A 249,882-nucleotide genomic window follows, 5' to 3' on the forward strand; every position below is an offset into this window, starting at 1 on the left:
ATTGGCACAGAGGTTTGTGAGGGGGTAAGTTTCCTTCTTAACCAGTATCCACACACACACACACACGCACACAGACACAGACACACACACACACACACACACACACACACACGTTTGTTTTTGTGTAAAGTGTGTTCATCCCATAGGCGTAATGGTTTTTATACTGTACAAACTGTATATTCTATGGCCCTACACCTAACCCTAACCCTCACAGGAAACTTTGTGCATTTCTACTTTCTCAAAAAAACTCATTCTGTATGATTTATAAGCATTTTGAAAAATGGGGACATGGGTTATGTCCTCATAAGTCACCCTCTCCTTGAAATACCTGTGTCATACCTATGTCATTATACAGAGTTGTGTCCTGATATGACACCTGTCCCCTAAAACTACATGTTAAGACAGGACCAGTTTATCTGGGTCAAAGGGATTTCATATACAAACATACATATTTTGGGGTCAAAAAGTTATAGATCACTGCTAAAATGATGTTCTTTTGCATTTCACACCTCAACATGAACAAAAGTGTGATTTCAGATGTTCGAAAGAGCATTTTAAGATTCAGTACAAGGACGTTTGAACATTTATACAAAGTCACATGATTAATGACACTCGTTTACTTCAATCTAATCTCATTTACTTCAAATTACATTTGATTAGTCACCTAAATAATGGATTTTTTGTTCTTATCTTCTTTTCAATGTTAAACGTTATTTTCAGTTAAATGCAATGCAGTAAAACATCCAGATTTTCACTGTGGTCACAGTCTTTTATACCCCACCTACTGTTAACAAAATGCCAATATTTGATGCTACATTACAACACCAGAATCATCAATAAAAAGTGTTACCAATGCTACTTTTTTAAATTCAAATACATAAAAATGGCAAAATATCATTAAAATTTAAAATAGCTGTTTTCTGTGAGAATATATTGTAAACTGTAATTTATTTCTGTGATGCTCAGCGGTATTTTGAGCATCATTACTTCAGTCTTCAGTGTCACACGATCTTCAGAAATCATGAAAATATGCTGATTTCTGATTATTATCAATGTTGAAAACAGTTGTGCTGCTTCATTTTTTTTAAACCATCAGGTTTTTATAATTCTCTGATGTATAGAATAAAAATGAGGGTATTTATTTTAAATATAATCTTTTATAAAATTATAAACGTCTTTGCTGTCTTTACTTTTGATCAATTTGAATCAATTTAATGCATCCTTGCTGAATAAAACATTTCTTAAATAAATAAATAATTAACAGTGATCCCAAACATTTGAGTGGAAGCATATATCTGTGTATGTGTCGTTGAATGTGTTCTATCTGTGGTTTAAGATTGGAAAAGAGCCATCAATAATTACAGCCCAAAAAAAAAAAAAGTCAAACAGGGAAATAAAGCACAAAGAGCTTTTGTATCTGTCTCTGTCTCTCGTGCTCTGGGCCGTTCTGGAGCCTGGAACAGAGAACAATGTCAGCATTTCACATAGAGAAAACACAATGTTTACAGTAAAACCCTGCAGTCACTCGCATGCACAACAAACAGTTCAACACACTCTACATCAGCTGCAAATGCATTCGGACTGTAAGACTTCAGTAGTTAAGAAGTTATTAGTGCAATCACAGTGAGTTTTAAATCAATGGTATTTTCAGCCGTAACTATGAAAATCACGTTTATAGTTTTACACCATATAAAGCTACCTGAGAAATTTGCTATTTACGTCTGTTTCCTGTTATAGATGTGAGATATGCCTATAAGAGATGCAAACACCTACAAACAATCTCAGCATTTTCTAAGAAACTGCTTTCCTCTGAACAAAACCGAGTGTGTGTCTCTCATATACTGACACATTTACTATGATACAGGTAAACCAGGCATTTCTGGTTGTTTCTGCAGGTGGAAACTCATCTCAGCTGATAACCTAATTAATAAATACCTGAACTGTTTCAACAGGTCAGAACGAGAAGATATAAATCTAATCACAGACTTCTGGAATTATATTTTAATTAAAGGCAGAATATTAAAACATTAAAAAAACATTACAATAAAATACAAGATTCTGAACTGGTAAAGCATGATTTATAAGTGTGACTATTTTCAGTGCCTTGATAAAGTTGTAATAAAGTCATTATATTGTGAGAGTAAATTACAAATGAAGAAAATAGTTAGAAAGTAACAACAATAATAGTACAGAAAATAACATAAATATCTAAATATTTAAAATCAAAACTCTCTAGATATTACAACTTTAATCTCAGATGCTACAACTCCATTCTCATAATTTTCTAATTAATATTAAGTTTATTCTTATGTTGCTGTAAGACTTCTAGTATTGATATGACTTTATTCTCATAATTTTTACTTTATCATCAAAATACTACAATCTCACAATTACTTTATTCTCACAAATTTGACTGTATTGTCAGATTATTACAAGTTTAATTTTGTATAGGACTTTATTCTTGAATTGATACTTTTTATCGTCATAATGAAAATAGTGCAACTTTAATATCACAATGAATGTATTATTTTAATAATCTTGTGTAAGACTTTATTCTTGTACTGATGTGATATTATTATTGTAATATTTTTAAAAACTTTATTATTAAAAAACATTACTTTAAATTCACAGTGCTATGACTTTATTCCCATAATTTTGACTTTTCAGATTTTTACAAGTTTAATCTCATATAAGACTTTATTCTTGTATCACTATGATTCATTTTCATAATTCTGACTTTGTTATCAAAATATTAAGACTTAATCTAACCATTCAACACAACTTTATTTTCATTATTTTGACTTCATTCTTAAATTTTCACAAGATCAAGCCTGCACAAGACTTTATTCTTGTATTGCAACAACTTTAGTCTCATAATTTTGATGTAACTCTCAAAATACTTTATTCTCATAATATTACTTTTTTTTTCCGGGGCCCTCATCTGATTTGTTGTCCAGGCTCCAGCTAAGTGAACTAGTCTTTTGAATCTTGCTGTTGCCTCTGGATTACTAAAGGGGAGGTCAGACAAAAGCGTTAGGATGTTTACAGGAGACTGCATGTACATATATCACAGTCCACAGCCACAGAACTCACTTCCCACGACCCTGGGACTTCTTCAAGGGTACCAGAGGAGAAACAACACACCGGATGTGTTTAAAAAAACATTACAGCAGATCATTTTTATATCTAGTGAAATTTTTTGAAATTTCGAATTATATAAGAAAAGAAAAAAAAACACATCGGTCAAATGCACTGGACCTGTTTCTACAAATGTGTGGATAAATCATAAAGTAAAGCTTCTGAGCAAAATATTCATTGTCTCAAGAGAATAGACTGAAGTCAAGTCTATTTAACCAAATCAAATTGGGTGAAATAGTAAAAGTGGCAGACAGATTAAGTACAATATTGTCGAAGACGAGTACTGTGCTCATTTCTCCTGTAGGAGTCATTCCTGCTCTTCAGGACCTTTTCAACCCTTTGTAACTTTTAAATGATTCGATCAGTTATTGGTTTAAAATGGTACTGCAGACTTTTACAAATATGCTGTGGTCAAACTTCATTAATTCACTTGATTATTATTAACAGAATGGGGAAAATCTAATGTAATTTTTTATTTGCTTATATGAGGACATCAGCTTGCATTTTTAAACGCATTTAAACATCAATTTCCAAATGATCACATCAGTTTCTGTAACTGATCAAAAAGGATTGTTTTACAGTGATACAAATCAACCACCACCTTGCATTTTACTCTGCGAATATTAGTTATCCTTTACAGGTTTATATATACACACACACACAAACACACGTACTGTTCATATATCAAGTGTGATTAATCAGGTTTCTTTTAAACACATGGCAGCTCCCGTGATAATGTTCCTTTTTATTCATGCTTAATAAGCATTTAATTGTTTCTAGCTGCATTCTAGCTTTTTACCATCTGGCACCTTGGTAAAACAACTAATCTTTATTACTTTATTACTTTTTTATTCTTTTTTAGTTTAGACCTAAAATAAAGCAAGCTCTTCAGGGAGATGCAAGTATTATAGACTTATTCTTTAAGAAATATGTTGTTTACATGTTTTCAAAAGTAGTCATTTATAGGTTTATTTCTAACTCTGAAATGTGACGTTATTTCGGTCTATTTATTAGAAATAAAATGACATTAATCATTTTCTTCTGAATATCAGTCAATCTGTAGGTTGACATTTGACCTCATTACATTTTAGTTGCTTATATGTACTGTAGCATAAATAATCAAATGCTTTTGGCTTTATGAAAAGAACAAAAAAATAAATAAAACAATCAAAAACATTCTAAAATTTGGTAAGTTATTAAAAATAAAATTTATTTTTCTTGAAATAAAATGAACATTAACTGAAATTAACTTATTTAATAACTTATTTAATAGTTGCCAGATTGTTAATTTTTATTTAGTTGCTCGGTTTTATTTAGTTTAGCTTGAAGTACTAATATAACAATATAAATAAACATTAAATAATATCTTTCATTCAATTAACAAAACCTATAGTGTATCTGTATACAGTGTGTGTGTGTGTGTGTATGGCTGGTAAAACAGGTTTTCACAGAAGCAGTTGTGGTTTAGTGTGGTGTGTGACTAATGCTCCTCGTGCGATGAATCATGCTTCATTTAGACATATGGCGTCTCCCGTGATAATGTTCCTGTCTCTTTTATGCTTAATAAGCATTTTATGGTTTCTGTAGCTGAATGCAAACCTGTGCCATTTAATGTTCTCACTCGAACTCAAATAGAGATTTTATTAAATATATATAATTACAAACGAGTTAGACTCTCACATTTTGTCCAGTGCAGACACGAGACCTGTGATTTTTCCTATTTGCTGCTACCTACTACAAACAGAAAACATCACAAGACTTTTATTTGTCATACGTATTCAGTACTATATATAGCATTTGAAGTGGACCAAAACTTTATCAAAGTTGTCCTAAAAAAAAACAAAAAACAAAAGCTTTCTTGTCTTAGGGCAACTTTGATTTACTTTTTTTTATCCACTTCAAATGTTGACAACTTTATATACACTACCAGTCAAACTTTTTACGTTTATTATTTTTATTGTTTAGTATTACTATTTTCCACATTTCAGAATGACAATAAAATTTCATAAAATAATATAGAAATAACGTGAGAAAAAAAAAAGAAAAAAAAAAGAAAACTAAAAACATTGTACCCATATTATATATTAAGATGTAGAATGTTCTTATTAAATTAATCCCATGAACTTATGTTTTAAAAGAATGATACACATCTTTTCTTTGGTCTTGTAGTTCTTCAGATGCAGTTTAAAAAGGATTATTTTAGTTAACAAAAACTAATTCTAAAATTAGAAAAAAATGCATTAAGATAAACTGTAACTGCAATGTATACTGTATATACGTATATATATATATATATATATATATATTATACCTTTTGTAATATTTTTGTATTGTATTTTCTTTTCATTTATTATACAATTATACATAAAGACCTCTAACACTAGCTTGCTCTATTCTGTTTCTATTTTGTCTGTTTTCTTTTTATTTATTATATTATTTAAAAGCCCTTGCTATGTGTACTGATTTAAGCCAACTGAGACTTGTTATAGCACTTATATATCATTGCTCTTTTGTTGTTTTTGATTGCTTCCATTTGTAAGTTGCTTTGGATAAAAGCGTCTGCTAAATGACTAAATGTAAATGTGTGTATATATATATATATATATATATATATATATACACACAAAACTTCAACTTGTTTGTATTAAAATAACTAAAACTGAAATAAAAAATATTTTATCTTTAACTTAAAATGAAAAAATACAGTATAATAGTATCTCACAAAAATAACAATGTTGATGGACAATGTTGAAAACTGGTGGAGAAGCAAATTTCTCAGCTGTAACAATGAAAACAATGCTTCAGGTTTTGTCTGAAAGGGGTTTCTTTCTTTTCTTCTTTTGCTCAGCCCATTCAAACTGAAAGGCTTTTTGTTGAGTGTATGAAAATGCACTTTTTAAAAAAAAAAATAAAACACAAAAATATTTGTATACAATATCTTACCAAAAACAACAACCTTTTAGAGGGTGTAAATAAAACAAAGACTTCCCATTTGAAATATGAAATTTATTCCCTTTATTTTAAAAGTTCCATTATTTTCAATAAATCAGGTTTAGAATGTTGATTCATATCCATGTGCAATTATTTCACAACAATATAATGGTTGTCAAAGTAAACAAAGCTGTGCTGGTCTTATAAAACTCCTCTACATACAGTATGACATTTTATTATCCGTGTGCATGCATTAAAAGTATTCAATAAGATCCTGTTGAGTTTTCGATATCTGGATCCCGTGCAGCTGGAGTTTTGCTCCACTGTGAGGAAGCGACTTATGAACCCTGAGATGAACAAATTCATCGCCTCCTACATTTACCTGAAGAGGGAGACATGGAGCATGAGAATAATCAGTTTACACATGCTTTGAACTGTCAGAAAATAGATATTGATGGCAATATGAAAGCTGTAACATGGCAGTCCAAACAACTGATAAAACCCCACAATTAATCCATACCAGTCAATCAGTTAATTTATGAAGATAAAAGCTGCTGACAGACTTTTGCACATTATTATGGAGTGTATTTTGTCTAGAAGCAAAGGTCTGAAGTTAAAAACGCCTTAATGATGGATTTATTTCTTACAAACATACAGGTTTTGTCTTCTCAAGACATTAACTGATGGACGGGAGTGGTGTGGATAACTTGTGGATTTTTGTAATGTTTTTAATCGCCTGTTTGGACTCTCATTCTGACGGCACCCATTCACTGTAGAGCATCCATTGATGAGACACTGATGCAATGCTACATTTCTACAAATCTGATGAAGAAAAACTCATCTACATCGTGGCCTGAGTGTGAGCAAGTGTTAATTTTAAAGTGATCTGTTGCCTCACATCCTTGTTTTCAAAGTTTACCTTGATGAAGTAGTTGGTTCCGGCCACGACCTGAGTGGTGAAAGATTTGGCAACGAAAACAGCAAACTTCTTTCCCGCCTTCGTTTCTGCATGATGTTTGACCTGAATCAAAAGACACAGATTTCATTTTTAATGCATAGATGTTTAATTGTCATTAAAATAATATCACTATGAAGTTTTAACTTGGTCTTAAAATATGATTCTTTTTCATTAACACAATTTCTTGTTTTTTTTCCCCCTTTGACCTAAATGGGAAAAGCTGGTTTTGCAAAAAGTATGTGATTTGTCAAGTTACAATTACTCTGACACACCCCAAGACTTACTCAACATCATTCATTCAAGCTATGTAAAAGCATCTGTTCATTTATTTTTTTACTTTACTTTTTCACCTAGCATAAATCCCATTTAAAACCTGCAATCTCTGGTGCATACAATTGTTGTGCATTTGCCATGACTTTAAATCATTTAGGAAGCTAAACCATTTAAACGTAGTTATCATGCATTAATAATTGTATTTATTTATCATTTGATTCTTTTATCAACACATAGCATTGTAAATTCAAAATACTAATTAATAGCTTATAATAGTTAATAAATACACATCACGTGCATTCCCATATCAGCTGACTTTCATCATCAAAACAAAAGAAGCTCCAGTCTCACCTCATCACAGATCTTCTGTACCTCGGGTGTGGCTTGCTTCACCTCGGATGGACCTCCAACAAGGGTTGCCATTGCTGTAATCGGTGTCGAGATGAGAAGAATATATAAATATTTTAGACAGTCCAATTCACAGAAGTGTCACAACTGCAGTATTTATGTTGTCTAGAGATCATATGACTATGAGCCATCACTGGAATGTACCATGTGTTCGGAACAGGTGGGGGTTGATTAAAAAACAACTTTACTTAACAAACTTAAAAATGTTAAGTTATAACAGTAATGGTGTATAATTAAATAATGCAAATAATTATTAAGGTTGGTGTTTAAAGCTAAACACATTTGTGTATCATAACATCTGATGTATCAAGGATATTTCCTCTTATATTTTGGTTTAGTCTGAGGCGAGCCTAGCACAAAAGTGAGTAGAAATCCAATTGTGGGCGTGGCTTATTAGACCGAGCGTTCTCTCTGATTGGTCAACGCCGATGGCATAAATAAAACGTTTTTTATTTTAATTACAAACTGTATATTTTATATTAAATGACATTAAAATTACTTCACGGAATTATTAAAGAGTATCCTATTGTCCAGACAACGTCAGAAGCACAAATATTAACGACGCAGTCACTTGGTACATGTTACTATTCTCAGCGTTGATCTGAACGGACCGATCAAAATAGATCGTGATTACTAGATAAGATGCGTTTAAATTTCATTTAAAGGAATAATTGGGAACAAGATGCATGTCTATATCAGAAATTACTCATTTAAATTAATAGGTTTTAACGATTATAGTGAAGCATCCCCAATAAAACGCCATCACATATACAAGCGGGTGAATAGGGTAATTGGCTTTTGAGCCTCCGAGCGCCGTCTGGAGGAAAACTTGCTTCATGTCTCACGATAAACACTATCAGCTACACTCAGATCCGTGCAATCACCCCAATCACAGATACATAGTTAAACCAAATACGCTGCTTTAGATCAGTCATAGCTGCACTTTTTAGACTTCATTCTATCTGAACTCACGTATCTTGTACAGAGATGAACACAGTGATGCACCTGAGGTCAGGTGTGTGCGCTCTAGTGGCGCTCCTGCTTCTGTGTGTCTCAGCACACAGTGACGATCAATGCGATAATGGAGCTGACAACTGCAATAAATGGACTGAAACATCTCACAATCGACCTCTTAATACAGGTAAAGTAGGCATATTTAGTTTCTCGCTGTATGCTATTTAATGACACAATAATAATGTCCTAGTTTAAGATGTAATATATTTGTATTCCGTTGGCTTATATGCAAAATAAAACTATTTTTTGCTTTTAACTGACGTGAGAAGAGTAACATCTGTTTTACAGAGTAAGTAAGCATGGGAGTTGGTAGGTATGGTCAGTGACTCATGGGTCAGAGAAGGTTTGAGGTTGCTTCATCTGTTGAACAGTTAGCTGCCTTTGGCAAAACCTGCCTGATCAAAGCCCTTTCCTAAGTTTCCTGACACAAAGAAAAAACTTGGTTTCGGTCATTAGAAAGTGTAATAAGGAGATAACTTGTTGTAACTAGGTCTATATGACAAAAAAGTTGACATGAGATACTAAGGTAGGCTATAATATGAGATAAAATGTAGAAATTAGATATAAAGTAAAAATTAAGACATAAACGGTAAAAAATAATAATTAAATAATTAAATAAAACAAATTGACACTGAGCCATGATGAGATAAAAAAGTCAAAATTATTATTATTATAACTATTATCATAATTATGAGATAAAAGTAGAAACGATGATTTCATTACAGTCATTACAATTAACATTCATTACATAATTATTACAAAAAGTTATGATGAGATAAAAGCGTAAATATTGGAATAATAAGTAGAAATTATGACATAAAAGTAAAAACTATGAGAAAAAGTCATAATTATGTAATTAAGGTGTGGGATAACAAAATTTATAAAATGTTCGATCTAGGTTCCAATATAATAGTAGACTTTTTGGGGTAATAAAGCTGACATCCAAGAAGCTCAAATCAGGAAAATCAAGTGTTTGAGACATTAACCTTTTGTCTTCATGCACTTCCTTACTATAGGGCCAGGTCCCAAGATAAAAGTGCTTGCTAAACTCAAGGCACAGCTGTGCTTTTGTCTCTATGATAATGTGAAGGTATCAGCGATACTGTCAGGCACCTCTGTGTTTAAATGACACTGTTATGCTGACAAGATCAAAGATAGGAAAATGGCCAGTATCAGGCTTGCATTTGGCTTTGTTTAGGTTGTCTCCACCTCTGTGTATCCCGCACCCTTAAAATGTATATAATCTACAATGTCTTAAGGACAAGTTAGACTTTTGATGACTACAGCGCCACGCAGAGCGTTCTCAATAAAGAACTCTGCTGAAGATTACCCAAGAGTCTCCTGGTCTTCGTTTCTGAGTTTCCAACAAAGGTCAAAATTATCACATGATGGGATAAAAAGTAAAAAAGAAAAATCTAAGTCGAAATTAGGAAACATTTAGTTGTAATTTTGAGATAAAGTCATAATCGTGACAAAAAAAGTCTATATGAGATACTGTCATAAAAAGAAATAGAAATCATGGCATATTTTCAGATAAAAAGTGAATTATGACAGAACGTTCTAATTATGATTTAAAAAGTAAAAATAATGAGATAAAAGTGGCAATTATAAACAATATATAAACAATTATTTGATAATATATAAACAACTTTCAGATTATTTACGTATTAATAATGTTTTATCACCATATAATCTGGCTTCAGGTCTGATCATTCTAAACTACTGCATTACTTAAGTTTACTAATGATGTGTTCTCAGCTGTTGATGATGATAAACGCACATGTGCTATTTTACTTGATTTATCCAAAGCTTTTGATTCAGTTGACTGATATTTACTTTTAGATAAACTTTATCCTACTGGTCTTTCTGAAAATGCAGTTAGGTGGATTAATTCATACTTGCATAATAGAAAACAGTGTGTAGTATTAAATGGGAATAAATCAGATTTTTTTGGTTCAGCAAAGAGGTGTGCCCCAAGGTTCAATATTAGGACTGCTTATTTTTTATATATGTTAATGATTTACCGTTAATTTACAATAATTTTAAAGTTCAACTTTATGCTGATGACACCATCATATATATATCTAATTCTTATATAATGACATATTGCATGGAGGGAAAGTAACCTATCCTACAGAAAAGCATAAAAAATTGCTAGATCTGATTACTTTTCGTCTATTTTAGAAGAAAACAAACATAACCCCAGTTATTTATTCAATACAGTGGCTAAATTAACAAAAAATATAGCATCAGCAACTGTTGACATTTCCCACCATCACAGCAGTAAAGACTTTATGAACTACTTTACTTCTAAGATCAATACTATTAGAGATATAATTGGAACCATGCAGCTGTCAGTTACAGAATCGCATCAGACAGTGCTCATTCTTTATTATAGGAGAGGAAGAATTGTATAAACTTATTAAATCATCTAGACCAACAACATGTATGTTAGACCCTATTCCATCTAAGCTCCTAAAATAGGTGCGTTCAGAAGTCATAGATCCTCTTCTTAATATTATTAATTTCTCATTGTGATTAGGATATGTCCCCAAAACCTTCAAACTGGCTGTTATTAAGCCTCTCATCAAAAAACCACAACTTGACCCCAAATAACTAATTAATTATAGACAGAGCTTGAATCTCCCTTTTCTGTCCAAGATACTAAAAAAGGTAGTATCCTCACAATTATATTCCTTCTTAGGATATTAGTATATAAAATATATACAGCCTATGCTCTCAATGTCAAATGCAGAAATGTTAATCCATGCATTTATGACCTCAAGGTTAGATTATTGTAATGCTTTATTGGGTGGTTGTTCTGCACGCTTAGTAAACAGAGAGACCAGGACAACTAGAGCCCCAACAGATACAGATCCCCTGTAAAGACCTTGTCTCAGAGGACCACCAGGACAAGACCACAGGAAACAGATGTTTCTTCTGCACAATCTGACTTTGCTGCAGCCTGGAATTGAACTACTGGTTTCGTCTGGTCAGAGGAGAACTGACCCCCGACTGAGCCTGGCTTCTCCCAAGGTTTTTCTCCATTCTGTCACCGATGGTGTTTTGGTTCCTTGCCGCTGTCGCCTCTGGCTTGCTTAGTTGGGGACACTTCATTTACAGTGACATCGTTGACTTGATTGCAAATGAATGAACAGACACTATTTAAACTGAACTGAGATGATGACATCACTGAATTTAATGATGAACTGCCTTTAACTGTCATTTTGCATTATTGACACACTGTTATCCTAATTAATATTCTTCAGTTGCTTTGACAATTGACACAATCTTTTTTGTTTAAAGCGCTATATAAATAAAGGTGACTTTACTTGACATATGTTATATACGTATGCTGCATTTATTTTTTGTGAAAACAAATGAGTAAAAACCAACTTTCTCACAGAGTATATTTGTTAAGTTTGATGAATTACTGTTACACACCCATGTGAAGATTGCTGAATCTGTATGTGTGTTTGGGTGGGAGTCTAGTTTCCCACGAGATTCTACTCTATGACACATTAAGAAATACACACCTTTTTTTTGACAACATTGCACTTTTTCACTGTTAATTAAGTTTGGAGGGCAAAATGAAGAATTCTCTATCAAGATATTATTTAAATAACACAAAATATGTATTTATATGTATTTATATGTCCATAAATGAAATATATAATTTAATTTGTATTAAATAAACAACAAAATATGTATTTATATGTATTTATATGTCCATAAATGAAATATATAATTTAATTTAATAATATTTGGTCTTTAATTTTCACTGTAGAATCTTTATTCTTTTCTGGAGGATCATGTGACACTGAAGACTGGATTAATGATGCTGAAAAATTCTGCTTTACTTCACAAGAATTAAATACAATTTGCAATATTTTCAAATAGAAAACAGTTGTTTGAAATTCTTACATTTCATAGTATTACCGTTTTTACTGATCAAATAAATGAATATGACTTAGCAGCAGTATGTTGTCAGTACTAGGATGTGTGCTCACCTGTGGTGTGTTTCAGATGGTGAGGTGACATATGAGCAGCTGAAGGACATGATGTCCACTGGAAGCGTCCAGCTCTTCGATGTGCGTGAACCAGATGAGCTGGAAGCAGGATTTATTCCAGGTGCCACTAACATTCCCTGTAAGTTACCAGCACACACAGATCTGCACAAACACACTCAGATATGATGAGTTACAGTGTTTTTGGTTATGTAGTGGGAGACGTGGAGCAGGCCCTCAGACTGAACCCAGATCAGTTTAGAGAGCGCTACAGTGTCCCGAAGCCCGGTATAGAGGACTCAGACTTTGTGCTGTACTGCCAAAGGGGCATCCGCAGCCTCACAGCGCTGGAGACCGCAAGAGATCTGGGATACAGCAAGTATGTGAACACACACACACACACACACACACACACACACACACACACACATTTGTTTTTGTGAAAAGTGTGTTCATCCCATAGGCGTAATGGTTTTTATACTGTACAAACTGTATATTATATGGTCCTTTACCAACCCTACACCTAACCCTAACCCTCACAGGAAACTTTGTGCATTTTTACTTTCTCAAAAAAACTCATTCTGTATGATTTAGAAGCGTTTTGAAAAATGAGGACATGGGTTATGTCCTCATAAGTCACACTCTCCTTGTAATACCTGTGTCATACCCATGTCATTATACAGAGTTGTGTCCTGATATGACACAAAAACAAGAGCACACACACACACACACACACACACACACACACACACACACACACACACACACACACACACACACACACACACACTCTCTCTCTATCTCTCTCTCTCTCTCTCTCACACACACACACACACACACACACACACACACACACACACTCTCTCACACACACACACACACACACACACACACATTCTCGCTCTCTCTTTATGTCTCTCTCTCACACACACACACACACACACACACACACACTATTTCTCTTTGTCTCACACACTCGCTCTCTCTCTCTCACACACACACTCGCTCTCTCTCTGTCTCTCACACACACACACACACACACACACACACACACACACACACACACACACACACACACACACACACACATTGTATACTTTATTTGATTCCATATTGGAAGTCAAATTTCATTAGGAATCACATTTTTTGAATGATCCAACAGATTAAAGCAAATCCGCACATTGTTATGGATAACACAGTTCTATGGGTACAGGAAACATCGCCTTTTCCAAATAAACATGCTTCCTATAATTGCTGAGATTGAGCAGTACTTTGCCATCTGTTTAGCCCTTATTTTAGATAGCCCCCCAATGCAAAGTCCAGGGATCACCAGCCTGTGAACATGAGCTAGACCACCAAACACCAGCACAATAAGCTGGCATCTGTACCCAAGGTTCTCAATGGTAGATATCAATGACGGATATTTTAAAGACTTAGAGCAGTAAGAGTCCTCCATAAACAAGTCAAATGCACATGACACCTAAAATAGTGTAACTGTTTTCCATTCTGAGAGATGTTAATGATACCTGGTGTATTAGCAGTTCCTAGAAAAGTGTCAAATCAGTGTAATGGCTAGTCATTTGCTCTAAAATATTTTATTGGTTAGAAAAAGCTCTACAGATATTGCAATTAAATGTGTGTGTGTGTGTGTGTTTAAAATCCTTATCTGGAAATCACAAAATCCTCAAGATAACTCATTTGATTATGCTCACAAACAACTAAACTCATCATAAGTGTTTTTGTCTCTCAGGGCCCGTCATTATGCTGGAGGATACAATGAATGGATTGAGCTGGACCCTCAGTAAACGCACTGTGAAGGACTGTGAAGATGATGACAGAAATGTATACAGCACTCGACTGTTAAAATGACAACACAGACCAAAAATGCCTTATTCATTAGATCTCAGATGTGTCTATATATTTTTGGTAAATAAATAATGAATATTGCATTGCAAATGTTTATGGTAGTTTGGTTGTTTTCATATAATATAATATAATTTTGATATGATCTAGTCAGCACAGACTTCACAGCACTAGACCCAGTAAAAATGTGTTAGTTTAGTTAGTTTAGTTTTGGAGATATCTAAGAGGTGATTTACATTTTCACCCCAATTTAAAAAGAAATCTAAAACATGCCCGTGTTCTTCCTCCCCATCATGTAAAAGGCTCACCAAAGCAGTGTGATCTGCATACTTTTACAGGACCAACAGGGGGCTCATTAACAACTATCACAAAACAGAAAGACAACTGTGGATCATCCAGGGAATAACAGAGTATTAAGATACACTTGACTGAACTTATAAACTTATTGTTTATATTGGCTAAAGGCATGTGCAAATAAGCATTGAACTGTACAGAGTTTGAAAATAAAAGGTCTGTAATTTTAAGAAATGATGTATAGGCCTATACTAAAAAAAAAAAAAAAATATGCATCAACTACTTCCAACTTACCTTCTAAATTATTTTAGTGTTATTTTGTTATTTATTGAAACAAAGTTTATAGTTTGGGGAAGGAGGAGGCGGGAACTGGCAGATGTAACAAATTCAATAATAAAATAAACAACAATGAAAGTACATCGGCAGCCCCTCGTGACAAAACATAAACAACAAAACATAAACAAAACAACTCATTAAATAGACTCCAGTTCTAATCTGCTAAATGCAATAAGGTATTAAGATATGAACAAATATTATCTTACTGTATGTATGTATGTATATATATATATATATATATATATATATATATATATATATATATATATATATATATATATATATATATATATATATATATATATATATATTATATATATATGTATATATATATATATATATATATATTAGGGCTGGTAAAATGTTTAATCTAATTAATTACATGATGGGTTGATTAATTAATCTAATACTCTGAAAAGATAATTTAAAGTCATTTAAAGTCACCAAATAGAGATTACAAAAAGTAGGTTCTGGGTGCGTGTGTTTCTGGGTGCGGTCGATATATCGCTCCTTGTGACGGTCACAATAGCTTTGTCACGTGTCTGGGCTTCCAGCACGCTGAGACTGCGTTCGTGGATGGCTCATGTCCTCATTGCGGGGACATGACCATCTCGGCGTTGAGATCGAGACTCGATTACCTTAAAAGGTATAGAGTTCCCTCTGCCACACCCCGTTCTAGCTCTTCTCGTAAGAGGGCTACTTCGGCTGGTGGCCAGGGTGATCTGAGGGTTACTGTGTGGGCTTCCCCGACGAGCGAACCTCCTCGGGCCACACCCCCCTCACATACACCGCAGCCGGTTGAGTTTCCGGATGAGTTTGCTGGACCCTCTCAGGCTCCTGACATCTCATTCGGGGCTCGTGAAGAGGACCGTATGTCGATCGCCGCATCACAAGGCGGGCTTGAGTCCTCGGGAGATGAGGATTCGGCTGCGTTGCCTCCCTCGGGAGCGCCAGCGTTGTCCGAGTCCGATCCCGAGCTGACGGCTTAGCTTTCCCGGGCAGCGGAGAGCATCGGGCTTGAGTGGAACCCTCCACCCTGTCCTGAGCGCTCGAGGCTGGATGATTGGTTCCTGGGGGCTGCTCATGCGGATCGCCAGCACCCCCCTCTGGTTCCTTTCTTCCCGGAAGTGCACCAGGAGGTAACCAGTTCATGGAAGGCACCTTTAACTGCCCGAAACTGTTCTGGTACTTCCAGAGGTCGCTTCTGGTACTTTTTTCAAGAGAGCGGTTCCACTGAAACTGTTTCAGAGGCTCCTGGGGCATATGGCGTCCGCGGCGGCGGTCATACCGCTTGGGCTACTCCATATGAGACCGCTTCAGCACTGGCTTCACGACCGAGTCCCGAGATGGGCATGGCAACAGGGCACGCTCCGAGTGACCATCACTCCGGCCTGCCGCCGATACTTCACCCCGTGGTTGGACCCCTCATTTCTATGGGCCGGCGTGCTTTTAGAACCGGTGTCCAGACATGTTGTTGTGTCAACAGATCCCTCTGCCACGGGCTGGGGTGCCATGTGCAACGGGCATGCTGCGTCGGGCTCCTGGACAGGACCCCGACTTCTGTGGCATGTCAATTACCTCGAGTTGCTAGCAGTACATCTTGCTCTGCACCGCTTCAGGGCCCCGCTGAAGGACAAGCACGTTCTGGTCCGTATGGACAACACTGCGACCGTAGCGTACATCAACCGTCAGGGTGGTCTACGCTCCCGCCGCATGTCGCAACTCGCTCGCCATCTCCTTCTGTGGAGTCACAAGCATCTGAGGTCGCTTCGTGCCATTCTCATTCCGGGCAGGCTCAATCGTGCAGCTTTCACGGCAGCAGTCTCACCCCGGGGAATGGAGACTCCACCCCCAGTCGGTTCAGCTGATTTGGGAGCACTTCGGAGACGCTCAGGTAGACCTGTTTGCTTCTCCAGAAAATTCCCACTGCCAGTTGTTTTACTCCCTGACCGAGGGCACCCTCGGCACGGACGCCCTGGCACACAGCTGGCCGCTGGGCCTACGCAAGTATGCGTTTCCCCCAGTGAGCCTTCTTGCACAGACGTTGTGCAAGATCAGGGAGGACGAGGAGCAGGTCCTCATGGTTGCGCCTTTTTGGCCCGGCCGGACCTGGTTCCCCGAACTTGTACTCCTCGTGACAGCCCCTCCCTGGCCAATTCCTCTGAGGAAGGACTTTCTTTCTCAGAGACGGGGCACCCTCTGGCACCCACGTCCCGATCTGTGGAACCTACATGTGTGGGTTCTGGACGGGTCACGGAAGGTTTAGGTACCTTGCCACCACAGGTGGTAGCTACTATCACTTCAGCTAGAGCCATGTCCACCAGACATGCCTATGCTTTGAAGTGGAACCTCTTCATCACTTGGTGTTCTTCACGGCTTGAGGACCCCTGGAAATGTCCGATTGGGTCAGTGCTTTCCTTTCTTCAGGAGGGGTTGGAACGAAGGCTGTCTCCTTCCACCCTCAAGGTCTATGTGACCGCCATTTCGGCTCACCATGACCCTGTTGAAGGTAAGTCTCTTGGGAGGCACGATCTGATCATCAGGTTCCTGAGAGAAGCAATGAGGCTCAATCCGCCTCGCCCTCAGCAAGTCCCCTCTTGGGACCTCGCAGTGGTTCTATCGGCACTGCAGAGAGCTCCCTTCGAATCCTTGCTCTCAGTAGAGCTAAAGTTTTTATCTTTGAAAACTGCGCTCCTGACGGCTTTGGCTTCGTTGAAGAGGGTCGGGGACCTGCAGGCATTTTCAGTTGACGAAGCGTGCCTGGAATTCGGGCCGGCTAACTCTCACGTTATCTTGAGACCCCAGCCTGGGTACGTGCCCAAAGTTCCCACCACTCCTTTTAGGGATCAGGTTTTGAACTCGCAAGCGCTGCCCCTGGAGGAGGCAGACCCAGCCCTGGCGCTGCTCTGTCCAGTACGTGCGCTCCGCACCTACATGGACAGAACTCGGTGCCTTAGGACCTCAGACCAGCTCTTTGTCTGTTACGGAGGCCAGCAGAAGGGAAAGGCTGTCTCCAAGCAGAGGTTATCCCACTGGATAGTGGATGCTATTGTCCTGGCTTATCAGGCTCAAGACCTGCCATGCCCCTTAGGGGTGAGAGCTCACTCGACTAGGAGCGTATGCTACCCAGTGTATTCTGTGTGAGCTATAGGCCCTCACTTGTGCTGGCCTCACGACAGGGTGCTATCACTCACACGGGTCGCTGGAAGACAGCCATGTGGCGTTTTGTAAGGGACCCCATTCGTAACGTCGAACGTGACCGACTGAAAGGGAACGTCTTGGTTACGTATGTAACCCTCGTTCCCTGAAGGAGGGAACGGAGACGTTACATCCCCTTGCCACATCGCTGAACGGCCGGGTCACTGGCTCGGCTCCTCAGCGAAGACTTGAATGCGAGTTGCTCGCGTTGCTCCTTATATACCCGCTCTGCGGGGCAAGGTTCGCGATGCAAATTCCGCAGACCAAGGTACTTTGTGTACCATTGGCTCGTTTTGTACCACTCGAAGATGATTGGGCTCTCGGGCGAGATCCCATTCGTAACGTCTCCGTTCCCTCCTTCAGGGAACGAGGGTTACATACGTAACCAAGACGTTTGCTTAGTTTTTTTAATTTCATAAATGTGCCTCTTATTAAAATAGTTTTTAAATGAGTTATAAATGAATTAATCCTGCTCCAGAAATTATATCCAAATGAATAACAAAACAGAGTAGTAAAGGGATCAATACAAGAGGTGCAATCAATCAGAACTTCACAGTACCAAAGAGAAAAACTAAAGTTACTTAATCTACATTTTCAGTTCAATCTTTGGAACAGCCTACCGGTTGAACTGAAAAGGCAAACAGAGTTGAACATATTTCAAAGAAATAAAAAATATTGGTTAAACAAAAGCAGGTTAATGAACACTGTTGGTCGGACTTTGCCTAGAAGCCTGTATGTGGAACATTGACTGCTTGAAATTGTAGCAATATTATACTGCATTATCCCTAATAAATACAAATTTTGGTTTTGTATAATATATTTCAGTTTGAGATATAAATAGAGTATTTAGACATTGAAGTCAATAAAATCTTAAAATTAGATAATTTAATTTAACTTTTAAAAAATTCTTTAAATTTATATTTAAAGATTTTTTTTTTAATAATGAGGAATATCTATGTTCAGTTATTTCAGCATTCAACATTTGAGTGAGTTTGACGTTGTTCAGTAAACACACTGACACTTTGATTTGATTATGGAGTTTAATATTGAGGAATTAAATGATTTCAGTTGTTCCTCTATAAAGTATGGCAGTTCATTGCATGTGTCTGTTATTAAATAAAGACTATTTCTGTAAGTGTTCAGGAGGAATCAGTGGGTCATCAATGGATTTGTGGCACTGGATTTTCATCACACTCAGTTCCTTTTCAGAACAGGGAAGAGGCTGAAATATCAACGCGTGAACACACACTCCATCCCCATCTACATCAACCAGCACCTGACAGAGAGAGAAAAATTAACTAGGGTTTAATGTAGACAAACACTATACAAGTTTGAGTACATTTGGACATGTCCGGCAATGCTACAATGTTAAGAAAAGTTTTATCTTATGCATATGTATGAAGCTTGACTTGATGCATTTTAACTTTCAGTGAGGACGGACAAATTATTTGCAACATCATCACACCTGCTTAGGACATACAGTGTGAGTATGTGAGATTTACGATCTCATAATTAATGAAAAATACAAACAAATAAAAATATTGATTTACCTTGAACATGTAATTTGTTCCTGCCACAACCTGAGAAGACCAGACCAGAGGAATGAAAATCTTAAAATCAGTTCCAACCATCTTCTCTATCATTGGCCTCACCTGAATAAAGAGAGAAACATTATTATTATGGTCACAATAAGGTTATTTTTTTTAACAATTAGGAGTTAACTACATTAGTAAACTTTGAACTATTAATAAATGCAGTATTTTGAATATTGCACACCACTTTTGATAAGTTTTCAATAAAGGAGTAATCAAGAACAATTATTGATCTGTATGTTATTAAATCAGAATTTATTGCATAAATAGGCACTTGCATGTATCATTCAGACTGTGCTACGAGAATATAAAAAATGTAAATTGAACTAAAACAAAACAACCCCGAAACAAACAAATAATCAATTTTGCGCAAACAATATTACAGCACCAAAACAGACAAAACAGCTCACTAGTAACAGACAGTGTTTTTAATCTAGGAGCGTTTTTGTGTCTCATACCTCAAAGCAAATCCTTTTCACCTCTGGATCGAACAGTTTAATGTCGCTCCAGCCTCCACACATTGACATTACTGCAGTGTGCTGATGATCAGTGAAGAGGAGTGTTAATCAGTCAGTCTAACTCCCAGAACAACAGTGCTGCACTTTTAAAGTTAAGATCACATGACCTGAAGAATTTTGGAATGTGATTGCACTAATGTGGCATTAAACCGTGGTTAGATGTTTGTTTAAATCACCTAACCACAATGTTAGGTAAAAGTAATAATATTTAATAAATAATTAATAAAGCGCTATATACATTTCTCATTCACTCACTCACTCACTCACTCACTCACTCACTCACTCACTCATTCATTCATTTATTGCTCATTGTTTCAAAGTGGCTTTGAAGAAAATCGTAACATGTCTAATGCTTTACCTAAGAAAAAATTGTAGGGCAATTTTTTTTTTATTTTTTTTTTTATATGTTTGAACGTTGGTAAGTTTGGTTCTAGCAAGAGGTTAAAATGTTGGTTGGTTTCTTATATATACTGTATATGTGTGTGTGTGTGAATTACTGAAATAAATGATCTTTTCTCATGACATTCAAATTTATTGAGATGGACCTGTATGTGCCAGATGACGGCAGCTTAATGAAGACTGATATACACAAAACAAAATAATTCAAGATTCTGTGATAATTTGCGTAAAACTGATTTTTTTTGGCATTTCCTAAAATATTTCTCATATTTCAACTGGTTAGTAACGCATGAAAATAACTCCCTGAAATACTTCTGGGAAATATACATGTTCAGTGGAATGAAATGCTACACTTCATCTGAAAGCATTTGCAGAATCTCCCCTCTCTGTGTCTCAATACTGTAATGAATCACAGCACAGTTTTCTGCTGTTTTATCAGTTTTTGGCCAACAAATGTTCTTCACTGTTTGCAAAACAGGAATTTGAGACACACCTGTAATTATTCTATCAACGCTGCACTGTCTTTTGCATTTCTATGAGTGCCATTCTGAGAATAAAGCAAATAAAATAAATAAAGAAATACAATAACAAAACTCAGGATGATGTAGCTATAACCTGGTTAGGAATAAAGTCGGCCCTTACCTGATAAACCTTAATCTATCTGTGTGTGTGTGTGTGCATGTGTGTTTGTGTATATATGCAATTTTTTTAATTTAATACCTTAAGAGATTTTATGGTACAAAATTTTTAACCGAGACCAACCGAGAAAACTGCAGCCTTATGAGGATCGTCCAGTGAAATCGATTTAAGAATTTGAGTGAACTTCACAAGGAATGAACTGGGGCTGGGGTCAAGGCATCAAGAGCCACCACACGCAGACGTGTCGAGGAATTTGCTGAACCACAGACAACGTCAGAGCCATCTTACCTAGGCTAAGGAGAAGAAGAACTGGACTGTTGCTCAGTGGTCCGAATCCTCTTTTCAGATGAGAGGAAGTTTTGTATTTCATTTGAAAACCAAGGTCCTAGAATCTGGGGGAAGGGTGGAGAAGCTCATAGCTTAAGTTGCTTGAAGTCCGGTGTTAAGTTTCCACAGTCTGTGATGATTTGGGATCAATATAATCTGCTGGTGTTGGTCCATTGTGTTTTTTGAAAACCAAAGTCACTGCACCTGTTTAAAAAGAAATTTGGAGCACTTCATGCTTCCTTCTGCTGACCAGCTTTTTTGAAAATGCTGGTTTCATTTTCCAGCAGGATTTGGGACCTGCCCACACTGCCAAAAGCACCAAAAGTTGTTTATATGACCATGGTGTTGGTGTTCTTGACTGGCCAGCAAACTCACCAGAGCTGAACCCTAGAGAGAATCTATGGGCTATTGTCAAGAGGAAGATGAGAAATAAGAGACCAAACAATGCAGATGAGCTGAAGTCCACTGTCAAAGAAACCCGGGCTTCCATACCACCTCAGCAGTGCCACAAACTGATCACCAAAAATGAAAGCAAAAAGAGCCCCTACCAAGTATTGACAGTGTTAGGGAGTAACTAGTTACATGTAACGGCATTATGTAATTTAATGATAAAATAAATGTAACTGTAATCAGTTACAGTTACTAAGAAAAAATGAGTAATTAAATTACAGTTACTTATGTAATTTGTAATTATGTAAGTCTCAATTCTCAAGTCTCAAGTAATTATGTAACTTACTAAAATTTTTAAGATCACAAAGGGGATTACATTTGAATATTTCACACATCCACATACAGATTTAATTGATTTCTTTCCCAAATTGCACCGACTATTCTGAGACATACGGTCCTATTATTTCCACAATGCAGAAACATAGTCTGGTTCGCAGAATCCAGTCATAAAAACGGGATTGCTATTGCCTAACATGGACGGAATATGCCACATTTTGGACAAATAAATCAAAAGTAGGTCAGTACACTTGAATCAAAGCATGATATGGACTAGTGCCTGTGAATATTAAGCCGCAAAAGACAATATGAATCCTGCACGTTCTGTGTGACTGTGGAAAATAGGTGCGGACTGGACTTCGGGAGAACCGGGACAATTCCTGGTGGCCTGGCAGTCGTTTTTTTTTCTTTCTGTTTTTTATTTGTTCTGCTATCTTAATATTATTAATTTATATTTGCCTGCCGAATGTACTAAAGCGATAATTTCCAAATCCGCCATTCGATAATTAAATCTCTAAATCATGGATTGTTTTTTCGTGACTCACGCACTCTCTGCGTCTTCGCCAAACGGTTTGGATCAGACTCAGAATACTCAATGCGAGAGAGAAAGACCGGAGTGGACTGTAGCACACAGGTTATGAATGTAGGTCTAGTTCCTCGAAGGAATGAGACGTTGCGTCGAACGCTTTGGGGAACGCCTTTGGCGAGACCGACTCTGAATATCACATGCAATCTGTCCAATGGAAGGGTGTGACGTCAAGGGCAGGGTGACGTAGCGTTGCAGATGTCCAAGAGGGACACACCTGTGAGAAGGCCTTAGAGGCTGACATACCCCGAGTAGAGTGAGCCTTGACTCCCAAAGGAAGGGGAAGACCAGAGGACTCATAGGAAATATTGATGGCCTCTACTATCCAATGACTTAGGGTCTGCTTAGAGGCAGAAAACCCCTTTTTAGGGGGAACGTAGCAAACAAGCAATTGGTCTGATTTTCTCCACAGGGCAGCTCTGTGGACATATGCATCCAGCACTCGAACTGGACACATACAATATAGCTTTTCCTGGTCTGGCTCCTGAAAGGGAAGAGGGCAGAAGGCCTGCAGTACTATGGGTTGTGGCATGACAGAGGGAACTTTAGGAACATTACCCGCTCGAGGGTATAAAATTGCTTTGGCTATACCAGGGGCAAAGTCTAGGTAGGTAGGGGCCACCGAGAGAGCCTGAAGATCTCCAACTCTCTTTAGAGAGGTGATAGCCAGTAACAGCTGCCCTGTTACTGACTTCTTAAGAGTCAGATGTCTATCTGAGCTATCATGTATTGGCTCGAATGGAGCTTTACAAAAAGCCTCTAAAACCAAAACCAAGTCCCAGGGTGGAACACGGGACCGTACTGGAGGCCTCAGTGCACCGTGGAGGAAACGTGTAACTAGGGGGTGTCTACCCACTGACTGATCATTGAAAGAGACATGGTAAGCAGCAATGGCTGCCACTTACACCTTTAAGGTGGAGTGAGTTAACCCTGAAGAGAGTCTAGCTTGGAGAAACTCCAGAACTGTACCAACTGGGCAGTTAACAGGGTCAAGCTAGCGATCTCTGCACCATGAGGTGAAGAGTTTCCACCTCAGGGCATACAGTTTCCTTGTAGAGGGAGCTCTGGATTGGAGGAGGGTCTCAACAACCTCGGTTGAAAGACCGGATGCTGTGAGCTGTGCACCCTCAGGGGCCACACCCACAGTTTACACAACCCCAGGCGAGGGAGAATTATCTTGCCCTGTGTCTGAGAGAGTAGATCTGTCTATGGTGTTATGTCCCTGTCAAATGTCGAGAGCGCATTATTGTAGCGTGGAAGTACATTAATATAATGTGCGAGTGCGAATCTCTCTGCTCGCGCGCGGAGTATAATGTGAATGTGAATGTGAATATAACGTTGCTCTTGTAAGAATTTTCTCTGAGCTCGCTCAGAGAGTATGCCTGCACTTAAAACGTGTTCAGTGCAATCACAAATCTCTCCTCTTCGCTTAAAGTAAGCGTGTATTTGCTTAGACTGCTTAGAAAGCCGGTTCTCTAATCAGCGGTAAATTCCATCAGGTTTGTGATTTCACATAGAGCAGCTGTTACTACACAGAGCCATTGTTAACTGAGAAGCTGAGCAAATCCATGTTCATTTTCAGCATTTATTTGCGCATCTTCTCAGTTAACAATGGCTCTGTGTAGTAACAGCTACTCTATGTGAAATCACGCACCCCTTGCATAAACGGAGCACCCCTTGCATAAACGCTGTCAAAATGGCAACAACCAATCAGAAATAGGCTTCAACGACTGACCAATGAAAACGCGACATCGTACATGGAATCTTATTGGTTGATATTAAACTGCACATGGAACACATGGAATAAGTTCACTGAAGTTCAATTAAGATGAGCCGAGATGGATCCGCCGAATCAACAATCTCAGGTAACCAGTTTTATTTGTTTTGATGTTAAGTATGTCAAATGTATCTTAGAAATGTCTGGAAAGAGGGCGATTGGATTATTTTGGGCGTTTAGTTTATATACACTGCTCTGAGTGAGAGGAGTTTGCCCTGGGACCATAGATGGATTTGGTGTGCCAACTTGTACAAGGGGTGCGAACGCAGACCCCCCTGGTGATTGATATAAGAGGCCACCGATGTGTTGTTGGTGTGCACCAACACATGGTGACCTCTCAGGTCTGGGAGAAAATGTTTTAATGCTCGATACATAGCTAGCATCTCTAGAAAGTTGATATGCCATGTCAGATGGCGACCGCTCCACAGACCACAGGCAGGGTGGCCACTCATGACCGCACCCCAACCGGTGAGGGATGCATCTGTTGCTAGCATTACACGGCGACAAAGAGCTCCCAGCATTCAATAACCAAGGTCTCTTCCACATGTCTAAAGCACTAAGGCATCGCCACGTGACATTGATAGTTCAAAGTGGATTCCCCCTAGGGGAAAAACCCTTGGACTTGAGCCACCACTTTAGGGGTCTCATGTACAGCAAGCCAAAAGGTATCACGTTGGACGCAGCTGCAATCAGACCTAATAGTCTCTGAAAATGTTTGACAGTGAGTGACTGGCCTTCTTTGACTCTCTTGACTGACGTGAGGATCGACTCGATCCGAGCAGGAGACAGACGTTCCTGTATCGTGGTCGAATCCCACACTACGCCTAGATAGGTGGTTCTCTGAACTGGAGAAAGTACACTCTTCTTGGCGTTTAGTCTCAAACCCAGCTCTCCCATCTGTACAAGAATGACATCTCGATGTTGAAACGCCATGTGCTCTGATTGAGCTAAAATCAACCAATCGTCGATATAATTCAGAATGCGGATGTCCCGCATACATAGAGGAACCAGAGCCGCATCTTATTTCGTGAACGTGCGGGGTGAGAGTGCAAAGCCGAAGGTAAGTACTCGATATTGGTAAGCTATGCCCCCAAAAGTGAACCAATGTGGAAGATGGATATGTGGTAGTATGCATCTTTGAGATCTATTGTGACAAACCAGTCCTCGGATCTGATTTGAGCTACAACATGCTTGAAGGTTAGCATTTTGAACTTCAGTGATATAACTGAACCTTAACCTGATATAACCTTGAATCAACAAACAGAACTAACAATTATTGCTACATGTGTGACTGCATCATATAATAACTATTAATTAATAATATTGATAATCTAGCTGACTACGTCTTGTATTATTATTATTATTTTTTATTTTTTCTAAAATCCTGTCAAACTTGCACAAACTACTAGCTACTACTAAATATTGTAGAAACATAATTTTCTGTAAAGTTGCTTTGTAACGATTTGTATTGTAAAAAGCGCTATACAAATAAATTTTAATTAAAACTTTAATTAATAATTAATAACTGAGCGGTTCAACTGACGTAAGTCCAAGATTGAAGTTCGGGATTGAAGCGTCCGGATTGGCAATCGTTCACAATGCGGACAGTTGGCCCCCTCGAGAGCCGACTCAGTGTGCTTCGATCCCAGGCAAACCACGCATAGACTGTGTGTATACCCACTCGTAATGTAGTGAGGGCAGGGATGAACACACAATCTATAACGCGATCTGGAAACGCCCCTCATATGCTTAGTCTTAGCCTTACTCTTAGGCATATTGAGCTGCTCTTTATTTTGAAGACAGACAACAATAAATAAGACTAAGACAGACTTTTGACATGCACAAACAGAGCGCTTTCTGAAATACGAGAAGCTGAAGCCAGCTGCACGGCACATGCTTTTATAGCTTCCTGGTCGCTACGCCACCCTGCCCGTGACGTCATGCCCTTCCATTGGACAGATTGCACATGATATTCAGATTTCGTCTTTCCAAAGGCATTCCCCAAAGCATTCGACGCAGCTATACTAGAAAGTATAGTTTTTATTAAGAACTTTTAATTATTTTGCATGTCCCCAACCTAAAAATATAAACCTTTTTTTATGTCAGGTCCATACAAAAAATAGTGTTGTCCATGAATTTGTTTGTATGAGTTTGAGATTTTCCGGTCTGAAAGGTTTTTTTAGTCCACCCTCGGCGGCAAAGACATGCAGTTTAATTTACTATACACAGGCCTACTGAAGCTCACAGTATTTTTCAACCTCTGCCACCTCAATATATGAATACATGAACACATAAACATAATCTCTAGAACTGCTCTGGGTCACTTCATGACCATTTAACTTGTTTTGAGAAAACTATCATCATATACAAAGAGACAGCAATGTTTCAGGAGTTTAGTACAGAGAATAGGACGTATGCTTACTAGATAACCATATTTGAGTTGATGTATATGCTTTTATTTAACTATTTTTTTCCCCAAACCATTGTTAGAAGCATTGTTTCCTGTAATTATACAAAGATTTGGTTTCAAAACAGTTTCACTAAACAATTTCTTATGATTTTAAATCTGCATTAAACTTCAGATCAATCTCAAAGTAAAAGGCAGAACTAAAGTCTGATTTTGTGGTAGATGTGTTCAAATTTGATCATCTTAATTCAAGTGATGAAGGATTTTGACATTGTTTGACATTGTTGAGCACTACTATAAGGTTAACCCTGCATGGTGTAAATGTTTGAAAATGATTAACAGTTGCAAATAAACATTTATTAGAGATTTTGAAAAGTAATCAAAAAGTAATCAAAAGTAATCAGTTACATTACTTTAATAAAGTAATTGAAAAAGTTACACTACTATTACATTTTAAACAGGGTAACTTGTAATCTGTAACCTATTAAATTTCCAAAGTAACCTTCCCAACACTGAGTATTGAATACATGTACAGTAAATGAACATACTGTACTTTCCAGAAGGGCAACAATTCACAATTTAAAAAAAAAATATTGGTCTTAAGAAGTATTCTAATTTTTTGAGATAGTGAATTGGTGGGTTTTGTTAAATGTGAGCCAAAATCATCACAATTAAAAGAACCGAAGACTTAAACTACTTCAGTCTTTGTGCATTGAATTTATTGAATACACAAGTTTCACAATTTTAGTTGAATTACTGAAATAAATTAACATTTCTCATGACATTAAAATGTATTAAGATGCACCTGTATGTGCCAGATGACGGCAGCTTAATGATGACTGATAGACACAAAACAAAAGAATTCAACATTCTGTAATAATTTGGGTAAAACTGCATTTTTTTGGCATTTGCTAAAAGATTTCTCATATTTTCACAACATATTTCAACTGGTTAGTAACGCATGAAAATAACTCCCTGAAATACTTCTGGGAAATATACATGTTCAGTGGAATGAAATGCTACACTTCATCTGAAAGCATTTGCAGAATCTCCCCTCTCTGTGTCTCAATCCTGTAATGAATCACAGCACACAGTTTTCTGCTGTTTTATCAGTTTTTGGCCAACAAATGTTCTTCACTGTTTGCAAAACAGGAATTTGAGACACACCTGTAATTATTCTATCAACGCTGCACTGTCTTTTGCATTTCTATGAGTGCCATTCTGAGAATAAAGCAAATAAAACAAATAAAGAAATACAATAACAAAACTCAGGATGATGTAGCTATAACCTGGTTAGGAATAAAGTTGGTCCTTACCTGATAAACCATACTGTATTAGTATCCTTAATTTACCTACAGCAGACCAAAGCTGAATTCTGATGGTGTTTGTGCACTCATACATACATGTCTGAGGATGATGTACTATGTAGGTTAATTTCAAATGGGTGTTTTTAGTTACAGCTCAAAGTTTTGTGAGAGCAAATGTGTTTATCTTAAGGTAATTTTTACATTTTTATTTTATTTCTCTCTCTCTCTATATATATATATAACATGTGAAATGTTGTGTTCAAAGCGTAATTTGCAATGCTTTGTAGAAAAGGTCCTGGCACAAGTGTAGTTGCCAGTGCTGAGATGTTTGTTTATGATCTCTATGGATATCTAACCATAAACTATGATACTTGCTTTATTGGAGCATCATAATGCAATACGTTACCAGAACATGTGACCAGTTAACTTTAACTTTAACCAGTTACACATAAGGCATTTTTCATTGTTTCAGATGATTAATTGACATTAGAAGAGATCAAGAGACCTTTCTTTTGCAATTTATTCACACTCCCATAATTTATTTAGTCCCTTCTAGTTATAACTAGAAATTAAATTTGGGAGACCTTTTACACATTTTCTTATCATACATTTATAATTTGAATCAGTATAGTCCTGTACAGTCCAGTTTGCTGCTGCTGGTTTTACATGTTAGTCAGATGTTTTCTTCCTGCGTTATAGTTGTAGTTCTTGGTTGGAATAAGCTGCAACGTGGGCAAGACTTTATTCTGACAGTCAAAAGTAAGAAACCCCTTTAATCTTAAAACACAACACAATGCAATGAAATGCATAATTCAGAACATGGGGGAAGACTTCAGCATGGAAACGCACTGGCTTCCTGTTAAAAAGAGTATTGAATTGTTTATGAGTAGGGTTTTAATTTTACAGATTCCGATTCTGATTCCAATTTTGATTCCAATTCAGCTTATCGATTTTGGCCCAGAACAACCTTTTCTACAGTGGAAATACACAGAACATTCCCGAAAACGGACACAAACAGTTAACAGTAATGAGAATTTTGTGCAGAAAAATATTTAAAATGGGGGACCTTCCTTGTCTCTTTAACTACTATTTAAAGTAATCATTTGATATAATGCGCTGATTGTGATTTTACATTCAATTTACATTTTACATTTAAAAATAGCTGAAATGTAACTACATCTGTCATTAACATTAACTGTATTCCACCTCAATAGCAGCAAAAGTGTTTTGCAGTTCAACATGAACATGATAAATACATTGTGCCTAACAATTACATATTTGATCTAAATAGTATGGTCACTTTGGTTTTATCACGATTGGGTGGGTTTTGTCGAGAAAACCTGGCAACCCTGGCTGGGGGAAGCACTGTGCACATGGCTAGACCCAGAAGGAATGCTGTCATTGAACATCAAAAGTTGATTGGCTGATGATTCTGTCACTAATGCTCGTTACAAATCAGATGCAACATCTTTGAACAAAAGGGAATCTGTAGTGTTAGCCGCGGACTTTTGTTTAGTAGGCTATTCAACCTCAACAAAACAAATCATAACCCATTTTGTGGATATTACAAAGATAAAAATGATACCTAAATAATAATAATAATAATAAAAACATTTTCCACACAATTTTATTTTTTATAGGGCCATCAGAGAAGGGGCCACCACTGGAGAGATTGCGTTATAAAAACTGTCCTATCGATGTACAAGGAACGCTTTAGAAGGAAAAACAAATGTGACAAACACAAACCTCTTGCTTTTGTGTGCCATTTCATTGAGGTCGATAAAATCTTAAAATGTTATTTTATTTTTAAAGACTTTGTAATAATGAGGACTATTTCTGTTCATTTATTTCAGTGTAAAACATTTGTGAAGTGAGTTTGATATTATTCAGTAAAAACACTTACACTTGAGTGTTTGAATACAGAGTTTAATATTGAAGAATCTCAACAGTTCCTCTACAGCTCGTTGAATTTGACATGTCTGATTCTGTATTTGGTTAGATGTGTTCAGAAGGGTTCCAGATGTTCATCGAAGGTTTTAGGAAACATGAATCCAGACAGTGTCAGCTTTCCTCCATTACAGGGAAGAGCCTGATGTATCTTCGCATGAACACACACTCCATCATCGCTTCCACCAAGAAACACCTGACGGAGAAAAGAGAGAGAAATCAATACTTTACAAGCTCAACAGTGGCAGTGGTCGACTACATTTAGGCATGTCCAGCAATGCTACAAAGTGGAGAATAATTTAGTAAAAAGTTCTCAAAATTGAGAAAATCTAATGCAAATGCAAGAATTTTGTCTTTCACTGCTACAGATGGTGAGCTGATATTGGGCAGCATGCATGCTTTCAGTGATGAATTCACAAGCTCAAAAACCATAAAAAAAAAAAAAACAAACAAACAAAAGCACTCACTTACCTTGACCACATAATTTTTTCCATTCACAACCTGAGAAGAATAGACCGAAGGAATGTAAACCTTCGAATCATTTCCATTCACAACTCTGTCCTCAATCAGTTTCCTCATCTGAATAAACAGATAAACATTATTATAGTAACACATTACAATAAAACATGCTTTGAATATTGTACATCAGTTTTAATGAGTTCAGAGTTTTCAATAAAGGATTAATCCAGAATGATTATTAATCTATATTTTATTAAAGCTGAATTTATTGCAAAAGGCAGTTACATATATATCATTCATACAATGCAACATGGATATAAAAAAAAAATTTGAAAACTAAACAACCCAAAAACAAATAATTAATTTAGTATAAACAATATTACAGCTCACTAGTTAGTATAGGAGTGATTTTGTGTCTCATACCTCAAGGCAAATCTTTATCACCTCTAGAGTGACCGGTTTCACTGGACTCCAGCCTCCACACATTGACATTACTGCAGTGTGCTGATGATCAGTGAAGAGAAGAGGAGAGATAATCAGTCAGTCTGACTCCCAGAACAACAGTGCTGCACTTTTAAAGTTAAGATCACATGACCTGAAGAATTGTGGGAGGTGTTGTCAGACATGTATAACACAATATAAATGGTTTCAAAAGGCGTGTTTTCGTAAATCCTTTATTAAGAGGTTTGAATGTTGTTGTTTTTTTATTCTAGTTAGCTGGTATTGATCAATTAAGATACTGTTGGTCGATTTTGTTCTCATTAAGAGTAAGCAATTCTCAAAAAGTATTCTGAATTCTGAAGTACTCTTACTGTATATGAAAAGTCTGAAGTTCTTCTCTGACCGGATGTAACCAGCATTAAATTCCAGGCTGAAGCAAAGTCAGATTTTGCAGAAGAATCATCTGTTTCCTGTGGTTTTGTCCCGGTGGTCGTCTGAGACAAGGTCTTTACAGGGGATCTGTATCTGGGGCTCACCTAGTTGTCCTCCGCTGTCTTTCAGGGTTTTGAGAATGCAGCAGACGTGGAGGATTATAATGTAACGAGCTTGTTCAAATACTGAGGAGCTAAACCATTCAGGGCTTTATAAGTAATAAGCAAGATTTTAAAATCTATATAATGTTTGATAGGGAGCCAGTGCAGGGTTGACAGGACCGGGCTAATATGGTCATACTTCCTGGTTCTAGTAAGAACTCTTGCTGCTGCATTTTGGACTAGCTGTAGTTTCTGTATGTTGGTAATCTAACCTTGAGGTCATAAAAGCATGGATTAACATTTCTGCATTTGACATTGAGAGAGCACAGGCCAAAATTTTGATATATTTTTGAAATGGTAAAATGCAGTTTTACAAATGCTAGAAACGTGGATTTCTAAGGAAAGATTGCCATCAAACAGCACACCTAACTGATGACGAAGAATTGACAGAGCAGCCATCAAGTTTTAGACAGCGTTCTAGGTTATTAAATGTTGAGTTTTTAGGTCTTATAATCAACAACTCTGTTTTTTCAGAATTTAACAGTAAGAAATGACTTGTCATCAAGTTTTTTATATCGACTGTGCATTCCGTTACTTTTTCAAATTGTAATGCTTCGCCAGGCCACAAAATATAGAGCTGAGTATCATCAGCATAACAGCGAAAGCTAACACTCTGTTTCCTGATGATATCTCCCAAGGGTAATTTCGGTCTATAATTAACTAGTTCTTTGGGGTCAAGTTGTGGTTTTTTGATGAAAGGCTTAATAACAGCCAGTTTGAAGGTTTTGGGGGCATATCCTAATGACAATGAGGAATTAATAATATTAAGAAGAGGATCTATGACTTCTGGAAGCAACTCTTTTAGGAGCTTAGATGGAATAGGGTCTAACATACAAGTTGTTTTAGATGATTTCTCCTATTGTAGAGAATAAGTGGAATTGTCCCACTTGTTGATGCTTTATTTTTTGTTAATTTAGACACTGTATTGAATAAATACCTGGGGTTATGTTTGTTTTCTTCTAAAAGAGACGAAAAGTAATCAGATCTAGCCGTTTTTAATGCTTTTCTGTAGGATAGGTTACTTTCACGCCAAGCAATACCATTATATGGTAATACCATACATCATATGAGGAACAGTGGGAATTTTGATTGGGGGGGCAATGGGGGGTCCTGGTCATTTCAAGGGGGGTCTCATGAAAACCAACAAAAAATACAGTGGACACGGGTAATAACTGCATATTACTGCTACTAAACAACAAAAACAACACAGCATATCAACTACTTTGTTTTTAATTAATTAATTGCAGTTTGCAAACAATATGCTCAAACTTTAAAGGGTAGGTGCTTTAAATGTTTCGCGTCACCAATACGCATTAATCCACAAATGACTTAAGCGGTTAACTTTTTTAACGTGGCTGACACTCCCTCTGAACAGGGCCGTGAAGAGACCTTTGGAGGGGCAGGTGCTCAAAGTATAAAAGGGGCCCATGGAACAAGGCTTTAAATGGTGCTGTTCAAAATATCAATACAGCAATATATTGTGATGCATTCCTTGCTGATTTGCGTATCGATATGGATGATTATGTATTGATACAGCAGCAAATGCTTTGATGCAGTTTTGAAAAAGAAACATTAGAGAAGACAATTTTAAGTTTAAAATAATAATAGATCAGGGATTAGAAACTGAAAAGTCTTAAATTGTCCCAACCTGATGGCTTTTTCTTCTCTGTTCTACAGAATAATTAAGAACAGCGGTTATTGTAAAAACTATAGAAAACACTTGTGCCTCTACATTTTCCTCTTTCTCACCAGCCTCTGACTCCTGGCTTGCTGTTACCTGCTCTCTTTCTGTCACTTGTGCCTCTACATTTCCCTCTTTTTCTTCCTCTTTCTCCATCTCCTCATTTGATCTATTACTTTCCACTCTCTGTCCATCTAGGAACAAGGCTCAATTTACTATTTCAGCATTAATCTATTATTTTAACCATAACTACTAAGTCGTGGAAGTCGTGGGCTAATGGTTAAAGAGTCGGACTTGCAATCGAAAGGTTGTGAGTTAGAGTCTCGGGCCGGCAGGAATTGTTGGTGGGGGGAGTGCATGTACAGTTCTCTCTCCACCTTAAATACCACGACTTAGGTGCCCTTGAGGAAGGCACCGAACCCCCAACTGCTCCCGGGCGCCGCAGCATGAATGGCTGCCCACTGCTCCGGGTGTGTGTTCACAGTGTGTGTGTGCACTTCAGATGGGTTAAATGCAGAGCATGAATTCTGAGTACGGGTCACCATACTTGGCTGAATGTCATGTCACTTTCACTTTCACTTTCACTGCTCTTGCACCTAATGAATAAGTCCACCTTAAATATTGATACAAAATATAAAAAAATGATACACTGGAATATAGTGATTCATATTATTATTACTGTTGTAGTTGTTGTTGTCTAAAATCGAACACCTTTGCAATGTAAACAAATGACAGGCTACATTTGTTATTCATATCCTTCACACTGCACTTTGATGTCAGGTATATTATGCATTTTTTATTGACATTGATATTTTTACATTTATTTCCAGAGAGATATTATTGAGTTTACAGGCTAAAGTGGTCTTGCTGTTGTAAACACTGTTGCTATTGTAGAAAAAAAAAATATTTGCGTCAGATTTAAAATATAATTATATTTTAATTAATTTCTGAATTGTTTTTATTTTTATAATAATAATTCAGAGAATGAGAAAATCTGAATAAGCCTTACCAGTGTTGTGATAATTATTTTTAAGGCACTCTATGTGTTAGAAAATAAATAAGTAGGCCTACTGTAATATAATAATAGTTTAGTCAAATAACATAAACAAGACCAGACCCCTCGATGCCTGTGACACTTTTCTCCCTCAAACAGCACGCTAGTGTTACTTCTACACTACAGTCTACACACAGCAATATAAACATATCTGCATGTTCTCACATCACATCGTTCTTGTAAAATAATAATAAGTAAATAAACATCAAAATCACTTCGCTGAGAATGAAACACCACTTACCAGCTGCCGCGGTGTTGAAAATATCCCTTAGCAATTAAAAAATGCGCTTGAGGAATCGTCCCGATGTAGCAGTCGATTCTGTTCCCCTCGGAATGTCTGTTCCCCTTTACGCAAACATACTACAATTCTTGCGTAGTTGCTGAGTTACTATACGTACGATCAGAACTAGCGTGCGCAAGAAGCGCGACTGGATGTACGGCAAGTCAAATAGTTCAAAATAGCGTCCTAAAACCTAAACTTGAAAATAGTTTTAAGACGAGAGGTTTTTCAACTTGAAATGTATTTCCTTTTTTTTTTTCAATTACCGATTTCAATGTGATGCTTGAGGCTTTGGCTCTGTTTTATACTGTCGTATACTTATTAATTTATGCTCATTTATGTTTACTTTTTTATCATATGCCGTTGTTGTACTTATGTATGCACTGTAAGCTTAACAATATTTGTGTGTGGTGTGTGCAAAACATACATTAGAATAAGTATACAATGAACCATAAATGTTGTATAAATCAGAACCCTATGCACACATGAAAATTTTAATGCATAGTGATCTTTTTACCCTTTATTCAATAAACTATATAAACCTGGTTAACAGACTCTGTGCTTTGGTCTGAAAGAATGATCTTTGTTGCCCCAAACCTGTGAAATAAAGTAATGCAGTACACAACTGCTTCATATTTAGTAAGATTAGCATTTTGTGTAATGGTCAATAAATGTACTCATTTACATTGTTGGTCCTTGTGTCTTTCCCCTCTAAATTCAGCTGTTAACATAATCAGTTTACAGCAATATTGTCTCACAGCAATATTGAAAAGGAAAATATTTAGTAGCCTTTTGAACCATTTATCAATGTCCACCCCCATTCCAGGCCAGTAGAATCTAGCTGAAATGGCAAGCTTGCTTTTTTCTAATTCTAAAATAAAAATTGGCAGGTCTCTTTTTGTCCTAAAGCCACTTTTCTTCTAAACTTTACATTGTTTTCTGAGGAGATGTGATCAAGTTTGCCATCTATTGAAATAGCTTTATTGTTAAAATCTAAACAAATAACCTACAATGAGGTTCTAAAGGCCCAATTGAAGGAATACACCCATTTAAACTGAAATTAGAAAACAGGTCATTGTCAATGTGCTAGTTGCTTTAAGTCAGTTAAGTATAGTGTCTTGACAAAAACTGACTTTGTTTTATTATCAAGACTTGGTGTATCACTATACCTCACTTTAAACATGTCAGTGAAGAGAAGTTATCACTTAAAGTACTTTGCTCACCATCAACTTGGAAACTGGAGGAACATCTGCAGGTGAAATATTTCTGCTTTTTTTTTTTAAGACAAATGGATAAACACCTTGAATTTTGTAATTTAGAATTTCCTCATATAGGTTTGACACATATGAGGAACTATATTCCACTGTTATCAGTAAGAAGGTAAACAGATTAATCAAATAGAATATTAGTTCAAATGTACTGTTGCTCTATATGGAAACAGAAATATAATACCCTTTGGACGTCAGCATGGACAGATTACACTAATTTGCAATGGAAAAATTAAACTGCAAAAACTCGGACATAAGACAAAAATAAAGGAACAACTGCAAGATGAATAAAAAAAAATAGAACATAAACGGGAGTGTGAGAATCATTTTACTACGCTGCAGTGTAGCAATAAATTTGTCCCTTTTTGCTTTCCTTACATCCAGGTGTGTTTAGTTTTTCCCTTTCATAGGTCACTTCGATGCTGCGGTGACGTCGCCGGTATGGGAACACCCTTCGGTGTGACGAATGTTTGAAGCCCTATACCATTTAGCCAATCCTATTGGCCAAATAGCGCTTGGCACCACCCTTACGCATGCGCACGCATCGTATACCTGGGTGCCGCGCGCCATTTCGCTCAAATTTCATTCCTTCAGGGAAGCGAATCATCTGTGCCTTAGGAATCATCTTGCGTTCTCAGTGGTTTTCTACGAGCAGTGCTAACTCCTCTTCGCGGACGCGATGAATTTTCGGAAGTGCAAGGAACCGTGTACCAGGTTCATCACAAAGGGAGACTCACAAGACAGGTGCGTAGTATGCTTAGGTTTACATCATGCACAGGCGGCGCTTAGCGGCCTTTCTTCTTGTCCCCATTGTGATGGCCTGCGGCTCAGAGTACTGCGCTCGAGGGTGGATATATTTTCTAATGTCGCCCCCGTGTCTAACCCCCGTCATGTCACTTCTGCGACTGCCCCGCACGAGGCGATAGCTTGGGGTGACATGTGCGACATGGATTTCGAGGACAGCGCAGCGCTGGAATTTTCTCCACGTCGCTCGCTCTCCCCTACCCTGGTGCAGGAAAAGAGTTTTATTGAGCCGGTCGTCTTCTCTAACGAGGATTTTCAGCCCCCACCGGAGGCATGTGATGCCATCTCCTTCGGTTGTGGACGCTATGATGACGACGTTTTATCCACCGCGGCCTCGGGGTCTGAGGAGTTCACGGCTGACACTAGCTCTCTCCCTCCTAGTGGACAGGAGAAGCGTGTTTCCCCGTCCTACAGCGAGCTGTTGGATGTGGTTTCTCATGCGGTGAGTAAATTGGGGCTGGATTGGGAGGTTGAGAAGGCCGAGGCCCAACCTTCATCTAAGCTGGACGACCGTTTTCTAACCAGTCGTACACCTGTACAGCCCTGAAGGCCTTTGCCTTTTTTCCCGGACCTCCACCAAGAAGTTTCGAGGTCCTGGAAACAGCCGTACTCGGCACGTATTACCAATGCTGCGACTGCGGATTTCGCCACCATCTCGGATATGGCGAACCATGGCTATGCGGCGATGCCTCCGGTGGAAGAGACTCTCGCCGAACACCTCGCGCCTAATTCGGCCGCGGCATAGAAGTCTCGCCCCCTTCATCCTTCTAAGGCGTGTCGAATCACGTCCAGCCTCGTTGGGAAATCCTACATGGCTGCTGGCCAGGCGGCTGCTTCGCTCCACTCTATGGCGGTCCTTCAGGTCCACCAAGCGGAGCTCTTAAATGAACTTGATGAAAGGGAGGGTATCACACCCGAGGCCGTGAAGGAGTTACGGCGAGCAACGGATTTGGCACTACGTGCTACCAAACATACTGCTCGAGCAGTGGGCCGTTCCACGGCTGGATTAATTACGGTCGAGCGCCACCTCTGGCTTAATCTCACCAACAAATCTTTTCTCATGGACGCCTCCGTTTCTAAGAACGGTTTGTCCGGAGAGGACGTCACTTGGTGGTGGAAAAGTTTAGAGCAGCAAAACAGCAATCAGCCACTTTCCGCCAGTTAATTCCTCGCAGGCCCAGGGAGGTTGAATGCCGGCAGGCGCCCGCGCGTTCTCGCTCAACCTCCTCTCACCGCCAACGAGTTGCCTCTCGGGAAGAGCCTTCACCTATGGCGCCTCGTATTGGGGCCCTAAGGTTTTTCCTCCGGCTCACCACCGACAGCGTAAGAGGTTGAACCTGAGCTCGACGGCTAATGCCTCTCATTCTCGGGCCCCGAATAGCAGCTCCTGATGTTCTCGCTGCTAGCCAGGGACTGTGCCCTCCACTAGAGAGCGCTGTTGGACCGCTTTTGCGCATCCAACCCTCTCACTGCAGTCCCCATGCTCAAACACTGACTGTCTCGCCGCAAACAGCGTCTCGAGCAGCATTGGATCGAGTTGTTATACCAAGCGTTCCCTCAGTCACTCTGCGCAATCCAGCTTTCAGAATTCGAGGGACGGTTCAGGGGCTGGCAAAGACAACCCGTTTATGACGGCTCACACAGCCGCCGCTTTTTCGCTAGCGGCAGAGCCCGATGTTCATCCTGTTGGACTAATTCCTGCCGTGGACACGTTTCAGGATTATACACAACAAGACGCAATGACTTTTGGGCATGCACTTCCCCTGTGCACGAATGCCACAAGCTTTTCGTGCCCGGACATTTTAACGCATGGGAAAGCGTTGCAAGATGCGGAAATCTTGAGACTGCTAATGTTGTTTCGGGCCCAGTGGGAACGCTTGCCCGACATTTCTCAATGGGTGTTACGCACAATTTGTCACGGATACACCATTCAGTTTCGAAAAGGCTCGCCTCCTTTCCGCGGAATTCTTCCCACGGTCGTGAAACCGATGGAAATAGCGGTGCTGCGACAGGAAGTGTCAACTCTGCTGAACAAAGGGGCTATAGAAGAAGTACACCCCTCTTAGATGGATTCGGGGTTTTACAGCCGCTATTTTGTGGTACCCAAAAAAGATGGCGGGTTGTGGCCTATACTGGATTTACACCGTTTGAATCTTGCACTCAGGACGAGCAAATTCAAGATGTTAACGGTAAAGTCCTGAAATATATATATATAATCAGGAAGAGGGTGGGGGGTCAAATGGGGGGTCAAGGCATTTTTTGGCAGGGTCTTGAGACCCCCCAGGATCCCCCCTCTGGCGCCACCGGTGATGAGGACTATTAAAAACTTTATGAATCAGCTGTCCATGGCACTCCTTGAGGTACCAGCACAATAACACACTCAGCATAATATTGTCTAATTATCGTTATCGATAAAATCCATGAAAATAGAGATATTATTTTTTGTCAGTATCGTACACCCCTACATCCAATCCATCTTTTAAACCCATTCACTGATGGTTTATTATATTAAAACTATTGCAATATATTTGTATATTTTCATATATTGTAAACTATTGTTATATCTTTACTGCTCCTCTTCATTTATACATCATATACAAGGCTTCAGTGCTTGCTTGGAATAATTATAAAGCCAGTTTAATAGAAGGCCTTGCTGTTGAGAAAATGAACGTGGCACAAATTGGTGACATTTTTGTGAGACGTGAATATTTGCTATGAACAGAATTGTTGCTATGACCAGCTTTCTAGGGAAGCTGGGTATTTCTTTTCATGGACGTGAAGAAGCAGAACCTAATGCAGGGGTCAGCAACCTGGTGGCACGCAGAGGGATAATCGCACACTAGTAATAGGGAAAACTGCATACTGATGTACATTTTGAGATAATGTGTATTCCTTCTTTAATGCATCAATGGTCAATCATCAAGCATTTCATGACAAAAAAAAGTCTGAAAAAAGTAGCTACACCCATAGCAATTGGGCTGCTGTCAAAACTGTCCTGGTTTTCAAGTGTGTACAGGCTTGTAATGTTCAAGAGTTAGCTGTCTGCTACAGAGGGGCTCCCCAAGTATCTCCAGAAAGAATGTGTGGACCTGGCACAAGCTACACTCTACAAAGATGTTGTTCTTGAATCACCGACCTTAATGCAAGGCAGTGAAGAAACAGCAGAACTGCTCTACAAAGAGACAAGAGTAATCTTCAACAGCATCTCAGAGATCCTGTCTGGTCCCTGCTGTAAGCAGAGGTGGATGGATGATTATATAGAGTATTCCACTTTGGGCACTGGGGCTCTTGTGTGATACTGGCAACCAACTTGAACATCATCTTTTGTATCTATGTCTCGACCGCATGATAAGTGAACTGAGAAACAGATTTTCTGGTGTTGGGGTAAAGCTGCAATCCAGCAGCTGATGACTTTCTTAGTGAGGAATCTTTAAACCTCATTGCAACAAATCACAAAATCCAATTTTCTACAGTACATTGTGTCGTCTACATATAAGGCTTAGGCAAACAATGGGTGAGAAGAGACTCTATCATTTCGCTGTTGTATCAATTGAGAAAGGAATTCTCAGCACTATAAATACTAGCATGGTAATCGTTTGTTTTGCTCAAGTCAAGCCTCAAAGATACTTTTCTGATGATTCCACCCTCTAAAAAACAGGCTATAGAACACAGAAAGATAGACTGAAGGATCATAAAGAAGGATAAAAATGTCACCAAGAGCATAGATTAGACAAGATACAAACAGCTACAGAGAAAACAGAGAAAACAATAATAGAAGGGAGCAGAGGCTCTAATAATAATAATAATAATAATAATAATGAAACAGTAATGCTAGCATAAATGAGAAATGAAAAAAGAGGTCAAACTATAAAATACGTAGATGATTGTAAAATAATAATAATAAAAAAAGAACTACAACTTTCTCACACACAAGCTGTAAAAGAGATAATATTGAGTGTAGTATTTGTGTGAGAGAGAAAAAGTAATGAAGTTAATGAACACCTTTTTAGTAACAACACTGTGATGGGAGGAGTAAAAAAATGAAATTGAATGAAATTGTATAAAGTTGCATACTATTTATGTTAATTTGTGTTTACTATTAAACTACATTACTTTGAAAAAAGTTCTTCCAAAACACGTTTTTCTTGCTTGTCCCCTTCCCTCCTAATTAGCCCCTGATATTTCTGCCTCAGCCCCAAATGTTTTTAGATCTTAGAAACACCTCTGAACAGGTGCCCAATAAATGGTTCTTTATGAATGGTTCATTGAATCATTTTAGGCTTGTTTAACTTGAAGCCGATCATCACCATCAGACTCATCGGTGTGTGACATCAAAGTACCGCAAGAGCGATTAGAGAGCAGACGACTTGCTTGAATCGCTCTCGCGGTACTTTGATGTCATACACCGATCGGTCTGTGCAGCACCGTTTCAAAGCTCCGCTGGCTACACCCCATCATAGCCTACACTCAGAATGAATTAGTAGATGTACTTCTTTTATGTTATAGTCAAAAGAGTAACAGGCTACTTGGTAATAGGGTTTGAGTAAGATGTTGTTTCTAAAAGTAGAAGAATATCTTTGGGTAACAGGGGAGAGTCCAGGCCAGGGTAAGCAATAATTTGCTTAGTTGTGTTGATTTAATTTATGCTTTATGTGGAACTGTACCACTAGAGGTCCCTAGAGGTTCTGCATTCAAATAATTTTGCATTATTAAAAAAAGCAAGTCTATAATCTATAATTTCAACAAAACTTCACATGTGACAAGTATTTTCTGTTCATAATTTTGTGCACTAAATGAAGTTTTTTTAGAAATATCGCATTTTGTTAAATATTCCTTCAATTAATGAAATTAGATTAGATTAGATTAGATTAGATTAGATTCAACTTTATTGTCACTGCACATGTAAGGTACAAGGCAACGAAATGCAGTTAGCATCTAACCAGAAGTGCAATAAGCAGTAAGTACAGAATATACAAGGTCTATAATATGTACAATAACTATACAGATAAGTATTATGGACATAATTTACAGATTTTAAATACTATCAGCATGATATACAGATAGGTGTACTATGGACATACTATACAGATGGATTATGTAAAAGTGTATGTACACTATAGGCAGAACTATGAACATATGTACATCATTTACACTATTGCAATGGACAGTAAAGTGCATAGAAAATATTTCAGTGTGCAAATGGATTACTCAGTGTTTCTGGATGAACAGACAGTAGTGCAAGTATAACAAGTTACTGTTATTTGCTTGTTGTAAATAAATAAATAAATCAGTCAGAGTGTTGAAGAGGGGGAGGAGTCTGTGTGTGTGGTGTGGGGGGGGGGGGGGGGGGGTTGAGGGGTGTCAGAGGGCAGAGTTCAGCAAGGAGACAGCTTTAGGGAAAAAGCTGTTCCTGAATCTTGTGGTCCTTGTCCTGAGGCTGCTGAAGCGCCTTTAAGTACACTTGTCACCCCATTGTAAAAAAATTAATGATTTCTTACATCATGAAAAGCCTTTTAGAAAATCTTGAAAAATGTTCAGCTTTAAGCAAGCGAGCAACTTTATATGTCCTCTGTAATAAGTATTTTGACTACTGGTGTGTGTGTTTCGCTCTGACATCCTCATGTGAAAGAAAACGCTTCTCGTCAACAAAAACATGCTGAATTCATACAGAAAGGCAAACTGATGCCAGATAAATAATACTCTCAACACAGAACTAGTGATCACTATCAGGAGTCAGTTCACAAATGATTAAACTAGAGGAGAAACCTGACAAATCACTGTCCCAAAATAAACATTTTATCATTATTTACTCACCTTCATGTTGTTTCAAACATTTACTTTTTATTTTTACATTAGATTGCGATTAATTACATCTAAAATAAAATAAAAATTTGTTTACATATATGTGTACTGTGTATATTTATTATGTATGTATAGCTAAATACCAACCCGATCTCACGGCAATTCGTACATATTTTACGAGGTGGCTTATTCGTACGAATTCGTACGACCACACTCGTACAAATTAATACGATTTTTGCCAAATCGTATGTATTTTACGAGTTGCACAATTCATATGAATTTGTACGAATGACCTACACCTAACCCCGCCCCTAAACCTAACCGTCACTGGGGTTTAGACAAATCGTATAAAATCGTACGAGTGAGGTCCTACAAATTCATACGAATAAGCCACCTCGTAAAATACGTACGAATTGGTCGTGAGATAGCGTTGTAAATACACACATGCATGTATACATTTCAGTAAAATATGTGTATATATATCTATATATAATACAAATTATATGAATATAAAAACAGTATATACATGTAAATACATTTGTGTTTATATATACATAATAAATATACACACACATTATGGAAACAAAAACTTTTGCATGCAATTAATGGTGATAAATATTAGTACAAGTATACGCAAAACTGTATTGTGGAGTCATGATTTGGATGACAGTACTTTTATTGTTTTTAAATTGATTTTGAATTGATTTTTTGGAGGGTTATCTACTGTTTTTATGGAAAAAGTTACACGTCGATACTTTCAAGTGTTTCATTTTGTGTTTCTTTTTAAAATAAATCATCAAACTGGTTCAAACAACAGGAGGAGTAGCAAATATTTAAAGCTTAAAAAAATAATTTAAAGCTTGCGACTTTATTTTCAAATACATTTTAAGCACAGTTTAATTGTATTAAAATATAAAAAAGTGCAATAATATCCATAAACATAAATTAAAGGCAGTAGGCTACAATAAATATGACCATGTATCTAAAGTGCATATATTATTATCTAAAAGTATCTTTTGAACAGGTACGGGGTCCAGTGACAGCTTTTCTACATTTTTTTCCCGATACTGAGCTGTTATTGTAAAAAAAGCTTCTGTTCATGCATCCAGTCCTAATGAACCAGTGCCTGTTGATACCTTTGTCAGGATGGTTGAGCTGAAAGATGTTGGGTTGAGCCGGATCATCCGGCAGCACCACCATCCAGCCCACAACACACACTTTCTTACACGGCGAAGACTTGTACTATGTGTTACACAGAGTGAGATTCCATAAAATGTTATTTTTATATCGAATGATACTTTATTTCTTCATTTTTCATTTATTTAAAAATAAATAAAATGTATTATTCTAATAATGCATTATTTGTATAAATCGATACAAATATTTGCATCACTCACATGTTTCCGTTCTGTGGCTCGCAGGGCTTTGGATCCGTAGAATATGAGAGTGGAACCACAAAGTGTGATCCAATACCGCGTCCACGAGGCAAGCTGAATAAAAAACAACCAAACAAAACATATGAATAATGATGCAAACTCAACTAAACAGAGCTGGGCAATGCTCTCTAAATATATGTGATATCTAAATTCCTGTAGCTCAAAGAAGAGAACATGACAGAAAATCAGTGTTTAATTCCTAGTGATCAAATGTTTACCTGCAATGCAATGCAAGTATCTGGCAAACACATTCATGGTAATGCAGGGATATCTTTTAGGATTTTATTTTTAGATACACCAATGAATGAAGAAATATTTTCTGATGTCTAGTTTTTGTACATGTTGATCACTAGATGGAGTGCTTGAGTCAAAGATTCGGTTCATTCAAAGCCACAGTGATGCACTTTCTGGTCAGTGTCAAGGTTTTCTAAAATATTGTCCTGAATCTTTTACCAAATAAAGTTCAAGCTAAAATTTGGCCATATACACTGAAAATTTCAGAAAAATTAGGCATTTTAAAAACTTATTCTTTGCCGTTGAACTGAAATGACTTAACCTAAACACAGGAGCATGATAAAATGCTCATAAAAAAAAAAAAAAAAAAAAAAAAAAAAAAAAACTCTATTAAACTCTACTATTTTTTGGCAAAAAATATATTTTGAATATATATTTCTTCAAATGTGACATATGTGAATGCATATAACTTTTTTTATATATATACAGGGGCATCTCAATAAATGATAATGTCATGGAAAAGTTAATTTATTTCAGGAATTCAACTCAAATTGTGAAACTCGTGTATTAAATAAATTCAGTGCACACAGACTGAAGTAGTTTAAGTCTTTGAATTGTGATGATTTTGACTCACATTTAACAAAAACCCACCAATTCACGATCTCAACAAATCAGAATAGTTCATAAGACAAATTTTTTAGCTAATTGTTGGCCTTCTGAAAGGATGTTCATTTACTGTACATGTACTCAATACTTGGTAGAGGCTCCTTTTGCTTTAATTACTGCCTCAATTTAGCATGTCATGGAGGTGATCAGTTTGTGGCACTGCTGAGGTGGTCTGGAAGCCCAAGTATCTTTGACAGTGACCTTCAGCTCATCTGCATTGTTTGGTCTCTTGTTTCTCATCTTCCTCTTGACAATAGCTCATAGATTCTCTCTGGGATTCAGGTCTGGTGAGTTTGCTGGCCAGTCAAGCACACCAACACCATGGTCATTTAACCAACTTTTGGTGCTTTTGGCAGTGTGGACAGGTGCCAAATCCTGCTGGAAAATGAAACCAGCATCTTCAAAAAGTTCGTCAGCAGAAGGAAGCATGAAGTGCTCCAACATTTCTTGGTAAAATGGTGCAGTGAATTTGGTTTTCAAAAAACACAATGGACCAACACCAGCAGATGACATTGATCCCAAATCATCACAGACTGTGGAAACTTAACACTGGACTCTAAGCAACTTGGGCTATGAGCTTCTCCACCCTTCCCCCAGACTCTAGGACCTTGGTTTCCAAATGAAATACAAAACTTGCTCTCATCTGAAAAGAGGACTTTGGACCACTGGGCAGTCCAGTTCTTCTTCTCTTAGCCCAGGTAAGACGCCTCTGACGTTGTCTGTGGTTCAGCAAATTCCTCGACACGTCTGTGTGTAGTGGCTCTTGATACCTTGACCCCAGCCTCAGTTCATTCCTTGTAAAGTTCACTCAAATTCTTGAATCATTTTGCTTGACGATCCTCATATGGCTGTGATTCTCTCAGGTTGTTGTGCATATTTTTCTTCCACACTTTTTGCTTCCACTCAACTTTCTGTTAACATGCTTGGATACAGCACTCTGTGAACAGCCAGCTTCTTTGGCAATGAATGTTTGTGGCTTACCTTCCTTGTGATGGGTGCAAATAGCCCCTTTCACACTGCACGTCGGACCCGACATATTGCCGGAACATTGCCGGGTCGCCTTATGTGTGAAAGCATCCACGTCCCGGGATTGATTCCCGCATTGAACCCGGGTCGGGGACCTAGTAACATTACCGGATTCAACCCGGGACGAGCGCTGTGTGAACAAAAGCCAGATCTAATTCCGTGTCGAAGTGATGAAGCGTGTTATCGCGCGACTCTTTTACCGGCTGTTTTGAAGGAAGATCATTGTTCGCGACGAAAAAATATGCGCAAACTGTAATGAAGCAGAGATCAGTTAGTTCCTCACTTTCCGCGCTGACGCAGAGATCGTTCGCTTGCTTCAGTGAAAGTATAACGTGCCTAATGTTTTCGACTCGTACATTCCACATCACGCCCTGATGTCACGTGTCGTTACGGGATCTTTACGGGTTGTGTGTGAAAGCACACACATATCCCGGGTAATCACTGGCAGTGTGAAAGTGCAAAATATAGCGACCCGGGAACAATTGCCGGAACACTTTACCCCTGTATTTGCCGGAATGGCAGTGTGAAAGGGGCTAATGATTGTCTTCTGGACAACTGTCAGATCAGCAGTCTTCCCCATGATTGTATAGCCTAGTGAACCAAACTGAGAGACCATTTTGAAGGCTCAGGAAACCTTTGCAGGTGTTTTGAATTGATTAGCTGATTGGCATGTCACCATATTCTGATTTGTTGAGATCTTGAATTGGTGGGTTTTTGTTAAATGTGAACCAAAATCCTCACAATTAAAAGAACCAAAGACTTAAACTACTTCAGTCTGTGTGCATTGAATTTATCTAATACACGAGTTTCACAATTTGAGTTGAAATAAATGAACTTTTCCACAACATTATAATTTATTGAGATGCACCTGTATATATTCAATAAATTTCTTTAATGATTTTAAGATTTTAATGGGACAGTAATTATTATTATCCAAGAACAATTATTTTTCCCAACATGTTTATTTTAAGAAATTACACATAGGCCTACACAATAATAATAATAATAATAATAATAATAATAATAATGATTATTATTATTATATATATATATATATATATATATATATATATATATTAGGGGTGTAACGGTACGTGTATTCGTACCGAACCATTTCGATACAGGGCTTTCGGTACGGTGCACGTGTGTACCGAATGCAATATTTTGTTTGCGGGACATAGGTACATTTTCGTGTTTCCAAACGAACATATTAAGTGGCGGATTCGGAAGTCTCCGCATTCAGCGCAAATCCCGCCCTGCAGCTGATTCTAAGGCCGGTGACACACTGGCTGCGTGGCTTGAGCATGGCGGTTCTGCTGCGGGTCAGTTGCGTGATGGCTGCCTCGCGTTTTCTGTGTCTTTACACACCACAATCGTGCCTGACGCGGCGCTGACGCGCTGCTGCTACTGTAGGTGACATAGAGGGAGGCCGCCGACAGACCAGGATCTTGTCTTCACGACAACAATATCTATACTTCATGTTGAGCATAAATATAAAGCCTACTGATAAAGGACATAATAGACTAAGGGCAAAATAGACTATGTTTGACAGGTGCAATATGCCAGTGTGTCACCGGCCTAATGTTTTCAAAAGGCATCACGTGAGTGTGAACATCACTACAACTAGGAAAAAAACGATTGTAATTCAAACGCAGCTCCCGTCTGCATTTAAACAGACCTTTACTCTTAATTCCGATCGGTCCAACGCAATAACGAAATCTGAGCAGGTCTAAAAACTGAAACTGTTGATGCTGCAACTTTACACTTTGGAAAAGTTATATTTTTTAAATCTGAGCAGGCCTACAAGCTGGGATTAGTAATGCTGCACTGTAATCATAGTTATTTATTTATATTTTTCATTATATTTTATTATATGATATTGGTTTGAGACTGAGAGTATTTTATTTAGTGGAGAATTTACACAAAGTGTAAACAAATTGTTAAAAATGTTTATAGTAATAAACAACCTGCAGTTTAATGTTTCCATTTATTTCCCTTACTGTACCGAAAATGACACGAACCGTGACTTTAAAACAACTACGTACCAAACCGTGATTTTTGCGTACCATTACACCCCTAATATATATATATTTATGTATATTTCAATACTTTATTTATTGCCCTGTTTTGTATTAGTTATATATTTTGGTGGATTTAAGTTTTGTAGCTGTTCAGTTGTGGGTGGGCAATTTTTTTTATTATAATCCATCTGTGTTAGTGACTGTGTTTTCAAGTGTATAACCTGGTTTCTGCTCGTTACAGGAGCTGAGTGCCTGAGGCAGGGCGTGTTGGCGTTTCTTTCACGAATGCTTGCTGGTATGGTCATGTGTGTAGTGTGGGTGAGTGTGTGTCACAGGTCTAAGGAAGGGTGCTTTGCTCTAGGCCGACTGTGCCCTTTTGCCCTGCTTTCAAGCCTCGGTTCCTGTACCTTGATCCTTGGCAGTGTTGGGGAGTAACTAGTTACATGTAACGGCGTTACGTAATTTAATTACAAAATAAATGTAACAGTAATCAGTTACAGTTACTAAGAAAAAAATGAGTAATTAAATTACAGTTACTTATGAAAATTGTAATGATTATAAAGAGGATTACATTTGAATATTTACACACATCCACATACAGCTTATTTCTTTCCCAAATTGCACTAAGACATATGGCCCATAATCTCCGAGACGCGGAAAACACATTCGAATCCAGTCATAAAAATGGAATTCAGCCTATAACGCGGACGCAATATGCCACATTTTGGACGAATAAATCAAAAGTAGGTCAGTACACTTGAATCAAAACCCGATATGGACTGATGTCTGTGAATATTAAGCCGCAAAAAGACTGAATATGAATCCTGCACGTTCTGCGTGTCTGTGGAAATCAGGCGCTGACTGGACATCGGGAGAACCGGGACTATTCCCGGTGGCCTGGCAGACGATTTGGCCTTCTACTTTAATATTGTTATTGTATAATTGCAGGCCGAATATACTAAAGCGATCATTTCCGAATCCGCCATTCGAAAATTAAATCTCTAATAAATCATGAATCGGTTAGTCGTGACTGGCAATGGTTGGGCTCGCGCGCTCTCTGCGCCTCCGACAAACGGTTTGGATCAGACTCCGAGTAATCAATGCGAGAGAGAGAGACCAGAGTGAACTGTGTAAGCGCACAGCTGGAGCAGAGAAGCGACACTTCTGTTCAGGGTTTCAGGTGCAGGTCAGTTTCATCTGTAAAGATGCTATTGTAGTTTTGTCTTTGTTTACTTAGTCAAGCAGCAGCAGCCCATTGCTCGCAATCACTCAAAATACTGTATAAACGACGTCATTATTATCTTTTGTAATGTTACAGTAGTAAGTTAGCTGACAAATCATCATATTTTATCATAGGTTTAGGGGGAGCTAGTGGATACAAAAACACAACCCTTAGGAAAATTAATGTAGCCTATGGTATGGCACTAACCGTGGTTTAACTATGGAATTTGTAGTAAAAATAAATACAAGTGGTAATTCATTTGCCAAAAAAACAAAATTGCACTTACAAAACATGGTAAAAGTCAAATAAAAATCTTCAGTATTAAAGTCATGAGAGAGATGGGTGGATAATGGAAGTGAAGGTGCAGTTCAGGAGAGAACTCTTAATTACGTTGCATGTCCCCAACCTAAGGATTCAAATCTTTTTCATGTCAGGTCCAAAAAAAATAGGGTTGTCCATGTTTCAGAATGGGTTGTGGGTGTATGAGTGTGAGATTTCCCAGCCTATTTTTTTTTCCCAGTCCGCCCCTCATGGAAATTAATCTCTAGAACAGTCACTTCATGAGCATTTTTTACTTATTTTGAGAAACTATCATCATATCATATACAAAGAGACAGCAAAGAAAAGACACTTTCTGTTTCAGAAAGACACCAATGTTTCAGGAGTTTAGTACACAAAATAGGACACATGCTTATTAGATAACCGTATTTGAGTTGATGTATATGCTTTTATTTTTTTTATTAACTATTTTTCCCCAAACCATTGTTAGATGCAGTTAGATGCCTGTAGTTATGCAAAGATTTGGTTTAAAAAACAGTATCTATAAACTATTTCTTTTGATTTTAAATCTGCTTTGAACTTCAGATCAATCTCTAAGTAAAAGGCAGTACTAAAGTCTGATTGTGTGGTGGATGTGTTCAAATTTGATCATCTTAATTCAGGTGATGAAGAATGATGAAAGTCTGACAGTATTGAGCACTACTGTTAAGGTTAAACCTGCATGGTGTAAAATGGTTGAAGATGATTAACAGTTGCAAATTAACATTCATTAGAAATTTATAAAAGTAATCAAAATGTACTCAAAAGTAATTAGTTACATTACTTTATTAAAGTAATTAAAAAAGTTACACTACTATTACATTTTAAATAGGGTAACTTGTAATCTGTAACCTATTACATTTCCAAAGTAACCTTCCCAACACTGATCCTTGGATATCCTTGACGACCCAGGTTGCCAATTGTTGTATTTTTTTTCACAAGTTCACACTTACATATAATTAGCTGAAGTATTATAATGCATATTTTGCCCGAACCTAGAGTACCCCCACTATATAAAAGTGTGAAATGTATCTGTAAAGTATCTGACGTGCTCCTCCCAAACCTTGTTAATAAAACATCATGAAGTGTTTAATTGAGTCTGTTATGTGAACTGCTACACGCACTGATTGCTTTTCTACCTCTTTATGTAATAAACCACTTTTTTATTGTAATAAAAATAATTTTGTATATCTACATCCCCTGCCAGTTTATTGTGAGCTGACCTGTGTTGCCTAAAAATAAATAACCTTTATTTAATAACGGTCACTGGGCTAGACCCAGGGTGATGTAGCCTTGATAAATCTTTAATCCTTTACCACTACGCCACATTTGCGTGAACATTTGGGCGGGATTACGCAAATATTTCTACATAGTGACACAGAGATGTGAGGTTATGTTTGAATGAGCTGTTTTAGGGGGTGTGGCAAAGTCTTAAAGGGATACTCCACCGTGTTTTCATATTAAACTATGTTTTTCCCTTATCTAAGACGAGTTGATACATACCTCTCTCGTCTCAGTGCATGCACTCAATCGCTTTGGCGCGTGGTGACACTTTGAAAGCACTTAGCTGAGCCCATTCATTCAATATGGGCCAAGCAGAGAAGCTACCAAACACCTCCATGTTTTCCCTATTTAAATACAGTTACTCGCGTAGTGTAACTCGACCTAGTACGGTAACACAAAACAAAACGTTGCACTTTTCTAAGCGTGTAAAATGGATAACTATATTGTGTGGCGGAATACCATGGCAAGTGCTTGTAAGCACTTCGTCTTGGCGCAGTAATATCTTTACTAGAGGGAGCGGGGGCCGGTGAGAGGATTTTTCCTCCGTCAATTATTCTGGACCATGGCGGTAGGCATGGGGTACAATGATGAGGCACTTAAAGACCTTTTTAACATCTGCCTGGATAACCCTGTCCCTGAGTGGGAAATGAATGAGCTGGAGATCTTGGATGTCTTCACACATTGTCTTCACAATGTACCTACAACATCGGTCTCAATGGGACACCCCAGCCACACCTGTCTCTGCAGGTGTGATGGCCGACTCTAGACCTGTATCTCCAGACAGGAGGACCGCCAGGCTAGCACCACTGCACAAGATGGCCGCCAGCCCAGCGCCACAGCACAAGGTGGCCGCCAGCCCAGCGCCACTGCACAAGATGGCCGCCAGCCCAGAGCCACTGCACAAGATGGCCACCAGCCCAGCCGCACTGCGCAAGATGGCCACCAGCCCAGCGCCACAGCACAAGGTGGCCGCCTCCAGAGTCGAATCAGGTTCCCGTTGACCCTCCAGAGTCGAGTCAGGTTCCCGTTGACCCTCCAGAGTCGAGTCAGGTTCCCATTGACCCTCCAGAGTCGAGTCAGGTTCCCGTTGACCCTCCAGAATCGAGTCAGGTCCCTGTTGACCCTCCAGAGTCGAGTCAGGTTCCCGTTGACCCTCCAGAGTCAGGTCAAGTCACCATTACCACTCATGAGTCAAGCACTACCACAGTTAGACCTCAGGAGTCAAGTCAAGTCACCAATAATCTTCATGAGCAAGGGCAAGTCACCAATGATCTTCATGAGCAAAGTCAAGTCCCCGTTGATCTTCATGAGCAAAGTCAAGTCACCAATGATCTTCATGAGGAAGGGCAAGTCACCAATGATCTTCATGAGCAAGGGCAAGTCACCAATGATCTTCATAAGCAAATTCAAGTCACCGTTGATCTTCATGAGGAAAGTCAAGTCACCGTTGATCTTCATGAGCAAAGTCAAGTCACCGTTGATCTTCATGAGCAAAGTCACGTCACCGTTGATCTTCCTGAGCAAAGTCAAATCACCACGGATCTACCAGGGCCTCTTCACGTCTCTGCTGAACTACCAGAGCCTCTCCACGTCTCTGCTGAACTAACAGAGCCTCTCCACGTCTCTGCTGAACTACCAGGGCCTCTTCACGTCTCTGCTGAACTACCAGAGCCTCTTCATGTCTCTGCTGAACTACCAGAGCCTCTCCACGTCTCTGCTGAACTAACAGAGCCTCTTTACGTCTCTGCTGAACTACCAGAGCCTCTTCACGTCTCTGCTGAATTACCAGAGCCTCTTCACGTTTATGCTGAATTACCAGAGCCTCTTCACGTCTCTGTGGAACTTCCAGAGCTTCATCAGCCTCAGCCGAACTTCCTGAGCGCTCGACCTATCCTGTCTTGGCCATGGAGGCCATCCAGGAACTCACCGCCTGCCCTTTCATGGAGATGGAGACCATCTACCATCTCATCAGGGCCACGGAGGCCACCCTTAACCTGTTCATGTTCTCTATTTCTGGCTAACCTAAACAGACTTGCTCTCCTGTGCCATCGATCCCACTGTGGTGGTCCTCTGTGCCTCCCTGGTGGGCTTCTGTCTCAACCGCACGGCTGTGGTGGTCCTCTGCGCCTCCCTGGTGGGCTTCTGTCTCGACCGCACGGCTGTGGTGGTCCTCTGCGCCGCCCTGGTGGGCTTCTGTCTCGACCGCACGGCTGTGGTTGTCCTCTGCGCTGCCCTGGTAGGCTTCTGTCTCGACCGCACGGCTGTGGTGGTCTTCTTCGTCGCCCTGGTGGGCTTCTGTCTCGACCGAACGGCTGTGGTGGTCCTCTGCGCCGCCCTGGTGGGCTACTGTATCGACCGCACAGCTATGGTGGTCTTCTGTGCCGCCCTGGTGGGCTTCTGTCTCGACCGCACGGCTGTGGTGGTCTTCTACGCCGCCCTGGTGGGCTTCTGTCCCGTCTGCTCGGCTGTGGTGGGCTCCAGTTCCATCTGTGCCATCCCAGTGGACTCCTGTTCCTGCTCCACCCTGGATTCCTGACCTGTCAGCTCTGCCCTGGGCCCTTGAACTTTCTGTTTCCTCCTGGCCTCTTTGTTTTGTTGTTGTTTTGTTTTTGTTTTTTTCACTTCCGGTCTCTGTTTCCCTCTATGGACCTGGCCCTCCATCCCTCCCCCTGGTCCTCCGCCGGTCCACCTCCCTCTTGGTCTCCTTGCGGTTGTTTTTATTTTCACCTCCTGTCTCTGTTTCCCTCTATGGACCTGGCCCTCCGTCCCTTCCCCTGGTCCTCTGCTGGTCCACCTCCCTCCTGGTCTCCTTGTTGTTGTATTGTTTTTTTTTCTCACTTCCTGTCTCTATTTCCCTCTATGGACCTGTCCCTCCATCCCTCCCCTTATCCTCCACCAGTCCACCTCCCTCCTGGTCTCTGTGTTCCTTGGTTTGTTCTTGTGTTCGGTGGAGCATCTGGTAGATGCTCCTTAGAGGAGGGGGTAATGTCACAGTGTCTGGTCTGTGTTTCCCTGGGTGTCCACTAGTGGTCTCACTTCCCCATAGTCACCCCACTGCAGGCACTACATTTCCCACGAGCCTTTGTCCCATTCATCACTGTTAATTATACATCTGTTAATGCACTCAGTCTTCACTTTCATCGTCATCACCTGTCCATATATACCAGCCTGTCTCATTCTGTTTCATGGAGTCCTTGTTTTCCATCACCCGGTTTTCTCGCATTCCCTTGTGTTTTCTTGTTTCTTGTTTCTTGTTTTTGGACTGCTTTCCCTGTTTTCGACCTCTACACTGTTTTGGATTTTGATATTGAAATACCCCATTAAACACTCCAATTGGATCTTTCATCTCCTGTGTGCAATCGTTACAATCTCTTTGGATTTGAGACTTTAGTCCTTGCAACTTTACAGATCTTCTTCATGTACCAAGAGCTTGTTACACTCCATAGAGAAAGGAAAATTTTAAATCGCCTCATATGACCCCTTTAATGACAGCATTAATTTGCATATAAAATTTGAAAGGTTTATCAAATAAAACACCCAGATTTTTCACCATCATTTTATTATATGAGGCTAGAGGGCCAAGGTTAAAAGACTCCCTTAGCCCAAAAATAATAATCTCTGTTTTGTTTTTATTCAGTTTTCATCCAGCCTTTTATATCATTTAAACTTTCTCAAATCGGAGTTAGAACATTCTGGTTATTTTGTTGTAATGGTAGATATATCTGATCACAGTGAAATGAGACATTATGGCTCTTAAAGATAGATCCCAAAGGGAGCATATATAGAGATTATATGATTTATATGTTTTTTATATGTATTATATGAATTATATGTTTGCCAGTATTTCATAGTTTGTGTGTAAAATAGAAGGATTGAACTTATTGTTGAAATTTTAAAATCGATTGTAGAATTGCAAGTTTTAAATCAGGATTTTTTTCAAATGTGTCTGTCCATTAGAATTGACAGTAGGTTCAAACGTCTGTTACTGAAATCACATGTCCAGTAATGCTGATTGAAATTTCTTATATATAAAAGAAAATCTATATCACAGTACTAATACATTTTTGAACCTATTTCTTATGCAGAATATACACTTCTTGAAGTGCTTGAACATATAGCTGATGGAAATATCTCAGATGTTGACTTTATGTGGAGTGATGAGGAAAATGGAGATGGAAATGCAGATGATGGTAGATCTCCAATAATCGGTGAGTTTAGAATGAAAATTAGGGATAGTTAGTCAAGATGTTTCATACAGTTAGATGTCACTAAATGTATTGAATATCATTTTATTGGATATACAGTTTCCACTTTTATGAAGTTATGTTAGGGAAAGTTTTGGTAATAATTTTAGGGGAGGACAGAGATGAGCCACCACCAGTAGTAGTGGAAGAAATTGAGATTGAGGCAGAGGAAAGACAGAATCAAGAAGACAGTGAAGATTATGAGCATGAGCATGAGGCAGATGTAGAACCAGTACTTGATGATGATCCTTTTACAAATATCACAAAAAAGAGTGATATTCAGTGGTGTCTTTGCTTTACTCCAGTAGAAACAACATGGGAAACTCCCACCACTGACCCCCCTGAGCCACTAACACCATACGGCTACTTCAGGCAGTACATTCCAAGTCAGATGTTTGAGCTGATGAGCACAATGACCAATATATATGCAGAACAAAATGGAATCAGGGGGTATAAACATGCCTCAGCCTCTGAGATTGAAGTCCTTGTCGGTCTACATATTACAATGGGAGTTCTTGGTCTTCCAAGAGTGAGAATGTACTGGTCCTCCAGTATTGGAATTTTCAAGGAAACCATGTCTCGAGATCGTTTTTTTTTTCAACTCCGCTCCAACCTGCATGTTGTGAACAACCATGAGAGGCCTCCTGGAGACACTGATGTTTTCTTCAAGGTCAGACCAATCCATGAGTCCATAAGGAAACACTCTCTGCAGCTACAACTGGAGGAAGATCTTTGTATTGATGAGCAGATTGTGCCTTTCAGAGGAAAACTCTCTGTGCTCCAGTATATCAAAGGGAAACCTACACCATGGGGAGTGAAGATGTATTTCCTCTGTGGCAAAAGTGGGCTTGCTTATGATTTCCTCTTCTATCAAGGTACCACAACAGAGCTTTCTGAGAAAACCAAAAATGTTCTAGGGCATGGAGCTTCTGTTGTCTTCCACCTGTGCCAGAGAATCCAGGCTCCAAACCATAAGCTCTTTTTTGACAACTTCACCACCTACAATGTCCTTGAAGTTCTTGCAGAAAAGAAAATCCATGCTGCTGGAATTTGCCGCTTTGCAAATCCACCAATGAAGACAGACAAGGAAATGTCTAAGAAAACGCAGGGAAACCATGATGAAGTTAGAAGTAGGGATAGAAAAGTTGTTCTAGTGAAGTTGTTTGATAACCGCTCTGTTATGCTGGCCTCCAACTTTGTTGGTGTTGGAGACGAAGACGAAGTTGAGAGGTGGGATAAGAAAGAGAGGCAGTTTGTGAAGGTCAAGCGTCCAGAGGTTGTGAAGAAATACAACAAGGGCATGGGAGGGCTGGACAATCTTGATCAGCTAATCAGCCTTTACAGGATTGATATCAAGTCCCACAAATGGCCACTGCGCATGATTACTCATGCTTTTGATGTTGCTGTAGTGAACAGCTGGCTTGTTTCGCAGGGACAATGAATACAAAGGAACTCAATGAAAAAGGAGGAGAAAATCATGGATCTCCGTGAATTCAAAATGAATGTGGCCGAAGTGCTTTTGCGTTCTGGGAAGCCACAGGGTTAAAAAAAAAAAACGAGGGAGGCCAAGCAATTCTAATGCAGCCAGTACCTCGCAAACTCCACATGATGAAGCTGGACAAAAGAGAGGGGCAAGGGAATGCCGGCCAGTTCTTGAAGTCCAAAAAGATATGGTGGACCACCTGCCAAATTATGATACAAAAAAAAAAAAACAACAAGATGCAAATTGGAAGGCTGTTCTGGGAAAACACACGTCTTCTGTGAAAAGTGCAAGGTGCACTACTGCTTTGTGTCACAGAGAAATGGTTTCAAAGATACACACAGGAAATTACTCTAACGTGACTTGATTTATTCCTAGGTTAATTTTATTATGAATAAACAAATGTGCAGTCTATAAAGCAAAAACCTTACAATTAAAGTTGAAATGTTATAATGTTCAAGTTTTTGATAAAAAAAGAAAGATGCGCACAGAAAATGACTCTAAATTGACCATATTGATTGATTATAAGATATTTAGTTTGTTACAAACAATGTGCAATCTGTAAAATAAAAACCTCAAAATTAAGGTTGAAATGTTATACTGAAATGTTATTCAAGATTTTAATTTGAGAAGAAGCTTAAAGTATAGACCAAAATTGTTTTATGTTTATTATTGTATTTCATAATGGTACATTTTTGTGCAGTACCCCTGTATTGACCTGACGTCCACTGAAATGGACAAAAAAAATTACAATTAAAGAGTATTGAAATTTGTAATATTTGTATTCGGTCTCATTTATAGAAGCCTCATGAGCTGGGAAAATGTACTTTTATATTTTTCAGAAACTTGAAACATAATTCAGGTCTGAAGGGGTTAAAAAAATATCATTGTAGACTTTTAAGAGTACCAATACTATACTGTGTTTTTCTCTAAAACCTGATTGGAAAACCTTGAACCTGAATTTTACTCTAAAAAGGGCTGTAATTGAGTGAATTATTTTATTTTATTATGGAAATCGGTCTAAAATTTGAACAAACTGTAGGATCCAAATTAACTTTTTTAATAAGAGGCTGCACTATTGAATGTGTAAAATAGACAGGAACAGAACCTGAGCCCAAGCAACAATTAATTGTGGCCATGACACTCGAACCAATAACACTTAAGGCTTGCTTAAAAATGTGAGTAGGGATAATATCTTGATGGAAAACTGTAGGCTTCAAATGTTCAACGATCTCCCCCAAGGTTGCAAAAGATACAAGCTCAAATTTATTAAAAACAGCAGAGGATGTAGATGGGGCTGATGGATCGTAATCCTGTACTTGGAAAGATAATCTAGTATCTTCAATCTTTTCAAATATTTAAGAAAATTTTCACAAGTTTTTAAAGAGGCATTAAGACAATCACCTATTACATTTACTTTAACACCTGTGTTGTCATCACTTCATTGGCTACCTGTTCGATTCAGAGTTGATTTTAAGGTTTTAGTATTTGTATTTAAATCACTTCATGGTCTTGTCCCTTCATATATTTCAGACCTTCTCAACTCGTATTCTCCAATGAAAACGCTCAGATCTTCCACCCAGAGGATATTAAATGTTCCAAGATCAGGATTTAAATCCAAAGGTGACAGCTTTCTCAGTTCTTGGTCCTAAGCTCGGGAACTCCCTACATTTGTCTATTAGACTTTCCCTTACTCTTTCTACATTTAAATCTTCTCTTAAAACATACTTTTTTCCTCAGACATATGTGTAATTTGATATTAATTATTAAATTCATATTAATATTTTTTTTAGTCTTAAATATTGTTTTATATTGTATGATGTTCCTGTCTTAATTTTATTACTTTTTTTTTGGGTATATCTTTGGATATTTTATTATTAGTTTTTAAATTGTATTGTACGAGGTTGTTTTGTCTGGTATGTTGTGCAGCACTTTCGTCATCATTTTTGCTGTTTTAAAGGGCTCTATAAATAAACTTGACCATGACAATCAGGAGCAGGAGGATTAATAACTGAATTTAATGTATTAAACAAAACTCTAGATTTGTTCAGATTTTTTAAAATAATATCAGAGAAATAATTAGCCCTTGCTCTATGTAAAAACTTCTGATAGTTGGCTAGAGAATCCTTAAAAATCTCATAATAAATTTGAAGCTTGTCCTTCTTCCATTTGCGCTCCGCTCATCTACAAATCTGTCAGAGGGCATGAGTAGATTAATTTAGCCAAGGCTTTGATTTAAGTTTTGCACGCTTAACCTGTAAAGGTGAAAAAAGTAAGAAAATAACTCTTCAGCACATAATTGTGAAGATAAGTTTACACAATCCAAAATTAGAAGAGAAAAAACATTGTAAACAGCGCAAAAATCATTAATAGTTTTAAAATTCACTGTACTGAGACAGCGGGCAGCAACACATGGTTTAACAACAGAACAAGGTAGAGAAACACAACAGACTTGTTGTCAGAAATACCAGTATCTGAGATTTCAGTATCGCATTCAGTAAAACCGTGGGATAGAACAAGATCTAGAGTGTGGCCATATTCGTGTGTTGATTCAGTCACAGTCTGAACAAGATTAAAAGAGTCAATACGATTTAAGAATTCTTTAGCCAGAGGGTTTGAAGGACAACATTAAAATCCTCAAGAATTAGCAGTGTGTCGTACTTTGTCATGATTCAAAAATAAAGCGCACATAGCACAGGATTGATTAAATCAATTTGCAACCATTGCAGTTCAAAACTGGAGTATACACCAGCCGGCAGTCTCAGACAGCCGAAATGTCTTTTAAAAAAACAAGTCCTCCACCTCAACCAGTAGTCTGAGGAGAATTTAAAAAATCTGATAAGAAAAATCAACTCGTCGATCACTCTTTTGAGATTATATCTCACACTTCTTGAGTTTTTCCTACTCAGAATGGACAAACTCGCTATTGTTGAGTTAAATCGAGTTAAAACAAAACTACAAATACAAAATCTAAAGTTGTGTTTCTGCCACCACAATGCACACGCAGCTGCTCGTGATGTAACTGTGACGTCTACATGAAATTGGTCGACAACTCTGCGAATGTCACGTTTTGCGTAAAATTTTGAATTAAATCTACAATACCAACCAGACACAATACCCATTTTTATAAATTTCTTTAAATGCCGTTTATCGTGTTTCAGGAACCAATCTCTTCATTTGTATATGCACAAGGAGTCTGACAGCAGCCTGTGTTCCACACAGAAATCTGATTTCACCATCATCTAGTCTGTCTGGAATTACTTGAAGAAACAGGAAAAAACGAACGAAAACGAGATTGACTAAATTCTGAAGAACTGTGACAACTGATTTCAACTATGCACAAGTGCAAGGACAAAAGCTTTTAAACGCGAAGAGTGGTCTCATGAAATACTGATTTGATTTAGTTAATAGAAGTTAATTTATAAGTAACATTTATTTTGTTACATTATTTTTGAAAGCATCCTCATTTTATAGTATTTTAACACAAGTTCATAAAACTTTGCACAGTACTGTAGCTTTGCAGGTAGGTTTCTTGAAGTGTCTTGGAGACAGTGCCACAGTTCTTCTGGACTGAGTCTGTCTCAGTTTGTTCTGTTTCTTCATGACAGACTGGATGATGATGAGAGCAGATCTCTGTGTGGAGCACTAGCTGTTGTCAGACTCCTTGTGCAAACAAAAATCTCACTGGATTATAACATTTAATGGCAAAAGAAATGCTTGGAAATGTTAACTGATATTTCCTACTGTCACACTACAGCAAAAGATATAGAAATAATGGTCTTAAAAGCATTTTATGTTGGTGAAAATACTAACACTTTTGCACAGAACTTTATATATATATATAGTAATTATAGCCTAGTGAACTAAACTGAGAGACCATTTTGAAGGCTCAGGAAACCTTTGCAGGTGTTTTGAATTGATTAGCTGATTGGCATGTCACCATATTCTAATTTGTTGAGATAGTGAATTGGTGGGTTTTTGTTAAACTTTTTCACAACATTATAATTTATTGAGATGCACCTCTATATATGCAATAATTTTCTTTAATGATTTTAAGATTTTAATGGGACAGTAATTATTATTATCCAAGAACAATTATTTTTTCCAAAATGTTTATACTGGCTAAAGGCATGTGCAAATAAGCAGTAAACTGTACAGAGTTTGAAAATAAAAAGTCTGTAATTTTAAGAAATTACTCATAGGGCTACAAAATAATAATAATAATAATAAAATAATAAAATAATTATATATAAGAAGGAGGCCGGAACTGGCAAACGTGACATAAATTTAAACCTTCACAATTCAAAAGAAGTATTTCCCGTACTTGTCAGATGGGTTAAACAGAAAATATGTGTGTTATCCTTTTGTGATCGTGATATAAAAAATTGTCACGCTGATGTACAAGGAACCATTTAGAAGAGAAACAAATGTAACAAACACTAAACAATATAATATCCGAAGTATTATATCGAAAAAGAGTCAAATTGAGCATCTGCTAATGAATTCAAATTTGCATTTATTTTTAGCATTGAGTGAAACCTGATTGTGTGTCACTATAACAATATTCTGGTTATAGTTTTTCCAGAAAGGATAGACCGTCATGAAGAGGAGGGGGAGTCATGATTTATGTTAAAGATATTTTAAAGAAAAGTAATACATTTTTAGAAAGGCGAAAACTGCATATTTTGAGCAATTTATTGCAGAATCAGGAGAAAATAATGAACAATAATGAACAAATCAAATGACAGATGTTTCACAGTGGCTGCAAAATAACTGTTTGACCTTGAACTTTTCAAAAACCATCTCATCTAACATGTTTTTCACTAAGAAGAAAGGAATGTTTTTATGATTAAGATCAATCAAAAAGCAAGACAATAATAATTTTCAATATTTAGGTTATTTTAGATTCTCATGTAAAATTGGATGTGCATGTACAAGAGACTGTGTAGAACAATCAGAACAAACTTGAATTGTTTTTATATGATTAGACTGTTTATATATACACAAGCATGCAATGGTCTTTTCACACTTGTCTTACTGTGTGATTGTCTGGAATCAGGTTTCTCAACTGACTATCAAAACTGTGATCTCTATATTAACAAACACTTGATTGAACATTCTGGACCAGAACTCAATTAGATGGTTTCATTGCAATAATCAGAAATATAGTTTGATTAGTTTTGAAAATTTTACAAATGTGTCTCTTAATAAAATGGTTTTTAAATGAGTTATAAATAACTTAATCCTGCTTCAGAAATTATATGCAAATTCATAACAAAACACAGTAGAAAAACTAAATTTGCACAATCTACATTTTTAGTTTCAGAACATATTTTAAAGAAATTTATAAAATTGTAAAAAAAAGAAAGAAGGTTTATTAACACTGATGGTCGTACACAGTTTCAGCTTTCTTATATTATTGTTATATTTTAATTCTTGTTTAGTTTTTTGGTATAATTATTGCTTTATTGTTAAATATTGTTTTGTATAAAGAAGCCTAACCAGGGACTGGGACTGCAAATTAGTCTCTGCCTAGAAGTGGAACTGGTATACCTGGTATGTGGAACATCAGCTGCTTGAAATTGTAGCAATATTATACTGCATTGTCCCTAATAAATAAATCTATGAATAAAAACTGAGCTTTTGTATGATATATTTCAGTTTTGAGTTATTAAAAAGAAACATATTCAGTCATTGAAGTCAATAAAATCTTAAAATCTGATAACTTTATATTTATTTTTAGTTATTTCAGCATTCAACATTTGAGTGAGTTTGACGTTGTTCAGTAAACACACTGACACTTTGATTTGATTATGGAGTTTAATATTGAGGAATGAAATGGTTTCAGTTGTTCCTCTATACAGTATGGCAGCTCATTGCATGTGTCTGTTATTAAATCAAGACTATTTCTGTAAGTGTTCAGGAGGAATCAGTGGGTCATCAATGGATTTGTGGCACTGGATTTTCATCACACTCAGTTCCTTTTCAGAACAGAGAAGAGGCTGAAATATCAACGCGTGAACACACACTCCATCCCCATCTACATCAACCAGCACCTGACAGAGAGAGAAAAATTAACTAGGGTTTAATGTAGACAAACACTATACAAGTTTGAGTACATTTGGACATGTCCAGCAATGCTACAATGTTAAGAAAAGTTTTATCTTATGCATATGTATGAAGCTTGACTTGATGCATTTTAACTTTCAGTGAGGACGGACAAATTATTTGCAACATCATCACACCTGCTTAGGACATACAGTGTGAGTATGTGAGATTTACGATCTCATAATTAATGAAAAATACAAACAAATAAAAATATTGATTTACCTTGAACATGTAATTTGTTCCTGCCACAACCTGAGAAGACCAGACCAGAGGAATGAAAATCTTAAAATCAGTTCCAACCATCTTCTCTATCATTGGCCTCACCTGAATAAAGAGAGAAACATTATCATTATGGTCACAATAAGGATAATTTTTTAACAGTTAGGAGTTAACTACATTTAGTAAATGTTAAACTATTAATAAATGCAGTATTTTGAACATTGTACATCACTTTTGATGAGTTAAGAGTTCTCAATAAAGGAATAATCAAGAGCAATTATTTATCTATATGTTAAATAGGCACTTGCACATATCAATCATATCGTGCTACAAGTACATAAAAAATGTAAATTGAACTAAAACAAAACAAACCCCAAACAAACAAATAATCAATTTTGTGCAAACAATATTACAGCACCAAAACATACAAATCAGCTAAGTAGTAACAGACTACTTTAATTTAGGAGTGAATTTGTGTCTCATACCTCTAAGCAAATCTTTTTCACCTCTGGATCGAACAGTTTAATGTCGCTCCAGCCTCCACACATTGGCATTACTGCAGTGTTCTGATGATCAGTGAAGAGAAGAGGAGTGTTAGTCAGTCTAACTCCCAGAACAACAGTGCTGCACTTTTAAAGTTAAGATCACATGACCTGAAGAATTTTGGAATGTGATTGCACTAATGTGGCAGTGAACCGTGGTTAGATGTTTGTTTAAATCACCTAACCACAATGTTCGGCAAAAGTAATGATGTGTACTAAGTAAGTAATAAAGAACTATATAAATTCCTGATTGATTCATTCATTCATTCATTCATTCATTCATTCATTGTTTCCAAGCAGCTTTGAAGAAAATAACATTATTTATATAATGCTTCACATAAGACCAAATTGTAGGACAATTATTATTATTTTTTTCTTCAAAAGATGTTTGAACTTTGGTCAGTTTGGTTCTAGTAAGAGGTTAAAATGCTGGTTGGTTTCCTTGTATTAACAAATTAAAATTTTGTTCACTATTGTGCTAAGAAGTCTCTGGGTTAATTTTACACTGTTTTCTTGGATTGTTTTTTAGTTAGTCCGCATGTGAAAGCGATTTTCCCCTTGGACACAATTTCGATGGAAAAAATGTAATCGGACTAGTTTTATATAGTGATATGCCGGTATAAATTTTTCCTGTTGTGATTAATTGCTAATGATTTTATCACAGTATTATCAGGGTATTGATATTTAGTGGTCATAATACAGTATTTATAGTGCAAAAGAACTATAAGATTTATATTAATGTTAATATGCATTAACATTCACAATGAACAATAACTATTTGCTAACGAAGTTATTCATCTTTGTCAAAAAATACAAGTCTTAGTTCATGTTACCTCACTAAATAACACAGTTGCAACTTTCACTTTTAGCAATGCGTTATTAAATATTGGAATACCTAAGATGAATGAATGTTCAGAAGAATTTTTCATTGGCAGTTTATGTTAACTAATGAATTAACTAATGTTAACTAATGAAGCCCTAATACAAAGTGTGAATGAACAATAAAGAATCAAACTCTTTCAAACAATATCTAGGGAATGTAGTAGTCCAGATTAAAAAAAAAAAAAAAAGTAAACAAAAAAAATTGCCTATTAAGTCTAAATATTTAAGTATTTGGTGCTGTGCTGAACACCATAGCAAATCCACAAATCTGAATGGCTGTTTAAAATTATATATATATATATATATATATACATACATACAGTACTGTATTATTAGTATTTTCACCAACAAAAATGTTTATAAGCCAGTTATTTCAATATTTTGCTTTGTTGTTAATTGTATTAATCCAGTGAGATTTTTTGTTTGCAAAAGTCTAAGTCTATGTCTTGAGTCTAACAGCAGCCAGTGTTCCACACAGAAATCTGATTTCACCATCATCTAGTCTGTCTGGAATTACTCGAAGAAACAGGAAAAAACAAACGAAAACGAGATTGACTAAATTCTGAAGAACTGTGACAACTGATTTCAACTATGCACAAGTGCAAGGACAAAAGCTTTTAAACGCGAAGAGTGGTCTCATGAAATACTGATTTGATTTAGTTAATAGAAGTTAATTTATCAATAACATCAATTTCGTGACATTATTTTTGAAAGCATCCTCATTTTATAGTTTTTTAACACAAGTTCATAAAACTTTGCACAGTACTGTAGCTTTGCAGGTAGGTTTCTTGAAGTGTCTTGGAGACAGTGCCACAGTTCTTCTGGACTGAGTCTGTCTCAGTTTGTTCTGTTTCTTCATGACAGACTGGATGATGATGAGAGCAGATCTCTGTGTGGAGCACTAGCTGTTGTCAGACTCCTTGTGCAAACAAAAGTCTCACTGGATTATAACATTTAATGGCAAAAGAAATGCTTGGAAATGTTAACTGATATTTCCTACTGTCACACTACAGCAAAAGATATAGAAATAATGATCTTAAAAGCATTTTATGTTGGTGAAAATACTAACACTTTTGCACAGAACTTTATATATATATATAGTAATTATAGCCTAGTGAACTAAACTGAGAGACCATTTTGAAGGCTCAGGAAACCTTTGCAGGTGTTTTGAATTGATTAGCTGATTGGCATGTCACCATATTCTAATTTGTTGAGATAGTGAATTGGTGGGTTTTTGTTAAACTTTTTCACAACATTATAATTTATTGAGATGCACCTCTATATATGCAATAATTTTCTTTAATGATTTTAAGATTTTAACGGGACAGTAATTATTATTATCCAAGAACAATTATTTTTTCCAAAATGTTTATACTGGCTAAAGGCATGTGCAAATAAGCAGTAAACTGTACAGAGTTTGAAAATAAAAAGTCTGTAATTTTAAGAAATTACTCATAGGGCTACAAAATAATAATAATAATAATAAAATAATAAAATAATTATATATAAGAAGGAGGCCGGAACTGGCAAACGTGACATAAATTTAAACCTTCACAATTCAAAAGAAGTATTTCCCGTACTTGTCAGATGGGTTAAACAGAAAATATGTGTGTTATCCTTTTGTGATCGTGATATAAAAAATTGTCACGCTGATGTACAAGGAACCATTTAGAAGAGAAACAAATGTAACAAACACTAAACAATATAATATCCGAAGTATTATATCGAAAAAGAGTCAAATTGAGCATCTGCTAATGAATTCAAATTTGCATTTATTTTTAGCATTGAGTGAAACCTGATTGTGTGTCACTATAACAATATTCTGGTTATAGTTTTTCCAGAAAGGATAGACCGTCATGAAGAGGAGGGGGAGTCATGATTTATGTTAAAGATATTTTAAAGAAAAGTAATACATTTTTAGAAAGGTGAAAACTGCATATTTTGAGCAATTTATTGCAGAATCAGGAGAAAATAATGAACAATAATGAACAAATCAAATGACAGATGTTTCACAGTGGCTGCAAAATAACTGTTTGACCTTGAACTTTTCAAAAACCTGCTCATCTAACATGTTTTTCACTAAGAAGAAAGGAATGTTTTTATGATTAAGATCAATCAAAAAGCAAGACAATAATAATTTTCAATATTTAGGTTATTTTAGATTCTCATGTAAAATTGGATGTGCATGTACAAGAGACTGTGTAGAACAATCAGAACAAACTTGAATTGTTTTTATATGATTAGACTGTTTATATATACACAAGCATGCAATGGTCTTTTCACACTTGTCTTACTGTGTGATTGTCTGGAATCAGGTTTCTCAACTGACTATCAAAACTGTGATCTCTATATTAACAAACACTTGATTGAACATTCTGGACCAGAACTCAATTAGATGGTTTCATTGCAATAATCAGAAATATAGTTTGATTAGTTTTGAAAATTTTACAAATGTGTCTCTTAATAAAATGGTTTTTAAATGAGTTATAAATAACTTAATCCTGCTTCAGAAATTATATGCAAATTCATAACAAAACACAGTAGAAAAACTAAATTTGCACAATCTACATTTTTAGTTTCAGAACATATTTTAAAGAAATTTATAAAATTGTAAAAAAAAGAAAGAAGGTTTATTAACACTGATGGTCGTACACAGTTTCAGCTTTCTTATATTATTGTTATATTTTAATTCTTGTTTAGTTTTTTGGTATAATTATTGCTTTATTGTTAAATATTGTTTTGTATAAAGAAGCCTAACCAGGGACTGGGACTGCAAATTAGTCTCTGCCTAGAAGTGGAACTGGTATACCTGGTATGTGGAACATCAGCTGCTTGAAATTGTAGCAATATTATACTGCATTGTCCCTAATAAATAAATCTATGAATAAAAACTGAGCTTTTGTATGATATATTTCAGTTTTGAGTTATTAAAAAGAAACATATTCAGTCATTGAAGTCAATAAAATCTTAAAATCTGATAACTTTATATTTATTTTTAGTTATTTCAGCATTCAACATTTGAGTGAGTTTGACGTTGTTCAGTAAACACACTGACACTTTGATTTGATTATGGAGTTTAATATTGAGGAATGAAATGGTTTCAGTTGTTCCTCTATACAGTATGGCAGCTCATTGCATGTGTCTGTTATTAAATCAAGACTATTTCTGTAAGTGTTCAGGAGGAATCAGTGGGTCATCAATGGATTTGTGGCACTGGATTTTCATCACACTCAGTTCCTTTTCAGAACAGGGAAGAGGCTGAAATATCAACGCGTGAACACACACTCCATCCCCATCTACATCAACCAGCACCTGACAGAGAGAGAAAAATTAACTAGGGTTTAATGTAGACAAACACTATACAAGTTTGAGTACATTTGGACATGTCCAGCAATGCTACAATGTTAAGAAAAGTTTTATCTTATGCATATGTATGAAGCTTGACTTGATGCATTTTAACTTTCAGTGAGGACGGACAAATTATTTGCAACATCATCACACCTGCTTAGGACATACAGTGTGAGTATGTGAGATTTACGATCTCATAATTAATGAAAAATACAAACAAATAAAAATATTGATTTACCTTGAACATGTAATTTGTTCCTGCCACAACCTGAGAAGACCAGACCAGAGGAATGAAAATCTTAAAATCAGTTCCAACCATCTTCTCTATCATTGGCCTCACCTGAATAAAGAGAGAAACATTATCATTATGGTCACAATAAGGATAATTTTTTAACAGTTAGGAGTTAACTACATTTAGTAAATGTTAAACTATTAATAAATGCAGTATTTTGAACATTGTACATCACTTTTGATGAGTTAAGAGTTCTCAATAAAGGAATAATCAAGAGCAATTATTTATCTATATGTTAAATAGGCACTTGCACATATCAATCATATCGTGCTACAAGTACATAAAAAATGTAAATTGAACTAAAACAAAACAAACCCCAAACAAACAAATAATCAATTTTGTGCAAACAATATTACAGCACCAAAACATACAAATCAGCTAAGTAGTAACAGACTACTTTAATTTAGGAGTGAATTTGTGTCTCATACCTCTAAGCAAATCTTTTTCACCTCTGGATCGAACAGTTTAATGTCGCTCCAGCCTCCACACATTGGCATTACTGCAGTGTTCTGATGATCAGTGAAGAGAAGAGGAGTGTTAATCAGTCAGTCTAACTCCCAGAACAACAGTGCTGCACTTTTAAAGTTAAGATCACATGACCTGAAGAATTTTGGAATGTGATTGCACTAATGTGGCAGTGAACCGTGGTTAGATGTTTGTTTAAATCACCTAACCACAATGTTCGGCAAAAGTAATGATGTGTACTAAGTAAGTAATAAAGAACTATATAAATTCCTGATTGATTCATTCATTCATTCATTCATTCATTCATTGTTTCCAAGCAGCTTTGAAGAAAATAACATTATTTATATAATGCTTCACATAAGACCAAATTGTAGGACAATTATTATTATTTTTTTCTTCAAAAGATGTTTGAACTTTGGTCAGTTTGGTTCTAGTAAGAGGTTAAAATGCTGGTTGGTTTCCTTGTATTAACAAATTAAAATTTTGTTCACTATTGTGCTAAGAAGTCTCTGGGTTAATTTTACACTGTTTTCTTGGATTGTTTTTTAGTTAGTCCGCATGTGAAAGCGATTTTCCCCTTGGACACAATTTCGATGGAAAAAATGTAATCGGACTAGTTTTATATAGTGATATGCCGGTATAAATTTTTCCTGTTGTGATTAATTGCTAATGATTTTATCACAGTATTATCAGGGTATTGATATTTAGTGGTCATAATACAGTATTTATAGTGCAAAAGAACTATAAGATTTATATTAATGTTAATATGCATTAACATTCACAATGAACAATAACTATTTGCTAACGAAGTTATTCATCTTTGTCAAAAAATACAAGTCTTAGTTCATGTTACCTCACTAAATAACACAGTTGCAACTTTCACTTTTAGCAATGCGTTATTAAATATTGGAATACCTAAGATGAATGAATGTTCAGAAGAATTTTTCATTGGCAGTTTATGTTAACTAATGAATTAACTAATGTTAACTAATGAAGCCCTAATACAAAGTGTGAATGAACAATAAAGAATCAAACTCTTTCAAACAATATCTAGGGAATGTAGTAGTCCAGATTAAAAAAAAAAAAAAAAGTAAACAAAAAAAATTGCCTATTAAGTCTAAATATTTAAGTATTTGGTGCTGTGCTGAACACCATAGCAAATCCACAAATCTGAATGGCTGTTTAAAATTATATATATATATATATATATATATATACATACATACAGTACTGTATTATTAGTATTTTCACCAACAAAAATGTTTATAAGCCAGTTATTTCAATATTTTGCTTTGTTGTTAATTGTATTAATCCAGTGAGATTTTTTGTTTGCAAAAGTCTAAGTCTATGTCTTGAGTCTAACAGCAGCCAGTGTTCCACACAGAAATCTGATTTCACCATCATCTAGTCTGTCTGGAATTACTCGAAGAAACAGGAAAAAACAAACGAAAACGAGATTGACTAAATTCTGAAGAACTGTGACAACTGATTTCACCATCATCTAGTCTGTCTGGAATTACTTGAAGAAACAGGAAAAAACGAACGAAAACGAGATTGACTAAATTCTGAAGAACTGTGACAACTGATTTCAACTATGCACAAGTGCAAGGACAAAAGCTTTTAAACGCGAAGAGTGGTCTCATGAAATACTGATTTGATTTAGTTAATAGAAGTTAATTTATCAATAACATCAATTTCGTGACATTATTTTTGAAAGCATCCTCATTTTATAGTTTTTTAACACAAGTTCATAAAACTTTGCACAGTACTGTAGCTTTGCAGGTAGGTTTCTTGAAGTGTCTTGGAGACAGTGCCACAGTTCTTCTGGACTGAGTCTGTCTCAGTTTGTTCTGTTTCTTCATGACAGACTGGATGATGATGAGAGCAGATCTCTGTGTGGAGCACTAGCTGTTGTCAGACTCCTTGTGCAAACAAAAGTCTCACTGGATTATAACATTTAATGGCAAAAGAAATGCTTGGAAATGTTAACTGATATTTCCTACTGTCACACTACAGCAAAAGATATAGAAATAATGATCTTAAAAGCATTTTATGTTGGTGAAAATACTAACACTTTTGCACAGAACTTTATATATATATATAGTAATTATAGCCTAGTGAACTAAACTGAGAGACCATTTTGAAGGCTCAGGAAACCTTTGCAGGTGTTTTGAATTGATTAGCTGATTGGCATGTCACCATATTCTAATTTGTTGAGATAGTGAATTGGTGGGTTTTTGTTAAACTTTTTCACAACATTATAATTTATTGAGATGCACCTCTATATATGCAATAATTTTCTTTAATGATTTTAAGATTTTAACGGGACAGTAATTATTATTATCCAAGAACAATTATTTTTTCCAAAATGTTTATACTGGCTAAAGGCATGTGCAAATAAGCAGTAAACTGTACAGAGTTTGAAAATAAAAAGTCTGTAATTTTAAGAAATTACTCATAGGGCTACAAAATAATAATAATAATAATAAAATAATAAAATAATTATATATAAGAAGGAGGCCGGAACTGGCAAACGTGACATAAATTTAAACCTTCACAATTCAAAAGAAGTATTTCCCGTACTTGTCAGATGGGTTAAACAGAAAATATGTGTGTTATCCTTTTGTGATCGTGATATAAAAAATTGTCACGCTGATGTACAAGGAACCATTTAGAAGAGAAACAAATGTAACAAACACTAAACAATATAATATCCGAAGTATTATATCGAAAAAGAGTCAAATTGAGCATCTGCTAATGAATTCAAATTTGCATTTATTTTTAGCATTGAGTGAAACCTGATTGTGTGTCACTATAACAATATTCTGGTTATAGTTTTTCCAGAAAGGATAGACCGTCATGAAGAGGAGGGGGAGTCATGATTTATGTTAAAGATATTTTAAAGAAAAGTAATACATTTTTAGAAAGGTGAAAACTGCATATTTTGAGCAATTTATTGCAGAATCAGGAGAAAATAATGAACAATAATGAACAAATCAAATGACAGATGTTTCACAGTGGCTGCAAAATAACTGTTTGACCTTGAACTTTTCAAAAACCTGCTCATCTAACATGTTTTTCACTAAGAAGAAAGGAATGTTTTTATGATTAAGATCAATCAAAAAGCAAGACAATAATAATTTTCAATATTTAGGTTATTTTAGATTCTCATGTAAAATTGGATGTGCATGTACAAGAGACTGTGTAGAACAATCAGAACAAACTTGAATTGTTTTTATATGATTAGACTGTTTATATATACACAAGCATGCAATGGTCTTTTCACACTTGTCTTACTGTGTGATTGTCTGGAATCAGGTTTCTCAACTGACTATCAAAACTGTGATCTCTATATTAACAAACACTTGATTGAACATTCTGGACCAGAACTCAATTAGATGGTTTCATTGCAATAATCAGAAATATAGTTTGATTAGTTTTGAAAATTTTACAAATGTGTCTCTTAATAAAATGGTTTTTAAATGAGTTATAAATAACTTAATCCTGCTTCAGAAATTATATGCAAATTCATAACAAAACACAGTAGAAAAACTAAATTTGCACAATCTACATTTTTAGTTTCAGAACATATTTTAAAGAAATTTATAAAATTGTAAAAAAAAGAAAGAAGGTTTATTAACACTGATGGTCGTACACAGTTTCAGCTTTCTTATATTATTGTTATATTTTAATTCTTGTTTAGTTTTTTGGTATAATTATTGCTTTATTGTTAAATATTGTTTTGTATAAAGAAGCCTAACCAGGGACTGGGACTGCAAATTAGTCTCTGCCTAGAAGTGGAACTGGTATACCTGGTATGTGGAACATCAGCTGCTTGAAATTGTAGCAATATTATACTGCATTGTCCCTAATAAATAAATCTATGAATAAAAACTGAGCTTTTGTATGATATATTTCAGTTTTGAGTTATTAAAAAGAAACATATTCAGTCATTGAAGTCAATAAAATCTTAAAATCTGATAACTTTATATTTATTTTTAGTTATTTCAGCATTCAACATTTGAGTGAGTTTGACGTTGTTCAGTAAACACACTGACACTTTGATTTGATTATGGAGTTTAATATTGAGGAATGAAATGGTTTCAGTTGTTCCTCTATACAGTATGGCAGCTCATTGCATGTGTCTGTTATTAAATCAAGACTATTTCTGTAAGTGTTCAGGAGGAATCAGTGGGTCATCAATGGATTTGTGGCACTGGATTTTCATCACACTCAGTTCCTTTTCAGAACAGGGAAGAGGCTGAAATATCAACGCGTGAACACACACTCCATCCCCATCTACATCAACCAGCACCTGACAGAGAGAGAAAAATTAACTAGGGTTTAATGTAGACAAACACTATACAAGTTTGAGTACATTTGGACATGTCCAGCAATGCTACAATGTTAAGAAAAGTTTTATCTTATGCATATGTATGAAGCTTGACTTGATGCATTTTAACTTTCAGTGAGGACGGACAAATTATTTGCAACATCATCACACCTGCTTAGGACATACAGTGTGAGTATGTGAGATTTACGATCTCATAATTAATGAAAAATACAAACAAATAAAAATATTGATTTACCTTGAACATGTAATTTGTTCCTGCCACAACCTGAGAAGACCAGACCAGAGGAATGAAAATCTTAAAATCAGTTCCAACCATCTTCTCTATCATTGGCCTCACCTGAATAAAGAGAGAAACATTATCATTATGGTCACAATAAGGATAATTTTTTAACAGTTAGGAGTTAACTACATTTAGTAAATGTTAAACTATTAATAAATGCAGTATTTTGAACATTGTACATCACTTTTGATGAGTTAAGAGTTCTCAATAAAGGAATAATCAAGAGCAATTATTTATCTATATGTTAAATAGGCACTTGCACATATCAATCATATCGTGCTACAAGTACATAAAAAATGTAAATTGAACTAAAACAAAACAAACCCCAAACAAACAAATAATCAATTTTGTGCAAACAATATTACAGCACCAAAACATACAAATCAGCTAAGTAGTAACAGACTACTTTAATTTAGGAGTGAATTTGTGTCTCATACCTCTAAGCAAATCTTTTTCACCTCTGGATCGAACAGTTTAATGTCGCTCCAGCCTCCACACATTGGCATTACTGCAGTGTTCTGATGATCAGTGAAGAGAAGAGGAGTGTTAGTCAGTCTAACTCCCAGAACAACAGTGCTGCACTTTTAAAGTTAAGATCACATGACCTGAAGAATTTTGGAATGTGATTGCACTAATGTGGCAGTGAACCGTGGTTAGATGTTTGTTTAAATCACCTAACCACAATGTTCGGCAAAAGTAATGATGTGTACTAAGTAAGTAATAAAGAACTATATAAATTCCTGATTGATTCATTCATTCATTCATTCATTCATTCATTCATTGTTTCCAAGCAGCTTTGAAGAAAATAACATTATTTATATAATGCTTCACATAAGACCAAATTGTAGGACAATTATTATTATTTTTTTCTTCAAAAGATGTTTGAACTTTGGTCAGTTTGGTTCTAGTAAGAGGTTAAAATGCTGGTTGGTTTCCTTGTATTAACAAATTAAAATTTTGTTCACTATTGTGCTAAGAAGTCTCTGGGTTAATTTTACACTGTTTTCTTGGATTGTTTTTTAGTTAGTCCGCATGTGAAAGCGATTTTCCCCTTGGACACAATTTCGATGGAAAAAATGTAATCGGACTAGTTTTATATAGTGATATGCCGGTATAAATTTTTCCTGTTGTGATTAATTGCTAATGATTTTATCACAGTATTATCAGGGTATTGATATTTAGTGGTCATAATACAGTATTTATAGTGCAAAAGAACTATAAGATTTATATTAATGTTAATATGCATTAACATTCACAATGAACAATAACTATTTGCTAACGAAGTTATTCATCTTTGTCAAAAAATACAAGTCTTAGTTCATGTTACCTCACTAAATAACACAGTTGCAACTTTCACTTTTAGCAATGCGTTATTAAATATTGGAATACCTAAGATGAATGAATGTTCAGAAGAATTTTTCATTGGCAGTTTATGTTAACTAATGAATTAACTAATGTTAACTAATGAAGCCCTAATACAAAGTGTGAATGAACAATAAAGAATCAAACTCTTTCAAACAATATCTAGGGAATGTAGTAGTCCAGATTAAAAAAAAAAAAAAAAGTAAACAAAAAAAATTGCCTATTAAGTCTAAATATTTAAGTATTTGGTGCTGTGCTGAACACCATAGCAAATCCACAAATCTGAATGGCTGTTTAAAATTATATATATATATATATATATACATACATACAGTACTGTATTATTAGTATTTTCACCAACAAAAATGTTTATAAGCCAGTTATTTCAATATTTTGCTTTGTTGTTAATTGTATTAATCCAGTGAGATTTTTTGTTTGCAAAAGTCTAAGTCTATGTCTTGAGTCTAACAGCAGCCAGTGTTCCACACAGAAATCTGATTTCACCATCATCTAGTCTGTCTGGAATTACTCGAAGAAACAGGAAAAAACGAACGAAACTGAGATAGACTAAATTCTGAAGAACTGTGACAACTGATTTCAACTATGCACAAGTGCAAGGACAAAAGCTTTTAAACGCGAAGAGTGGTCTCATGAAATACTGATTTGATTTAGTTAATAGAAGTTAATTTATCAATAACATCAATTTCGTGACATTATTTTTGAAAGCATCCTCATTTTATAGTATTTTAACACAAGTTCATAAAACTTTGCACAGTACTGTAGCTTTGCAGGTAGGTTTCTTGAAGTGTCTTGGAGACAGTGCCACAGTTCTTCTGGACTGAGTCTGTCTCAGTTTGTTCTGTTTCTTCATGACAGACTGGATGATGATGAGAGCAGATCTCTGTGTGGAGCACTAGCTGTTGTCAGACTCCTTGTGCAAACAAAAATCTCACTGGATTATTACATTTAATGGCAAAAGAAATGCTTGGAAATGTTAACTGATATTTCCTACTGTCACACTACAGCAAAAGATATAGAAATAATGATCTTAAAAGCATTTTATGTTGGTGAAAATACTAACACTTTTGCACAGAACTATATATATATAAATCACAGAAGTGAAGAAGAAAAAAGAAACAACAGACACTAACACATGTAACACGATCATTTGACATGAAACAGCATCAAAACTGTAATGTTATGGAATAAACTGTCGACCGATGAAGAGGTAATAATTACAGTCAAGCTTTGGGGTAATGATCGACTCCATCGACATTTGATTATCATTCTGAATCCAATTCATAGTCTTTTTTTTCAGCTTTTTGTTCAAAATGTTATTTCTTTATTTATTTTTAACTTACCCACATTAAAGTGTTTATAAAAAAGAATGCATGAAGCTAGAATAAAAATTGTTTGTTTACAAGCAGATACCCTGTTATTTCTTTTGATGTTTTCTATGTTCAGATATTCATGTTACAAAATATATACAAATTAAAACCTAAATAGGGACATAGTAGTATACTTAAAGTATGATGTAAAGTTCATACTTAGATGTATACTTCAAAGTGTACAAAGTATTTAATTAATAAACTGTCAGTATACCTATAAGTTCACTTTTAGTATAATTGCAGTACAAACTACAAACAAATGACCTGCCCGACTCAATCTGAGCAGCTGAGTTCTTAGCCATCTTCAAGAATCGACTAAAAACACATAAAAACACATCTCTTCCATCTTTATTTGATCCTCTACCTCTAGCACTCTCTATTCTAATTCTTTTCATAAAAAAAACTAACACTAGATTTTCTAATCTTAAGGTACTCTATTTCTTTTCTTTTTATTAGTTATACAATTATCAAACGCAAAAAAGACCTCTAACACATGCTTTATTCTTTCTCTTTTCTATCTGTTGTTTTTATTTATTATAGTATTTAAAAAGCCCTTGCTATCTGTACTGTTATAGCACTTGTATGTCATTGCACATTCCTCATTTGTAAGCCGCTTTGGATGAAAGTGTCTGCTAAATGACTACATGTAAAAAATGTAAATGTAAAATGATGCTGTCTTACATCATGAATTGTCTTTTAGTGATCTAGATTTTCATTTGTTTGAAATAAGCTGCAAAGTGGACAAGACTGGGAAGTTGATTGTCATTAACCAGGTTGCATAAGACTGATTTTTACCTGAGCTTCATTTCCAAAGTAAATCACAGAAGCTGGAAGAGAGAATAATAAAGTCTGCATGAAAGACAGAAAATAAGATTGAATAAGATCAAATACATTTAAATTGAGCTAAAAGAACATGCAAAAATAGGCAACAGTCAAACATCTCCCGACAATTCACTGCAAATGGGCATTTCATTCCTAAATGAACATATTGTCTATATTTCCTTACTTTCATGCCATTCTAAACCTATATGTTTGAAAAAGGTTCCATGGAAATTTTTTCAGAATTTTCCCGTTGTGTCCCACGGACATGAGAGGAAGGAAATAATGACAGAAATGTCTTTCTGCAGTGAATTATTCCTCTAATTCTGTAAAGTGTCAGATTTTTGAAGCTGATTTGAGTGGCTGAGATGTTGGATGTGGATTGTGTGTCCAGTATGACACACTAGATCCTCAAACTGCATTACAATCATCAGTCCTGCACAGAATGAATTACTTATTCTATTTTATTTATACATTTGTTTTCCTAATGTTTAGGAGTCTTAAATTATTATTCTTAAATTTCCAATTTGGTATTGTACCATATGTCCAGACACGTTTAACTTCCTCTCTATATTAAATGTATTAAAAATGTAAGAGTCATGTATATACTTTACAGTTATTAAAAATATTAAACATTTGGGGTTCCCTCTAACGGGACAGTCATTATCATTATGATAAGCTGTTTTCCCAAATGCTCATATTGGCTAATGGCTATTATAGAAATTAGCAAAAAAAAAATTTGCATTTTGCCCCAAAAAAGTATCAACTACTTAAACTTCAACATTATTTTATTTTTCTGTTATGCAAATTATTTATAAACTATTAAGCAGTGTATCAAAAATAGCATGTGCTTGCAGGATGTCATGGATGATGCAATATTAATCTGAAACTCATTTCCAGAGTGAAAAGTGATTGTTTGTTTAAGCTGTTCAAATATGTACATTTTTAAGATTAAGGAACAGAATGTAATTGGCATCATATATTCCTACTTGGCAAATAAGATGTAATATTTGTATACTTCTGTTAAAATGGGGTTTTATGTTCTTTCTTTGAGATCTTCAAAGATCAGTGTGTTTATTGTTTTACTGATTGTTCAGTGTTATCAGGAATTTCAGCTTTACACTTCCATGTAATCTTACAATGCATGAACACGCTGATTAATGTTTAACTTCAGTTGGGTTTCATTAGAGGAATTGTGTTGACGTCACCATAAATGGTGTAATAACTTGTCACTGAGCTTATATTATAGGTTAGGAGGCCGTTTTACACACACAAAACACACACACACACAAAAAAACATTTGACTCCCTCAATGCCTTTGACACTGTAAAGGACTGATCAGATATTTGTCTTATGGTCATCATCTGATCCATTGTGTGTAGGTTATGGTTGATATAAAAACAGTTTCTTCCAATTTTCAAATCTAGTTTGAAGACACATCTTTTTAAATAGGCATACCGGTGATATTTATCTATTTCCTGGTTGTAAAGCTATGAATGTGGCCTTTGAATCTTGTTGTTTGTTAATCGTTTTATGCCTTTTATTTGCATGTAAGGTGTCCTTGAGTGTCACCTATAAGGTACCCATAAATAAAATGCATTACTCTTTTATTAATATTATTTGTATTATTATTATAGTTTAATTGCATTACAGTATAAAAATGTGCAATGATTCAATTTGCATAAAAAAAATCAAGAAGCATAATTTAACAGCCTACAATAAATATGAAAATGATGTATAAATCAATAAATATATATCTATTTATTTATTTGTATAAGAGTAATGAGAATTTGGGGGTTAAATCCGGCTAATAGTCATGAAAATATTTATAAAAAAAAAAAAATTAAAATGGGGGACCTTTGTGTCTTTAGCTATATATTTTGTTACAATTGTGATTTTACATTGATTTATATAAATTTATTTACATTTACATTAATTTATTAATTACACTGTTGACTCTAACCTTTCCGCTTAAAGCTACCCATATCACCGCACCTGACATTAACCTTAACTGTATTCAACCTCAATAGCAGCAAAAGTGTTTTGCTAAATATAAAACCTTAAAATATAAATTTTCTATTTCTATTCATCTTGTCATAAGATATGACATGGATATGTTGAGAGTTTGGGATATTAAAAATAATGTACATCATCTCACAATTCAAAAGAAGCCATCCTCGTGGTTGTGACATGGGCTAAACAGAAGTGTGTTATCCTCTTGTGTTTATAGAGAGATTGTGTTATAAAAATGGACCTATTTATGTACAAGGAACGCTTTAGAAGAAAAAAAATTTGACAAACACAATCCTCTTCCTTTTGTATGACATTTCATTTCAGTCGTTGAAGTCGATAAAATCGGATAATTCGCTTTTTAAAATTGAAATTTCACTTAAAAAAAAACTTTTATATTTAAAGATTTGTAATAATGAGGAATATTTATGTTAATTTATTTCAGTTTAAAACATTTGTGAAGTTTGATATTATTCAGTAAACACACTGACACTTGAGTGTTTGAATACAGAGTTTAATATTTAAGAATTTCAACAGTTCCTCTACAGCTCGTTGAATTTGACATGTCTGTTTCTGTATTCCATTATTCTCAATAATTTAAAAAAGTTGAATATTAAATGTTATTATACAGAAATTATTATATTATTATAAATTATTTATAGAAATTAACAGCTGATAAAAGTAGGCTAACAAATGTTGAGTCAGACGTGAGGTCCAGTGTCTTGTCCAGTGATTATTTATTAACTTTATTTCACTCTTTCCAGATAGCAGTGGCAGCAGTGGCATAGATGGCATTAAAGATGAGCTGCAACAGGATCAGTTAGAATTGGACACTGGTACAGTGTGTGTGTGTAAAGTTTTGTTTATTTTAATGTATTAAAGTAGGACTATCTTACACTAAGCATAATATAGCATTTGTGAAATTCCAGATAATAGCTGTTTACATACAAATGCATTATTCTGTGAATTTAACTTTTGTATTGCAGATGAGTTAGAGAGAGCAAGCAAGCAGCTAGGCATAGAGGAAGTGAAAAAGAAGATGATTTAGGGATTTTGGAATCAGGACCAAAACAAGTTAATGTCAAAATTTATCTACAAAAAAGATCCTTTTAGCAGAGATGGTTTGACTCTTTTGAATTGCTGGAGTACTTTGTTAACAGAGATGCCACATTCTGTTGTGCTTGCAGAATACATGGAAATCATCCAGCACAAAATAATAAAGATTCTCTGATCAGCACTGGAGGCTTTTCAAACTGGAAATGAGCTCTGGATGGTTTCAGAGAGCATGAAGCAAGTTTAGGGCACAAGGCTTCAGTGCTTGCTTGGAAGAATTATAAAGCCAGTTTAATAGAAGGCCATGTTGTCGAGAAAATGAACGTGGCACAAATTGGTGACATTTTTGCGAGACGCGAATATCTGCAGAGAATTGTTGCTTTGACTATCTTTCTAGGTAAGCATGGTATATCTTTTCGTGGACAAGAAGAAGCAGAACCTAATGTAGGGGTCAGCAACCTGGTGGCACACAGAGGTATAATCACAAACAAATAATAGGGAAAACTGCATTCTTATGTACATTTTAAGATAATATGTGTATTCCTTCATTAGTGCATCAATAGTCATTCATAAAGCTTTTCATGACTCACAAAAAAAAGTCTGAAAAAAGTAGCTACACCCATAGCTATTGGGGTGTGTCAAAACTGTCCTGGTTTTCAAGTGTGTACAGGCTTGTAATGTTCAAGAGTTAGCTGTCTGCTACAGAGGGGCTCCCCAAGTATCTCCAGAAAGAATGTGTGGACCTGGCACAAGCTACACTCTACAAAGATGTTGTTCTTGAATCACCGACCTTAATGCAAGGCAGTGAAGAAATAGCAGAACAGCTCTACAAAGGGACAAGAGTAATCTGTGAGTTCAACAACATCTCAGAGATCCTGTCTGGTCCCTGCTGTAAGCAGAGGTGGATGATTACACAGTGGATTCCACTTTGGGCACTGGGGCTCTTGTGTGATACTGGCAACCAACTTGAACATCATCTTTGACCGCATGATAAGTGAGCTGAGAAACAGATTTTCTGGTGTTCGGGTAAAGCTGCAACACAGCAGCTGATGACTTTCTTAGTGAGGAATCTTTAAACCTCATTGCAACACATTACAAAATCCAACTGTAAAGAGGAAATACTGGTAGCGTAACAGTTGAACAGTTCCTGGCAAAAACGAACAAAGAGGGTGCGGTCTCTGACATGGCCAGTGCTTACAAACTTCTGGATCCCAACATGTTTCCTACCCTGAGCTTGGTTTTTCCAGTTGAACAAACAGCGCTTACAATACCTGTCAGCAGTTCCAGCTGTGAGCAGTCATTTAATGAATTGTGTAGTCTACTTACATGACTTAGGTGAACAATGGGCCAGAAGAGACTCAACCATTTTGCTGTTCTACCAATTGAGAAAGGAATTCTCAGCACTATAAATACTAGCATGGTAATCATTCGTTTTGCTCAAGTAAAGTCTCAAAGATACTTTCTGATGGTTCCACCCTCTAAGAAACAGGCTATAGAACACAGAAAGATAGATTGAAGAATCATAAAGAAGGATAAAAATGTGACCAAGAGCATGAAGTAGACAAGATACAAACAGCTAGACAGATGAGTTATGAGAAATGAGAAAACAATAATAGAAGGGAGCAGAGGCTAATATTTTTTAAATAAAAAATAAATGTAGCAAAGTTCGTTGGTTGGAAGGAAGAGGACAAAGGGGTCGGCGGGACTGCTGACAGTTTTATTATAAAATAAAAAGAACTCAAAAGTTACAAACACCCAAACGGTGACTCTTATTCTGACAGCGCTAGTTCCGGGTTACTCTTTCCGGTTTCGTTTCCGGCCTGGGTCAGCAGTCCGTCTCTCTCTCGCTCGCTTCCGATTCTCCTGGCGTTTTAAACTCTCTCCACGCCAATTACTAGAACAAGAAACAGGTGATGATAATTTCTGCCCAAACCACTCACTTACCGCTCGTCTCCTGATTCTCTCTCCCGCTGCAGACTTCGCTAAACCCCGCCCCCCCTGCCACATACCCCCACCGCCCGACTCAGGCCGGGGAGCCATCCGGCCTGCAGCCCCCCCCCCCCATTTCTGTAGAGGAAGTCGGCCACCGCCATCTGAACACCCGGCCTGTGGATCACCCTGAACTTAAAAGGCTGAAGAGCTAGATACCAACGAGTGATCCGCGCGTTGGTATCCTTCATGCGGTGGAGCCACTGCAGCGGGGCGTGGTCCGAACAGAGGGTGAACTCCCGCCCCAGGAGATAATAGCGGAGGGTGAGGACAGCCCATCTGATGGCCAGGCACTCTTTCTCAATGGTGCTGTACTTAGCCTCTCTCTTCGAGAGCTTCCGGCTAATGTACAGCACCGGCCGTTCATCCCCCTCTATCTCCTGGGACAGGACTGCTCCCAGCCCCCTGCCCGACGCGTCTGTCTGCAACAGAAAAGGGAGAGAAAAATCAGGAGAGTGTAACAACGGCCCGCCACACAGGGCAGCCTTGACCTGAGTAAAGGCCTGCTGGCACGGCTCCGTCCACTGGACCGTATCTGGCACCTCCTTTTTAGTAAGGTCAGTCAAAGGGCTGGTGAGGTCCAAATAATTAGGAATAAACCGTCTATAATATCCCGCCAGCCCCAAGAACTGCCTTACCTCCTTTTTGGTCTTGGGACGTGGGCAGGTCGCAATAGCGGCTGTCTTATCAATTTGGGGACGCACCTGCCCATGCCCCAAGTGGAAGCCCAGATACCTTACTTCCACCCGCCCAATCGCACACTTCTTTGGGTTGGCCGTGAGCCCTGCTCCCCTCAGCGACCTCAGGACAGCCCTCAGATGCTGCATATGCCGCTGCCAATCATTACTAAATATAATGATATCTGTGAGTTCAACAACATCTCCTAATGTTTAGGAGTCTTAAATTATTATTCTTAAATTTCCAATTTGGTATTGTACCATATGTCCAGACACGTTTAACTTCCTCTCTATATTAAATGTATTAAAAATGTAAGAGTCATGTATATACTTTACAGTTATTAAAAATATTAAACATTTGGGGTTCCCTCTAACGGGACAGTCATTATCATTATGATAAGCTGTTTTCCCAAATGCTCATATTGGCTAATGGCTATTATAGAAATTAGCAAAAAAAAAATTTGCATTTTGCCCCAAAAAAGTATCAACTACTTAAACTTCAACATTATTTTATTTTTCTGTTATGCAAATTATTTATAAACTATTAAGCAGTGTATCAAAAATAGCATGTGCTTGCAGGATGTCATGGATGATGCAATATTAATCTGAAACTCATTTCCAGAGTGAAAAGTGATTGTTTGTTTAAGCTGTTCAAATATGTACATTTTTAAGATTAAGGAACAGAATGTAATTGGCATCATATATTCCTACTTGGCAAATAAGATGTAATATTTGTATACTTCTGTTAAAATGGGGTTTTATGTTCTTTCTTTGAGATCTTCAAAGATCAGTGTGTTTATTGTTTTACTGATTGTTCAGTGTTATCAGGAATTTCAGCTTTACACTTCCATGTAATCTTACAATGCATGAACACGCTGATTAATGTTTAACTTCAGTTGGGTTTCATTAGAGGAATTGTGTTGACGTCACCATAAATGGTGTAATAACTTGTCACTGAGCTTATATTATAGGTTAGGAGGCCGTTTTACACACACAAAACACACACACACACAAAAAAACATTTGACTCCCTCAATGCCTTTGACACTGTAAAGGACTGATCAGATATTTGTCTTATGGTCATCATCTGATCCATTGTGTGTAGGTTATGGTTGATATAAAAACAGTTTCTTCCAATTTTCAAATCTAGTTTGAAGACACATCTTTTTAAATAGGCATACCGGTGATATTTATCTATTTCCTGGTTGTAAAGCTATGAATGTGGCCTTTGAATCTTGTTGTTTGTTAATCGTTTTATGCCTTTTATTTGCATGTAAGGTGTCCTTGAGTGTCACCTATAAGGTACCCATAAATAAAATGCATTACTCTTTTATTAATATTATTTGTATTATTATTATAGTTTAATTGCATTACAGTATAAAAATGTGCAATGATTCAATTTGCATAAAAAAAATCAAGAAGCATAATTTAACAGCCTACAATAAATATGAAAATGATGTATAAATCAATAAATATATATCTATTTATTTATTTGTATAAGAGTAATGAGAATTTGGGGGTTAAATCCGGCTAATAGTCATGAAAATATTTATAAAAAAAAAAAAAAATTAAAATGGGGGACCTTTGTGTCTTTAGCTATATATTTTGTTACAATTGTGATTTTACATTGATTTATATAAATTTATTTACATTTACATTAATTTATTAATTACACTGTTGACTCTAACCTTTCCGCTTAAAGCTACCCATATCACCGCACCTGACATTAACCTTAACTGTATTCAACCTCAATAGCAGCAAAAGTGTTTTGCTAAATATAAAACCTTAAAATATAAATTTTCTATTTCTATTCATCTTGTCATAAGATATGACATGGATATGTTGAGAGTTTGGGATATTAAAAATAATGTACATCATCTCACAATTCAAAAGAAGCCATCCTCGTGGTTGTGACATGGGCTAAACAGAAGTGTGTTATCCTCTTGTGTTTATAGAGAGATTGTGTTATAAAAATGGACCTATTTATGTACAAGGAACGCTTTAGAAGAAAAAAAATTTGACAAACACAATCCTCTTCCTTTTGTATGACATTTCATTTCAGTCGTTGAAGTCGATAAAATCGGATAATTCGCTTTTTAAAATTGAAATTTCACTTAAAAAAAAACTTTTATATTTAAAGATTTGTAATAATGAGGAATATTTATGTTAATTTATTTCAGTTTAAAACATTTGTGAAGTTTGATATTATTCAGTAAACACACTGACACTTGAGTGTTTGAATACAGAGTTTAATATTTAAGAATTTCAACAGTTCCTCTACAGCTCGTTGAATTTGACATGTCTGTTTCTGTATTCCATTATTCTCAATAATTTAAAAAAGTTGAATATTAAATGTTATTATACAGAAATTATTATATTATTATAAATTATTTATAGAAATTAACAGCTGATAAAAGTAGGCTAACAAATGTTGAGTCAGACATGAGGTCCAGTGTCTTGTCCAGTGATTATTTATTAACTTTATTTCACTCTTTCCAGATAGCAGTGGCAGCAGTGGCATAGATGGCATTAAAGATGAGCTGCAACAGGATCAGTTAGAATTGGACACTGGTACAGTGTGTGTGTGTAAAGTTTTGTTTATTTTAATGTATTAAAGTAGGACTATCTTACACTAAGCATAATATAGCATTTGTGAAATTCCAGATAATAGCTGTTTACATACAAATGCATTATTCTGTGAATTTAACTTTTGTATTGCAGATGAGTTAGAGAGAGCAAGCAAGCAGCTAGGCATAGAGGAAGTGAGAAAGAAGATGATTTAGGGATTTTGGAATCAGGACCAAAACAAGTTAATGTCAAAATTTATCTACAAAAAAGATCCTTTTAGCAGAGATGGTTTGACTCTTTTGAATTGCTGGAGTACTTTGTTAACAGAGATGCCACATTCTGTTGTGCTTGCAGAATACATGGAAATCATCCAGCACAAAATAATAAAGATTCTCTGATCAGCACTGGAGGCTTTTCAAACTGGAAATGAGCTCTGGATGGTTTCAGAGAGCATGAAGCAAGTTTAGGGCACAAGGCTTCAGTGCTTGCTTGGAAGAATTATAAAGCCAGTTTAATAGAAGGCCATGTTGTCGAGAAAATGAACGTGGCACAAAATGGTAACATTTTTGCGAGACGCGAATATCTGCAGAGAATTGTTGCTTTGACTATCTTTCTAGGTAAGCATGGTATATCTTTTCGTGGACAAGAAGAAGCAGAACCTAATGTAGGGGTCAGCAACCTGGTGGCACACAGAGGTATAATCACAAACAAATAATAGGGAAAACTGCATTCTTATGTACATTTTAAGATAATATGTGTATTCCTTCATTAGTGCATCAATAGTCATTCATAAAGCTTTTCATGACTCACAAAAAAAAGTCTGAAAAAAGTAGCTACACCCATAGCTATTGGGGTGGGTCAATACTGTCCTGGTTTTCAAGTGTGTACAGGCTTGTAATGTTCAAGAGTTAGCTGTCTGCTACAGAGGGGCTCCCCAAGTATCTCCAGAAAGAATGTGTGGACCTGGCACAAGCTACACTCTACAAAGATGTTGTTCTTGAATCACCGACCTTAATGCAAGGCAGTGAAGAAATAGCAGAACAGCTCTACAAAGAGACAAGAGTAATCTGTGAGTTCAACAACATCTCAGAGATCCTGTCTGGTCCCTTCTGTAAGCAGAGGTGGATGATTACACAGTGGATTCCACTTTGGGCACTGGGGCTCTTGTGTGATACTGGCAACCAACTTGAACATCATCTTTGACCGCATGATAAGTGAGCTGAGAAACAGATTTTCTGGTGTTCGGGTAAAGCTGCAACACAGCAGCTGATGACTTTCTTAGTGAGGAATCTTTAAACCTCATTGCAACACATTACAAAATCCAACTGTAAAGAGGAAATACTGGTAGCGTAACAGTTGAACAGTTCCTGGCAAAAACGAACAAAGAGGGTGCGGTCTCTGACATGGCCAGTGCTTACAAACTTCTGGATCCCAACATGTTTCCTACCCTGAGCTTGGTTTTTCCAGTTGAACAAACAGCGCTTACAATACCTGTCAGCAGTTCCAGCTGTGAGCAGTCATTTAATGAATTGTGTAGTCTACTTACATGACTTAGGTGAACAATGGGCCAGAAGAGACTCAACCATTTTGCTGTTCTACCAATTGAGAAAGGAATTCTCAGCACTATAAATACTAGCATGGTAATCATTCGTTTTGCTCAAGTAAAGTCTCAAAGATACTTTCTGATGGTTCCACCCTCTAAGAAACAGGCTATAGAACACAGAAAGATAGATTGAAGAATCATAAAGAAGGATAAAAATGTGACCAAGAGCATGAAGTAGACAAGATACAAACAGCTAGACAGATGAGTTATGAGAAATGAGAAAACAATAATAGAAGGGAGCAGAGGCTAATATTTTTTAAATAAAAAATAAATGTAGCAAAGTTCGTTGGTTGGAAGGAAGAGGACAAAGGGGTCGGCGGGACTGCTGACAGTTTTATTATAAAATAAAAAGAACTCAAAAGTTACAAACACCCAAACGGTGACTCTTATTCTGACAGCGCTAGTTCCGGGTTACTCTTTCCGGTTTCATTTCCGGCCTGGGTCAGCAGTCCGTCTCTCTCTCGCTTGCTTCCGATTCTCCTGGCGTTTTAAACTCTCTCCACGCCAATTACTAGAACAAGAAACAGGTGATGATAATTTCTGCCCAAACCACTCACTTACCGCTCGTCTCCTGATTCTCTCTCCCGCTGCAGACTTCGCTAAACCCCGCCCCCCCTGCCACATACCCCCACCGCCCGACTCAGGCCGGGGAGCCATCCGGCCTGCAGCCCCCCCCCCCCATTTCTGTAGAGGAAGTCGGCCACCGCCATCTGAACACCCGGCCTGTGGATCACCCTGAACTTAAAAGGCTGAAGAGCTAGATACCAACGAGTGATCCGCGCGTTGGTATCCTTCATGCGGTGGAGCCACTGCAGCGGGGCGTGGTCCGAACAGAGGGTGAACTCCCGCCCCAGGAGATAATAGCGGAGGGTGAGGACAGCCCATCTGATGGCCAGGCACTCTTTCTCAATGGTGCTGTACTTAGCCTCTCTCTTCGAGAGCTTCCGGCTAATGTACAGCACCGGCCGTTCCTCCCCCTCTATCTCCTGGGACAGGACTGCTCCCAGCCCCCTGCCCGACGCGTCTGTCTGCAACAGAAAAGGGAGAGAAAAATCAGGAGAGTGTAACAACGGCCCGCCACACAGGGCAGCCTTGACCTGAGTAAAGGCCTGCTGGCACGGCTCCGTCCACTGGACCGTATCTGGCACCTCCTTTTTAGTAAGGTCAGTCAAAGGGCTGGTGAGGTCCAAATAATTAGGAATAAACCGTCTATAATATCCCGCCAGCCCCAAGAACTGCCTTACCTCCTTTTTGGTCTTGGGACGTGGGCAGGTCGCAATAGCGGCTGTCTTATCAATTTGGGGACGCACCTGCCCATGCCCCAAGTGGAAGCCCAGATACCTTACTTCCACCCGCCCAATCGCACACTTCTTTGGGTTGGCCGTGAGCCCTGCTCCCCTCAGCGACCTCAGGACAGCCCTCAGATGCTGCATATGCCGCTGCCAATCATTACTAAATATAATGATATCATCTAGGTAGGCAGCCGCATACGCAGCATGGGGCCGCAGAATCCTGTCCATGAGGCGCTGAAAGGTAGCTTGGGCCCCGAACAAGCCAAACGGAAGGGTAACAAATTGGTGTAATCCGAACGGCGTTGTGAAAGCGGTCTTTTCTCTGGACAATGGAGACAAAGGGATCTGCCAATAGCCCTTTGTTAAGTCCAGTGTCGAATAAAAGCGAGCCGCGCCCAGCCGATCAAGCAACTCGTCAACCCGCGGCATTGGATACGCGTCGAATTTCGACACAGCATTCACCTTGCGGTAATCTACACAGAAACGGACTGAGCCGTCCGTTTTCGGAACTAAAACTATCGGGCTCGCCCAGTTACTATTAGATTCTTCTATTACCCCCATGTCAATGCCTAATTCAGCCTGAACTAGAACGGAGAGGGACAGGGCGAGAGAGAGAGGGGGGAGAGAGGGAAGGAGAGAGAGAGTTAGTAGGTGGGGGTGCACCGACCCCTGGGCACGCCACCATGTGGTCCTCCGCCAGGTGGATGGCCGAGTCCAGCGACGTGGGGCGGTGGCACTGGACCCACTCGGCCGTCTTCTTGGGAAGCCGAGCGATGAACTGCTCCAGCACCACCAGGTCAATGACATGCTCCACGTCGCTTGTTGGGTCCAAGCCAGGGTATGCAATAATTTTGCTTACATGTGTTGATTGAATTGATGCGTTATGTGGAACTGTACCACTAGAGGTCCCTAGAGGTTCTGCATTCAAGGTATTTTGCGAGTTCACGCTTACATATAATTAGCTGAGGTATGGCATGCATATTTGGCGTGCTGTCCGGGGAAGGGCTCAGAGCTCGGGAATGGCCCGAACCTAGAGTACCCCCCCCCCCCCCCCTTCTATTAATAAAGTGAACTCGAAGTGAGGAGATGGGGTGGAGGAGGGATGCTGATAAACCGTCAATGGATAGAGGTAAGTCAGCGATATTTATACTATGGGATTGATTACTTGATTATGGTCCACCTGTATTGATTAGGCTAAGTATCTGACGCGCTCCTCCCGAATCTTGTTAATAAAACATCATTTAAAAGGGCAAGTCTATAATTCAAGGAGGTTTTCAACAAAACTTCACCTGTGACATGTTGGGTGCATTTTGTCCAGGGAAGTGTTCTCTGCAGCCCTTAAATGTTTACAGTTTTGTGCACAAAATGAAATGTTTTTATCTTTCTGCATGCAACATGCATAAAGTGTAAATGCATCATAGTAGAAATATCGCATTTTGTTAAATATTCCTTCAATGGATGAAATTAAGTAAACTTGTCACCCCATTGAAAAGTGATGATTTCTTACATCACGAATAGCCTTTGAGAAATTCTTGAAACATTTTCAGCTTTAAGCAAGCGAACAACTTTATATGTCCTCTCCAGCATAAAGCATTTTGACAACTAGTTTCTGAAAAACATAATAATAATAATACCAGGTCATTGGTTAAACAAAACTGATACTTACCTGAGGTTCATGACCAGAGCAAATTACAAAAGTTGGAAGAGAGAATACAGAATGCATGAAAGAGTGACAGAAAAATAAGATTAAATATGGTTAAATATATAAAAATTTAGCTAAAATCTCTCTCTCTCTGTCTCTCTCTCTCTCACACACACACCCAACATACCATCAGTCTTCTCCAGACCAGAATCTGTAATCCTGTAATCACAAATCACAGATCCTTCCCATCCTCATCCTCCTGAACTAATAATAATGTCCTCTGATAAAATAAAATAATATCCTATTCCAACCACCTAAAATCAAATGAAATGTGAAAACATCATACACCAAGACAATTGTGTGTTCACTGGCATTTAATGTTTGTACAGAAGAATCAGCCTTTTAGCTGATAAACCGCAATGTACAACGATGGCAAACAAGAAATAATTTAGCAACATATTTACATGGAAACACAACAAGAGTTCATTCACAGTTCCAGCAGAAACAAACATAACGTCCGTGCAGTGCAGCTGTACATGTGTGTTTCGCTCTGACATCCTCATGTGAAAGAAAACGCTTCTCTTCAACAAAAACATGGCTGAATTCATACAGAAAGACAAACTGATGCCAGATAAATAATACTCTCAACAACACAGAACTAGTGATCACTATCAGGAGTCAGTTCACAAATGATTAAACTAGAGGAGAAACCTGACAAATCACTGTCCCAAAATAAACATTTTATCATTATTTACTCACCTTCATGTTGTTTCAAACATTTACTTTTTATTTTTACATTAGATTGCAATTAATTACATCTAAGATAAAAAAAAAAAATTGTTTACATATATGTGTACTCTGTATGTTTATTATGTATGTATAAATGCATGCATGTATACATTTCAGTAAAATATGTTTATATATTTATATATAATATAAATGATATGAATATAAATATATACATCTAAATACTTTCTGTTTATACATACATAATAAATATTCACACATGTAAACAATTAATGCAATTAATCACAATTAATATTAGTACAAGTATATGCAAGACTTTATTCTGGAGTCATGATTTGGATTACAGTACTTTTATTGTTTTAAAATTAATTTTGAATTGATTGGCGTTTAACTGCTGTTTTTATGGAATAGGTTACACAGCGATAATTTCAAGTGTTTAATTTTGTGTTCCTTTGAAAATAAATATTTAAACTGGTTCAAACAACACAAGAAGGAGCAAATATTTAAAGCTTAAAAAAATCATTTAAAGCTTGTGACTATTTTCAAGTACATTTTAAGCACAGTTAAATTGTTTTAAAATATAAAAAAGTGCAATAATATCCATAAACATAAATTAAAGGCAGTACAATAAATAAAACCATGATGTATAAATATTAAAAATTTAAATGATGTGTTTGTATTACAGTAATGATTTTTTAAGGGTTAAATGTGCTTAATTGTCATGAAAATAATGTCAAAATATAAAGTAGGCTTTAAATCCCTTTAAAAAATAGGCTTAACTTTCTTTAAGCAAAATATTCTTGTTTTTTCTTTCTATTCACTTTTGGGGTAAGATATGACGAGGGCAATTTTTTTGACAGGTTTTGTGAGAGTTGCCCAGTAAGAGATGGGCTAAATGAAAAAGAAACTCTTGTTTTAATAATGATTGTGTTACGTGTAATAAAAACTGTATTCTCCAGTTAATGTACAAGGAACCCTATCAGTAACAAATACACACTTCTTTCTTTTATACAACACATTTCAGCTGGTGAGCAAAACCTTCATTTGACAGTAAAGGAGTAATAATTAGTTAATACTTAAAGCCCAAAACAAGCTTCCATGAGTATAAAATGACTAAAACAGAAAGTGGATTCAGAATCTCTGATGTAAACTAGTCACACTCACAAACCTCCTTCAACCAGCATCATTACATAAACAAGAAATAAAAATCACTGTGCTGTGATTAGTCTGTGACTGAACTGCTCTTAACCAGTGAGTATCATTAGCTGGTTTAAGTCTTTTTTCACATTTCTCCCGATCCGGCTGTGGTTTACTTTGTAGGAGCTAATTAGTTTGGCTTTTTATTCTTCTGCTACAGGCGGCATGTTTTCTCTTTCTCTCTAAAACTTATCTCACCATGAAAATGCCCATTTCAAGCTTCTGTTTCATTTCATTCTCACATTGTACTTCACTGAAGCCACAAACACCTTGATATCCGAAAGTCTCCATAGAAAAGACCCGATGGAGCTGGAATGGCCAAATTCCCCTCCATTTCTACAGTACCACACACTAGTGCTCAAACCTCCTCTTCCGGCTCTGTAACAGACATTTTGATGTTAGATGTGTCCGGCGGCTCGTGGAGGGCCACTGGATCAGAGCAAGTCCGCTTTGTGGATTTTTGCTTTTTTTCATCCTTTTGCTGAACCAAACACATCCTTCTCCATCTCTGTAGGCCTTATAAAAGTCTTCAGGCAGGAGTTGAACAAGTCTCAAACGTTTATTCAAACGACATGAGATTCGCTGGTATCTAGAGTGAAAAGAGCGATCACAACGTTATGCAATTATAGTTTATCTGTTCACGGCGGCTGGAGGATATGACAACTTGCTGCATTACTATAGAACTCATTTAACCAGAATTTTACAAATACATATCAATTAATATAAATACACTACCATTCAAAAGTCTGGGTAAGATTTTGACTTTTCTGCTGGCTGAGTCTGTATTAATTTTAATTAAAACTACAATAAAATCCGTAATATTGTGAAATATTAATTGCAATTTTTTTCAATTTGAAATTTAAAATACTTTCTTTCTTTCTTTCTTTCTTTCTTTCTTTCATTACTCCAGTCTTCAGTGTCACATGATCTTCAGAAATCATTCTAATATGCTGATTTGCTGCTCAAGAATCATGTCTGATTATTATCAATGTTGAGAACTGTTCATATTTTTGTAGAAACTGTGATAAGTTTTTCTTCATCCACTCTTCAGGTTTTAATTGTCGACAATTGTCGACAAGCCGCGGCGTGTCACAAAAGCTACGCTTAAGGTTGTAAACTTCCCAATGCCCCAGTGCAATTTCAGAGTACATCGCTGCTGGAGAAGGCCATGCTGCTGTTCCATTCACAAAAAGTTTTTGGAATGGATTTCAACCTTCAGTGAAATTTTGCTACCAGAAGAGACTGACAGAGCAGGTCTGTCAAGGGAAGACATGGGTTTACCAAGAGGGAAATCTTACCATGGAAGAATACACATATGGGATTTCCCATAGGGAATCAAGAAATATGGACACCTAGCCCAGTACAGGGGCTGACCTGGACTCCAATTCAAGATGTTGATGCAGAAACGTATTATCAAATGCATACAGGATTGGTTTGCAGTGATCGACCTGAAGGACGCGAACTTTCATGGTCATGCTAACACCAGTACTGGGCCTGGCGCCAGACTGTGCTGCCAAGTCTGACCGCCAAGGGTGCTGGAGGATGCTCAACCAGGGTAGGCCCCTCTCTGCTGACCTCCAAAGCAGACCAGGAGTTGCTCAGAGCTTCTGAAGCTCTGGGTGTGGTCCACATATATGTGAAGTGCTCTTACAGGACACAGCAACATCAAGGCTGGATCCGCCTCCTCCAGGGGCAGTGCTTGCAGGTTCACCACCTGGTCTCAGAAGGGAGTGGTGGGAACCTCGGGCACGGATCCAGTCCGGGGTCTCAGGACAACATGAGAGTAGGCCGGCCCGAATACAAGGTACTCTTCACTTACCGAAAATGCTTAGAGGACCCCGACCCTCTTGATGGAAGTGAGCATGATCAGGAGCGCTGTCTTGAGAGACAGGAACTTGAGCTTGACTGAATCCAGCGGCTCAAAGGGACCCCTCAACCAGAACAATAGAGAGGTCTCAGGAGGGTATCAGGTGTGTCCTAGGGAGGGGCTGTTGCGAGGAGCATGATCTCCAAAAACCAGGTCTGGGTGGGCCAGTAAGGTGCAACCAACAGGACCTGTTCCTCGTCCTCCCTGACCTTGCACAGTGTCTGTGTGAGCAGTATCACTGGGGAAATGCAAACTTGCATAGAGCCTAACTCCATACCAAGATAAGAGATTTTCTGCGGTGAAACAGAAAGAAAAAACTGAAGATTCTCCACACGGCCCTCCTCTGGGGGAAGGTGTGGCACTGTTTTCATCATCTCCTGAAGAGCAGTTTCCCACATCTCTGAGTTGCCTGTGTCAGGGCCGCTTCGTAATCGAAGAACTCCTATGGGGTGTAACCAGTGTGAAAGATGCAGGAGGGCGCCCACGGCGACGAGCAGGCTGAAGCACAGCCCACAGCCCAGGAGACATAGACTATTCCTCCCAAAGGCGGCATTTTGTGGGCACAGGTGCACCGCAATCGCACTCTCCTTCTGGGGAATGTTGACGCACCCCCTAGCTGCCCCACCATTGAGGATAGTGAGGATGGAGGAAGGAAACGAGCGGCTTCTGGCCGTAAAAGGGGCCATCCACGACTAAGTCACTTCCTCATGCACATTCGGGAAGAAAGGAACCAGAGCAAAACGTGCTTGTGAGCCACGCTCTACATCGAGAACCTATCGAACAGTCATAAGCACTCAGAGCTGGGCGGTGTATTCACCTCCAACCTGATGCTCACAGCTGCCCGGGCAAGCACGGCTGTCAACTCTGGGTCCAAATCTTTATTCACAGAGGTCAACACTAGAGGCTGACATTTTTTCGGGATTTCCGCGGGTCACGGGAATCCCGCGGGAATCCCACGTGATTGGGAACAAAATAACTATTAATCACGGGATTGGGACGGGACGGGGAAAAATGTCAGCGGGAGTGGGCGGGACCACACTTGGGAATACACTTGGATCCCCAACTTTATACACAAATATAGCCTAATATAAATAAACTATAAACTAGGGGTGTACGATATGAAGAATTTTGATCGAGGACGATAAAAATGTCTCTACAATCTGCTTTTGAAGAAATGTAGTATAGTGCTACAGCGCACATTCCATCAGCTGCAGTTCTGGAGCCTCCGTCAGATACTGAACAACACCTCAGCAGTGTTAACTCTGCGCTAGAGTTACTCTCTCATTTACATGTGCTTTTAAATGTTTCATTCGCGCTGCTCTGACCTGTGCTTTCTCTGAGCGCCGCATTCACCCGAACACAGTATGAGGGGAGCAGAGTAGCCTATCTGAGTGGAGTGAGGAGCAGATGTTTTAAAAGTCGGAGCATCGTGGTTTTCACTCGCTCCAAGTGCGCTTCATCACGAGTACAATTGGATCTCTCCGATCAGAAGGTTATAATGACGGCAATAACCAGTGATATACAGGCTAGTTCTCAAGGAGTTTGTCTGTTCCTTTCACTGAATATTTTCGGGTTAAAGCATTATTTAAACAGATTCAGCACATTCAAACGCAGTCGCTTTTCCAGTAGCCTAATGCATTTAAAAATGTAATCTTACAGTGCTACTTCATCTGTATCTGATTTTGAATAAACAGAAATCTGTAAGAAATTCATCGATCTGTAGATAAAATAACTGACGAAAGTGTACTGTTATTTTCATCACAAACAAAATTTGCACAGCAGAAAGCAGCAATTATACCTTTTAATGCTGACAATGTTATTAGTTTGGCGTGTGGTAGGATAAAAAAAGTTTGCACACAATCTTTGAAACTCTCCTGTTATTTTTTTTATTATAATTTTTGTATTATTATTATTTTAACAGTATAGGCTACGTTATGAACATAAAATTGAAATACACTGAAATACTTTATCCATGGAGTGAAGGCAGAGTGGTTTTTCTGGTATCGTATCAGTGCGCGCGGAGCAGAGTGATTATTAAATGCTCGGAGCAGAGGGAATTTATTGTTAAAATAGGCTACTCCGTCATTTTTGGTCATACAGATAAAAGTAATCAATCTTTCGAATCCGTAGGCTATACGTTTATTTGTGTGCACTCCGAATAACAACGAAACGCAGTGCTTCTGTAAAATAATTAAAGCAAACAAGATGCAGTTTCTGCCATCTGGGTCATGTGAATCTCTGACAGACTCCAGCCAAAAAATATACAACCCAGGAGTGGGTGGGAACGGGATTCATTCTTCTGGGATTGAATGGGACAGGATTTTCCCCCCTGTTTTTTCGCGAGATTGGGACGGGACAGGATTTTTTTTTTGCGGGAGTGGGATGGGACAGATTGATCGCCCGGCGGCAAACCAAATGACATGCTAGGACTGCCATAAGACAGCCCAGCAGAATCACCCAGCAGCCGCACAGGACAAGAACTGCGGAAGAGGTCCGTGGGGCGTGGCCCTGCGGAGAAGCTTTCGATGTCACTCTCAAATCTCCCAGAGCACTAGCCGGCGGTCCTCTGCTCGTGGCAGAGAAACCGGGATGCGTAGTGACAGAGGGATTCAGCTTTTCATACAACCACTCGGCTCCGAAGCAAAAATCTAAAGAGTGGATGCACCTGTCACCTATTCAGGTATGTAAAATCAACTAGCCAATTTTCATTGGTGAGACCCCATATGTCATTTGACATGACTCGTAGTGACCGACAGATAGGGAAATCTATTTTTCTATATACACGCTCAGAAAAAAAGGTACAAAAGCTTTCACCAGGATGTTACCCTTTCAAAAGGAAAACATTTGTACATTATTTACCCCTAAAAGATACATATTTGTATCTAAAGTGCACATATCAGTATCTAAAAGTATCTGAGGTATTGGGGTCCAGTGACCACTTTTCTAAATTTTTTTTCCTGATACTGAGCTGTTATTGTGAAAAAAGCTTTTGTTCATGCATCCAGTCCTAATGAACCAGTGCCTGATGATACCTGAGGTCTTCTTCTCCGACACGCCTCCTCCAGGTGTCTGTGCCACATGATCGCAGTGAACCGATCGCTTGTCTGAAACTTGTAAACATTCCCTGAGAAACACAGACATTCTGCTTGAGTTAAACATACAAGAAAACATACAATTCATTATACATACAAGTCATTTCACAATGACTAAATGAGTCATTTGTTGAAGACTGTCATTATAAAAGCACTATTTAAAAGCAGACTGACCTTTGTCAGGATGGTTGAGCTGAAAGATGTTGGGTTGAGCCGGATCATCCGGCAGCACCACCATCCAGCCCACAACACACACTTTCTTACACGGCGAAGACTTGTACTATGTGTTACACAGAGTGAGATTCCATAAAATGTTATTTTTATATCGAATGATACTTTATTTCTTCATTTTTCATTCATTTAAAAATAAATAAAATGTATTATTCTAATAATGCATTATTTGTATAAATTGATACAAATATTTGCATCACTCACATGTTTCCGTTCTGTGGCTCGCAGGGCTTTGGATCCGTAGAATATGAGAGTGGAACCACAAAGTGTGATCCAATACCGCGTCCACGAGGCAAGCTGAATAAAAAACAACCAAACAAAACATATGAATAATGATGCAAACTCAACTAAACAGAGCTGGGCAATGCTCTCTAAATATATGTGATATCTAAATTCCTGTAGCTCAAAGAAGAGAACATGACAGAAAATCAGTGTTTAATTCCTACTGATCAAATGTTTACCTGCAATGCAATGCAAGTATCTGGCAAACACATTCATGGTAATGCAGGGATATCTTTTAGGATTTTATTTTTAGATACACCGATGAATGTAGAAATATTTTCTGATGTCTAGTTTTTGTACATGTTGATCACTAGATGGAGTGCTTGAGTCAAAGATTCGGTTCATTCAAAGCCACAGTGATGCACTTTCTGGTCAGTTTGAATGTTTCTAGAATATTGTGATAAACCTTTTAACAAATATATTTTAACATATTCATTGCAATTTAACTAAAACGACTGAACCTAAAAACAGGAGCATAATAAATTGCTAATTTAAAACAAAAATATTTCAGACAAACAGAAGTTTTTGCATATTTTCTGGCAAAAAATATTTTAAATATATATTTCTTCAAATATGACATATATGAATGCATTTTCTTGGACTGGAATATATGGGCAACATATATTTTTTAATTCTTACATAAAAGAAGAAATATATTCATATCCCCCATATTCTAACAAATATATATTTATGCCATTTTGGGATATTTTATATATATATATATATACACACACACACATATATATATATATACACATACGTCAATAATGAAAGTTTTTGTTTACTTAATATGTTTGTGATCTATACATACATACATTTCGTATATATAAAAAAAGTGTCTAGATTTATATTCATATAATTTATATTATAAATAAACAACCTATTTTTCTGAAATATATGCATGTGTGTGTATTTATTTATACATAAGTATACACAGCACATACATTATTATTACATACATTATTTACATATGTAAACAAAAACTTTTATTTTGAATGCGATTTATCGCTTGACAGCACTAATAAAAATAATAGTAATAATAAATTATATATATATATATATATATATATATATATATATATATATATATATATATATATATATAAATAAATTCTGGATGCGTAAATATCATGCATGCACAATTTTAAAGCAAATTCATAAATATCTTAATATACTGAATATCGGCAAATGCTGAAAAATATTTAACCATAGATTTTAAACTCATTTTTGTTCCCTTCCTGTTCACCTTGGGTTTCCTGCCCTCCTTCAGCAGGGTCTTCCTCTTCAGTGGCCCCTCCATCGTGACTCCACCCGAATCTCCGTGAGCCAGACTGGACTCTGCTACTGACGGACTGCACAGAGGGAATCACATTAGCCCAACACCTTCACCATGTGTGTGTGTGTGTACTGCTGCAGACGTTCCAGCTCACATCTGATGTGAGGATGTAATGAAGCTGCTGGAGATCTCAGGCTGAAGTGAAATGTGAGTTTGAGAGAGTAAAGAGAGCGCTGATGCAAGACAGAAAGTGTCCCCTTCACCCACTCACAAGATAGCAGCTCTGTTTCAAAACTTAGTGAGCTTTACACACACACACACACACACTCTCTCGATGTGGAGATTGATTCAAAAGGCAAACAGCATAAATATGCAGCTTTTTAAGAGACTCTATCGTGGATCAATTTCTCAAATTTTAATTAAACACATAAAAGGGGAAAATGGTCTATTTTACACAATATTTGATTAAAAAAATGTAATTTAAAATCAGTTAATATCTGAATTTCCACTGAAGACTTGCACTACCCTTCTCCCTACACTCTCAAACTGATATATAGCAGTGTAGCACACTAGCGTCACACTTTGCTTTGGCTTTGAATAAAAGTGTCTGATAATACAAGGTTTTTCAATCTTTCAGATGCCACAGAAAATGCCTTTAAAATTTAAAAGGCAGCTGTATTTCCTGTATATGACCCTGGAGCACAAAAGCAGTCTTAAGTCGCTGGGGAATATTTGTAGCAATAGCCAACAATACACTGTGTGGGTAAAAATTATAGTTTTTTCTTTTGCAGTATATTATAAATCATTAGGATATTAAATATAGATCATGTTCCATAAAGATAAGGCCAAATATTGTCCTAAAACCATACATCAATGGAAAGAACCGTTGATCAAAATGTTGATCCTTATGACTGGTATTGTGGTCCAGGGTCACATATATAGACCAAAATTATGATGTGAAAAAATAATATCCCAAATTTTCTTTTTTTCATTTTTCATATTTAGTTTCTATTACAATATAATACATGTTTTTCTATTCACTATATCACTTTACTGGTTAGAGACATTATTTATTTATAAAAAAAAAAAACTCTAATTTACTTATTAATCTAATTGATTTATGTAATCTACTCTTTATTATAACTTTATTTGACCTTAATTATTATTATTTACTTTAATTCATATACTTTAATCTAATCTCTGTTGTTTATTTTCACCCAAGTTTTTGTTTATTTATTCAATAATTTATTTATTCAAATCTACTAGTTAGTTTAAATATTTTGAATCTAATTATTCTATTATCTAATCATTTTAAGTAGTTTCTTGATTTAATTATTTTTTAATTATGCTGTTTTTCATTCAACTGAACATGTACAGTGTCACACTAGTTAGGATGCAGCATCAGAAGGAAGCTGTCTAGGTAGACATGACATGAGCTTTTCTCTTCTATCCACCTTATTTTTCCTGTATGAGCCATTTGTAAATTTAATGTGTCTGGCTTCGGGTGTTTAGCTGTACAAAACAGCTGGTTTTGCTGCTTGGTATTGCAAACCGATGTGTCTTACCATATTATCTGAATGCATTATCTCAATTATGAACACACCGGTTTGTAGTGCATACCATTTACTGCACGTTGTTATTCTTCTCGTTATTTCCCTAAAGTGGCTAATGAACCGGAAGCCTCACACGGTCACAGAAAACGGCCTACTTCCACATTGAACAAAAAGATGGATAAATATAGTTCTACAAGCATCCTGAGATAATGACAATCTGACAGCCGGACAAAGAGAACAGAGAAGAGATGACAGACGTGACAGTCTTCAGACTAAACCAGAAAAGAGAGGAAACTGGAATGTTGAAGAGGAGACGCTGCATGCCAAGACAGGTGAACCCGATGCCCCAGAGGAATGGAGGAGGTGACCTTTGACCCAGGCAGGGGTTAGTACCTGTGGCCATGGCTGCGGCCTCTGGGGGAGCTGCGGAGAGGAACCCTCCAGTTAGGGCCCAGAGTCGCGTACATGCGGCCCCTGTTTGCACAGTCACCACAATGACATCACTGATCTACAAGTTTGCAACTTTTGTCTGTGACTTCAAATCTACTGATACACACGTGTGGCTATTCTCTACAACTACAAATTCCATGGTCACAGATGCTCAGGTGTTTCAGACCAAAAATACCAACTCAAATACATAAATCTTAAATTCAGGCCTAAATATTTTTTTTTTTGAGAAGACACACGGACTCTCTCTGACAGAATTAAATGAAAACTGAATAAAATATTTAATTGAAAATGTATCAAATGTTTATTAGACCAATTTTTGTTTCAGTAGATGTGTTACTGTGTTTTACTATTTGTACTGTATGTATATCAAAGTGCTGCGCTTCCTGTGGAATGGACATATATAGATGTTAAACATTTATATACATTTATAACTGGAAACAACAACTAAAACAATCAGTACTGTTGAGATAGGAAAAATGAAATAAAAGTTATTCATCTGATTTTAGAAATCTCATTTTATACTTCCGGTATGAAAGAGTTGCATAAGGTTGTACGGTAACACTTTACAGTACAGTTCATTTCAGTTCACATGAACAAACAAATACTTCTAAAGCATGCATCTTAGTTAATGCTAATATCAACATTTACTAATACAGTAGTAAAAATCTAAAGTTTTTAATACTGTTATTCAATGGGCCAGAAATAACAATGAACTGTTGTATTTTCATTATCTAATGTCATCAAGTATTCATAAGTACTTTAACAATGTAATGCTCATTTAAGTTAGTTAATGCATTACTTGACGTGACATTATTTTAAAATGAAACCCATCAGATAATGAAATAAAAAAATGAGCTCGATGATGTTTAGCCACAAAAAGACTCACCTCTCGACCCCCGGAGAAAGATCTTCACAGAACGAACTCTGACTGCTGCCTGAGAAAACACAAGCCAAACAAACCATCTGAGCACACATCAAATGTTCTCTCATCACTGAAACATTAAGACAATTGGGGCTACAAACTGTAATATTTAAAACACCAAAGACATACACTTTCATTTAAATATTAGTTCAATGATCTACATATATAGCTGCCGTGAAAAGACACATTTTACTGACCAATCAGCATGCAGGATTAAAAATATATTCTGAGTAATGTTAACAACACATAGTTTTGACTTCCTGCAGATACAATCATGCACTTACACTATGTAAGGAAACTGTCAGGCATCGAGAAACTGAAGCCACAAGACTTGCATACGTTTGCATATGTGGTAGATTCTCTCTGTGCATAATCATATTTAGTCTTTCAACTCTGTTGCCATGGTGATATAATGGTGTTCTGTTCCTTCTGCACAATGCATGCATTGATATCAGAAATCTGTTCAATCAGAAGTCGATAACCAGCTCATCTAAACTAGTACAGTAGTCCCACCTCAAATATTTAGATATTTTAAAGATTAAATTTCAAGGAGGGTTTTACTGAATCCTCTTTATATTTATATTAAATTATGGACTTTACCTGCTTGTATGCTGTAAATTCATGTTAAGCAATATATTTCACACTATATGGCAAATGTTGTCTGTGTGACTTTAAACTGCATCTTACAGCTCTATATATTGAGTTAGAAATATTAAGCGATTTTAAATGAGATTAGTGCATTATTTAACCACATTTTTATGCATTTTTTTTTTCATTTTAAATTGAGGACTGATTCAAAATGATTTTCTGCGGAAATTAACATTTTGTCAGAAGATGCATTAAAGCAGGCACATTCCTCAAATATACCGTGCAGGCTTGTGCAGATACCTATAGAGACGCCGTTGGACACGGATGAGCTGTGAGGGTTGTTCCTCGCTGGACTCTGGGACTCCAGGAAGCTGTCGTCCAGCAGGTGACGTGGTTTCTCTGTGGGGAACGTCGCACTTTTACTCTCCACCACACCGAAGTGCCACATCATACTGCGAGAGACAGTCAGAAAACCATCATGAGATTGTGTAACACAGAAAGTTTCCAGGGAGAAGTACGTTTGACAAACTAAATGCTTTAATGTTTAGTACGCAGTAACACAATTAACGATGGTAAGGTTTTTGTTATGCTTTTCAAAGACATCTCTTCTGCGTACCAAGGTTGCGTTTGTTTGATAAAAAATGCAGTAAAATAGTAATATGGTCAAATATTATTACAATTTAAAACCACTGTTTTCTATTTGAACATATGTTAAACAGTAATTTATTTCTATGATGCACAGCTGTATTTTCAGCATCATTCCTCCAGTCTTCAGTGTTACATTATCTTCAGAAATCATGAAAATATGATGATTTGCAGCTCAAGAAACATTTCTGATTATTAACAAATTAAATGTTGAGTAGAATTAAATAAAATATAAATATATGAAACTTTCTTTGTTAATGTTGTTTATATTAAATAGTTGACAAGGTAACACTACTCATAGTTAAGCGTAACTTGATTTACTAAAATAACTCCTGAAACTAACTAAAACTGGTTTATAGAGGTCTATAGGGGCTAAAAAAACTATAGAGGTTATATATAATAATATAACTTTTTTTTAAACAAAACTACAAAAAGTGCAATAATAATAACAATAATAATAATAATAATGCTTTACATTTATGCTTTTAAATATTTCTGAAAGCTGTGGCTGTGTACTCCTAAGTGCATGATTTTAAATATATCATATTTATTTATTCATTATGATTTGATGAATATCAGGTTAAGAAAACAGCATTTATTTAAAAATAGAAATCTTTTGTAAAAACAAAAACAAAAAATACTTTTGATCAATTTAATGCATCCTTACTGAATAAAAGTATTAATTTCTTTCCAAAAATCATACTGACCCTAAACGTTTGATCTAAATACAGCATGTAAGTGTGTGTGTATAAAAGAGACAAAACGGACGCGTTTCCGAGGCTGTGGCTCTTCCTGTGGCGTGAGGGCGGCGGGGTGTGGATGTGAAGCCCCACAGTGGCGTCCGGACAGGTGGGCCGTCGATTATACCTGACCGATAAACACAACTCAGATGGACCTGAATGAAACAGACAAAAAGAGAAAGAGAGAAAAGCAGAATGAGTTTCCTCTGAACATGCCTCAATGAAACATAATGAAAGGAAACACGTGGAGACTCTGTCAGCGGAGCCTCTGCTTTAGCAATCACAAATGTTAACATCCTCTAGTCCTCTTGAGGGAGACAGATTCAACACAGCGATGATTATTCAGTCCTGAGAGAGCATGCACATGTTCCCATCAGTGAGGCTTTTCTTCTGCTGCACCATGAAGGCATTAGTAAACCAGTATTTTTGTATTGTTATAAAATTATGTTATTGTTTTATATTTAGAATTTAATTTTTTTGTTTGTATTTTAATTAGTTTACTTTATGTGCTTTAAAAAAAAAAAAAAAAAAAAAAAAAAAAAAAAAAAATTATATATATATATATATATATATATATATATATATATATATATATATATATATATATATATATATATATATATATATATATATACATACAGGTAATTACCTAATATTGGAAGCACAGCTGGCACTGGAGGCAATTACATTTGACCTCTCCATCACTCTGAGAGGAAAGTCTTGTATTTGAACAGGATTGCTCTAAAAGCATTAAACCTATTTTAACAGGCTTCATCTCCATAAAGCTTTTCTGCAGATGGAAGCATGAAGTGCTCGAAAATCTCCTGATAGCTAGCTGCATTGACCCTGCCCTTGATAAAACACAGTGGACCAACACCAGCAGCTGACATGGCACCCCAGACCATCACTGACTGTGGGTACTTGACACTGGACTTCAGGTATTTTGGCATTTCCTTCTCCCCAGTCTTCCTCCAGACTCTGGCACCTTGATTTAAGAATGACATGCAAAATTAGCTTTCATCCGAAAAAAGTACTTTGGACCACTGAGCAACAGTCCAGTGCTGCTTCTCTGTAGCCCAAAGTGGCTTGACCTGGGGAATGCGGCACCTGTAGCCCATTTCCTGCACACGCCTGTGCACGGTGGCTCTGGATGTTTCTACTCCAGACTCAGTCCACTGCTTCCGCAGGTCCCCCAAGGTCTGGAATCGGTCCTTCTCCACAATCTTCCTCAGGGTCCGGTCACCTCTTCTCGTTGTGCAGCGTTTCTTGCCACACTTTTTCCTTCCCACAGACTTCCCACTGAGGTGCCTTGATACAGCACTCTGGGAACAGCCTGTTCGTTCAGAAATTTCTTTCTGTGTCTTACCCTCTTGCTTGAGGGTGTCAATGATGGCCTTCTGGACAGCAGTCAGGTCGGCAGTCTTACCCATGATTGCGGTTTTGAGTAAGGAACCAGGCTGGGAGTTTTTAAAAGCCTCAGGAATCTTTTGCAGGTGTTTATAGTTAATTAGTTGATTCAGATGATTAAGTTAATAGCTTGTTTAGAGAACCTTTTCATGATATGCTAATTTTTTGAGACAGGAATTTGGGGTTTTCATGAGCTGTATGCCAAAATCATCAGTATTAAAACAATAAGAGACCTGAATTATTTCAGTTGGCGTGCAATGAATCTAAAATATATGAAAGTTTAATTTTTATCATTACATTATGGAAAATAATGAACTTTATCACAATATGCTAATTTTTTGAGAAGGACCTGTATATATATATATATATATATATATATATATATATATATATATATATATATATATATGTATATATATATATATATATATATATATATATATATATATATATATATATATATATATATATATTACATTTCTGTGTAGCTTTCATTTAATTTATTTTATTATTTCAGTTCCACACTTACATGACACTGGTGTATTTAGTATTATTGATTTAATTATTGATTTATTATTTTTAATTAGATTTTTTAATTTTCAGGTTTTATTTTAGTTGTAGCAATTAGTTTTATTTTTATTAATAATTTTTTTTTTTTTGGTTTATTAATATTACTATTAAGCTTTCATGTTTTTTATATTTTATATCCGATTTTATATTATAATATTATATTATGTGTTATTGTATTACTATTATTGTTTGTTTGTTTATTTCTTTCTTTACGCCAATATCTATGGCTATATTCATATTGAGAACCAGTTATCCAAAAACAAGTATAGTCTTTATAATAATAGTATTATTAGAATAGAATTATTATGATAGTATTTATTTATTCGCTTTTATTTTTATATTTTAATTTTGTAATTGGTATCCATTTTGTAATATTTCTATTTCTTTTTCTTTCTTTTTTTTTTTCATTTAAATGAGACCAGGTCTATTTTAATGTTATATTTTTGAATTACATTATATTATTATTATAGTATTTATTAACATTTTGAATTAGCTTTAATTTTTAAATGCTTATTTTTCATTTTACTTGAAGTTTTAGAAATGTTGTCATTCACGTTATCATTTTAAAATATTTTAGCTTTCATTTATTTATTTTTTATTTCCGTTTTACATTTACGTGCAACCAGGGTTGTTTTAGCACCGTTTATATACTATTTTTTATTTTTATATGATCAGTTTTCAATTTGATATTAGTTTAAGCTTTATTCATTTTAATGTTTTTTTTAAAAATTTGATTATTTTAAGTTTAAAATAAAATAAACATTAAAATATTTCTAATTTACTTCAGTTTTATTGCAATGACCGAAAACAAATTGGAGTATTTTTCTTTTGGAAACAGTTTGGAAACAGTCATTAGCAATGCAAAGACTGAGGACAATTTCTCTTCCAGTTGCTCATAATTAGCAGTAGATTACTTTTTACATGTAACTAATACTGTAGATGCAGTTTAGCACATTTACAGCAGATGCTTTTATCCAAAGAGAAAATGGAGTATAACTGTTAAAAGTCTGAACAATTCACATGTTCCCATGGATTACTTAAAGCAATAGTTCATCCAAAAATGGAAATTCTGCCATGATTTCTCACACTCATATTGTTCCAAACAATGACTTTCTTCCAAAATATCTTCAGTTATAAGTCATAGTTTGGAGGAACGTAGGGTGAGCACATGTTTGGGTGAACTATCCCTCTAAACTTCATTATCTCATCACATGCAGCATTCAAAACAGGCGAATCAGAGAGTCTCAGGGTTTTCCACGGTGTTCAAAAACACCTTCAGGCATCATGGGAAAGGGGAAACGATGCAGGACAGCATGCTGAGACACCAGAAGACACATTTAATAGAGCGACTGGAGCCTTCAACTGTGATCGTTCTCTTCCAATCTGGGTCAGACGATGGCTTTGTGTTTCTCATATTATATAAAAACCTGAATGGGACATCTTCACCTGGTTCTTGTTAAAAGCTTCATTATTGAGTCTGACTACCAGATCATGAAATAAACAAAGCATTCGGAGAGGATATTCCATTTGATGATGAAAATGGCACAATGGGGAGAGATCTGATTTAACACACGTGTTTCTGGAGCTTCATGGAATGAGAACATGGATCTTTAAGTATGTCAAATGTAATTAAATGTAGACATGTTCTCTGTGGTATGGAGCTATACTTTTGTGTTTTATGTAATAAATTTACTTTGTTTGAGAGCAACATGAAATATATAGTAATTACATTTTTAAAAATGGTTTCTAATTGCAAAAAATAAAAATGTATAAAATTATTGATCTCAACTAGTTTTTTTTAGTATGTTATATATATATATATATATGCATGCATGCATGTATATATGTGGTGCCGTTTGGGAAACTCCGGATCAAATCTAACTTGAATCATGTCCTGATTTCATCTATCATTCGTAATTTGCCGTTTTGAAATAAAATGTGGCAAAAGAATATGATTTTTAAGCACTAGAGGGAAAGCTGGCGGGAAACTACAGAGCGACTGCATCACTTCCAGAGCTCATAACTGCAATTACTGGCTGGTTTGTGGAGATATTATGCAGGTTCCACTGGCAAGACATACATTTTCATTCATTTTGACCCTTTACTAACCACCTAATAATTAATGACCTAATATTGGAAGCACAGCTGGCACTGGAGGCAATTACATTTGACCTCTCCATCACTCTGAGAGGAAAACCTGTCTTGTTTTTGAACAGGATTGCTCCAAAAGCATTAAACATATTTTAACAGGCTTTAACGGTCAACATTAAAGTACTCAAGTTACTCAAACGTTTAGCACTAAAATATTTCAAAAGTTGCTAGGAGAAGAAGGGTTTCTGAATGTGTTTGTCTGGTTTTATATGTACTGTATCTGCTGACTCCAAATCTCTCTTTTCTTCCCTATTAAAAGTGAATTATGTGGCAGACCCATGCTTTGAGTTCAGCAGTACATGTTAGCGATCGGTCTGGCTCTGTCTGTACACGCTGATCCATGTGTTTAGCCACATATGATGTGTGGGGGTCAGAGTGGTTTGTATGTCAAATGTAAGTCATGTAGCAGCGTGTGTTTCTTTTTTTTTGCTACTAAATGAGAGATTTAGGTGACTTTAGAGCCCCATAGAACTCTTCTGCTCACCAAGGCTGCATTTATTTGATCAAAAATAAGGTAAAATCTGAACGATTGTGAAATATTATTACCATTCAAAATAACTGAATTCTATTGTAATATGTTTAAAATGGAATTTATTCTTGTAATGCAGAGCTGAATTTTCAGCAGCTATAATCCAGTCTTCAGAGTCACATGATCCTTCAGAAATCATTCTAATATGCAGAAAACCATCCATCCATCCATCCTTCTACTGTTCTATTCATTTATTGTTCCCATCCATCCATCCATTTTATCCATCTATCATCCTATCATCCATCCATACATCGTTCTATCCATCTATCATTCTATCATCTATTCATTCTTACCTCAATTCATCTATCATCCATCCATCCTTTCATCTATCATCCATCCATCTATCCATCCTTTCATCTATCGTTCTATCATCATCTATCATCCATTCATCCTTACATCCATTCATCTATCATCCATCCATCTATCCATCCTTTCATCTATCATTCTATCATCATCTATCATCCATCCATCTATCCATCCTTTCATCTATCATTCTATCATCTATCATCCATTCATCCTTACATCCATTCATCTATCATCCATCCATCTATCCATCCTTTCATCTATCATCCATCCATCTATCCATCCTTTCGTCTATCATTCTATCATCATCTATCATCCATTCATCCTTACATCCATTCATCTATCATCCATCCATCTATCCATCCTTTCTTCTATCATCCATCCATCTATCCATCCTTTCATCTATCATTCTATCATCATCTATCATCCATTCATCCTTACATCCATTCATCTATTATCCATCCATCTATCCATCCTTTCATCTATCATCCATCCATCTATCCATCCTTTCATCTATCATTCTATCATCATCTATCACCCATTCATCTATCATCCATCCATCTATCCATCCTTTCATCTATCATCCATCCATCCATCCTTTCATCTATCATTCTATCATCATCTATCATCCATTCATCCTTACATCTATTCATCTATACATCCATTCATCTATCATTCTATCATCATTCATCCTTACATCCATTCATCTATCATACATCCATCTATCCATCTTTCCATCTTTAACTATATCATCCATCCATCCTTTCATCTATCATTCGATCATCCATTCATTCATCCATCCATCCATCGATCGTTCAATTATGTTCATCTATCATTCTATCATCCATCCATCATTTAATTGTTCCATTCATCCATCATTATATTTTTCCATTCATTCATCATTCTCTCCATCCATCTATTGTTCTGTCTATCATCTATCAGTCCATGCATCCATTAAGTCATTCATTCATCCATCCATCCATTGTTCTTTCATTAGTTTATCCTTCCATTCATCCATCCATCCATATTTGTAACGTGTGAATTTCTCTGGCCAAATCAATAATCTAATCTAATAAAATTATCTAATAATTATGAACATTCTCAATTCAAAAGCGTTCAAAAACATCCCATGAATGCACAGAATGAGCAGAGCTGAAATCTAGACGAGTGGGAATGTGTTTCGATCGCTTGAACGTGCTTCGCTCACTACATCACACTTCAGTTTGTGTTATTATTTCATACTTTCGATGACTATCTTATGATTCTTGAATGTGGAAAGCAGTCATAATAAAGAGAGAGTAGGTGTGTCTGAACGGCTGTTCCATGTTTTGCTCTGTTTTCTGGCCTGAGTTTCGTGGCAAGATCTCATTTCCTCGGCTGGACGTCTTCACAAATACATCTATGGGGTTATATAACAGCCAGTCACCCCGAGACTCAAGGAAAGACCTCGTCTGCCCGGTGCTCGCTGTGATGTAACCATGCGGTTGAGACGTGGCCACAGGCATCTCATTCAATAAAAGAAAATTACTGAATATACATACACCAAAAATTTCTTCAAGTCACACACTGGCATTCAAGAATAAAATGAAAAGGAAAGAATGACACATCAAAACCCAAATGGTCCCAGTATCCCAGACCCAGAGCGCTGTGTTACATTACACTCAGTCAGATCATCTGGTGCTGATATTCAGATGGGCATAAAAAAATAATGACGTCTTTATTTAACAATCAAAAACTTTCTGACTACAAATGGTCTAGATGTTCACTTCTGGCCTTGGAATAAGAATAGATGTTAATAAATGCCAAAAGAGGTTGCCAAAAAACACCCCACAAACAATAACTTTTATGAACATTGAAACCTATAGACTTGATTACAGAGCTCCGAAGAAATGCTTACAAACTACACTAGACTCGTCATGTCACGTGACTAAACCTCACGAGTATCAGCCAGCGAGCATTTTACAACACAAGCATGTAATGTACAGCATTTACAATGAACGACTTTAAGCTGTTCAAAGAGTCTAGAGGACCAGAAATCCACATCTACATGACTAACATTCACAAATTAGATCAGACCATTTAAACTTTCAGATATGTGTGCCATAAAATAATCTCATAACTGTTTTTGGCAGCGAATAAACCAAAGAGTTAATTATTACAGTATGTGATGAACAAGTTCATCAACTAATCGACTATTGTTTGTTTTTCAATTTCAGCACAGATGCACTCATGTGAGCTGTGGGATGAAACACACAAGGTAATTTGGCCTAGTAAAAAAGAGGCGTAAAATGATTATAAATATAATTATTCCTAATCAAAATGAATTAATGGCAAATTAAATCCCTACAAATAACATTACATGATATGTAATTATACAATCTCTGATTTAATATATCCTACATATATCATAAATTGCTCATGCAAAAAGGAATCAATGCATATGTGGATCGGGTGACACGTGTGCATTAATTGACATCTAGTTCGAGTTGATCTTGTTCGGTTCGTTTGGATTTTGAGACTTCATTTTCGCAGTTTTCAGCATTTCACGTCCCACACACACAACTACTAAGGAACAAGGGCCAGTGCACTTCATGAACGTGTACACGATTTGAAAAATTTGTGAATGTGCGTCACTAAACAAATTCAAAAGTTTGGGGTTGGAAAGATTTTTTTTGTTTGTTTGTTTGGAAGGAATGAATTAAATTAATCAAAAGTGACAGTAAAGGCATTTATAAAGTTACAAAGGTTTGTACTTCAAATAAATGCTGTTCTTTTGAACTTTCTATTCGTCAAAGAGTCCTGAAAAAAATGCATCACAGTTTCCATAAAAGTACAGTATAAGCTACAAAAACTATTTCAGCATATAATAATGATTTCTGAAGTTCATGTGACACTGAACACTGAAGTAATGATGCTGAAAATTCAGCTTTTGATCACAGAAATAAATTACATTTTACTATATATTCACATAGAAAACCATTTTTTTTCAAATGGTAAAATATTTCACAATATTACTGTTTTTTCTGCATTTTTGATCAAATAAATGCAGCCTTGGTGAGCAAAAGAAACAGCACATACATAGTGGTTCGTGAGCTGGAACAAAACTCAGCTTTTGGCACTGGTTAGGAATGTGACGACCAAACAAAAATTAGAAAATGAAAGCACTGGTTAATTTTCATACATAATTGGATAAAATTACACTGAATAGTTCAGAAATTGTCCAGTTTTAAAACTGTAAAATAGCAGATCCCTTGCGATGGATCTTGAGGAGGTCATCCAGTCAGCTGTTGCTCAATGACTACGGTTCATCACTGTGTTCTGGGCTCTGAGTGTGATGGAGATTTGCAATGTTGAGATTTTAAAAGCTCTGTAGAGAGCCATTTATGTTTTGTTTGTTTTCTCAGTCCACATTCAGTTCCCTTTGCCCTTTCAATGAGTCAAACAGGACGGGGCCCCTCAGAGCCTTATATTAACTCTACCATCAGGGGACAGTGACCTCATTCAGACGGGACAACATCATGGATGCGGGGGGGAAATGACTACAATGTCTTCTGTAAGATACTACTTTTCAAAAGTTTGGGGTCAGGGGATTTAAAATAAAAAAATAAAAAAGAAATGATAATTTTATTTAGCAAGGACGCTTTAAATTGAGTAAAAGTGACAGTGAGTACATTTATAAGTGACATTTTTTTTTTAATAAACGCTGTTCTTTTAAACTTTCTTTTAATTAAAGATTCTTGAAAATAATAAATGTATCAGTTTTCCCAAAAATATGAAGCAGTAAAACTGTTTTCAACACTGAGAATTATCTTTTTTTTTTCTTGAGCAGCAAAATCAGCATGTTAGAATGATTTCACCATTACTGTATTTTTTTTTACCATATAAATGATTTTCTTAATTATTATTTCTTTCAAAAACATTTAAAAAGCTTTGCACAAGATGGACCTCATGGACAATAAATAAATAATAAATTAAAAAAATATATATGGCAAAACCCCTTTTGGCAACTACGTACATGCATATCTAGAGTATTAGAAGTAAACTGTAGAAATAATGACATTAAGGCTCTCTTACCTGCTAGATCTTCTTTGGATGTGGCCATGCGCGGTGAGCTGTTCCCTGGTTCAATTTTCAGAGACAGTCTGTAATAGAAAGACAAGCAGAAGTCTCACTAAGAACACACCACAAGTTCCATGAAGTTTCAGGGTGGTACATTTAATATTTCAAATCCAACTACTGTTATCCTGAATGCACAGGCTTTGAGGATGAATTTAGTTTAATCAGATTTGCCATAAACCCAAAATAAGACATGTTAGTGAAATCATCAAATCATTTTAGTATCAACCAACAGTGCCATGTTAAACACTCTAAATGTATTTTACTTTTCATAAAAAAAATTGTAATCATGGAAAACAGGATTTTTTCTTGATCTTGGTATAATTCGCTCAGAAATTTTTATTGGTACTCAATAGCCTCACATCACTTGCTCACCAATGGATGCTCTGCAGTGAATGGGTGCCGTCAGAATGAGAGTCCAAACAGTTGATAAAAACATAAAAAATCCACAAGTAATCCATAGCACTGCAGTCCAGTCCACAATTAACATTGTGGAAAGCTGTGTGTTTGTAAGGAATGCTTTTAACTTCAAACTGTTGCTTCTGGCCAAAACATCATAATCTACAATAACACTTCCTCCAGTGAAAAAGTCCATCTCCTGTTGTCCTCACACATCAAAATCCACCCATGACTTTGTTTAGAGTGGTTCTGGACTGTTTGGAATGAAAACATGATCTGCATGATCTGTGCAGATTTCTCTCTTGAGTCAGACAAGATAACTTTTTCACTGGAGGAAGCAATATTATGGATAGAGGACTCATATTTTAGCTGAAAACAATGGATTGAAGTTAAAATCTAATGCTGGATCTGTTTCTTACAAACCGTTTTTGGCTTCACAAGGCATTAACTGATGGACTGGAGTGCTGTGGATTACCGTCCTGTTTTTATCAGCTGTTTGGACTCTTCTGACGGCACCCATTCACTGCTGAGCAAGTGATGTAATATTCGTGTAATACTGAATTTCTCCAAATCCGTTCCCATGAAGAAACAAACTCATCTACATCTTTTATCCCAGTGGCGAGTAAGATTTCAGCAAATTTTCATTTATGGGTTTTGATGCACTATGTATAGTTTCCCCAAATGCATGAAGATTCCTTGAAAGAAACAACAATAATGGCAATAATTAACATAAGACTTCCCACATTTACATAACAACACCAATGACTGGAGAGACTAGAAAGACCATGCAACAATAAACTGCGACCATTTCAACTTTCAAAAACACTTTCCTATAAAAGCGCTTACAGGCCTCAGAGATGATGAAACACTTCATGCTGTTCATGTTTGCATTTGGCTGTTCTAGTCCTGTACATGACCTCGGAGAGACACTGAGAAACCCAAACAGGATCTGTTGGGCCGATAACATTTCACATTTTTATAGGGGACCAGAAGGGACTGATTGTTAACAATCCAATAAAGTGAACTGCAATCTCTTATTTCCACACCATCAACTATGATTTGAGTTGAGTTTTAGGAAGGAGCACTCAAAATAAATACATCAGACTGTCAAGTTTCTGTATCTCAAACAATAACACCAAGGTCATGGGTTTGATTTTCAGGGAATGAATGAATGAATTAAAAAAAGAAAGGGAAGAAAGAAAGAAAGAAAGTTTGAAGTTGGATAAAATAAACTTTTACTGAAATAAAATAATGTTATTTTATGTCAGCTAGCTGCCAAAGCAACATTCCTTATCTTCCTTCATTTAGTTTTACCTGATGAACTGAATTGGCTGAAACTAAAATAAAAATGATTAAAAACTATAGGAAATAAAAATACTAATAAAAAAAGACAAAAACACAAAACAAAATGACTAAACTTAAACTGCAATATGAAAAATCATAAAATATAATGAAAATAAAAATAACTTTCCCACCCCAATGTATATAATAAAGTTACAATAACAACAATAAATGATAATATTAATTATAATAATACATTAACAAAAATGTACAAAAATGCAAAGTGAAATTACACAACAATAATAATGATTTGACAAGAAAATGACTTACATTGTTACAGTTACCAGTACTGTATCTGTTATTGTTTATATATAAAAAAATGTAAAAAAAAAAAAAAAAAATCTCAGGATCCCAGTAATCATTATTTAATATTCCACTTGATCTTAACACATGATTCTTAACATACAAATTAGATGCTGTACAGTCGGTTTACTTAAATGCAGCTATTTGGACATTTTTTACCTTTACGACCGAACAAATGATCAATGACTCAGTGTCTGTAATAATCAACTCATTGAATATTTTCAAATCATTGAATACATATGCAGAAACGACATCTTAAACCTCCAGGGCATATGAACTGGTGATGAACACCATGGGCACACTGAAGAAAAAGTCCTCCCTAAATAACACAAGACAGATTGCATGTACTGATAGCCAAAGAACAAAATGAAATCGCCAAAAACAGCAACTGAATGACCTAAACCAGCGATCAGGGGATTTGTGAAAGAAAAGATCTGATTCCTTCAGAACATCACACTGTTTTTAAGGAAGGTGAAATATGGGTGTGGAGAAATCCCTGGAGAAGCGCTAATCACAGCAATCAATCATTCAATGCTATTTTGCGTATAACAGCAGTTCTCAGTCACGAAAACAAAAATGTTCACCGATGAGATTGGAGTGTCTTAACAGAGGTTGAGAGTTCAGAAACCAGACAATGTCAAACTATTCCAAACTATAACAAGACATTTTAACATTTTAAGATCTCAAAGACGAGCTCAGGATGCAACGGCTGTTTCCAAACGGTAGGCAGCAAAATGAGGTGTCCTAGACAAATTATAAAACTAAACCACCACATGCATCCACAGATAAACCAATCCCAGAATGCACTGTGATAAGCTTGTGTACATTTCTGTGAGCACTATATAAAAAAATAACCTTTTTTTTTTTAAAGGCAACTTTTTATCCCTCAACTCTGAAATGATTTATGTTTTCTATTATGAGTTCTCATTATTCAGACTTTTTTCTTGCAATATGGAGAAAAACACCCGAATTGTGAGATATAGGTTTAGAATTCCGAACTCAGAATACAGAGCAAAAAAGTAAAAAAAAATTGAGATTTAAACTCAGAATTCAGAGGAAAAAGTGAAATTACAAATTGTGAACTTATAACAGATAAAAAAGTAAAAAAAAAAAATGAAATGAAATGTAAAACTGAATTCTAAAGGAAAGTCAAATTGAGAGACGTAAACTCAGAATTCCGAGGAAAGTCAAAATTGCAAAATTTAAACTTGGAATTCAGAGGAAAAAAAAGAACTCAGAATTGAGAGTATAAAGGGTAAAATTGTGATGTAAACTCAGAATTCTGAGGAAAGTGGCCCTTGTCTTTCATGTTCACCACCCATCCAGAATGCTGGCCTCGGATCAGAAAGTGTGACGGCCACCGCTGACGAGGGATACAGCCGGATACAGCCAGCAGCATGATGTCAGCTCTCGATGAACTTCAACAGCACACCCTATAGTTTCAGTGAGTTTGGGGCCATATGAGGTCATGACGGGGTCACAGACGAAACGTCACCATGGAGACCACATGAGAGCCATCGCCAATCATCCAAATTTGGAGCTGAGCCCATCTCAGCCGCTATAAAACAGAGCCGAGCTGTGCAAAAAACACCCTGGAGATTTGAGATACGGCAAAACACAAATAACACCATGACAGATGCTCAGAGTCCCTCTGTTATAAAAACAAAGATGGAAGAGCTAAATGTATTTATCTACAAAATGACACAATGAACTCCTGACTGAACTCTGACTCGGCCCACAACAAAAGCTCTGTGACTTTTACTAAACGTAACTGCAATCTGGTTATTGTAGGCTTTTTAATGACTTCTCCAAGCCTGTGTATATGACATGTGATGTGCAAAAGATGTATTCCCTCAAACGGCATTCTTGAGACTGAAGGACTCTGATTAAAAATACATTTTTCTGATGACTCCAAATTAAGTGAAATGAGTGAAACCAAAAAAACAATCATCTCAGACAAGCTAATTGAAAGACTGATGCTCGTCACGGATGAACGGCCACAGGAAACAGAGCAAAAAGACTGGCTTCTTAGACAGCTACGAAAAGAGCCGTGAAACATCATGTTAAACAAAACTCTGTTAAGGTTGACTTCTTACCAGTTGATGAACGCTTTTCAGCAGGGATGATATCAGGATAATAGACTCATTATCACGTTTTCTCTCCCATGTTGAGACATCAATATGGGGAATGTATTTCTGATACAGTGTGTGCCAGTAATAACAGGCTCTTCACTGCACTGAGACGAGAGTCCCACAGATATTCACTCATCCAGTGGAATAAACATTTAAAGCATAATCACAGGCTCTTTGGCTCTGATGAACTGGCTCTGATGAATTGGTCAACTCCTCTACTGGAAGAGACAGTTCAACAAGAAATGAAAATCCAGTCATCATTAACTCAACCTCATGTCGTTCCAAAACGGTTTGATTTAATTTCTTCTGCAGAACACAAAAGATATTTTGAAGAATGTTTCAGTTGTTTTCGTGGTTTCAGACTGCATTGACTTTAATTGCACAGCAAAAAGATTTAAATATCATTGAATGGTCACAAAAAAGCACATGTATTTTTCAAATGATATTTTTTGGTGTTTACTGAAGCAAAAAAATACATTTTGCGTTTGAAATATCCCTCTACCCTGGTCTATGGAAGGCTCGTTTCCACCATTGGATACAAAAGAGGAAAAAAAGTAATAAAAAAAGGTCATTGTGACTTTTTGCAGAAGAAAAATCACATCACACAAAATGTACATATCACAATTCAGTTTTTTAGTTTAAATGTTACAATTCTGACCGCCCCCCCCCCCCCCCCCCGAAATTCTAAGTTTACATCTTGGAATTAGAACTTTTTTCCCCTCAGAATTCTATTCTACGTTTGCATGTAAGAATTCTGACATTTTTAATTCAATTTTCTAATTATTTGTCTCAGAATTTTAAGTTTACATCTCAGAATTCCGACTTTTTTTCTCAGAATTCAAAGTTTACATCTCATAATTCAAATTATTTTATCTCAGAAATTCTAAGTTTACATCACGGAATTCAGATTTTTCTGTCTCTATTCTAAGTTCACGTGTCATAATTATGACTTTTTTTTGTAGAATTCCAAGTTTACATCTACTTTTTTTCTGTCATGGAATAAAAAAGAGTCTTATTAGCAAATTTATATCTTATAATTGTGAAAAAAGTTCAAATGGTGAGATATAAATTCAGAATGTGAAGAAAAAAAACCTGGATTATGAAAAAGTTACAACTACATTTAAACCAGGGCATTACGGCTATTCGGACTCAGACTGCAAGGTTCTGTGAAATATTTGATAATAACCAATAACAGAATTAAAAACAACATAACATTCTGCTAAAAAAAAAAGTGTGAAAAAAAAAGTGAGTGAGTGAAGTGACATTCAGCCAAGTATGGTGACCCATACTCAGAATTTGTGCTCTGCGTTTAACCCATCCGAAATGCACACACACAGAGCAGTGAACACACACACACACACACTGTGAGCACACACCCGGAGCAGTGGGCAGCCATTTATGCTGCGGCGCCCGGGGAGCAAAGGGCACCTAAGTCATGGTATTGAAGGTGGAGAGAGAACTGTACATGCACTCCCCCCACCCACAATTCCTGCCAGCCCGGGACTCGAACTCACAACCTTTCGATTGGGAGTCCGACTCTCTAACCATTAGGCCACGACTTCCCAGAATATGCAAAAATATGCAATTACTGGAATTTAAACTACAATACTGTTTTGCAAATAATACACGTTTTACGTTTCACCACTTGGAGCAAATTATATGGTTTGGAACAACTGAGTATAAGGATTTATTTCTCACCTCACTGTTGGTTTCACCATGTGTTTGGACTCAGCCCTGCTGAGCTTAAGCAATGTCTCTCTAACTCACAGAACACCCAGTGATTTTAATAAAAACACATTACATTTGTGTAAAACACTATTTAACGGCACAATCAAAACGTCTAAAGGCGGTTGCAGTTTCACCACATTTATGTGATGACTTTGCTGCTCACTGTTTCCCTATAAAAACAGCGACCTGTGAATTCCCAGTGTCAAATGCCTAGGGATATCAGCTGTCATGTCGCAACCAGAAAAACACAAATGCAATCATCTGCTATTTCCTGTTCGCCAAATCTTAAATCATTCAGCCAATGGGTCACCCTCACTTTGGGCTGCTGGCGGTGCCACACGTCCTGCTAAAGTCATCATGCCGTTTGAAGAAGGAGCTCTGCTGTAAATACAGTCCCTTTGCATTTTACCATTGAGACCTACTTACTTGAAATTGTCATCTTCCACGAACTTCTGAAGCTCCTCGATGTAGTGAACAGACATCAAGTACTTCTGCACATGTGGAAGAGTCACGAGGTGATCTGTGAGGAGGATGTCGAAAGTCAGATGTGTGCATGTATACATTCACGTGGATCTGAAATCTCCCTACAGATTTCACGACTAAATATCCTTTGCACTGACCGTATGTGCAGGACATCTGGAGGTCAGAGATCACCCGCAGGATGTTGTTCATCTGATTGGTTCTCTGCTGGGTCTCAATGATGCTGTCAGATGCAGGATAGGCCGAGTCGATGTAAATCATGTCCAGCAGATAGATCCCTGTGTGTGAGAAATGGAAGTGAGATGGACTATAAGTATGCATGTTATTTATGGATTTTATTGATATGGAAATTTAGGCTGATATGATCGTAATAATATAATGACCCAGGATGATGTATCAACATGTAAAGCTGTATTTCGTCAGACTAGAAGTCTAAGAAAGAGATAAAGCACATCCATGCAACGTTAGAGTTTATTACCTCAGTCAAGCTGTGATACATATTATACATACTGACTAACAAGAACCAAGCATGTACTGCAGGAACAAGTGGACACTATTGGCCTTAATTCATCCCAGAATGCATCTTGATTTAGAGGCGAGGCAGAAATTACACATCTGCACAGCATTCACAATTAGATCTTTTCTAATCTTCTATTTGATTTCTACATAAGTATCTGATGAGACAAGAAACGCTGATGTGAAGATCTGAGGCAGTCATGCTTGGGTAATTAACATTTCCCATGTGTATCTTTAACATCGGGGTGTGTTTGTGATGATGGCATATTACTAAAGTACACTGCAGAACTCAGTACACACTGAACAATCTCTTCATGAATCAATCCAAACCAAAAAAGTGTACAGATCCTTCATATTGCTCCAAATCTATATTTGATTTTATTTCTCGTGTGGAACACAAAACGGGAAGTTAGACAAAGCCTGAGCTGGATAGCCAAACTCCAAAAAAGTACAGTAAAATTAGTCTAACACTATGAATCATCCACCATCTATTTGCATGGAAGATAATTATAGTCATAAAAAAAAAAAAATCAAAATTATAGAAATTCCAATTTAGTTTTATTATTTTATCATTTTGACTGTTCAACTTTTGTCTTATAATTGAATACTTTGTTACAACGACTTTTAATCTCTTGATTTTCAATTAAGTATTGCATAATTAGGACTATGTATCTAATCATTTTTATCTCATATTTATGACTTTTTATCTTTAATTTCAATGTTATATCTGGTAACTATGACTCATTTCTCAATTTGCTTTTCATTTCATATTTTAGTTTTATGTCATAATAAAGAAAATATGTTAATTTTGATTTATTATTCAAAATTAGGATTTAGTATCTCATAATTTTGGCACTTTGTCTTATGATAAATAGTTTTATCACAATTTCAATTTTCATGTAATAATTATGATTGTTTAAATCTCTTAATTTCAATTTATTATTTTATAATTTTGTCTGTTTAACTCACAATTATGACTTAGTATCACATAATTTTGACAAATTTCACAATTAAGACTTTTTCCTCTATGAATTTGCCATAACTATGATTCACAAAAACATGTTTTTTATGTGGCATAAATCTTACATCTAGTTTTACATTCATAGAGGAAGGAAAATAGCACAGGGCCGTAATAAAACGCAGGTGAGCATATTATGAAAAATTATACATCTGAGTAAATAACTCTTTATAAAACTTTAATTAGTTTAACTTCTATTATGAACTAAAACACATGCAGCCAAATACAATCCATAATCTGAATTAAACTCCAAAGACAAGCTGAGACAAATGAAAGACTAATTGAGAGTGAAAGGCCTTCAGACATGTTCAGTGATCCTCTTTCAGAACCACTGGTGTGACTGCAGCAGTTCAGCTGGGGAAAAAATGAAAAGCGGTTTCCACCAGAACAGCTGAGGTCTCTGGAGAGTGAGAGCAGATGTATGAGGCAACATAAAGCATGTGGCATCACTGTGGAGGAGATGGCATGGCCTCCTGCAAACTATCAGATGGGTTTCAGTAATGTACACCCGCACAGGGCTGGGACCCCCAAGCCACAGTGGTGTCTCTTACAGTATGCCAGCATACACCGCATTGTTCAGATAAAAAGTAGCTTGGCTCTATAAAATAAATCAATTCATAAACAAATACAACAAAATAAACAAATAAATTAAATGATAATAAATAAATAAAAAATAAATTTCATTTATAAATTATTGCATTGACCACAGCATTGGTTGGGTTCATTGGTTTGTTCCAGCAAATAGTTTGGAACCAATCAATGAAACAAGCAACCAACAAATAAATCAACCAACCAACCAACCTAGCAATGAAAAACAATCAATTAATCAACCAATGAAGAAACCAATGAATCAACCAGTCAACCAAAAAAAAAAAAATCAATCAATCAACCAACCTACCAACTAAAGAACCAACGAATGAACCTACAAACCAACCAACCAACGAATGAACCAACAAATGAATGAAATGACTGACCGATCGATTAACCAACAAACCAACCAATCAATGAACAATCGAACCAACTGACCAACCAACAAACCAAACAACCAACAAAAGAACCAAGTTCCAACAAACCAAAGAATCAACCAACAAATGAACCAACCGACCAACCTACTTACCTACCCATCTAAATATATAGCAATATATCTAATTACATATATAGAAGGGGACTAATTTTCTCAGCTATCAAGTGTTGCAATCTTATTTTTGGACCTGCATTTGTAAATAGCCTTTGTGTAAATATAATGTCTAGGAAGAGTAAAACAGTTTTCTTTGGACATTCTTAGATGAGATTAAACAAAAGGAAAGTTTATTTTCTCTACTTATTCATGCAGAAGGAAAAAATGGCTGGTACTTTAGAAAATAAATGTTTTAATGAAAACCACATGGCTGGATTTAAACTGAGAAAGGAAGTCCTCACAATCTAATAAAAGCTTAAATCAGACTAATATATAAAGCAAGGCAAAAATCCTGCTCGTAACTATGCAGTCAAATAGTGGTGCCCTGCTAGTGATTAGAAGAGCATTATTTGAGCAAATGACCAAAAGGGTAGTTTAATACATCAGCCTATTTATGGTGCTCTGGATAAACTGCTGCAGGCTGCTGGTCCTCAGCAAAACAGATGGAGATGTTCGTCTAAAGAATCATGTGTTTCTGTGCTGTAGACAAAACACAGATTTAAATAAATGGACCATAGCAGTAGCACTGCATGAAAGATTCTATTAAACCCTGGGTTCATTTCAGCCAGAGACCACAAGAGGTGATGTGTTACCATGAATAAAATGATAATCACAGACATAAGCAACAATAGCCAGAGTAAAGACATACTTTTTTTTTTTTTTAAATGGGCGTTTTAATGTTTGTTAATGTGATAGGACAGTAGAAAGGTGATAATAAAGCATTGAATTGGGCTGATGCTTTGCCAGGCTTTTGCTGCAGCTGACTTCAGTTGTTGTTTGTTTGTGGCTTTTTTATTTTAGTTTGTCTTCGGCGAGTGAAATACAGCTCAATCAGGTTGAGATCAGGAGAATAATCCACTTTATTACCTTTAAAAACTCCTGGATTGTTTTTGCTGTATGTTTTGGGTCAACGTCCATTTGTACTATGATGCACAGGCCAATTAACTTTGCTACATTTGACTGAATCTGGGCATAGAGTATATCTCTTTACACTTCAGAATTCACTCATCATCACTAAACAGCAGTACCCCAGTGCCACTGGAAGCCATGCACACTCATGCATCACACTGCTCAATGTTTCTCAGATGATGTTGTGTGCTTTGGATCATGGGCTGTTCAAAACCTTCTCCATACTTTTTTCTTCCCGTCATTCTGGTTCAGCTTAATCTCAGCCGTCCAAAGAATGCATTTCCAGAAGTGCTCTGGCTTTTTTAGATGTTTTTTTTGGCAAAGTCTAATCTTCCCTTGTTTGTGGTGTTTGCTCTGGTGAAGTCTTCTCTTGATTGTAGACTTTGACAGAGACGTCTACCTCCTGGAGAGTGTTCTTCTCTTGGCTGGATGTTGTGAAAGGGTTTTTCTTTACCGGAGAGGATCCTCCGATCATCCACTACTGTTGTCCTCCGAGGACGTCCAGGTGCTGAGCACACCAGTGCGTTCTTTTTTCTCAGAATGTACCAAACTGTTAATTCGGCCACGACTAATGTCCCTGCTATCTCTCTGGTGGATTTGTTTTGATTTTGAAGCCTAACAATAGTCTGTTTCACGTGCATGAAGAGATCCAGATCACATGAAGTGGGTTCACAGCAACAGCTTCCAAATGCAAATAGCACGTTTAGAATCAACTCCAGACCTTTTACCTGCTTAACTGAAGCAGAAATAACAAAATAATAGCCCAAGCCTGTCCTTGAAACAGCTTTTGAGTCAACTGTCCAATTACTTATGGTCCCTTGAAAGTGGGGGTGGGGTGTACATATTAAAGAACTGTAATTCCTTAACCTTTTCCCTTCGATGAGAATACACTCAAATTAAAGCTTAGAGTGTGCACTATAAGCCCATATTCATTGCAAAATTGTAACTTGAATATGGTTTGGTCAGCAGCTAAAATAATAAAAATAGTGCCTGTAACTAAATATATATGAACCTAACTGCTTTGCTTTTGTACAAATATAGCAATAAAACTCCAGAAACATGACTGAAGTAGATCAGTTGTGAACACAACATCTCCACATATCCAGTTCAGTCACACACGCTGCTGGACGACCAGCCTTGACAAAATCTGAGTCACTTCATGGCTTCATCCACACAATGAAATCAGCGCTCAACACGACAATCAACATCTCTGCCATTGTATTACCAAAGTCTGCCTGTATCCATGCACAAAGTCATGAAAATCTTGCAACACATCATTTTCTATTTCAGGGTGTTATCAGCAGGTTTCGTTAGATTCACTAAAACGCTTGAGCTAAATATAAAGATGGAAACTCAGCTTGACAGCACCGGATGAAGGTTGTGGGAAGGTACAGACAATGTTGCACAAGCAACTAAAAAACATTGAACTGAAGTTTACCGCTTGTCTTCTGCATGGGGTGTGTGTTTAGTTTAAGGTCATCTTTTGTTTGTCCAGTAAAAACTTGATGAAGGACTCACTGATGAGGTGTTCAGACCGAACAGGATCAGGGTGAAGCTCTCTGGTGCCCTTAAAAGGCAGCAGTGTGGCATCTTACATAACAGTGTCTCAAAGCACATGGTGAAAACCTGACGGATCGAAGAGTACATCATCGTTCCTTTTTCTTCTATTGCAACATTCACCTTGGACAGCACATCTCTGCATTACGTGCTGTTCTTATTACACAATCAGAGACGTGTGCCCAAAGAGACTGTGAAAACGTGCTGAAGCAAAGTTCACAAAGTTGTGATTTGCTTCCAAGGCTGATCGTTCAACACAAACCAGATCTTTGCACATGCGACGAGCTCTGGTTTTGTTCATCCAGTGTTGTTTCTCAGCTGTGAGAAACGGCCTTTTGTCTGAAGTGTTTTATAGCTACATGTCTGCACAAGTTACTATCTTTGAAAAATGATGTACTTCAAGTCTGGCTTGCAATGCAGGCTCTCTCTGGATTGTTCATCTTTACTCTAATCCTAATAATATACTTTGGACAATTTTTTTTATACTTACTCATGCATGCATGTGACATCTAAATAGCAGTCACAAACTGAAATGCTAAAATTGTTAATCGTAATTATTTGCATACAAATTAATCATCAGTAAAAACTGGCAGTCCTAACCACATGCATGAAGCAATCTAACACTGAAATACATAGACCATCGATAGAAAAGGCAGTTTTGATAATTCATAAGCTCTGAAGCATCTTAAAACATGAACATTAGCACAGGAAATGTGGAAGAGTTGGACAAAACGCTGCTCGGTTGTGAGCTCATGCACACAAACCAGTGTCACTAACTAAAAATAGTAACACTACTATCTTACGCAAAAAGTTTTTTTTATAATATATATATAGTAACAATCCTCATTGTACTGTACCAGATAAATACTGCTCTGACTGTAAAAATGTGAAATTTATACCTTTAGGGCAGGGTTTCCTAAACTAAATTGGTTAATTACATAAATCATAAAAATGTCAAATTAAAATAAAAAATTTTTAAATTAAAAATATATAAAAATAAATACTTTATATTAAATAAAAATATTTTATTTTATTATTATTTTTTATTTACCTGCATTACTGCCATTAGCCGTTATTTGAGCTAATGTGTCGTTAAATTACTAATCTATTACTGAAATATGTTAAAATTTTACAACTATCCCTTTAAATGTTAAGTTTTCATGTCCAAAATATAATGAAATATTATGGACATGAAAACCTAACATTTGAAGGGATAGTTCACCCATTGACACTCTATCGACAATCTCAGTTAGGAGTGTCAATGGTCCATTTGAGAAATAGGTGCCAGGTTTTTTGTTTTGTTTTATTGTATGTTTTAGCAGCGATTCCCATTAACCCATTCCCATTAGTGTTGTGTTCTGAAGAAACAAAGTCACCTACACCTTGGATGCCCTGAGGGTAAGCAGATAAACATCTAATTTTCATTTTTGGGTGAACTATCCCTTTAAGGGGACTTTAAATAAATATTTTATGTAAAAGAGATTTAGCTGACAAAAATGGTAATTGGGAATACCGCTTTTACACAATTGTTGTAACACTTTTTTTTCCTTTAATGTTTTAAAATATAAAAAATATTTATATATAATAATCGTCATTGTACTGTGTCAGATAAATACTGCTCAAATTACAAAAATGTGAAATATATACATATAAGACATGTATTGCAATCTAATGCTAATAATTAATGAATTATATAACGTGTCAAATTAAAATAAATAATTATAATTTACTAAAAGTTTAAATTTACTAAAAAAAGAGGTACTTGACAAAAAAAGCTTGTGAAGTAATTAAAACAAACATTACAGAAGTAGAGCTTACAAGAAGCCACTATTTTACTTGCTGTTTCTTTATAATTATTAGTGCAATCTACTAGACATTTCTGAGTGAATATTGGTCGAAAATAAATCCAAATGTGGTAGTGGACACCTTCGTACCTAATCTACCAATCAAGGGCACATTTTATTACATTAAGGTATTAAGACACACCTTTAAGGGTTTTTCTATTGAGGGCCAACCCACAAAAAAGGAACAATTTGTTCATTTTGAACCCTGTTTTGGAAGTAAAACTATGAAACACACACAGCTTTAGCGGAGACTACAGCACATATGAGAAGTCCTGCATTCAACTGCTTAATAAATGCATATAAATCCCAACTGTGCCGGTAGATTTTGGGATGGTGAATTGGACAAACGCTCCACTGCAATCTAAGCAAAAGCGGACAGAAGGGACATCATGTTATTCTCTGGCCAATTATCTTAAGTGAGCCAATTTTATGGATGATTTTAAAGCATGAGCTCCTTTCAGAACGCATTATCATCTTCATGTGTAATTATCAGCTCATCTCGCATCACATGCCAAGACAGAGTCCCTGCGAACATCCTGATGAGGATAGAGAGAGAGCGCGATGAAGAGACGTGTTTGGACGGCAGAGGATATGATGTAGTGGTTACATCTCCATGTAAACACTCACAATCTTATCAGATGAGTCACAAGCACATTTCTCAGACCAAATGGATCGAGAAGAACCATATTGTTCTAGTTAAAGTTATTTTTCTCTATGAACATGACAAATAAACATTGTAGAGGTTCTCAGACAGTCTATTTAATGACATGAGTGTTTAATTTGACTCAAGCATCCATAACACACCTTTTTTTGGATTTACGGATTAATTGCTAAGGTGTTCAGAGAGTTCTTAGAATGTTGCTATGTGGTTGCTAGGCAGTTTAGAGTGTTTTCACTGGTTTCTCAGAAAAGATGGAAGAAAGAAAGATTTGGTGTGAAAGGTACAACGTGGATCAGTGGCTAGGGAGAGGTTTTCAACAGATTAAAATATATACACTACCCTTCAAAACATTTTAATTGGAAATCAATTATTTTTTTCAGCAAGGATGCAAAAAAATGGTCAAAAGTGACAGTTAAGATATATAGAATGTTAGAGAAGATTTCTATTTTTTTATATTTTCTGTTCATCAAAGATTTCTTAAAATAATGTATCACAAAAACACTAAGCAGAAAATAATTGTTTTCAATACTGCTAATAATCAGAAATGTTTCTTGAGCATCAAATCAGCATATTATTCTGATTTCTGAAGATCATGTGACTGAAGACTGGAGGAATGATGCTGAAAATACAGCTTTGATCAAAGGATTAAATTTAATTTTACAATATATTCACATAGGAAACACTTATTTAAAATGGTAATAATATTTCACAATATTACTGATTTTACTATATTTTAGATCAAACAATTGAAGCCTTGGTGAGCAAAACAGATTTCTTTCAAAAATCTGTATCACAGATCCAAAACGTTTGAATGCTAAAAGTATGCAGGCACCAATAACGGTTTTCTTTTGTCCTTTTATGATGGCAAAATTGCAAGTATCATGTATACTGCCCATTAAAACATTTAACAACAAAAGGCATTTAATACATTAAAAGCATACATTTTTTTTTGAACAGCTTCAACTGCAATGCCAGAGATTTAACAGAAATCACTAATCCAGACGATCAAGTTTTGATCAATTATCTGTTTAAACGCAGGAATTATCTTTAAGATTTCCTGAATTTCTTCACTTAGACATCAGTTACTTTAAGATACTTGACACCACCAGTGATCTTACCCACAGATAATGACCTTCTCATGTGGCTACATCTAAAACCATCACTCGAAACCACACCAGATCAAAACGACGAGGCAGTTTCTCCACACTAAAGCATCTGAGTGACCTCTGAAGTAGCTCATTACGCCACCACTGGTTTTCACATCACCACTAAAACATAATAAATAAACAAACTTTCCAAGCAGGGGCAGCTTGGCTTGGCAAGCCCCTGGCCTATAATCATAAATCAATCCAATAAAGGTGCCGGCCCAGGATGGACACAGCTCCCCTGCTGCAGATAAATGGACACAAGCTCTGATCCAAGAGGACTGAGCTCTGCCAAACGTCCATTCCAGACCACAACATATACCTAACACAATGGTCAGCAGTCAGAGGAAAACTGACGAAATTGACGAGAAAGTGAAAATAAAAAAAAGCAAGAGAGAACAGAAGGTGATGAGTAAAACAGACAACGGACAGTCACGTGTGTATCCGGTCCATTTCAAATCTTTAAAGGGATATTCAGACAATTTGTGGACCCCCAACTTTGTGGAAGCTAATGGGATCCACATAAATAATAAACAATTTATGCTTGCATGTGTCATACTTGAACATTAATACACAGAATAGAGAATGAAATCTGAGAGCAGCCGCACAGAGGAATATCACAGGCAGTCAAGAGCAACTTTCAGTCGGTTGAATTACTCAGCTTGCTTCTTGCTTCAACCAATACATCCACAGACATGCTGCTGTGAGCATGTAAGAAATACTGCTGCTGCACACATAACATACATGAAATAAAGTCACATTATCTACTAAATAATTCCCAGCTGAATATTTTGTCTTGGTGATTAAGTTCTGGAGACGATTGCTTGTTGCTTTTATCGCATGGTACTTAAACCTAACGGGATCATTTGTGTACATCTTAAGCATTGTTACACTTATGGTGTTCCTGGTCAAAAATGGCAGGCCTCCACAAAATGGCTCGTAAATTTTGTGTTATGCTATATTACCCCCAAATCTTGGATTTTAACTTTTATCTGAGCTTGTTTTCTCACAGTTATAGAGGTTACTAGAAGCACCTGTCAATCATCAAATAAACTTTGAATCCTCTGAAGAAACGAAAGGAAGTCAAACTCTTGAGAAAGAACTTAAAAAAAACCTTCATCAGTACTGTAACTGCTTTAAAAAATGAATTACTGGGACAGTAAAAGGAGGCGGATTATAAAACTGTCATCATTAATACTGTAACTAAAGGGAAAACTTGCATTAACACTTAATTGAAAAATAAAATAATAATGACAATAATTTGAAACTTAAAACCAAAAACGCCACGACATCTACTTTATGCATCTCAAGAACTGGGGTAATTCTCAGTTATCTTACAGTTTAGCCACGCAGCTGTGAGCGTGATCATCCCAAAACTATTTAGTCTAAATACAACAGCTACACCGCAACGAAACATCATCATGTCCACAACATACTAATTTCATTAACGCTAATCCATATAATGTTGCATGCAGTCAATCCTCCGCTGGGAAAAAGTGTGTTAATGACATGCCACGTAAACACAGCTCTGCAGGCCGTTCCAAAAGATCGGCTTCTAATTGGTGTACATTTGTGCCTGATTTTTATAACCATACACAGATCAGCACTCAGTGCTTCCAGCTGGACATCCCACATGCGGATAAGGTAGATGTGACTTTATAGCAGTAAGTCTGAAGGGACTGTGGTGGGAATTGCGTAAATCAGCTGACAGCTGTTGGGATTTGTGGCCGGCAGCTTTGGGCCTGTAAGAATGCAGCTCATCACACTTAATTCATCATGACAATCAGAAAAACTAAAAGATTCAACCAGAGCAAAAGCTAAACTACTCGCATGCAATGCAATTATACTATCAATTAGCCGGTGTACTGCAAGACGCTGGCAGGAAACAAGAGGAATCAATTTGGAATACTGGATTCAAATACATTTAGTTTTTTGGTAGTCTAAACAATTTAGCAGGGAAAAACTGTCTAAAATCTTTTTAAACTCAATATTTGTATGTTGCTTGAAATCTAAGCTTAAAAAAAGCTAATTTTGACTTTTTTCATAATTCAGATTTCTTCTCACAATTCTTACATAAATTTGCATTTCAGAGAAATAAAAATAAATATTATAATATTAACTTGAAATTCTTTCATTGCAATTTTGAATTTATATGTCGCAATTCTCCGTTTTTTTCTGTGCAATTTGGACTTTTCTTGCAATACTAAAAATGTTTTTTTCAGAAAATCGAACATAACATTTTGCAATTCAGAATTTATTTTCTCTTTCACAAATCTGAGTTTGCAATTCTGACTTTTATTCTTGCGATTTTGAATTTATATCTCACAATTCTCACTTTTTCTTGAAATTCAGAAGAAACAAGTCAAAATTGTGAGATATAAAATTGTAACTGTGAGGGGAAAAGAACTGAGAGATTAAAAAAGTAGCAATTAACTTTTTTATTGTTATAATTCTGATGTGGAAATAAGCCTGACTTTTTTTCCCACACAATTGCGATTTAAACACAAGAAATCAGAATTGTGAGACAAACTCAAGAGTTGCGAAAAAAAGCTTTTTTGAATGACTAAAAAGTCACAGTATCTGATCTATGTCATAGAAATCTGTGCCGTTTAAAATTTGACTACACAACAAAATTAATCAATCTTCTCTCTAAATTGTGCATATAATTTGCTATAAAACAATAGGGAAAGTTTGAGTGATTTCAAATGCACATGAATGAGAAAGTATCTGACGCTTGTGTTGTCTCATATGCCTTAAATTAGAAATGACAACAAAAGACGAGCAGAGAAAGTTCTTTCCACACAGAAAACAACTTTTTTTACATTTTGCAACGTCTTTACTGAAATTCATTCCTCTAAGAGTCTTTAGAAAATGTAGTTTAAAGGTCTTTAAAGACCAACAATCCGATCCCTGTCTTTAATCCAATGTGAAAATCAAAGGTTAACTAACAACCTGAAATTACCTTTGGCTCTTTATTTAGCGAGCGCTACCGTGCCTGCTTGTTTGTTAATGGTGCGAAAACCATCCAAGCATGATGTCATGATTTCATCACTTGCACAATAGCAGTCAGTCATAAAGATTTCACATTCAATCTGGCACTGTGTGTAGTCTAATCAAAGCATATTCCACAACAACATCTATTGGTACAGGTGTGTGTGTTTGAGCGAAGCAGTGTAACTGTGTCGATTAGCACGATGACAAGCTACAGCACACTGACTGAGTGTTACGACTCTACAGGGGTGTGAGATGTTTGAGGTAATAAGTCTGAGCTGTCAAGTGATTGTTTGAGTGCGTTTTAGGAGGGTCAAGGGTACAAAACTGCTTTGAAATGGTCAACGGCACAAATGTTGACTCTGCACAACCATTTGTGCCCAAGCGCTTGTAATAAGTCGCAGATTTTCTGCCTGTCGCACAAGATATGAAAACAAATTAACCTAAAAAAAAACCCACATGCAACAAATTAGCCTGGCATGTGGAGCCAAATGAGCCAAGGGGCAATTTTATTCCCATTTGAAGGCATAATGGACATGGCTTGTTCTCTCGAGTGTTTCCAGCATGAAGGACAGCGCTGTTCGATGAAGATGGATATAATAACAGGTTTGTTTGGGCTCATGCTCGACTAATGAGCTGACATCATGCTTGGATGGTTTTCTCGCCATTAAAAAACAAGCAGGCACAGTAGCGCTCGCTAAATAAAGAGCCAAAGGTAATTTCAGGTGGTTAAACTTTGATTTTCACACTGGATAGCAGACGGAGATCTGATTGTTGGTCTAAGTCTACATGGTAAGGGTTTTACTATGCTTTTCACACCACGAGCACCAGTAGACGACTGGGACTCCGGTTGAGAGGCAATAAAAATAAAGTGAGTATGATGGTCTCAGCACATTGAGAGGATTTTAGGGAGGACGGTCCTCAGAAACCAGAGGAGACCCTACTCATAAACCAATCCTCAACATGCCTGAGTGTTCACTATAAAAAACATATATATATATTTGGGTGAAATAGTAGCCAAGCTAACAGTCAAAACAAACACAGCACTGGGCGTTTAATTGCTGAGGAAGGATATATATACCGTGTCTAATGTGCAGAGAGTATGTTTATGCACGTTGCTTTATGTTCTTGGATCACACTGGAAGCTTATTATGTTAATCATTCAAAATGTTTAGTCAAGACAATCGCTTGGTGTTTAAACCAGGGCTTCCCAAACTTTTTTGTCAGCTGAAGCTCTTAGATGTAAAATATTTAATTGACGTATCCAAGACTTTAAGGTAGGCCTAATATTTCAACAATTTAATTTCACAGTTCTCTGAACCGAACAGATAAATAAATATTTCTAGATTAAATACGTAGTTTGTTCAGTTATGTCACATGAAATGATTCCATGAAATTCCCTAAAACATTTTCATTACTTGGAAAAAATAAAACAAACTGATATAAAATGTATTTTATATAATCTAGTTCCCAAGGCAACATTTCTAATTTCTTTACGTTGTTAAAATAACCAAAACTAAACACTCAATTATATAGACTTTAAAAACTAAAAACATAAAAAATAAAAAAAAATAAAAATAAAAACACACACAGACAAAACAAAATTCCTAAAATTAAAATAAAACCTAAATATTAACTTAATATAAAACAAAACGTAATATTAAGAAAAATTGTGATGTTAAAATAGACTGACTTGGGAAAAGATAAATGAACACAAATGTTTGTGTCCTCAATGGGACAGTTGCAAAGTCTACATTTATTTTTTATTTAATTATAATGTTCCACTGGACACACATGATCTTTTCTGATTTTCTTGGATGTTTGTAAGCAAGCAGAGAAACTCTGTAATTTAAGACTGCTCTTTCAAGATCTCACTCTTGACTGGTATATAAAAAAACTTTCACTGTAAGTCCACAATTTGGTGGAAAATGCAGGAATAAATAGACAAAAAGGACAAAATAGAGATTACTGGTAATTTTCGGTCAACCACTTCATCCATACAAAGCCAAACTGAGCTAATTTAGAGTTTCAGTGTAAAATAAGCAGTTGAAGGCCACAACTACCATAGCTGGCCTGAGTGTATTGAAACTGAACTTCTACATAAAAAGAGCGCGAGAAAGAGGAGGAGGACACCGAAAGCAGCTCATTAGGATGTGTGTACACTGCTGTTTTACAAGCGTCTTTGATCAGAGGTCACAGGGAAAGGGTCGCCCTGTAAACATAAAGGTCCTGGCGAGTTTCCTTTTAGGTCTAACATTCCTCTTCAGTTTATAAAGAAGGACGTCACAAATAATGGCTTATGGGGTCACTTAAACTACAAACTGGTAGAATTAATAAATAAATTTGGGGTTGGTTGAAAGAAGTCTCTTCTGCTTATTAAGGCTGCATTTAAATGCATTTGATCAAAAATTTTTGTTTTAGTTTTGTATGTGAATACATTTTAAAATGAAAATTCTTCCTGAAATCAGGAATTGTTTTTGATCCTTCAGAAATCATTCTAATATGATGACTTGCTGCTTAAGAAAAAAATGTCTTCTTATCAATGCTGAAAACAGTTGCTGCTTTTTTTATTTTTGATGAAATAAAACTCTTTGATGAATAGAACATAAAAAAGCATTTATTTGAAACAGAACTCTTTTGTAACATTATTAAAGCCTTTATGGTCACATTTGATCAATTTAATGCATCACTGATGAATAAAAGTATTTATTTTAAACTTAGTCTTTTTTTATTATTTGGTAATTTCACAAAGCATTTAATAAACCTGAAACAAAATCTAAATATTAAAAAACTTAGGAACAAAATGTTGCTTTGGCAAATAACTGTTGAAATTGAAATTAAGTCTAAGTTTAATCTGAAGTAGACCTACTATAATTATTAATTAAAATATAACAAACTAAAATTAAAATAATAATAAAATTGTTATAATGATAATAATAATAATAATAATAATAATAATAATAAATTATATACTACATTTATTTAATAAATACTACATCAAAAGCACATGATAAATATACAAATGCAAATCTTAAATTGTGGTTGAGTAAAAAAAAAAGAAAAAAACAAGAAATTAAAATTTAAACTGAAAATATCAAATATAACAGCTATATTTATAACAGCATATAAATGATACTAAAATAACACCGGATGATACAGGCACACATGTTGGATAATTTACAATAATGATGGGATGAGGTGAGACTTTTTAAGAGGATATTAACCAGCTCTCCTTTTACCCCTGTGGTCCCGGGTGGACCACCAACATTAGCAACGTCCCGTTAGGTGAGGGGCTAAACGACACCTCTCTGAAACAGACCCCAAAAAACTGGCCCACAACATTAAAAGGAAAAAGAAAATAATCCTGCTTTATGACAAAGTCCATTTCTCTGTCTAATTTCCTAAATGTTTTTAGATTTACTGTAAGTCTGAGCTCTTACCTCATCCTGGTTTACAGCTGAGGCTAAAAACAGCATCTGCTGCCAAATTATGATCCCATCCACAGAACAACGAAGGAAAAGCTGCGCAATCCAACACTTGGAGCTTCACATCACCGCCTGAGCTACAAGCACATCCTGAGCTTCTGCCTTTGACTTCAACCTTATTTATTAGAGACAGGAACGGAAAAGAGGAAAACATATGGACAAATGCAGTGTTTTGGCAAAGACAACACTGCTTATTCGTTTACATGCAACATCAAATATATAATAAATGTTTCTGGTCTTACTCTGAATGACTCAGTGCAAAAAGAATTCTTCATAGTCATTCAACGAAGGCCTCTAATTCGCTCTGCCTCTGAAACAACTTTGCTCTTTAGCAATCCAAGACAGATCAGTTTAACTCCTGTTTATTTTATTCATTTTATATACTGTTTTAAATATCCCAGTTGTGGTCTAATGGTTAGAAAGTCTGAGTTGTGCAGAGAAGGTTGTGGGTTCGAGTCCCCGTACATTTAACTCTTTACAGTAAATAAAGAACTCCTAACTTTCCAACTCCTAACTTTCCAACTTTCTAATATCCTTATACAGAAATTATAGTGAAAATTCAACCTAAAATAAACAGTTGCTGAAAATTAGCTTTCTGTCGATCCAAGATATAGCTGACATTGTTTCTTCATCAGATTTGGAGAAATGTAGCATTGCATCACTTTCTCACCAATGGATCATCTGCAGAATGGCTGCCGTCAGAATGAGAGCAGATAAAAACATTACAATAATCCTCAAGTAATCCACACCACTTCAGTCCATCAGTTAATGTCTTGTGGAGCCAAAAGCTGCGTGTTTGTAAGCAACAAATCCATCAAGACATTATAACTGTCGCTTCTGGCTAAAATATGTTCTCCATCTACTCTCCAGTTAAAATCTGGTCTGAATCAGGAGATAAATATGCACAGATCAAGCATCATTTACAAGCCAAAAAAGGTCGTAAACAAATATGTGTCTGGATCTTGATGTGAGAGACAACAGGAGATGGACTTTCACTGGGGGAAGTGTTATTATTGTTTATGAACTAAAAATTTGGCCAGAAGCAAGGGTTTGATGTTAAAAACATCTCAATGATATTGAGATTGCCAGGTATGTTTACACATGAGGAATTTGTTTTTGTGACAGAAGCTCCGCAGGGCAACAGAGTGATGGCGACAGAACAAAAAACACATAATAAAAGAATAAAAAATACAAATAAGTAGGTAAGGAATGACAATATACAAATGGCAATTGTATGTGCAGGTATATTACAATAGGCAGTTATGTATGTACAAGTATATTTTGTGCAAATATTTGAAGTGTACACTAAGTATGTGTGTTAGATAAATAAGTGTATGTGAATATAAATATAGATAGTGTTGCGAGAGTGTACCAGACAGCCAGCTCTTTAACCTCCTGTCTGTAAGCAGACTCGTCACCGTCCTGAATGAGGCCGATGAGTGTGGTGTCATCTGCAAACTTCAGGAGCTTGACAGAGGGGTCTTTAGATGTGCAGTCGTTAGTGTACAGGGAGAAGAGCAGTGGGGAGAGAACGCAGCCCTGGGGAGCTCCGGTGCTGATTGTACGGGTGCATAATGCAGTCCAATGTTTACTGCATCTTCCACAGACCTGTTTGCTCTGTAGGCAAACTGAAGAGGATCCAGCAAGGGTTCAGTGATGTCCTTCAGGTGGGCCAGCACCAGTTTTTCAAATGACTTCATGACTACAGACGTTAGAGCCACAGGCCTTTAGTCATTTAGTCCTGTAATTTGGGATTTCTTTGGGATGGGGATGATGGTACAGCGTTTGAAGCATGAAGGGACTTCGCACAGCTCCAATGATCTGTTGAAGATCTGTGTGAAGATGGGGGCCAGCTGGTCAGCACAGGATTTCAGACAGGCTGGTGTAACACAATCTGGGCCTGGTGCTTTTTTGCTTTTCTGCTTCCAGAAGACCTGGCGCAGCGCATCCTTGCTTATCTGTATTGCAGGTGTGGGGGAGAAGGGGGATGCAGGAGGTGTGAATGGTGTGACTAGTTGTGTGAAGATGCGTTCAGGGCAGGTGATGGGTGTTCTTCTTTCAAACCTGCAGTAAAACTCATTCAGATCATCTGCCAGTCGTTGATTCTCCACAGTGCTAGGGGATGGTGTCTTGTAGTTGGTGATCTCTTTCAGACTTTTCCACACTGATGCGGAGTCGCTGGAAGTGAACTAAGTCCTTGTTTTTCCAGAATAATCCTCTTTGCCACTTTGATCTCCTTTTCCAGTGTGTATTTAGCCTGTTTATACAAGACATTGTCCCCCTACACGTAAGCATCTTCTTTGGCCTGACGGAGCTGTCTGAGTTTTGCAGTGAACCACGGTTTGTCATTGTTGTAAGTTAGATGAGTCCTGGTAGGAATACACATATCCTCAAAGAAACTGATATATCAGAATCAGAATCAGAATGAGCTTTATTGCCAGGTATGTTCACACATACGAGGAATTTGTTTTCGTGACAGAGCTCCGCAGTGCAACATAACAGCGACAGAACAAAAAACACAATAAGGAATAAAAAATACAAAAAAATACAAATAGGTGGGTAAGGATTGACAATATACAAATTGACAATGTATGGCAGGTATATTAAAATGAGCATTTATGTATGTACATGTATATTATGTGGAAAATTTTAACTGTACGCTAAGTATGTGTGTTTGGATAAATAAGTGTATGTGTATATAAATATAAATATAAGTAGTATAGTGTGTTCCATGTATGTACATGTATATTATGTGCAAAAGATTTACGTGTACGCTAAGTATGTGTGTTGGATAAAAAGTGTAGTGTATATAAATATAAATAGTGTAGTGTGTCCCACAGTTATTATCAGCTGTTCATAAGATGGATTGCCTGAGGGAAGAAACTGTTCCTGTGTCTGGTCGTTCTGGTGCTCAGTGCTCTGTAGCGTCGACCAGATGGCAACAGTTCAAAGAGGGAGTGTGCTGGATGTGAGGGGTCCAGAGTGATTTTAACAGCCCTTTTGCTCACTCTGGATAAGTACAGTTCTTGAATAGATGGGAGGGTTGTACCGATAATTCGCTCAGCAGTCCGGACTACCCTCTGTAGTCTTCTGAGGTCAGATTTAGAAGCTGAGCTGAACCAGACAGTTACTGAAGTGCAGAGGATGGATTCGATGATGGTGGAGTAGAACTGTTTCAGCAGATCCTGTGGCAGGTTAAACTTCCTCAGCTGGCGAAGGAAGTACAACCCCTGCTGGGCCTTTTTCACAATGGAGTCAATGTGAATGTCCCACTTCAGGTCCTGAGAGATAGTGGTGCCCAGGAACCTGAATGACTCCACTGCAGTCACAGTGCTGTTCATGATGGTGAGTGGGGGGAGTGCAGGGGGTTTCTCCTGAAGTCCACGATCATCTCCACTGTTTTGAGCGTGTTAAGCTCCAGGTTGTTGAGACTGCACCAGACAGCCAGCTCTTTAACCTCCTGTCTGTAAGCAGACTCGTCACCGTCCTGAATGAGGCCGATGAGTGTGGTGTCATCTGCAAACTTCAGGAGCTTGACAGAGGGGTCCTTAGATGTGCAGTCATTAGTGTACAGGGAGAAGAGCAGTGGGGAGAGAACACAGCCCTGGGGAGCTCCGGTGCTGATTGTACGGGTGCTGGATGTGTATTTTCCCAGCCTCACTAGCTGCTGCCTGTCTGTCAGGAAGCTGTTGATCCACTGACAGACGGAGGTGGGCACGGAGAGCTGAGTTAGTTTGGGCAGGAGGAGGTTTGGGATGATCGTGTTGAAGGCAGAGCTGAAGTCCACAAACAGGATCCTCACATAGGTCCCCGGTCTGTCTAGGTGTTGCAGAACATAATGCAGTCCGATGTTTACTGCATCGTCCACAGACCTGTTTGCTCTGTAGGCAAACTGAAGAGGATCCAGCAAGGGTCCAGTGATGTCCTTCAGGTGGGCCAGCACCAGTTTTTCAAATGACTTCATGACTACAGACGTTAGAGCCACAGGCCTGTAGTCGTTTAGTCCTGTAATTTTGGATTTCTTTGGGATGGGGATGATGGTGGAGCGTTTGAAGCATGAAGGGACTTCGCACAGCTCCAGCGATCTGTTGAAGATCTTTGTGAAGATGGGGGCCAGCTGGTCAGCACAGGATTTCAGACAGGCTGGTGTAACACAATCTGGGCCTGGTGCTTTTTTCCTTTTCTGCTTCCTGAAGACCTGGCGCACCGCATCCTCGCTGATATGTATTGCAGGTGTGGGGGAGAGGGGGTATGCAGGAGGTGTGAATGGTGAGAGCGCTTGATTGGAGAGGTGTTCAGGGTGGGTTGCAGGAGTTGTGAATGGTGAGAGCGCTTGATTGGAGAGGTGTTCAGGGTGAGTTGCAGGAGTTGTGAGTGGTGTGAACAGTTGTTTGGAGAGGCATTCAGGGTTGGTTGCAGGAGTTGTGAATGGTGAGAGCGGTTGATTGGAGAGGTGATCAGGATGGGTTGCAGGAGCTGTGAATGGTGTGAACGTTTGTTTGGAGAGGCATTCAGGGTTGGTTGCAGGAGATGTTATTGGTGTGAACGGTTGTGTGGAGAGGTGTTCAGGGCAGGTGATGGGTGTTCTTTCAAACCTGCAGTAAAACTCGTTCAGATCGTCTGCCAGTCGTTGATTTTCCACAGTGCTGGGGGGTGGTGTCTTGTAATTGGTGATCTTTAGGCTTTTCCACACTGATGCGGAGTCGTTCGAAGTGAACTGAGTCCTTATTTTTTCAGAATAATTCCTCTTTGCCACTTTGATCTCCTTTTCCAGTGTGTATTTAGCCTGTTTATACAAGACATTGTCCCCCTTCACGTAAGCATCTTCTTTGGCCTGACGGAGCTGTCTGAGTTTTGCAGTGAACCACGGTTTGTCATTGTTGTAATTTAGTTGAGTCTTGGTGGGAATACACATATCCTCACAGAAACTGATATATGATGTTACGGTCTCTGTGAGTTCGTCCAGATCGGTGGCAGCAGCTTCAAAAACACTCCAATCAGTGAGATCAAAACAAGATTGTAAATCCTGCTCTGCTTCATTAGTCCATCTTTTTACAGTCCTTAATACAGGTTTAGCTGATTTTAGTTTCTGCCTGTAGGTCGGTATAAGATGAACCAGAAGGTGATCAGAACGTCCCAAAGCTGCTCGTGGAACAGAGTGAAATGCATCCTTTATTGTTGTGTAACAGTGATCCAATATATTACTGTCTCTTGTGGGACAAGTAACATGCTGTCTGTATTTTGGCAGTTCACGGGAGAGATTGGCTTTATTAAAGTCCCCAAGAATGATTAAAACAGAGTCTGGGTGTTGTTGTTCTGTCTCTGTGATCTGCTCAGCGAGTTTCTGTAAAGCTGAGCTCATGTGCGCTTGAGGAGGGATGTAAACACTAACCAGAATGAATGAATGAAACTCCCGCGGCGAATAGAACGGCTTGCAGTTAATGAAGAGCGTTTCGAGATTTGAGCAGCACGTCTTCTTTAACACAGTTACATCTGTACACCACCGTTCATTGATGTAAAAGCATGTCCCGCCGCCGCGCGATTTCCCCGTTGATTCTGCGTCGCGATCCGCTCTAAACAGCTGAAAGTCCGGCAGATGGAGCGCGCTGTCCGGTATGGTGTCATTCAGCCAAGTTTCCGTGAAACACAGAGCAGCAGAGTGAGAGAAATCTTTATTTGTCCGAGAGAGCAGAAGCAGTTCGTCCATTTTGTTGGGAAGAGAGCGGAGATTTGCCAGATGGATGCTAGGCAACGGCGTTCGAAATCCGCGTTTTCTGAGTCTCACGAGCGCTCCCGCTCGCTTTCCCCGCCTGCACGTCCTCTTGAAGCGTGTGATCAGCGCAGCCGCTCCGCCGACAAGAATGTCTAGCAAAACATCAGAATAGTCGAAAACCGGTGAAATATCGGGAGATGTGTGTTGCCGAATATCCAGCAATTCGTCCCTGGTGAAACTGATTGCAGGAATATAACTAAAGACAGGACAAACTAACAAAAACACAAAAACAACTGCAGAGCACATCACGGGGGCAGCCATCCTGTATCGGCGCCACTCGCCACTCCACTAGCAGAGTTACGGTCTATATGATGTTACGGTCTCTGTAAGATCGTCCAGATCGGTGGCAGCAGCTTCAAAAACACTCCAATCAGTGAGGTCAAAACAAGATTGTAAACTCTGCTCTGCTTCATAAGTCCATCTTTTTACAGTCCTTAATACAGGTTTATGTGATTTTAGCTTCTGTCGTAGGTAAGATGTACCAGACAGTGATCAGAATGTCCTAAAGCTGCTGAGTGATATGCATCCTTTATTGTGGTGTGACAGTGATCCAATATAATACTGTCTCTTGTGGGACATGTGATGTGCTGTCTGTATTTTGGCAGTTCACATGAGAGATTTGCTTTATTAAAGTTCCCGAGAATTATTAAAACAGAGTCCGGTCGTTATTGTTCTGTCTCTGTGATCTTATCAGCGAGTTTCTGTAAAGCCAGGCTGGATGGATTAGCTTCTTACAAAGTTGCAGCTTTTATCTTCTCCAGATGTTAACTGATGGACTGGAGTGCTGTGGATTATTGTGATGTTTTTATCAGCTGTTTTGACTCTCATTCTGACGGCACCCATTCACTCCAGAGCATCCATTGATGGGCAAGTGGTGGAACGCTTTATTTCTCCAATTCTGATGAAGAAACAAACTCATCTCGGATGGCCTGAGAGTGAGCACATTTTCAGAAAATTCTAATTTTTAAGCTGAATTATTTATTTAATAGTCACTTTGCTTTTGTTTGGCCCAAAACAAAATGAAGCAGATTTACAGTAGACATGCAGTGTGCTGCTGTTTTCCCCAACAGATTTACACCGAACAAAGTGAGGACATGCTGCAAAGCCGGTTCAAATTGCAAGTGACTCCCAGGAGTTCAGCTCAGACGTGGAATTTCAACATAAATCTTCTCATACTGAAAAAAATCATGCAATGTCCTTAATCACAGACTGTTGTGTTGAGTTTTTTTTTCCTGAGCATCGATTCCCTGCAAACTCCCCTTTTGATGCTTAAAATGCTATTGTTACAGTGACAGACACATGAAAGTGTGTGAGACCACACAGCAGCACAAACCAATGAATCAGCAGGAACAGAGACACCCATCAGCCTTTCCTTCAGTAATCTTGTCATGAATAGAGCCAGAATGAGAATCAGAATGATGACCAATTCCTGTAAAACAAAACTCTGAACAAAATGTGACCCATGCAAAATGAAGTTTCTAGGTTGTTTTCTATGTAGGCTCTTGCTGGTGCACGTCTTTATTTATGAGAAACAGTAATAAAGTATAATGAAGAGATGGTAAAAACAAGCGTTCAGATACTTCACTGAATGGCCTCTTTGTTACAGAGAGAGGTCTTTGTTCTGACAGGTGAGCAGAAAGAGTGTGTGAATGTGTGTGGGCATGTGTCTCTATTGGTGGTCTCTTATTTTTGTTCGCAGGGGGTGTTGAAACAGTTGGACACACTTCACCCCAAAATACCGACCATCAGCTCAAACCATCTGAACTCAAATCCCTGGTCTTCCTATTCAAATCAGCTCATAAACCCATTGCAAACACTCTAAACATACAATTTATACAGCACTTCCAAAGAGTTTTCAGTAACACTCTCTAGGAAGCCTGTGTATATTAATGTGATTTCACCAATAAAAAAGGAGTGTTCTTAATTAATTAACTGCCTATGATAGTTATTTTCAAAATAATAATAATAATAATAATAATAAGTATTATTAATGTTATTTTAATTATCACGTTGTTAGTTGTTCAATATAATTAACTGCAACAATAATTTAATAATAATAAAATCTAATTTAATTCAAATTTAGACTCTCAACTATCCATTTCATAAAATAATAGAATTTTGAATGCATGTACAATGCTTTATACAACTTAAAAAATGTTATGTTTTATTGTGAACTGTAACCAGAGTAACAACAAATTATATTTAATAATTAAATACATGAATAATTCAAATAATTACTCAGCTATCTTTGGATATACCTTTAAAGAGTATAATGAATTAAAAACATGATTAACATCAGAAAGGTTTTGTTAAATAATCTAATACAATGCATCATAAGCTTTAAAACAAATCAAAGCAAAAAATTAAAATACACGAATACCTTAATACCTATAAGATTCGAATGAAGAAATGGTTTTGAAATGCCAAATGACTTTAGTACAGTTGCAATGCGACTGCAGACACATGAACATTTGAGCAAAGTGGGCATTCCTGCTGATCACTTCCCAGGAATCCCAAGCAGCGAGGAACAATGTGCTGATGCAGGCGCAGCCGGTCACAATATTTGGCTTTAAGATGGACATAATGAAGACCACATCGCAAGCCGCCACAGACATCGCTTTGACACCACACTCTCCTCCTGGAAGAGCTTTTCAAGTTCAGTAGAGTACATCACCTTTTGAAATCCTCCTCTTTTATTTGGCTCACCTGTGTGTCCCATCAATCAGGCTCTCTGTCAGACAGGACGGGGTGAGATCATGTCTGAACCATGAACCTTGAAAGGGTAATATGTGCACAGGCAGGTGTTCGATCATAAACCTTCACAGGTTGTTTTACAAACTGGACTCTACAAGCGTACAGATCAGCTAAATGTATGCAGCCAAAAAGTGACGACAAATGAAACATCTTGTATTCATGAACAAAAACATCTAATGGGGATCAGCAACTATTAAGATAATTTACAACCACATGCACCATAAAAAATCCAACAAAGACCTTTAGTCAGCTGCAGCGATTACATCTTCCTGTACTTCATTTTACTGTAAAATGACTATAAAGGCAATTATTTAAACAACTTTACAGTTCAAATAATATATTTTGACAAAACGTTTTATTAAGTGGCAAACATCAGATTTCTGCCTAAAAAGTGATAATTTGTTATCACTTATAACAAATTATATTTTATATATATATATACACAGTACAGACCAAAAGTTTGGACACACCTTCTCTTTCAAAGAGTTTTCTTTATTTTCATGACTATGAAAATTGTAGAGTCACACTGAAGGCATCAAGGGCTATTTGACCAAGAAGGAGAGTGATGGGGTGCTGCGCCAGATGACCTGGCCTCCACAGTCACCGGACCTGAACCCAATCCAGATGGTTCAAAGCAAAAGGTGGCTACTTTGAAGAACCTACAATATGACATATTTTCAGTTGTTTCACACTTTTTTGTTATGTGTATAATTCCATATATAATTCCACATGTGTTAATTCATAGTTTTGATGCCTTCAGTGTGAATCTACAATTTTCATAGTCATGAAAATAAAGAAAACTCTTTGAATGAGAAGGTGTGTCCAAACTTTTGGGGTGTACTGTATATATATATATATATATATATACATATATATATATACACACACACACACACACACACACACACACACACACACACACACACACACACACACACAGTATATATAGCAAACAGGCTAAAAATGCTAGTTAACTCTCTAACAGTAGGTGGCACTTATGGAAAAGCAGAAATGCAACAAAGCAGTGCTATTTTATGTATCATATGGATATAAGTTGAAAAACAATGCCATTGGTACTTTTCTCTAGTCAGTTCACTTCAGGTTATTAATTTATATAACCAAATAAGAACTCTTTGGGTATGCAAAAACAACATGAATGGTCTATTTCAATGTTAGAACCGCATATTTAAGTGTATAAAAAGTGACAGATTTGCAGGTATGGTACTAACCAGGTGCAAATTTACAAGTTTCCAAAGACAAGTGATGTTTGCCCACATTCACGGCCAGTCTTTCAAAACAGTTCTATATCAAATCTGTTCACAAATTCATAGTTCATGATTTTTTTTTTTACATCAACTAATAAAAACTACATGTAAAAACTTGTTACATAAGCATGAAAATACATATTTATTATTGTTACAAGAAAAATAATCCATTTTTCAGGCTCTTCAGACATGACGGTCAAGTCCACAGCGGTGGTTTTAACTTAATTGCTAAAAAAGCTAAAAGCGGAATTATTTCATGTTTAAGGTCATTTCAAGTTCATTCAGTTTTAGATGTGCAAGAAAGTAATGAAATTTAAGTGGTTGGGTTGTAATTAACCAGTTTGTAATTTATAATTTCCATCAGTTTGACACATTCAAGTAATAAAACAGGAGGTTCTCATTACATTAAAAACTGATGCACTGCATCTCTGAGAACACAATGAGCTCAAAAGAGCCAAAACATTATCCACAGCAGTCATTTTACAAATATTTGAACTTTATACACAATTCATAATATTTGTTTTATCTTTATACAGTTTTGACCAAGTATGAGCAAGAACAAATGATAACAGACAACATTAAAAATATGATTTATGTTTTAAAGGTGCCTTTTTACAGTCTCAAGAGGGTGGGAATCATATTTGAATAGAAAAAATCCAAAAATATTTTTTTTTCCCCCCATCAAAGCCACAGTTTTCACAAAGGACCTATCAGTGAACAGTTCTTAAAATATTTTTTTTTACTTTTAACAATCTAAACAATCTTTTTCCACTGTAAAGAACCTTTTGTCATGGAAAATACCATAGACTGTATAAGAACATGGACGTAGTGTCCGTGACGTCACCCGTAGACTCCTGAAGTGTGTTTTTGAAGCCTAAAGTGTGTAGAGCGGGCCGTCGCCATCTTGGCAGCGCGTCACCGCGCGACTCTCCCGGACAATCAAAAATGGGCAAAAAGGCGGGAGCTACTTGCTCAAGCCACGCCCACCTAGCACGACGACAGTGTCAGCAGCGGCAATTCACAGGTCACTCAAGTGGCCACGCCCTTAATTATGCAGAACTTTAAGTCTTAATATAATTTAAACGGATGAGTTATAAAAAAATGTTACCCCCCTCACAGTTGTCATGAAGGGCAAAATTAGCTATTTAGACCAAAATCATTTTTTGCACCAGGCTGTAAACATGTTTTTTCCTGCTGTAAAGTTGGGCATTTTAACATGGGGAGTCTATGGGACTGACTCCCTTTTGCAGCCAGCCTCAAGCGGCCAGTTCGATGAATTGCAGTTTTAGTCACTTCCTTATTGGCCTCACGAGAGAGAGCGGGAGGTTGGGGCTCGGAAAATACCCATGGATCTTAAAGGTCCTTTACGGAACCATCAACACCAATCAACTGATTTTTAACAATGTATCAATAGTGATGACCATAATTTCTGTACCGGGGGGAGGGGAAAGGGGCGGGGCCAAACAAGAACAACATCATTACCACAAACTAGAGAGAGAGAGAGAGAGACAGAAACAACAGAGTGTTCCCTGTGTTCAGTAGTGATGAGTGGAGGTTAAGGACGTCTCTCTCTAAATTAATGTGTCACTCAAAGTGAACATTTAACAGCAAGCAGCAGCAGGATCATTTGGACAGAGACTCCAGCAGGACATGCAGACACATGCTGGGACACACTGAGTGAACTTAAACCACACTTAAAGAACCATTTACACAAAATGAGACTGTCACCCATCATCCTATGACAAGAAACACGCCGGGGGACGGACAACAAGAAAGAGGGACAGAATAAGGACAGAAAGGACAGTGGTGGATCTGTGATGACTTTTACTTCCAACCTGCCTGGAGAGAGACTGAAAGGATAAAGCAAAGAAAGAAAGTCGGGAACATCAGCACACTATCCTGGTAGGAGCTGTTTTTTTTTATTAGAAACACAATGAAGTCAAATGAATCATGTTCTCTGGCTTTCACCTTTATATTGTCATTCTACTACTTACAAAAACACTCTACAAATTAATAGACTGGCGCACAAATCATGCAATGAAAAGATTTCAAAACACAGATTCTATATTTCCAGGATTTGCAGAATAGCTTTATAGAAATGTGCATTATTTTGCATGATATTTTGTTACTTGCATTTCTTTTCTTTTTTTTTGAATGCCTGATTCCAGGTTCTCCATAATTGGGAAAGCCCTGACCATTAAAAAGCAAATACATTTACTTATTTAGCAAGCAATGGAATTTTCACATTTTGAGTAAACCTTTTAGACCTAAAATAACTACAACAACATTAGACACAGGACCGTACTTTTTATTTTCAAGAGCTTATGACATTCACTTTTATGTTAATCGCCCATAAAATCAGTCCAAAATATTTTTTGCATTTGTTGCATCTATGGGGAAATGAATACAAATTGATTCACTACTGATTAAAAGATCTTTTTTCTTTGGTACTTGTTTGTCATTCACTCTTAAAATGTTTTTTGGCAATGACAGTCCCATGAAGAACCTTTAATCTCCAGAGAACATTCCCATTCCATAAAAGGTTCGTGGCATCACTGCAAACCCCCACTTTTGAAATTTTTATAGTGTTATAGAACATCAAACTGAAATGAAAACAGGAGTAATTCCTAACCAATTCATCGCACATCATCACAGCAATCCCGTGAGCTGGATTTGTGCCCAAAAGACATGCTTTTGGTCTGAAAGTAAATACTATATTTGCATTTTCTAAGCAAATACCAGCACTCACAGGACAGAAAAAGAAAGGTACAGTTATTGAATACTGAAAACGATCCAAGAAAGCCAGAGAAATCAGAGCTGGAGACCGTGATGACATCAGCGGCTCAAGCAGGCAGTCCAATATGACATCATCACAGCCGGGTTCAAATTCTAATCGGATTTTAAATCCATGAAATCTAAGTCAGATTTTGAATGCATTTTTATGCATGACACTATGGAAGTGATTCTGGCAGTGCCCAATACAGCAAAACAGATCCATGTGCTGCTTTATTGGTGATGACACCAAAACACTGTCTAGAACACTGATCTGTGACTAGATCACAAAACTGAAGAAAAAAGAGAGCAAAAAGTCCAAGGTGTAAAATGTGCATTAGAACTTTAAATAACATTGTTATCACTTGCAATGCAATGTTTTCTCCTAGTTGGGATCATTAATATGGTAATTTTTAAATGACACAAGAGTTAATCATAATGCACAGATAGAGATTTTTAAACGTTAATGTGTTAAATGTGTTAAAAGTTTATATAAAATCAACAACTGTGAACACAGTGCAGAACTGTAAAACAGGGTTGGAAAAATCCTTATACCCAACAGACAGTGAATAGGTTTCCTGAACCAATGCCAAGACAAATGCACAAAAAAAAAAAACGCTCTAAAATAAGAGTTTAACACGCTTATGTAATTTTTTACGGATATATTATTCATCAAGGTTACGGACCTTTGCTGAGGGTCTTGAGCAATCGTGTTTATGTTCTGCTTGATTTAAATTTTTCTTTGATGACTCAAGGGTATGAATGTTTGTTTGTGCATCCAGTCCAAACCACAAGACACATGATTCAGACATTAAAAAATAAGTTAATAAAAAAATAAGCATTAAATAATGTAGCAAAAAGTGTTAAACTATACTGTCTCATCTATATCACCTCCCTGCGGCAGTACTATTGTTTTAGAGCTCTCTGTCCAATGTTTACTTCGGAAACAATCCCTGACACGAGTGGGAAGGAGATCTTCCTTACTAATGAACACAATGAGAAACATGGAGCGCTGAGTCTGTTGCTGTTGGAGACGGTCTGTACACACAACACACCAAACCAGGCACTGCGTGCGATCGATTCTCCCATCTGTGAATTAGAGCATTCCTGTGCAGGGGTGTAAATCTATGACGCAGTCATTCAATGACCAGAGAAAATAGAAAAAACTAAAAGCCCAGTTGACCTTAAAATTGCACCAAATGCATAAAATAAAATGCAATTTTTTACACTATAGTTAAAAAATGTGAGGTCAGTAAGATTTTTTTAATGCTTTTATTAAGCAAAAACACATTTCAAATGTTTCAAAACATTAATATTTCCAATAAATGCTGGTCTTTTGTATTTAATTAAATAATTTTATCCTTGTTAAAAGTCATATCAATTTATAATATTTCTATAACATTTTATTTATGCTCACCAAAAATGCATTTATTTGATCTAAAATACAGTAAAAAAAGTGAAATATTATGATTTAAAAATAACAGCTTTCTATTTTAATATGTTTTAAAGTGCAATTTATTCCTGTGATGCAAAGCTGTATTTTTTTAAGCATCATTACTCCAGTCTTCAGTGTCAAATGATCCTCCAGAAATCATTCTAATTTGCTGATCTGCAGCTCCAGAAAAATTTCTTATTATAAAAGTTCAAAGCAGTTGTGCTGCTTCATATTTTTGGTGGAAACCAATACATTTTTCCCTAAATAAATACTCCTACTTATAGTACAAATCCTTTTATCTCTTCATGTTCCAGCACAAAGACACATCTCAGAGAGCCATGAGTGTCCTCAATCTGAAGCGCTTTCTTCTGGCCCTCCTGACCATCACCCTGTCCAGACCTGACTCTGCTTCGCTTGGGTTCGCCGAGGAGTTTCAAAGCCGAGATGAAATTCTCGAAAGTGAGTTCATGTACGCCAGTCGTCCCAAACGTTCTGCTGACCCTCCCAGTGCCTCGGACCCTGACAAATGCTCCTACACCTTCATCGTGCCTCAGCGCAAGAACACAGGCGCCATCTGCGTGAACTCCAAAGAGCCGGAAGCTCTGCTGGAGAACCGCGTGAACAAGCAGGAGCTGGAGCTGCTGAACGGAGAGCTGCACAAGCAGCGGCGGCAGATCGAGACGCTGCAGCAGCTGGTGGAGGTGGACGGCGGCGTGGTCAACGAGGTCAAGCTGCTTCGCAAGGAGTCACGCAACATGAACGCCCGGGTCACGCAGCTCTACATGCAGCTGCTGCACGAGATCATCCGCAAGAGAGACAATGCACTCGAGGTTTCTCAGCTGGAGAACCGTGTGCTGAATCACACGTCAGAGATGCAGCAGTTAACCTCACGCTATCGGGATCTGGAGCACAAATATCAGCACCTTGCATCGCTTGCCAGCAATCAAAGCACAATTATAGTGCAGCTAGAAGAGCAATGCAGGAGAGGAGGGTTTGTTGGTGTTGGTGGACGTGGTGCTGGTGGAGGAGGAGGTGGAGTTGTACGTCAAACACAACCTTACCAGCCACCTGCAATCCTCCCGCAGCCTCCACAACATCGCCAGCCACCTCCGCCTCCGGTGCACCATTCCCCCGTGAGGCCTTTCCACCCGCCGACCTACACCCGCAACAACAACCAGATCACCAATGAAATCCAGAGCGACCAAAACGTCAAAGCAATGCCACCGGCTTTACCGACGGTGCCCCCTGAAACACACAGCTCCTCGACAGATAAACCCTCAGGTGAGTCTCTTCATCGTTTACTCACCCTCATGTTGTCCCAAACCCATACAACTTTGCATAGTCTTCCAAACATTCCAACCATTGTGCATCATCATGAAAATAGTCCTTAGAGGACAAAAATTTCCATGTTGTAAAACAGTCATAAAATATACTAAAAAAATTGTTTTTTTTCCACTTTCACAAGATATTTTTTATGAACATCTGTTCTGAACATATCTATCTATCTATCTATCTATTGTATCTATCTATCTATCTATTGTATCTATCTATTGTATCTATCTATCTATCTATCTAGGCTTTCAGTAGGCATATTTTTCTCCTCAAGGTCATTAAGAGTGAAATATTAAAACCGCAGTAAAAATACACAAACATTTGCTATTTTGCATTAGCGCAGACATAATGATGAGAAAAAAAGTCCCTTAGGATGCACAAGGGTTAATGAAACCTAATAGCTTTTCTTTCAATCGACTGAAGACATCCAAAATTTGAAGGCATCATAAAACAAATCAGAGAGGTGTAATCCAAAACTTGTGACGAGATACGATCACTTCATATGATGAAAAGATTTACTTTAAGGTTTTATATAAACACACATATGCAGAGCGCATCCCATATGGTAACCATGGAAACCTAAACAGGCGTGCCTAAATAAAACTAAATTAAAAACTCTTCATAATATAAAGTTATTATCTCTGTGTTTTGAAGATTATCCAAAGTCTTATGGGTTTGGAATGACATGAGGGTGGTCAATGATGAAAATGTTCATTTTTCAGTCAACCATCCTTTTAACATCGTGTAATAAAACACAACCATATGACTTTCTTTCTTATGTGGAACATAAATATATTTAAAAGAAAATGTGCTTTTTTTTAGTCCATTGAAGTTGAATGTTATTTTGGACTGGATTTCATTATAAAGGACATTACATAAAGGGCACAAAATGATGACAATATTAATTTTTAGATGAACCATCCCTCTAAATCAGCGTCATCACTGACTGGTTTATATAAAGACATACAGTATGAAGATACACATCGAGTTTCATCGATTGTAATTTCAAAACGGTGGTATTGTTTGATGATGTACATATAGCGCACGTCAAAAGTTTCGAAAAAGTGGAATTTTTTACAACATTAGCATAAATCCTCAAATTTGTGATGACTTTGCATTAATTTACAGCAAAAATAAATCCAGAAAACATCTTAAACCCTGATGAAATTAATCTTAAAGAAATAAATAATCTTAAATCAGTCTAAACTGGCTTTCTGGTCTGAAGTAGTATTGTCTGAGAAGCTAAACCAGCTAAGACCATCTTAAACCAGACCAAAATCTACCTATGTGCTGGTTTAAGCTGGTTATTTTCAACAGAGACTTTTTATTATATTTTTGGTGTACTAAATTAAATTGCTAATCAATCAATAACCAATAATGTCATGCACAATTTATGACATAAACAAAAAGACAGTATTGTTGCAATGATAGCTGCAAGTGACTTAAATCCATTAATGCAAGAAATAATAAGGATTTCTGCTTACACTGTCCAAAACTCCTCCTGGTCCATTTCCAAACATTACAAAGATGCTGTATGTTAAGCATATAGTTAAGTACACAGAGAAACATTAAGCACTGCCTAAATTACACAACGCACCTTCTGCAAAACATTATGTACACGCAACAGGATCAGGGTAAGTAACGAGAAACATCTAAACATGACGCAGCCAGCGATCTTCCTTTTCTTGCAGCGTTTCAGCAGATTTACAAGGTTAATTGTCTTTTGCACACCGAGTATGATAAATAAGTATGGATACGCCTAAATGGTTTGGTTACATCAGTGCTTCCAAAGAAAACAGCCTAAAAGTTCAGCTACGCAAGCCACACGTGGATTTCCCTGCTGTTGATCACTCGGAGCTTGGCCTCCGTCCCATTACAACAAAACAATTTGGCAACACATCCTCTGAACCAAGAGTGCACATTAATCTCGGGAGGAAAACCCTCAAACACATGAAGCTCTTTGAAGTCCTTAAATGGGGGATTCCAGACACCATTCAGCAGAGAAATCTGTGGTTTGACGGAAGGGTGTTGTTTACTATTCTGCTATATGGCAATTTCTTTGTGGTAACTGGGGATTGTTTGCTTTAAATGCGGCTGTATATGAAATGAAGTAATGACATGTTGACGGTAAATGGTTGTGATTATGTATCAATTCCTTTCCTGAAATCTCCCTCATAATATCACCAAAACACACATGCATTGTATATTATTAAAGCAGGTTAGAGTTAAAACATGGGATAAAAAAAGTGATTTTTATTTATTTATTTTTTATATATTTTTATCCTATGGCAGAAGTACGCTTCTTTACTATATCTACTGCAGTCCCCTGTTGTCTTTATAACATGCCATTAAATCACGCCTCTGAAAGTTATTAGCAAGATTTCTGCCCACTACAAACACTTGCAGCTTGCTAAAATGCTTTGTTTTAACAAATGTAATGCATCAGCTGATTTCACAGTTCTAATAAACATCCCACACTGCATCAGTAACACAACTTACTACTTGCTACTTTATCATATGCACTGCACATTTAGGCTTAGTTTCCACATGCAACAGATGAGTTATGCCATTTACAAATGCAAACATGCATTTTATATGATGATACGCAAAATATACATTACAAAATACCTTTGTTCCTTTTTTTAAGTCGCTTTGGATAAAAGCAGGAGCTAAGTGCATAAATGTAAAATATTTTTCATTTATCAGATGCTGCAGCATATGAAGAAATTTGAGGGTGAAAAAACTTCCAATGCAAATCATTTTGATAGATCAAAACTGGTCTGATGCTCAACCATGCTGCATAATATATAAAAAAGTAATTACACCTTAAAAGTAAAAAAAATTCGCCAAAGAGATTATATGTCCTGTTTATGCAATGCATTTAACATGTGAACACCAGCAAAAATTAGGTTTTGCATGACAACTTGCTCTAAATAAATGTTCTTATGCATAAAAAGAGAGATGATGAACAATCGTCTAAAACCTTATACAGAACACAGAAGGCGCTCTCAGAAAGATAATCTGATTTCAGAAGAGACTGTGAGTAGCTCTTACTCATGAGATGAGACGGCTCTTGCTCATTAATAGTCTGGAAAATGATCTGGTCACAAGCAGATTGATTCCAGTCGTACCCTTAGGAGATCCTAATGCTTGATTATTCAGCAGCAGACAGCAAGAAAACTGCTAATCTGAATTGAAATGTCAAAAACAGCAGTTACTGAAAAGGCAGAGACTAATGAGAACAAAAACTGTAACGAATCAAATTCGACTGAAGAGATTCCATTGTATTTTTCTACTAAATTTTGAGGGAGAATCAACAAGCATGACAAAAGGTGAAACTTCGATCAATGTTCTCTGAAAACGGCTGATTTATGCATGAACGTCTCGCTATAATCTGGTGATGAGTTTGTTTCTTCATGGGAACAGATTTGGAGAAATTTTGCATTACATCACTCGCTCACCAATGGATCCTCTGCAGTGAATGGGTGCCGTCAGAATGAGAGTCCAAACAGCTGATAAAAACATCACAACAATCCACAAGTAATCTCCATTATAATCCATCAGTTAATTGTATTGTGAAGCCAAAAGCTGCATGTTAGTGAGAAATAAACCCATCATTAAGACACACAACTTTAAATCATCGCTTCCAGCTAAAATATGAGTCCTCTTTCTATAATACTGCTGCGTCTGAATCAGGAGAGAAATCTGCACAGATCAAGCACAGTTTACAAGCCAAAACAGCTCTAAACAAATATGTGTTTGTGGATTCTGATGTGAAAGACAGCAGGGGAGGGACTTTTATACTGGAGGTAAAATTATTATGAATTATGGACTCATATTTTTTAAAGCGACATGTTAAAGTTTAAATGTTTAAATTTATTTCTAACTAACACACAGCTTATGGCTTCACAAGATGTTAACTGATGGACTGGAGTGGTGTGGATTTCTTGTGGATTATTGTGATGTGTTTTTATCAGCTGTTTGGACTCTCATTCTGACAGCACCCATTCACTGCAAAGGATGCATTGCTGAGTAAGTGATGCAATGCTACATTACTCCAAATCTGATGAAACAAACTCATCTACTTCTAGAACACATTTTTAGCACATTTTTGGATGAACTATTCCTTTAATCCATTTCAACACATTTTTTCACAGCTGCTTGTTTTTGTATAAATCATCCTGGCAATGCAGCTCACTCACTATCAGATGTCCTGCAATGCATCCATGGCAGACAAAACAAGCCTCTTTTGTGTAAATCTGAATGCAATCGGTGTCTGTTTTGTAAGAGGTGCAAATGCTGTGATCTTACTTCAACAGATGCCCTCATCCAAACATCTTACACCAAATTCATTAGCTTTCAAACGGAAACAAAAAAGAGTGCTTAACATTCCGACTTCTGGCAGAAAGACCCCGAAGAGGCCAGACAACATGGAAACAATAGCCTGAAGGATCCCGTCTGAGAACAGAGGTGTGATTTGGCTCTGAGACCGAAGCTTGTTTGCAAACTCATTAGTCTCCTTTACAGGGTTGCTGGAGGCAGGATGGGTTCAGTCAGTAGCAGAGCCGGTGTGATCGTTTTCTAGATGATTTTCCATCTCCTTAGGGCAGTCGGTATGTTGCCCAAAAAGGTGTGGAGAACATGCAGCTATAATGAAAACAGCATTGCCTCAAATGTTCTGCTGGAAACTACTGAGTCCAGATGAGAAAACAACATCTCTGCTACAATGGTTGCGTAATTGCATGGCATAACCGTATGAGGTCAGTGAGGACAAAAACTGCATGACAAACTTATTTTACAGGCTCATGCCTTCAATATGTTGAGTTAATTTGACATTTTTACACCTAAGAAACACTACAATCCGATAGTCATGACACACATCAAATTCAATGGACAGAAACAAACAGCTCTTGGAGGTCCTGACCAGGCATTGATCATCAATAAGTGACTCTCTTTCGCAATTCTGTTTTCTTAGAAAAGCAAACCTAATCATCGGCCCACAAAAACAGCTGGATTCATGGCTAGCGATGGTCCTATACGGAATAATCTAAAGCAGTTATAAACCACATCTAGGCTGATTTTGACATTAAATTCAGAGATGCTGTAGACAAAACCATGACTTCGATATTGCATGTGTTTGCTTTCCAAAACAGGGCCGTTCAAAGACTGTTTACAGGCTCTAGAGGAAGGACATGCCAACAGTGGCATGTATCTGGTGAAGCCGGAAAACACCAACAAACTGATGCAGGTCTGGTGTGACCAGAGACACGACCCCGGCGGCTGGACCGTCATACAGAGACGCATGGATGGGTCCGTCAACTTCTTCCGAAACTGGGAGACGTATAAGGTCAGAAAGAAGTTTATATTCAGATTTTGGGGTGAAATAACATCCAGTGTAACATGTTTACTTGGTTCAGCACAAATTAAGCTCCAAGTCATGTCACATGTCTTTACATAATACTTTATATGATACAGATTGTTTCAAAGCAGTTTCAGATGATTAAACTGGAAAACAAGAGTGTTAATGTTGCAAAGTTCTTCAATTATAAACTATCTTCAACAGTAAAGCAGTTCTAAAAACAATAGCTGCAATTATTCAGCTCAGTTTATAGTTCAATGTTGAGTCTTATGAAGCAAGTTTACAGTAGTTCAACTATAAAGAAGCTCTACAGCTCGATTCATTTTAGTGTCGATTCAACTCTAACATTTTGTTGATTTCCATACAAAATAATGTCAAAATATCCCTTAGCATTAACGACAACCAAATGGCAAAAAAAAAGGTATAGAAAAAAATTAGGAAATTTGACGACGGAAATAATAATTTTTAAAGCTGATAACATGAAGTAGTGTTTTAGTAAAACATACTGTAATAATTTTTTTTTACAACTTCAAAAAAACAAAACACATTTTAACAGTGTTATAAACAGGGGTGTGACAAGATCTCACAATATTAAAACGTGACGATATTTCTTGGAATACTGAAAATATGTATTTTATAAAATAGTCCATTAATCGAAAAGTTACTATTGGGTTAAATTTGAGTCATTTTAGTACATTTCGCAAACGAAATTGCTCGGAGATGCACAACAATTCTATTTGGAGCTATTCACTTTACCAAACCAATATGCAGATTTGAACGAAGAACTGTAGAACTGAATTGACATTCATTTCAAGATGATGTTGAAACATTTCAAAATGCACCTGCATTGTTTTGCAGTTTGTGATTTCTTAAAAATAGTGTAAAATCTCCTCTTGTTCTTGTGAACCCAGTGGTCTTGTCTTTTGAGCTAAGTGTATCATCATGCCCCTAGTGTAAGTCTATGAGGGAATGTATCCTGCAAATGAAGATGCTGTTATTATGTAAAAGTACGTCATCACTTAGCACTGATAAAACTGTATGCAACGCTTCAGATCTCAATCATTGGATAACAGCAGGAACTCCCCTAGACCTTCCCTTAGTCACAGTTAGTTAAAAGAAATGAGAGACACATTGTCCTGAAACCATGCCATGTGTGCATTCAGAGACTTCCATGACAAAATGTCTTAACCAGTCAGCCTCACAGCAAACTGCAGCTTTTTGTATTTTCTGAAATCATCCAGAACGTCACTTTCAAACGTCAAAGAAATTTGGTTATGCAAGATGGGTAAGTTTTTCAAACAAGGGCCAGGGTTTTCCACAAAAACACTGTCTGATGGAAACACTGTTGCCGTCATCAGTGCCCAGAACTGAAATCAGGACCAGAAGAGCCAATGTGAAGGGAAATGTCCCAATGACATTATAAATTCGGAAAAGCACATAAATGACAATTTTGAAATGCATTACATTTAAATTCCATTAAATAAAAAAAATTATATATTTTGTCTACATTTATTTTATAGTGCATTATACACATAAAATGTTGTAATGAAAAGAATAAAATTCCTTTGACATTAATGATCTCAACATGCCATGCCACTTTGAATTTGAATGCAAAATTAAATGTTGCACAAAGATTCTTTAAAATTACTTCATTGTGTTGCATGGAAAACTAACCACATTTAGGTTTGAAATGAATTGTGGCTGGGAGGAAATAATGACAGAATTGTATTGTCTGGTTGAACTATTTCTTTAAACAATGAGTAACACAACAGCCATCTGGAGTGAAAGTCTTAGCTGGTGATTTATCACATGCATTAGTAAGCTGTGTTCCCGTCTCCTCACGATACACTAGGTGTTCAGCTGGCTTGTCTGTGAAATAACGTGTCATTTCGGTCTGCCATCAGCTAGTTACATGCAGTATGTTCTCAGGTGTTTTAGATGCTGTGGTCAGACCTGCTTCCTCTGAATGAATAATGACTCCTAATGCTGAGACGGCTAAATACAAACTCATGTGTACGATATTACTGGAGTTCTGGCAGGATTCATGATCTGACAAAGAGTGTATAAAACAAGAATGAGCATGACCATTTAAGAATAAAAACTATACGCCACAAAAAACTTTGCATTTCACTGATTTCACCAGTAATCTTAAATATAAAATGTACATATATATATATATATATATATATATATATATATATATATATATATATATATATATATATATATATATATATATATATATATATATATAAAAATACATATTTTTTTTTTTTAAACATATAAAAACAAAAATAATATCATATCAGATATAACAATTACACACACACACACACACACGTTTGTTTTTGTGAAAAGTGTGTTCATCCCATAGGCGTAATGGTTTTTATACTGTACAAACTGTATATTCTATGGCCCTACACCAACCCTACACCTAACCCTAACCCTCACAGGAAACTTTGTGCATTTTTACTTTCTCAAAAAAACTCATTCTGTATGATTTATAAGCGTTTTGAAAAATGGGGACATGGGTTATGTCCTCATAAGTCACCCTCTCCTTGTAATACCTGTGTCATACCCATGTCATTATACAGAGTTGTGTCCTGATATAACACAAAAACAAGAGCACACACACACACACACACACACACACACACACATACACACACACACACACACACACACACACACACACAGACACACACACACACTTCCCCAAAATAAATGTATTTTGAGAGAGCTACACATAAAAATAGCTAAAACTAGCAGCAAATATGTCAGTGGCACTTCATGCATCACCAATTTCTTCAGCTATATTTTGTGTTGTAAATAAATTAGTGCAGTCAAAGGAATAATGGTGATTAATCATCCAGAATAAAAGGTTTTGTTTACATATTATGTGTGTGCGTACTTTGTATATTTATTATGCAATTACATACACACACATGCATGTATACATTTAATAAAAAATTTATGTTTAGATATAAAATATATTTAAAAAAGAAATTATAGGAATATAAATATAGAGCAATTAATCATTTGACAGGACTAAAAATATCTCATATTTTATAAATATATACAAAAACAAGACAACAGTGATATAGAATTATGTTTAAGGAGGTAACATTATATCCTACAATCTTAAAACTTTTTAACATGTGAACATGTGAAAACTTTTTGCAGTTTTTTAATGACAAGATTGCGACTGTTAGAGCCAATATTGTTCACCCTTCTGCTGATATGTCTTCTTTCTCTGTGTGCTCCTTTGTTTTTAATCAGTTTGAGCCAGTGTCTCTTGCTTGTTTAAAAGACATCATCGACAAAATGAATCCATCTGTTTGTCCCACAGACATAATTTCCCCAGATTTCCTAAAAAAGGTTTTTGAAATCCTTGGCCCTAAAATACTAATGATTGTAAATAGTAGTCTCATTCATGGAGTTGTACCCCTACATTTTAAACACACAATAGTGGAACCACTGATGAAAAACCCCAACCTGGATTCATCGGTTCTTGCTAATTTTAGGCCCATTTCAAAACCCCCGTTTCTTTCCAAAATATTGGAAAAAGTTGTTTTTAAACAATTACTGTCCTTTCTAGACTCGCATGGTTTGCAAGAAATGTATCAATCTGGTTTTAAATCACTTCACAGCACAGAAACGTCCCTGTTAAAAGTTTATAATGATTTATTATTGGCCACTGACACAGGTAACCATGCTGTTCTTATGCTGTTAGATCTTACTGCTGCTTTTGACACCATTGATCACAATATACTGATCTCTTGTCTTGAGCATTGTGTTGGTGTAAAGGGTGCCGCGTTACAATGGTTTAGATCTTATCTGGGTGAAAGAACTTTCTTGGTACGTTTTATTCTTATTTTATCTCTTGTATGTGGAGTCCCTCAGGGTTCCATTCTTGGACCCATTTTATTTTCTTTATATATATATTACCTTTAGGGTCCATATTTAGGAAACATGGCATCTCGTTTCACTGTTATGCAGATGACTCGCAACTCTATCTGCCTTTGAAATGAAACAATGCAAACTCTATAGCACCTTTGTTGAGATGTCTTGAGGATATTAAAGCCTGGATGGCCTCCAACTTCTTAAAGTTCAATGAAGATAAAACTGAAATCATTTTGTTTCGACCTGGTGGTACCATCAATACCCCTGATGTAGATCTTGGCGACCTAAAGTCATATGTGAAGCCCGTTGTAAAAAAACTAGGTGTTTTAATGGACAGTGACTTTAAACTAGATAAACAGATTAATTTGGTAGTTAAATCGTGTTTTTATCAGTTAAGGCAATTATCTAAAGTCAAGTCATTTGTATCTTTTACTGATTTTGAGAAGGTCATCCATGCTTTTATATCATCCCGCCTGGACTATTGTAATAGTCTCTATGTAGGCATTGGTGAGGCATCTCTAACACGTTTGCAGAGGGTACAAAAGGCGGCTGCACGTTTATTAACAGGGACACGCAAACAAGACCACATTACACCTATATTAGCTTCCCTTCACTGGCTGCCAATTCGTTTTAGAATTGATTTCAAGATTTTACTTTTAGTTTTTAAATCATTAAATAACACTGCTCCTAAATACCTCTCAGATCTATTACAGCCATATGCTCCATCCAGAGTACTTAGGTCTGCTGGGCAACTGCTTTTAGTCTCCCCCAATGCAATATTAAAGAGCAGAGGTGACCGTGCCTTTGCAGTAGCGGCCCCGAAACTCTGGAATAATTTACCTTTGTACATTAGGCAGGCACCTTCACTTGCTGTTTTTAAATTACATTTAAAAACATATTTGTATAGTACAGCATATAACAGTATGAGAGTTACCTGTTAGGAGTTCTTTTTAAGTGTGTGTTATAAATCATTATTGTATTTTTTGCATATTTTATTGTTTTTATTTATTTTATTCTTATTCTTTTTAGTTTTACTGTTTATTTTATATTGTATGTACAGCACTTTGGTGAACACCTGCTGTTTTAAAAAGGTGCTCTATAAATAAACTTTGACTGACTAAACTTTGACATTCACTGCAGTGGACATCATGCATCAGATGGTTAAATAATTGTACAATATATAAATATATATAAATATATATATATATATATATATATATATATATATATATATATATATATATATATATATATATATATATATGTGTGTGTGTGTGTGTGTGTGTGTGTGTGTGTGTGTGTGTGTGTGTGTGTGTGTATATATATATATATATATATATATATATATATATATATATATATGTGTGTGTGTGTGTGTGTGTGTGTATGTGTAGTATTATTTTGAGCTGGAACTGTTTGATTAACAATCTCTTTTTGTCTTTTCTTAGCAAGGATTTGGGAACATTGATGGTGAATACTGGCTTGGTTTGGAGAACATCTACTGGCTGACCAATCAGGGCAACTATAAGCTGCTGGCGACGCTGGAGGACTGGTCAGGGAGGAAGACGTTTGCAGAATACGCCAGTTTCCGACTGGAGACGGAGGCGGATTTCTACAGGCTGCGGGTGGGCCGTTACCATGGAAACGCCGGGGATTCACTCACCTGGCACAATGGGAAACAGTTCACAACGCTGGACAGAGATCACGACGCGTACACAGGTATCAAACAAGCACTGATCGAGCACCACAACCGATTGCTTTACACAGGTTAACTGTCCAATAGGGGCTTTAAAATTGACAGGTTTTGCATTGTTGAGCTCGCATTATTATTGCATCGTCGCATCATCCCAAATATTATCGCATATTTTCGATAAATATTATCGCATGTTTCCATCATCCCAAAATCAAAGGATGTTTTGTTTTTTAGTGTTTGGGTTAAATAATGTCGTTATGTAGTTAACACAATGTAGTTAACACAATTTTCACATTTTATTCTAAAACATAAAATACATCAGTAACAGAGTTATTATGCACTGATTTAAAAAAAAAAAATGTGTTTGTGTTGCTTTAAAATAAAATAAAAAGTCAACTCAAATGTCCAAGTTGTCTCTTAGTACAACTTAATGTTTAAGTTTTAATGCAGCAATATTTTAGTCGCATTCTTGAAAACGATTGCAAATCAAACTTTACAATTTTAAATAAAGATTAAAAATGTTGTCGGAAACTTAACAATGGTGACATTGAAGACATGTGAACATGTGTTTAATAGCCTACGTTCAGCTATAAACCTTTGGTGATTTTATTAACTTTAGGCTTCAATATTCATGGTGGGTTCATTTGTAACGATTATCTTGCATGAATCAAACCTTTATTTATTATTTTCTGCCTTATTCCAAAAGCCAGTGAAAAATAGTGCAAGTAGAGAGTTCACACTAAAAATTCCAAAAAGAAAAAGTGCACTTTCAAATACCATGATGATGCAGTTAATTAACCGAAAAAATGAAGTGTGGAATGTTGGCAGTGTTGGGAGTAACAGCGTTTAAGTATAACGGCGTTACTATCAGAGTTTAATTTTCAGTAACGGAGTAATCTAATTAATTACTTTTCCCATCGTTGCAATGCCGTTATCTTTACTGAGAATGTAAAGTGTCGCGTTACTACAATTTGTTTGAATAAAGCGCGAGGTGTCATGCTTTGGCTAGTGGCTGCACATCAGCTGCCTGACACATTGCAAATCCGATGATGATTGGCTGGGTGGGCGGTGCCCTGCTCACGCTGTCTGACTGCACGCTCTGACAACCACTAAACACAAGATGGCGTCAGCGATAATGGCGTTCTCGAACTGGAAGTACCGGGAATTAAAGGCGAGAATGTTTCTGTAACATGCACGCTATGCCCAGGAAAAAAGACTTTATCCACGTCTGCCTCAAGCAACTCAAATCTTATGAACCACCTCACATCAACACATGCTAACATGTTACTGTACTGAATATTTAATACTGTGTTCAAACCAGACGCGACTTGCGCGAATATATCGCGCTATTTGCGCGTAGTTGCACGCTTGAACATTTTTTGCTCTAGTTGCGTCTGGTGTGAATGCACCATAAAAGTTGGAAAGTGTTCGGTTTATTGTGCAGTAACTTTAGACCTAATTTACAGTTAGAGATTTGCACTAATGGCCAGGTTTCCCTTTGTTTCTTTTTACCCAAGTTTAAATTTGTTTGTCTTAATTTTGTACTATTTTCAATATTTATTTTATATATGTTTTATTTCTATGCATATCATATGGCAGGCTGCAATCTAATGAGTTCAAATAAATACAACATTTTCTAAAATACTTAGTGTTTTTATTATTCAATCAGTTAATATAAACATCTTATATATTAAAGATGTTATAGGACGTAATAGCATTATAGAACATAAAAAATAACGTCACAGTTCCTTTGCTGAGTAACTAATTACTTTTACAATGTGGTAACTGAGTTACTAACTCAGTTACATTACAACTGTAACTAATTACTTTTTTAAAGTAAGATGACCAACACGGAATGTTGGATGCTTTATGCACTCAAAAGTTGCAGATTTAATTATATAGTGGAGGGGGCGGGGCTATCAGACTCCGATGATGAATGACACACTACACGGTTGAGCACAAAGTGCATAAGTGCATAGTGTGCCATTTGAAATGCAACTAAAGTTCAATTACTCAAAAACCTAATTTCCTCTCATACAGGAAACTGTGCCCACTATCAGAAGGGTGGCTGGTGGTACAACGCTTGCGCCCACTCCAACCTGAACGGCGTGTGGTACCGCGGTGGCCATTACCGCAGCCGGTACCAGGATGGAGTTTACTGGGCCGAGTTCCGCGGAGGATCGTATTCCTTGAAGAAGGTCACTATGATGATCCGACCAAATCCCAACACTTTCCATTAGAATACCACGTGAAGGAAAACGCAAGTCTAATGCATCATAACTGTAAAAAGTGCAATGTTAATGTTTTTTTTTTTTTTGTTAATTATTGTTTACTTTGTTATAAATTCATAATATGCAGTCAAACATATGCAAATCCAGAAATAAGAAAGTGCAATGACTTCATGAAGGAGACACACAACTCACGTCGTCTTGGGAGTCTTCAATGGTGTCCTGGGGTTGTGGACACTGAAGACCAAGTGAAAACACTAGAAAAACTTCTACAAACCTGGCAACTCAGGTTCCACATGATTTGGAAGCTGAACAACATCGTGTGCATCCTTACAAGTGTACTTCCAATGGTCTGTATGTTTATACGACCTGATCTTAACAGGCATCCAGTCAACTTGTTCTCACTGTAAGAAGTCTAACTTTGAAGAACTGTTATTTTAAGTTTACATTAGTGCTATAGAACATGACCTGACCATGTACTAACTGAGGCATTTTACCCGTTTCTATTGACTTACAATACAGGATACGCTACAATTGTGCCCAGGATTTATGGACATCTAAAACAGTATTTTTATGAAAATATTTGACCTCTGTCATAATTTAGAGGTAAATGTAGCCTAGTCATTGTCTATGCACCTATTTACTAGATAAATGTAGCTTAGGAGACTTGAATTGGTACAGTACATTGCAATTGTGCCTTGACTACATAGGATTTTTCATGCAAAAAAATACATTCCTGTTGCCATTCAGAGGTAAATCTAGCCTAGTCAGTGTGTATGCATCTATTTTATTACTCATTTGTAATTTAAAATGCCTGATTGGGTTCAATGAACACATTTAAACCACAAAAGCAAAGCTTCTGCAAAAATCACAAATGCAAAGCATGTCTGACTTGTATATTATTGTTATAGTGCAACAATGTGCTCTGCATTCATATGTCCATGAATGATTTCACTCTGGTCCTTTAGACTGAGTGCCGTTTTGAAACCATTTGTATATAGAAACTGTTAGTGAGTGTTTTTGTCATGCAAAGTATGGCTGTGTTGTGTACTTACAGAATTTTCCAATAAATTATGTACAGCTAAGACAGAGTAAAGATGATTTCTTTTGTGTTCAGCTGCAAAAAACACACAAGTGTTGCCCTATAGACTACAATAGATTATAAACACAAAAGACCGATAGTGATGGGAAGTTCGGATCTTTAAATCTCGTTCAGCAAAATGAACAAATCTTTTTTCTGAGTCATTTCATTCATTTTTATCAAATTTAATTAAAATCTTATGTGTTACTTCCCTAACATGTCTACTAGTAGCCTACTTACGCAAACGTTGATCACACGTTATTATTGAGTTATTATTATTATCATCATCACCATTATTAGAATTATTTACTCTTACAGTTACTGTGTTTCTGGTCTCAAAATGTAGCTTTTTGCTTCTTATAGTTTATAAATGTGTGAATTTCTGTCATGATGGCTATTTTCCATACACTGAATGTTGCAACAAAGGTAATAAAGAGTTGGTTATTACTATTATTATTATCATTAAGTCTCTTTCCGGCTCAGACTGCATTGACTGAAACAGGTGAACTACTAGACTAATTCCAGTACTCTATCACTCCGAGACGACTCGTTCTTCCCGAGTCACATTAAAGATTTGTTCAAAACGAACCTCTATGTTTTCACTTGTACAAGCAACTCAAGGCTCTAAAGGGCCTTACGGGAAACTCTGAGCGCAAGAGAACAGACCCAAACCTTTGCTGCTCAAACATCAATCATTATAAATGAAAACTGTGTCATTAACATTAGTTTCCAATTGATGAAATTCTTGTAAATGACTGGAAAATATATTAAAGTCAAGCATGAGATGAAATTGGCATTTGCAAGCCATTTTTATTTCTGAAATGTAAAGCATTTCCAATTTGAAATTTGAGGAAAAACAGAACAGTGAAATTGATTTTATTAATCAGATATAAACTGAATTGTAAAAAGTACTGGTGATCAGAGGGGAAAGTCCTTACAATAACATGCACTGTTGAATCAAGATCAGGAACATATTTTAAGAATAGTTAATAGAAAATTTACTCCATTTACATTACTTCCAGAATGTAGATGAGTTTGTTTTTCATCAGATTTGGAGAAAAATGCAGCATTTCATCACTTGCTCACCAACGAATCCTCTACAGTGAATGGGTGCCGTCAGAATTATATTTTTCTTCAATGAAAACATTGTCTCATCTCAATCAGGGGATAAATACGCACATTATCGCTTAAATGTGAAAACATTACAAAACAGTTCTATAAACAAAAAAATGTGTACTGTTTGGCCTAATTCATCCTTCTGACGGCACCCATTTATTGTAGAGGATCCACTGGTGAACAGTGATGGAATGCTAACTTTGTTCCAATGAAGAAACGTATACACCTACAAATTTCAGCACATTTTCATTTTGTGATGAACTTAATAAAGAGGTTTTAAGATAATATAGAAGTGTCCAACAGATAATGAGAGCTTCTGTGGCTTTCTGTCTATGTTTACTGTAAGCAGATGACCATGACTTCCAGTAATGGGCATAAAAGAGAGAACAACACGCTGACTGTTCAGCACGACAGGTCATTTCAAGGTCATACTCTGAATACCACGTGCTGGGTCACATCAACGTATGAAGTTATTAGTAAGTTTATGTATAAAGCATAACGTTGTGCAAACCACCTTAGCCACCTTAAAATGAAAATTGCATTTTGGTGCACAAATATACCAACTACAGGTGCATCTCAATAAATTACAAATGTCGTGGGAAAAGTTCCTTTATTTAACATTTTGTTAAATGTGAGCCAAAATCATCACAATTAAAAGAACCAAAGACTTAAACTACTTCAGTCTGTGTGCACTGAATTTATTTAATACACGAGTTTCACAATTTGTGAAGCTGAAGTACTGAAATAAATGAACTTTTCCACGACATTCTAATTTATTGAGATGCACCTGTACATGTCCAAGAACTGCAAGAACATGAGAACATTCTCTCCAAGAAATGCTTAGACAAGCCTAAAACAACAGCACCTAGAAATCAAACCCAGAGTACCTGATATGAGCTTTTAATATGCGCTTGCCTCCATCTTCACCCAATTTGAGTTAAATCAGAAGAGCAGCTGTAAATGACTAAGCTGAGGAATATGAGACATAGTTTCCATAGTTTTCCCTGATTACTGATATCCCTGTAACAGAGGGTTTGGAATCAATTTATTGTTGAGTCTCCAGACTAACTGAGAATCTGTGAGGTAATGAGAACCGTACGTCTGTGATCTCTCTGAGATAGACAGATAGAGTTCAAAGCACAAACAATGGAGTTCAATGTGCATTAGAGTGAGAGAACGTGGGAAAACACTGACAAATACCTCAAATAAAAACCAAACAAAATAACTAACCTGAATTGTATGTTTCATATTTAAACACTGAGAATATTTGTTCCAAGCAAGATATCATATTGAAAAATATATAAAATATATCATTATGTTTTAGAAACTCTGTAAAATGATCAAAATTGCCATTATATATTTTTTTATAATCAAGAGCTCAAAGACAGAATCAGAAATCTAAAGGCTGAGAAAACAGTGCTTGTAGCTTTCCACACATTTCATGAAACAACAGAATTAAGTACAAGCATCTGGCCCCACGAAACATGAACAGAATACATTTCTATATTCTTACGTAAACTGCTGCATTTAATTGAATGTGACATTTCGCATCAGAACGTTTTAATGCATGATTTAAGTTCAATGTGTTTATGAAATGATGACTCAGTATCTCCGTATGTTCAAATGTCCAGATGAGATACATTGTATGTATGAATATAGACATAAGTCGATTTCAAGCTTTTATGAATCTTTAAAAAAAGAATAAGACCTACCATAATACATTGAAAAATCATATATATACACACAAAAGTTTTGTGAGTGTTTTTTCAAAGAAATTAATACTTGTATTCAGCTAGAAATACTTGTAGAAAGATTTGTAGAAGGATATGATGTATTTACAGAATCTACCAGCAGATGCAAACAGGACAGCAGTAACCAGACAAACCCTGTTCTCTCACTCAGGCAGATGTTAAAGAGATCATTCTTCCAGACTGAGCGAGAGCAGACAGATGAAGACTCACCCAGGTAAGGGATGCAGGGCACCATCTTGAGGGAGCGGATGTACTCTCTCATCCTGGCACAGTTCTCCTCTTTAGAGATCAGATAGTCCAGCTTCTCAAACGTGGCCTTGTCCTTCCGGCTGATCAGCTGAAGGAAAACAGGAAGTTGCAGCACTGATCAGAAGCTGTTTTACTTGAAGTTTCCATGTTTATTTCAATTTTACTTGCCATTTCGGTTTAATTATCTGTGCAATTTAATAGCAATTTCTGAGTGGAAATAGAAAAGTAAATCCGACACCCGACACAATGGGTTTCTCACACTTTCAGTGCTATGACACACAATTGAATAAGATCCAACAAACCATCCTCTCACAGATTTCTGACAGTGAAACTCAAACAGATGAAGAAGCATTCAATTCTCTTTGGATGATTCAGAAGACAAGTCTTCAGTTTCAAGTAAGCTTTGAGTTTTAAGTTCCATAAGCTCTCATGCAATTAATATTTTATGTTTGGCAAGCTACAATAAAAGATTTTTGATTTTTACCAGACACTTCACTGTTTTTCAAGGCCTTGATTTTTGGCAAATTGCTTGGAAACCAATGGAGGCCAATTTGACCCCTAACACAATCGATGTAAGCAAAATTCGGACAGCATTTCCAAAAACACTGCACGCACATTCATGAACCTTAATAAGAAAGTCACAAAATTAAAGAAGAAATAAATGGTTAAAACAGCGTTTCAATGCACAGCTGGTGGATCATAAAGAGGGACTAGTGTTGGGTGATATGTTCATTTTTCAAATCGTCATATCATCAGCCTGTGAGATCGACGATACACGATATTATCGTGCACGGGTGGAGCAAGAGAGAGACTCTTTCTTCTTGTCATATCATAACTATTTGGTGTTTTAAACCGCACAGGTGCCCGAGAGAGAGCCTATGGAAAACAAATACTTACAAACATACTGATAAACTAACGTAAAATTTAAAAATACTGTAATTAAAACAGCTAGTTCATATATAGTCGGACACAACTGTCATATCGCGCATCCTGTGACGCCGCATCTGCGCAGGGAAGTTATCAGATTAAATGTTCTGCAAAATCAGTCAACGGTGAAAACCAGTAGATTTCATCTAAAGTCCAACAGTTTACCACTAATATTGGACATTAGCGAAGACGTTAAATATAAAGTATCTAAAACAGGTAAGTTGATATATTTGGAGTAAAGTTGAATTGAACTGCTGCATCAGTCATACAGCACTCCGGACCGCGCGCCTCATGACGAGCTTGATGCACGCCACAGAAACAAGATGCACTCTAACATAACTGTGACATTAAACTCAGTTAATGAGGGCTCGTTTAAAATATTGCACATACACAGGCCATTCAGATAACTTGTTAAAGTGCAATGAGATACCTTATATCTGCAGACGATGTACGTCTGTTTGTGGATGGAGACATCACCGGCTACAGGTTCTAATCCTCATTTGCGTGTGTGTGTGTGTGTGTGTGTGTGTGTGTGTGTGTGTGTGTGAAATGTGGTGTGCTTAAGTGAAATAGCTGGGCAGTTTGATAGCCGAATTACAATAGGCCATCTAATAAAATAAAAATAATTATAATTAACAGGCATTAATAGGAGAATGAGCCTAATATCGTCTTGACTATCGACAGAGACATCTGCTTATGTTGATATCTCTGACTATCGTCGATACGCGATTCTATCGTCTATTGGCACAACCCTAAGAGGGACCTTCTCAACACGATAAGTAAATGCAAACAAACGGTTTCTAGCAGCCCGTCCCGAGTGAATGAACAGCCTGTGGAGGGAAACCATCAGACCAATTGTTTTCTGATGCTTATTTTAGGCCTCACAGCTGTTAGCAGTCATGCCCTGGGTTTGACCTACGTTAAACACTCTGAAAACACACATGCATATCATTTCTGGAGGTTAAAGCCCTTAAGATCTGTAACATAGTCAATCATTTGTAAGCTAAAGCTGGGTCAAACTGTCCTGAAGATGAAGCTAATATTTGGTAACCATCTTGGTTCAGAACTAAACTCCATGCAGGCATGTGAACGCAAACATGTCTCTTTTGGACTGTTTGGTGATGACAAATTAAATGACAGAAAAAAAAATTCTCCACTGTGCAAGTGCTATAACATCTAAAAAGAAACCGAAAACCAAACTATTGCAAAACATCTAAACATTTGGGCTTGCTTTTCCCGATAGGTTTATTAGTTTATACTGTACCTCTGGCCACCCAGCTTGTTTCAAAATACAACCAACAACTCCAAAGCCATATGGTGCAAAACTCAGGAGACACTCGCGCCTCCATACATGTGCCTCATTAATAATGACTCCGGCTGGTCACGCCATAAGATCATGGAAGCTGCGATCTCATTGGTTTACGAGGCTCAAGGGAACAATGCTAAAGGCTTGTAGATTTGCAGTGGTAAATACCTCATGATGGGAAGAAATAGACACATTTCAAATTCCCCTGACTACTACAGAAAACTGTGGGCAAACCACAGACCTGTGGAGCACTTGGGCTCAAGACACTGACAAGGAAACATCAAGACAAGTCAAGGCACTCAAACCGCTGAACAAATATATAGATTTGAAAAAAAAAAAAAGCACTAACATACATGTTATTGGCAAAAGGTATACAATTTAAGTATACAGTTCAAAAGTAGTTTTTGAAAGAAGTCTCATATGCTCAGCAAGATTATTTAATGATGCTGTATTTTCAGCGTCATTACTTCAGTCTTCACATGATCTTCAGAAATCATTCTAATATGATGATTTCCCCTTCAAGAAACATTTCTGATTATTATCAGTGTTGACAACAGTTGTGGAAGTTTTTGTGGAAACATCTGGATTTCAGGATTCTTTGATGAACTTAAAGAATGATGAATAAAAACGTAAAGATAAAAAGAACAGCGTTTATTTGAAACCGAAATCTTTTGTGACAAATGTCTGTACTGTCACTTTTGATTAATTTAATGCATTCTTGCTATATAACAAATGAATAAATCTTACTGTTTGGCTGTTTATTTGTTTATTTATTTAATTTAGTTATTTAGCTAGTTTACATACATAGAAATAAAGTGTATCAAAAATATCTTCTAAAAGAATATCCCAATCCCAATTCTACCCCTTAGCCCTTCCCCTTTCCCCTACCCCTCTGTTTCGCGCGTTCACGTGAAGGGGTAGGGGTGTCTCAAATCTCTTTTGGTTGGAGGGGAAGGGGTAAGGGGAAGGGCCAGATAGCCCTTCAAACGAAGATTTTTCGGGACCACACTTCAAACGAAGGGGTATGAATTATCACGGCAACATGGCTGCCACAGCAAACAAAAAGACACATAAATGTAAGCTTTTTTAGCATAAATAAAGATTTTAACGAAAAGTAATCATTTGTTTTATGTTACATTCAATTGTGAGTTCATATTAACGGTCATGTTACTCAAAGAAATGTTTGCAAAAAATCGCTAATATTTGCTAACGCCATATCATTACAGACTGCATGATAGTGCCACAGCACATGTCTGATCAGGGCGATAACTGCCGTAGACATATCCCCCCAATAATTAGAAATCATAAACCACTTTCCAATATTACCTATTTGAGAGAGAGAGAGAGAGAGAGAGAGAGAGAGAGAGAGAGAGAGAGAAAGAGAAATGGAAGTTGCATGTATTCGCTTCTGTGCGTTTATCTTTTTAGAGTGAGTTTACTTAAAAACAGTGATTGTATCCTCTTGTTGCTGGAAAATATAATGTAGTGATTCAGTATTTAAACTGTATTTAATGAAAGTCGTGGGGCAGCGTTGACAAGTTTATTTTCTCCTGGATGTGTGAGCTGCGCGATTTCTGATATGTGTGTGTGTCAGTAAGCAGCTCATTAATACAGAACGATAATTAAAGGCTCTAATGCACACCAGCACACCAGTATATGTGTGTATTGTAAGAGCTAGACGACGAACGCTGATGACGTGTGACCTCATGGTAGTGGTGTCCCAATCCTTAGGGGAATATCTTCTCCCCTACCCCTTGACATTCTGTTTTAAGGGACAAGGGGAAGGGGTAGGCGGTTGGGTAGGGGAAGGGGAAGGGGTATAAAATAGAATTGGGATTGGGCCTAAGTATTCAAAGTTTACTTTTTAAAGTTTACAGTTCATGCATTCTCTAGGAATCAAACCCATGACATGCTATGATTAGCTACAGGAATGCACCTCAACATTTTCAGAAGAAACCATTAATACATTTGTTCCAATTACTAACCTTTAGTATGAACAATAGGAATAGGTATGACTGTCCAAATGCCACTAAGTGTAAGAAAATAAAGTCTTCACTTGGTAGGTGGAAATGTCGATTACATGGATATTCTGTAAAAGGCGCACAGCGGGATTGGTGAAAAAAAACACTGCACAAGAGGAAATTTCCTTCAGTTCATGTTCAGACAGCGCAGACAGCCTGCTAATACATCACTCCACAAAGACATGACCCTTCCCAACAAGCAAGCAGACAAATATCCTTTTAGTGGCTGCATAGGAACATTTTTATGATGGGATTTCAGACTAAGCTAGATGGACGTCAGAAAGCAAAGCTAAAGAAAACTGAGGACGGATACTATAAAGACATACAGTAACTCAACTCACCCAGCATGGAAACTTAAGAGTGAGCCGATAAAATGGAATATGGAATGGGATACAAGGAATGGGATATGAAATCGGGAAAGTCAGCATCTTGGTGTTATAGTTGGCAGTGGGATAAGAAGTTTCGGAAGACACTGTGTCATGTTTCATGTTTGTGGTGAGCAGATTTGATTGAGATGGAAAATGTGATGGATGAATGAGGTGGGAAGAGATGGTGCATGATTTCCTCTGAGAATACAGATGGATTGCAATGAAAGAGGAAGCACTGTATAGGAAACACAAGCACACACGCGCACACACACACACACCCACACACACACACACACACACACACACTAGGCCTCGCTGCTTGGAATCATCAGATATTGCAATAACAATAAACAATATGACTTAAAATATTGAGCTATTATTATATGTAAACTAGGGCTGCTCGATTATGACAAAAATCATAATCACGATTATCTTGGTAAATATTGTAATCGCGATTATTTAACACGATTATGAGGTGCCATATGACCAAAACTTTATATGAGTGATTTATTTAAAGAAAGTGATACATATCAAATATGTATTTTCTGTAAATACGGTTGCTATGACATCTACATTGTAGAGACCAGCAGAATTTCAAACAAACAAAAAGACCACAAAATTATTGAAAATTATTGAAAATAATTAAACTGTCAGTAAAATAAAATGCAATAAAATGCAAAAAGGGGGTGGAATGGGGCGCAATAATCGTTTTATCTCGATTGTTTAATCGCAAATAATCGCATTGTTATGGAAAAAACTAATAATGCATTCAAAAGTAGTGTATTGTGCACTTTTTTCATTTAAAAGTAGGCCTACTGCTATATGAACAAATGTGTAATAACATTTGGTTTGCATCACTTTAAACAAATAAGGTGCTTTTTACAGCAGTGTTCCTTTTAAATAGTAGCAGTTTAAAATATTTATTGTAGCTTAAATCTCACCTTATAACATTAATCTAATTAAATTAAATATAAAACAAGCCATTTATCAATGTATATATTTTATAGTTTGTTACAGAAAAACTAGTTATGCTCAGAATCCAGAGTCTCGATCATCGTGTTAACTTGCCCAGCCCTAATATATATATGACATTTTCAGCATCATTACATATACAGTTAATATAGTTGCAATTATAGTGTAAAAAATTAAATTAATGCATTGTGATAATATTATACATTTTTTATTTTATTTTACAAGTTATAAAAGTAATTTGTCTCCTTCACCATCAAACGTGTGCATTCAATTCACAGCACATTCAGAGATGATCTAATCTCTGCATGATAAACTTTAAAAAAAAAAAAAAAAAAGTTTCTTCATCTTTCTTCTGCAATTTTCTTTTTCATGAGTTTTCAGGCTGAAATATAACTTGGAAAATTTTTTGACAGGCTTCGTGAGATTTAGGCACATTCTTTGACCGTGTCCAAACATCAGGATATTAAAAGCAATGACTTATAAAAATTTGCATGCGTTTTTATTTAACAGGCTAGAACAAATGGTTTATGTCATTACATGCCTCACAGACGCCTCCTACCACTGTAATCATTAACGTTTAACGCAGAGAAGAACTGAAACAAAGAATCCTGGCAGAAAGGCCTTTATTCCACCATCACACATGAAAGCGGACACGCCAGCGAGACGATCAGTGGAAACACTGTCAGATGGATTAACAGCCAGTGTAACGTCTCAATGCTACAAACCAGGCTTCTGAAATCAAGCTTTGATCGTCTGTCAATTAAAAAGCCAGAGTGCTTTCAGGTCCAAGAAAACATCGCTCCAATTATAAGATCAGTTCCGAGCTTTCTGCTTGAAACCAGGCTTGTGCAAAATTCAGAGCTGAAGAATTAGTTCCACTACAATTACCGTACAGTGTGGATTTGAATTGATCTGGTCACAACATTCAGGACCGGATTTGAAATTGAAATTAGAATGATGGGAAGTGGAATTTAAAGGAATTGAATGTTTAAATCTGATGCTGATGTTGAGACTATGGCCATGTACAGTACACACTCGAAAGTTCCAACCGCATTTAAATACTTCAGAGAATCTCTTTTATTATCACTTTTTTTATGACTTGAGAAAGTTTCTAAGGCAGTGTGTTGACTACGTCCGATCATATTTATTTTTTAACATGCGAAAATGTCAGACGAGAAATTCAGACTGCAAAGACCTGAACTCTCGCACTTTTAGCACCTGCTATTTTTTTACAGCAACCAAAGACTAAATATGTTTGGAGATTTTAACTAAACCACCGTCCACAGAGCCATCATATTTTGTTAATGTTTGGAAGACTACTGCACAGAGCGCACTCTTGAAGGGTTGCCATGTCCACTTATTATAAGTGATGCTTATTACGTGTCTCTGGGTTTGTTGTTTGGGCTTGGCTCCTAAAGCAAATAACATTATGGAGTTAATAAAACAGGCAAGTTATGGTAACACAGCTTATCTCCAAAATAACACATTTGGATTTGAGTTTATTATGGGATTGCTCTTATGATGTATTTTCTAGTAAGATTTGGCAGCACTAATGAGTCCAAATGAACCATGTGATTTCTTCAGTGCACATACAGAAAAGACACAACTCTGATACATATTTAAAATACGTCATTGACAACTACTTGTTCAGTTTGACTCCAGTCTGGCTACACTACATAGAATTTCTGTAAATGTAATTGTCGCTACCTGAATTTTTCAGCACTCAATTCGGTTGTAGAATGTGGCCTTTGTGTGGTCGTAGAAAGAGTATAAGTGTGGAAAAGTCTGAACACCTGACATCTGCCTGACAGGAAGTCCAGAGTCCAGCTGCTCAGGGAGCAGTTCAGGACAACAGCCTGGAGTTGTGTGTCAAACTATGGAGCTGAATACTGAGCCGTTGTCCACAAACAAACCGCATTCTCACAGATGTGTCCAGCTGAGAGAGACTGACATCATCATGATGACATTGATTTTAAATCATTCGTCTGTTTCTCTTTGCATATGTTTCCATTCAGAACTGAATTGAGAAAGCTTTTTAAATTACAGTTCAATTACCTATCTATCGATCTATCTGCTACAGACTTCCATAAGAAGAAAAATTAAAATAATAATAATAAAAAATAATAATAATTATATATATATGTATATAAGTAATAATTTATTCCGGGCCGTTTAATTATTAGAAAAATAATGCATGCGGAGTGGCCATTGCATTATTTTTCTAATAATTCAACGGCCCGGAGTCAATTATTCCGATTATACTATGGTTACCACACCTCAAGACATCGATCAGATGATATATTTCAAGGGATTCGTCTGGTTTTTGTACTTGAATCGCTATTGTGAGTAGGACTATTTCTTCTGCATCTCATCCAGTGCCTCTTTTGCTAGATCCAAAGAGAGAGAGAGAGAGAGAGAGAGAGAGAGAGAGAGAGAGAGAGGGAGAGAGAGCTTGTGTGAATTAGGCTAATGTTACCTCTTTGCATCTCTAAACAGCGCCGTCTCCTCGCTAGTGGGAAATGTCATGTGTAGCCTTAAAGTTGCAACACTATATAGGCTAACTGATCAAATCGTCAGGGCAGCGCTGACAACACCTTTTTGTGCAAACTGCGTGACTGTTATTACAGTTTAACTATGCGAAGTGATATGGAACTGTAATGCAGTCAGGAGAGCTGCTGGGAACTACGTTCACCGTGCGTTTCCCTGAAAATAATTGCACACCTCAGATAAATCACAGGAAAATGAAAAGAAACGTCAAAAGTCCTGCTTCTTTGCGGTTTCGCTGCGCAGTTTCATCGCCGTTTTGTCACACTTTTAGATGCACTGCACTACATGGCAGCACTAAATACAGTTAAACGCTATGAACATATCTCTGATTGCAACTATGTCCCTTTTGAGGAAAGTCTGTTAACTCCGTGGTCATTTAATTTAGAAAACGAGACTTATTCTGCCATGCTGCGTGTTGCACTTTCTCTCATTCATTGTAGTGTGAGTGCACCATCTTGTCATTCTGCAGTCTCTGACACAACACCACACACAAATATTGCAGTGCATGTTGCTCTACCAACAAAAGCAGCTTTGAAGATCATCAACCTGTCTGCCAGGAAATCAGTGGAGAATATGGGATGAAGCATACATTGATCAAAACCCAAGACAAATCAACTACAATCATGAGACCGTCTGTATCTGCAAGTGAGATTTTCTTGCATGCAAAGATAAATAAATAAAATGAATGTCCTCAGAACTCTAACTTTCCCCATCAATGAAGCCAGAAATGCAGCTAACAGAGTTTCTTTCGGTAAAGGTCAGAGCTCACTGAAATCACAGTTTTGGAAAACATTCTTGTTAGCGGTGGTTCTGGGCTTTAAGCTGTTGAAAGCGGATATATACCATGTTTCAGCTGGTTTCAGCATGCCTAACATCGAATATCAGCCAGTATTAGCTCAATCTATGATTCATGTCCATTTTCTCAGTGCCAGCTGCTGAAAAGCTCTCGAACGACAGGCTAACCCTACCGGAGAACACTGGGTAATATTTCTTCTGCGTTTGACATTACTTTTTTAAACAACAGCAGGGACTGAAATAACCCTTTTGCAACAAAGCCGCTGAAAATGCTTGTGTTCTGTGCTATAAAGAGCAGGAAAATGTGTGCATGACTTGGCAAAAGCATCTGGAGGTCTCTGGCTGAGAGAGCAGGTGCAAGGAAAGACGCATCGGTTACTGGAAACTCGGGGATAAAACAAGTGCTACTGGTCCCTCAGGACTAATTAGACATGGACTGCTTTCAATACAGAACAGTCAAATCACATCCAGCTCATACCTGCAGATGGGCCGTAAAGTGGTTTAGCTAACCATGTAATACTTTCCTGTTTTCTTCAGTAATGCTTGCCAAAATTCACCATTCACCATTGTGGATGGCTGAGGTATCATTCATGTAGCACACATGGTGTGTGACGAGTTACAAGCCAGTTTAATACGAGCCGTTAGTGTTCAAATCAAGACGTGATATTGAGCTAAAAAGCTAATGTAGGGCTGCCAGTCAGGGTTATTATTGTTAACTATTTCTAAAACGATTATAAAAATATGAAATAAACTGAACTGAAATAGCAATACATTTAATCTAAATACTAATATTTAATGAACATGTATAATATCTATTAAAACTTCTTTTTTTTTTACCAGAGCACAAAAAAATGACAAAATAATTGAACTAAAATTGAAATTAAAAAATAAAGGTTAATCCAAAATATTAATAAAAACTACAATAGTATACACAAAATACTAAAATAACACTGCTGTCAATTGTTTCAAATGGAATTGGTATTAACTGCACAAAAGAAATCAACACAATGTGCTGATTTGATGCGTAAAAATGGTTCTTTATATTTTTTGTGGAAACTGCGATACATTGTATTTTTCAGATTCTTTGATGAATCTAAAGTTCAAACAAACAACATTTATTTGAAATAGAAACTATTTTGTTACATTATAAATGACTTAAATGTCATATTTGATCAACTTAACGCATCCTTGCTGAATAAAAGTGTTAATTTCTTTCTCATAAAAAAAAAAAAAAAAAAACTTTTGAACAGTGGTGCACTTCATGAATTGCATATGATAAATCCTGACATAAAGTCAAGTTGTTCTGTAGTCTTCTGATGTACTTTAGGGCCACTCTACATGAGCTGTAATATTAACCAAACTGAGGAGAAGTAAATGATCATTTTCATTCTTGGGTGAAATTTCCCTGCAAATGTGGACAGATTAATTACTTTTCCTTGGAAGCCTGTTGCATCACACCTATAGTGAGATCATAGTGCAAGCACGAGCAGCAACTTCAGTGAAGCAAGCCTTTGCACATTATAATATTATCTACTGTATATGGAATCACAATAATTCAAGAAGTCATTTTCTGTTGCTGTTCCCTTGACATCAAATTTTATGTGCAATCCCTTGCATATTATATATAAATCTGGGCTTCATATTATAACAGATATGTTCGTATTTCTTAAGCTGTACATAAACGAATCCCTCCCATCCACGTCACCTCGACCAAAGCCAAACCTCCGGCGCCACGGACCTTCTCGACGGCTGTGGAACTGCTTTTAAAGGACAGAGTGTCCCTGGTGCTCCTCTAAGGGTGGACGGACAGGGCCATAAACCTGCCTGCATAGTTGATCTTGGCATCATCCACAGCCAACACAGAGAAATAAATCTGCAGCTAAAGAAATCATTAACGGAAAAGCAAAAACACTGCATTCTGAAGAGTCACTGAGTTTAAGACGCATTATTGATCAGACCAATGCATCCACATCGGGCCAAAACCCAGTGAGCAGAGGGTTCTTTTAAAAACACAGGTAGTGTAACGGTATATCTTGTGGCTAAATTTTAAGGCAATAACATATGGAAGCCTAGCTGCGACTTTTTATATGAGAAAAAAAAATCAGAACTGCAAGATATAAACTCAGAATTCTGACTTATTTCTTGCAATACCAAGTTTATATCTTGCAATTCAGAAAAATAAAAAGCTTAAATTGTGAGGGAAAAAAAACTGAACTGAAATAATTTGTTTTATACAGTTGCAGAAACAAGCTTCCATAATATGTAGAAAACTTCTGTAAAATATCACATCATATAAAGTAAAGCAATCATAAAATATAAAAATATAAAAAATAAAAGAAGGCATATGGAGTGAAAGAAATGTTGATTATAAGTATACTATAATTACATGATTGTAAATATATTATGCAATTAAATAAATAAATTCACCTTTTTTATTTTACTTTAATAATCATACTTCAATAATCCTTATTTCATTTATTATGTATTTATTATTAATGTACTGGAGTAATAGCTGCTGAAAATTAAGCTTTGCAACATAGGAACAAATTAGATTTTAAAATATATTTACATATAAAATAATTATTTTGAATTGTAATATTTCACAATATTACTGGTTTTTCTGTTTTATTAAGAAATAAATGATCAAAAAAGAGAAACATTTAAAAATCTCAAATGACCCTAAACAACTGAATTCTGTTCATAAAGATAAAGATTTCTAAAGCGTTTTAAACTTTAATTTTTTTCAAAATTTTAATCAATCAAAACTTGCTTTTAGTACAAAGTTTTTATTTTATTTATTTATTTATTGATTTGAACTGCCCTTCCTTAAATTCAAATGCAAATTTTGAATTCTGCTTCCTGTTAGTTAGCTCAAATTCAAAATCAGAAACAGAACTGGAATTTAAAATGCATTCTAAATTCAGTTCTGAATGGCGCACAAACCTGAGGGCCACTTAAAAAGGCTTTAATTTCAGTTAAGTTGGGACGCTGCTAAGGCAGTACTCAGTGAGGTTTTAAAACACAGCCATCGAGCGGTGACCAAATTCAAGCGGAAAATACATTTCTAGTTCTAGGTCATACTGTCCATTGGATGAAAGTGCAGGAAATTATTCATCTGCTGCTTTAATGATGAACACATCCTAAGAGCATCATTTCTTTCCATATTACAAACATCTGTTAATTGTTAGGGGAAGTGGTCATCTGGAATCAGACATGAAGTGCAAGAGGATCCAACGGCAAAAAACACGCACCCAGACATTCAGTCCTCAAGCTCACAAGCTCCTCCATGCTTCCAGACTCAAAGAAAAGCACTGGATGTCACTGGCGTGATACAGCAATCCGGCTTTAAACAGTCATTTCTTGAAGCAGTGGCAAAAATCATTTTCAATGTTTTCCAGTTCTATATTGGAGTAAAAAGTTAAATGGTGAAGCCCTTCTGTTTTCATGATCATCCTGATCAATAGTGGCAGAAAGAACGGCATGATCAGACGTCCGTCACTAAACTTGTCATTATCAAGCACTCAAATTTCCAAACCAGAGACTCACTAAGCACAACATGTGAGAAATAAACTGGTTTCGGCAAGTTTTTTTACTGACCAGCTGGAAACTGCAACATAATGCATGACTTCATATTCAAAAACACAGGTCAAAAGCACCCAAAACTAATTGACTGTCATTTTAAATCTTTACAAATCTTTGCCACTAAGTTCTTAATCATTTAAAATATAGTTACATTTAATATGACCACTTTTATTTTATACATTTTAGAAAGTACAGGTCATTATACGTATGTTGTTTCATTTTTACATAAATGGTGTATGCGGATGAACATTGATTTACAAATATCTTGACATTTTATTTTGATTAGAAGCTATTTTAAATATTCAAGTAGGCACATTATTTTAATTTAATGTGTATAAAATCACTTTCGTAAATTTAATTTGATGCAGACACCAAAATGGGACGTTTTGACTATGACCCAAAATGATTTAAAGCAATACTGTGCAGAAATGATGGTCTGACAATCCCGGTTTTAATCTGATGCAAGAGGATAAAATCCAAGAAATACTAATGTACAGTCAAACTGTGTCAGTCCATCCTACTTTTGCGTGATACGTTACTGAGCTGTTGTATCAAACTGATGTAGTTTACACTATTGTTCAAAAGTAGCCTAAATGTTACTTTTATTCAGCAAGGATGCACTGAATTGATCATAAGTGAATATATATAGCTGATTTTACTCTATTTTTATTTGACCAAATCAATGCAGCTTTGGTGAGAATAAAAGACTTTCAAAAACAAAAAATTCATACCAACCCTAAACTTTTGAAGTATAGTGCATTTCAAACAGTGGTTTCGGATCGTTTACGGATTTCATCCCAGTTCCTACATAACTTTGATTCATCCAAAAGTTTATTTTGGGATCATCACTAATTAGGACTAATGTTTTCTGCAATCGACACTTATTGAAAGCCATACAGTATACAGTAGGATGAGAAAAGTGTTATTTTTGGATTCCACGTTTCTTTCCGCAACGTTAAGATTTTAAAGAGCAACTTTCCATTTTAAATGACGGACGCTTGTGTTAAAAACCTTCAGTTTCAAAGTGAGCAGGGAAAAATAATTACAGGACTAAGTGGGCAAAGTGGGGAAAGTGTAATTATCGTGATGTATGAGCAACACATTTGTATAATTCAGACATTATGATTAAACAGCCAAAGGGTTGAGGTCTGTGACGAGTCTGGCTTTATTTCGCTTTACTCTGGGGAGAAAGCCATTCCCAAAAGTGAGCTGAAAGTGAACAGAGAACGGTTTCTTGAGGAGAGTCTGATTCATTGAATAAAGTAAATAAGAAAACAGTGTCTCTTAGGGTGCAGGTTTGGATTTTGTCATTCAGACAGCTTGCCAATAACTGTTGAGTGTGTTTCTTACCGCCCAGGTCTTGCTGAGTCTAAAGATGGGAGCGCTTTGCAATCCCGACACCACAGACACCATAGAATGAAGGTTATTCAGCTCTAGAAGTTTCTGCAGACATAGAGAGCAAGTGATGAATTGATATACAGTTCAGAAAACTCAATGCACAAACCACAAAGGGTTTTAAAAGCTAAGTTAAGTCAAATTATTTTTTTATAACTGTGACACAACATTCCCGCTACAGAAACAAAGTGGACTTGACCCGTTATGTCAGTTTGTTTCTGAAGTAACTGTAACTTAAGAATGACTAGATGCTTGTATAGCAAAGCAACACAAAAATACAGAAGAAAATAATTGTTTGCATTCATATGGCAACTGCTTCGATTCATCATGTTTTGCCATTAAGCCTATGTAACGAGAATTTCTTCATAAAGTTTAAATTCGTTAGCAATTTGTGAAAATGCTGAAAAATGCACTTTTAGCGAAGCAGACATGTACTACTGTCTGTTTGTTAGGTTAGATGATGTCACAGCTACCGCCCACACTCAAATCTCCCATTACTGCTCTCCTATTGGACGTCGTCCACTAAAAGACAGTGACCTTCAGGAAGATTCGGACCTGCTTTCATCATTACTCCCACAATGAAGACCCAACAAACTCTAGAATGATGGAAAACTGCTTTGTGCTCCCTTCAGCAAATGATGACTACAATCTGAGGGGTTTTTTCAGCTTTTGTTCTGTCAAAAGTGTTCCTCTGAGATTTCTGAAGGATGATATTCCAGCCGCTCCACTGACGTGGCTTGTTTTGATGAGTTTACTGAGATGAAGACAAAACAGCGAAGGGCTCTTCAACTGCAGTCTTCATCCAGATGAAAGACGGGCAAACATTTGTTAGAGTACTTATCAAGTTTAAGATAAAAACTAAACCAAACTCTTCACACTGCGTGTTCAACTGCATTAAAAGTGAAGCGTGCCATTTCTGTGCCACTTGCATGTTTCCAAAAACAATAACAATGTTTTAGTATCTGCATATTAAACTGTGAAAAAAAATAAATTACTCTGAGAAAATTGCACGTCACGTTTGAAGGAATAGTTCACACAGAATTGACAGGTTTTTTTTTTTTATCATCTACAAGTAATCCACACTACTCCAGTCCATCAATTAATGTCTTGTCAAGTGAAAAGCTCCATGTTTGAAAGAAACAAAAACATCACGAAGACGGTTTTAACTTTAAACCATCACTTCTGGCCAAAATACAGGTCCATAATAACACTTCCTCCTGTAAAAAAGTCCATCTTCTGTTGTCTCTCAAATCAAAATCAACCCTCTTATTTGTCGAGAGCTGTTTTGGCTAGTAAACGGTGTTTGATCTGTGCAGATTTCTCTCCTGATTCAGACCAGATGACTTTCCACTGGAGAAAGCTGTATTACAGATAGAGGACTTGTGTTTTAACTGGAAGCGATGTTTCGATGTTAATTGTTTAGTGTACCAAACCTAATTTCAAAGCAGATCCCTCTCTAGTGCACACTAATAAGGTGAACCGTCAAAGCTGGACAGACTAACACACATCTAGCTAGAACATTAAACATCATTAGTGTAACATTTCTACAGTATGTCTAAAGCAAATTCACTGTAAAAGCTTTGATTGCTCTTTAGATCTGTTTCAAATCATGGGGATCTGCCTACATAGACAGCATTTTAAGACATCAACAACAAAACAGAGTTTCAGAAAAGCTTTCTTCAAAGACACCTAGTTATGAACACATTCTAAGGTCGCACTGCATGATGGGAAATGTAGTTGCTGCACAAATGACTGAAGAGTTTCAAAGAATATTCTTCTGGTATCTTTGACATTGTGGCGTTCATTATGACCACCATACTGTATATGATGTACTTGAAACAGAATTTGGTTGATTAGCAATCTTTTATGTTTCTTATTCATGCAATAAGATTATGATTGTGTAAACAAACAGCTGTTCATTAATGTACCTTTGCAATCTTGATAAAGTGGCTCAGGATCTCGGCACGGATCTTCAGTGTTTGAGCGGTCAGGATTTCCCGCACCAACCAGAAGCTCACCTGAAGAGATGAGAAAAGTTTCAAAACTTGTGCAAAAGAAGACTCATAAATACTTTTAATAAACAGCTGAAAACAATGAGCATGTCATTAGATAAAATGCACCACTATGATGCCTACGTGCATTAAAATGCTTGGCTTCAGAGAAGTTTTCAGCAGGAGGTTTTGCAAATGCATTTTATGATGGAAAGGTGATCTTCCCAAATAATGGCAAATACATAAACAGAAATTTGAAGTGAATAAATAAATAATTTAAGGGAAATAAATAAATATTTAATATTTATAAATAAATGAATGATCAAAAGAGAAGCAGACTCAAAAAGAATCAAAAGAGGTCAGCCGAGGTCACGTCACAGGACAGCAATAAGTCAAGTTTTCATCTGCGGTTTAACCTATGACGGGAAACTCAACTGGAGGCAAACCATATCTTGTGGAAAAACCATTTCTGACAGACAAAAACAAAAATGCTGGAAATGAGATGGAGGAAAGTGTTGTTATGTAATGACAGAAATACGAGACACTCCGCTCTGATTATAATTGTACGGCAAACACAGAACGCAGAGTGCACAGACTTCACTTGGCAGAGACGCCAATGCAAGCGGATGCCAAATAAAAAAAGAAAATAACTAAAGTAGAAAGCAGATGAAGGCTGAGTGATTCGGACCGTAGTAAATAGTTTAAGATTTCTGCCACAGGGAACTATTGCAACATAACGGGAGTCAGGTAACAAACCTCAACAATTTCCTCAAAAGCTGCCTCGGTTATATTTCACGCAAGGGGAATCAAACTCGAGAAACTACTTCATGTCTGACAAATATTTTGAAAGAAACTGGCATTGTTGAACAAAGCAGGTCATTGCAGGTACACTATACAAATATTGCAAGTTTTAATGAAAAAGATTATTGGAAAACATTTGACAAGAAAAAAAGTTTTCTAGTTTAATTTAATACAGTTTCTTTGTATTTATTTGTGAAATTTACTAGCAATTCCTGAGTGAAAATAGGTGTTTTTGTAACATTTTTGTAAATCCTACACTAAAATGTGTACTGACTGCATCAGGATTGGAATCTTCTTAGACACAATAAAAAATGCAATTAAATAAAAACTGCAGAGACATCTAAGATTAAGTCTAAAAAGCCTACTTTCAAGTCTTTGAAGTCAAGTTCTCTTGTCTTTTGCTGCTTTATCAGAGGAAAAATAAAACGCTAAAACCATTCAAATTGTTCACAACCAGCAAACGGGTGCAGAACTCCCCAAGGAATAGTAAAAATATCTGTACAAAGAGAATATATGGACTGAACCGTCCAAGCAAGTGATGTCTTTACCATCGACGCTCAGGGAGTCAAAGCTTCCACAACATGATGGAGAAAAAGGGCACATAGTTTAACCCCTGACTTTCATCCTTCAAAGAACACATTAAAGCTAGCGAGTACAGCAAGGTTTAGACCAAGAATTACGCAAGCTCTCGGTTTCAAATCTACATAGACTCGTATGAGGGGCTTCACTAGATATCTTTATTTATTAAATGAGAATGTTGCGTGGAGCCCATGCTGTCTGACGATGGAAATAAATTAATTAAAGACGGGTTTCAATTACTTAAATATTTGTAGTTACTACTATATAGGGTCATTCTCTGTCGAATCATCCAAATGTAAAAAATTTCTGAAGACAGACAAACATAAATAGTGACAAAGGCCAAAATATTTGAATATTTAAAGATGCTATTTTATAAGGTGGTGGGGGAGTCAAAGAGATAATTAACCTGCAATTTGGAGCCAAATAATAATACGGCAGCATCACTGATATTTTTACAGATATTGTCAGGTCTATTAGCAAAATATGTTGACTTAAGCAATCCTTGATGCTTTATATGCCCCCGAAAGTTGGCATGTCTATAATACAAGACGTGTTACATATTTCCTAATACCCTTTGGATTTTGGTTGTTTCTTTTGCTATTTTTAAAACCATACATGGTCCAATTGCATATATCTGAATCTTAATGTAATTACATTAGTAAAGTATTAAATTGCAAACTTCAATATTTGTAGTGAAACTGAGTGAATTTTGTCATTCTGTGTCAAATCAACCAAATTTAAGAAACTTTCTGGCTAAAATTCTCTGATTTTGATAACATTTAATCTCAAGAATGACATACATAGATAGTGATGAAAGCCAAAGTATTAAAAGTACATAAAGTATTTTGCAGAGAAGAGTCAAAATGTCTTTTTTTCTTTTTTTAAATCTGAGATTTGGAGGCAAATATGGGCAGGAAAATAATGACTTTAGAAAGATGGTAGCATCATTTTTTACACAGACATTGGTGGGGCTGTTAGTAAAACCTTAAAAATCTTTTTTTCTTTTTTTTGTTGACATGCCTTTAAATGTTTATTAATATCTTTCAGAATTGGTTCTTAACAAACTTTTCTTTAGGTATCTCAATTTAAGACCATACATGGTTCAGTTCCAGAAGATTTATATTAGGATCTCAACATGGCTCCAAAAAAAAAAAAACCTTTAGTGCGAGCAAGAAAAATGCTTATTTCATTGGATTATTTAATGTCATCCCCCTCATGTCAACATTTTAAAAATAATAAATTTCACTGGTTATCCTGAGAAAACATTGTGCAAATCCTGACATAATTTCCAAACTCCTCCTCTTTCATTTTCTAAATGTTAACAGACACTTCAGTGTCATCTTTATTAGGATAAACATGCAACGCTCGAGTCATAGTCACTGAGTTATGATCTAAAGAAAATGAGCTTCAAAAATGTAGGCCAAGAGGTCAAGTTTTCCAGGGAACTTCACAGGCATATCATATTAGCTTGAAATATATGAACACCGCTTCGCTAGCTAGACCGTGTGCAATGATGTCATAGTCTATAGCTCATTATCAAATCATTTTCACATTATAAGAGCTCTGGTTGGTATAGAAACCTTTGGAGAAACTGGCTCAGAGATCACGGCTCTTTGTCTAAAGTGGCTGTAAAGTGGGTTTTACCAAAGCGTAAAGCTGCGACCCCCTTCATGAAAGAGGGTGAGCTCATCTGGTTCATTTCTACCCATAATGCCTTCAAAATGCCTCTAAAAGCATCTGTTCCTGCTCCATAAATGATGAACTGGCAAAGAGTGCTACAATGTTTTTAGCGCCGAAGTTTCTGCTCAGTTGCCATGACGATGGAGCACAATGTTTCCATGTACAGTTCCTGCTCACCTGATTTCACTAAAAATATAGAGCTGATTTATTACACAGACAAACTCGATTAGACATTTAGCAGGGGTCTTGAGAAGGGATGCAGGACTTCCTGTTCAAAATGTGACTGCAGTTTAAAAGATCACTTAAAAAAAAAAAAAATAATAATAATAATAATAATAACAGTAATGGTTGTTATTATTATTGGTACTATGAAATAAAATTTAAAACAAAAAAAATATAATATAATATAATATAATAATTTGATTCAACATTTTTACATTACATAACATAAAATAAGATTGTTATTTAAAATGCTATTTAAAAAAGTATGCTTGTTTTCAGGGCTGCAAAATTTGCCCCAAATTAAAAAATAATAAAAATAATATATAATAATATAGTTATAATAATGATAATAATAATAATAATAATAATGGTTGTTGTTGTTATTGTTATTATTATTATTATTGGTACTATGAAATAAAATTAAAAACTAAAAACTAAATAAATTACTATTGTATATTATAAAACAATAATTTGATTTAACATTTTTACATTACATTACATAAGATGAGATTGTGATTTAAAATGCCATTCAAAAACAATATACAAAATAAAAATAAGAATTACTAAAAAACTAAAATAAATTACTATTGTAATATTTCACTGTAAAATAAAAAAAAATAATATTAAAGAAATGTAATGCAATACAATAAAATATAATAATAATAATAATAAATCCGGGCTTGCTGTGTTTTTTTGCAATCCAAATTTATTTCTATTAATTGTGCATCCTTGCCAAACTCGTCACCCTGATGTCACTAATATCTAATACTAATGACCGAGTTAGGGATTTGTTCAAATCAAAACCTAATATGAGCAACAGTAATGGTGATACTTGACTTATCACTAAAACTGCACACTCTCTAGCCTTTACAAGAACTATAGGGCTTGGGGTTGTTGGTTACAGCACATCAAACGACAGACATTGTTTAAAGCGAGACGCACTCTTGGGTGGCCAAGAAATGAGTCTCAAAGCCGATCCATCTTTCCGAAGGTCTGGAAGCCAGCTCATCATGTTTGGCTAAATGATGTCATGAACCCAACTCCGTCAACAGCCAAGACAGAAGAAATCCTGTGAGACTGACTGAGGTGAGTTGCACACATGAAGACCGTTTCAAACGGAAAATGTGCAGCAGGGAACTTGATGCTTTTATGTAATTTCCACACACAAATTGTCTCATTAAATGTGTGCCATAAAGCTAAAAGGGTGTCAAGTGGGAAATGTTAAATGTCTTCTTTGCACTTTTATAGCACTTTCACAAAACTGTGAATATGAAAAATTGGTACACAACATCTAATAAGTTTTCGGATTTAAATCAAATTAATTCCAGGCTGAAACTTCATAAATAAGCAGAACTGTAAGCAGTACATTGAAACAAGAAATTTAGTTCAAATTAATTTATGGCCAAATGCTTTTAAATTATCTTGAAGACCGAACTTCCTTTTGGTTTTATAATTAATAGCTTCTTAAGTGTTCTAAACCAACAGCATCACCAAGTTTGAATATCAAACAACATTTTAAATGTCAAAATTAATTCCATGAACAAAATGGATTCCTATGAGGCGTGAGAGTTGAGTTTTACTACTGGAGCTAAAGGCTGGGGAACTTGGAGACAGTTTTTGGAGAACAAAAAAAAAAACAGCTCCATACAATTGAGCATAAACACACACAAAAAGAGCCGATTGGCAGAAAAACTGTAAGAAAACAGGGAAGTGAAGTTGATTTGTAATCCCATGCTATATGGTAAAATCGAAATATCATAGTGCATTCATTTACTTGATGCATTTCAAAACAATATATTTAAACAAATAATTATTAAAGCAATAGTTCACCCAAAAATGAAAATTTGTTTAAAATGTCCTCTCCCTCAGTCCATTCTTCGTCAAATTCTGAGAAATATAGCATTACATCACTTTCTCATCAATGGATGCTCTGCAGTGAATGGGTGCCGTCAGAATGAGAGTCTAAACAGCTGATAAAAACATCACAGTAATCCACACCACACCTCTCCAGTCCATCAGTTAACATCTTGCGTAGTGAAAAGTTGAATGCTTATGAGAAACAAATCACAATTAATATGTTTTTAGCTTTAAATAATTGCTTCCAGCTAAAATAGGAGCCCTCTTTCCATAATATTGTTTTCTCCAGTGCAAAAGATGTCTTGTCTGAATCAGGAGAGAAATCAGCACCGATCAAGCCAAAACAGCTCTAAAGAAATATGTGGGTGGATTTTATATGTGAGAGACAACAGGAGATGGATTTTTTTCCTCTAACTGAAGCATTCTTATGGAATATGGAGTCATATTTGGAGTTTTGGAGAAGCAATGGTTTGAAGTTAAAAACATCACACATTTTTTGGTTTCACAAGACATTAACTGATGTACTGGAGTGCTGTGGATTACTTGTGGATTATCAGCCGTTTAGACTCTCATTCTGACGGCACCCATTCACTGCAGAGCATTCATTGGTGAGCAAGTGATATAATGCTACTGTAATGAATTAAAACTTCCTAATCATCGGGAAGAAGGAGGCGGGAACCGGCGGACAATCAAACACTTTAATAATCACAAAATAAACAAAACAGCGCACCAGCCCCTCACGGACGACTGGTGCGCACAAAATAAAACCAAAACCTAAAATAATGCCCAGGCCTGGTCCTCTCTCGTCCTTTACTGTCGTCGCTCCAGTTTTATATCCTTCCATCTCCTCAGTGGGCCTCGAGACCGGCAGTGGGTCGAACAGGTGTAGTTCATCTCCAATCACCCCACCGGCCTCGCTCCCACGTCACTCGGCCCCGCCCCACTCGTCACAGCTACATTTCTTTAAATTTGATGAAGAAGCAAACTCACCTACATCTTGGATGGCCTGAGGGTGAGTAAATTTTAAGCAAATTTTCATTTTGGGTGAACTATTCCTTTAAGTGCAATGTGTTTTTGCTAAATGATTTGTTAGAGCGAAAATGTAAGAATCATGACAAAGAACATACGAAACAACAAGATGAATGTTGACTTAATGTAACAGCACAGCAACGCTTGGCCAACAATGCATCCCTATTTTCCCTTAAACAGGATAAAGAGGTGGAAAAGTTGGACATCTGCCCGTGTGAGAGCTGTTAACAGTATTTCCAGCACCTATTAAGTCCCAAAGCTGCGGGTCATCAGGTCGATAATGGTTTTGTGGCACACTTCGCAGTCTGCTGGCATTATATCAGCTACATCCCAGCCAAAAACACACTTTATATCCGCTTCACGTCTGGAAAACTAAATTAATATATAAATAAATCAGTGCGGCATTTCACTGAGATGACAACTCGGATGAACAATACCTCCATCATATCAGTATCAGTCAAGATTAGGCTTGCAAAAAGAGTGGAACATTTCCAGTCAATTTCAGATCTATTCTAGACATTCTGGAAACTTTCCAGATTTTTTTGGAATATTCCAGGGATTTTGGGAAAGTTTCTGGAAATTTACCAGACATTTTCCACCCCTTTGCAACCCTAGTCAAGATCAGTGTTAATTAAATGATCTGCTTCAGTCTGATACGGTGTCACAATAACAAGCTGATTTAATTGATTTGCTTTAATAATATGATATGATATGATATATGATATGATATGATATGATATGATATAATATAAGATTTCTTGGAATATTTTTTTATGTTGTGGTCAGAAAAAAAAAATTCTTTGTGCACCACTAGTGGCAATATTAGAATAAATAATTGAATAAATAAAATAAAGATACAGAACTGAACTTACAAAATAAATGCAAATAAAAAAAATTAGTGCAATAAAATAAAAATGAATATATTTAATTATAATTTAATAAAAGAAAAAAAAAACTTACCAATGAAAAAAACAACAACAAACAAACAATAAATAAAAACAAAACAAAGCCAATCATCTTACCTGGTTAAATCTCCGTGTGAAGGCAACAACATTAGGAGCCAAAATGTGTTTCTCCTTTTTGTTCCAGCCACAGCTAGCAAGCTCCTACAACACAACAGACACAAACAACCACAATTAAGACAGCAAATACAGTCAATAGACTTAATTGCAATGTTTAGGTTTGAAGGTTTTTTTTTTATGACTGTTGGTAATGAGAAGCTCTAGCATACAGAGCCTTTGATTGACAGCAGGCTTTAGAGGAAGCAGAATAATCTCACTGTGGAGCCCCGTTATTTAAACCAAGTGTAACCGAACCCTGTTTCAGTGATGATTTCATGTTCTTCCAGCTTTGTGGAAGATCTCAAGTTTCCTGGGCCAATCTATAATTATGCAGATTGTCTGAATTATTTTTTCAACACTCAAACCCCCCAAGTGAACTGGATGTGACAGACTTTCTGTGAGTTTACTTCATTTGCAGCTTACCCACTAGTTCAGCTAAACTAATCTGTTCGCAATTATCCTCTATTTATACAATGTCACAAATGATTACTGACACTGCAAAAAAGACAATTAGAGAACGATCATCTGTCATTTTCCAGATGCCTCTCAAAAGGTCCTATAGTTTTTAGTCAGGGTTGAAACTCATGACAATTGTCACTTATTTTAGTAAGTCCATTTAAAGAAATTACATTTTTGGGAAAAAGGAATATTTTTATTCGACACTAGGTACATAACGATACTCAAGCAAACTGTACTTCCAACATAAATTAAGTAAATACATGTAAAAAAAATTAATAAAAACAAATAAATAAATAAAATAAAAAAATTATATATATATATATATATATATATATATATATATATATATATATATATATATGAAAGTAAGTTTTAATAATTACAGAAATTACAAAATAATAAATAAATAAATAAATAAATAAGTAGTAAATAAGAACATTTTAAAATAAATAAAATGGAAAATAAAAACAAAATAAGTCAATTAGAAAATACCCCCACACACATAATATAATTTAACGTCATTTTTATCATCACATTAATAATTGCAATGACAAGAAGCCATTCTTTAAGTAAGACAGTAAGGTTAATAAGCTAATATGTAGATTTGGATTAATAATTAAAACCGTGTGGAGTCACAGGTCTGCTTTTCATGGTTGTTTTCCAGTGACCAGATTTTATATTTCAGTACAAACAAAAGATGCTCCACACAGGATTTGATGAAAAAAATTAAGTCTGTGCTGAATGAAATAAATAAACATTTGGAGCCAAACGTAAGCTGTCTAACGAGAGACACATGCGCAATATGAAATATGTACAATCAAACCAGAACCTCTCATACTGAGGCTTTGCTGAAAATGTTACATTAATAAAATCTTCATGCAATTTCCTAAAACTCCAATAAAACGTTTCATAACTGCTTAGGGGGGTTTGGCCAGAGTAAATATGGCTAAGTCTGAGATGAAGAGAGAAAAAAACAAACACAAAAGGGTTTGATGAAGTGAAGGAGCCCTGGGCTCTGCAGGTGGCCATATGAGCTCACAGTGAACACTTGAAGAACACCCAAGCAAAAAAAGAAAGACATGTGAGAGGTCAAAAGTCGTGTTTTCACTTTCATTCCCAGAATGCCTGGCACTAAAGTGGACGCACGGCACTGTGGGTATTCTGAAAGGCCACAGTAGTCTCTCCTGTCCCCACATCACTGCGCTCGAGGACATCTCAGTGTCACTAGACGAGGCACAAGCAGCCATAATCCAGTTCTACAATTAAATCATTTTTTGTGATCAGCTGAAGTTGAACATTGCTATTAACCAGACTTAAACATGCCATTTTTTGCCCTACATAGTTTATTTACTTAATCAGAATCATCAAACAAAATTCTAAATATAAATTTATAAAATGATATAAATGCATTTATATAATAAGATAATTTTCATACATTTTATAAAATCAAATTTTTAATATAATAAATGCTATATTTTTAAAAATGAAAGAAAAAAATACTAAACATGATTTTTAATTACAGTAATGAAAATGTATATAAATTATATAACATAATACACCCAATTTTCATGATCATATAGTCATATCAATTACAATAACTAATTCTATATTATTGTATATTTTTTATTGTATCATTAAAGTATGATAACAAATGTTAATCGTTAAAATGTTAATATAAAAATTATATTTTAATTACATTTTATTCTTATTACTGTAATAATGACAATCATTCTGTCTGGAAAAATTCATCAATCAGAATAATTAACTAGTTAGCACAAATTAAATTCAGTACAACAAATACAATTCTGGTCACAAAAAAATATGACAATGCAAAAAAAATATATATATATATATATATATATATATATATATATATATTATTTTTTATTCATACATACCCACACCCACACCCACACACCCACAAACCCACACACACCCACGATTTCCAAAAAAGTTGGGACACTGTACAAATTGTGAATAAAAACAGAATTCAATGATGTGGAAGTTTCAAATTTCAATATTTTATTCAGAATACAACATAGATGACATATCAAATGTTTAAACTGAGAAAATGTATAATTCTAAGGAAAACAATAAGTTAAATTTCATGGCATCAACACATCTCAAAAAAGTTGGGACAAGGCCATGTTTCCCACTGTGTGGCATCCCCTCTTCTTTTTATAACAGTCTGCAAACGTCTGGGGACTGAGGAGACAAGTTGATCAAGTTTAGGAATAGGAATGTTGTCCCATTCTTGTCTAATACAGGCTTCTACTGTAGTTGCTCAACTGTCTTAGGTCTTCTATGTCGCATCTTCCTCTTTATGATGCACCAAATGTTTTCTCTGGGTGAAAGATCTGGACTGCAGTCTGGCCATTTCAGTACCCGGATCCTTCTTCTATGCAGCCATGATGTTGTAATTGATGCAGTATGTGGTCTGGTATTGTCATGTTGGAAAATGCAAGGTCTTCCCTGAAAGAGACAACGTCTGTATGGGAGCATATGTTGTTCTAGACCTGGGATATACCTTTCAGCATTGATGGTGCCTTTCCAGATGTGTAAGCTGTCCATGCCACACGCACTCATGCAACCCCATACCATCAGAGATGCAGGCTTCTGAACTGAGCGCTGATAACAACTTGGGTTGTCCTTGTCCTCTTTAGTCCGGATGACATGCTGTCCCATTTTTCCAAAAATAACTTCAAATTTAGATTCGTCTGACCACAGAACAGTTTTCCACTTTGCCACAGTCTTTGGATGATATTATGCACTGTAGATGATGATAACTTCAAACTCTTTGCAATTTTTCTCTGAGAAACTCCTTTCTGATATTGCTCCACTATTTTTCGCCGCAGCATGGGGGGGAATTGGTGATCCTCTGCCCATCTTGACTTCTGAGAGACACTGCCACTCTGAGAGGCTCTTTTTATACCCAATCATTTTGCCAATTGACCTAATAAGTTGCAAATTGGTCCTCCAGCTGTTCCTTATACAGTATGTACATTTAACTTTTCCGGCCTCTTATTGCTACCTGTCCCAACTTTATTTTGGAATCGGGTTAGTGTATATATATATATATATATATATATAATTTTTTTTTTTTTTTTTTTATTATTATTATTACAATATTTCTCTTTTTGGAAAATATAGATTTTTATTTACTTATAGAACATTTAATTTCATTATTTATTACAAAACTGTAATAAAATGCAAATCCCTCTCTTCACATTTTATAATAATAGCTTAAATTTGCACGTGAGAAATGTGTCGGTGAAGATGGGGTATCACTACTTATAATAGTTCAGAAGTCAGAAGTTCAGATAAAAATGAAATAAAGTTTTGTTTGTACCACTATACTGACAGGTCATGATTTTCTACAGAACAGACTGCAATTTTTTTTGTCACTAATGGGTAATTTACTAAGACAAATTCATTATCTCACATGGAAAGAGGCGACAGTTAAAGGCTGCGAGACGGTCAGACCTTACTCCAACTTCCTTTACAGCAGGAGAATTATTAGTGGAAGTTCATTTAGAGTCAGCCACAAACACCTACAGATAACACACTTCAGCCCAGACTTCACACGAGTAAACGAGGAGGCAGAGATGGCAAAAGCAGACCCAGCTGGAGGTGGTTACCTCCTTTCCTTTGCATCAGTGGGCAGTCTCCTTTCAGCAGGGTCAGAGGTCACGGTCCTCTGAGGGACGGCGTAAAAGTGTCAGGAAAGGAATTATGGGCCATTTCAAGCAGCTAACCCAGCGGCTGAATTCTGAACAATTGTCAAAACGAACATGATAACATTGATTAATGTGTGAATTAATGTCCTACTAACTAACCCACCACAGCAGACTCAGAAACTCCTCCTTCCTGCCAAAACTGCTGTTTGGGTGTTTTTCCAGTCCTTTCTAAATCTAGCTTCCATTAAACAGATTAATGAACTCTAATGACAGCTAATAGAGACCACAAAAAATACAGTTATCAAGAGGTTCTCATAGAATTAACCCTAAAACCCTGTTGGGGACAAATGTGGGCAAAATAATTTTGATTTATTTTTAAAAAATACTTCCCTTGATCTGAGCGGTACAAGACTTGGCTACTTTTCCTAAGTTTACCACCTGAACACACACACACAAAAATGACTCGATTCTACAATGTTTTTATCGAAAGACATTGATATAACATTTATAATAAATAAAAAATTGGATGACACCTGAGACCTCTGTGCCCACATTTGTCCACGAACAAACAATTAAGGGCTGTTATGTGAACAGGGTATGAGGGTTAAGAATGGAAAAACGGACAATCTAGTGCTTTTTTTGGACAAAGAGAGTTCACACTTTTATAGTAAAATAGTTAGTTAAATAGGTTCCTAGGCTGTTAAAGTTAACTACAACCAAAAAAAACATTTCCTTTACTAAAAAAAATTGTATTTAAAAATAAATAAATAAATAAATAAATAATAATAATAATATTAAATAATATATAGGCAGTTGCCAGAACAACATTTGTTAGTTTTATTTAGTTTAACTTGAAGTTTGAAACATTTCTAAATTCAAAAAAAAAAAAAAATTCTATTATGTCTTGTTTTTAAATATTTTTAATAACATATTTAAATCTTTTTATTACATTTCCAATCTTTAATAATTTGCAATCCTTAACAAAAATAATAATTTTAGTCTTTCTTTAAAAATGTTTTCACCAAATACCAAACACCAATTTTGAAAATTATTTTTACTTTTGTTATATTATATGTGATTTTAATATAACAGTTTTATTTATTTATTTTTACACATTTCAGATTTTAGTTTGACTTACTATTATTTTAGTTAGTTTCTAATGCAACATTTTACTTTTTTTTTATGTAATATATATATATATATATATATATATATATATATATATATATATATATATTTTTTTTTTTTTTTTTCATTTAATCTAAAAAAAAAAAAAAAAAAAAACTGTCCGCCTCAGCTGAAAAGTACCCAATATTGCTTCAAAACCAGCAAACGGTCTAAGGCTGGTTTAAGATTTTTCAACAGGGGCATTATGAGCGAACAATGAATCACTTTTGTGCAAATGATTCCCCCATAGACTTGTTATTTCAGTCAACACATTGTATTGATTTTTATAAACGGAGTTACACATCATAATCCAGAACATTCTATTCACTTTAAAGCCTGAATGCATTAAACACACAATCGCTGAATGAAACTAATGAAAGCTTGAATCTGTGGCCCACTGACAGACAGATGAAAGCTGGAGCGAGTCGGTTTACAAATTCTCTGTTAGGCTTCATAATTCTCTGCTATTCAAGAGAGAAATGACGAAGCGCGTTTATGTTTAGCTATAAACACAGCGCTGAGGTAATCAGCCTCAGTTCTTTAGTTTGGACTCCAGATGTAGATGATTGACCTCAGCAAACACATCCAGTCAACTCCACACAACTATAGCTCTGTCGCATCTATTATACTCTATATTCAACACATATACTGTATACACACGCACGTCACATATTACAGCCTGTACAATGCCGTAAAGAAAAACCATTTCTCTTGCACACTTTCAAACACCCAAAAGACTGAACATCTCAAAATGTGAGTACAAACACAAACACACAGAGAGAAGCAGACATTACAGCATCTCGTTCCAAAAAGTAAAAAAGATTTCAGATGTGCGAGATCTTCTCATGTATCACGTCATCCTGTGTGTTCCCTCGGCGTCTAGAGAAGTGCAGTATTTATGCAATAAAGCAATAATTTAACCATGTAAAGCCTGACATAAACTATGGAAGCCCGTTTACGCCACTAAATTAAAAATAAAACAAGGTAATTGTGACTTTTTCATCTCAAAATACAGAATTGCCAGAAAAAAAAAAACTCAGAACTGCGATATAACTCGCATTTCTGAGAAATAAAGTCATCGGCGAGATATAAAGTCAGAATTGCAAGATATGAACTCCCAGTTGTGTGATAAAGTGTCACTATTACCTTGTTTTATTTATCTGGTCGCATCGCTATCATTTGAACCACACTAGTTCAACAATATAAGCCGCTGTTAATGACATCACACACATGTAGTGGAAAACTTCTACTATTTCACTGATTCAGGATCTCTAAGATGCTGCTGTACTGAACATGGCACCTGATGACTCACTTACTATTTTTGTGTTCTCTGTAATGTTCTTGCAATGTTCGCACAAACTATGATTTCGAGAAACTTTGTTGGTAACGATGGAACTTGCGGCCATAGTTAGCTAACAATGCTTTAGGAAAACGCAACCCAGGTTTGAAAGAGAAAAGAAAATCTAAAAAAGGTAGCATACATATTTTTTGTGGAGTATTATTTGATCATTTTTTGAAAAAAAAAAAATCACATTAAAACGGGAGTATAGTCTATCAATTTTTTGAGGAACATTTATTTGTTCATCTCTCAATCAATCATCATTGTTTTGAATTGCGCTGAACTGAAAATGAGCAAAAATATGTAATATTCATTTGGCATAAAAATAATTTGAAATTTATTGATGTAAATCAATGAGATATTTATAATACTACAGCAGACTGCTTTTATAAAATCAGTTTTCGCTCCATATCTCCTAATAATGTGTCTTAGTAATTCAATATTTATATGCATCGTTTATGATCAAAGAAATGATCACAGCAATACAATGATGATTGAGAGATTCCTCAAAAGCCTGATGATCATATTTGAACATGGCTTTTCTAATCTAGATGATGATGTATGGACAATCAAGTAAACCTTGCTTCAGTCCAGTATTGAAATATGATCTTGAAAATATTACTAACAATATCAAAGCTATTCAAATGTTTCTTAAGATTTCAAAATAAAAATACACATGAAGCACAAGCTTCTACTAAAAGCCCTTGTATTTGCTAAAATGTATAAACTATCAATCAGAGGACAGAAGGGATGTAGTAGATTGTGAAAAGTTGGATTTCCAGCTGGTTTTGATCAGGTTTATCATTTAGAAGCAGTAGAAATTTGCATATCAAATGATACAGCAGGCTTCGTAGGGTTAAGATGAATGTCTAGGATTTTACAGACAACACTAAACAGTTAAAAACATTGCATGTACAGCAGTGCTTCATAACTAGCCTGAAATGAGCGTTAGTGAAAGGGGAGCTGGTCAAACTAATGAAAGCGGGTCACAGGTGGTCTCATCCATCAAGCGCTGTAAGCCAGCGGCATGTTTTCCAATAGTTTTTCATTACGGCGGCAAATATAATCAACTGATACCGAAATATTATTCTCTTCCCCAAACAGTTTATAAACATCCCTAATGAAAAACTGCAAAATTAAAAGAATATTCTAACAGTCTGGCAAAGTCTGCGCGTCCACTGCGGTGCAAACGACTGTCTAAACACACGCTCGGGTGTGTATTTTACCGGCCGCTGTTCCTCAATCAAAACAATGGCTGTTAGATATTAGCCCTGGGATCAAGATAGTATCATAAATAAAGAAGTACAGAATGGTGTACACATGCATTATATTATTAACACGGTGGGAAATGCAACATTTACAGCAAAGGCACGCTCCTCTCATTTGGGACAGTGAGGTAATCCTGCTCAAAGTGTACAAGTGTTCATGTGGATACAATGTTTTTACGTCGTCTGCATTACAATGTTCATCTTAAATGGATAAAAGTGTGATTATAAAGTATAAAGAAGCTATAAATATTACAATAATACACTGTATTTTAGAGTTTCTGGAAATGTGACCAATCGTCATCCAGGACTAAAACCAAAACTAAACCAAACTAAACTATAAATAAATAACAACTTGTAAAATAAATTGCTTAAATTAAATAAATAACATTCTTAGAGACCAAAATAAATAAATATACACATAACCCCTTTTTTATTAATTTACATTTTAAAATTTACAAAATGTGACAAAATATCACCCATGACTGAAAAACTAAACCAAATTAAATATAATATGACAATGCAAAGCATTTTAGCATGACTGTAAATGTGACCAATCATCATCCCGAACTGAATCAAACAAACAATAAAAAAAGCTTTAAATGCAACAGTGTAATGATACGAAGTGTTTTCTCTAGTCTGCATGGTTTCTGGTTGAAAAAATGACCTCTGTCTTACCTCTGGCTGTATGGCCTTAAACACAGGGGCGTCCATCAGGGTTATTTGGCTCTGAGGAACACAGACAAAAATAAAATCACATTTTCGTCACTCAGAACAAGAGTGAGCAATCACAGCCATGAGCTCATTTTCCAGCACTGAGTTACGAGGTACATTATGGGAATGGACAAAATGAATGAAAACAATTCATCATAAAAATCACCACAAGGAGGGAACTCGGTTCCACAGGGTCCTTCAAAGTTCCTTAGATGTCTAAATAAGACCTTGATGCAAGTGAATTATGGGTAACAGACTCTCTCAAATCCCATTATCAGGCCAACTCACAGGAAGCAGTCCTATTTTAAATCACCACCAGCATTCGGTAAATTATTCTCAGACGTTATTAAGCATCATAAATCAACAGCTCTGTTCCAAATCCTAGTGAGCTGCCTACCTAGACAGCATTAGAAGGTGTCATAAGGGCAATCCAGATGCAAAGACTGTTCTGATTCTGTTCTGATTATGGAATGGATATCCCTATTTAAGGCAGCATCATGCGTCTTTTGTTGATTTAAATGTTAAACATGTACTCATAATTCTTTCAAGGCAAATGTATTTATATAGCACACTTTAAAGTGCAATATAAGGAAAAGTATTGATTTTAATTATATATAACAAATAAAAAAAAAATACATAAGATTTTTTTTTCAACCAAAATATAGTCAAACATATACACACACATATACATATATATATATATATATCAGAATCAGAATATATATATAATATATAAATATGTATGTGTATGTGTGTGCAGTTTCTGATTCTTCAGCTGAATAAAATAATATACAGTATATAAATAGACTAAATATAATATATACAATATTAAAAAATTCAAATGTATAAAAAAATAAGAAAAGAGAGGAATATATACATTTTAATGCATCTTATTTATTTATTATATTATAATAATAATAATTATTATTATTATATGAAATAATAATAAAATAATTGTATAATATTTCTGCTGCTCCTGCTTAAAAAAAAAAAAAGCACACACACACACAAAAAAATAAAAAACATCCTAACAGGTTAATTTGTCTCCGCTTCATACAAAAAAGGAAAATATAAAAAGAAAAGAAAAAGAGTAAAGAAAAATGTATAAAGAAAAGCCTAGCCCATCTAAACTGGTTCACTGGCGTTAAACTTGTCTTTGCTCGTTTTAACCAACTGCCATAAACCCTTATAAAACCATCTGACAGACCGAGAGATCAGCTAAGACTGGTTAATACATGTTCCCTTAGCAGCATCAAACTCCATAGAGCACAACAGTGAGTGATGACGTGTTCAACAGCCTTTGTTCCACAAGTATTTTCCCTTTCACTGCCGCCACAGGGATGTTGTGTGAGAAGTCGCACACTATCCAGAGCTTGTCAGTCAGGATGCTGCTCGCTCGGTTTGGACCGGAGCAATTGTTTCCAAATGGAAAACTCCCGAATGACCAGGACTGCTCTAAATAAGACCGCATCATTACAGGACAAGACAAACGACATAAAACCAAAGGCCATCTCTGTTTTCCATCAGAGAACGCATCAATTTTGACGCTGACAGTTTTACTCACTGCGAACTCCTCTGGCGTCACTTTGAGCACATCAAAAACGACAGCATCGTAGCTCTTCGCATAGTCAGCGCTCGGGCCGTCCACAGACACAGAGCTGTCACTTCCCTGAATATGAGAAAGAAACGATATGAACATACCAACATGTCAAGCGTGAAATATTACACATGCTCATAAATGCAAGAACAATTAGAGAGAAAAGAGGGAGGGATGCGAACAATGATCTAATTAAAGAATCAAAATTGACCACATTTACTGTCCTCCTAAATGGTCCTGCTCTTATTGTGGTGGCTGGGGTTCAATTTGTGAAAATGAGTTTATATTATCTCTCATTTATTTTGGTGTGGCTCTCATGTATTGAACATCAGCCACAGCTGAACCAATCATTTGAAAATGTCAGCTCAGTTCTTTCCATGGAAAAGCAAAGTTGTCGGGTTAGCTTGAGGTTTTTGATGGCAGACATGGTATATGTTTCTCACGGGACGACTGGCAGTGATGGAAAAAACATGAAATCGTTCCTGGATCTCGACTGAAACAATCTCTGATCTGATGATAACAGTATCTGCATGAGGACACGTCTGTGAGTTTATGAGCGTATGTCTTTTATGCATTGGATGTGTAAATGTCCAAAAATAAACTAAAAAAAGACCTGGTCCTGAGTTCGGTGGTATTACCATAAAACTGCACAATGGAAAACCGAGGTTTGGACACGATAATGGATTTTATTAGTCTTTAAAGTTAGTTACAGAATCTTTTCAGTCAATCAATGAATGACAAAAAATACGATAGCATTTTAGTGCCACATTGAAAAAAAAAAAATCTAAGATTACGAGATTAAATTCATTATGTTTCGAGAATAAAGTCGTAATACTACGAGAATAAAGTCATAATACTAAGAGAATAAAGTCAAAATGTTACAAGAATAAAGCCGTAATACTACGAGAATAGAGTTGAAATATTTTGAGAATAAAGTCGTAATACTACGAGAACAGTCTAAATATTTTGAGCATAAAGTCGAAATATTTTGAGCATAAAGTCGAAATGTTTTGAGAATAAAGTCGAAATGTTACAAGAATAAAGTCGAAATATTTAGAGAATTACCCTAAATTTTCACATATTTGGAATTTTCACAAAGAAAACAGTTTAATGTAATGAAATGTTTCACATAAATACAGTAATCTGATCATTAAAGAACATGAAAAACACATTGTTGTGGGACACATAATTTGTGTTTCGCTATAAAAAAGATTTTGAAAGCAGAGACATTAAAAGTAGGTCTATCAAAAGCATGAATCTTATTGGTATTGGGTGGCTGGCGCACTACAAATAGTGAATGCAATGGAAGATATGAAATTTTATTTCCAAGCATACCGTCCCCGCGAGTATGACACATGGTATGATTTCTGCTAATAATCTCACATATATTTGTAGTGTATTAAAAAAAGCATTAAATAAGAGAGCTACAGTGCACCCCCGAAAGGAATGTCGATTGGGTGTGTGAGCTGATGTTAAGATAAAAAGTTGTTCCTGTTCAGTCTGTTAATAAATATCATATTCTTGATATTAAGCTGTTTCCGTGAGTCCTTAAAGCTGACTCTTCCTCATCCCAGTAAGATGATGCGGCCGCTCTTTTTCAACGTGGCACAATAAAAAAAAATGCACAATGTAATCTTTGCACTTTTATAGCTACTGCGCTCTCCTGAGGTCTTCCTGATCAAATTTATTTAGCGGTTATGACTTAAAAGCCTCTGGCCATTGCATTGAGGTGCTTAACAAACATGTCTGAGATTGGCTACAATGCACAACACATATTGTAAATAGAAACTTCTCACAAGCGACCAAAAGGCTGGTATTTAAATGTCTTTTTTTTAATTAAGCATCGTACATTATATTTACATTTGGTAATTTAGCGGATGCTTTTATCCAAAGTGACTTACAAATGAGGACAATAGAAGCAATCAAACCAACAAAAGAGTCCCAGTTAGTCCAACACCGTATTCATAGTGTGTTATTTTTTTATATTAAAGAAAATAGAAACAAGTAGATACAATAGAAAAAGAACAGAGAACACTAGTGTTAGAGACAGATTGTAATAGATTATATTATTAACAGATGTATAAAATATAGAAATGTTTTGCCTACCAGGGTTACAGGTGCTTGAGCCATTGTTAATGCTCAGAGTGATAAAATCCTTCTCCTGACTCCCAAGATCATCTACTGTGTGATGCAATTTATGTTAATGATGCAATTTTGTGTACTTCAACACTTATTTGTGTTCAATTATTTTACTAGTTAAGGATTTTTAATTCATTGTATGTGCTAAAAAAATCCTGTGTACATAAGCAGCGAGCTACTAGTGTATTTTAATATTACATTTTTTAGTAATTTATGCTGTGTGTTTGTCATTTTTATAAGTTATTGATTTTTTTTTTATAATGAAAATATCTAATTGCTTTAATTCATTTTTATTTTGGTTTTAGATATTTTAGTACATAAACTACAATGAAAATGAGACACACTGCTTTGCCAACTACCTGAAATAAAATACTTTAAAATATTTTATTTCAGTTAGTGTTTGTTTGTTTTTTATGGTTTTAGTTAGCTGTAATAACCTTGTACACGAGTCACTAAAGAACCATACAGTTATAACTAAGCACTACAAATAAATCCTATCCTGTCATACTGCTGAAATAAGTACATTTTATTCCCAATGATGAGTAAATATTCATCAGTTATTTTCAAAATATTATTATATTTGAATTGTTAAGAAAGGGGGAGCGGTTACCTCAGAGGAGGCGGAGCTAATGCTGGTGCCATCTGATAGGCCGTTTCTACGGTACATGCTGGAGAATCAGCCAATGGGGTGGAGAGACGCCTGGGCAGCAGCAGCCCTCAGCCAGACCCCACATATGACATATCTTCCATACCTGACAGACAGAGAGAAATTAATAAAAAATATTATGATACATACATTGTATACAATATCTGACTCAGATGCTTCAAGGGAGTTTGTGGTTACAGATGAAGTGGATTCAATCGTTTGACTGGTGGTTTGTGTGTGTGTGTGTTCATAAGAAAAACTGAAGCTAATCGTCTTAGGAGCTCCACAGGGACTTGGTTTGGTCTCTTTCCCAGATGGCCAGAGGAAGCCCCAGCATACCTGACTGACCGATGAACCGCCCAGGCCGGGAAAGAGCACAGCAAGTAGGAAAGAATGTGACTTTTACAATGGAAATCCTCTCGGATCATGCACACAGTGATCAAAACACTTAATGGGTTTTGGGAAAGTTCTCCACACTCAGCTGGAGATCTGAAACAGTCAATCCATTAGCAACACAACCCCACATTTGGTCTAAGAATTGGGAAACTGAATTTACAATGAAAAACACGTTGCTGTAAATGAAAGCTTTTTTAAATCTATTTTTTAAACACTATTTGAACTACAGAGCTGTTGCTATGTTCGGACTAATTGTATGCAAACATTTCACAACACGACGTGCATCAACAAACAGATAGGAGTGTGAAGGATCACCAGCATCGTCAATTGCATCCTTTCTGAAATAAACAAGTCTGGTCAACCAGAAAATCTATAGCAAATCAACTGCAATACGTTTGACAGAAATCATGCTTAGGTGCTCATTAACATATGACCACTTACATTTACATATCAACATCTTCTGCCTGATGAACATTTCACCTCTCACAAAATATGAAAGAAAATCTAGTTCATTGTGTTTGTTCTGCTATCAGATACGGTTTTTGATGCAAGAATGCTTGACTGATATTTTAAATATAAACCACTATGAAAGTGCATATTATGGCCTCTTGCATAATAAGACTAAGGCCTGATTTGACCTTTTGGCGAATCAAAGCACTCAGAGGAGCTGTGATGACCTCTAGTGGTCATTTGAGTTTCTTATAATAGCTTATGAAAGTTTTTCAATGTGAAATCCACACATTATTGGCTCATTATCAATATACTGATCTGACTGCACAGCATACCTTTTTCAAATCCATAAAATCCTTTATGGAAAGCCCACAAAACAGTGAAAAGTTTGGGGATGACAATTTTTTTTATATATATTTTTTTTTCAATTTGAAATCATTGTTTTCTATTAGAATACAGTATATTGTAAACTGTAATTTATTCCTGTGATGCACAGCTGAATTTTCAGCTTCATTCCTTCAGTCTTCAGTGTCACATGATCTTAATAAATCATTCTAATAATATGATGATTTGCTGCATAAGAAACATTTCTGATTATGATCAATTTTGAAAACCGTTGTACTGCTTTTATATTTTTGTGGAAACCATGATGCATTTTCTTTTCTTTTTACTTTTGATCAATTTAATGCATCTTTATTAATGAATAAAAGCATTTATTTTTCAAAAACAAAACACTCGTTCTAACCACATATTTTTGAATGGTAGTGTATTTAATGCATGATCAAATCTGTTCACTGATCAGCATTATAAAAAAAAAAAAAAATGTAATGATTTAAATACCAAACTTGATATTGATTGCTGTTATGTGCCTTTCATGTTACATACTAAATAACATACTAAAAACTAATAAACTACTAACAAAAAATAGAAACAATATACTTAATATATACAGTATATGCATACAATAACACTCAGCCATACCACAAGATGGCAGCGCACAACTACAAATGACTCTGTACTACAGTACAGTAAGAGCTTTGTTTCAAACATCCATTTAAATGTTGAATCACTCAATTCACATCAATATTCAACTCATTCTCATATAAGATGGAAAATGATATTTATCTACTGTATATTTCAATAATATTAACACGTGTTGTGTGAATCTGAGAGTTTCTTTTGCATGCTTTTTCTAATTTAAAATAACCACATTCATTACAAATTACAGGACAAACATAACATTGAGTGAAAACGGTATAGATTTAAATAATCTCAGTTTTCCAGTGTGACCCTGGGTGGCACACAATCAGGGTGAATCACAAAGTCTTCTCGATTCAGCTGAATTGGAGATGGCTCAAACTTCTCTCCGCTGCAACCTATAACCCGTTCAAAACCACACCCCAAACCCCTCCATCTCTCTCACACTAGAGCTGTCTGATTATAATCTGAAAGCGTTTCTGATAATATCAGCCACTGTAATCCCCCATGAGTCAGTGATAATACTCTCTCACACATCAGTATTACAGCGGATCACCAGCGCAGCAGTCATCACCCGTTTGAGATGCCACCTGGACTGAGAGCGGGTGTGAAAGCTATTAAGTGTTTCCAAGGAGACGCACATTAGTTCATCTCCCGCTTTCACTTAGTCCACTTCGATTGAGTGGGAGCCTCGATTATTATTGTTTTTCACAATACAGGCTTGAAGAATGAACTTCACTTGAAGGGTTTAAATTGAGCATGAACACCTGCTCAATCTTTAAACCAAAATGTTCAGCAAATACAGTGCACCTATGGTAGTATAGTGTAGCATAGCAGATTATTTCTTATAATACTGTGTAGTTTTAGGGCTGCGGGATACATTTCATGCAATATTTAATGCTCATCTTGTCATTGAAGCTGGTTCTGTAATCAGCGTTTAATCTCCATCACCTGCGCGCTTTCACACGGCTTTCACAGAGCCGTTGTTCACTGACAAACTGCACAGCTTACAGTACAGCGTTGTACAGCATGGTACAGTATAGTACAGTACAGCATAGCATAGCTTAGCATATAGCATATACTATACTACAGTATAGTGGTAGAATATAGTATAGTATAAGCAAAACTGTGTAGAATAGCATGGTATAGTATAGTATGCGTAGTATAGCATACAGTGATATACCAAGTTATGTTGTAGTATAGTATAGCAAAGCATATAGTGATACACTATTCTACAGTATAGTATACTATACTACAGTACAGTGTAGTATAGCATAGGGGTGGGCGATATCTCGATATTTAAAATATATCGAGATATTTTTTAAACACGATATGGATTTTGATATATCGTATATATAGATATATTTTTTATAATTCTGATTCCGCCACTTTGCTTGTTTGCCTTCTCTGTGCTGTGCTCGCCCCCCGCCTCCTTGATTTTGCCCCCCTTCCCCTCACGTGTACAGAACTAGTTTAAAAAAAACAAAAAAAAAAAACAGGACAACTGGCTCCATTATATGGTGATACCTCGGTTTTCAGACATCGGGCGAACAGCAGGCAGATTTCTAACGTTACTGTAGGGCCCTATGATTTCCGCGATGCAGAAAACGCGGAGGGAATCGCGGAATTCAGTCATAAAAAAATAAAATTTACAGTTAAACACGGAATGTCACAAAAATTGTCAAATTTTGAAAGAATTAATCAAAAGTAGGTCATTGCACTCACATCAAATCGCGATATGGACTAATATCTACAAATATTAAGCCGGAAAAGTCTATTTAAATATGAATCCTGCATGTTCTGCGTGTCTGTGTTAATGAATGGAGCAGAAGGGCGAGTTCTTTTTCTAACTTCGCTCGGTGTTTCACTATGGGAATCGCTTTGGGCGTGACCAACTACGGAAGCTCCTATGCCACCACGTCTGTCTTTGACAGACAGGTCGACCTGAGATCAGGCTCCGCCCCACCTATATTCCTCAGGTCGACCCCTACGAAGTCATTCTCGCTTTCTTCCCGTGAGGGACTACAAGCTCTCTCAGCACGTCCGACCTTGTCGCTGATTTCGCTTAACTGTTCAACAGGCGGGCCGTCATTGGTTTTCGCCACAGAACGCGACATCAGTGGATTGGATTGGGACTGTGTTGAGTGTCACACCGAATAGTGTCCGTGTCAAGGCGAGCTATTCTGTTCGGATCTGGCTATCGTCCGAGATCTGATGGCTCCGGACCCTGGGGGAAACATTCATTTGCGGCCGCGGCGGTGAGAAACCGCCCACCCCACCCCGAGGATCGGAAGAAAAAGCGTGCGACCTGACACGCGAATGTTCACCTTCACTTCTCTCTCCGCCCGCAAAGAGAAAGAGGAGGTCCAGCCCGGTTGTTCTCAGTTCAGTAAGGGCTCCAGCTATAAGCAATCAAAATGTTCTCCAGTGTCACCAAGCACTCACTCGGGGTTTTCAAACGCCCATCAGTTCAGGGGAATGTTTAATAAAAAATGCATTATCGCATCCAGGCCACAGGCTGAGGGCGATAGGCTCCCCCAACTCATTAAACACAATAAATGTTTCACTATCGCAGCCAGGCAGACAGCCGAGGGCGATAGATTGCAAAAAAATCCAAACATTGGGATGTGTATCCCTAGCCTCTCCGCTGGAAGGAGCGCACTCGTCTCAAGGAGGGGTCAGCGCGGAGACGGTAATGACGTCATCAAAGCGCGCCTGCGTTGGGGAAGTATACAGGGGACCTCTCTCGGCTCGCATACTCAGCTGGCGCACATGCGCAGCTCATCCGTGGGTTGTAAACACGATTTCACGGGGATACAGGCTTCAATTTGCCATGAAACCACCCAGATTCAATGGTATAATAGGCTCAGTGGCCGAGGGAGAATCAGCTCGCATCCTGACGGCCGAGATAGACACTCTTTTAGACAAACGAGCCATCAGAGTAGTGCCAAAGGAAGTGAGCTGTCAGGGCTTTTATTCCCGTTACTTTGTGATCCCAAAGAAGGGGAGCACATCTCTGCGCCCAATTCTAGATCTACGTGTGTTAAACAAGCACCTACGGAAATATTCATTCAAAATGTTGACACACAAAACACTTTGTCGATCCATCCGCCAGAACGACTGGTTTGTGACGGTCGACCTGTCAGACGCGTATTTTCACATAGATGTTTACCCGTCTCACAGGAAGTATCTCAGGTTTGCATTTCGAGGCACTGCTTACGAATTTCAGACGATGCCCTTTGGTCTGTCTCTAGCGCCAAGAGTATTCAGCAAATGTGTGGAAGCAGCACTTTTCCCGTTGAGAAACAAGGGGATAAGAATACTGTCGTACATAGACGATTATCTGATATGCGCCTCGTCAAAAGAGCAAGCAATCAAAGACGCAGACATGGTGTTATTGCATCTCGACAGCTTGGGATTCAGAATAAACATGGAAAAGAGCCGCTTAGAGCCAGCTCAGCACACAGAATATCTAGGGCTCAGTATAAACTCCCTCTCGTATCGAGTCAATCTGACAGAGAGGAGGATCGCGTCATTCACTCAGAGTCTCTCCCGTTTTCAGACGGGGAAAATTGTCCCGTTCAGACTGTGCCTACGAATGCTGGGTTTAATGGCTTCAGTGATATCTGTAGTACGGCTGGGACTACTAATAATGAGAGACTTTCAGCGCTGGGTCGCGCGTCTGCGTCTGTGTTCTCGGCGTCATCTCAGCCGACAGGTGAGAGTGACTTATGCGTGCGTCAGAGCGCTCAGACATTGGGAAAGCCCCGCGACCCTCAGATCGGGGATTCCCTTGGGGGCAGTGTCGTCAAGAGTCACTATGACGACGGACGCATCATTAAAGGGCTGGGGAGCGACGCTGATGGGCAGAGCTGTGAACGGCGTTTGGTCTCCTCAGCTGATTCACAAACACATAAATTACTTGGAATTATTGGCAGTGTTTCTAGCGCTGAAACATTTTCTGAGCTTCATCAGGGGTCAGCATGTTTTAGTGAAAACAGACAATTCCACAGTGGTTGCTTATATCAACCGACAGGGAGGCACACGCTCTCTTCAGCAGCACCAGCTGGCAAAAGAGCTGATTGTGTGGTGCGACATAAGGCTTTTATCCATCAGGGCAACCCATGTTCCAGGGATATTGAACAGGGGGGCAGATTTATTGTCCAGAGGAAATCCTCTGTATGGAGAGTGGAAACTTCATCCTCAGGTGGTGAAGCAGATATGGCAGAGATACGGCCAGGCGGTCGTAGATCTCTTCGCCTCGCAGGAAAACGCTCAATGTCCTCTGTACTTCTCTCTGGCAGACGGAAATGCACCGTTGGGTGTGGATGCTTTAGCCCAGCCATGGCCAAATGTTCTGCTGTATGCATTTCCCCCTCTGAGCCTGATTTCACCCACTCTAGCCAGAGTGAGGGAAATGGGATTGTCACTGATACTGGTAGCCCCGCGTTGGCCATCCAGACCTTGGGTGGCCGAGATAGTTCAACTACTATCGGGTCAGCAGTGGCCCCTCCCTCCCCGGAGGGACCTCCTGTCTCAAGCGGGGGGGGGGGAAATATACCATCCTCACCCAGACAGGATAGCTCTCTGAGCCTGGCCCGTGAGAGGTGGAATTTAAATGCAGCAGGCCTGCCCCCATCAGTCATACACACTATACAGAGTGCAAGAGCAAGAGCCTCTTCCACTCGTTCACTGTATAGTAATAAATGGCGAGTCTTTGAAGAATGGTGTGGACGGAGTCATATTGTCCCTTTTCAATGTTCAGTGAGGGACATATGTTTCCTGCAGGATCTTTTAGGTAAAGGGAAAGCTTTTTCTACGATAAAGGTATACTTAGCGGCTATATCTGCTTGTCATGTGGGGTTTGGTGACAAGACAGCAGGTCAGCACCCTTTAATAAGTCGATTTATGAAGGGGGCACGACGTAAGAGGCCAGTGGCCAGGCGAATGGTCCCATTGTGAGACTTGTCTACAGTCTTAGAGGCCCTTTCTCAACACCCTTTTGAGCCGTTGGAAACTATAGGGTTAAAGCTTCTCTCTCTTAAGACAGCACTACTGTTAGCGCTGGTGTCAGCTAAGAGGGTGAGTGACTTACAGGCGCTGTCGGTCAGCCCGTCTTGTCTGCAGTTTTCTACAGGGTTGACAAGGGTTTCCTTTTCGCCCTAACCCTGCTTTCGTACCTAAAGTAGTGGATTCGTCATATAGATGTCAGATTACGGATCTTGCAGCTTTTCACCCTCCTCCGTTCTCTTCTCCGGAGGATAGGAGGTTGAATGCCTTGTGTCCTGTACGGGCACTTCGTGTGTACGTAGAAAGGACAGCAGGTTTCAGGAAAAATGATCAGCTGTTTGTGTCATGGGCTACTCCTCACAAAGGGAAGCCATTGTCACGTCAGCGACTGTCCCATTGGATTGTAGAAGCTATTTCCTTAGCATATGAATGCAGAGGTTCCCAACCTCCCGAGGGCTTAAGGGCCCACTCCACTAGGGGCATGGCGACGTCATGGGCCTTACTTAGGGGCGTTTCGGTCCAGGAGATCTGTGCTGCAGCAAGCTGGGCCACACCACACACTTTTGTGCGATTTTATAGACTGAATGTGTCTGAGCCATCCTTAGCTCATACAGTGTTAGGAACCAGCACGTCGAGTCTCATATGATTGGTATAGCGTACGTTGCAATCCGGGAGTGGTCTATATCTCCCATAGTGAAACACCGAGCAAAGTTAGAAAAAGAACGATGGGTTACTTAACGTAATCCCGGGTTCTTTGATAACAGAGTGAGGTGTTTCACCAACACTTCCCTCCTTGCATAGGAACGGGAAGAAATCTCTCTGAATGACTTCGTAGGGGTCGACCTGAGTAATATAGGTGGGGGCGGAGCCTGATCTCAGGTCGACCTGTCTGTCAAAGACAGACGTGGTGGCATAGGAGCTTCCGTAGTTGGTTACGCCCAAAGCGATTCCCATAGTGAAACACCTCACTCTGTTATCAAAGAACCCGGGATTACGTTAAGTAACCCATCGTTCCTTTATCACACACACGGAGGCGCGCGTGACGCTCGCGGTAATTTCAGCGTAGTGTTAATTTCGGCACCTATTTTTAATTTAGTCTTAGTCTTAGTCTTGTGCCAAATGTCCTTGTTAGTTTTAGTCATATTTAGTCATTCACATATCTTTTTTTGTCAGTCAAGTTTTAGTCGACTAAAAGTCTCGTCATTTTAGTCTAGTTTTAGTCAAAAGAAAACTCAAGGTATCTTAGTCGACTAAAAGTCTTTTAATTTTAGTCTAGTTTTAGTCAAAAAATTTTAGTGTTTTTTTTAAATAACACATTATTACTGATAAACATTTCAGTAAAAAAAGTGTTTCACATCTCAAACATTGGTTAAATGTCATAATTACCTGACAAAATACACTTGTTGAATGATTTTTGTTGGATGCAAATGTTAAATGTGTCTGGTTTTCAAATTCTGATTTAGGAGACACATTCACAAATGATTAACCTGATCACAGATTTTTACTTTATTGATACTGCTTTTAATCGTAATGCAAAGACCGGTCATCGGGACATAAGCTGTCATATACAATAAAAGAGCCTGCGCAGCAACAGGAAATATAATTTAACACAAAAAGCCTGCCTAGACGGTGGACTTGTGCTCAGGAATTTTTTTTTATTTTGTATTTTTTGAGCGGCATGTGGACAAATTCTTTTTACGCACACACTATTTTATTTCTTGATAACAGACCGCTGCTAACTATAACACACAAATATCGAGCCTCTTCCTTCGACCAACATGTCGTCGGCGCTCGTCACTCTTGTTCGCTTCGGGTGTTGTGTGTTCAGCAGTTTCGTGTTGCAGCCACAGGCTGGGAGCAACAGCAGTATGAGACCTGTAACTTGAGCAACAGCGCTAAGCCGCAAACTCGTTCTGAATTTTTAAAGGCGTAACAGTTGATGAAAAAGCAGAGACGATTGTAGACGAAAATGAAGAGAGATTTTATCTTAGTTTTTATTTTATGCAAAACAATTTCGTCTCGTCTTTTTTCGTCAACAATAATGCATGTTAATTTAGTCTTAGTCAGCGTTCTTGGACAGTGGTGCAGTCTTGTCATCGTTTCATCTTAGTCATGACAAAAAAGGTTGTTGACGAACATATTTCGTCTCGTCTGACGAAATTAACACTATTTCAGCGTCTGCTTTCTCACTAAATAAGGACGTGAACACATGAACAACATCTCCAGAACTGCTCTGACAGTCACTTCATGAGCATTTGACCGTTTGATTTGAGTAAAACTAACGTCACATCACATACACAGAACTGTAAAGGTACGTCAACCCGTCAAAATAAAAGTATTACTATTGTTCAGAAGAATGTATATAGCCTTTATTATTATTATTATTAAAAATTATTATTTTTAAGGTTTAATCACACAACATTTCTTCCATGTTTTATTTTTAATAGTAAATGCCCTTTGTTTACCAAAAAGTTAAGTTTGCTTAATTTTCAGTAATTAAAAGATAAATTAATGTTTTATGTGTTTAATGTTTAATGTGCATCTCAGAAAATGCTTTATTTAAAACCCCAACTGAATGGCACTTAAATGCAATTAATTCATCGGTCAACTTTATTGTCATTGTTCACAGTACAAGTACAGACAGAGAAACAATGGGTAATAATTAAATGTTTATTTTTTTTTTTTATGTATGCATTGCATTCTACGCATTTAAAAAATAAAAAAATAAATTTCTAAAAAAGGAAACTAAGTTGTTCATTTTAAGAGACCCAGGAGTCTTATTTTCTCTTGCATAATTAATATTGCACTTTAATTAAGCAAAAACACATTTTATCCGATTACTCGATTAATCGATGGAATTTTTAGTAGAATACTCGATTACTAAAATATTCGATAGCTACAGCCCTATAGTATAGCATAGTAAAGTATAGTATAGCACAGCATAGTATCGCATAGCATATGGTGATATACTATACTACACTATAGTATACTATACTACAGAACAGTGTAGCATGGTATAGTACAGTATGCATAGAATATCATATAGTGATTCACAATAGTATAGTATAGTAAAGTCAAGCACGCCACAGCATAGTATAGCATAGCATAGCATAGCATATAGTGATATACAGTGTAGTATAGCATGGTATATTATGCATATTATTGCATACAGTGATACACGATAGTATAGTACAATATGTGACCAATATATGTCTTAAATGTACATCTTTCGAAATTGAGATTTATACATCATCTGAAAGCTGAATAAATAAGCTTTTGATTGATTTATGATTTATTAGGATCTGACCATATTTGGCTTTTATAACTTAACTATTTGAAAATCTGGAATCTGATGGTTCAAAATCTAATCAGCGGTAAATTCCATCAGGTGTGTGATTTCACAGAGCAGCTGTTACTACATGGAGCCGTTGTTAACGGACAAGCTGCGCAAATAAACACTGATAATGAACGTGGATTTGCGCAGCTAGCTTGCCCTAGCTAGGATTTGAGATGTGCATTAATTATCGGACTATATTTATCACGCACCCCCAAAATCACACCCTTTTTTATCACCCTCGATCTCTTTAATTATCCCTCATCTCTCTCTCATGTCCATTAAAGCAGCTGTGAGGTGCTGTAATTATATGACTCGGTCTGAAGTGCTATTAAGCTCACTCCAGGATCGGTCCTCTGCACACACACTAATGCATTCATTAAGCAATACAGATGTTTTGGCCAGAAAGTTGGTGCAGCACGCATAATGCATACAAAGTCTCTTATGACTCATTTGATATCAAAATGTTTCTAGACATGACTGATCCCAATACAGACTCAATCAAGACTGTATGCTAAGGATGCAAGTTTAGCATTAAGATAACATACAGTACTTAAAGGGATGGTTCACTTTCAAATTAAATTTTTGTATGTTTTAACTTACCTCAACGGCATCCAAGATGTAGGTGTCTTTGTTTCCGCAGTAGTTCCCATTTTTATATTTTTAGGTCAAACCCTTCTTGTCTGTGACTCATATAATGCAGGTCTATGGTCACCACCTCAAAGAGCATGCACAGAGAAGTCCAAATTAAACAATTCCCCATCATAATTACACATTGATGACCTAAGACACGAAACGAGTGGTTTGTGTGAGAAAACAAACAGTATTTATGTAGTTTTTACCTCTTGTACACAACCACGTCCAACTGATCTGAGGGCTCACGTGCTTCCTGGTGTGTGACGTGTGTGCGCTCTGGCTTAGTCTGCGCAAGCGCGGAGAGCCCCGGAAGTGATCTCTCGCGCGTGTACCTCACTCATTATTTACACAGAGATTTCGGAAGCGTTACCTTTCACTGTGAAGATCTAAACATATTTAGATGTACAGGAAATTGCAATGGAAGACGATTTCAATATATCAACAGACAACGTTGAATTTTTTTCACAACCATATTTATTTTAACCAGAATACACAGATCAAGTACTCAGGAGCGATGGAGGAAGCATCCGCTGCAGCAGCACGTCTTCAAGCCTCAGAGAGACTTCAAAAATGGTGGTGTTTTAGTAGCAAGTGTTGTGAGATGCCATCAGAAGTGGAGAGCATATGTTGTCACGAATGGAACAACTACAAGACGACGACGAGGACATTGACAGTATAGCATCACACACCTGCCTGACTGAAGATCCTGAGTTTTCTCCTCTGTTGAGACGCAGTGTTTTGCACGTTGTGTTTAGTTTGCCACGTATAAACTGGAAGCGACGTCCAAAGCCAGAGGGACTCAATGGCATGCTGTCAATAGAGTGAGTAATGTGCTGTATTTTAATTATTATCGCAACGATTCTAGGGTGCATTATAAACCAATTAATTACAATTCCTGCATTATATTTCAGACAGTGCAGAGTGGCGGCGTATCGTGTGGTAAACAGTAAACAATGAGTGACGTACACGCGCGAGAGATCACTTCCAGTGCTTGCGCAGACTAAGCCAGAGCGCACACACGTCACACACCAGGAAGCACGCGCACCCTCAGATCAGTTGGACGTGGTTGTGTACAAGAGGGAAAAACTACATAAATACTGTTCGTTTTCTCACACAAACCATTCATTTCGTGTCTTAGGTCATCAATGTGTACTTACGATGGGGAATTGTTTAATTTGGACTCCTCTGTGCATGCTCTTTGAGGTGGTGACTAGAGGTCGACCGATGTATCGTTCGGCCGATATCCGTGTTTAGTAGCGCCGACTTAAAGTCAGGCACGTCTGCGGGCAGCCCCGTGTTATTGGTGCGGTGGAAAGTGCTGCTGCCGCATGTGAAGTAGAGGTCTTCACGGGTCCAAAAATTCGTGCCCGAACCCGAAAGAGACCCGTAATGTACTACACCGAACCGACCCGGACCAGTCTAATATTTCAAAAGCTGGACCCGGACCCGTGTAGATCCGAGAAATGCCTACCCGGACCTGACCCGGACACATAAGTTATATTATTTGAAAGCTGGACCCGAACCCGTCGTGAAGACACAGACCCGACTGGACCCGATTTACAGACATAACAGGAAAATGTTGAAATAATATTGTTAAATATAAGTAGGTAATACCTATTGCTTGACAAATAAAAAAAAATATATATTTCTCATTTTTGCCTATGTAGGAGATCCCAGTTTATTATTATTATAATTCTAATGATGACATGAGTAATGATACATGGTGATATTATTAATACACATGCTTATTCTTTCTCCGTCTCTCTTTCTGCCTACAGATGGCTGAAAAAGGTGAATGCTGTAGCAGCAAAGTGTGGGACTACTTCTGCAAATACTTAAACTTTAGTATTATAATTTATTTACAGTAAACACACAGACTGTTAAAACCAGCTTCAACTGGAAGAAAGTAAAAGTGTTAAATGTTTAAAACCAGACTGTTTTTTGATCATTAAAAAATATATACTTTTGATGTGCAATTGTTTAGTCATTGAGACTGTAATCTAAGGCTTTTTTTTTTAACATAATCCATTCTGGAAAATGGTTTATACAGCCCACATACATAGAACAGGCAGATATTTTGCTATTGAATGTTGTGTAAATGCAGTTTATAGGAAATGGGTCTAATATCCAGATTATTTTTAAAATCAAAATATCGGCTTATAAATCGGCTCTTTTCGAGTTAATATCGGCATCGGTCCCCAAAAATCCATATCGGTCGGGCTCTATATATATATATATAATATATAATATGTTTTATATATTTAATACTTGGTCAGTTTATTGATTTGTTTAGTTAACTTTGGATACATTTTTTATTTTAATACCGTGCAGTGCACAAAATTAAGATTCGAGAGATGGTTCAAGTCAGTGCTCAATAAATGATGATATGTTTAGAAATGTTGTGCATCCACTTATTATTAGTGTGATATGTTACCATGCAAATTAAGGGGAAAACTTCAAGATATCGGCCCTAAAAATCGGCAGCACATATCGGCCATCAGCTGACCCTGACCTCTAAACATCGGCATCGGCTATAGAAAAACCCATATCGGTCGACCATAGACCTCCATTATATGGGTCACAGACAAGAACGGTTTGACCTAAAAATATCAAAATGGAAACTACTGTGGAAACAAAGACACCTACATCTTGGATGTCCTTGAGGTAAGCTAAAACATACCAAAATTTAATTTGAAAGTGAACCATCCCTTTAAAGGAACTGCACATTCAAATAACTATAATCACACAAAACAGGCTTAAGTTACTCTAACAGTAATTCTACAAGAACCAGTTCATCAGGTAGAGAGACAGCACATTTTCTGTATTATTAGAGGGAAGTCGTGGCCTAATGGTTAGAGAGTCGGACTCCCAATCGAAAGGTTGTGAGTTCGAGTCCCGGGCCAGCAGGAATTGTGGGTGGGGGGAGTGCATGTACAGTTCTCTCTCCACCTTCAATACCACGACTTAGGTGCCCTTGAGCAAGGCATTGAACCCCCAACTGCTCCCCGGGCGCCGCAGCATAAATGGCTGCCCACTGCTCCGGGTGTGTGCTCACAGTGTGTGTGTGTGTGTATTCACTGCTCTGTGTGTGTGCATTTCGGATGGGTTAAATGCAGAGGACAAATTCTGACTATGGGTCACCATACTTGGCTGAATGTCACTTCACTTTCACTTTATTCAGAGCTTGTTAATGAGAACTGGAAATAGGAAAACCCAAATATTAATCTGTCTTTTCTGCACCATTTTTGATCGAAGTCTATGGACAGCATCAAACTTATATTTTTATGGATAATGTAATCTTAGAATGTCCTGTGAAGAGAACAGTGAAAAGTTTAGTCTAAGATGGTGGATAGAGTATAAGAAAATGATAAAAATGTATTATGAAATTAAGAGCCAGGGGATGAAAACTTCTTGAAATTAAGGATCAGGGTAAATTTTGTCTTCTGGGAAAGTAAACTGAAGAATGGTACTAAATGAAAAAAATATATATATATTTTTTAAACAAAATAAGAAAAATTTACAAAAGATGTTGAAAAGGAAAGAATATGCAGGAACTGTTATTTTATATTTAACCATATTTTTTTTTTTTTTTTTTTGGAAAAAAAATGGTGTCCAGTTTAATTGTTCAGGACAAACAAAGAGGCTCATGAACAACTATCAGAAAAAAAAGGCCTAACACACAGTATTAAGAATCAAGCGTATGTAAACTTTTGAACTTAATTAATTTTTAATTAATTATTAATTTTTTTTATAAATTCAGCTATTATTTTATCTTGTGGACTATGCATCTTTAAATACCAAATTCAAGACAGTACTAAAAATAACATACACTTTGCATGACCCCTCTTATTTTGGTAAAATCATGAACATTATGCAGATTCTGTAAGGTGTTTGTAAAGTTTTGACCTAACGGTATATAACATTTAATTATAAAATTGAAAGGGTATTTCACCACTGACAAGATGGGCTTTTAAATCAAACTTGTCTATGCAGTAAAAAGGTGATTATGCTAACTGAATTGAGAGAAAAATTGGCTGTGGAATCATTGTCTTAGGAAAACTTGAATGCACTGGGTTACAAAAATGCAGGAAAAAAACCCCAGATAGCAATTAAACAATACAAAACATTTGAAAATGGCCAAAGCTGCCGTTTAATCATTCTAAAATTTGAATGAAAATTCTAAATGTTGCCTTGGCAGCGTCTGTAAGTGCAGTGCTGCTTTAATATCACCACTCTACATCTACTTCCTGCGTCACGCATGTGAGTTTCAGTCTGATCAGAGCAGAAACTCACGCACTCATCTGCAGTATTTCTCGCTAGTCAACCGTGAGAATGAACTCTTAACTTCACAGGTCAAGTTCAGCTCTAGAACGCTTATCCATATTAGCTGAACTGAACCGGAGGAAAAAAAATATAAAATAAATCCCTAAACATTTACTAGAACCAAGTACACACTGGCAGATTGAGCACTGATAACCAGATGGATGATGGTATGACACGATAAGATGAAAACGCGTTTTGACTTTAGTATAAGGCATCCAGCCTCAATGGAGATATTTACAGCAGAAACGATGTGTGCATTTTTTATCCCAGGGATCATACTTGGCAGCAAAGTGCTTTTTTCTCACCCCTCCCACAATCCTCGGCTGCAAGGGACCATCACCATGGCAACAGCAAACCACTTGGAATGTGGGCCGGCTGGCTGCGGTGGTGAGCTTCTGAATGGAAACCGAACCCTGAGCGCAGCAGGGATACTTCACCCGGGATGTCATGGAGAAAGTTTTATCTGAGACTCCCTGAAAGAATATATGTGCAGTCAGGAGGCTATCATCAAATCAAGAGAGCGACCAGGACCTCCAGACCTGGAGCAGAGCTGTTCTGAATCATACTGATTTGTTAGCTCCAATAAAGTATAATACAAATATTAGACCGAAATCTTAAACGGAAAATGAAAATTAGAAATGTTTTTTGGAAACTAACTACATAAATATGTTTAAGTGCTACAAATACTAAAGCAGAACAAAACAAAATTGAAATTTTGCCTTGGCAACTAACTGAAATATATAAGTTTAGGTTTTAAAATGACTGAAGCAGGAATAAAAAAGCCTCGGCAACTAACTGAAATAAATTTAAGTGCTAAAACGACTAAAACAGAAAAGTAAAAAATAAATAAACATTAGAAATGCTAACTGAAATAAAGGTTTAATAAAATTACTAAAACTAAAAGAAAAATTAAAACTACTAACTGAAATAAATTTAAGTGCTAAAATTACTAAAATGGAAAGTGCTAAAATAAAAAAAGTGCTGTTAATAACTGAAATAAAAATTAAGCTAAATTTCAAAAATATAGAAAAAAAATACAAAAAGCACATAATTAAAACAATTCAATATCTGTAAATAAACTAGTTCAAAATATTTTAATTGTATATAAATAATACTAAGAATGCATGCTGTATGTCTGTCATACATCTGATATGCATCAGATGGTAAGGATAAGCACTGTGCTCATCATAGCCTCTTACAAAACGAAGGCCCAGCTGTGAAGCCGAGCAGATAAAAGAAGAAGAGAACTTCCCAGAGCTTCTCAGATGACTGGAGCACTGATGGACGCGTCCTCAGATGCACCGCAGAGCTGATCTGATCTGAGATTCAGTGCAGGACATCAGTGCAGCTGTTTCTAATGGATCCAGTGTCATCGTCAGGGGAGTAAGAGAGGAAGACAGGAGAGCAGGGAGGTGAAAATGAGAATGAGATGACTGTGACACTCAGTGGGCAGGCTGTCAAGAAATACTATCGTTTAGGTACTAATATTAAAGTAATCAAATACATCCTTAAGGGTTAAATAAGGTGCAAAGGTGATGCTTTTGAAAAATTAACATCGGAGTGACAGCTTTTCAACCTTTTTTTTCTGAGAGTGATGGGTTAATATGAAAATACAGAGCAGGACATTTTCCAAACAAGCTACGGTGAGGAGTAGTACAAGTTTAATTGTTTTTTTTAGAAACTTAAGTTTAGCAAGGATCAAGTGAATCAGAAAAGACACTTACTGTAAGAATCTTAAGAATATTTTTGATTTTAAATAAACACTTTCTATTCAAAGAATTGTAAAAACCTGATGGCATATTAGAATGATTTCTGAAGATCATGTGACACTGAAGACTGGAGGAATGATGCTGAAAATTAAAGCTTTTCATCATAGGAATAAATTACTTAATATTTGACAGTTGTTGATATTTCACAATATTGCTGGTTTTACTGTATTTGCTATAGTTATTGTTTGTACTGTATTTTAGACAACAACCGATAGAAATGCGGCCTTTGTGAACATAAGAGACTTTCAAAAACTTTTGAATGTTAGTGTAAATACATAAACATAAAATTTGTTTTACTGTTTTGGCTCTTTTATTTTTTAACTGGTGTAGATAAAACAAACACAGAGTTTTTTGTTCCTGTCAAATTCCACAAATATTTTCACTATTCATTTGTATTTGCAAAGTGTGTTATTGCAAATCTTTTTTCTTTGCTTTTCAATTCCACAAAATAATAATAATAGTAATGATAATAACAACAACAAATAACTGTATTGCACATAAAATAACTCGTAGCATGATAAAACAGTCACATTTATGTCAGGCAGCAACAGGGCTGCTATTATATCCAGAATAGAACTGAACAGGTGCTCACATCTCAAATGTCTCACACATGCTCGCTGCTTCACAAATACAGACATGGAAAGAAATAACTGGGTCAGAATCTAATATTTCACACACTTTGACAACATATTCTGCGCATTTTTAATGCTGTGTGGCTCTGAGGGCGAGAACTTCATCTATACGGGCTCGCCTTTGAACTGACGGCTCAACACCTTAAAATAGCAGCACAGCGGGCAAAAGAGTAAAAAAAAAACACCTGGACAAATACCAATTCAAGTTGCAAATAGCTGAACCTACTGCTCCGCTGATGTGTGTTTTTAAATGGCCAAAGCCAATTCTCATATTTAAAGGGAACATATTAATTTTTATTTCTATTACAAAATACTGCTAATTACTACGTGAACAAATTGAACTCAAAACACATTTGAAAACAGAGTTTGCACTATTCATTTAGGATCTGCCTGACTGATATCAATCTACAGTATAAAGATGATAACTGCTCAGAATTTCTCACTGTACACATGCAACAAGAGATCTTTAGGCAAGCGCTTCAAGTACATTATCTTTAATTAATCAAGTTCTGTGAAACGAGCCCCACTGATTCAATGTCAGCATAACTCGACGCCTTCAACAGGAAGCTGTAAGATAACGCGGTTCTTGATCGCTGATCTCTGAAGCGTTGTTCATATCATGCATGTCAGCGTTGTGTTTTTTTAAAAGCATTAATTAGACAGCATCTGTTAACAGTGTTGCTGGCAGTTTCTGGGCTCAAGCTGATCCAGACTGGAGGAGTCTTATGTAACATTAGGCCTATTATTATGGCACTATATAATTATCAGCACTGAAAGGGCCAGAGTTTGTTCGATTAAAATAACGAACGCAGTCATGATTCTTCAACACAGTTATGCTAATACTATCATATACCCTCATCAGAGGAGGCCAGAACACTGAATGACTGTTTATATAGACAGTTTGTGGTGTGTACTGTAAGCAAAAGATGGTCAGACTGGATTTTAGAGACTTACTGTACAAACTGGAAAGATCAACAACACACTTACATTTCCTGTTTAAGTTCCAGGCTGTTTTACTGATGTACGCTTACTCAAAAGTGCAGCTTTAAATTATTCTTACTCTTTAAAATGCATTTTTGTGTGAAAAATAGATCTGTAACACTTTAGTACTGGGACCAAGTCTCACTTAATAACTTTAATAATAAAGATATTGGCTGTTTATTAGTACTTATAAAGCACATATTGTGCATGACCATATTCTACATCCATAACAACTACCATACTAACTATTAATAAGCAGCAAATTAGGAGTTTAATGAAGCAAAAATGGTTTGTTAATAGCAAGACTTGGACATTAATATAAAGTGTGAACAAAATCTTTTAAAGTGTGTTTGGGGTCAAACATTATAGGTTCTGTAAGATTTTTAAAATAGTCTCTTATGTTCACAGAGGTTGCATTTATTTAATCAAAAGTACAGTAAAATCTCTAATGTTATAACAATTTATAATAAATATTAAAAATGTAAGTTATTCCTGCGATCAAAGCTGTATTTTCAGCATCATTACTCCAGTGTCACATGATCTTCAGAAATCATTCTAATATACTGATTTGCTGCTCAAGAAACATTTCTGATTATTATCAATGTGGAAAACAGTTGTGCTGCTTCATAGTTTTGTCATGCATTTTATGTTTCAAAAGAACAGGATTTATTTGAAATATAAATATTTTATGCATTATAAATGTCTTTATTGTCAATTCAGTACATCCCTGTGGAATAAAGTGATGCATATTACATAAAACATATATAAAAATATCTTAATAACCCCTTCAATATCTTGCTGTCATACCTATGAATGGCGGTGTAAACACAACATGCATAAATTATATGTACAATAACATTATCATTATTTTTGGGGGTATGGACTATTAAAAACCATGCAAGTTCAGCACAAACAACAAACAGGCCTTAAAGTATATCTGTCAATGACGCTCACTGGAGTGAATGCAGATGTTAAAGTTCAGAAATGACAGTGGGTGCTACGTGATGAGCGTGTGTGTGAGATATAAATACAGTCTTGTGAATATGAGCAGCTGGCAGAAGTTTACTGATCAATGCTGGTTTAATGTCAGACGTTCAGACAGCTGCAGGGGTCCGGGACGCCCTCATCTACCCCCCACTGCTCGACTGCAACTCTACAGACTGACAAGGAGCTCAAGATGTACAAATATGTGCTCTGACATAACTGCACACATATGAGCATGTACTCTTCCTTCCTGAAGCAGTGAGAAACAACTGTGTTTATGCTGGAACGCCTAGGCAAGCGGTTTTTCATTACACAGTTCAAAAATTCACTTAAAGGAAAAGTTCACCCAAAAATGAACATTTGTTGAAATTGTACTCACCCTCAGGCCATAGAAGATGTAGATGAGTTCAGATTTGGAGAAATTTAGCATTTGCATTACACAACAGTTGATGCTCTGCAGTGAATGGGTGCCATCAGATTGAGAGTCTAAAAACATCACCATAATCCACACCACGCCAGTCCATCAGTTCACATCTTCTGAAGATAAAAGCTGCATGTATATGGTGCAAAAAGCTGCAATATTGGATTATTGTGATGTTTTTATCAGCTGTTTGGACTCTCATTCTGACGGCACCCATTCACTGCAGAGCATCAACTGTTGTGTAATGCAAATGCTAAATTTCTCTAAATCTGATGAAGAAACAAACTCATCTACATCTTGAATGGACTTGAGGGTGAGGACATTTTCAGCAATTTTTCATTCTTTCAATACACTATTGTTTATTCAATGCCATTGATTTATCTAGTTTCACTTTCACAAGCATATGTACTGTATATACATACATACACACACAAACAAAAAAGAGGCGCATACTGCTTACAAAATATATACAATGATTTTTATAACAGTTAAAAGTGCACACATTATTTGGATGACTTTTATGGTGTTTTTTGGAGCTTAGTTTGAGTTATGAAAGTACTTCTGAAAAATATGTTTGTTTGCGTTCAATGGAAGAACAGGTTATGGGCCGACGTGAGAGTTTGTAAATAATGACACAGTCTGACTTTGTAGGTGTAGCTACTACTCTGAATCTGTCTAGATGAAACACTGACATTCATGACATCTGCTCATGACAAGGCTATTCACGTGTGTCCCGGTCAACTAAACCCACATTAGCAGACGCCACAACACACGAATACTACACCGGCTCCTGAGCTGAGGAATGCGCTGGCTCTCTGCCATCAGGAATGAGCACCTGGATTGAGCAGGGCTTCTGAACTCCTCCTCACTTACTACAAGTTTCATCCTGATCAATAACACACATCTCACATTGCCTGCACCGCAAGAGCAAGTATAACAGACACTGTATCGCAGCATCTGAGGAAACAATGGCTTTCTCAACAACAAAAAGATGCTTTGATACTGAGATGGCCTAATTTTTTTTTACAATGGAACACTTGAACAGACCAACCAGACATGTGCCGTTTATATGGCATCTGCATCAACTATTAATATTACAACATATGTGTCCCTGGACCACAGAACCAGTCATAAAAGGAGATTGAGCTGTATAAATAAGCTTTCCGTTGATGTATGGTTTCTTATGATAGGACAATATTTGGATGAGACAACTATTTGAAAATCTGGAATCAGAGGGTGCAAAAAATAAATAAAGAAACCACAATCAATGTTGTCCGAATGAATTTCAACTTTGCAATGCATATCACTAATCAAAAATTAAGTTCTGATATATTTACGGTGGGAAATTTATAAAATATCTTCATGAATCATGATCGCCACTTAAAAATAGTCTAGATTTTTTAGGCATAAAAGAAAAATCGATAATTTTGACAATGTATTTTTGACTATTGCTATAAATATACCTGTGGTACTTAGGACTGTTTTTGTGCTCCCACAACACAATATCAGAAGTTTTTGGTATAATATAATAAATGTAATACGAAAAAAATATGTAAACTATGAAATGATATAACAACAGTAATTCATTATTAGTTTAAAATAACTAGATAGATTTCTTATAAAAATATAGAAATTTATTTTAAATGAATGACATTATTACTTTAGAAATTGTATTATATTTTTACTACATTTCTTATAAATACATAAATATTTTTCTTTTAAATTAATAATGTTAGTACTATACTAATATATATATATATATATATATATATATATATATATATATATATAGTATTATAATTATAGAAAGTAATAAACAAAATTCTTATTAAAAAATTTTTAAAATATATTTAAATAAGCGAGCTGTTGCGGTCTGATCACACGCGCAACATGTATCACGATCACGCGCACAGGGCTGTGACCTTTCACCTTTACTAACCCTTCTTAATGAATGACGTGCACAGACTGTTCCTAATCAATACTCCTTCGACTCATCCATAAAATCAATCAAATCAAATCTGGTTCGCCTACCTTATATCTGCGCACTGTGTGATCCTGGATCAATGAGAAGAAACAATCACGTTTTGCCTCCAGTCATCCGTTAAACGAGCTCAACTGCGCATATAATCCAATACAGCACGTCAGGTTATTATTCCAGAGCGTCAGAGCTGTGTTCTATGTTTATAAATGCAAAGACATTTGCGCGAGATGAACACAAACATGGCAGAGATACACAAACATCATCACACTGTCAAAACAAGAGAAACATTCATGGGCAGGAAGTGTCAGGTGCGTGCCTTTGATCTAATGGGCAGGTCAACTACCCAATCACACGCGTTATACCGACACTAAACCCCGCCCACCACGGAGCGCTAGCCAATCGCGCTGAAGCATAGGGGGTCTATGTGAATTTGAAGAGGACGCGCAGGTGCATCTGAGCAACAGTGATGTCTTCCTATGTAATTTAACACTTTTTAACATTTAACCAATCCTATTACAGTTTAAACTAAATTACATAATAACAATTTAATAAATAATCAATTTTTGTGATGCTTTTTAGTCAACTTTATAAGCAGTACGTTAACGCCAGATACTCTTTAAAATAAAAGCTAAATATTTTCGGTGTTTACGTGATGTGTGTGTGTGTGTTTATATAACATCAAAGTACCTTAAATGTTTTTACGTTTACAATATAAAAAGTCAGTTGAGACTGCCATCTAGTGTCTGAAACCCTGAATTGCAACTCAAACACAAAATTAAATGTTTTTCTTGCAACAAAACAGGATCTCCAGTACAAATAGAACATTTATTGCTAAACACATTTTTGTACAAATCTCACAAAGTTTCACAACGTTCTTCTATAAGAAGAGACCACAACAGAAATGGTGCCACCAGAAATCATGACAGTCCTGTTGAGGTAGTGATCCGTCATCCTAAAACTCTTTCAATTAAGAAAATTTGGTCACTTGAGAATATATAGTTTTATATAACCATTTCTAATAATAAAAAAAACAAACAACAAAAAAAACAAATCACACATATTTTACCACATTATAGTATAAGATTCATACACATATACCATGTATTAAATTGTTTACACTTTTATTGAGGAAAAAAAAACTGAAAGATTTTAATACATGGCGGATTTTATTTTCCATTAATATTCAGTCTGATTGACTTTGACTACTGAGAGGTGATTTTTAACCGTACTGCTTACTTAACTGTTAAATATTCTGTTTTCCGCTTCCATGATTGTCACTTGTTTGTTCTGTTTGAGGCATATAGAACTTTGCACATTCATAATAAAATTTTACAAAACATAATCCAAACATTATTTATATACTACAGTTCACCAATACTTGGCAAATGCCAAAACAACATGTTTGAAATGCTCTTTAGAGTGTTATACTAGCTTACAACACTTTCAGTAATTCAATATTCTACGAAAACCCCTATTTATTCGATCTAAAACTATAATAAAATTAGCTTACATTTTGTTCTAATTAAGCACTGATTGAATTCCATGCACCATCTCAAACTACTGAATACCACAGCATCCGAGGTATCGTTGTGACAGAGGTTTGCAGTTAATACCAGACTACTGAACGAAGCCAGACACCCAACTCTCCTGTACATTAGATTCAGAACAAGAGTTTTACAGCCCTTCCACTTTTTATAGGTTGCTTCTTGTGCTCTTTTTTGACATTTGCATGAAATGGCTTTGTGAAGTAAAACAATAAAGATGTGTTCTTGTTCATTTCACTGATATTTGTTATTTACAGGTGGCTGTGCTTTGATATCTCTCTCTTAAATACACTTTACTTCAATACTATACAGATTCATTTTAAAAACACATCAAGATCATATTCAAGGTCATATTTCACCCCTCCCCACCACCACCAAAACAAAAACAAAAATGAATTGATGGCAATATATAGTCATAATTTGCATACAGAAAAAGCCTTTTTTACTAGCAAAACAATCATAAGATATTAAAAAATTGCGACTAAAAAGGATTCCTCTCTATTACTGTATTACAGTAATAAGACTATGATGAGAATCCCCATTTAAAATACTGAGAATTACAAACAAATGAAACGTTGAAACAAATTACAATAATAAATTTGCTGAATAAGGTTCAATATCTTTATGCAAAATATTGTGTGTTTGATATGACCTGGACATGTTTTTAACAAGATTCGCCCATATAGAGATGACATTTATAATATTTTACAATTATGGCACATTATAAAACATTTGACAAAATGAACATCACATACATAAACACTGTTTGCAGTAGGAGATGAAAATGTCAATGCCATTAATATGCAGCATTATGTAAGAATTGATTTGACTTTTTCCCTTCAAAATCCTCCTAATAAATCTGTTGACTTTTAGAGCCTAAAATGGATTAGAACAGATTTAGCATCTGAAACCAGCGCTGGTCTCTGTGAAATCCTATTGGAAACACTCTGGCTACAATAGAGTTGATGCCAAACACTGAATCCAGCTCAAATAAAGCAAATGATATCCAGCATAATGCTGCATCGGGGAATAGTTCTATTTACAGAAGATAAACTTTGTTTAAACTCCAAAGCGCTTAGTGAGTCTTAAACCCTGAATATTACGACTGGTGACTGGTGACTTGTGTAGAATGTGGAGACTTTAGAGTGACATTGAAGTACAACAACCTCCATTAAGAAGATCTGTTGACTTAATATCGATCGGTCAAAAGTCTGAAATAATTCATGTTGTCTTAAAGAAGTCTCTTCTGCTCACCAAGGCTGCATTATGTCATTAAAAATACAGTAACACAACTGTTTTCTATTGTAATGCATACTTTATTATTATTATTATGATGATGCAGAGCTGTATTTTCAGCATCATTACTCCAGTCTTCAGTGTCACATGATAAACAGTTATGATTTTTGTGGAAAACATATTGCATTTTTTCAGAATTTCTGTATTGAACAAAAGTTCAAAGCATTTATTTGAAATAAAAATCTTATGTAACATACTAAATGTCTTTACTTTTGATCAATATACTGGAATGCATGCTTGTTAATTTCAATAATAATAAAAAAAATCTGAATGGTTATTTATAACGTTTTCCACAAAAATATTAAAAACTGTTTTCACCGTTAATAATAATCAGAAATGTTTCTCGAGCAGCAAATCAGAATGATTTCTGAAGATCATGTGACACTGAAGACTGGAGGAATGAAGCTGAAAATACAGCTGCGCATCACAGAAATAAATTACATTTTAAAACATATTCAAATTGTAATATTATAATAAAATAATGTAATAATATTTAACAAATTTACTGCTTTTCCTGTATTTGTTTCGATTCCTAAACGCAGCCTTGGTGAGCACGAGTATCTTCTCCTAAAAACATTACCAAAAATGCAATTTTTCCCAGCTTTTGTCCGATACTTTACACCTGAACAAATAAACTGAACAGAAAGCCTCTGTTCAAAACTGAGGTGCTTGTTTAAAATAACTCTGCAGTGTACAGTGGCTAGTTTGGCATTCAGGTAAAGGATGCTTGCATGCTGAGGTTTCTCTAGCAGATCTGAGAGGCCCGTCGGGTCTGATGGGCCTTTGCACACGTGGAGGTATGTCGGTTGAAGCTGTCTCTCCACATGAAGCGCTTGGAGCAAAGGCTGCACTCGTAAGGTTTGATGCCCGTGTGGATCTTCATGTGGCCCACCAGGTGATGCTTCATCTTGAAGCTTTTGCCGCAAACGGCGCAACTGAACGGCCTCAGACCCAGATGCATGCTCATGTGCCGGTCCCTCTGGCTTTTGTGCGTGAAACTTTTGCCGCACTGGCACGGATAGAGCTTGTAAACCACCGAAGCGAAGCCTGAGTGAGAGGTTTGCTCTTTTAAGCCATCGTCATCCGGCGTCTCCTCTTTAGAAACATCAGCACCTCCTTCAAGCTGGAGTTTCTCCCTGGACGTCGGGTTGGAAAACTCATCTGAGGCTTGCGAAAAGCTCTCCATGGAAGTCCCGTAGAAGTCTAACGGCTCTTCATAAGAGCAGTCTCGATCCAAGCACTCCACTAGTTTCTCGTCAAAACAATCCTCTGCCATGTTCGGATCGTCTGGATCGTTTACGCCGTGTTCGGCGCCTAACAAGCTGCCGCAAGCATCTCGATTCTGCCTTTCTGATTTTATATGCACCTTCTTTCTGTGTCCCATTATGCTCTGCGGCACATAGGCCGGTCTAGAGCACTGGTTTTCCATTGCATCTGAGCCATTCTCACTGCTCGGATCATCTGGAGACGAACAGCCAGTGCTTTCTAAAGCCCCTGGACCTGAAGCAGGATCTAGATCAGCTAGATCTTCTCCCTGAGCTGCAGTCTGACCAGCGTCCTCACTATCAGTGGCATAACCATCACCTTTTGGAGATGATCCATGGTCGATCCGGTTTTTCTTCCCTACTTCCAGAAGCTCAGTGCATTTGTCTACCACGTGCCACATCTGCAGGAAGCTCGCGGCTGTTAAGAAGGAAACCACGTCTTCAGCCGGCACCGAAAGCCCTCCCGTGTAGCACGACAACAGGAGCTGCTCGAAAACGCACGGATGCATGACGTCTGGCAGCACCACGCGGGCGCTGTTCTTCAGCAGCACCTGATCGCAGAAGTACGGAGAGCTGGCGGCCAGAACCGCACGGTGGGCGCGAAACTGATGTCCGCAGATGGACACGATGAGGTCGCACAGCTGCCCTCTCTGGCGCTGCTGGTTCAGCTTCTTCAGGAGCGAGCAGGAAAAATCTGGGAACTCCACGTGGAAGGAGTGTGCATCAGTCTCCATGGTTATGCAGAATCTAAACACTCTGAGATAAAGGCAGGGTAGATCAGAGTACTACTCAAAATCATCTATACTGTAAAAAAAAAAAACCTATGCTACATGCAAATTACAAAATGCAAATGATTGCATAATTGGAAAGCCACATAAATAAGCTTCACTGTCTGGTCAAACTCGGTGCTACTATATCACTTTGCAATATAACAAACATTAATATGTGTCCCTGGACCACAAAACAGGTTTTTGGTCAGTTTTTGAGATTTATACATCATATTAAAGCTGAATAAATAAGCTTTCCATTGATGTATGGTTCGTGGCCGAGATACAACTATTTGAAAATCTGGAATGTGAGCGTTTCAAAAAAATCTAAATACTGAGAAAATCGCCTTTTAAGTTGTCCAAATTAAGTCCTTAGCAATGCATATTACTAATCAAAAATTAAGTTTTGATATATTTACAGTAGAAAATTTACTAAATAACTTCATGGAACATAATCTTTACTTAATTAGAGCTGGACGATTAATCGAAAAGTAATCAAAACCGAAAATCATAACCTCTAACCGACGTAATTTTCCCATGTCGGTTATTTTGTTTTTTAATCCTGTTAATACTTCCCTCTTAAAAGCATACTACCGCGTATGTCATACTACATGACTCTGCTCTCCAGTCAGTGGCATAAAAGCAAAACACGGAGGTGAACGCCGGTTCAACACAACACAACACGAGGTTTTGATTTTAGGCCATAATCGTCCAGCCCTACTTAATATCCTAATGATTTTTGGCTTAAAGAAAAATCTATCATTTTGACCCATGCACTGTGTTGTTGGCTATTGCTACAGACATACCTGTGCTATTTAAGACTGCTTTTGTGCTCCAGGGTCACATATAATATTTATCCCAATGTTATCTATTTGTTTAGCAGAATAATCACGTCTGTTGTTATTTGTGCATTTATGTTATGTAAATATTTCTGTTCAATTCCATGTAATTGTATGGTATTATTATTCAGTATTATTTTCAGTGTTTGATTTTATGAACATTTATTTAATACTTTTGTACAATTATTGTTTGCAAATGATTGTATAGTTGGGCCGTCAGGATAGTCTGCTCAAACTCATACTGTTCTAGCAAATATCTGTAGTAGAAAATATGAATATAAAATGTAATTTAATATTTATCCCAGTGTTAAGTAGGAAAATCATACGGCTGCTGCTGTTTATGCAATAATGTTGTGTGAATATTTCTATTCAGCCTATGTTATTTCATTAAGTTATTGAGCTTATCCAGTTCACGGTTCTCAAAGTTTGTTTTTAAGCACATTTTGGAAATAACATAACGTTGTCTTTGAACTGTCAAAATTCACAGTTCAGTATGTCAGAGATCAGGCTAACCTGCTATACTGCTAGCTAACGTTAGCGTATCAAGAGACTTTATGGATGTTAACAGGCGACAGAGACATTGTTGTTCGTGAAGGAGACGCGTAAATATTAGTACAGTGTTCTGCCTCACTCGCAATATAATAAAAAGTTCCGTCTCACCGTTTTTTGCATGATTTTAGTCCGGTTTTCTGAAAGCTAACTTGCCTTCTCTCTTCCGAAAGCCCGAGCGCTGCGTGCAGCTAACGTCATCACGCATAGTCGCGTGGCGCAGGAAGAAATGTAAACAAACACGCCTACTTTTCCGCTGAGTGCCAGATTGACGTTTTTTCAGTGCAGCTGTACTGTAGTGTAGACAACAAAAACAGTGACACAGCGGTGTGATCAAATACAATAACAAAAAATAATACTAAAAAGAAAAGAAAATAATAAACGGAAAGAACACAAAAGAGGAGCGAGAAATAAACTACAAAAGGCTGAACTTTTGTACTTTATATTTTTAATTTATATTCAATTAAATTTATAAACACCAATGAGATGCAAAACATAAAATAAAATAAAAAATAAAATAAAAATAATAACAAAATAAAAGCTAGGCTATGCAGAGTGCTTTAATTTTGGCAAAGTATCAATAAAACAACAACAACAAAATACTCATTATTATTAAAATTACTTCTTAAATGTTAGTATTATGAATCTGCTATAACAAGAAGAAAACCTTCAGGTGTTTTAGGCTATACTCCTAAAGGCCTTCAGTAAGGATATTCTCTTGAGATATCAACCACAGCAAGCCTTATGGTGCTATTTAAATAATTTTTGAACATGTTCAGACAGGTCCTTCAGGTTTTGTAGGTTGCTGTGGTCTTAATAAAAAATATGAATTTATGTATTTTAAAAAATGCTCAGCAGGTGGCGCTAAAGGATAAGCGCATCAGTACAGCAACAGACAGTTTGAATGTGTGATCAGTTTAATTTAATTTAATCTGTTAAAAAAAATTCAACTGCTAAAAAAATTAAACAGATAATTAAATTAATAATTATTATTAATTATTTTTATTTATTATTTATGCTATTCTTTGTTCATGGAGAAACAAATATAAGCAATATAAATATAATATGGCGAGACTAATATAAACAACGCTGTCCATGTTGACTTTTAACATCACTGCAGTTGTTATGAAATATAGCTTATGTCTAATAAAATCGCCAGCTGTCAGAGTGTAACTGAACTCATTTAGTTTTCAAATATAGAACGATTAAGTCAGCTGATAATGCTGATAATGACTCAGAAGCCCCGCATATTACCAGAGACAATATATAAAAGGTCTTTGATATTACTCACCCACTCACTCACTATATTGAATCTTTCTGGAACGAGGACAAAGGTGACTATTTAGTAATTTGATATATGTTCAACACATATATGTTCAACTGCTGCCATTAAACTTTGTGAAATGGTGGGTTATATCATTTGAATGGGAATTTTTTTCTTCTTTTTACCCCATACAGACTGCTCTTTGTTTGTTGTTGTTGTTGTTGTTGTTGTCATTTTTAATATTATATTCATTTTATTTATTAGTTTTTTATTTATTATTTTAATAGTTGTTTTAGCTTTAATTATTTTAATTTTATGTTGCTAAAATTTATTTTAATTATATAAAACTGAAATAATATATACTATTTCAATTTAATTTTTTCATGATTTGAGTTTTACCCCGATCCCCAGTGAACTCAAACATTTCTGAACATAATAATCTGAGCTGCAAACCACGTTTATTTTATAAGTACACTTTTACTGCACATCAACTGTTTCCTTGTTTTTATTTCTGCTAAGGAATTTTAGGAGACAAAGCTGATATTTCAGTGAATCCTCCTGATGAGAAATAAACTTCTCTGGGGAAGTCAGATTCTGTCTCTCCATTGTCAAAGTTGGTTTAAAGATTAATATAACACCAACTATAACCTTTTCTGAAGCTCAATAGCCATAAAACAATAAAAATCCCTTCCCTCAACTCAAAGAATGAGCGTCCAGAGGTTTGATTGAGTCGTGCGGCAGAAACGAAAAGGCTTCTGTCCATCACTCCTCACCTTCAGCTGAAAATCAATGTGCCATAACATATCCCACTGAATCAATATTTTGATGGACACACTATCAAGGCCAGCGGTGACAGAAAACTCAATGGGTTTCCATTATAGATCTCAGGGAAGCACAATGGTGTATGATTATATTCCTACCGGCAATCTCACCCATACTGACAGACAGCGAGTGAAGCACAAAACCTGGCATAGCTCAAGAGAGACCTTGCCAACACTTAGCGTGCACGCTCGCCCAGACTGCTCACGCTACATCCTTCTGATCCGCAGGTCACTAACACCTCTTATGGAGAACTAATATGGCACTATTACACAGTGATTTGATCAGAAACACATGTGCCTCGTGAAGCTGTCATCTACTTTAGTGTCGAAGGAGACTACTGAATGTATTCTCTTTATTCTTTTATTTCTTGTGTTACTGTATTAAAGCGAAGTGATGCAAGATGCATTAAACTAACGCATCTATGGAGAAACTTGACTGAATGCATGTCTCTCATGATGCGTTGATCTAAACGCTTTCACTTAAATGTCTGAAATGAGTTTTGTGGATGTATTGTGCCTGTGTATGAATTTCCATGCAAACAAACAAGTAGAACACTTTCGAAGATAGTAATATTGTAATAGCTCATAAAGTTGGTTGATGAATGTCTGGACTGAGCAGACCTGGAATCTAGACAAAGAAAAAGCTCAGATAGTTGTTCTACATATTGTATATTTTCTTGGTCACCATTTTTCTTTGATGCTTCATATTTGGATGACTTAATTTTAATGTTAAATCTAAAAAAAGAGCCAACTTTTGAATAGTATGACCTATTGCCATCCCAATATGACCCTGTAATTACAATTGTCAGCATGGATGCATGATGTTTGCTTACTAACTGTTGCTTCACACTGTAGATTTATATGTATGCATATATATATATATATATATATATATATATATATATATATTTCTTCATTTTTTTTTCTTATTTGTATTGCATTTTTTGAGGAAAGCAATAACATAAGTTGCCAGACATCACACAAATCCCATAATTACATACAAACATTGAATCCATTGCTTTTACTGTACATTCATCGGTTTCGGCATAAAACAATAAACATACAATTTGTCAAAATTTTCTCAATTTATATGCAAACAACTTTTATTTTTTTTACCACTCTGTATATGGTAAGATCACCTACAGTTAACATATTAACAGGTGTTTACTGAATAATTTTTTACACCTTTTTAAATCCCCAAAATAAATAAAAACTGTCTATTTTCATCATTTATTCACCACTCATTATTTTATATATTTTTTTTAATTTTTTTTTTTTATTTCTTTTGGCAAATGTGTACTAGCATAGATATTTTATTTATCACTTGTCTGGTCGCCACATTGTCTTTCATAATTTTCACCATCATAACATTACACACACACACACACACACGCACATATATATATATATATATTTTTTTTTTTACAGATTTTTACAGTGATATATAATGCATTACCTTGAAATATCACTACGTTTCTAATATACTAAATTTTATAATTAAAATTATTTTTCTTAAAAAAAATCACTTTAATTTAACTAACAGAATAAACAGATTAACTACTTTATTATTTGTTTTACTAGTCTTCTTATCCCTTTTTAAATATCAGAATGACAAAAGTGAGGATTATTGTTGATGACCATGTTTTTTATCATGTTTTTTACTCATTAATTTCTGTGCTGTTTAGTGTAACTTTTTGTAACATTTCTTTTTTTTTAAATTAGCACAAAATTGCAGAGTGCACCTTTAAATCCTGATGTTCAGAAGAATTTGAGTCCCCAGACGCAGCAGCGTCTCAGTCAGCTGTACACTCAGGAGTCATCAGACCAATTGAGGGCTTAAGTTCAGTTGTGGAGCTAATGGTCAGAGATGGACTCAGCGTGCCTTGGCGCAGGTGAGACGGAGCTGTTCCTGCCCAGCCGAGTGGAGATCAAACCTGAGACCGTGGAGGGGGGAAGTCACCTGTGTCCACCTGCAGCTCTGGAATCAATAAGTCTGTCATCTCGTCTGATATTGGCCGCAGTAATAGCGCCGGGCGATTAGGGCCACTTCCCTGGGTATTAACTGCATCTCTCATCCTCAGAGACCAAGCCAAGCCATGGAGAACAAAAGCCTGTTTGATAAGACCAGGGCCTTGTCTCACGTGAGCTCTAGGTGGAGATGGGCTTGGGGTCGGGAACTCGGGAAGCTCTGAAATGAAGGAACTCTGGGGCTTTTGGCACAGAGAAAACTTGGATTGAAACCTACTACCTTGGCAAAAGCTTCACAGAGTTCAGGTTGGAGCTTCGCAAACGCTACTGACCTCTGGGCAATTCTGTTCTTCTTTCTTTATTCTACAGAAGCTTCGGTGAGGCCGGTTAGAGGAATCCCAACACATAATCATTGGAAATATGTGCCTTTGGTCACATTTTCTGCAAAATGATGTAAGGCAACAAGTATGAACACTCTTAAAAATAAAGGTTCAAATAGAGGGTTTTCACAGCAGTGTAATAGGAAATAAACTTCGCTTCCCCAAAGAACCTTCCAGGGAACGAAATTCTCAAAATTGTTATAATCTAAAGAACCTTTTGTGCAATGGAAACATTCCATGGATGTTAGAGGTTCTCCATGGAACCGTGAATGCCAATAAAGAACCTTTCTTTTTAAGAGTGTAGAACATTTAAATCATCTAAAAAAAATCTTTTTTTTTCTATAAAGAAGAAGATTTTGTGCAATGGAACATTTCCTTATGAAACCTGTAGATGGTTTTCATAATTTTCTTTTTTTTTTTGCCAATAAATCAGAGATGGAGCTGTGATGCAAATGCAGAAATGTTTTTTTCAAAAAGCATTTTGAGGTCATGACATACTTTAGTATTGTGCAAATTAATTAAGTATTTATTAACTAGCAGTCTGCCCCCATAATAATAATTTGTGTGTAAAGGAATAAAAGTTGTTGCCATTTTACTGCTATAGTGTTCATTTCAGCTGGAACTTGCAGTGAATTGTCTGTATAGATGCTATTTTTTTTTGTGGTAAAAATATAGTTGGAATCCATTGTTCAACTGAAGCAGATCTATAGCCAAGACTTTTAGACCTGAGAGCCCTGGATGGAGAGGATAGAGAGAGGAACATCTGCAGGGATCTAGAGAGGACTCACTGGATGTTCAGTCAGGGATATGGAGCCTTTAGATCAAGATCTGGGATCATGGGAAAGAAACACGCATTCATCTGGGAACTCAAGACATACAAGTGCTATATGTGCATGCAGATATAACAGATTTATAACAGATTACAACAGCAATTACAAGCAGCACATCTCATGGGTGTGATGAAAACCATGTCTTGCCCAGTTTCGAGTATGCAAGCACAAAAGCTGCACTCATCATTAAAATTTTTTTAAAAGACTAAATACTTTTATTCAGCAATGATGCATTCAATTCAAACGTGAAAGAAAAGACATTTATGTTACAAAAGATTTCTGTTTCAAATAAATGCTGCTCTTCTGAACATTCTATTCATCAAAGAATCCCGAAAAAAAATGTAACAGTTTCAAACAAATGTAACAAAGTCATTATATTATTCTGATTTCTGAAGATCATGTGACACTGAAGACTGGAGAAATGATGCTGAAAATACAGCTGCACATCACAGAAATAAATTATGTTTTAAAAGAAAAGAGTTATTTTAAATAATAATAATATTTCAGAATATTACAGTTTTTTTCTGTATTTGTGATCACATAAATCAAGCTTGGTTGAGCAAAAGAGACTTCTTTCAAAAACATTTAAAAAAAATGTTGGTTGGTTAGGTACACTGTACATCAATTTCATCACAAAACATTAAAAAATTCACATTAAAATATATTTTAATATTTTACCATATAATTTAGTGTATTGCCTTGTTATATCAAATTACAATTTTCACTGCAAATGACAGGGTGCTTCATATTTTCCATGTGTTTTACTGTTTACTGTTTAAAACATTTTGTACAGTGTACACTGTAAAAAAAAAAACGTAGATTCTACGGTAAAACGCTGGCAGCTGGGGTTGCCAGAATTCCACCGTAAAGTTACGGGTAAAACATTTTTTTCTTTTACGGTTGGCAGCCATTGTCATTGTTGTTTCTACGGTTAAATCTGGTGCTTGAGTCAATGATTTACTGTAAAATAAAAAGTATTAACTTTAGGAAAAAATATTTTTATAAACAACGGTTTTATACCTTAAAAAATACAGTTACATTGTTGTAGGTTTAACGGTTTTACTTTATATTTACAGTTTAATACCATAATTTAACTGATATAATATTAATATACGAACTTATTGAAGCAGTGAAATCCGTTTTGTACCTTTGTATTACACTGGTAACCACCAAAAGCAGGTGGTGATGAGAGAGTCACGTGGTGAAACAAAGCCCATCACAAGCAGCTTTTAAATAATAAGATACATAGAAGGTGCACGGTCTCATTCACACAAGCACTAAACACCATCATGGTGAGACTCATTAAACTGAAATATGCAATAAACATTAATTTAACAACATTTTATGTAACATACAAACCTAATAAACATAACAGATGAGAAAAAATTAAGAAGAAACATAGTTATTTCAAAGAAAAAACATCAAATTCAAACAAAATTTGAAATGCAACGCAGAGAATTCTGGGAACGTAAGTTTACGGTTTTTCCCTGTAAAGTTTACAGGAAATTACCGTTAACCAGTAAACAGGTTTGTACTGTAGCATTTTCACAGTTTTTTACCGTTAAAATCACAGTCATTTTTTACAGTGTACATTGTGAAAAGAAATTAAATTTGATCGCAGGTTCACCTGTCGAACTGGAGTCACAGCTCAGAACATGCCACGTCTGACCTGAAGCACAAGACTGAAAGACAAGAAGTCAAACAAAAGCAATCATCTTTTGATTAAAGCTAAGCATCCCCACCTGCCGCAGCAGACCACGTCTTTCATCTCAATTCCAGAGCTCAGCGTCTGACCCCCGGTTTGTGTCTGTTATTTCCGGACAAAAGCACACAGAATCCTGGGATTGTTGTCTGTGCCCCCAGCGCAGCGACGGCTGGAGGCAAACATGACTCGGGCCTGAAGAACTCACCTTTCATTAAACCAGCAGAACAGCGGGACATACATCATACTGCATCTTCCTGAAAACAGAGGAGCATTCAAGGGGAGCAAACACAGGTGAATCTTGAATCTAAATTTTGCCGTATATACATACAAAACATTTCTGTATCATGACCACCTTATTAAAATGCACAAATTTGTATAATATACAGTATGTGACCCTGGAGCACAAAACTAGTCTTAAGTCACTGGGGTATATTTGTAGCAATAGCCAAAAATACATTGTATGGTCAATATTATACATTTTTCTTTTATGCCAAAAATCATTAGGATATTATGTAAAGATCATGTTCCATGAAGATATTATGTAAATTTCCTACTGTAAATATGTCAAAACTTAATTTTTGATTAGTAATATGCATTGCTAAGAACTTCATTTAGACAAATTAAAAGGCAATTTTCTCAATATTTGCACCCTCAGATTCCAGATTTTGAAATAGTTGTATCTCAGACGAATATTGTCCTCCTAACAAACCATACATCAATGGGAAGATGATTTAATCATCTTCTTTTTTTTTTGTGGTCCAGGGTCACATATTTAAAAGTTACATAAACCTAACAAATAAATAAATACATAAATAAATAAATAAAATTAGCCTGACGTCAAGAAATTATCAAGAGGTTCATTGATAAAGTATTTACTAAAAGAAATCTGGAGTTTGCAAGTGAAAATATGCCTATTTATACTTTTTTAATAGATTAATAAATTAAAATAATAAAAAATTTACAAACTAAAAAACAGGCAGCAATATAATGTAACAAAAAATCTATTATATTAAAATTTTATTATATATTATATATATATATATTTATGTGTGATGTATTTACACACACACACACATACACACACAAGTTAACGTTAAGTTCAGCATTTACTAAAACATTATAAAACTATATTTTTCTGTTAACATTAGTTAAATTACTGTGAACTAACATGACAATGAACATTTCTATTAATTAGTTAATTATTTAATTAATTAATTGTTAGTTAGTGTTAGTTAATGCATTAACTATTAACAAACAAGACTCTATTGTAAATAGCATTTTTCTATTTCCTCCACACATCTACAAATGACAGGTGTTCGTTGTTCAGCGTGACTTAGTTTTCATGATCTGAACGGAACACTGCACATTATTTGGTGAACACCACGAGAGCATTTCATGTGAACATGGTGATGTCTGCCGCTGTAGGAAGGTGGAGAAGTTTATGATAATATTTACCCAGACTCTCCACGCAGTTAAGAGTTGCTTCAGTGGAGGATGAGGAGGTCAGGAGAGAGAAGAGACTTCAGCTCATCATGATTCAGACATATAATGTTTTAGTCTTTTCTGTAATGATGTTGTTTAGAAATAACACATTCATTTGTTCAGAAAGGCAGCGACCATGCTTGTGTTATCAGTCATAAATCTGTCTCCATCATTATCTTTTATCTGCATTGCTTTTCCTCAAACAAAAGAATGCTTCCTTTATCCGAGCTTGCAGTAATCCCAGCAGCATATAATGCATGTTTTAATAAGAGTTTGGAATCCACTCTGTCCCCTGCAGTATCTTGATCTGGATTTCCGTGTCGACCTGTTCTGTCTGAGGAGATTCTTGGTGGGATCTGGAGAAATGCAAACCATGTGGATGCTGATACCGCAAGACCACAGGCTTTCTGTCTCTCATTCTCTCACAAACAGCGTTCCCAGCTCACCTGGAATCAGATCAATCTCTCATTTGGATCTCTTTATTCCTTTTCCATTTGTTTTTTGTTTAAGTAAAAAAATAACTTTAACCTAAATAAAATAAAGAAATAAATAAATAAATAAATACAAATTACTAGAATTGGCCTACAATAGAGTGTGTGTGTGTCTTTTCCATCACATGAATAAATAATATGTTAATTGTAATATAATTATTATGTTATTGTAAAATAAAGTTAAAATTGATATTTTATAATCTTATAATGATATATTTTTGCAATATTATAATAATTTATAATATAATATAAAATGATGTATTTTTACAATATTATAATAATATATTATAACAATGTATAATATAGTATAAAAATAGTATTCACAATATTGCTGCATTTACTGTATTTTTAATCAAACAAATGCTGCCTAATAATGTTTTTAACAAATTATTTTTATTTATATTGGTATGTATTATTTATCATTTTATTGACTTCTTTCAGGATATATTGTAAATGAAACCTAAAACAGAATCTTTAAAAAATTGAGAAAAATACATTAAATTTTTTTACTAAAATTAAATATTAACAATGTAATTTACATTTAATCATTTAGCATAGTCGTTTATTCAAAGCGACTTACAAATGATTACAGTAGATGCAATCAAATGAACAGGTCATTCAAAATATATTTTTTAAATAAACTTTTTATTTCAGCTATTCACCAAAGACAAATGTTTCATTTTGAATCAGTTTAACTTGATGTACTTAAATAATAGGTCAAATAAAAAATCTTAATAAAAATCATTAAAAAACTTTTTTTTAAAGTAAACAATAAATAAATAAATACAGTTCTTGTACAATTATTATAAAGTACATGCAAACAAATCGTATAGATGTATATGAGAAGCAAAACTCTCATTTAATTTGTTTAGGTCTAGCATTAAATAATTTCCCATATCTGCTCCAAACATGATCTTTTCCACCTTGCAGCTTATTCTTCCCAAATCAGCTCCTTCAGTCAGGAGACCATTGGCCTTTGCTTTCCGCTCAGAGACAGAAATATAATAGAAATCTCCAGTAGAGAATCACACAGCTGTTCAGAAAGCACTTTTATCCGTTATCGTCTCTTTGTCGACATCTTACTAAAGGACTTCAAGCTGGAAGCCTCCATGATGAGTTCAGTATCAACAGTCAACAGTTTATTGTCCGCCGCAGATCCAAAATCCTGCTTTTATTGTCGAATGCTCTTTAGACCTCAGGTGTTCATCACACAACTTTTCTGCCTTGATTCTTCTCCTCTCTCCCCAACTAATAACAAACCAATCAATACATAGAGCACATTTAATGTCTTCATTCTTCTGCGCTGCCTTGGGAGCCGACCTTTGCTGGCTTGATTCACAAGTGCCTTAAGTGAAAAATTAGTTTGGTATTGCGGCATGGCCTTTGTGCGGATTTGGGAAAGGTTGTCCGATTTCATAAGAATTCACAACAGTTTTTCCTCCACAAATCGTTGTTAATATGCTTTTGGCAGATCTTTCCGCTGAAGAGCGTCCGCACCTCTCCGATGGCTATTGATATTCTGCTGCTGGACTGAGGGAATTAATGAAGCTCACACAGTTAGACGCTCTGCTCACTTCCCTGCGTTATCATCGGCAGAACGCTTGCTTTCCCATAATGTCATCCTGTGGCCTGTGAACCCTTATCGATTCCACTGTTCAATTTCTCCGTCAGTCAAACCAAAGTAACTCATGAAAGTTACTCAAGTCTGTAGAAGTGGAAAGAATTAAAGCATAACATCTCGTCCTTTAAGAGGCCAATACACACACATTTTAGTATTTTTCATGCATTTGACTATTTTCACTACTGTGGTTCAGAAGCTTCAGCATTAAACTTTGGTGAGCAACATTCTGCACAACTTTACCTTACGTGAGGTTTACCTTTTGATTTTCTTATTTTGACCTGCTGGATAATAAAATAAAAATATATGTATGCATGTATGCATGTGCGTGTGTGTGTGTGTGTGTGTGTGTGTCTGTATGTGTGTGTGTATGTGTGTGTGTATGTGTATATATATATACTGTATATATAAACTTTAATAGAAATAAACTAAATTAATTTTTAATAATTAAAACTAAAATGAAAAAAAAAGAAAATGAATTAAAAATATAAACAAAACCACTCAGTAAACTAAAATAACATATCTTCTAGTAGCACAAAATTGTTAGAGGTGATTAAATTGTTAATGCATGAATATTAAATTCATAAGATTAAAATATTTTCCTCTTAGTACATCAATTAAGCTCTTACACAAAAAAAGAAAGAAAAAAATAAATACATACATAAATAAATGCAGCTTCTATACAATAATATAAAATAAATTAATATATAAATAAAAATAAAATACATAAAAACAAATATTTAAAATTCTATAAATATGTGATAAATAAAGATATTAAAAGAGCAATATAAATAAATTAATACAAAAACTTAATTTTATTTTATTGAATTGATTTCAAACAGGTCAGTGGATTTTCAAGCACTGTGCCAAAATGCTCTCTCCTGAATCCTGCTACTAATGGGACATTTGAGGACAATCAAAGACTTTAAAGCCAAAATAGAGTTTTATGTATATAATATAAATGAAATTATAAATAATCTGGAATAATGGGACACTTGAGTTTTACGCCTCACCTTTGCCCCCTAAATGAACCCAGGAAGGCCTTTTGAGTTCCCAGCTGATCCCGGCGCTCACAGACTCATTACAGGAGAGCAGAGATTTCTGGCCAGTGCCCTGGCAACCCGGGATGGGAATGAGCATGAGAGCGAGACAGAGAGGCCGAGGGGGAACGGAGGGGGTCTGTAGTGTGGAGCCGCTTACACGCCGCCCGCGGACTATCCACAAGCTTCTGTCGCGAGGAACTCCAGGAACGCCGCAGAAAAATGCCTGGAATTCCTGATGGGAATCTGATCAAGCTCACAGCTAGAAAGGAAGTCCTGCTTATGAAGAACTATCCGAGCCTGTCTGAGTCCGCTGGCAGTGCTCAAGCGTTTCTGTAGTGGTTAAAACACATTTTAACTTTAACTTTAACTATTGGGTTAACACACAATAATATCTCATGCAAAAGCATCTGCCAGAACTATGAATATCCCCTTGGATGTTTTTATAGAAAGAAAGAACGAATTAATATATATATATATATATATATATATTATTTTAATCTTTAAGGGACCTTTTATATCCCTTTGTATGTTTTTACTGAAAGAAAAGAAAAGAAAAGAAAATGAATTTAAAAAAGTGATTAAATAAATTAGGTGTTTTAAAGGAAAAAAAAGAAAGAAAGCAAAAGCAAAATAAAATTTTATATATATATATATATATATATATATATATATATATATATATATATATATATATATATATATAATGCATTATGTGAATCTTAAGGGACCTTTTATATACATTTTGGATGTTTTTACAGAAAAAAAGTGATTAAAATAAATTAGGTGATTTTTAAAGGGAGCTTTCCTGTCCCTATGGATGTTTTTAAAGAAACTGTTTTTATATATAAATAAACAGGTGATTAAATAAACTCTGAGATCCTTATAAGAGCCTTCCTTCCTGGGGTGTTTAAAAAAACAAAGGCTATAAGTGAAACTGAACTTTACAACTTCCATAACTCATGAAATAGGATCCACCAATAAAACACGTTTGTTTCTGAGTGCTTGTAGAGTAAAATCAGCCTGCTATCTATGTGCTAAATAATGTCCAGTCAAAAGAGCAGCCATATCTCTCAGCAAAAGACCATCTGATGACAAGCTCCATTAACAAATGTGCTTTAAACTGATGTCACGTGATGATAGGACACAAGTGCTGTTGACGAGTGTCTCTGTTAAAGTTGACTACAGATTGACAGGGGACTAGAAAAACAGATTGCATGCTGCCGTGAATAACTACAGGTCATCTAAAGCAGTTTTTGAATATTCATTATGATGTTTGCCAGGTTAACAATTTCTATTCAATTAAACTACTTTAATATTGTGCATTAAGAACATTTCTAAGACAAACTTCACTATAATGTGTACTGTATGACGATTGCAGATGGCGCTGTTAAACAGCGAAAGGAGCGATGACTGAACTGAATGAAGGATGACCTCATGAATATTAATTAGCTCATGTCACCCACTGGCATTCTCTGAATCTTACATCTTTACATTAACTCTGATCTGATTACACAGCACACAGTACATTACAGCAATTTACATTCTTAATATTTAATGAAATATGACAATAAGAAAAAAAATGGAAATTGATAAGATCAATATATTTGAGCAAACATAAATATTTCCACTACTGATTTACAAATGTGTAGTGGTCACAAAAGATGTGTAAATTTGTAAAGTAAATACAAATACTTTACATATTTACATTTAGAGATTTGAATGTGTATAGCACAAATAAATACATTTAAGTTTAAAAAACATTCTGAAAATGTATACTGTACATCTAGCTACAAGTGAAAAACTAAAAAATAAAAATGATTTCTGCTTAAATGTACTGTAATATAAGCAATATCTGGCACTGCAGATTTACAAATGAGCATGATAAAATGTAAAGTGGTCACATAAGATTTATAGCTTCAGGAAAAATCAATAAATCAATAAATCAATAAATCAATAATTTATATACGAATTAACAACTAAAATAAATACAAAGTATTTAAAATAAAAAAGCTCTAAAATGATATACATCTATAGTAGCTATACGTTAAAAACAAAAGCTGTTTTAATATAATAAAATATACAGCAGCAATACTAGGCCCTTCTGATTTACAAATAATCATGATAACATGTAAAGTGGTCACACGATTTACTTTGTGACCACAAAAAACTTTGTATGTTTACATCATTTGTGTTGGTGTATGTTCAACACAAAGAAATAATTGTGTGTGTGTGTGTGTGTGTGTGTGCACACACTATAAATATAATTCTTTTGTGAACACATTTGTCTGTCTATCTAGATCAGACAATTAGACACATGCATGTGTGTGTAGATCAAGGCAGGCTGTCGTTGCATGTTTCTTGTGTTTGCAGATATTTTGCACATTTATTGTGTGTGTCTTTGGCAGGTGTGTTATTGTGGCGTGATGTGGTGCCTCAGGCTGCAGTTTATTCACACAGTGACCCACTTATTGTGATTCAGGAGAGAAAGAGAAAAGAGGACAAAGATCTGCCATCATCATCATCATCATCATCATCATCACATCTGAACAGATGAGCTTCATCTGACATCTAATGACTCACAGCAGCTGCTGCAGCCTCTAGTTTACTCTCAGCTAATAATACAGATGAACAGATTCTGCTCCATTCGCCTTATCATTGTGTGGGAGTTTCAGAAAAGATCCCAATAATGTCTCAGTATGACGTTAAACATTGGGAAAAATATTTCAAGTTAAAGCATATACTTTTCCTTGAACACACATTAGGTTAAAGCTAAAACCTTGAATCTGAAAGTATGCAGTCGCTCCATTAGATTGCATCATGAGAACATAAACATCTCAGAGCATCTCCTCTTTCGCAGTCCCGCTGCTGAAAGCACTAATCAAGTGCATGAACTCTCCGATCATCTCTGGCTATAAACATGTAAACTGTGGGTCTAATGTTGCTCTTGACCCTTTGGACACGTCTCTATCTGCCTCTGAGAGCTATAACAGCAGCACACTCAATGGCAGCGAGAGCGCAGCAGCGTCAGGTGTCTGGTGCTTTTCAGCATGTGTTTAGTCAAAGGCTTGTGTGTTTTGTAGATGAACGTGTGTGTATGCATTTCTGTCTTCACCGAGTCCCACTGGACAGCCAAAGAGTTTCACTGTAAAGCTGTAGACTGATGCACAATGATGTATGAGCGGCAGATGAAAAAGCTGCACATTCATCAGCGTCCGGCACACCAGCGGCCCGTCTCAAAAAAAATCATTAGATGAGGCTGAACTAAAATATTTAGGGGAAACAATGACATCTTCTTCATATGATTATACAGATTTGGTTTCTTCAAATGACGTATTCATTATTAAAGAAAAAACATTATTTTTATGGTTTTAGCTTCTCTTCTCAAGAACCAGCTGCATTGGGTTCAAGACTTGTTCTATTGTATACTTACATTATTTAGGGTAAATCTCAAATATATAAATCTCAGTTGATTCTCTTAGATAGCAAACTGAAGTCTTACAATTACTAAAACTAAAACTTAAAAATAAATTAAATACAGAAAATATACAAACATATAAAGCTCAGTCAAAACATTAACGAACACAAAAATACCATAGAAATAATATTAAGACAACATTGTTCAGATGATTCTTGAGAGTAAGCCCTGTTTAATATCGCTAAATTAAAAAACAAACAAATTTGAAATAGAAATAAATTTAAACTAAATATAAATATGAAAAAAATAATAAAAATGACAAAAGCACAAAATTACTAAAACTTAATCTAACATTATCATAAAAACTGGAGATATAAAAAAAAAGCTAGTTCAAAATAATAACTCAAGTAATAATAATAATAATACATTGTTCAGATGTTTCTCCTATGAATAAGACCCAAGTATTATCACTATGACTGAAACTAAAATAAAACCAAATAAAAAAAATATATAAATTTTAAACAAATTTGAAAAAGCACCCGAGAATTACTAAAACTTAATCTAACATTAAAATACAACTAAAAGTGAAATAAAAAATTAAAATAAATATGAAGCTAAATATGAATATTTAAAAAAACAATAATAAAAATAACAAAAGCAAATAACTGGTAAAACTTAATCTAACATTATCTCCATCTTAGTCTCAGAAAATATCTTAAATCAAAAGTCAGAGATCAGAAAATGAACTTTATATTTCCTCATCATATTCTACTGATTCTACTAATTCAAGTGATTTAAGCTTCATTTTAAATACTCTTACTGTACAATAACTCATTTCAGCAGAAACTTAAGTTAATATTCATTAAATCTCCTGAGGTATAAAAGAGCAAACTCATTTCTCTGTGGGTGAGTCTGTCCATATTCATGTATCTGGGTGTGTGCAGGACCAGCGGCCCTCATTCAGACCGAGACTCTGGCAGACGTCTCTCTGATTAACCATGAATCAGTTCATCCAGCCCCTCGCTTTTCTTCTTTAATGGGGTGGGACACGGAGACCCTCTGGTGTCGCCCCACAGCTGCTGGTGCCCGCCCTCGTGCTTTTCATCAATCTCTGCTCAAACACCAATGAAAAAGAAGTTCACTTCCTACTTTGAAAGAATATACTTAAAGGGATAGTTCACCCAAAAAAAGATAATTTGCTGCATATGTTCTCACCATCAGAGAATTCAAGATGTAGATGAGCATTGGAACAGATTTAGAGAAATAGCAATACATCACTTGCTCACCAATGGATGTTCTGCAGTGAATGGGTGCCGTCAGAACGAGAGTCCAAACAGTTGATAAAAACATCACAATAATCCACAAGCAATCAACGTTTTTAACCTCAACCCGTTGCTAAAATATGATTCCTATGTCCATAGTATTGCTTCCTCCAGTAAAAAAAAATGAAGGCAAAATTTGCCTGGTCTGAATCAGGAGAGAAATCTGCACAGATCAAGCACCGTTTACAAGCCGATACGACTCTAAACAAATATGTGGCTGGATTGTGATGTGAGGATAACAGGAGTGTGTATTATGGACTATTATGGCCAAAAGCTATGGTTTGAAAATGCCTTTATGATGGATTTGTTTCTTACAAACACACACATTTTGGATTCACACAAGATGTTAACTGATGGACTGGAGGGGTATGGATTACTTGTGGATTAATGTGATGTTTTTATCAGCTGTTTGGACTCTCATTCTGACGGCACCCATTCACTGCAGAGCATCCATTGGTGAGCGAGTGATGTAATAATAAATTACACCAAAACAGTTCTGATGAAAAAACAAACTCATCTTGGATGACCTGAGGGTGAGGACATTTTCAGCAACTTTTTATTTCTGGTGAACCATTCCTACAAGTATTAGTATTACTACAAGTGCACATTCAAAACAATTAAGTGACATGCTTTCTGACTCAGTGACCGCTTAAAAGAAAGTCTAGGTCTGCTAAATTCAGACCTCATTTTTTCCACGACAAATAATAAGCAGCTGTGAGGGAATCTGGCGGTCGAGATGTATGACTGTTTTTAATTTGATTTAATTGCACAAACACGTAAAACCTGCAGGGAATACTTCCAATACTGGCAAACAAGATCAACCGTCTGTCCCACAAGTCTTTGGGTTATGACGCTAAATATAATTGTGCTCCTGACAGAGCAGGAACAGACAATGGGATTGTCGGATACTGTGGGTCCAGCCGGGAAAGTGTTTAAATGTTATAAGAGAGTGAGGTGTGGTTCAACCGGGCAGACAGACGTAATCCTCCGCCTGAAATCAGAGCCACGCATCTGAATTAGACGCACAAGCATTCTGGGATAGATGTGCTTCTCACCCTGACCTCGCCGTTCCTAAGTAAGACTGGTTAAATCAAACGGACATATGCAGACGATGCCGTGATCTAAGCTAATTTTACAAACTAGGATCATGTCAATCAGAGGAGCTTGTGCCCAACTGAATGAGGTCAGAAACAGGCTCCCTTTCAATTCATGAGTGTCAATTTAAATTCGACTGGCCAAAATGCACAGGAAGTTGAACTGGAATTGACAGAAAGTGTGAATTTACTAAAAGAAAAGGTGGTGCAGAAATCTTGTTTATAATGTATAAACGTATGCTACCATTCAAAAGTTTGGCGGCAGGTTTTATTTTTATTAAAAAATAATAATAATAAATGCAGCAAGGATGCATTAAACTGATCAAGAGAGAGCAGAAATAATAACCTCCAAGGGTATAAACAGAACAGAACAGAAAAAAGCAGATATCTTTAATGTACTTAATTATATTTAAGTGTAGCACATTATTCAAGATGAAAACAGTCTGATTCAATGAGGAATATCAGAAAGCCAAGTCTTGACTGGGGCGAAAGGAGGAGTTGGGGATGGAGGAGGGTAATTTGCTCCTGAGCAAGTGAAAAGTTCTGAATAACACCGAATAGAGCTTATATAGGAATTCTGTGATAGGTGTTGTATTCCTGATCCACTAACACTCACGTGACCTGCCAGAACCAACCCTATGTGCGTAATTTATAATGTTAGAAAAGGTCTCTATTTCAAATAAAAGTTGTTCTTTTGAGCGACTCCTGCACAAAATAAAAACAACAACAACAAAAAAAGTTTCCACACAAATATGAAGCAGCACAAGTTTTTTCAACATTGACAATAACAGGGAAATCAGCACATTAGAATGATTTCTGAAGATCATGTGATGCTGAAGTCTGAAGCAATTCAGTTTTGATCACAGGAATAAATAACATTTCAAAATATATCCAAAGACAAAACATTAATATTTCACAATATTACTGTCTTTTTCTGTACTTAAAAAAAAAATCTAATTAATGCTTTGGTGAGCATTTCAGAACGTTCTATGAAAATTCTCCTGCCATTACATTTTTGTTTTACATTCTCAATTAGTGGTAGTTTGTGGATTTGGCATTTAATATCCACATTTTTTATTGTAGTGAAATATTACACCTGTAGGAAAGAAAGAAAAGCAAATGTACAAGCTATAGGGAAGGGTTAAGTCCAGAATATCGTCACAAAATTCTTGTCGTCACAAAGTTTCCATAACTTCTGTTTGACTCTCAGCTGCCACTTGCTCTTTTGTTTTTCTTGTTAATTAG

The 249,882-nt window shown here is 36.5% G+C and overlaps 10 protein-coding genes across 14 annotated transcripts; 2 read left to right on the top strand and 8 right to left on the bottom strand.

Annotated features, from left to right (window-relative positions):
- Positions 1-6,123: 6,123 nt before the first annotated feature.
- cst14b.1 (cystatin 14b, tandem duplicate 1) lies at positions 6,124-7,803 on the bottom strand. The gene is made up of 3 exons (XM_059549422.1): positions 7,652-7,803; positions 6,989-7,090; positions 6,124-6,451 (listed from the first exon to the last, which is right to left on the bottom strand). The coding sequence occupies exons 1-3, from the start codon at positions 7,721-7,723 to the stop codon at positions 6,323-6,325; spliced, it is 303 nt and encodes a 100-aa protein (XP_059405405.1). The 5' UTR covers positions 7,724-7,803; the 3' UTR covers positions 6,124-6,322.
- A 777-nt stretch (positions 7,804-8,580) lies between these two features.
- On the top strand, positions 8,581-14,685 carry LOC132140606 (thiosulfate:glutathione sulfurtransferase). Its single transcript, XM_059549423.1, has 4 exons — positions 8,581-8,849; positions 12,749-12,871; positions 12,946-13,108; positions 14,480-14,685. The coding sequence occupies exons 1-4, from the start codon at positions 8,696-8,698 to the stop codon at positions 14,532-14,534; spliced, it is 495 nt and encodes a 164-aa protein (XP_059405406.1). The 5' UTR covers positions 8,581-8,695; the 3' UTR covers positions 14,535-14,685.
- A 4,756-nt stretch (positions 14,686-19,441) lies between these two features.
- On the bottom strand, positions 19,442-20,566 carry LOC132140218 (cystatin-A-like). Its single transcript, XM_059549033.1, has 3 exons — positions 20,471-20,566; positions 19,971-20,072; positions 19,442-19,696 (listed from the first exon to the last, which is right to left on the bottom strand). Exons 1-3 carry the CDS (start codon positions 20,537-20,539, stop codon positions 19,544-19,546), a joined length of 324 nt encoding a protein of 107 aa, XP_059405016.1. The 5' UTR covers positions 20,540-20,566; the 3' UTR covers positions 19,442-19,543.
- A 10,042-nt stretch (positions 20,567-30,608) lies between these two features.
- LOC132140219 (cystatin-B-like) lies at positions 30,609-35,439 on the bottom strand. Of its 2 annotated transcripts, none has more exons than XM_059549035.1 (4): positions 35,115-35,439; positions 31,528-31,608; positions 31,117-31,224; positions 30,609-30,841 (listed from the first exon to the last, which is right to left on the bottom strand). In XM_059549035.1, the coding sequence occupies exons 2-4, from the start codon at positions 31,594-31,596 to the stop codon at positions 30,704-30,706; spliced, it is 315 nt and encodes a 104-aa protein (XP_059405018.1). In that variant the 5' UTR covers positions 31,597-31,608; positions 35,115-35,439; the 3' UTR covers positions 30,609-30,703. The 2 variants fall into 2 exon arrangements, with proteins under 2 accessions (XP_059405018.1, XP_059405017.1); XM_059549034.1 differs by lacking the exon at positions 35,115-35,439 and adding an exon at positions 31,917-32,134.
- Positions 35,440-62,759: 27,320 nt separating this feature from the next.
- LOC132140221 (cystatin-A-like) lies at positions 62,760-63,907 on the bottom strand. Its single transcript, XM_059549036.1, has 3 exons — positions 63,771-63,907; positions 63,289-63,390; positions 62,760-63,014 (listed from the first exon to the last, which is right to left on the bottom strand). The coding sequence occupies exons 1-3, from the start codon at positions 63,837-63,839 to the stop codon at positions 62,862-62,864; spliced, it is 324 nt and encodes a 107-aa protein (XP_059405019.1). The 5' UTR covers positions 63,840-63,907; the 3' UTR covers positions 62,760-62,861.
- A 3,859-nt stretch (positions 63,908-67,766) lies between these two features.
- Positions 67,767-68,911, bottom strand: LOC132140222 (cystatin-A-like). Its single transcript, XM_059549037.1, has 3 exons — positions 68,778-68,911; positions 68,296-68,397; positions 67,767-68,021 (listed from the first exon to the last, which is right to left on the bottom strand). The coding sequence occupies exons 1-3, from the start codon at positions 68,844-68,846 to the stop codon at positions 67,869-67,871; spliced, it is 324 nt and encodes a 107-aa protein (XP_059405020.1). The 5' UTR covers positions 68,847-68,911; the 3' UTR covers positions 67,767-67,868.
- Positions 68,912-72,874: 3,963 nt separating this feature from the next.
- Positions 72,875-74,016, bottom strand: LOC132140223 (cystatin-A-like). Its single transcript, XM_059549038.1, has 3 exons — positions 73,886-74,016; positions 73,404-73,505; positions 72,875-73,129 (listed from the first exon to the last, which is right to left on the bottom strand). The coding sequence occupies exons 1-3, from the start codon at positions 73,952-73,954 to the stop codon at positions 72,977-72,979; spliced, it is 324 nt and encodes a 107-aa protein (XP_059405021.1). The 5' UTR covers positions 73,955-74,016; the 3' UTR covers positions 72,875-72,976.
- Positions 74,017-90,859: 16,843 nt separating this feature from the next.
- Positions 90,860-225,261, bottom strand: LOC132140610 (ras-specific guanine nucleotide-releasing factor RalGPS1-like). 4 transcript variants are annotated; one of them, XM_059549426.1, is made up of 20 exons: positions 224,995-225,261; positions 203,014-203,155; positions 200,232-200,336; positions 198,632-198,682; positions 190,008-190,091; positions 182,755-182,844; positions 180,782-180,874; positions 166,875-167,001; positions 119,040-119,177; positions 118,846-118,939; positions 112,475-112,542; positions 103,469-103,595; positions 102,356-102,507; positions 101,432-101,480; positions 100,489-100,569; positions 98,513-98,618; positions 97,189-97,281; positions 96,928-97,033; positions 96,694-96,785; positions 90,860-92,383 (listed from the first exon to the last, which is right to left on the bottom strand). In XM_059549426.1, the coding sequence occupies exons 2-20, from the start codon at positions 203,068-203,070 to the stop codon at positions 92,354-92,356; spliced, it is 1,743 nt and encodes a 580-aa protein (XP_059405409.1). In that variant the 5' UTR covers positions 203,071-203,155; positions 224,995-225,261; the 3' UTR covers positions 90,860-92,353. The 4 variants fall into 4 exon arrangements, with proteins under 4 accessions (XP_059405409.1, XP_059405411.1, XP_059405412.1 ...); XM_059549428.1 differs by lacking the exon at positions 224,995-225,261 and adding an exon at positions 202,371-202,445 and having other exon boundaries at positions 203,014-203,102; XM_059549429.1 differs by lacking the exon at positions 224,995-225,261 and adding an exon at positions 202,371-202,442 and having other exon boundaries at positions 203,014-203,073.
- On the top strand, positions 145,510-163,801 carry LOC132140608 (angiopoietin-related protein 2-like). The gene is made up of 5 exons (XM_059549424.1): positions 145,510-145,896; positions 148,516-149,482; positions 154,687-154,880; positions 160,244-160,514; positions 162,529-163,801. The coding sequence occupies exons 2-5, from the start codon at positions 148,540-148,542 to the stop codon at positions 162,726-162,728; spliced, it is 1,608 nt and encodes a 535-aa protein (XP_059405407.1). The 5' UTR covers positions 145,510-145,896; positions 148,516-148,539; the 3' UTR covers positions 162,729-163,801.
- Positions 225,262-227,881: 2,620 nt separating the features above from the next.
- LOC132140609 (zinc finger and BTB domain-containing protein 43-like) lies at positions 227,882-231,419 on the bottom strand. The gene is made up of 2 exons (XM_059549425.1): positions 231,316-231,419; positions 227,882-229,805 (listed from the first exon to the last, which is right to left on the bottom strand). The coding sequence occupies exon 2, from the start codon at positions 229,781-229,783 to the stop codon at positions 228,530-228,532; it is 1,254 nt and encodes a 417-aa protein (XP_059405408.1). The 5' UTR covers positions 229,784-229,805; positions 231,316-231,419; the 3' UTR covers positions 227,882-228,529.
- Positions 231,420-249,882: the final 18,463 nt, after the last annotated feature.

The sequence above is a fragment of the Carassius carassius genome, chromosome 5 (assembly GCF_963082965.1).
Source record: "Carassius carassius chromosome 5, fCarCar2.1, whole genome shotgun sequence".
Lineage (NCBI taxonomy): Eukaryota > Metazoa > Chordata > Actinopteri > Cypriniformes > Cyprinidae > Carassius > Carassius carassius.

Bases quoted from the DNA above. Each gene is read 5' to 3' on its own strand.
- LOC132140606 (XM_059549423.1), top strand. From the start codon at position 8,696: ATGAACACAGTGATGCACCTGAGGTCAGGTGTGTGCGCTCTAGTGGCG. The intron at 12,872-12,945 runs GTAAGTTACCAG...TTGGTTATGTAG, and splicing joins AGGTGCCACTAACATTCCCT to TGGGAGACGTGGAGCAGGCC. The intron at 13,109-14,479 runs GTATGTGAACAC...TTTGTCTCTCAG, and splicing joins AGAGATCTGGGATACAGCAA to GGCCCGTCATTATGCTGGAG.
- LOC132140222 (XM_059549037.1), bottom strand. From the start codon at position 68,846: ATGCCAATGTGTGGAGGCTGGAGCGACATTAAACTGTTCGATCCAGAG. The intron at 68,398-68,777 runs GTATGAGACACA...CTCTTTATTCAG, and splicing joins TGAAAAAGATTTGCTTAGAG to GTGAGGCCAATGATAGAGAA. The intron at 68,022-68,295 runs GTAAATCAATAT...TCTCTCTGTCAG, and splicing joins GAACAAATTACATGTTCAAG to GTGCTGGTTGATGTAGATGG.
- LOC132140219 (XM_059549034.1), bottom strand. From the start codon at position 31,964: ATGCTGGTTACATCCGGTCAGAGAAGAACTTCAGACTTTTCATATACA. The intron at 31,609-31,916 runs GTAAGAGTACTT...ACTGATCATCAG, and splicing joins CTTCAGACTTTTCATATACA to CACACTGCAGTAATGTCAAT. The intron at 30,842-31,116 runs GTAAGTGAGTGC...TTTCTCCGTCAG, and splicing joins GAAAAAATTATGTGGTCAAG to GTGTTTCTTGGTGGAAGCGA.
- LOC132140223 (XM_059549038.1), bottom strand. From the start codon at position 73,954: ATGCCAATGTGTGGAGGCTGGAGCGACATTAAACTGTTCGATCCAGAG. The intron at 73,506-73,885 runs GTATGAGACACA...CTCTTTATTCAG, and splicing joins TGAAAAAGATTTGCTTAGAG to GTGAGGCCAATGATAGAGAA. The intron at 73,130-73,403 runs GTAAATCAATAT...TCTCTCTGTCAG, and splicing joins GAACAAATTACATGTTCAAG to GTGCTGGTTGATGTAGATGG.
- cst14b.1 (XM_059549422.1), bottom strand. From the start codon at position 7,723: ATGGCAACCCTTGTTGGAGGTCCATCCGAGGTGAAGCAAGCCACACCC. The intron at 7,091-7,651 runs GTGAGACTGGAG...CTTTTGATTCAG, and splicing joins TACAGAAGATCTGTGATGAG to GTCAAACATCATGCAGAAAC. The intron at 6,452-6,988 runs GTAAACTTTGAA...CTCCCTCTTCAG, and splicing joins GAACCAACTACTTCATCAAG to GTAAATGTAGGAGGCGATGA.
- LOC132140609 (XM_059549425.1), bottom strand. From the start codon at position 229,783: ATGGAGACTGATGCACACTCCTTCCACGTGGAGTTCCCAGATTTTTCC.
- LOC132140221 (XM_059549036.1), bottom strand. From the start codon at position 63,839: ATGCCAATGTGTGGAGGCTGGAGCGACATTAAACTGTTCGATCCAGAG. The intron at 63,391-63,770 runs GTATGAGACACA...CTCTTTATTCAG, and splicing joins TGAAAAAGATTTGCTTAGAG to GTGAGGCCAATGATAGAGAA. The intron at 63,015-63,288 runs GTAAATCAATAT...TCTCTCTGTCAG, and splicing joins GAACAAATTACATGTTCAAG to GTGCTGGTTGATGTAGATGG.
- LOC132140610 (XM_059549426.1), bottom strand. From the start codon at position 203,070: ATGTACCGTAGAAACGGCCTATCAGATGGCACCAGCATTAGCTCCGCC. The intron at 101,481-102,355 runs GTATCTGCACAA...GTGTTTTCTCAG, and splicing joins GTCCAACGGCGTCTCTATAG to GCAGCAGTCAGAGTTCGTTC. The intron at 97,034-97,188 runs GTGAGTGATGCA...TGTAACACATAG, and splicing joins GAGCCACAGAACGGAAACAT to TACAAGTCTTCGCCGTGTAA.
- LOC132140608 (XM_059549424.1), top strand. From the start codon at position 148,540: ATGAGTGTCCTCAATCTGAAGCGCTTTCTTCTGGCCCTCCTGACCATC. The intron at 154,881-160,243 runs GTCAGAAAGAAG...GTCTTTTCTTAG, and splicing joins GAAACTGGGAGACGTATAAG to CAAGGATTTGGGAACATTGA. The intron at 160,515-162,528 runs GTATCAAACAAG...CCTCTCATACAG, and splicing joins AGATCACGACGCGTACACAG to GAAACTGTGCCCACTATCAG.
- LOC132140218 (XM_059549033.1), bottom strand. From the start codon at position 20,539: ATGTCAATGTGTGGAGGCTGGAGCGACATTAAACTGTTCGATCCAGAG. The intron at 20,073-20,470 runs GTATGAGACACA...CTCTTTATTCAG, and splicing joins TGAAAAGGATTTGCTTTGAG to GTGAGGCCAATGATAGAGAA. The intron at 19,697-19,970 runs GTAAATCAATAT...TCTCTCTGTCAG, and splicing joins GAACAAATTACATGTTCAAG to GTGCTGGTTGATGTAGATGG.